The sequence below is a fragment of the Atheta coriaria genome, unplaced genomic scaffold (genome assembly GCF_025399875.1).
Source record: "Atheta coriaria isolate IRGN ID8LTWV9N9 unplaced genomic scaffold, Caltech_Dcor_3.1 hic_scaffold_5_pilon, whole genome shotgun sequence".
Classification (NCBI taxonomy): Eukaryota; Metazoa; Arthropoda; class Insecta; order Coleoptera; family Staphylinidae; genus Dalotia; species Dalotia coriaria.
The window spans coordinates 1-271,114 of NW_027045447.1; the positions used below are offsets into that span (position 1 = coordinate 1).

General features: G+C 37.7%; 48 protein-coding genes and 9 long non-coding RNA genes across 91 annotated transcripts in view; 26 read left to right on the forward strand and 31 right to left on the reverse strand.

Annotated features, from left to right (window-relative positions):
- Positions 1-4,753: 4,753 nt before the first annotated feature.
- On the reverse strand, positions 4,754-8,413 carry LOC135792298 (uncharacterized). The gene is made up of 6 exons (XM_065302925.1): positions 8,077-8,413; positions 6,508-6,968; positions 6,346-6,447; positions 6,178-6,280; positions 5,925-6,080; positions 4,754-5,857 (listed from the first exon to the last, which is right to left on the reverse strand). The coding sequence occupies exons 2-6, from the start codon at positions 6,786-6,788 to the stop codon at positions 5,804-5,806; spliced, it is 696 nt and encodes a 231-aa protein (XP_065158997.1). The 5' UTR covers positions 6,789-6,968; positions 8,077-8,413; the 3' UTR covers positions 4,754-5,803.
- Positions 8,414-8,545: 132 nt separating this feature from the next.
- LOC135792297 (uncharacterized) lies at positions 8,546-10,551 on the reverse strand. Its single transcript, XM_065302924.1, has 6 exons — positions 10,459-10,551; positions 10,120-10,399; positions 9,399-10,067; positions 9,192-9,338; positions 8,898-9,131; positions 8,546-8,840 (listed from the first exon to the last, which is right to left on the reverse strand). Exons 1-6 carry the CDS (start codon positions 10,473-10,475, stop codon positions 8,664-8,666), a joined length of 1,524 nt encoding a protein of 507 aa, XP_065158996.1. The 5' UTR covers positions 10,476-10,551; the 3' UTR covers positions 8,546-8,663.
- A 563-nt stretch (positions 10,552-11,114) lies between these two features.
- Positions 11,115-13,299, reverse strand: LOC135792300 (juvenile hormone esterase-like). Its single transcript, XM_065302926.1, is given in 6 exon segments — positions 11,115-11,446; positions 11,558-11,856; positions 11,919-12,076; positions 12,128-12,307; positions 12,310-12,489; positions 12,554-13,299. Coding segments are annotated over 6 exon segments (1,695 nt in total). The 5' UTR covers positions 13,227-13,299; the 3' UTR covers positions 11,115-11,241.
- A 1,694-nt stretch (positions 13,300-14,993) lies between these two features.
- LOC135792595 (sphingomyelin phosphodiesterase-like) lies at positions 14,994-17,266 on the reverse strand. The gene is made up of 6 exons (XM_065303249.1): positions 17,133-17,266; positions 16,764-17,065; positions 16,554-16,703; positions 15,549-16,487; positions 15,283-15,479; positions 14,994-15,220 (listed from the first exon to the last, which is right to left on the reverse strand). The coding sequence occupies exons 1-6, from the start codon at positions 17,242-17,244 to the stop codon at positions 15,064-15,066; spliced, it is 1,857 nt and encodes a 618-aa protein (XP_065159321.1). The 5' UTR covers positions 17,245-17,266; the 3' UTR covers positions 14,994-15,063.
- A 262-nt stretch (positions 17,267-17,528) lies between these two features.
- LOC135792001 (transient receptor potential-gamma protein-like) lies at positions 17,529-24,483 on the reverse strand. The gene is given in 9 exon segments (XM_065302626.1): positions 17,529-19,617; positions 19,677-19,938; positions 19,995-20,013; positions 20,015-20,176; positions 20,234-20,470; positions 21,576-21,771; positions 22,081-22,195; positions 22,622-22,750; positions 24,377-24,483. Coding segments are annotated over 9 exon segments (2,052 nt in total). The 5' UTR covers positions 24,435-24,483; the 3' UTR covers positions 17,529-18,743.
- Positions 24,484-25,632: 1,149 nt separating this feature from the next.
- Positions 25,633-26,001, reverse strand: LOC135791705 (uncharacterized). Its single transcript, XR_010548105.1, has 2 exons — positions 25,893-26,001; positions 25,633-25,839 (listed from the first exon to the last, which is right to left on the reverse strand). It is a non-coding gene; the product is annotated as an uncharacterized lncRNA (long non-coding RNA).
- A 1,204-nt stretch (positions 26,002-27,205) lies between these two features.
- Positions 27,206-40,941, reverse strand: LOC135791704 (phospholipid-transporting ATPase VD). 2 transcript variants are annotated; one of them, XM_065302189.1, is made up of 10 exons: positions 40,482-40,941; positions 39,507-40,406; positions 33,108-33,312; positions 32,609-33,049; positions 30,545-32,548; positions 30,366-30,489; positions 30,047-30,309; positions 29,803-29,990; positions 29,642-29,727; positions 27,206-29,004 (listed from the first exon to the last, which is right to left on the reverse strand). In XM_065302189.1, the coding sequence occupies exons 2-10, from the start codon at positions 40,394-40,396 to the stop codon at positions 28,970-28,972; spliced, it is 4,236 nt and encodes a 1,411-aa protein (XP_065158261.1). In that variant the 5' UTR covers positions 40,397-40,406; positions 40,482-40,941; the 3' UTR covers positions 27,206-28,969. The 2 variants fall into 2 exon arrangements, with proteins under 2 accessions (XP_065158261.1, XP_065158260.1); XM_065302188.1 differs by having other exon boundaries at positions 29,587-29,727; positions 40,482-40,940.
- Positions 40,942-41,823: 882 nt separating this feature from the next.
- Positions 41,824-44,250, forward strand: Gdi (GDP dissociation inhibitor). The gene is made up of 3 exons (XM_065302123.1): positions 41,824-42,307; positions 42,375-42,729; positions 42,794-44,250. Exons 1-3 carry the CDS (start codon positions 41,957-41,959, stop codon positions 43,417-43,419), a joined length of 1,332 nt encoding a protein of 443 aa, XP_065158195.1. The 5' UTR covers positions 41,824-41,956; the 3' UTR covers positions 43,420-44,250.
- An 82-nt stretch (positions 44,251-44,332) lies between these two features.
- On the reverse strand, positions 44,333-48,886 carry LOC135791659 (acyl-CoA:lysophosphatidylglycerol acyltransferase 1-like). 4 transcript variants are annotated; one of them, XM_065302124.1, is made up of 5 exons: positions 48,789-48,886; positions 46,576-46,784; positions 46,302-46,516; positions 45,980-46,241; positions 44,333-45,917 (listed from the first exon to the last, which is right to left on the reverse strand). In XM_065302124.1, exons 1-5 carry the CDS (start codon positions 48,869-48,871, stop codon positions 45,508-45,510), a joined length of 1,179 nt encoding a protein of 392 aa, XP_065158196.1. In that variant the 5' UTR covers positions 48,872-48,886; the 3' UTR covers positions 44,333-45,507. The 4 variants fall into 4 exon arrangements, with proteins under 4 accessions (XP_065158196.1, XP_065158197.1, XP_065158198.1 ...); XM_065302125.1 differs by lacking the exon at positions 48,789-48,886 and adding an exon at positions 48,115-48,777; XM_065302126.1 differs by lacking the exon at positions 48,789-48,886 and adding an exon at positions 46,843-47,003.
- A 253-nt stretch (positions 48,887-49,139) lies between these two features.
- Positions 49,140-51,309, forward strand: LOC135792002 (septin-2-like). Of its 2 annotated transcripts, XM_065302627.1 has the most exons (5): positions 49,140-49,299; positions 49,488-49,605; positions 49,668-50,611; positions 50,670-50,829; positions 50,954-51,309. In XM_065302627.1, exons 1-5 carry the CDS (start codon positions 49,267-49,269, stop codon positions 50,986-50,988), a joined length of 1,290 nt encoding a protein of 429 aa, XP_065158699.1. In that variant the 5' UTR covers positions 49,140-49,266; the 3' UTR covers positions 50,989-51,309. The 2 variants fall into 2 exon arrangements, with proteins under 2 accessions (XP_065158699.1, XP_065158700.1); XM_065302628.1 differs by having other exon boundaries at positions 50,670-51,309.
- A 267-nt stretch (positions 51,310-51,576) lies between these two features.
- On the reverse strand, positions 51,577-60,303 carry LOC135792003 (growth arrest-specific protein 2-like). The gene is made up of 5 exons (XM_065302630.1): positions 59,966-60,303; positions 55,705-55,934; positions 52,903-53,027; positions 52,110-52,844; positions 51,577-52,051 (listed from the first exon to the last, which is right to left on the reverse strand). The coding sequence occupies exons 2-5, from the start codon at positions 55,910-55,912 to the stop codon at positions 51,833-51,835; spliced, it is 1,287 nt and encodes a 428-aa protein (XP_065158702.1). The 5' UTR covers positions 55,913-55,934; positions 59,966-60,303; the 3' UTR covers positions 51,577-51,832.
- A 920-nt stretch (positions 60,304-61,223) lies between these two features.
- Positions 61,224-63,175, forward strand: Polr3C (RNA polymerase III subunit C). 2 transcript variants are annotated; one of them, XM_065303038.1, is made up of 4 exons: positions 61,224-61,498; positions 61,555-62,793; positions 62,853-63,006; positions 63,082-63,175. In XM_065303038.1, exons 1-3 carry the CDS (start codon positions 61,352-61,354, stop codon positions 62,991-62,993), a joined length of 1,527 nt encoding a protein of 508 aa, XP_065159110.1. In that variant the 5' UTR covers positions 61,224-61,351; the 3' UTR covers positions 62,994-63,006; positions 63,082-63,175. The 2 variants fall into 2 exon arrangements, with proteins under 2 accessions (XP_065159110.1, XP_065159109.1); XM_065303037.1 differs by lacking the exon at positions 63,082-63,175 and having other exon boundaries at positions 62,853-63,009.
- Positions 63,008-64,221, reverse strand: LOC135792414 (luciferin sulfotransferase-like). Its single transcript, XM_065303039.1, has 4 exons — positions 63,901-64,221; positions 63,663-63,840; positions 63,495-63,615; positions 63,008-63,434 (listed from the first exon to the last, which is right to left on the reverse strand). The coding sequence occupies exons 1-4, from the start codon at positions 64,176-64,178 to the stop codon at positions 63,043-63,045; spliced, it is 969 nt and encodes a 322-aa protein (XP_065159111.1). The 5' UTR covers positions 64,179-64,221; the 3' UTR covers positions 63,008-63,042.
- A 4,096-nt stretch (positions 64,222-68,317) lies between these two features.
- On the reverse strand, positions 68,318-70,355 carry NO66 (Bifunctional lysine-specific demethylase and histidyl-hydroxylase NO66). Its single transcript, XM_065301999.1, has 2 exons — positions 69,299-70,355; positions 68,318-69,240 (listed from the first exon to the last, which is right to left on the reverse strand). Exons 1-2 carry the CDS (start codon positions 70,306-70,308, stop codon positions 68,412-68,414), a joined length of 1,839 nt encoding a protein of 612 aa, XP_065158071.1. The 5' UTR covers positions 70,309-70,355; the 3' UTR covers positions 68,318-68,411.
- A 442-nt stretch (positions 70,356-70,797) lies between these two features.
- Positions 70,798-87,457, forward strand: bark (protein bark beetle). The gene is given in 11 exon segments (XM_065301997.1): positions 70,798-72,371; positions 77,433-77,596; positions 77,663-82,209; positions 82,212-83,834; positions 83,897-84,108; positions 84,176-84,531; positions 84,594-84,719; positions 84,893-84,907; positions 84,976-85,445; positions 85,503-85,756; positions 86,039-87,457. Coding segments are annotated over 11 exon segments (9,435 nt in total). The 5' UTR covers positions 70,798-71,546; the 3' UTR covers positions 86,882-87,457.
- Positions 87,458-88,340: 883 nt separating this feature from the next.
- Reph (Regulator of eph expression) lies at positions 88,341-98,301 on the forward strand. Its single transcript, XM_065302002.1, is given in 5 exon segments — positions 88,341-88,790; positions 89,386-89,476; positions 95,077-95,223; positions 95,226-95,638; positions 95,982-98,301. Coding segments are annotated over 5 exon segments (789 nt in total). The 5' UTR covers positions 88,341-88,730; the 3' UTR covers positions 96,060-98,301.
- Positions 98,302-99,907: 1,606 nt separating this feature from the next.
- Positions 99,908-100,618, forward strand: LOC135792004 (mRNA export factor GLE1-like). Its single transcript, XM_065302631.1, has one exon. It carries the CDS (start codon positions 99,908-99,910, stop codon positions 100,616-100,618), a length of 711 nt encoding a protein of 236 aa, XP_065158703.1.
- Positions 100,619-102,917: 2,299 nt separating this feature from the next.
- On the reverse strand, positions 102,918-104,528 carry LOC135791565 (malate dehydrogenase, mitochondrial-like). Its single transcript, XM_065302001.1, has 3 exons — positions 103,803-104,528; positions 103,539-103,742; positions 102,918-103,483 (listed from the first exon to the last, which is right to left on the reverse strand). The coding sequence occupies exons 1-3, from the start codon at positions 104,283-104,285 to the stop codon at positions 103,133-103,135; spliced, it is 1,038 nt and encodes a 345-aa protein (XP_065158073.1). The 5' UTR covers positions 104,286-104,528; the 3' UTR covers positions 102,918-103,132.
- Positions 104,529-104,575: 47 nt separating this feature from the next.
- On the forward strand, positions 104,576-105,540 carry Prx5 (Peroxiredoxin 5). The gene is made up of 3 exons (XM_065302003.1): positions 104,576-104,757; positions 104,922-105,056; positions 105,115-105,540. The coding sequence occupies exons 1-3, from the start codon at positions 104,662-104,664 to the stop codon at positions 105,439-105,441; spliced, it is 558 nt and encodes a 185-aa protein (XP_065158075.1). The 5' UTR covers positions 104,576-104,661; the 3' UTR covers positions 105,442-105,540.
- A 46-nt stretch (positions 105,541-105,586) lies between these two features.
- Las (lipoyl synthase, mitochondrial) lies at positions 105,587-107,202 on the forward strand. The gene is made up of 2 exons (XM_065302000.1): positions 105,587-105,987; positions 106,178-107,202. The coding sequence occupies exons 1-2, from the start codon at positions 105,735-105,737 to the stop codon at positions 107,053-107,055; spliced, it is 1,131 nt and encodes a 376-aa protein (XP_065158072.1). The 5' UTR covers positions 105,587-105,734; the 3' UTR covers positions 107,056-107,202.
- Positions 107,203-109,174: 1,972 nt separating this feature from the next.
- LOC135792752 (protein arginine N-methyltransferase 9-like) lies at positions 109,175-111,743 on the reverse strand. The gene is made up of 2 exons (XM_065303459.1): positions 111,454-111,743; positions 109,175-111,369 (listed from the first exon to the last, which is right to left on the reverse strand). The coding sequence occupies exons 1-2, from the start codon at positions 111,741-111,743 to the stop codon at positions 109,350-109,352; spliced, it is 2,310 nt and encodes a 769-aa protein (XP_065159531.1). The 3' UTR covers positions 109,175-109,349.
- Positions 111,744-111,957: 214 nt separating this feature from the next.
- Positions 111,958-113,530, forward strand: LOC135792754 (polyprenol reductase). Its single transcript, XM_065303461.1, has 5 exons — positions 111,958-112,098; positions 112,158-112,519; positions 112,571-112,891; positions 112,942-113,105; positions 113,165-113,530. Exons 2-5 carry the CDS (start codon positions 112,165-112,167, stop codon positions 113,255-113,257), a joined length of 933 nt encoding a protein of 310 aa, XP_065159533.1. The 5' UTR covers positions 111,958-112,098; positions 112,158-112,164; the 3' UTR covers positions 113,258-113,530.
- Positions 113,092-114,583, reverse strand: LOC135792755 (glycerol-3-phosphate phosphatase). The gene is made up of 5 exons (XM_065303462.1): positions 114,209-114,583; positions 114,014-114,148; positions 113,818-113,950; positions 113,535-113,751; positions 113,092-113,454 (listed from the first exon to the last, which is right to left on the reverse strand). The coding sequence occupies exons 1-5, from the start codon at positions 114,464-114,466 to the stop codon at positions 113,271-113,273; spliced, it is 927 nt and encodes a 308-aa protein (XP_065159534.1). The 5' UTR covers positions 114,467-114,583; the 3' UTR covers positions 113,092-113,270.
- A 17-nt stretch (positions 114,584-114,600) lies between these two features.
- Positions 114,601-120,981, forward strand: LOC135792759 (uncharacterized). The gene is made up of 2 exons (XR_010548455.1): positions 114,601-114,761; positions 119,826-120,981. It is a non-coding gene; the product is annotated as an uncharacterized lncRNA (long non-coding RNA).
- Positions 114,732-116,134, forward strand: LOC135792758 (coiled-coil domain-containing protein 134-like). Its single transcript, XM_065303465.1, is given in 3 exon segments — positions 114,732-115,505; positions 115,567-116,079; positions 116,082-116,134. Coding segments are annotated over 3 exon segments (645 nt in total). The 5' UTR covers positions 114,732-115,411; the 3' UTR covers positions 116,120-116,134.
- Positions 117,421-120,069, reverse strand: Mob2 (MOB kinase activator 2). 2 transcript variants are annotated; one of them, XM_065303464.1, is made up of 5 exons: positions 119,927-120,069; positions 119,321-119,487; positions 119,167-119,263; positions 118,708-118,832; positions 117,421-118,501 (listed from the first exon to the last, which is right to left on the reverse strand). In XM_065303464.1, the coding sequence occupies exons 1-5, from the start codon at positions 119,929-119,931 to the stop codon at positions 118,116-118,118; spliced, it is 780 nt and encodes a 259-aa protein (XP_065159536.1). In that variant the 5' UTR covers positions 119,932-120,069; the 3' UTR covers positions 117,421-118,115. The 2 variants fall into 2 exon arrangements, with proteins under 2 accessions (XP_065159536.1, XP_065159535.1); XM_065303463.1 differs by lacking the exon at positions 119,927-120,069 and adding an exon at positions 119,550-119,703.
- On the reverse strand, positions 120,755-125,513 carry LOC135792753 (guanine nucleotide exchange factor for Rab-3A-like). The gene is made up of 8 exons (XM_065303460.1): positions 125,214-125,513; positions 122,640-123,286; positions 121,940-122,138; positions 121,714-121,856; positions 121,403-121,623; positions 121,244-121,343; positions 121,118-121,184; positions 120,755-121,052 (listed from the first exon to the last, which is right to left on the reverse strand). The coding sequence occupies exons 2-8, from the start codon at positions 123,216-123,218 to the stop codon at positions 120,973-120,975; spliced, it is 1,389 nt and encodes a 462-aa protein (XP_065159532.1). The 5' UTR covers positions 123,219-123,286; positions 125,214-125,513; the 3' UTR covers positions 120,755-120,972.
- A 3,874-nt stretch (positions 125,514-129,387) lies between these two features.
- Positions 129,388-131,441, reverse strand: mag (magro). Its single transcript, XM_065302940.1, has 6 exons — positions 130,957-131,441; positions 130,597-130,901; positions 130,284-130,530; positions 130,081-130,233; positions 129,793-130,023; positions 129,388-129,732 (listed from the first exon to the last, which is right to left on the reverse strand). The coding sequence occupies exons 1-6, from the start codon at positions 131,104-131,106 to the stop codon at positions 129,532-129,534; spliced, it is 1,287 nt and encodes a 428-aa protein (XP_065159012.1). The 5' UTR covers positions 131,107-131,441; the 3' UTR covers positions 129,388-129,531.
- A 1,032-nt stretch (positions 131,442-132,473) lies between these two features.
- Positions 132,474-138,378, forward strand: yem (yemanuclein). Its single transcript, XM_065302004.1, is given in 10 exon segments — positions 132,474-132,889; positions 134,361-134,477; positions 134,543-135,435; positions 135,497-135,999; positions 136,001-136,906; positions 136,977-137,337; positions 137,423-137,465; positions 137,532-137,607; positions 137,685-137,750; positions 138,002-138,378. Coding segments are annotated over 10 exon segments (3,183 nt in total). The 5' UTR covers positions 132,474-132,703; the 3' UTR covers positions 138,034-138,378.
- A 198-nt stretch (positions 138,379-138,576) lies between these two features.
- LOC135791562 (protein Fe65 homolog) lies at positions 138,577-166,597 on the forward strand. The gene is made up of 12 exons (XM_065301998.1): positions 138,577-138,718; positions 147,497-147,538; positions 152,244-152,352; positions 155,582-155,767; positions 160,649-160,922; positions 162,529-162,746; positions 162,819-163,053; positions 163,114-163,312; positions 163,376-163,503; positions 163,745-163,992; positions 164,056-164,258; positions 164,322-166,597. Exons 4-12 carry the CDS (start codon positions 155,611-155,613, stop codon positions 164,649-164,651), a joined length of 1,992 nt encoding a protein of 663 aa, XP_065158070.1. The 5' UTR covers positions 138,577-138,718; positions 147,497-147,538; positions 152,244-152,352; positions 155,582-155,610; the 3' UTR covers positions 164,652-166,597.
- On the forward strand, positions 140,918-142,761 carry LOC135792584 (uncharacterized). Its single transcript, XR_010548393.1, has 2 exons — positions 140,918-141,865; positions 142,055-142,761. It is a non-coding gene; the product is annotated as an uncharacterized lncRNA (long non-coding RNA).
- Positions 166,598-166,676: 79 nt separating the features above from the next.
- Positions 166,677-169,089, forward strand: LOC135792649 (uncharacterized). 5 transcript variants are annotated; one of them, XR_010548419.1, is made up of 9 exons: positions 166,677-166,947; positions 167,031-167,086; positions 167,199-167,250; positions 167,364-167,415; positions 167,529-167,580; positions 167,694-167,745; positions 167,859-167,911; positions 168,336-168,974; positions 169,028-169,089. It is a non-coding gene; the product is annotated as an uncharacterized lncRNA (long non-coding RNA). The 5 variants fall into 5 exon arrangements; XR_010548416.1 differs by having other exon boundaries at positions 166,703-167,086; positions 168,336-168,453; positions 168,535-168,974; XR_010548417.1 differs by having other exon boundaries at positions 166,703-167,086; positions 168,336-168,453; positions 168,553-168,974.
- Positions 169,090-173,341: 4,252 nt separating this feature from the next.
- On the forward strand, positions 173,342-174,497 carry LOC135792594 (uncharacterized). The gene is made up of 2 exons (XR_010548402.1): positions 173,342-173,536; positions 173,827-174,497. It is a non-coding gene; the product is annotated as an uncharacterized lncRNA (long non-coding RNA).
- Positions 174,498-177,653: 3,156 nt separating this feature from the next.
- On the forward strand, positions 177,654-179,853 carry LOC135791728 (transient receptor potential cation channel protein painless-like). The gene is made up of 3 exons (XM_065302231.1): positions 177,654-177,980; positions 178,040-178,381; positions 178,438-179,853. The coding sequence occupies exons 1-3, from the start codon at positions 177,692-177,694 to the stop codon at positions 179,703-179,705; spliced, it is 1,899 nt and encodes a 632-aa protein (XP_065158303.1). The 5' UTR covers positions 177,654-177,691; the 3' UTR covers positions 179,706-179,853.
- A 411-nt stretch (positions 179,854-180,264) lies between these two features.
- HisRS (histidine--tRNA ligase) lies at positions 180,265-182,485 on the reverse strand. 3 transcript variants are annotated; one of them, XM_065302234.1, is made up of 5 exons: positions 182,275-182,485; positions 182,114-182,213; positions 181,433-181,876; positions 181,166-181,372; positions 180,265-181,111 (listed from the first exon to the last, which is right to left on the reverse strand). In XM_065302234.1, the coding sequence occupies exons 2-5, from the start codon at positions 182,201-182,203 to the stop codon at positions 180,314-180,316; spliced, it is 1,539 nt and encodes a 512-aa protein (XP_065158306.1). In that variant the 5' UTR covers positions 182,204-182,213; positions 182,275-182,485; the 3' UTR covers positions 180,265-180,313. The 3 variants fall into 3 exon arrangements, with proteins under 3 accessions (XP_065158306.1, XP_065158305.1, XP_065158304.1); XM_065302233.1 differs by having other exon boundaries at positions 182,114-182,485; XM_065302232.1 differs by lacking the exons at positions 182,114-182,213; positions 182,275-182,485 and adding an exon at positions 181,948-182,107.
- A 198-nt stretch (positions 182,486-182,683) lies between these two features.
- Graf (GTPase regulator associated with FAK) lies at positions 182,684-194,785 on the forward strand. 3 transcript variants are annotated; one of them, XM_065302320.1, is made up of 13 exons: positions 182,684-182,824; positions 183,142-183,792; positions 189,966-190,123; positions 190,257-190,433; positions 190,852-191,004; positions 191,069-191,258; positions 191,377-191,672; positions 191,729-192,162; positions 192,215-192,542; positions 192,603-193,108; positions 193,221-193,328; positions 193,462-193,541; positions 193,602-194,785. In XM_065302320.1, the coding sequence occupies exons 2-13, from the start codon at positions 183,633-183,635 to the stop codon at positions 193,691-193,693; spliced, it is 2,682 nt and encodes an 893-aa protein (XP_065158392.1). In that variant the 5' UTR covers positions 182,684-182,824; positions 183,142-183,632; the 3' UTR covers positions 193,694-194,785. The 3 variants fall into 3 exon arrangements, with proteins under 3 accessions (XP_065158392.1, XP_065158393.1, XP_065158394.1); XM_065302321.1 differs by having other exon boundaries at positions 191,395-191,672; XM_065302322.1 differs by lacking the exon at positions 193,221-193,328 and having other exon boundaries at positions 191,395-191,672.
- A 937-nt stretch (positions 194,786-195,722) lies between these two features.
- On the reverse strand, positions 195,723-196,958 carry LOC135791784 (phenoloxidase-activating factor 2-like). The gene is given in 3 exon segments (XM_065302323.1): positions 195,723-196,354; positions 196,357-196,672; positions 196,728-196,958. Coding segments are annotated over 3 exon segments (1,011 nt in total). The 5' UTR covers positions 196,883-196,958; the 3' UTR covers positions 195,723-195,814.
- Positions 196,959-197,353: 395 nt separating this feature from the next.
- Positions 197,354-204,445, forward strand: ZnT77C (Zinc transporter 77C). 2 transcript variants are annotated; one of them, XM_065302897.1, is made up of 4 exons: positions 197,354-197,667; positions 202,057-202,325; positions 202,878-203,927; positions 204,021-204,445. In XM_065302897.1, the coding sequence occupies exons 1-4, from the start codon at positions 197,598-197,600 to the stop codon at positions 204,177-204,179; spliced, it is 1,548 nt and encodes a 515-aa protein (XP_065158969.1). In that variant the 5' UTR covers positions 197,354-197,597; the 3' UTR covers positions 204,180-204,445. The 2 variants fall into 2 exon arrangements, with proteins under 2 accessions (XP_065158969.1, XP_065158970.1); XM_065302898.1 differs by lacking the exon at positions 197,354-197,667 and adding an exon at positions 200,335-200,807.
- On the reverse strand, positions 204,271-207,714 carry LOC135792273 (nose resistant to fluoxetine protein 6-like). 3 transcript variants are annotated; one of them, XM_065302894.1, is made up of 7 exons: positions 206,657-206,931; positions 206,376-206,593; positions 206,092-206,318; positions 205,912-206,036; positions 205,348-205,862; positions 204,779-205,295; positions 204,271-204,722 (listed from the first exon to the last, which is right to left on the reverse strand). In XM_065302894.1, exons 1-7 carry the CDS (start codon positions 206,874-206,876, stop codon positions 204,427-204,429), a joined length of 2,118 nt encoding a protein of 705 aa, XP_065158966.1. In that variant the 5' UTR covers positions 206,877-206,931; the 3' UTR covers positions 204,271-204,426. The 3 variants fall into 3 exon arrangements, with proteins under 3 accessions (XP_065158966.1, XP_065158967.1, XP_065158968.1); XM_065302895.1 differs by having other exon boundaries at positions 206,376-206,610; XM_065302896.1 differs by lacking the exons at positions 206,376-206,593; positions 206,657-206,931 and adding an exon at positions 207,210-207,714.
- Positions 207,715-208,243: 529 nt separating this feature from the next.
- On the forward strand, positions 208,244-209,461 carry LOC135791629 (RNA-binding protein 42). The gene is made up of 3 exons (XM_065302079.1): positions 208,244-208,455; positions 208,530-209,215; positions 209,275-209,461. Exons 1-3 carry the CDS (start codon positions 208,406-208,408, stop codon positions 209,403-209,405), a joined length of 867 nt encoding a protein of 288 aa, XP_065158151.1. The 5' UTR covers positions 208,244-208,405; the 3' UTR covers positions 209,406-209,461.
- Rsph1 (Radial spoke head protein 1) lies at positions 209,405-211,212 on the reverse strand. 2 transcript variants are annotated; one of them, XM_065302078.1, is made up of 4 exons: positions 211,110-211,212; positions 210,245-210,605; positions 209,961-210,194; positions 209,405-209,907 (listed from the first exon to the last, which is right to left on the reverse strand). In XM_065302078.1, exons 1-4 carry the CDS (start codon positions 211,164-211,166, stop codon positions 209,501-209,503), a joined length of 1,059 nt encoding a protein of 352 aa, XP_065158150.1. In that variant the 5' UTR covers positions 211,167-211,212; the 3' UTR covers positions 209,405-209,500. The 2 variants fall into 2 exon arrangements, with proteins under 2 accessions (XP_065158150.1, XP_065158149.1); XM_065302077.1 differs by having other exon boundaries at positions 209,405-209,910.
- Positions 211,213-211,246: 34 nt separating this feature from the next.
- Alg7 (Alg7 dolichyl-phosphate N-acetylglucosaminephosphotransferase) lies at positions 211,247-215,053 on the reverse strand. The gene is made up of 4 exons (XM_065302075.1): positions 214,765-215,053; positions 214,600-214,711; positions 214,075-214,517; positions 211,247-212,263 (listed from the first exon to the last, which is right to left on the reverse strand). Exons 1-4 carry the CDS (start codon positions 214,971-214,973, stop codon positions 211,780-211,782), a joined length of 1,248 nt encoding a protein of 415 aa, XP_065158147.1. The 5' UTR covers positions 214,974-215,053; the 3' UTR covers positions 211,247-211,779.
- Positions 212,329-214,052, forward strand: Mgat3 (beta-1,4-mannosyl-glycoprotein 4-beta-N-acetylglucosaminyltransferase). The gene has a single exon (XM_065302074.1). The coding sequence runs from the start codon at positions 212,635-212,637 to the stop codon at positions 213,898-213,900; it is 1,266 nt and encodes a 421-aa protein (XP_065158146.1). The 5' UTR covers positions 212,329-212,634; the 3' UTR covers positions 213,901-214,052.
- Positions 215,054-215,761: 708 nt separating the features above from the next.
- On the reverse strand, positions 215,762-219,135 carry LOC135791626 (hyaluronidase B-like). Its single transcript, XM_065302076.1, has 5 exons — positions 218,599-219,135; positions 216,982-218,543; positions 216,610-216,929; positions 216,240-216,555; positions 215,762-216,181 (listed from the first exon to the last, which is right to left on the reverse strand). Exons 2-5 carry the CDS (start codon positions 217,041-217,043, stop codon positions 215,815-215,817), a joined length of 1,065 nt encoding a protein of 354 aa, XP_065158148.1. The 5' UTR covers positions 217,044-218,543; positions 218,599-219,135; the 3' UTR covers positions 215,762-215,814.
- Positions 219,136-221,017: 1,882 nt separating this feature from the next.
- LOC135792318 (uncharacterized) lies at positions 221,018-224,789 on the forward strand. Its single transcript, XR_010548263.1, has 5 exons — positions 221,018-221,040; positions 221,098-221,407; positions 221,887-221,956; positions 224,262-224,492; positions 224,561-224,789. It is a non-coding gene; the product is annotated as an uncharacterized lncRNA (long non-coding RNA).
- A 1,132-nt stretch (positions 224,790-225,921) lies between these two features.
- On the reverse strand, positions 225,922-228,420 carry LOC135791938 (uncharacterized). The gene is made up of 5 exons (XR_010548158.1): positions 227,347-228,420; positions 226,529-226,580; positions 226,365-226,416; positions 226,201-226,252; positions 225,922-226,088 (listed from the first exon to the last, which is right to left on the reverse strand). It is a non-coding gene; the product is annotated as an uncharacterized lncRNA (long non-coding RNA).
- Positions 228,421-231,744: 3,324 nt separating this feature from the next.
- Positions 231,745-236,002, reverse strand: bbx (bobby sox). 3 transcript variants are annotated; one of them, XM_065302746.1, is made up of 3 exons: positions 235,766-236,002; positions 233,786-234,348; positions 231,745-233,727 (listed from the first exon to the last, which is right to left on the reverse strand). In XM_065302746.1, the coding sequence occupies exons 2-3, from the start codon at positions 234,308-234,310 to the stop codon at positions 232,471-232,473; spliced, it is 1,782 nt and encodes a 593-aa protein (XP_065158818.1). In that variant the 5' UTR covers positions 234,311-234,348; positions 235,766-236,002; the 3' UTR covers positions 231,745-232,470. The 3 variants fall into 3 exon arrangements, with proteins under 3 accessions (XP_065158818.1, XP_065158819.1, XP_065158820.1); XM_065302747.1 differs by lacking the exon at positions 235,766-236,002 and adding an exon at positions 235,621-235,743; XM_065302748.1 differs by lacking the exon at positions 235,766-236,002 and adding an exon at positions 235,408-235,559.
- Positions 236,003-236,506: 504 nt separating this feature from the next.
- Positions 236,507-237,099, forward strand: LOC135793053 (uncharacterized). Its single transcript, XR_010548519.1, has 2 exons — positions 236,507-236,637; positions 236,797-237,099. It is a non-coding gene; the product is annotated as an uncharacterized lncRNA (long non-coding RNA).
- Ype (yippee zinc finger protein) lies at positions 236,895-237,708 on the reverse strand. Its single transcript, XM_065303908.1, has 2 exons — positions 237,377-237,708; positions 236,895-237,311 (listed from the first exon to the last, which is right to left on the reverse strand). Exons 1-2 carry the CDS (start codon positions 237,575-237,577, stop codon positions 237,138-237,140), a joined length of 375 nt encoding a protein of 124 aa, XP_065159980.1. The 5' UTR covers positions 237,578-237,708; the 3' UTR covers positions 236,895-237,137.
- A 125-nt stretch (positions 237,709-237,833) lies between these two features.
- Positions 237,834-238,898, forward strand: cnir (cornichon-like protein). The gene is made up of 4 exons (XM_065303907.1): positions 237,834-237,927; positions 237,986-238,153; positions 238,229-238,551; positions 238,604-238,898. The coding sequence occupies exons 2-4, from the start codon at positions 238,076-238,078 to the stop codon at positions 238,668-238,670; spliced, it is 468 nt and encodes a 155-aa protein (XP_065159979.1). The 5' UTR covers positions 237,834-237,927; positions 237,986-238,075; the 3' UTR covers positions 238,671-238,898.
- A 114-nt stretch (positions 238,899-239,012) lies between these two features.
- On the reverse strand, positions 239,013-255,686 carry OtopLa (Otopetrin-like a). Of its 11 annotated transcripts, none has more exons than XM_065303899.1 (11): positions 255,195-255,686; positions 247,870-248,052; positions 247,643-247,779; positions 244,677-245,076; positions 244,331-244,408; positions 243,384-243,633; positions 243,166-243,326; positions 242,765-243,104; positions 242,286-242,687; positions 241,410-242,179; positions 239,013-241,353 (listed from the first exon to the last, which is right to left on the reverse strand). In XM_065303899.1, exons 2-11 carry the CDS (start codon positions 248,032-248,034, stop codon positions 241,045-241,047), a joined length of 3,012 nt encoding a protein of 1,003 aa, XP_065159971.1. In that variant the 5' UTR covers positions 248,035-248,052; positions 255,195-255,686; the 3' UTR covers positions 239,013-241,044. The 11 variants fall into 11 exon arrangements, with proteins under 11 accessions (XP_065159971.1, XP_065159967.1, XP_065159972.1 ...); XM_065303895.1 differs by lacking the exon at positions 255,195-255,686 and adding an exon at positions 253,873-254,456; XM_065303900.1 differs by lacking the exon at positions 255,195-255,686 and adding an exon at positions 252,586-252,606.
- A 928-nt stretch (positions 255,687-256,614) lies between these two features.
- LOC135793034 (small ribosomal subunit protein eS10-like) lies at positions 256,615-257,560 on the reverse strand. 2 transcript variants are annotated; one of them, XM_065303870.1, is made up of 3 exons: positions 257,441-257,560; positions 256,768-257,215; positions 256,615-256,701 (listed from the first exon to the last, which is right to left on the reverse strand). In XM_065303870.1, the coding sequence occupies exons 2-3, from the start codon at positions 257,212-257,214 to the stop codon at positions 256,666-256,668; spliced, it is 483 nt and encodes a 160-aa protein (XP_065159942.1). In that variant the 5' UTR covers position 257,215; positions 257,441-257,560; the 3' UTR covers positions 256,615-256,665. The 2 variants fall into 2 exon arrangements, with proteins under 2 accessions (XP_065159942.1, XP_065159943.1); XM_065303871.1 differs by having other exon boundaries at positions 257,370-257,479.
- Positions 257,561-258,269: 709 nt separating this feature from the next.
- On the reverse strand, positions 258,270-260,538 carry LOC135793035 (uncharacterized). Its single transcript, XR_010548518.1, has 3 exons — positions 260,275-260,538; positions 259,763-259,854; positions 258,270-259,400 (listed from the first exon to the last, which is right to left on the reverse strand). It is a non-coding gene; the product is annotated as an uncharacterized lncRNA (long non-coding RNA).
- Positions 260,539-260,564: 26 nt separating this feature from the next.
- LOC135793029 (1-acylglycerol-3-phosphate O-acyltransferase Pnpla3-like) lies at positions 260,565-265,251 on the forward strand. 2 transcript variants are annotated; one of them, XM_065303864.1, is made up of 8 exons: positions 260,565-261,015; positions 262,526-262,947; positions 263,012-263,272; positions 263,339-263,514; positions 263,658-263,801; positions 263,867-264,326; positions 264,388-264,529; positions 264,586-265,251. In XM_065303864.1, exons 1-8 carry the CDS (start codon positions 260,856-260,858, stop codon positions 264,858-264,860), a joined length of 2,040 nt encoding a protein of 679 aa, XP_065159936.1. In that variant the 5' UTR covers positions 260,565-260,855; the 3' UTR covers positions 264,861-265,251. The 2 variants fall into 2 exon arrangements, with proteins under 2 accessions (XP_065159936.1, XP_065159937.1); XM_065303865.1 differs by lacking the exon at positions 263,658-263,801 and having other exon boundaries at positions 260,566-261,015.
- Pex16 (peroxin 16) lies at positions 265,238-266,696 on the reverse strand. Its single transcript, XM_065303868.1, has 4 exons — positions 266,413-266,696; positions 266,115-266,355; positions 265,657-266,064; positions 265,238-265,590 (listed from the first exon to the last, which is right to left on the reverse strand). Exons 1-4 carry the CDS (start codon positions 266,591-266,593, stop codon positions 265,341-265,343), a joined length of 1,080 nt encoding a protein of 359 aa, XP_065159940.1. The 5' UTR covers positions 266,594-266,696; the 3' UTR covers positions 265,238-265,340.
- LOC135793030 (radial spoke head 14 homolog) lies at positions 266,693-268,676 on the reverse strand. 2 transcript variants are annotated; one of them, XM_065303867.1, is made up of 6 exons: positions 268,495-268,676; positions 268,183-268,435; positions 267,988-268,130; positions 267,597-267,927; positions 267,220-267,542; positions 266,693-267,114 (listed from the first exon to the last, which is right to left on the reverse strand). In XM_065303867.1, the coding sequence occupies exons 2-6, from the start codon at positions 268,262-268,264 to the stop codon at positions 266,803-266,805; spliced, it is 1,191 nt and encodes a 396-aa protein (XP_065159939.1). In that variant the 5' UTR covers positions 268,265-268,435; positions 268,495-268,676; the 3' UTR covers positions 266,693-266,802. The 2 variants fall into 2 exon arrangements, with proteins under 2 accessions (XP_065159939.1, XP_065159938.1); XM_065303866.1 differs by having other exon boundaries at positions 268,183-268,676.
- Positions 268,677-268,775: 99 nt separating this feature from the next.
- The window catches only part of LOC135793033 (lysoplasmalogenase TMEM86A), a 4,374-nt gene continuing 2,035 nt past the window's right edge, over positions 268,776-271,114 (forward strand). The window contains exons 1-2 of the mRNA XM_065303869.1: positions 268,776-269,215; positions 269,441-269,610. Coding sequence (XP_065159941.1) covers positions 269,198-269,215; positions 269,441-269,610 — 188 coding nt within the window. The 5' untranslated portion in view covers positions 268,776-269,197. The remainder of the gene's footprint in view (positions 269,216-269,440; positions 269,611-271,114) is intronic.

Consider the following 271,114-nt stretch of genomic DNA (forward strand, 5'->3'; position numbering starts at 1 on the left):
CAGATGAACAAGAAGTAAGTTCTACTTCGAAAACTGATGAGATTATTGATCAGGATCTTTCACTTGAAGCTAGAACACGAGTCAAATGTGTTGTTAGTCCTGTGAAACGAATGGAAACGACTGTGGAGCTTGAAACACTTGAAACATTCAAACCGGATCTTCAAATACTGAAAACAAATGATTCCGATGATATTGCATCGAATAAAATTGAATCACAAGTGTCTGTTGGTACACTAGATGAAGATTTGGATGAGGATATGTGTAAGGATGAAGATAGCAAGCTGGATGATCTGCTTCTAGATGATGATGACGATGATCCGGTGGAGGATGGCGATGGAGGATTGACGCTGAAGGCCGAAGATGATATCTTGAATGATAGTGACGAATGATGTGATTGCATGAATTGATAATAAGTTTTGCCTTATTTAGTATGTAAGCAGAAAGTTACGATTTTTATAATGTGTAAATAGTAGTGATACTTTAAGAATGATTAATTATGTAATATTGGACATGATTTGCATTAAAATATACAAATCACATGGAATTTTATGTGTTTTTCTTTTGTTTTGGGTTGTTTTATTATTATTATTGTATTTTCATCATAAAAAGCGTAAAATATGTTTAATTTTGTGTTAAATTGCTTTAAAATAAAGTTTTTTTGTTGTTTTTGATGATTTTTAATTGAAAAATGTGAGTTTTTATACTTTTGTTAATTTAAATGTTGATATAGTTCAATATTTTACGACTAGGTGACACTAGAATGCACTTATTTGCAATAAATATTTGTTTATGTGTTGATTTTATTGTTTGTTTGTGGATGTAAGTTAACATGGCTTAAATCATGGCTGTCGATGTGAATATGTGTTCTAATAAATGCAGGAGCTTGAATGCATTTTGCAAAATTAAAGTTGGAACTTTTGTATGTGTATAATATTTTATGTATGAATGGCCATAGTCTGTGGCCGGTGCCACCGCAATCTAAGATTTAGGAACATCATTGAGCCTTGGGCTTAAATGGAAGACGCATGTCGATGTGAGTTGAATGTAGTTCTAATAATTGACCACAGAGGGCGCTAAAATGCACATTTTGCATTAAATTATTCCTTGCGATAAGTTTGAGACAAGTTGAGACTTGTTCGTTTAAATCTGTGTGAGATCACGTTATACCTGCGAGTATTTCTTATCAGTATCGCGCTAGAACGCGTTTATTTACATTTTTTATGCGGAACATCTTCGAATAATATTCCCAACTAGAATTTTACATTTCTATTCATTTATGCGTTTATTCTTCTATTTTATGTTAAATAGACATATGTAATTTATTTCAGAAACAGTAATACAATTAAATTGAATATAATTTCAACTAAATAAAATTGCTTTTATTAAAATTAAGAATCGCCAGAATTGTAAACTTATCTTGCTGGGCGCCTGCAACCTACGTGCCAATATTTGCTGAAGAAGCATTCTTTGAATTAATTCTTGCATTTCATTTGGTAATAAGTGGTAATATGCTCAGTTTAATCTCAGACTTCATGGTTGACACGTAATTTTAATTACAAATCATAATTGTTTCCTTCCTTATTAAATCTAATATAAGTAAATTAATATTAATAAAAAACAATTAGTTTTTCATAACGGTGCAGTGTCAGTGTTTGTGTTTAACAGAAAATTTGCTGTTTGTTGCGATAGTGAAAGTGAAAGTGAAAGTGAAAGAGAAAGAGTGAACTGGTAAGTGTTGTATCCTTGTGCGCTGAAACATTTGCGCGCTTCGTACTTACATATAACTCTAAAATAAAACCACAGATGGCGCAACGATACACTTATTTGCATTAAATTTCTTTCGCGTGCATACTCAAAAATGCACCAATCGTGTCCGTGGAAGAGTACCTGCGAGTATTTCTTATCAACATCGCGCTAGAACGCGTGTGTTACATTTTTTTATGCAGAATGTATGAAACTACAACACAAAACATGAATTCAACGTTTCTTTTACCAATTTATGCATTTATTACGTTAAATAAGCGTCGTTTAATGCATAAATAAGAATAAAATCTTATTATTTTCATTTATGAATACGTAATCCATTGTATAGTTTAAAAAATATTTATTTATTAAAGTTCAACGTGATTTTTATTGGATTTACAATTTTATATTCATAAACTCAGTTTATGAAGATGGCCTCAGGGCGAAACATGTCAAACTCATTATATAAAATTGTAAATCCAGTAAAAATCACGTTGAACTTTAATAAATACATATTTTTTAAAAATAATAAAATCATTGTAGAACGTAATTAAAATTTAATTAATTTCTATATTAATATTAACAACGGTAAATTTTTTTATATCATTTAACATATCGTATAAATTAATTAATTCGTATCCATTAAGCGTTGTTTCTTGTATTTTGTTATTGAACGCACATTCAGTATTCAGTAAATTGTGTGCTGAATCTAACGTGCACATTATACTTAAACATAACTCTAAAATAAGCCCACAGATGGCTCTAGCATACACTTATTCGCATTAAATATTTGTTGGTGTTAGTGAGTGCACATTCGTGTCCATGTGAGATTCCACTCTGCGCGCAAATCACTATCACAACTTGTCCAGATTTATCAGTATCAATTCCTCATGTTATTTTCAAACATTCATACCACTTTCACTTTCATTAGATTTAATATATTAAATTCGAAACTAGTTTGCATCTAGCATCTAGCGATTCATATTTCTCATCAAAGTCAAGAAAGAAATCGTACTTTTACCAACCTACAACAAAAACAATCACATATTACATAATTCCAATACATTAACTACACAATAACAATATTTTTACATCAACAAATGCCATTTTATTAATAGTAATCAATCCGACGGCTTTGAAATCAACAACGCGTTGAGTGGCGTGCAAGGCAAACGGCAGCCATGTTTGCAACGCACGCGAACCATCTTCCCAATTCATCAGGTACAAAGATTCAGACAGTAAAAAAATCTACAACAATCAAACCACAGACCATTCAGCAATGATTGACATCTGAATTAAAAATCAAAAAAATAAAATTAAAAATCATCAAATTCTTTACTTCGCTTGTTAACTCTCCGGCTGGGAAACAAAACATTGACAGCTGTACAAGTAAACTCGTCACATAAATAAAACTCCTCGCTTTGTCTGTCAGTGTAGTCGGACTAAAACACAATATGAATAATTATTATTAAAATATTGATTAATTGATTATGATTATATTCACGTTTCGGTAATGGCGTACAACTCCATGCAGCATGATGCAATCGTCAGGCAATACAAAGCCAACAATTGAATCATGAATACTTTTTCTATGTCTCTGACATAACTAGAAAACCAAAAACATAAAAAAAAAAACTTAAATCACACAAAAGATATAAAAATATAAAACCTGAGTAAGAATCGATGATGATTTACAAAACCAATCAACGCTTTCATATCATTCGGTGATCCAGATGAACAAGAAGTAAGTTCTACTTCGAAAACTGATGAGATTATTGATCAGGATCTTTCACTTGAAGCTAGAACACGAGTCAAATGTGTTGTTAGTCCTGTGAAACGAATGGAAACGCCTGTGGAGCTTGAAACACTTGAAACTTTTAAACCGGATCTTCAAACACTGAAAACAAATGATTCTGATGATATTCGATCGAATAAAATTGAATCAGAAGTGTCTGTTGATACGCTTGATGAAGATTTAGATGAGGATATGTGTAAGGATGAAGACAGCAAACTGGATGATCTGCTTCTGGATGATGATGATGATGATCCGGTGGAGGATGGCGCGTTGACGCTGAAGGCCGAAGATGATATCTTAAATGATAGCGACGAATGATGTGATTGCATGATTGAATTGATAATAAGTTTTGCCTTATTTAGTGTGTAAGCAGAAAGTTACGATTTTTATAATGTGTAAATAGTAGTGATACTTTAAGAATGATTAATTATGTAATATTGGACATGATTTGCATTAAAATTTACAAATCACATGGAATTTTGGTGTTTTTCTTTTGTTTTGGGTTGTTTTTAACATTATTTTTGTATTTTCATCATAAACAGCGTAAAATATGATTAATTTTGTATTAAATTGCTTTAAAATGAAGTTTTTTATTGGTTTTTGATGATTTTTGGTTGAAAAATGTGAATTTTAATACTTGTGTTTATTTAAATGTTGATATAGTTCAATGGTTGACGCCTAGGTAACACTACAATGCAGTTATTTGCAATAAATATTTGTTTATATGTTGATTAAATTGTTTGTTGGTGTATGTAAGTTTGCAATGACTTAAATGGAGAGACGCATGTCGATGTGAGTTGAATGTAGTTCTAATAATTGACCACAGAGGACGCTAGGATGCGCATTTTGCATTAAATTATTGCTTGGGATGAGTTTGAGACAAGTTGTGACTTGTTTGTTTAGATCTGTGTGCGATCACGCTATACCTGCGAGTATTTCTTATCAATATCGCGCTAGAACGCGTTTATTTACATTTTTTGTGCAAGGCATCTTCGGATAACGTCAACAACTAGATTTTAACATTTCTATTCATTTCATTTTTATTCATTTATGCGTTTATTCTTCTATTTTATAATAAATAGACATAATTTATTTCAGAAACAGTAATAAAATTAAATTGTAATATAAATAAAACTAAAAATTCAACAAAATAAAATTGCTTTTATTAAAATTAAGAATCGCAGAAAGTGCAAGCTTATCTTGCTGGGCGCCTGCAACCTACGTGACAATATTTGCTGAAAAAGCACTCTTGGAATTAGTTTTTTCGTTTCAATTCGTATTAAACTCAGTACAATCTCAGACTTTGTGTTGTCGGGACATACTTTTAATTACAAATTATAATTGTTCTCTTCTTTCTTAAATCTATTAAAACAATTAAAATAATTTTTTAAAAAATTAGTTGTTTGTATCGGTGCAGTGTTTGTGTCTAACAGAAAATTTGCTGTTTGTTGCGATAGTGAAAGTGAAAGTGTAAGAGTGAAATGGTAAGTGTTATGTCCTTGTGCGCTGAAACATTCGCGCGCATCGTACTTACATATAACTAAAATAAAACCACAGAGGGCGCTGCGATGCACTTATTTGCATTAAATTTCTTTCATGTGAATCTTTGCGTGCACCAATCGTGTCCGCGGAAGATCACGCCATACCTGCGAGTATTTCTTATCAACATCACGCTAGAACCCGTGTGTTTACATTTTTTTATGCAGAATATATGAAACAACAACACAAAACATGAATTCAATGTTTCTTTTACCAATTCCTGCATTTATTCTTTTAATTTACGTTAAATAAACGTTGTTTAATGCATAAATATGAATAAAATCATTATGAAACGTAGTATCCATTCAATTAATTGGTATAGTAATATTAACAACCGTAAAATTTGTATATCATTTAAAATTAGTTCATTTATATCGATGAAGCGTTTATAAAAATACTAGTATGTTGATTGTTTCTTCCTGTTATAAGCGCTTTTTCGTTATTTAGTAAATTGCGTGCTGAAGCAAATGTTAACATTGTACTTAAACATAATTCCAAAATAAGTCCACAGATGTCGCTAGCATTCACGTATTCGCATTAAATATTTGTTGGTGTCAGTGAGTGCACATTCGTGTCCATGTAAAATCACACTCTGCGCGCACATCACTATCGCAACTTGTCCAGCTGTATCAATATCAATTCCTCATGTTATTTCCAAACATTCATACCACTTTCACTTTCATTAGATTTAATATATTAAATTCGAAACTAGTTTGCATCTAGCATCTAGCGATTCATATTCCTCATCAAAGTCAAGAAAGAAATCGTACTTTTACCAACCTACAACAAAAACAATCACATATTACATAATTCCAATACATTAACTACATAATAACAATAATATTACATCAACAAATGCCATTTTATTAATAGTAATCAATCCGACGGCTTTGAAATCGACAACGCGTTGAGTGGCGTGCAAGGCAAACGGCAGCCATGTTTGCAACGCACGCGAGCCATCTTCCCAATTCATCAAATACAAAGATTCAGACAGCAAAAAAATCTACAACAATCAAACCACAAAGTATTCAGCAATGATTGACATATGAATTAAAAATCAAAAAAATTAAATTAAAAATAAGCATCATCAAATTCTTTACTTCGCTTGTTAACTCTCCGGCAGGAAAACAAAACATTGACAGCTGTACAAGTAAACTCGTCACATAAATAAAACTCCTTGCTTTGTCTGTCAGTGTAGTCGGTCTAAAACACCATATAAATAATTATTAATATTAAAATATTGATTAATTGATTATGATTATATTCACGTTTCGGTAATGGCGTACAACTCCATACAGCATGATGCAATCGTCAGGCAATACAAAGCCAACAATTGAATCATGAATACTTTTTCTATGTCTCTGACATAACTAGAAAACATTACAAACAATAAAAACTAAAATACAACAAAAGATATAAAAATATAAAACCTGAGTAAGAATCGATGATGATTCACAAAACCAATCAACGCTTTCATATCATTCGGTGATCCGTTATTCTTGTGGTTCTGTATGTTCCAATTCAAGATGATAAACTGCGCGCGCATATTGGTAATAGTTAGTAGAAACAACCCATTGAATCCCATTACTAATGCAACCAGAAACAGCGCGAAAACAGTCTGATAACTCAACGCATAATAATAATATTCTTCTGCAAACCACTGGAGAGTCAGAACTGTTCCTTTGTCGTGAAATGGCCGCGACATGAACATTGCCAGTGTCAAAAGCACAAGAAAATCGAATAAATTGCCGTAGTAATTGGCTGAAGCGTAGATTTTATACACTTGGAGTTTTAATACTGGATCTTTAGCTATCCAGAATTGATCACGACTTTTTAACAGTCGTGAAATTATGTTGTTGTAGTAAACCACAGGGATTACTTTTAATAATGACTGCAAAATAAAAAAAAAATTTTATGAATAAAGTTGGATATTTCATTTAAACTACATGAAAAACTTTGTTTTCATTGTTTTCCATGATTAATCCCTATCCCTACTATTATAAATGCGAAAGTCTTGATGTTTGTTACACTTTCACGCAAATACTACTTGACCGATCAAATTTGTGCACATATTCTTAGAGGTCCCCGAATGGTTATAGGCTACTTTTTATTTAATAAAAAAAATATTTTTTTAAATAAAATAAAGAAAAATAAAATAAAAACACCCTGTATATCTTGACAGGTGAGTGTTTTTCTTCATGTTTAGTTGTTCTTTCGATAGTGTCACCGCAGATATGTTTGTGAAAGCACATAAAACATAAACCAACACACCATAACGCCATTACCACCATCCTCGTCTGTTTTTTTATGTTTTCACCCTTTCACGCGAGAGTTTCAGTGAGTGGCTGCGTTTCTTCAGGGCTTCTATTGTTTTATTTCATTTGCCACTCTTTTATTACGTTTTGCCGTCTCGGGAAGAAAAATCCCGCAGTTCAAACACGAAATGCAATACAACGATGATAAATCACGCAATGCAAGCGCTAAATTATATCCCTACTAATATTATAAATGTGCAAGTCCTGATGTTTGTTACAGTTTCACGCAAAAACTACTTAACCGATCATCTTGAAAATTTGTACACATATTCTTAGTGGTCCCCGAATGGTTATAGGCTACTTTATATTTAATAAAAAAAATTATTTTTAAATAAAATAAAGAAATTGTTTAGCCAATAATACCTCTGCATCTGTCTATTTGACTACTTTAACGCCATCTAGCATTCCAGCAATGAAGCTCAAACCTAAGTACTATAGTACCATCACACTGTATTATCACACTGTATTACCGACAGCTACGTCAACATCAAATCCAATTGACTACACTATGGAGACTGTACACTATACTTCCATAGACTATACTTTCAGCCATTTTAAACTTCCCGCCATTCTACTTCATTGTTACTTCTTCTGTGACTACAGACGCGTACGGAAGCAACTTCATTAATTTAGATATTCGCGAGCGGAGCCAAGGGTTAAAGCTAGTATGTAATATATCCTTACCAATGTGTACAATCCAAAAGATGAAATCAACTGAGTCAAGACAACGATGTCAATTGAACATAAAAAATGTATTTCACAGTCCAATAGTACAAAGCCAGCACCCAACAAGTGAACCAAGTACCAATGAGTTGCTGCGTCAATAATTTAGTCTTCAACGGATGTAGATAAATAAGTTTCAGTGGATAAACACCAAGCCTAACGAGTTTTTCTTGTTCTTTTTCCATTTCCACATCAGATATCCCGCCATTTTGATTTATTTCATTAGATTCACCATTATTTTCATTATTAAACAACTCTTTCTCCATGTACTTTGTTTTCCTGCCGAAAAATGCCTTCATCTTGATAAAAATATCAAATTTTCACCAAATTCAACCACTTTTATAAGAGTAATAACTCATGCGCTGATGGCAAAGCAATAATTATCCTAATTGCCATCTGATGTGCTGGAATGCAAACAGAAGGCGTATAATTAAGATAATCACCATGTGTAGGTGGAAATATAATTGGGACTAGGGATAATTCCAGGGTTGAGTTTTATAAATTATAAAATATAGGAAAATAGGCATAAATATAGGTTAATCATGGTTTTAACGTCCTCCCATCGAAGTAATTTGTAATCCGTAGTTTCTTCCATCAATACTTGTAACTTCACCGTCTTCGTTGTCCGCCATTATCTCAAAACACAATGATTTCTTCTCATATCTTGTTTTTTCTTTGCGCAATGCTTCTATATCCATATCATGAACTTTTAACAGGAAATTATACTAAAAACATCAATTTTACAACATTTAATGAATAAAATCAATGATTTTGTTGAATACTTTGTTGTAATCACGTTCAACCAGATCTAAAATCTGTGTGTAATAATATCTATCTGTTATTTTCAGTTCTTTTCCAAAAGTTTCTGAATTGGGTAAACAATTGTGTTTGCACACAACACCGATATGTCGATATTTAATATCGCGTTGTGGAATGAATAATTTCCTTAAATTCAACTCATCAACTTCTGTTGATCCCCATGTAGGCATTGGACGATCCACAAAGGTATAACGACTCTAAAAATGTCACAAAACAATAAATTATCCAAGTTTTAAGTGTTTTAGGTGGGAATTTACCTTAAGACCAGATGAAATGTATCTAAACATCATGAAAAACAACGGTGTGATGCACAGGATTGTAAATATAATCACACTTGATTTGTTACTGTAAGATTCATCAACTGTTCCAAAAATCAACGAACAGATAACAGCAGCTAATGAAAACTACAAATAAAAATACACTTCATACACTATTTTACTAAACAAAATTAATAAAACACATACCCAGATAATAATTGATGATAAATTCATATGTGTCATCAAAACATTCGTCGGAAACATCTCAAACTTAAAAAAGTAATCATTTGCAATCACATTACTTGAATAAATGAAGTTAAACGTGATTATGGTGAGAACCAAAGTGAATGTCGATAGAAATGCACACTCATAATGATGCCAGATGAAATACATGCCACTTTTGAACGGTGTGAAGAGCACAATACTAATTAGAAACATAATCAAGCTGAAAGCAGTTGCAACACTCGCAGGCCAATACCCCATCCATTTGTATTCATTGACAAAGGCAATCATGATCAGTGAAGCAGTTGCTGCATTGTCCACCCATGTGGTGAGCACCTTCGAGATGACATAAAAGATTAACCATAGATGTGGCTGTTGAAACCTTCCAAGCACATCGAACATGATTGTGTAGTCTATATCTTGTCCATGTAAAACAATCCAGCATTGCGAGCCATCAATTTCATGGTAATTTACAAAATCATTCAAGAGACACTTGTTGTAGATGATATTCATGGCTATTTTGCAGAGTTTCACACCGTATGTGAAGAGAATGGTTGAATGTGGATTTGCGCCTGCTGGCATCACTGTTCCAAGCCACATTATTCTTGTTGCATTGATTATGTTGGATGCATGAGATGTAATTGCAGCCCAGAACTAAAAGATGTAAGTTTCATGTAAATATTAAATGATTTTATGTTTTGCTTACCATAATATGACCTAAATCATGTATAAATCCAACGAATTTCAGATTACTCGCTTGAAAGTTTGGATTACTTGTGGAAAACATCATCACAGCAATCATAATACTCATGGAAATAAGAAAACCAATTGCTTCTAGGATTAGCAAGAATTGCAGCCAGCCACGGCGCAGTTTTACCCATAAACTGAACAGAATCAGAGTGAATTGAAGAAATTGCAGACCCAGCATTGCGGTGTGGATTTCATTCTGCGAATTTGACTTGAAATTATCTTGTAGAGCTTCATGACTGTTAAAAAACAATTTTTCTGTTTTTGCATGTTTAAAACTTGTTTAATTTAAGTTTACTTGATGAACTGTGACATTGATAACGTATATTCTTTTCCTGGGACACATTTGAATGTTTCTTCATCTCTTACTAGTGGAAAACAACCGTCTGTGCTTCTTGGAAAGTCACAAGTGTACCAAATCGGCGTTTTTGTCTTGTGTACATTACCAAAAGCATGTGTAAAGTTGTCTGTATCAATGTATTGATAAGAGAGAAATATGTGAAAGCAACCGTGTGGTAGGCACTTAATTGAAAGTTGATTATTTGGATTATAAGCATAATATAACCAATTCCTTAAAAATTTAAATTTTTAAGTGTTTTTATGAGTTTTTGAAGTTTTTTTACCTTTTAAAAACGGTACAAAGTCAAACAAGCCCAGGATTTGCCTTTTTGCATAGTGACCAAAGAACATTATCGTTATCATCAGTGGATAAGTCAACACAAGATTCAATACAATGTAAATTAAGTATATTATTCCAGGGATATCAAGTAAAAGTATTCTTTGTACAAGATGGCTTCCTCGATGTTCATTTGCAATACAAAGGAGAAACATATGAATTCCAAATAGTCATAGACCAAAGGAGTGTCTAACTGTAATGGGAAATTTATATAAAAGTACAGGAATCGATGAAAAACGTACGGATGTGTCGTGTTTTTAAACTTTTTTATAACTGCGTTTCTTTGCTTCAACATTTTTGTTTATTTTCGTTTAAAATGGTTAAAAATTAATAGAAAATGACACTGTGACAGATATTATAGTGTCAAATGATATTCTACATTAATAATAATGTGTTTTATTATATTTAAAGTTCATCTTTATTGTTAGTGATATAATTATTGTTGTTTTTGTTTTCTAATTCATTCCAGAATTGATTTGCTTCGTAAAACAAATCTTTTCCCATTTTAAACGTGAAATCTTTATCAATTATTAAATATTCATTGTGTGTGCTGTGTACTGGCTTCCAGTCCAGTTTGATTCCATCGTTGTTGATGAAATCATCAAAGTTCCTATACAATAAAAAAAAAACATAAAAATTGTTTGTTTTGTTGTTGTTTTACTTTAGAACGACAGATGGCGCTAGCAGTACTATAACAGAGAATATAATAGAATAAACTTACTTGTGTCGAGCGAAGTGTGTCCACAACTTAGTCATAAACAAACTCATCTTTTTATCGGTGTCCGTGAATGCTTTATCAGCATTCGGAAAGTTATACAGCACATATTCCAATGGAAACAGGTAGAATAATTCATCCATGTGACATATTCCTAAATCAACGTTTTCATCACCAGCGAAATATTTCGAAAATGTTAGAGCTCCTTTATAATTAAAGAAGAAAGAGTAAATGGATGATTTTGAATGTTTATGATGCAGAGATACAGTGTCATCTGTACAACGGAAATATTCATCTGACCAATACTGCGGAGAGAAAATAAAAATTAATTATTAAAATCAACAAAATTATTTTTTGGTATATTTACAGCTGTTAATGACTTCAAATCCATTCCATTACCAAAGTAATGATTTTTTACAGCTGTTATTTGTTCCATAGTGTAATGATGTTTATTGTTTGTCGGTCTGTATAATTCATGGAAATATTTATCGCATTTTTCAATAGTTTCCGGGTGTTTTGCAAAAACTAAAATAAAAATTATATAAACAATAATTAAATTTTATATTAATAGTTTACGTGAAGTTCTAATGGCGCCTTCATCAGTAGTAGTGCCCTGCATTATCGGCACATCATAAAAATCGCCATTTTTTAGTAAATTTTCAGGAAAATCAATCAAAAACGCATCTTTATGCGCTGGTTCAACAGCTGGAGTAAACAAAACCATTGGATCTACATCAAAAACTATAAATTTTGCTGTCAAAACAATATTTCATCCAAAGATTTATCTTTTAAACATTTAATCATGTCTTCTGTGGGAAAAACAGGACAATTTGCAAGTCTAGATAATTGTGTGGATAAATTAACCATGTTTTTGAATGTGTGCACTGCCCAGTGACAGACTGCAGCGCCACTCTCCAAGATAGCAGCGTGGAATAACCCTGAAACATTACGGAAACCAAAATAACCTCAAAATTTAGCAAAAATTAAGTTTTTAATGTTTACCTTTAGTTTTAGGTGAAAATAAATGCAAATGTGTGCTTGCAGCACCAGCACTGTTACCAAACAGTGTTATCTTTGTGTTATCACCTCCAAAATGCTGAATATTATCATAAACCCATTGAATCGCCATTGCTTGATCTTTCATACCATTATTAGCGTATATTTCATGTCCTTCACTTCCAGCCGCAAGGAAACCAAGTGGTCCAAGTCGATAATTCAACGTTACAAGAATAACATTATCATTTCTCAAGAGATAATCCGGTTTGAACATGATACCAGTTCCCCAGGCAAAACCTCCGCCATGAATGTATATCATCACTGGTAACTTGGTCAAATCATCATTTTTTACCGTTTTAGGTACATAGACATTTAAATAAAGACAATCTTCATCTCCGGAGATTTCAGGAGGACCATTGAAGACACTGACTTGCGCACACATAACATTTTCCTTTGATTTATCATTGATAACATCATTATACTGCGGTTTTTGTGGCGGTTCAAAGCGCAAATTGTTAATCGGTGCTTGTGCATACGGAATGCCCGTGTATGCGATTATATTATCACTGTGTTTATAACCGATGACAATGGAATTGTCTATTTTTACATTTTGCGTTGATGCGGTTGTTGAATTCACTCCGTAAGTGAATAAAAATGTAAATATTAGTAATGTACGCATTGTAAAGTACGAGTTTAAAAATAGGTGCTTTCAAGTTGAGAGATAGATGAATACTGTGGTGATTTGAAGCGAAAAACCGTGCGAGGGCAAAGTTGCAAGTCACATTTGTGTATTATATAATTAAATTGCCTCGGTAGACAAACAATTATTTGTTATTTGATACTTATTGATTGATACAGTTGAATGCATGCGCGTAAATTCATTAATTTGGTTTGGTTTCATAGATTAAACATAATTATATTATTAAAAATGATGTGTAAAGATATAATTAGATGATAAAATTTATATAACCTCAAAATAATTAAGTTTTTAGTGTTTACTTGTAGTTTTAAGGCGAAAATAAACGAAATTTCATTGGGAAAATAATATTAGAATGATTTATTTGGGAGATTATGTCTTATTAATATAATTTGTTTTTATTTTTTACCTAAAATTAAAGGTAAACATTAAAAAAATAATTATTTTGAGGTTATATATGTTTCCGCAGTGTTTTAGTGTTATTCCACGCCGTTATCTTGGCGAGTGGCGCTGCAGTCTGTCACTGGATAGTGCACACATTCAAAAATGTGGTTAACTTATCCACACAATTATCTAGACTTGCAAATTGTCCTGTTTTTCCCACAGAAGACATGATTAAATGTTTAAAAGATAAATCTTTGGATGAAATATTGTTTTCAACAGCGAAATTTATAGTTTTTGATGTTGATCCAATGGTTTTGTTTACTCCAGCTGTTAAACCAACGCATAAAGATGCGTTTTCATTGATTTTCAGAAAATCTTCTTAAAATGGCGATTTTTATGATGTGTCGATAATGCAGGGCACTACTACTGACGAAGGAGCCATTAAGACTTCTCGTAATCCATTAAGAACAAATTTAATTATTGATTACATAATTTTTATTTTAGTTTATGCAAAATACATGATAAAATGTTTAAAAGATAAATCTTTGGATGAAATATTGTTTTCAACAGCGAAATTTATAGTTTTTGATGTTGATCCAATGGTTTTGTTTACTCCAGCTGTTAAACCAACGCATAAAGATGCGTTTTTCATTGATTTTCCAGAAAATCTTCTTAAAAATGGCGATTTTTATGATGTGTCGATAATGCAGGGCACTACTACTGACGAAGGAGCCATTAAGACTTCTCGTAATCCATTAAGAACAAATTTAATTATTGATTACATAATTTTTATTTTAGTTTATGCAAAATACATGATAAAATGTTTAAAAGATAAATCTTTGGATGAAATATTGTTTTCAACAGCGAAATTTATAGTTTTTGATGTTGATCCAATGGTTTTGTTTACTCCAGCTGTTAAACCAACGCATAAAGATGCGTTTTTCATTGATTTTCCAGAAAATCTTCTTAAAAATGGCGATTTTTATGATGTGTCGATAATGCAGGGCACTACTACTGACGAAGGAGCCATTAAGACTTCTCGTAATCCATTAAGAACAAATTTAATTATTGATTACATAATTTTTATTTTAGTTTATGCAAAATACATGATAAAATGTTTAAAAGATAAATCTTTGGATGAAATATTGTTTTCTACAGCGAAATTTATAGTTTTTGATGTAGATCCAATGGTTTTGTTTACTCCAGCTGTTGAACCAGCGTATAAAGATGCGTTTTTAATAAATTTTCCTGAAAATCTTCTTAAAAATGGCGATTTTTATGTTGTGTCGATAATGCAGGGCACTACTCCTGATGAAGGCGGTATTAGGACTTCACTTCACTTATAATCAATAAAAATAAAATAAAAACATTGTAAAAGTTTATTTAAAAATTCTAAAACAAATTTATTTATAGGTAAAACATAGATTTATGTCATTTAATGTTTTGTTTCCTGGTCAAACTCCCAAAGTTCCATTAATTTATCTGAATATGTGTTCTCTCCATAATATGGCTGCACCAATTTACTCAGATAAGATTTCATGCATTCCTCATCACAAGCCTCGTAGGATTTAGGCCCACCTCGGTTTCTGAAACTAAAATTAACAAAAAAAAAATAATTTTTGTCCAATTTTTACCACTTGTCTAAAACACTTACAAGATATATTGCTTCAGTAATTCTTTACTGGGTTCCTTTGCCATTTGCTCCATAAGTCCCGAAATATCTTCTCCAAAAAGACTGTCTACACCATAAGCATCCTTAAAAGAGTAGTGTTTCATCCAATTCGGAGATTGCGAAGCATTTTTATTAGCCTCATCAACATCAAAGTAATATTGATCATAATCCAAAAGATCCTGTTGATAATTAGGTTATAATAAAACAACTAACAATAAAAAATTGAGGTTATGTATAATAATACTTACTGCATTTGTTGTATCAACTTTAAAGATTCTATAATTAGGATTCCTGTTGGAAAACGCCGTGAGACTACCGCCATTAAAAGCGACAACCTTCATAGCAGCGCCATCTTCGTTATGATAGACAACCATCTCATCATTGTGTGTATGTCCATTAAAAATACCAGTAACTGTATTCTGATACCTCGCTAGAATCTTATAGAATTGTTGCATCCAATACGCATAAGCAGAATAATCCCCAGAAGGAACATGTGATAAGATATGCACAGATTCGCCATTTTGTTCCGCATCATACAACACATTCTCCAACCAAGCCAACTGCCCGAAGTTGTCCACATCATTATAGAGTAACCACCAGTTGTTAATGTAAGCCACATTTGAGTTGAGACCAACTACACGTAACCCTGGTCTCACCAATTTGGAATAGTAACCTCCAGCACGGATGGTTTCCTTACATTCGTCACCTAACCAATGTCCCCATTCCTCTGCTACCAAATCAAACACCCATTTTGTTGAAACATCTTGTTCCACATCATTAGGTGCCCAGACATTCAATGGGTGAGGTTCATGGTTACCCATCACGGGAAAGACAGGGATGTCTCCGAAATACTTCCGGAATTGTCCGTAGACATAGCGAAGGTCTTCGGAGTTGTTGAAGATGTTCGTGGCCCACACCCGGTGACTGATGATATCACCTGTGTAGTAGACATATTCAAGGTTGTGTTGTTCTGTGATTTGTTGCAGGGTGTCTTCTAGGAGGTAATGAGGGACATCGCAGTTGTTCCATTCTGTCCAGTAACCAGCAGCGTCTTCATTTTTTTCTACGTCTCCACTGTCATATTGACAACAGAGTGGGTGATCACAGTTTACCAGAGAACCAGGTTGGTAAATAGGGTCGTAATGGATGTCGGTAAGGTGCAGGATGTTGTAAGATTCTCCACTTCCCTGTTAAATAAGAAAATAAAAAGTTTTTTAGCGTTTTTTGAGGAAAATTTGAGGTTAGGAACTTACAGGTCGACTTTCAAGGGATTTTCCTTCATGGATGTCAATTTCCCAAGTCGGGGCATCCCTGGATTTACAATCAGAGCTTTGAAGAACTAGGGAACACACACGAGCGCCATCTACGTTCAGATTATTATCGACAATATACAAGAAAATGTCCTATAGAAAAAAGTAAGGTTATAAAACTTGTTTATGATAATTTGAGGTTATTTTACGTACAATATTGAGTTCTATAACACCCAGGCACACTTTCTCTGTCTGGATATGAAGCTTAATGCAGATATTATTAGCGAAATTCAACATGTCTTCCCTGGTAGCGCCATCTTCACGTCGCGCATTGATCAAACCATTAGCAGCAACCACACATGCAGCACAGACTAAATCATTATCAGGCGTGGCTTCCAATTCTTCGAAAAAGATGTTTCTCAGGTTGAGAACACCAAGAGTCTCTTCCAAATCTTTACCAACGATGTTTTTCTTGGTTAGGAGATCCAAACCTCTTTGTAATTTGTTTGTAAAAGCTTTAAAACACAAAAAACAACAAAAAAATAATTTTCAAACAAAAATGTAAAAAAATATTGATATTACCAGTGATATTTTGTTGTCTAAAATGATTTTCTTTGGTTTTTAAGGTAAAACCATTGGCACAGCTGACCAACACCAAGATGGCGGCCACACTCAACACGACTTTCAACGACATTTTGTTTGTTTAGTGCTCTCTAATCAAGTTCATTACCTTTTATACATTTCCATCGTCTGATGATATTTCCGATAAAAGCTGATCAATTAATTGATAAGCACTGATTGTTATCTAAAGTTGTTGTTTGGCACGTTCTCAATTCTTATCAGTCGGAAACGATCAAGTATCAAGTATCCTACATCCTCACGACGTAGAAAAAATACACGCAATGTCAAATCATTGTGTTTTGAGTGTTTTAATTACTAGGGAACGAATGTGATATCAAGAATGATAACGCAAAATGAACGATTCAATATTAAATTTATTGTATCATGATAGACTTCTCATATAAGTAATATATTCTTATAATTAATCATGTAATATACTCATAGTCATACATATTTTCCGTGTGCAACAGGTGCAACAAGCCGCGCATCTCCTCACTATCAATAAATATATATCCGACGTGTGATAACACGACAATCATATCGTATGTCTTTGATCTTTCGATACTTATATACAATACATGAGTATTTTTGGTCGCGAGACTAGAAATGAAAAAATATTCATGTTTTAGGTTAGCTTTTCATATATAGTCACAATGAATATCATCAATATTTAAGGTTATGTCATGTTGTAGGTTAGATGTGCATTATATTGTACAATTACTACTCCTGGACTAGAAAGACGCTTAAAATCTTAGCCTAGAGAAACGTTTACGCTAACTTTCGACTAGGTACTAGTGATTATAACCTAAAAACGTTTCGTAACGTTTTTTTTTTTAGGTTAAATTTTAATTTTTCTATGTGAGTTTCGGGCAGTCGTGGCGGATATCTTTCTATACTTATACTTAAAATAGATATAATTATCTTGCAACTTGTTCTAAGTACTACTTGATCAATTAGAATTAATTTACGCTATGTTTTCATCCAATTTTTCATAGAATTTGCGTTTATAATGATTTAAAACTCTTACAGTTTAATAGGCAATATGCAAATGGTATTCATTCAACGATAGAAAGCAAATCTACGCATCTATTGATAAAAAACAACGTAAAAAACACTAAAAAATTAATTATTTCACTAATTAATCAGCTACTTTATATTAATTAAATATTTTTTGGTTAAAAATGATTTCGTTTCGTTAAGGCCTCGTTCGTTTTGTTTAGTAAGTAATATCTCGCGTAGTTTTTACATGTAATAGTCATAATTTGAGGTTATGCATACTTAACCTATCACTACATGTGTTTATAAGTATTAGAAGAACATTCGACTGGTCCAATGTTACATTTTTAAATGTTTTAAGTGTTTTATCATGAAAACATCACGCATACTCTATCTAATTAAACATAATGGACGTATTCGCTTGTTGTTTTACGGTAAACGTTAGAATTAATCATAGGCCAAGCAGTACTTGACCTTGAAACAATAAAATCGCATGGAACTTGTTTTAACTTTGTGTTGTATTCGTGCGTCGACTTTGGGTGCCATATTTTTATTTATAGGTTATAGGTTATGTGATTATAACCAACCAGTGGGACCATATGGTCCTCCCAAGGGTATCACCCCTGGTAAACGTGGTAGGGAGCTGGATGTGGTTGTTGTTGTGGTTGTCATTGTCGATTGCCCATTACTATGTCGATACTCCTCCTCAGGGGTTTGGGAGGACCCAGTGGTGGGGTTACTGCTGGATGAATACAACAATGGTTCCCTGGAAGATGCCGATGGTCCAACACTGCATACCAACATCGCTTGCATGGGATTACTCATGGATTCCTCCGTGGTTGATGGGGTTAGGGTTATAGGTGGCGCTGATGATGGTAATTCAACACTATCTTGCTGGGACTGGGTCAGTTCGTGTTTGTGCATGATCTGGACCACTTCGGGGACCCGGGTTGGGACACTGGAGGCACGTTTCAATACCTGGGACACTTTCTTATTGCTTTTACCTACACAAACAGCAATTGCATGCTCAATAGGGTTCGGGGGTTGTTGGACCACTGGTGAGGTGTTTCTAGACGCAGAAAATTTCTTTCTTTTTTTACGTAGGAGAGCCAAACCACTTGAAATACCATGGAAATGATCACTGATACTCATACTGTGACCATGCCCATGCCCACTATCCCTGTGACTGTGGCTATGCCCATGACCATTCCCAGGTACCACATCCAGACTGGGATTTGAATCTGTTGCTGATTCCGTGCAGTTGTCATCCGATCCAGGGCTATTGCTGTGTGAATGATTGTGGTTATGACTGTCTCTACACACGGTGGAGTTACAGACGGAGTCTTCAGATCTGGAACGCCCGATGAGGTGGGACACTTTACCAGCTTTGGCTGCTTCTATCAAGGTACCCCAACGACGTTTATGTGATGAAGATCTTTTCATATGACACCTTAAACACCCCACAATCACATAGACAACTTAAAATTTACTATAACCTCAAAAACTAACCTCCCACGATGATGACCCTCATTGATACTACCCTGGGATGATGATACAGTACTACTATGTTGAATTCTCCTCGGTTGATTGTTGAAAATGTTTGATAAAGTAGACCCGAAGAGATCATTGCTTTCCTGTTGTTGTTGTTGTAACGAAGCAATGAATTCTGCAACTGGAGGTAGGCCGGTACCTCCAGTGGAGGGTTGTGGAGCTATGTTGAACCCTTTCATCAACCGACGTTCTTTTTGACGGTTCTTTTTACCTCCGGTACCTTAAAATAAATTTTTAGTGTTTTTTGATATTTTTTAAAGATTTTTGAAGTGGTACCCATTCCAGAATGTGCTGTGGGACGTAGTCATCCCAGAATTCTTCAGGATTTCAATCAATTCGAACCGGAACGCTGAAATATCTTGTTTTATTTCATTAACGTCATCTTCAGTGACTCCTTGATTCTCTGCTTTGCGTTGTTCGACAGTTACATAGCGTCTAACCAAATTTCTCATAATAGCCTTAAAATATACACAACATAACCTATATTGATCATAAATTGTTTACCTGATGTTTACCTGGTATCTAAAGTCTCTTTCGCTTGCTTGTTTGACTTTCCTGCGAATTGTTTTCATGTGTTCTTTCTTTGCAGCTTTAGAATGTCCACAAAACTTCCTCTGGGCCCATTGGACAACATACCAGATACTTTTCGGAGTGGGGATGATGTTGAAAGGAGGTGGGGCTGTTCCACCCTCTTCGAAATAGCTTATCCATAGTTTACTACGTGCGAATTTCCATTCTACATCAGCACGTTCCTAAAATCAATTTTAATTCAGACGTTTTTCATCTTAAACCAAAATAGAAGAAAAAAAATAAAGAGGAAATTTGTTTTTATTTTTATTGTTTGGGTTCGGGTTTATTTGAATTTCGTCGGGGTCAGCGCAATAGTAGCAACCCTTGCAAATCTTTGACTGGATGATAAATCGATCTTGACTTGAATTTAAATTACGCCAAATATACAATGAGTTAAATAAAAACACAACAAAAAATTATGAAATATCGATTTTTATTTTTATTTTTATTTTATTCGTGCGTAGTGAATCGTAAACGAAAAAAAGTTGTTTTCCGCCATTTCGTATCGTGAATGGAAATATTGCGTTAGCTGAATCATAAACGCGCTCGCTTGGCAAACTGCCAATAACGTCCGTTTCGAATTTCCCCTTGTTGCACGCCATCGGTTTTCTTTACCATTGTAATCCCGATTCCATTTCCTTCTTGTTAGAATTCATGTTGCGTTTCGCTGCGTGCGTTTACACATGCGTCATGTAACACAAGTTGCCTACCATACATATACACAGAACACTATACATCAACTATGTATATCTACACTAAAATCCCTTACTAATATTATAAATACGAATGTCCTGATGTTTGCTGGCTAATTCATCACGCGCAAAAACTACTTAACCGATCATCATGAAAAATTTGTACACATATTCTTAGTGGTCCCCGAATGGTTATAGCTACTTTTATTTACGCAAAAAAATATTCTTTTAAAATAAAATAAAGAAATAGTTTGAAATTTCCGCACTCATTATTTGATCATTTTAAATGCCATCTAGTTAATTCCAGCACCAGAAACTCAAAACTCTGGTACTATAGTACCATCACACTGTATTATCACACTGTATTACCGACAGCCACGTCAACATCAAATCCACTGACTACACCTTGCTATGGGAGACTGCGTACACTACCTATACAGACTATACTTTCAGCCATTTTTAAACTTCCCGCCATTTTAGATATTCGCGAGCGAAGCCGCGGGTTAAAGCTAGTATACACATAACCCTATACATCAACTATGTATATCTACACTAAAATAACCCTAAAAAAACATTTTTTTAATATTTCACTCACCGATATCAATTGATAGGAGTGATTCATCATGGCGATGAGTAGATTCAGCAACACAACGATGTTGATGACAGAATACGTGCCGAACATAAGCATGCCCCAGAATCTCGTAAAGATTTTGATCCCATTCAAGTCGAAGCTCTCCAAATCGATGAGACCGAACACGGCCCAGAAGAGTGTCTGCGATGTTTCAAACAAGCTGGAAATTCGTATATTTTGCATGAGTACACAAACTACACACATTGCAATAAAACTTTCGTTGTATATTCCAACTAAACCTCTAATATTCATCCTACTAGAGATCTAGTCATCTAATGCGTTTGTAGGTTAGGTTATGTTAGGTTAGGTTAACTTAGGTTGGTATTAACTAGCGTGTAGGGTGTATGTGGAGGTATAAAAGGATAAACAGGGATTATGTGCTAGTGATGCGTTGATGGTTGCTGTTTGTTAGCTTTACTTTGTCACCATTTGGATTTAGACATGCAAAACAATCCAGGTGAACTCAAACGGAAAGTCTCCGACGTAGAGCGAATTCGTGATGAAATCAATGACGTTCCACATATCGCGCACGTACTCCTCCAGACCGACGTCCCATAATTGCTTTATCTCGCTCCAGATCAACCCTGTCAGCACCAAAGAACATGCAATAACTTTGCAAAAACAATCGCGCAAATATTTTCCGAACAAATTGAAAAGATCACCGCGGTTAAATGCGGTTAATCGATGTTATTAGATGAACATTCTTTACCCGGAGGGAATTCCGGGGATGAAAAGATAAGAAGTCGTATAAAAAGATGAAAAGAACACATTTCCGCGCGAAGTTTAGGAGTTTCAGTGGAAAACCGAGGAGATTGTTATTATTCCACGCACGAATTCGAATCGTAGCATCAATTCGTCCTGATAAAAGTCCTAAATCGATGGATTCCAATTGAGGCGAGTTATTCTATTATTCTAACATTCTAACCTCAAACATAAATGAGGTTATGTAACTGATTGATTTATTGTGATCGAATTTATCTTTTTTTGTTAAAATGAATTTTTGTGCTTACCGCTGACCCAGGCAAGGATAATCCATTCGACAAGCGATGGTGTTGATCCACGCTTCGTTGGGATGGGATCCGCGGGTTGCTCACCCAGGAAAAGCGTCTCGATACGTTGCGATGCTAATATCAGCATGACTACAAAAAGAAATAATAATTTTATCATTAATCATCAAGCAGGAGAGAAAAAATACAAAAAATAGATTAATTATTATCTATTGTTTATATTATTAATATTTTTTAACTTTTTTGTGTGAATATATTACTAATGGATTGGAAAATCTGATCAGATATGTTTTCGCGTGGAAAATCCGGCCGAGCGGATGTTGGAAAATGACGGAAGTGCAAAATATTCCCGCGAAATCCGATTGTAATGAATACAGTCAATAAAGTTTTAAATTGTTTGTAAATCGCATGATTGCACACTAATTATGCATTTATTCATTCATTTGTATTGATTTTGAATGCGTCAAAGCATGAAAATGGGTTATAAACTGTTTACTTGGTTGCCTATACTATAAAATCAAATAAATTATGGTTTTATCTGTTTTATTTGCGTAAAATAAATAAAATTATTGATGATGATATGTAAATATTATTATCGTTGAAATATGCAAACATTTCACGAGAAATTTATTCAGCTGTCGATTAATACGAATTATTTACGGATAACTAACTCGATTAATTGTTTTCTGTGGAATTTTGGACAAATATTTGCAATAAATGTAATTTTTATTGTTTTGTAATATTAGTTAAAGCAAAAAATAAATTTTTATTGACTAAAACGTCAAAAATGGGTGAAAATATGTTAACTTGGTTGCATATATAAAATTTTTGTGTAAAATTGCGTTTTCACTCATATAAAAGTAAATAATATTAATTATAATGACATTTAAGCAGTGTTATTGTCTTAATATTCAAATATTTATCCAGCTGGAGATTAATACGTATTATTTACATATAACTAACTCGAGTAATTGTTTTGTGTTGAATAAATGTAAATATTTATCAAATTAAAGCGTCAAAACAATAAAAACAGCCGCAAAACACCATCATTAAAACCTGGTCATTATTAAACTGCATTGCATCATAGTATTACTCGTTTTCAAGCATAATAGGTCAAGTATTCAAGCGTTGATTTGCTGAAAATTGATTTTTCATAAACTACCTACAACCACTGTGAATATATGCAACTTGTCATACACTTATGTAACATATACTGCGTAAAACTCACAAAATTAAAACTTAATCCCTACTAATAATATTATAAATGCGAAAGTTCTGATGTTTGTTACACTTTCACGCAAAAACTACTTAACCGATCATCATGAAAATTTGTACACATATTCATAGTGGTCCCCGAATGGTTATAGGCTACTTTTTATTTAATAAAAAAATTATTTTTTAAATAAAAATAAAGAAATAGTTTAGCCAATAATACCTCTGCATCTGGCTCTTTGACTACTTTTACGCCATCTAGCATTCCAGCAATGAAGCTCAAACCTAAGTACTATAGTACCATCACACTGTATTATCACACTGTATTACCGACAGCTACGTCAACATCAAATCCAATTGACTACACTATGGAGACTGTACACTATACTTCCATAGACTATACTTTCAGCCATTTTAAACTTCCCGCCATTCTACTTCATTGTTACTTCTTCTGTGACTACAGACGCGTACGGAAGCAACTTTATTATTTTAGATATTCGCGAGCGAAGCTAAAGCTAGTTCTTTATAATTCATATTAATACTTACATAAAAATGTAAAATACGATGCGGAATGACAGATGAATTTGATAAACGGCTTGCGCATTGTTCGACCAATCAACGAATGCGGCGCGGTGGTAATGTATCGCGCGCACGATTTTAAGCTTGCAGAACCATGTTTTTCCGCCGGAAACCCGGAAGTCCCTCATACCATATCGACGCAAGTAGTTGTTGAACATTCGAATGTGCCACAAACTGCAAAAAAGCAAAAAAGAGAGAAATGATTACGTAATTTGTGTTGTATACACGAAATAAAATCGAAAGTGTATCACTAGGTCGCGCCGCCGGCGTGTGTCTGAAAGTTGATTGCCCTCCGAATGCCGTGCAACATTCGTGCACATTTCCGTGCGCGTGCCGCCCCCGATATATTCAAATTGCCACCCCTAAACACTAAGCGCTTGTGCACCGTTGACCCAAAAAACGACGCCGACTTTAATACATCAAAACAGCGCCACCCAAACTGTACAACTGGTTGCCTATGGTATTCCCTAAAGTAAAATGAAATAAATTTGTTATTTCCATGAATTTTTCATGTGGAAATAGTCGAGAATTGATTATATCGGGATGATATGTTGACGGAGTGGAAATGTGATGAAAAATTGAGCTTCCACATACAAAACAAGCAGTGGCGTGCCCTAAAATATGATTATAACCTAAAAATTTGAGGTTAAGTTGAATAATTGTGATTGTGATTGAATTCTTTGTGTTTTCAATTCATTATTCTAGAGTAGAGTGTGTTGCGAACCTTTTTTTCATTTTACGAGTGTGCTACAGCTTTTATCGCCTGCCGCTCCCCAATAATCCCGGAAGTCTAACCTATCACCAGCACTATCTGCTGGCATTATACAATGTCCGTTCGTCGGCGGCAGTCGATTATTTTCTATCCGACAGTGTCCTCCTTAAACAGACCTTTCCGGGCGATCTTCACGCGCCTGTTCCGTGAAATGATCGCTTAGACCTTTCAGTCTCCTTTTTACACCTTGCGAGAAGGTCTTTAGGGCGCAAAGCCATCAGAAACTCATGAAGCGCACGAGAACCCATCAATAGTCGATAACTCTGCCTTCGATTCTCTTCTCTAAGCGTCATTTAGTAAAAATCGTGTTTTTCATTACAAATTAAACCGGAAAATACAAAAACTTTACAAAAATAACCTAAAAACTTTGTTTTCAACTTGCAAAGTTACAATTAATGGCAATTATAAAGTAATTAGTGTAATATGCATTCAAGTAGCGCATAAATATTGATTTTCTCATAATGAAGCAGAATTTATTATGGATTTATACATGAAACATAAATAAATTTATGATTGTCCATCATATTGCCAAATTTCCATCAATTTATCACTTTCTTTAGTATTTCCATGGAAAGGTATAACTAATTGTTCCAAATTGTTTTTCAAACACTTCTCATCACAGTATTCATGCGATTTTGGACCGTCACGGTATTTAAAACTGAAAAACAAATTTTTAAAAGGAAATATTGATTGATTAACCTAAAAACCTACTTAATATACTGCCTCAATAGTGTTTTACTAGGTTCAGTGGCCATGCGACGCAGCAATTCAGAAATATCTTCTCCTAAAAGATTGTTAACACCGTAAGCTTCTTTGCAAGCTAGTGAAATTTCTCTACTCACAGTTTTTCCTGCTCGAATGCTTCCTTCGGTTTCTCTCGACAGCTTCACTGTTGGCGATGGACGTTGTCGTAGGCTTCAGCGGGATCAATGATGGTTAGAGCAAAGAGGGTGAACTCAAAATGTTTAAGTATTTATCGGCTACTCAGTTCACCGTACTTAAATCTTTTAAGTTCTACGGCTTGATCAAGTTTCTTGAACGAATCTTCTTCTTGATCGAGTTCGAACACTTCTGACACCAGTATGTTGTGGCCTAGTCGACGTTGCGACTTTGGTTACACAGACTAGCTGCTCAGTAAATGATGCACACAAGAAATTTGGAAAGATACTAGTTTATTAATTCTCTTTACTCCTATTTAATATGTGTTTCTCTAATACGTCATGTACAAGAGTCCGATTTATGACGTACGTCTGCTAATGATTTAAGTCTAAGTTCAACAGATTAGCGGAAGCAAATACGGTATAGGAAAAATACATTATTTGGAAACTTAACTTGTACGTAAATATGATATATAAATGTCTAATCGCTAATTACTCTATTGCTATGGGACAACGGTCGTAACACACTGTTAGAATTACGAAATGTTGTTTCGGTTTTACTAGTTTTATTCAATAATACAGAGCGATCGGATCTTGATTGTGAGCAGTTTACAACGAATGCCGGAGCACGAGTCTGTGTTATTTCTTAGGAGACGCATGCCCCGCGACGCAAGTCGCTGACATAAACAGAAAAACCCCCCATCGGTGATGTGACTCCATGTCCACAGGGTGTTCTGCATGTTGTTGGTGCATGGTCATATACGCAACCTTACATCACAAAGTATAGAAACACAGGAACGTCATGTGGACACGAACCAACGTACATCGGTTCACTCTCAAACCATGCGCAGCCAGTGGCAGAAAAGAGAAGCCTCTACCGTTCGGACTCCATGTATCTATACTTCGTGCCGCTTAGTTTGCACTGCTTAATTTATCTGATTACAAATCATACGATTTGCCCTGAATCGCAAATCTCAACTTATAGTTTCGTCCGGACTCGTGCGCGCGCGGTGTAGCACGAACGTGCTCCGAGCATCCCACGCGCGCCTGCGCATACCGTAGCGGGTTGAAATGGTGTACATTTGAAATAGGACCTCTTAAACTATATATTATATAATGATATATGAAAGAAAAAACAATTTGAAGTATGCGTGAATCATCTGTATATTTTTAATAATTAACAAGTATTTATACTTTGATATAAACATAACATTTAAAATCACACTGTCTGATATTAGTCATGTTTCATTAATTTCCCAACAGCATTTAGCAGTAACTGTTAGCTAAAATTTATGCATCATAGTCATATCCAATTCATAGGCTTGGTTCTAATGCGTTCTTCGTAAGTCGTACTTTCATTTGATTTAATAAGGCATATTTCACATATTTTCTCTTTAATTTTTATGGTGATCACGACAACAATTGACTTCATTTATTACCACATTATTAACATATATTTTGGGTCTGTGCTTTCTTCTCAAACATAATCGCATTTAAAAATAAATGAGCCATCATTTGGCTGATTGCAACAGTAACTTTATTTCTGTTTGGCAAGTTATTAACTAATTGTATCTGACATTACTTGTAATAATATAATAAATTAAAGGAACATACTAGTCTTGCTGATTTGCACATATTCATTTTACATCCTATGATATTTACAAATTGTCTACTATCCAAATGTAATTATATGTTGTGCTCACTTACACTTGCTTCTTACTAACAATTATCACTTCGTCATTTTCTTAGCTTATTTGCAATCTGTGCTCAATTCACAGTTACTGTTGTATAAAATTATAAATTAACTTATGCTGATACAATTTAATCTAACCAATTTAATGAACATAAAGAAACAACTGAAGAAAAATAACTATGACTACGATTCTGTACATCAATAGAGCTTCTACTTTTTATTTAATTAACAATAGCGATATCTTGGACAAAAATTCATGCGCCAAGAATAACTTAGCATAGAATCATTGTGGTAACTATAATATTTTTATTGCATTATATCGAATTGTCACTCAATAAGTAAGTATATTCTTAAGTACATCACCATGTTTCATGAATCATTTGTTATAAAAATAGAATTATGCACAAATAAATGTTTCATTTGACGTCATTTATATTTCCTTTTAAATTTCCTTCAGAATAATTAACATTTCACATTATTTAACTATTAAACTATTCGTTTATTCTCGTATTGTCGGATTTCGTCGCTATCATGGACACAAGTAATCAATGCTCCAATTGTTGTTGTTCCAAGACATTCTAATGACTATAAAATAATTTACGTCTAATGAACTTAGTGCGTTTGCTTCAGTTCAATTTTTTCTTAAAAAATTCATGGCACATATGCTCCAGCTTTGTCTTGTTTTAGTATGCTCCAAATTTGTCACTATGAATTGTCCCTCATTCGTGCTCTAATTAATCGTACACTCAAGTCGTAATTGAGCACATTCTACGTTGTCCTATACTAATGTTTACCGAATCCAAAATACCCACGTGTTACGCAAAACAAATGATACAAAAGTACTTCGAAACAGGACGACAACATTGAGAAGAGGAGGTAATGCACTTCTATTAAAAGTGAAATAGGCGAGGACGAGAGATTCTTCATAAGGTTGGTCCCACTATACTAGTTCACACCCACGCGGTATTTCCATTATATGTGAATGTGTCCAAAATCATCAGTAAAAAGCGGTGTTCGACAATAGAACCAAATGGCTTTCGTTAAAATACATAGAAATACCACAAGTTAAAACGATAAAAGCAAATTTCGAACAAATTTGCATCACAGCCTTTGAAAAATGCAGCTTTACCATAAGGAAGCCTGCCTCAAGCAATCTAGAGGTGTACAGAGTATGTCCCCCATCATCAAATTGCCACACTTGTATCACCCAACCGCCGTTAAAGTGTTATTCTTATGCCTGTTATCGGTGGTTCTAAAAAAGATAAACACAACATAAATCAAGATTAAGATCGGTTTGACGTGTTTCAATCACATGACCATGCAATTAATAGATACTCAAACAGTAAATCTGCCCACCACCATCATAAAGCAAGGATTAGTACTTGAAAAGAGGAAAACAAGCACAATTTTTATGCGAAAATACTTACTGTGGGTGGTGAATACGCGCCTGGGTTGCCAATTGCTATAATTTTGATTCATTCCCAGAAAATAATATCATGCATCGTTTACTTACCCATTAGTTCCATAGCAATACGACTTTGAAGTATAATAATCTCGAACAATATCGCAAATTTGGCCCAATTTCAAAGATAACGTTTAAATGCTAATTTAAGTGTATCACACTAAGCAAGCACAATTACAACGATAAAACGTACATAAAACTTGAGAAGTAATTTTAGAGAAAACAAAGAAATAAACTCAGAGGCTAAAATAAAGGCAGTGAAACACGAGTCATTAAATGGTCCTACTCGACAGCAGCAAGAACTGCTCAACAAACTTTTGACACATGAAAAATCGACTCCGAACATAAATTAACCTATGCGATAAAACTCACCGATAGATTGATGACGCCGAAGTTGATCTAGACCAAGATACGAGAAATCCCTCACCTCTCCGCAGCGCTCGTCGGTGCATCATCAGCGTCCGTGTCACATCATCGGGGAAAACCACCGTGTGGAGAATTCGCAACAAAAATCTGAAATAGGACAAAATTGAATGCATTTGATGCAAACGGATGAATTGTCGTCTGACAATTGACTAAGTAAATTACCTGGGCAGCAGCGCGAGAACACAACTTAAAGGTATTACTAGCCAATAATTTAAGGTGCTCATCGCATGCTGAATGATCCAATAATTACTCGGCAGGCCGAAGCAACTCACGCACAATGAATTGTACAATACGGAGTAAACGTAAAAGGCACCTATCGACAATATCAAACTCGCCACCTGAATGATTGTCTGTAAAAAATTCAATTATGTTTCACGCCAGCAATCTATTGAGAACAATTTCTTACCCATGAGCGCGTTTCAATCGCTGCATGTAACAACATCACAAACATGCAGGCCGTTGTCACGACCGTTCCATATTCCAAAATATCTATTTCACTATCCGCATAGACTCCTTGGCAAATAAAAAACACGGTTAGTGACTGATAGATGGCGTCAATCATGGTCAGAAGAAATGAATTCGTTCGGTAGACTTTTCCCAATCGTCCGCGCCCGTACAAATGTGGGTTTTCACGCAATATATGCTCCGGGGCATCTTGATCGTAGACACCTACAAAAAAAACAACCACGTCAACAACATTCTACAGCTATTAAGCCTATTCTTACCGATCGCTAATGGCGGCAAAGAGGTAAAAAGTAAATTATATAACATGAGGTACATTTGGTCGATCATCACAGATCCAGAAAACCCGCAATAAAGTTGATACCAGAAGATTAAGAATACAAATGCCTGCAAATGCGCATAATTACTATCTGGTTCTCTCCCAAACTATTGATGTACTCACAGCGTTTTTATAAAAAAAATACAATATCATGTTGGACAAGCGGTCGTAACTCCAATGACCATGCACGAGCAGGAAACGCTCCAAATATTTAAAACGCGACAATGAAAAGTCGGCGGCCATCACAGCCTGCATGCCCTCTTGGCCAGAGATGCCAATACCAATATCGGCTGTCTGTATCATGCTGACATCGTTAGCCCCATCACCAATGGCCAAAGTTCGCATTTTCAACTCTTCCTTCACTACTTTCACGATGTAGGCCTTCTGCAGCGGGGTTGTTCGACAACACAGCACAGAATTACAGTAAGTCGTTAATTTTAGGAAAGGCTTCGTCAAATTCGACCTCCTGTCAAGTATAAATGTCAACGTTTTACCGTCAACAATAAGTGCTCTCGATTTGTTCTTGTTCTGGCTTCCGCTGCTGTGGTTAGAGTCTTTCCCTTCGGGATTCTGTCTTTCAATTTCATTCAAATAGAAATAAATGGTTGTCTCCGCTGCTTCCTTGCTGCGAGCCATAATTTTTAGCTGCTCCATGTGCGGGGAGAAGAGTTTCGCCGAGTAAGCGATGTTAATGGCAGTTTCGGGTTTGTCCCCGGTGACGACCCACACCACGATGCCGGCCGCCATTAGAGAGGCCAACGTCTCCGGCACACCTTCCTGCAGGCGGTCCTCAATGCCAGTTGCGCCAAGCAGGGTCAGCTGGCACTCGATGGCCGCAAAGCTTTCCATTAAACGTTTTTCTAAATTTTCCTGCGCCACCTCCGCTTCGTTGTGCTTCCGCAGCCATTCGTTATATTCCACCGTCGATAACGTACGTTTGGCCATTACCAGAACGCGCAGACCTTTCTTGGCATAGGCGTTCAGTTGCTGCTGCGTCAAATAAATCAATTTCTGTGCCTCAGAGTCGTCCTCGACTGATGCCAGATTGGGCAGAATTGTTGTGTCGGCGCCCTTGCAGTAAAGAATGATCTTCTTCGTAATCGGATGCTTAATGATGACGGACATGCATTTTCTAGTCGAATCGAAGGGTAAAACATTTAATATTTCATAATCTAATTTTCCGGTGCGCGCAGTTTCGACAGCAACCGAGGTCGGAGTGCGCTTGAGCAATTTACAGTGGTAGGTATATGCGGCATCGACCAACGCTAACTCGTCGGGGCTTTCAGCTTCGAATATGGGCTTCAAGTCCTGCGGCGACGGCGTGGACGATTGCGACGCTTTCGATTTCTGTTCATCGGTGAGATTGTTGCGCTTCGCACCGAGGAAGCTCAGCGACGGGATGGTGAGTATTTTAGGCCGGATTGTCTTCGTTGTTGGCAGCTCGCTAGTGGGCGATGAGTCAACTGAGGTGATCGGACTCAGCGACGGCACGTGCTTACGATCGGGATGCAGATGTGCGTTAAGGGGCGGCGAGGGTGTCACTGAGCGCGATTCCTCCAGCCGGCTGTACTCGTTGGCCGAAAGCGCACTTGGAGTAGTGGGCATCTCGACGATGTTGACGCTGGACTGCGACGCCTCGTACACCCCTTGCGGCTGTTCGACGATGCCGCTGGCATTCATGAGATCGTGGTGCGGATGATGCGCACACACAACCGTATTGCACACTGCAAGCAACACGAGAAACTCTTGCACCCGGGCGGCATGAATCTGCTTGTTAATGGACGCGTCCGCCTGTACCAGCTGATAATTGAGATCCATCGCTAATTTCGGATTGGCAAGCACTGTCAAGGTATTCTTGCTTTTGCTATCGTCCTGCATGTGCGGATGGTTGTAATCAATACCAGCGATAGTGCAATGGCGGAATATCATGCGGTTCTCGGTGAGCGTGCCCGTCTTATCCGAGAAAATGTACTGTATCTGTCCCAATTCTTCAGTGATATTCAATGCTCGACATTCGAGGCGTTTATCGACGAGAGGATCGTACAAATCCACGTTATTGTGTATGTGATAGACCTGGATGATCTTACACATTTCCAGTGTGACGTACAAAGACAAAGGAATCATAATCTGAAACGAATATGGCGCTAATCATACTGCATTAATAGTCACACTGCGCGATGCACATACTTGCAAAATAATAATGTATGTCCAAAATGCCAAAAACGCTTCACTAGTATCATTGGTGTCCTCGGACCGGAATGGCAGTTCGAGCTTCGGATGCGCGCTCAACCACACTTTGCATCCAATGGCGCCCAGAAGACACAAGACGAACAGGATGATGACACACCAGATGACGTCCTGATTCATAAGGCGCTCGAGCGTTGACCGCTTGTACCGCGGACCGCCGTTATTGAGCATCGCTTTCGTTTCATGCCCAGCATACACCACGATACCTTCCACAAAGTCGGTATTTTTCAAAAGGCATTCGCGCAGCAACAGATTCTCCGTTCCGACAGGCACCCGTTCGCCCGACGAATGGATCATGGCACCATGAAATCGGTAGATCTTGGTCGTTGGCGCGTCCACTTCGATAATGCTTTTGAACTTGGACGGTTCAAACACATCTTGCTGAAATAGCATACACGCATAGTACCATGTCAGTGTTATTAAATTTGAAATCATTTACCATTTCGGTAAAGCCTCTAGCAACTTTGCGCTGCTTGAGATTTGTCTCCCCATCCAAATGACCCGTATCGATGTAACACAAACCGTTCGGATCACTCGAGCGCAGTAGGAGGATGTCGGCGGGCACAACTTCGTTGTTGGACAGATGAATGAGATCCCCCACGCGCACTTCCTTCCACAGGACTTTTTTGTACCGATCATGTTCACTGCAAAGAGGAACACAAATCAAATATGAACAAAATTATGTAAATGATAAATGCAGAATTACAAGTGTTGACCCATAATTAGCGCATTAATAAACATGTCGAAACATTGCTAATTGCGTAAATTGTGTGTGTGTGTGTGTGTGTGGCCTAGTTCTCAACATTTTGAGACAAATTCATAAGATATATGCAACCTTGGCAAAGACACACCTCACAAATGAGTGCTCTGTTGTGCAATTGTAACAGAATGAAATAAAAGTGAGCATAATGTTATCACGCGTAGTATCAATTAATTATTTATTTCTTATTCGCGGTCGCCGCTGTCGGACAATATGTACTTGAACGCGTGTAATATTTATGGGATGCGCCGGCTGTCGACTGGTTACATCGAGAGGCCGTTGTAACGAATTAGTTCAAATTAGACGCCACGTTCGACTTTGCATTAACACACTCCGCAATTTATAAATATATACTAGATGGAGCAGAGCAGCACGTGTACCGCTTAAGCATAAACGAAAAAAGAATAATGCGAATCGTTTATTGGCGTGTTTTTTCTCAGTTTATTTTCGACTTGAAGTGAGCGATTACACATGAAGTACGAGTACGCTCCTAAATTATAGCTAATGTAAAATCAAATATCCCAATGTGGCATGCATTCATATGACATGCAATCATCAGTCATCTGCGTGTTTTTCTTTTCTATTTTCATGAAATTTCCTCGCGTGAAGCCCCACAAAAATCGAACATGTTATGTTTCTGTCGTACGTATCTTCTTCCACATTAATAATTTTCTATTTCGTGCTAACAGTGCTCAAGCATGTGCACAATAAAGGCAGGCGCACAATGTCATGGACAAATGTCGACATTGATTAATTCTCCCTTCTAGTACCTTATTACGTACAAGTGCAAGTAAGATATAATATTCAATCAAATGTTAGCAATTCACAAGTCGGATGATGCTCCATATCAGTGGAGGAGACGGTTGCTATACGATGTGAATGTTCTGTCGATGGCCGAATCAGCGAAAATTTCTGCAAAAGTTTCTGGCCTGTTGATCCGTTAAACGTTAAAAATGTAACGAAAGAGCCGCCCCAACTCAAAAATTCATTTACATTTACATTTTGCCGTAACAATCGGTAAACGTAATCACAATGCTCCTTTCATTTGTAAGAGGTTTACAGATATTTATAACGAGCAAAGCGCAATTGAATATTACGCATTGTTTATTATGCCTGACGTGTAGATTTCTGTGTTTGAAAGTAAGTAATTACAGCTTCATTTTCAATAGCGCGACTGTGAATTTCTCCAAGCTATTTATTTGTTAATTGGCAGCATTTACATTTCGAAACAAAAAAGCGAAAAGAGGTCAAGTTGAACGTGTCACATGCGTACACAATGTTCAACTTTAATAAAACTTCACATTGCGCATTCTGCGCCATTACGCAATTCAAGTGTCGTCATGCTAGCAAATGGCGCGAATAAAGATTGATCATAAATGACTAATTAAAATACATTTCAAATATCAGATAATGAAGCTGATAAATACAGTCGGAACAAAGATAAGTTCTCAATTTAAATACAAAGAGCATGCAAAAATTATTGTCGAAGCAGAAGCAGAGAACCGTACATAGCATGTACATTACATTACTGTTATAACGACATGGGTCAAGAAACTGTATCGAATATGCAGCACACATTCAATACAATTAATTCAGTGCGTTCAAGTGAGCGCTAATAAGTCATGGCCGTCGATCAAGCGCCAAACGCGCAGCGACAGTGTTCGAAAATAAAATGAAATGTGATTCATGACCAGATATGTGATAAAAGATAACTCAATGTTAACAAAAACAACTTTTTATTCCACTGCAGTGCCGTTTAAAGTTCACTCGCCCATTGTTTTCAAGGCAATATCATCACAGGCTATCAAACACACAATGCCCCCAAGTGTGTGATAATAACAACATGCGCACACGAAATAAACCCATACGAATTGTAAACGCTATCAGTAACTGCCAGGCCACGGAAGGTATGTGTGCAACCATCGATTTAAAGTCGCATTCTAGTCACTTTCGATCTTGTCATAAAATATTAGCAAACTTACGCGATGATAAGATAACTGTAGGCACATTTTTGTCCAGATTATAAAGACTATTCAATCATACTGCTCCCTTTTTTGAATACCTGTCACTTTTTCCTTGCTCTTCAACCGCAGGAAAAAGATTTGTACAAGTCGCAGACGTCTGGAGCTTTTTATCATGCAAATCAAACAGAAAGAAATTAATTCAATAATTGCTTCACTGACAAATTAAAATTATTCACTCAGCAAACACAAGTATTTTGTATCAACGGAAGTGACGTTTGCAATATTTCCCATTATCAAATAATAGCTCAGGTCGTGTAAATCACATGCACGATAACGCTATTGAAGGTCTCGCCATAAAACCAAACTCTAGTTAACTCGCCAAAACCTACACGAAGTAAAATAATAATTACCAAATACCAAAATATTTGTGAAAAAATCAATGCCGTTCATTTACACGTTGCATTCGTTAAGCGTAAAATCGTAACGACAAATGAAATCGAAGCACATTGATGAAACTTCGATTAGGCTAATCACCATTTGAACCCGGCTGCCTACATGTAACCGCATGCTCATTCATGTCAATCGATGAAAGAAAAAGTGTCCCCTAAACGACATGAAGTACAGATCGAACGCGATAAAACCCGAGCGAGAAATTAATCAACACAGCACGATGTTTGTAGGAGAAATCGTTATCTGGAACAGTTTGCGGTTCGTGAGTGTCGATATAATAAGAACAATTATTAATTTATCGATTTCTCGTTCGCTCTCAATAAATTTAGATTAATTTCTTGCGTCTCGGAGTGAAAACGAATGAGAAGGTTTAATAAATCCGCTCATCGTGAAATCAAAGCACAATGTTGCGGATAAATGAAAGTTCCGCGGTTTCGTAACATGCATGCGTATCTCAGTATTCATAACTAAATTAATATGCAACGTAGGTATGTGTGGGATTAACATGGTCGAGCTGTTTCGCAAAGATACTAAATGTCATTGTTGGTGTTCATAACAACCTCGAGTTCTTTTATTTTCAACTTGAAACTTACGATATATAATTCTGGACGAAACAACTCAGCAAAAACTCAATTTTTAGAATGTGAATTATATAATGCATCCAGTAGCGAAATGTGAAGCAAAAGAACAGGAAGCTCTCGTCTCAAGTAACGAGCAACGACCGCTGGATCTCTCCACGCTCAATTAATACCTCATAACAGTTTTCCATACAATTTTTACAATAGCGCGTCTAAATTTACATCGCACAACATTTCAAATATCGTTATGCAAATAATTAATTCTTAACTGTAACTTGACAGATTTGGAGCCGATACCTTGACATTTATTTTTGTTTCGTCGTTTAATTGTCTTCCACGGAATGAATTTACCAATAATAGCCAGTCAATATAAATATGCAAAGATAAATTGATGCAAGTCGTGCGAATCTGTAACCTTGCCACCTTTCCGAGGGGGCAGCATACAGATCAAGGCTGCGCGATTGAGAGTCGTTCGAAAAGCAAGCTTCAATAAAGTTGCCAGACTGTTTACTATTCACTGAATTAACTCTTTTAAAAAAACCACACTCTACCAAAACAACTAAATCAAAAGTATAATTGTCTAGGAAGACAATCGAATGCCCTTGACATGCAATGTCCTTCATCCTGCTGCCATTGGCCCAGCGGCCTGCGACACGAACTGCGTAATGAGGGTCGCATTGCCGGTGGTGAAAGTCGGACGAAAATTCAATTGGAATTCCAACATTACCGTTACGAGCCTATAAACATGTGTCCTGTATCTTTGTTTGCGTACATGACTCACCCACGCAAAGGACTGCCGCTTATTGTTTTACTTTAATCGGTCAATGTCGCAGGACAATAAATCACATGTTCTCCTTAGAGAGGTTTTTGGTTTCGAAGTAAATTTCTCCCGATTATTTTTCATGCCATCAGAAAAACAATATCCAGGTCAATTCATTACTCATATGTTATTCATAAGTTAATATCGCGTACGTGCGGAACATTGCAATGACGGGCAGTTCAGCCGGTTGTTGTCCCACACCGCCCAGCAATGCGCGATCGCATGTACCGTTCATTTCATTTCATCGCACAAACTCAAATTACTTTTGAATACATGCCTGCACCACCGGGTTTCCCACGAGCAAGGATTGATGTGTTATCAAATAATATTGTCAAAGATTGCGAAGGTAGAAAAGAACAAAGGTAGGTAACTGGAAAACAAATCAATCGAATCGACGAGAAAATTGTTCAACAACCCTGCTTGCGTGTCACAGTGGTACACAGTGATAATGCACACATGTTCCACCTATCTATTATTTCGTAATTATGGATTTTTTTAAATGACACACTGACTTTGAACCTCGATTATATCGGGAAGAAAAAAGAATACCATGCATTGGTTTATTTCGCGCACCCGGCATTCGGGAAAAATACCGTAAATGAAATCGATGTGATTCATTGTACAAACATTCATTCCAATACGCCCAGCGAGATATTTATTGACTGCCGTCGCAGACCACAGTCAAACTGTACCCATCAACATCTACATCCGTGTTCACGTCACACGAATACAGTTATTTATTAATACATTTAGGATGAATTTAAAAACAAAACAGCGCGGAAAACAATAGTCACTATCAATTGTACGTTTAATTGAATATTATGTGTCAAAGAACATTGTTGTTCGTGACTCACCAATCTCGATTTATACGACGATAAATAGTAATTGTAGTTATTGGAAAATGGGAGAGAAAACATAAGCCGAACGATGAGAAAATACTCACGCCCGCCTGGCGAGCTCAATACGAAGCATATTAATTATTTATGACATAATTAATCCTCCACAGACCGCACACAAAAAGTGTAAACAGAAACACACGGTAATCGGTAATTGAGTGGGGATTTGAAAACTGATTTTATCAATGACATAGAAGAGTTAAATAAGTTTATTTAGAGGCAAGAAAATTATTTTCTCAATACGATTATGCCAAAATAAACAAATAGAGAGAGAAAAGAGGCTGGACACTGTGCCCTGCGATTTTGTTTGCGTCGTGCGAAAGAGTGCTCTTCTCTATGTCCTCAGCGCTAATTAACATAAGCACGTGTCAGGGGGGGTTCCACGTTTTTGTATTTGTTATATTATTTATTAAACTCGGCCAACAATAACACCTGTGTTAATGCAGCATGTGCGATATTTTCCTCGGCACAAATGTTTCGCATTTGCACACAATCGCAGGCAGTGAGCACTCGCGCAAACACGCCAGTTTCTAATCAACACGCATGGGCCTCCTAATTATAACATATTTCGTTATTGGCCGTTATATTTATCCGAATAATAGTCAATCGGCAATCAAATTTACGCTAATTCAAAGTTACCAAACAAATGAAACAAACCTTGAACAACCAGAAATGTACTAGTGTGGCCCGCAGGTACATTTGTTAGATTTGCATCGGAATAACGTAATTATCTTTAAATGCATGTGCTGCTTTTTGTTTTCAAGTGTAGAATTAAAAACTGTACAGTAAAAATAATGCATTGTACGCCTACTAGAGATTAACTTTTAACGCTTGATGATGCAGACTCAAAGCAAACGAAATAGTTTAATAAAACGTCATGAACGTTTAAAGCTGTTGTTGTGCACATGCTATCAATATCTAAGAATATATCATTTGCGATTTTCGAGTTTACTTTAAGCTATCCGAATATAATACTCGTAAAATCCAGAGAATATTTCAATTTACGCCATTGCACATTGCGTTCGTAAGCAAGAATACAGAGTGTTTCGCCACACACGAAAAATACAAAAGCAACACAGAAACGAGATCAAATTTACGGAATAAAAGTTTAAACAAGTTGTAATAATGCAAGGTATTGAGATAACAAGTGTGAGAGGCACTTGGATTCGATAATATTTCAAAGAGAAAGCCTCAGTATGCGCATTGTGAACCATGACTAATCCCACTAATAGATACCGCATATATCGGTGACTAAAATATCTTGAGGACATTAGAACACGTTTTAAAATGCCAGCAAAATTAATTTCATAGCTGTGATCTAATAATAGTCGCAAAGTTTTGAAAGTCCTTCGTGATTTTTTTCCACTTACCTTTGATATATTCGACACGTGGAGTTGTTTATCCGTTTGTCGCTGGCATGACGTCGTCGATCCTCGAAGAGATCCTTGACCGCGGTGACTCCCAGCACAAACATCACCGGTATCATTGCTATCTCCTTGCCAAAGGCGTTTATCGCCGGAAACCAATTGAGCAAGACGATAAAGATAAAGTACAGATTCGCGACACGATGGAATTGTTCCAGCAGGTTGCGGGGCAGAAACGAGAGCAGTGTGTATTTAGTGGTGCGCACCTTGTTGTCTGGTCGCTTGCCGTTGGGGTGTTCTTTCCGAGGTGTCTTCGGTGGCACAGTGTGATTGGGCACTACGATCCGATAGCGTTCCTCTTGCTCATAACGCGGTGTGCGTCTCATGAGGAAGCTGACCAGACGACGCCAGAGTGGAGGCGGTGCTGAACGTCGTAATGTGTAGATGGACTCACTGCGACTTGCCTGCCGTGAGTGCCCCTTACCAGAGGCCTTCGAGACACTGCCAGTGGCATTCTCAGCGACTTCCTTGTGTCCAGGCGGTAAGATAAAATCCGTCTTAGATCCGACACGACTGTGTCCAGGTCGTGTTGCCCCACTCCCCCCTGCTGCCTCCGAGCCAGAGATCTGCCCCTGAGAGAAAGCACGTTGGTGGCCACGGGCCGATTTGAGTGCACTGGGGCGGGCAATGCCGCCGCTTCCAGCCGTCCTCGCACCATCGCCATGACTCGCACTTCTCGCGTGTCCGCGTACCTCTACTGCCCGTCCGACCACATCCGGAAACGTGTATGTCGCACCGGCATTGAACCCAACGCTGGAGCTTGCACCAGCCGACGAGGTGGATGCTTCAACGTTCAAGTCGCTAATCACGTTCTCTCCTATGCGAGTGTGTGACATTATTCCACCTCTGAAATGAATCAATGTTGTTGGTCAAATCTGTGCACCTCGGCCACACCATACGGTCACTTGTATGCTTACGTACCTCTTTTCTCATCACTCGTTCGTTTTTCCCGTGCTTCGCGCGCACAGTCGACGAATACGAAAAACAGGCGCTGTGCTGATGATTAATCCAAGCGGATGATTGAAGACGTTCATTCACGCACAAAATATCCACCACCGTACGAAATTTGTTTTCCCGAAACGCGCCGCGAACTTGGTCACAAATCACTAAACATAGCTTTATTCACATACAAAATCCGAGAAAAGTCATACAACCGAACGCAACAAATCAACCATGAAGCTCTTGATACACGTTGGATGCTTTCGGTGGTGTGTATATTATTATACTACACCTTACAAATACGAAAACGGAATAACGGTCGACACACGCAACCAGCACCAAACTAGCACACGTCCGGAGAACGACTCCGCCGACTCGACACGAACCTGAAGCGAACGGCCGATCAACGGCCCGAGCGAGCCCCACGCAGTCCACGCACGCACCATGGGCACACCGGGCGCACGAAAGTCACTCAACCAAGTCAACGTCATCGCAAAACGTCAACATTATCTTCTCCATTTCGTGTACTTATTTTATTGACAGTAAATACGTTACGTTTTTACCACGACCATTTATTGCAAGCCCTTAAATTAAAAACAATGGAACTATCAATTTTAAATTTAAATTCTTGGTGTTATTTGGGGAATTTCGTTGCGTGTGGGTGTATTGTTGGTGGTATACGTCATTTCGCCACGCGTTGTCTCGCCCCTACAAAAATTCAAATTTATGGCTAACCGACAGAAATACATAAAGGATATTAAATTGATATTAAATTTTAAAATTCTGACTAGTTTATGTCATATTATATTAGGTCCATGGCGAATTAATTGTTTTTTTGCCTCGCTGTCAATTTGATGCGAGGTAATTCGCCCTGAACCGATTTGCGCGTTCATTCTTGTGTATTTTGCAAGGACTGTTTTCGTAATTGCAACGCTTTAAATAAACTATAGACTGTACAGTCTCTATATGATACTTAATTAATTGATTGGACGCATGTAAATCAGTTTAACATTTGCCTATATTTATTTTGATCCGATTAATTAGAAGCTTCAATTTTTGCGCGCATTTTTGCCATATGACGTCGCCTGTTTCCATTTGCGCAGCCATGTTGCCAGTCACTACAAAGTTAATGGAAAATTTAAACTTAAATTCCAAGATGCATTACAATATCTTTAAAATATTTAATTTTGCCTGTATTATCCATTGTTAATTGTTAATTTAAGACTACAAATTAATGTATAATTAAGATTTGTGCAGCATTTTTTGTTTTGCCACGGTATTAAATTTACAGTTAGACAACACCGCATGCGCAGTGTTTTATTAACTGTCAGTGGGTCGGTGTCCTTTGGTGCCTTTTATTCTGCACTGTCAACGTCGCTCGCCGAAGGGACGAACCCGATTGAATAGTTAACAGTTTTTCTCCATTTCGTACATCAGTTGAATCATTCCCTCTTGCCATGGATGAGGAATACGATGCAATTGTGCTGGGCACCGGCTTGAAGGAGTGCATCCTCAGCGGCATGCTCTCGGTCTCTGGCAAGAAGGTGCTACACATTGACCGCAACAAATACTACGGAGCGGACTCGGCTTCCATCTGCCCACTGGAGGATCTCTTCACCAAATTCAACACCCCGGGGCCCGATGAATCCTACGGGCGTGGACGCGACTGGAATGTCGACCTCATTCCCAAGTTTCTAATGGCCAATGGCCAGCTGGTCAAGCTGTTAATCCACACAGGGGTTACCAGATATTTAGAGTTTAAGTCTGTGGAGGGTAGCTATGTGTACAAAGGAGGAAAAATCTCCAAGGTTTGAATGCTTTCATCTAGGCAGGAACCCATCCATTAATTGTTTTCTTGAATGTCTCTTTGTGCAGGTTCCTGTTGACCAAAAGGAAGCTCTAGCCTCTGACCTGATGGGCATGTTTGAGAAGAGACGCTTCCGGAATTTCCTAATATACGTGCAGGACTTCCAGGAGGCAGATCCGCGGACATGGAAGGACTTTGACCCAGCCAAATCTAACATGAGGGCACTTTATGAAAAGTTTGGCCTGGATCAGAACACTCAGGACTTTACTGGGCATGCACTTGCCTTGTACAGGGATGATGAGTACCTCAATCAATCTGCTCTGCAAACTATCAATAGAATTAAGTTGTACTCTGACTCCCTAGCGCGATACGGCAAGTCGCCGTATTTATATCCAATGTATGGTCTTGGTGAATTGCCCCAAGGTACTTTAAATCTTAATTACATGTTGATCAATAGCAAATTGTATTAATTTCATAATTATCACAGGCTTTGCTCGTTTGTCTGCCATCTACGGCGGTACTTACATGCTGGACAAGCCCATTGATGAAATAGTGCTCGGCGAGGGCGGACGCGTGGTGGGCGTGCGTTCCGGAACCGAAGTAGCCAAGTGCAAGCAAGTCTACTGCGATCCCAGCTACGTGCCCGACCGCGTTCGCAAGAAGGGCCAAGTGGTGCGCTGCATCTGCCTTGTGGATCATCCGATTCCGAACACGAAGGATGCGCTCAGTACGCAGATCATCATTCCGCAAAAGCAGGTCGGACGCAGTTCGGACATCTACGTCTCGCTCGTCAGCTACACTCACCAAGTAGCCGCTAAGGGTTGGTTTGTTGCGATGATATCTACCACAGTGGAGACCAACAACCCGGAGGCTGAGATAAAACCAGGCCTCGATTTGCTCGGCGCGACGCGTCAGAAGTTTGTCAGCGTGTCGGATTACTACGAGCCGACCGACAACGGCCTCGACTCGCAAATCTTCATCTCTGAATCTTACGATGCCACGTCGCATTTTGAGACTACCTGCTTGGATGTGCTGGATATCTTCAAGCGCGGCACCGGCGAGGAGTTTGACTTCTCGAAGATCAAGCACGAGCTCGGCGATGAGGAACAATAATCGTTCGAAGAATGACAGACCGATCCCCTGCATCTATAAACATACATATACATACATAGCAAACTGATTTGAACACTCACGAAACGTGCAATTAATTGTTTTTACCGAGAATCGAATACGTCTAGCACAAAATTCACATGGGAGCATGGAAGCATGAAAATCAAGTGCGTTGTTTAATTTGACCTGCTTAGTAGTAGAATTATTATTAGTGGTATTAAATGCTTGCATGTTAGATCGAGATTAAGCCAAAACCGAAAGTTTCAGGATTCAATGAGCACGTTTAACATACTTATACGATACCCATTTATATTGTGATGGTTAGGGATGAAAAGTACTATTATATAAGTAATTTTATTATAGGTATTTCCAATGTAAGCGAAAAGAAAAGAATCATGAAAATAGTACTATATGAAAACGCATACGAAAACAAAACCAAAAATATTTGTCTGTACTGTACTCTTGTTAGTGTAAAGGTATAAAACACACACACATTCACATTGAAACAAACGCATTGAAAACAACCTCAAGTTAGCAGCTTGATGCAAAGCATTCCAAATGTAACAAAACAAACACACGTTTTGCGTTCATTTTATATCGAAACAAAATCAGATTTGTGTAATTGTGAACAGAAAGAACTAAGCCACTGACAACTCCACTGTACTTGTAACTTGGTGTGGTGCAAACATAAATCAACGCGAATAATTATTGCTTACACAGAACATGAAATATAAATTAAGCTTCTTAACGGTAAGCAGGACACGTTTAGGTGTGTAATAATTTGTTGTCAAATAATACAATTACGAAATCAAATAAAAGCAGCTTCATATATAACTTAGCTGCCTCACACCTCAATTTCCTGCTGCTGCTGTGAACTGCAAGTAAGTAAGTATTAGAAAATAAATTCAACACCATCTGCAAGTATTTCAATATGCATTTTTTTCAATATTTCTCAGTATGAAAAATATTAAATAATCAATGTGTACATTAAATTTACACATATATCCACCTGGTAGTAATATAAAAGTGCGCACTATAATTGTGTCCATTGTATTGCATCGAAATAAATCAGCTCAAGTCAAGCACTGAATCTGAATTAAGCTCATTCATTATTTACACAATGATAAAAATGCCTTAATTAAACAAACATTCGCTCAGTTATTGTAATTGAATTGACGTGTGGACAGCAATTAGTTTGATTCTTAAAGTTGGCGATTGTTATCACAATACAAGCTGCAATCGAAGGTTTCACTTAGAAATAACCGATAAATAACACACATTAATGGCCCTTTTGTGTTGCGCACGCTTCATTCTAGAATATCTCTAAAGTTCAGTGAGAAAATATATTACCCTGCATTCATTACAGACATTTTTGGTATACCAAAACGACGATTTTTCAAATCAATCAGTAACAACATTGTTATAACAAAGCAATGATAAAACAGAGCGCGGTAACTACTTGGCAATTGGTATTTGTACAAGCAGCTCATGCACACAGCGCTAAATTCGTATCAAAAATGAATTTTTTAAATATTTATAACACAACCAGAGTCGTCTTCTTCCACTGACAACGAACAATTGTCTAGAAAACTACCTCATTTTCACGCCTTGCATTCAACCACACCACTTATTATCACCTATTGTATTACAATTGTAAAGATCTACCTAAACATATCCGCTATTATTGGTTATTATTTGTTATAGTTCTGTTTTTGGTCAATTATTACAAAATCTAAACTCGTGGCAAGTATTTTCGTCTCGTGCCACTCGCCGCCGCCATTCTCGTGATGAATAAGTGTGGAATACGTATGAAAACGCACGCACAAGGTTATCGAGTATTAGTATTAAACCATTAGAGTTAACATAATCTCACAAAACTAATAAAAAATTGACTAGTTGGATGTAAAATCTAGCTGACCATCGTTATCAAGTTGCAAACCATTTCAGTGTGATGCGCATGCGCCGTGGCAGTGTGTGCGCAAGGTACAAAAATCACAAAAGTCCATAATACTCTTTTCCGTACCCAAAACACACACCACCTTAAATAAAGTACATCTCCAAAATATAGACCAACGATGGCACAGCCGTTTGTTAATTTATCAGATAGTTGTAATAGTCGTACACGGCCATGAACATTTGCACATGGATATAAGTGGATGTGAAAAAAAATATATGCAAGATAAGGAAACGTAGACAATCCTGCGCAACGACGCTCGGCTGAATTGGCTGTTTACAATAATCGGCGGCGGGGATATCGTCCGTGCGATAGAACGTTTCCAACATGCGCTCTTTCTCTTCGAAACGATCAAAGAGCCACTTGGAGAGGCCCTCGGTGTCGTGCGGTATGTCCTGGCACGAGTACAGCCTGTAAAAGAGCACCGTTTTGCATGGCGCCCGAATTCCGAAAATAATATCCTTTAAATCTAAAGGTACTCCCTTGGGATATGCTACTGTTATATCTAGTACGAAGGCTAATTTCGCTTTCACCGCTACTGGCCGGTCTGAAATATAAAACCAAAGATTAAAAATGTTTAAAGCCTGGAGGATTTGACGGGTTACACACCTTCAATCACAGCATTGTTGTTGGCTGCTTGCCCTGGACCCACAGTACTCATGATGGCATGCAGTGCGCCAACTCGTGGCAACGACACATTGTTCAGGACGGGCAGATTGTTTTTTTGAGCGTATTTCTGCGAAACGGCGCGTCTTTTACGAAGAAAACCACCTTCAGGAAAGAGCACCATCCAGTTCCGATGCCGCGGAATATACGACTCTAATATGTGCGTTACTAATTCATGAATTGATTGCTCCCTACTACTTTTACCCTTTAAACACAATAGAAATAGATTTAATAAGTCGAAATGAATTAATATAAAGCCATTTACCGATTTAATAAAGAAGTCCTGATGCAGTACGCTTACAATACCAAAGTTTGTATACTTGAAGAGACTGTCCATAATCCACATTAGATTTGAGGTGACACCCTTCTTGGGGTTGAAGCAAGCCATCAGCAGAGGCACATCTGCAGTGCTCTGATGATTAGCAATCACAAGTGTGCGCTCTTCTAAACAATCATGTATATCATCGCCCATTTCAACCACTAAAAACACACGTAAACATAAATACCCTCTGCCAACAACCGAATTTACTCAAATTTACCATCGTATCCAGCGCTCCAACTCCACATCGACACCATCGCCAACAACCAATGAAAGAAATAGCCCTCAATACGCCAAAACGTATCCGGATTGATTTTCTTCAGCGGCGAGAGCAGAATCATCCAGACAACATAGGTGGGAATGCAGTAGGCATTGTTCAGCAATATGAAGAGCAGTCGCAATACTGCTCTGGGTACAATGTACCAATGCCTGCAACAATTAATTATCATTTAGCAATAGAAATGCACTTTGAATTACATTCATTGACATTTGCCTGCTGCGCCGATATGATTGACCTTTCCGCTGGATGTCTGTCTATGCGGATACAAAATGACTCACAGCGATATTTAAATAAATCAAATTTCAAAAATAAGTTTTAACACGTCATATACAAATTCCACGTAGAAGTACGTGACGAATCTTTAAATATTACGTAAGCAAACACACTCAACTGTGTTTGCAAGGTGCATTTGTCACTAAAACGTATCAACGTATCAGCTTGAACATGAAAAAATACACGTTCAACTGTCGATTGAGTAATATATACTTAAAATTTGAACCGCACCGATAAGAAATTCATTAGCAATGACAGCACCACTTATTTATTTAATATTTAAAACCATTTCGTGCCACTCAAGGCGGGCACATTAAATTTTCAAACACACAGCACGACCGCTAAACGAATCATACGTGAACAAATTTTTTTATTATTATAAACCATAGTAAATCGGAGTGATTAAAAATCATTGAACAAGTGTTAAGCAATAGATAACAACTGGAAAACGGTGAAAAAAAAAGAAAATTAAAGGCCATTACGATATTTATGGAATCGTATATCAATCAAATAATACTTTTCGTGGAATACTCGTTAAAGTTAAAGTTATGTAAGAATAGAGCTCTCTGCAATTTGTACCGGTTCATTTTTAATACATGCCTAAAGACAGGGTGTTTGAAGTGTAAGAATCTCAATTAATTCATGAGATTTGAATGAAACCAACTCCGGATATTACGTTTTACTATTAAATAGACCTACATATTTCAACATACGACTTAATGTTATCTCATTGAATGAATGGAATACTTTCAAAGTATAGATAAGAATTATTTGCTTCAATTCTTAATTACAAAGAGTGACGTTTTGTGCTGTGTGATTTTGGTGGAAATCACGCCATAGTCCAAACACGATTGGGGTCAGCAACAACAACAAAGCCCTTATCTTTTATCACTGCGTCTAATAATATTAATTGCCTACGACTATTACGACAGAAACGATGGCTTTAAATTTGGCTCAAGATCAATGACGACAGTTCCAATTAAATGATATGACGTGAAAAGCGTGCACGTCGCTAGTGCCAAAAGAATGGTAATTAAATATTACAACAAGATGGTTCTAGAGGAGCCATTTTAGTTAGATTTCTTCCTGGAAGACCTTGAATCAAATGGTTAACATTGAAACCGTTTTTTATTCCTACATGCAAACATGACGCAAGCTAAACCTTCATTTCGACATATACGAAAAAATATGCATACTACAACTTACTCTAGATACGGACGTAAATATTCCATGTTATGGGTTGATCAGTCACATTCAGCAGGGCTGATTTATGATTAACAGATTTGTGAGGTTAACTCTTTAAAAGTGTTTATGTTATCTTGATATTGTTCGCAGAATATCCACCTCCGCGTGGGCCTTGTACCGCACCAACCATTTAATATTTCCAAATCACAATCAGTTACATTAAATAATGTCCAATAAAGCAGCTGAATTTATAAGATACTGCTGTACAATTCAGAGATTCTTGTGCGATGCGTTAAAAATGCGTCCGGAAACGAGAACCGCGCGTGTCTGATGCGCGCCGTTAAATGAGTTATTCGTTCACTTGATTCGGTAGCATCAAAAACGAGGATATGTTACATTTTTTGCTATTTGCTAGGTTTCCAGCGGTGCAAGACCTCACTCAATATCACATACTCAATGACTTGCACGCAAACTACACATCGCTCGTTTTCTGGGCAATTCAATGGTAACATGCGCCGGTTCTACCCACACGCGCGTACTTTAGGCGCGTGTTAGAACTATACGGATGCGTCGATTTCGCGTAATAGCCTTTACATCACTTCGTCTACTGTGACAACGCTATACTACGCATAGATCACAACTCGGCTACTCTCCGCAACCACACTAGTTTAGAATGAAATACTGTGTGTAATTACCAAATACAATCGTCGTTTGACAGCAGGCAGGTATCAGTGTTGCCATGATAACCGCGCAAAGTCGTGTCTTCGAGGGCCGACATCTAGCGTAAACTTCAATAAGTAATACCAACACTGTCAACCGGAAAACACTCGTTCATTTTCGTCAAAATTCGGACACAACACTGTTGGGGGTGTTAAGCTCGTAAAAGTCGACATGAACAAAGCTCTTTTTTGTTCGTAATCCTTCTACAGTCAACACGTTTTGTTACATATTGCTTCATTTGCTTTAATAAATTAAGTCGAAACTAGCATTCTGCAGTGTGAGTGGGATTAACTTCAAATATTAGTTCTCTCACTCTGTATTTCACTTTGCCCGCTTGCCGCTAGGATCGCAGCAGTCGCACACTGAAAAACCCAAAACACATTAGGCGCACTAACAACAGTGTTGCCCCTGTTTGGCGTGTTGGTATCACTTTAGTTGCGATACTCTTCCAAGATGGCTGGCGGTCTTGAAGTTGAAAAACCTTCGGTAAGTTTTGAAATTAAACCGGCAAATTTTAAACCAATATTATATTTTACTGCACTGCAGAAGAAAGTCAAGCATTTGAAAGCCATTTTACGCTTTGCATTACATTGTGGCCTATGGTTTTCCCCGAATGCCCGAAAGGGCGTTGTCAAGTTATTGTTTATGTTTATGTATTGTTTATTTAATTTTAGGTTGAAGAACAAGTGAGAAAACTAAAGTTATCTGGACATGTTGGGTTTGATAGCCTGCCGGATCAACTAGTCTCAAAGAGTGTGCAAAATGGCTTTGTGTTCAACATTATGTGCATTGGTAAGCACAGATATCACAATTATGGAATTTAATTTATTTTATCATTATGAATCACATTCTAGGTGAAACTGGTTTGGGCAAATCCACATTAATGGATTCTTTATTCAACACAAACTTTGAATCCAGTCCCAGTCCACATTCACTACCAAATGTAAAACTGAAGGCCCACACCTATGAGTTGCAGGAGAGCCATGTTAGGCTTAAGCTCACTATTGTTGACACAGTTGGTTATGGAGATCAAATCAACAAGGAGGACAGTTTCAAGTCTGTGGTGGACTACATTGACAACCAGTTTGAGAATTTCCTGCAGGAGGAACTGAAGATAAAGAGGGCCCTCACATCTTACAATGACAACAGAATCCATGTCTGTTTGTACTTCATCTGCCCCACTGGTCATGGACTCAAGTCAATTGACTTGGTCTGCATGAAGAAACTAGACCAGAAAGTCAACATAATACCTATTATTGCAAAGGCAGACACAATCTCAAAGGCTGAGCTTCAAAAATTCAAGGTGAAAATTGTTGAAGAACTGAAGAACAACGACGTCAACATTTACGAGTTTCCCATTGACGACGAGTCCGTGTCTGAGGTAAATTCAACGATGAACACGCATATTCCGTTTGCTGTCGTCGGCAGCACGGATTTCATGCGTGTCGGGAATAAAATGGTTCGCGCGCGACAATATCCCTGGGGTACGGTGCAGGTGGAGAACGAATCTCACTGTGACTTTGTCAAATTGCGTGAGATGCTCATTCGCACCAACATGGAGGACATGCGCGAGAAGACTCATTGCCTGCACTACGAATTATACCGCAAAAGGCGCCTGGAACAGATGGGTTTCAGTGATGTGGATGCTGACAATAAACCAGTCAGCTTCCAGCAAACATTCGAAGCAAAGCGTACGAATCACTTGCAAGAACTGCAGCAGAAGGAGGACGAAATGCGGCAGATGTTTGTTGTGCGCGTCAAAGAGAAGGAAGCTGAATTAAAGGATGCTGAGAAGGAGGTAAGTAGAAAATGTATGGGCAATACATAGTACTTTGTACTAAAAGCAATAATTTCAGTTGCATTTAAAATTCGATAAGCTGAAAAAAGATCACCAGGATGAAAAGAAGAAAATCGACGAGCAACGGAAGAAAATGGAGGACGACATCATCGAATTCAATCGGCGCAAGTCACAACATTCGCAAATGACGAGCAACAGCCACCATACCCTCACATTAGGTAAAAAGAAAAAGTAAAGCCCATGAATCGCTTTTACACCATAACATATATAATACATGTCTCGCTGATCATGATTAAATTAACGTTTTGCATTTTTATACAATTTGCCCTTGTGTATCGGAAGGCATTGGTAAGTACTTACATTTTTCCAAGGAGTAGTGTGCGTGTATTTATTTATTTGTCGCCATTTTTGCAAAATGCCAATAATGCGACACGCTAAAAACGCTAAATAAATTACAATGTTAAAATTAGAGCTATTTTATGTCGTATATGCACCGAATGTAAAATCTGGATGATACGTTTCTGCGTCTTCCCAAGGGCTAATTATTTGTATAACATCTTTATATAATTTAATGAGAAATGTATATGCTACCAAAAAATATATTTTAATTTTTTAATGAAAATTATGAAACGCAAATTCAAATTGCAATAATGTGTGCACAATTGAAATAGAAATAAAAGATATTGCTGCTACAGAAATACGAATTCTTACAATGCACTTTCGCCAGGACGCAATAATTTGGCGAAAGATGTGTAGTATGTGTATTTTCTTGAAAAATTCTGCACTTTTACAATTTTCCTTGGCTTCACTCGCGGTTTTCGCTTTATAACGGTTTCGTGCTCCTGGAATCATCAAGTAAATGAGTAATATCGATTAACTTCGTTAAAATATCAAACTAATTACGGTGATTATTGCTTGGTTTGCGTTTTGTGCACTCTGAAACGGTGTAATAAATAAATAAATAATTTTTATCAGAATCGATTATAATATTAAGATACTTGTATAAAAATATATATACAAAGAGTAGTGTATCTAATGACTACAAGTTACTAATTGATTCAATTTTTAGATAGTCAATGTTGCCGTGTAGATACTACACAAATCGAAATAATAATAATTAAAGTAAATAAATTGGTTCTTCTTAAGCTTTGAACTGTTTGGTAAATATTTATAAATATGTTAAGAAAGTACGATTAAATATAAAAATGAAAGAAAATAAACTTAGCGCGTGATTGGCTCACGCAGCGGTGGAGGACTACGATATTTGGCACGAATGTGCAAGTACTTGGAAGCAGTTGCCGGCGTGCGTTCGTTTTCTAACAGGTCTTTGCTAACCCTAGATACGACTTTCACCTGGCATGGATCATGTCGAAGAAGGAAGTGGTCGAGCGTGTCCCAGCCGCCACCTACGCGCACCATCATGTGACGTCCTTTCAACAACTGCAACCACAAATTAACATGAAACAAGAACTAATTTTGCGCTAATTAGATTACTCACGCGCACAAAAACATTTCGACCAGCAATATTATACTTCCCCTCGCCGACCTTCTTCACCGCCAACTTGGAACACTTTCCAGAGGAACAATTGCAGTTCTTCTGCATGAGTCTAGTAGCCTGTTGGACCTTTCGGTCTAATTCTGTAACCGGTTCCCCACGGCGCACTTCCGGCGCTGAAGTTGCGTCAATATCCAGATCGGGATCTTCGCCGCTGCCTCGTGACCATTCATCTTCAGTGTTATCACTGGGTACTCCGTCACTGGCGCCGCTTTGTAAGATATGCTTGAGATTGTCTCCACTCGCGCTGGGATCTTCCGGTAGGAGCACCATTTGGGGCCCGTCCCAATGCGCGTACGACGAAATGGCGGATGCGGAATTACTTATGCGCATTTTGGACTCACAAGGTGGACTAGACGCTTGGAATTGCCAAGATAATAGAGAACTCAAACCGGAATCAGCAGACTGTTCTCGTTCTTCCTCGGCAATTTCTTTTTCCAACTGAACTAGACCTGGTGGTTCAACGCCAAATCGTGTCGCGATGCGGGCCACTTCCAATAAACAAAGGATCACATTCCGCGGCTGATTATGCAGCACCAGATCATCACTTTCAAATAATAAATTATCATGAACGCCAAGGGAACGACAGAATTTTATAAAGTTCTCCATGTTGTCGCGGGAAAAGAAACTTCGTCGCATTGCTTTCTCGAAACACTTGCCACGAATGGTAGGTACCCGCTGAAATTTAATCATGAATTGTATTTAATCGTGAAATGTATTTAAATTTAAAATATACCCCTTTGTAGGTGCCCATTTCGATTGCAAACTGTGCTCGCTCGGCGATAATTTGTGCGAGATGGCATAGAATGACTCCATTGTCAAGTTCCTGAAGAAAGTTGTCCCTACTAACGTAATCGATTCCTAGAACAAATATTTTTGTTTGTTTACAAAGTCGTTAAACTAACATTTTGTAATGGGGGAAGCTGTAGGTCTGGTTTTTGTTGCAGTTACCATCTGTTCAATATCACTAAACCTTGAGTGTTACCACAAACTCACAGGTAATGAAGATAAACTTCGTTTGGTAAGAAAGAAACCAACGAAAGGGCAACTCTTTATGTACGTAATTTATTGTCGTGTGTTTATATTTACTAGTTCAGATTCGATTTCCAGTCCGTTACCAGCGCACAAGTCACGATCATTCATGACGTGACACAGATAACCATAAGCTCCGATCAAAACTTAAATATAACAAACGAAACGTTACGAAAAATCGCTCCTATCTATTACTGTGGACTACCGAACCAGCAACTTTTGCCTTTTTTAAGCGTCTGCGTCTGTAGAGAGAGTATGTATAGCAATTTTTCGATTATAACTTTGCTGCGAGTGTGAGGCACGACGCAAATCGAAAGGTGTGGTCTGCGCATTAAGGGATCAGGTTTTCTTCGATTGCATTTTCTATGTACAAGCTGCTTTGATGTTTATGTAAGGAGCACGATTCACAGGAGCAGCGATGAAAAATTTAAAACGACACCAATGCGAACGCAAACAAATCCAACCGATCAGCCGAGTTTATGATCTTTTGTTTTCACTAAAGATTCCGGAGAAAGAAATATCACGAGCATATATGGTGCACGATGGCTGTGTTCTTGCATTGAGGTGAGGTAGAAAACAAAAATGGCGCCACAAACATCGTCAGTCACAAACAATAATTACCTGAGCGATTGATTGATTTATATAGAAATGATTTGGTAAACTAGAGAAAATTCCTTGTAGAAAATTGATGTCATTTGAGACACGAGTTACGTGCACGTTGATTTGGCATGTAAGCATAGTTTAACTATTCCTACATCCCATGATATTGCATTATCGCGTGTCTCCAAACGATATTTTCCGATGTTTAGCGCTCGATTTTTCGCAAACAATTTATTGATCAAACAATATTTATATATCTTGATTTACATATAGTGGTGCTTGGTGAGAAATATTCTTAAGTAATAAATGTCGCTTGTTGTGATACGGCCGACAGAAGGCAATACTACCTAAGATATATTGTGTTTATGTGACGCGCATGATTATGAAAGTTACTGTTGGGAGTGGTTATTACTTTATGACGGTTGTCTTTGTAGCAATATTTGTGCAATGCAAAGATTTGAGAAAAAAATTACCTTTCGCAACTTATCTGCACTGAAAACACTTACAGAGGACATAAAATACAACTAAGTGTAACATATTTGCTTGTAAACTAACAACAAAGTTGCAGCAGCGCAACTGCAGCCGCCGGCGTAGTGATTGAATTTAATTAGGTTTGACTTTAAGCCCTGCGCAAGCAAAGGCATTGACATGATGTGAACTGAATTAAATTAAGTAACGACTAACTAGAAATGAACACCAAGAAAATTAAATTAAATGAAACTTTGTCACGTGAAAACGTACACCGACTTCCGTGCAATAATACTAATAGAAATGACATGGTTAATTCAATCTCTTAGAGCCGCATCATCTACATCCGTATTTAGACATTCTTAAACCATTTCCTTTTGATAGTCAATGAGGCAAACCAGAACCAGGCGCGTCACTATCTCGTTTCTAGACAATCCAACCATCTGCGATAAATACGAATAGTAGAAATTGATGTCGACTTAATACGACAATCAAAAAAACATTTTATTATGCATGACGTAATACGCTGTGTATAAATAAAAACAACGCATTAATTTCATGTACCAGGCAGTGCAGTGTCGTGAGAATCGCAGAGAAATGACCTACATTGCTAGAATCGTAACATGTGCGAAACTTTTCATTGATTACAAATAAATAGAAAAAGAATTTCATTGCTTACATTGGCATCCGAATCAAAATCTGATTCATACCTAATATATTATGCGATAGACATAATCACGACGCTCATTTCCGCTATTATCGCCGTCAAAACAATGCTGCTCCATCGGACACGACGAATTATGAACAAGAACGAACAAGAATGAGGGGTGTGCACTCAATTGTTTCGGTTGCTTGTGATATACGCGTATAATGTGTACGTCCACATGGTGTGACGACCATATTAATATCCCACACCACACAGATTGAAGACGTTTTTAAAAAATTGGTACCGTTTTAGACCTCCTTCCGACCTAGCATAACTTCAAACTGGATTGTAGACATAACTGCGCCTAGGAAAAGTGATTTAAAGAATATTTTTTGAATATCTTCATGAATACGTGGCGAATAATGTGTACAACGCGTTTAAAACATGTACAAGACGATTTTTTCGACAATGGTCGTGCTTGTTTCTTGTTTGACGTACCGGATGTAGACATTATACATCTGAACATGCGAGCAACATATGAATGGCTTCGAACGCACAAGAAGAAAAGTGCGTGCGTAACAATCAAGTAGCTTACTTCTGGACAACAAATACAAAATGTTTCCTTTTCTCTCTAAGTCTTTCTTACAACATATACGTAGATATTATCAAATTGTTTTACTGGCAAATACAGATTCAAACGTGTTAATCTAGAGTGACAATCTTTTTAAAACTTTACGTAAGTTTCAAAAGATTTAACTTATTAAAAAAGAAAGTAAAGTACAATAAACTCACCTAATGTTTTATTAATCCACTCGGCTAAATCCTCTTTAAGTGGATCCAATTGTCGCATTTGCGCAGACATCATACGCTCGGTGTATTCTTCAGCGTACTCCTCGTCGGGCGGTTCCATTCGGTGGAATGTCGTCGGCGATGTGGTCACCGGGCCCCAACTATTTCGATTGCGCGCGACCATTGTCGCTCCGCGATATGCGCAAGACATCCTTATCAATTGCTAGAGATACCTGCAAGTTAAACAAACTTGTTTACTGCGCTGCCTTTCATTTTGAACATGATAATGACATAATTCCAGTCATTTCCAGTCATACAAAACACAATTTTACTGCCAACTTGATTTTAACAGGAAGCAATACCTACATGTTTTTTACACAAAAAATTTGGTGGTCGAGGTTGGCTAATAGAAATGAAGATCAGCGTTAATTCATTTTCCATACAACACTCGTATGAAAACCACACGCTACTTTACACTCTACTTATTTATTATACATATCAGCGGTTCTTTCTCTCTGGTCGGTGCGTCGTGTAATTCACGAAACCGCCCAATACGCGCGTTTCTTTCATTAACTATGTGAAGAGCAATAATGCTAAATGAGGAAAGCTATACTGGTATAGCACATAAATGAATTTTCTAAACGCATGCGTACCATGAGTAAATACTATGTTCGTGCCAAGAAGGAAAAAAAAAACACAACGGTTAAAATGAGAGTAATTAATTTCATATGCAGCTCGCAGTGCAATAAATTGCAATCGTAAAAAAGTGTAATTATATTATTGTTCATTAGATAAAAGAAACCTGTTAGGTCCAACGCACTAATGATTAATAAAGTGCAATCGGGAAAAGTTGTAATAAAAGTTTTCATTTCATGCGTGTGGAATAAAATCGGTGTGACATTGTCGCGCTGCGAACATAAATACAGCGAAAAACCGGAAGCAAGAGTCAGTTTCATGCCAAAAGAATAACACACTTCGTCGGAGAGTGTCTAGCAGTGAAGATCTCGCTATAAATAAACAAGTGGACTAATGTCCTCACGCACTCGTGCCCTCGCATTCATCACCTAAGTGCGTTCAGAGAATTATACAGAAGAAACGAAAGCAACCAGTGCCACTGGTGCATGCATTGCATTTGTGAGGAGCAATCACACTCCATAGCATCGCACTAATTACATTAATGAAGATTAATATACTGTCTGCAATGAACAAACTTCGAGTTTAACTAGATTTCGTTTTGTTGGTAAACAAATGAAGCGGTGAAGGAATTAAAATTGGTTTTTATTCGCGCGGACGTTATTCAACACTAGTTTACGTCATTTTTGAGACAAAAGCAAGCGAAAATCAATTATTGCATGCTGGGTACTTTTTTGTCTAAATCGGATTCTAATCGGATAAATTCATAATCTGCTTATACCTACCATTTATAGATCGCACATACTGATTTAGTTAATTTCGTATCATTCCTCTGCGGTATAATATTTTAATATGATATTAGGTAATATGCATAGAGTTGTTTATCCAACAAAGAGTTTCGCTGATCCTTCATCTTGTCTTACCATATGCAGCACACAAAGAGAACCGAGGCGTATAATAGAAATAAATGATTGTCTAATACTGTTGAGATTGTTTGCAAACAAAACAGTTATGGATATTTCACTCCAAACTGCGCACATCATAATTATTTTCAATAATTTACTATGTGTCGCTACAAATGTTAATTAATTAATTAAACAAATTGTTAGAAAGCAATAACTCAAAATAACTCTGTGATATAACAATATAATAGTTATGTTAATTAATAGCGCATTAAATGTTGCATGAAACATTCGATTAGCTGATTAAACAGCTGTAATCATATACTGGATTGTAAAAGTTGATTTATTTAACCGCTGGTTAGCTTGGTATACAATCAATCAATTGATACTGGACGCACTCTTCCATAAAACGTGTAGTTTTAGTAAAATTGTATATAATATTAGTTAATAACGGGCTTTCATCGTGAAATCTCATTGCACCATTAAATCCGCCATTAAACTAAGGCAGTGCCTTGTACGGACCAAGAAATTTCGATTCATTAAATTTAGAAACTGTTAACCATTCCAAACTTTAATTTATTTCATGAAAATACAAAATTTACAACTTTCAGGGTGCTTTTTACGTGTATACTTTGTAAAATTCGTAAAAATTTCAATATCCTTGAAAGTGTTTTATGCTAGAGGTTAAATACAAAGTGTTTCTGATAAAATGCACTTAACTATCAAAAACCCCATCGCCGAAATACTTGTTTGCACATTCTGTAGTAAATGTAGTTGTAGTGCATAAATTGGATAAGTTTTAATTGAGAGTAGTGCAGCTTTTCGTTCAAATCAAGGTGTTCAACATCATATGCCTTCGCGTGAACCTTGCCGTCGAGCATTTTACATCAATCACTTCGCTTAAAATTGACATGCAGCTTACCTAAGCGATATTTACACATTACTGTTGCAAAAACAATAAACATTCCGCGTAATTAGTGTTGATATACACAATTGAACAATAAAATTACGCCGCAGACAATAAAATATGTCGTTAATTAATTTATGCTTTGTCAAAACATTTGTGGAGCAAGTTTAAGCTTAGAAAGTCATATTATTGTTTCAGAAATAAATAATATGGACAAATAATTAATTAAACAGAAGAAAAAACAATAAGCGACTAAGCATATATTGAAAATGATCTCAGTGCGTGCTTAAAAGTTTGTTTTTCTTCCCGTATCATAATACGAAAACGTATAGAGTTACAGCCACTTTGAAATGATCGTCGTGCGACAAAGTTTAATGTGTGAGTGCACGCGGAGAAAACAAATTTAAAAGCCGGAATATGACCTAATTTCACGCATTAATAAAGCAAGCACGCACAAATTGACCGCGCCGAAGAAGCTCCACTTGGGCCAAATTGAATTACACACTTTATCGAATTAGATGAATTAGAATTACGCCCACATATTTGCCGTCTGTTCGATTACCACCAAACAATTATATATTCCTAACTGCATTGTGCTCCTCCACTCGTACGCTCGTAATAATTGCATATAAGCAATGCATGCGCGCACATAAATAATATTTAGTTGCTATTTAGAACGCAAGAAGGCTAAACTTTCATGCTTCGAGGGGCATTTTTCGCCGTTACAATCAGATCACATTCAGTCATTTACGTTTATGACATGATTCAATATATTGGTAGCATGTAATGTCATGGAAATCTCTTTGCCACACACCTGCTAGACGTGTATTGTTGTTGATTTTCCTGTACGGTTACATAAATGAAACGTTGGCGATAACCGTTTTTGTATACAACTCGAGGAGGCAACACAAGTGTAAACAAAATGCATCACAGCGGGGAAATAAACTGCATCAACATCTACATTACTATTACTATTCGCCGTTACGGAACTTCGGCCATTGTTCGGCTGACAAACGGCACAGACTTGTGTTCACGCTGTCAACGCAATCTGAGCAATGGATAAATTAAAATTTCAAAAACTTTTAAACCATACGAATGCATCAATGTCACAAACGGAGCATTCTAGATACACTAGATTTGTTTACTTCTTATCAGCGCATTTTTCAACTTACAAATTACGCAATTCGCAGTGATGCTGATAAAAAACTGACGCATTCGCAAAATCCAGTCGCTAAAATATGCAATGATTGTAGCATTGTAGGTGTTCAAATTATGATAATTATACATTCGCCATTCTTATCAGTGTATGAGTAAAGAATGAATTCGGCTGTGAGCATATTTGTGCGAGTATTGGAATTAGCGTGCTGAAATCACCTATCTGACTAAATAGCAGCACATATAAATATCGCGTTGATGAGTTTATAACGTTCGTTATTCGCATGCTCTGAAAACTTTCAAGTTTAATGGCGATCTGTAGTGATACACGCAGTAGTGATTGCCAACCATGTTGGTTAGCCGATGCATATGTAAATTACAATTATTACAATCTTAATAATCTCGAAATTTCCTACCAATTAGTGTGAAAAAAAATTGAAAAACGAATTTACATTTAACACAAATCAACTATCAGCGAAACACGAGCGAAAAAAGTGCGAAAACGATTTCTCATGTGATAAAAAGAGCACCACACCCTTCCAACCCATTTCTCAAAGGGTCTTTACTTCAAATCTAGTTTATCAGATTAAAATTACACGAGTCGAAATAAAATTAAATTCATACTCATCATTTTCAGTCAAAATAAATGCGTAAATATTTAACTCACCCTGTGATAGCACTGAATCGAATCTAATTGGATGCTGCGGAGATCTCTTGCGCACAACAGCTGACTGTGGATCGAAGCCACCCAAGAATTAATCTCTCAGCATCACTATGAAGTACCCTTGTGTATTGATTACATCGCACTGGCACACGCGGCAAATTTTTTAGCATGGAATCATAAAGAACAGCCAACTACCAACTAAGCCGGCACGCGTGCTCACGACCGGTGTCAGAGCGCTACTGAGCGTGTATTACCCGACCATCGGTTGCCTCTTTGACTCGCGACTTGAGGGAGGACGGAGTGTACGAGAAGAGAAGAGCTTCAATGGGCGCCCACAGAACTTCGGCTGCAGCTCTCGCTGAAAATGCTTTCACTATCGTTTACGCTATAGAAGCTGCGCATGCGTAGATGCGTATCAACGTTTATTAAACTTTTACGTTATTTATTTCCATTCATGTCAAATTAAAAATTAAATGGAAAAATAAGTTATAAATAAAAATAAGTAATTATAACTTAATGAAAACCAAATAAACTTTTATGATTCCATTTTCCTTTTCGTCAATTTACTAAATTACCCAAAGATTAAAAATGTGATATGTCGGTAGAAGTGACTTTAAAAGGTATTTAAAAGTTGTACAATGAGACAGGAAGTGACCACAATAGGCAGGTATTAAAATTGTCTGGTATGCACCCAAACACCCCCCGAAAAATACACTTACTGGCACACAATAAGATAAAATTGGCTTTTTCTAAAGAATATGACACAAAAATAAATGTTTTGTGCGGGTTTCCATTAATAGAAAGTAAGTATTTGTTTTGTGGCATCCAATACGTCTGCAATGTTGTAATAAATTAATTTACAACGCCTTAATTGCAATTTTAAAGCAGTTAGAAGTTTTATTGTGTGCATTTGATGTAATGCGCATAACTCGCGTTATTGGTTTAAGTAGGTTGCCGTTAAATATTCATAATATTTGCTCATCGATTTTAATTTATAATCTTTATTTTGCGAAATTAATTCTTTTTGCAACTGCCAATTATTACGTAGTTTGAATATATATTAAATACAATTACAATTGAAAAATAAGTCCGGTTGTCGTAAAAAACATTACGTAATATTCAAATGTTTTTCTGGATAATAGCGTGTGGGTGTTATTAAGGTTGTGGCATAAATAACATCCAACACCGTACTATGCAGCAGTAAATAATAAATAATCATCAAAATTGTCTTTGTTGATTTTGTTTTTAAAATTATTTGCATGTTGTGCTAGCATAGGCAACTCAGTTTACGTGTGGAACAATATTTTTGTTGAGGTTAATATTATTTTGAATGCGTTTTAGAAGTAAAATACTAAAGTTTGCAAAGTAATTACTGCAAAAGTAAGAATAATGTCTATGAACTTAGGGAAATTAGTCTGTTTATTAATCAAAGAACGTTTTGGTGATATCGTTAAACAAATCGCACATTATTTACATACACATGGTTCCAGCCCTCTGTTGTACATTAAAAAGGGCACAGATTTACCATTATCGAAAGTAAGTTGATAATAATACCGCCCACTTATATAAAACTATTTATATTTATATTTTAGGTCAAAGAGTCACTCTGTGTGTTGATAAAATATGGTCTGGTTTCCTTCAAGCCTAACAAAAACCACAATATTGCAAATTACACATTACTATATGATAAAATTTTATTGATTGTCAGATATCCAGCCTATATAAGTCTAATTAAACAAAAATTTGGAGAAGAAACTGAAATTATGCTTGAAGAAATCATCCAGAATGGATATGCTTGTATGTCTGAAGTGCTCTACAAAACCCAAGACAGACTAATCAAAGAACAAGAGAAAAATGTGCCTTTTACAGAACTAAGAGATAAATTCTATTCACTTATTATAGCTAAATACATTGAAAGAGTACCATTTGATGCCGATGAAAAACCAGTGCCTGAACCAACAATCTCAGACTGTCAAAAATACATTCAACCTGAGATAAATATCAAAATATTGTCTGAGCAAATTGCTGGCACTAATACAAACCCAACTTATCCAGACAAAAATATCTACTGGAACATTAATCATGATAGATTTCATCAAGATATGAGAGATGCACAGATTGTGAGTGCAATTAGGAATAAATTTGATCCTGAAGCTGGGGAAGTGATAAGGATATTACTACAACAGATGTACATTCGAAATGAGCCATGGACACATGCATCCAATCCAATTCCAATCCTTGAAGTCAAGGATATCATTAGAAAAATGAATAAATTCCCAAACCTAGTTGCGTTTTTTGATAATTACGTATCCGTGGTTGAGCAGGATTGTTGCAATGTTATTCTAAAAGTCGGAGAAGCTAGTGGTGGCTCGTATCAGATAAACATGAAGCAAATATTTACAGTGTTAGCGTGGGAGACAATCGATCAAATCGTCCTGGAGCGTTTTGGATCAAAAGCTGCGAGAATATTTCGTTTGATTAAAGCGAAAGGATACATAGAACCGGATAATATTCAGAAATTTGCTATGATTCCAGCAAAAGAAGCCAAACGCATTAGTTATCAATTGCTAGAGGAAAACTTTGTTGATATTCATGAGTTGCGCAAACCTATGGCCGTCGGAGCGGCGAAATCATTTACACTTTTTCATATTAATTTAGCGAGGGTTGTGCGCATGGTGCTGGATTTGTGCTACAAGACTATGTACAATATGTTGACCAGAAAGTTTCACGAACATGAGTTTAATAAGCGTATTATCGATAAGAAACAAAAGGTTGACACGCTGCTTCTGACCGTAAAGAGTCAGGGAGCACCTAATGAACAACTGGCTGATGTAATTATATAATAGTTTTGTGTTTTGTTTTGATTAAACTTGTTTTTTGCTTGTTTTAGATTGAAGGAATGATTTCTCCGCCTGAACGTGAAATATTAGCACGGATTGAATTAAATTTAGAAAAAATTAATGCTGTTGAGTTTGAGATTGACGATACCATTTTTATATTACAAATGTTTCTTGCTTATGAAAAGGAATAAAAGAATATACAAGGTATTTTTCATCATTTCTTGGCTGACTTTTTATATTCTACAAATTCAAACCGGTACCAATCAGCTTTGATTTAAGGTGCTGATCAAAAATGTCTTCCACGTCTTTACTCATATCGCTTTTATGACCACCGGTTTTACCTTGGCGAATAAAATTACCTTCTGCATTTGAACACACGCCTATCGCCTTACAATACTCTAAAACGCGATGTTTATCAACATACGGATTATTTTTCATTACGTCGAAGGATAAATACTCCAACAACTTTTCTATATCTTTTTCCAAAAAAGATTTGTTGAAGAATTCGCAAACACTAGCAATTACAGATCGAATATTTGCTTTCATATCTTCAAATCGAATGAAAAGAATGTTATCACGGTTGCGATGTTTCCAATAGCTTAGAATGTTATCCGTCATTGGTGTATAATTCACTGAAATTTAAATGTGTACAGGAAAACATGCGTTGGTTTGAAAGAGTAGGATAAATATACATTTGCCTGTGATGAAAAGTTTCCAGAACAGGTCAAAATCGCCCCGGAATCCTTCTAGTAATCTTTGATGATGAAAATACGAAACACAAGTGTCTTTCATATTTCGGTAAACATGGACAATCTGTAAAGCATGTTGAAATATATTATGGAATTTATTTTAAGAATTACCTTTGGTTTTCTCTCAAAAGTTTGTATTTGCTTAGGCAGTAACTCAAACGGTAAATGAGTTTTCAAAATTCGGGGACGTTTTGCATCACGTGCGAGTTCAACAGATTTTTCTAAGTAACCTGGATCATATCTTGACCCGGAATGTTTAAAGGTTTGTGGACAAAGAATACAACAAAACCTGTAATAATAACAATACTTCAATAATTATAAACCTAAATGCTTTAAAATAGCTTATTACTCGATGAAAGGCATGCGTAAATCAGTTTCTTCTTTAGTGGTTTCCAAATTTAGATCGTGCAAAACACACCAGACCAATTCTTGTGACCAAGTCGTCCCGCACTTTGGGAATGATGTTATCCAAACATCATCGTCATATACTTTAAAGTCTTCTATTGCTTGCTGGATTTCCTGGAAGCTTTCCGGCATCGTGTAGCCTTTAAATAAACCAAATCCTCTACGAAAATCTCCAGTTGCTAGGCGTTGACGCTCATCTTCCAACTTCTCCGCGTTAAACATTTTCGTACACAATATTTCACAAAGTGATAACTGTAAGCTTATATATTTTAGTGGTATATGATTAAATACCTGAGTTAAGCAACAATAAAGATTAAACATGTCTTAATGAACGGTAAATATTGACATCACAAGTGGGTTTTGCTAAAAACAGGCGCAACAGACTCAAGTAAATATTGACAATGTCATATGAAAATTTGGCAACATGCTGTGGAAAACACCTTGTATCTCGCAAACTAATACACTTTTTTTGAGTTTTTCACCGCCATTTTATAGTTTAAGAGACGCTCTACACAATACATGCCATTTTAATGCGCTAAACGTTCTGGAAGTGCCCTAAAATGCCCTTCAAACATCGGCCTTTTTTGGAAATTTTGAAAACATGCTGTGGAAAACACCCAGTATCTTGCAAACTAATACATTTTTTAAAAGTTTTTCACCGCCATTTTATAGTTTAAGAGACGCTCTACACAATACATGCCATTTTAATGCGTTAAACGTCCTGGAAGTGCCCTAAAATGCCCTTCAAACATCGGCCTTTTTTGGAAATTTTGATAACATGCTGTGGAAAACACCCTGTATCTCGCAAACTAATACACTTTTTTTGAGTTTTTCACCGCCATTTTATAGTTTAAGAGACGCTCTACACAATACATGCCATTTTAATGCGCTAAACGTTCTGGAAGTGCCCTAAAATGCCCTTCAAACATCGGCCTTTTTGGAAATTTTGAAAACATGCTGTGGAAAACACCCTGTATCTCGCAAACTATTACACTTTTTTTGAGTTTTTCACCGCCATTTTATAGTTTAAGAGACGCTCTACACAATACATGCCATTTTAATGCGCTAAACATTCTGGAAGTGCCCTAAAATGCCCTTCAAACATCGGCCTTTTTTGGAAATTTTGAAAACATGCTGTGGAAAACACCCTGTATCTCGCAAACTATTACACTTTTTTTGAGTTTTTCACCGCCATTTTATAGTTTAAGAGACGCTCTACACAATACATGCCATTTTAATGCGCTAAACGTTCTGGAAGTGCCCTAAAATGCCCTTCAAACATCGGCCTTTTTTGCAAATTTTGAAAACATGCTGTGGAAAACACCCTGTATCTCGCAAACTAATACACTTTTTTTGACTTTTTCAACGCCATTTTATAGTTCAAGAGACGCCCTACACAATTCATGCCATTTTAATGCGCTAAACTATCTGGAAGTGCCCTAAAATGCCCTTCAAAAATTGTTATTTTTTACGCTTTTTTTAAATTTTTGGGTCGTGAAACGAACAAATTTTTATTTCAACATTCTTTATTCTGCAAAACTTGAAATAATTTATAACATTTTTTGTCTGAAGAACAGGGTCGAACTTTTTAAGTTAAAATATTTTTGGCCGAAGAACAGGGCCGAACTTTTTGTGTTAAAATTTTTTGGGTCGAAGAACAGGGCCGAACTTTTCAGTCAAAAATTTTTTGGCCGAAGAACTTTTTCCTGCGAAATCAAATTAAACTTTGAACGCTAATAACTCCTGAACTAAAAGAGCTAGAAGGGAAAGGACGGCAGATTCTTGACCCTTGAAGGATTCTCTACAAGATAGGCTATTAAAAACAGCCCTTTTTTTCTGCTCAAAACTGAAAAAAGTGCAAAGAGGTACCTCTTATAGGTTTTTTGATTTTTGAAAATTCAAACTAAGCACGCTATCCTGTTGAGAGCCCTTTATGGATTAAGGGCCTGAAGTCCGTTCAGTTCTAGCCCTTTTAGTTTAAGAGATAATCGCAATTAAAAACTTTAAAGGCTAATAACTCGATAACTCTTTGCACTTTTTTCAGTTTTGAGCAGAAAAAAAAGGGCTGTTTTTAATAGCCTATCTTGTAGAGAATCCTTCAAGGGTCAAGAATCTGCCGTCCTTTCCCTTCTAGCCCTTTTAGTTCAGGAGTTATTAGCGTTCAAAGTTTAATTTGATTTCGCAGGAAAAAAAGTTCTTCGGCCAAAAAATTTTAACTTAAAAAGTTCGGCCCTGTTCTTCGGCCGAAAAATTTTTGACTGAAAAGTTCGGCCCTGTTCTTCGACCCAAAAAATTTTAACACAAAAAGTTCGGCCCTGTTCTTCGGCCAAAAATATTTTAACTTAAAAAGTTCGACCCTGTTCTTCAGACAAAAAATGTTATAAATTATTTCAAGTTTTGCAGAATAAAGAATGTTGAAATAAAAATTTGTCCGTTTCACGACCCAAAATTAAAAAAAACGTAAAAAAATAACAATTTTTGAAGGGCATTTTAGGGCACTTCCAGGACATTAAGCGCATTAAAATGGCATGTATTGAGTAGAGCGTCTCTTAAGCTATAAAATGGCGGTGAAAAACTCGGAAAAAGTGTATTAGTTTGCCAGATACAGGGTGTTTTCCACAGCATGTTTTCAAAATTTCCAAAAAAGGGCGATGTTTAAAGGCCATTTTAGGGCACTTCCAGAACGTTTAGCGCATTAATATAGTATGCATTGTGTAGAGCGTCTCTTAAACTATAAAATGGCGGTGAAAAACTCGGAAAAAGTGTAATAGTTTACGAGATACAGGGTGTTTTCCACAGCATGTTTTCAAAATTTCCAAAAAAGGGCGATGTTTAAAGGGCATTTTAGGGCACTTCCAGAACGTTTAGCGCATTAATATAGTATGCATTGTGTAGAGCGTCTCTTAAACTATAAAATGGCGGTGAAAAACTCGGGAAAAGTGTAATAGTTTACGAGATACAGGGTGTTTTCCACAGCATGTTTTCAAAATTTCCAAAAAGGGCGATGTTTAAAGGGCATTTTAGGGCACTTCCAGGACGTTTAGCGCATTAAAAAGGCTTGTATATTGTAGAACGTCTCTTTAACTATAAAATGGCGGTGAAAAACTCAAAAAAGTGTATTAGTTTGCGAGATACAGGGTGTTTTCCACACCATGTTTTCAAAATTTCCAAAAAGGCCGATGTTTGAAGGGCATTTTTGGGCACTTCGAGAATGTTTAGCGCATTAAAATGGCATGTATTGTGTAGAGCGTCTTTTAAACTATAAAATGGCGGTGAAAAACTCAAAAAAAGTGTATTAGTTTGCGAGATACAGGGTGTTTTCCACAGCATGTTTTCAAAATTTCCAAAAAAGGCCGATGTTTGAAGGTCATTTTAGGGCACTTCCAGAACGTTTAGCGCATTAAAATGGCATGTATTGTGTAGAGCGTCTCTTAAACTATAAAATGGCGGTGAAAAACTCGAAAAAAGTGTATTAGTTTGCGAGATACAGGGTATTTTCCACAGCATGTTTTCAAAATTTCCAAAAAGGCCGATGTTTGAAGGGCATTTTGGGCACTTCGAGAATATTTAGCGGATTAAAATTGCATGTATTGTGTAGAGCGTCTCTTAAACTATAAAATGGCGGAGAAAAACTCGGAAAAAGTGTATTAGTTTGCCAGATACAGGGAGTTTTCCACAGCATGTTTTCAAAATTTCCAAAAAAGGCCAATGTTTGAAGGGCATTTTAAGGCACTTCCAGAATGTTTAGCGGATTAAAATAGCATGTATTGTGTAGTGTGTCTCTTAAACTATAAAATGGCGGTGAAAAACTCAAATAAAATGAAATAGTTAAGGAGATATAGGGTGTTTTCCACACCATGTTTTCTAATAAGGCATATTTCACATATTTTCTTTTTAATTTTTATAGTGATCAGGACAACAATCACAAACAGACTCAAATAAATATTGACAATGTCATAAAACAGATAATACTTCTAAATTTTTGTGTGAATCTTAACAAATTAAAATGGATGCCATGTGTCGATCTTTTCAAGTGCAACATCGATATGTGTTTCAACCAAATATCCCACGATGTAATACAACATTAGGAGATGTATACGAGGAGCCATTAAACACGTCAACGTACGATTTCTGTTGTAATTACCGATCCAGACTGGATACCTCCTGGGTTCCAACCAGGACTTCTCGACCAGACCCACCTTTACTACAACAATCATCAGAAAAGTACCACCGGAGTGTAGGACAGTTGCCAGGATATTCCGGTCATGTCCCTGGAGACATACAAAGATTCGGGAGGAGTTATGGCTATGATACAAAAGATCCCAAACGTTATATACGTGGTGATTAGATAAACTCAACTATTGATGCTGTAAATCAAGTTTATTTGATTCAATTGATAACAATCACATTTATTTTCATTAGATACTCATAATCGCAATAATAAACAGCTCGCTTTTAAGCAACAGGTTTGTTGGTGGCAATAATACCATAATCCCAAAGCTGCATTAACAAATCAAGCATTTTTTCTTTCTCCTCAATCGGGAACAGATGTACTGGTACAAAGTCAGGATAATGCAGTTGTAGGATCTCAATTACAATTCCGAATTCCATATCCACAGATATGAATTGCTCTTCTTCCCCGTGATAGACTCTTGCATTCTGAGTTGAGAAATATAAAACGCCGTGATTGTTTTCATTCACAAAACGACATGCATAGTATCGTGTGAGGCGAATTTGCGTGTCTAAAGATATTTTCATTCTATTAATAACTTTCCCATCTATCATCTTATCTCCATCCAATCGGGACGAACAATGTTTCTCTGCTAAATCCAGCACTGGTGGCATAGCGTCGTGCATGAATTTACGTCCCAGCACATCTGCTGCTTCATCAACATTTAAATTATTCGCTATTTTAAGGAACAAATGTTGAACAGTTTTTAGAATTGCAATACGCTCAGGTGTTTGCTTTGAAGAAGACGTCACACCTACATGTTTTAGGTATTGTAAAGGTAAACCTCTACGAAATTCAATGTCTGTTTCACAAGCTGATTGCAAGGCACTTGGAAGCAAGACTTCCATTAAATCAGCGTAACAGGTACGCTGATAAGAAGAAATCGTCATGTGTAGTGAATGTTCGTCAGGTAAAGTCTTTGCCTCGTGTACCATTCCACGTGGAAAATAAATAATATCTCCGGCGTTTAACACAGCGTCAAAAACAAGAGGACCCAGCTGATCACGGGAGAAATCTTTGCTTGAAACACGTGCCAAGTTATCAGCATCAAGTCTGAAATAAACACATTATAAAATAAATATTACATTAACAGGAATTTTAATAAACTCACAAGGGTTTGTACAGTTTCCAATGTTTTCTACCTTCAAGTTGAATGATGAATGCTTCAATATCATCATAATGTGGAGCAAATCCTTGTGAGCCAGCTGGTGTCAAATATACATTAGCTCCTACCATTGTACCAAAATACTCCTGTAAAGTAGCTAGCACAAAATGAACAATGTCATTATAAGTTTGAGGATTGAGAATCCTAACAGAACAACCCTGTGCATAAGCATCCCAAACAATTGAGGGTGTAGCCCTCCCTTCAGGATTCATTGTGTGTCTAACTCCATCTCTATATTCAACAACATCAACATTTCTACCAAAAAACAGTGGATGTTCTCTCAGCATCAAATCAATGTCTTTGGATGTAAGCAGTGAGTTGAAATAGTTTGCCTGATTTCTTATAATGTGTACAGGTTGTGATTCCCAATGAGTCTCAAAGAAAGTATTCATTTGCAAAGGGTAAAGCATCCATGTTAACAACTTTTTTGCTTTTTCTCCAGTAGAACTGGCTGTGTTCAGTAAACTAACAACATTTGTAGACTCTTCAACATCACCTGATTCTGAATTTACCATTTCTTCATGATGTAATTTAATTCTCTTGGAGTTTGGAGTACTGGCATCACTAATTGGGGATTTTATAGAGTTGTCAGTATTAGCTAATGTTGATATAAGTTTTCGTTGCTTTTTCTTTTTGGGTAACTTTTGTTTCGGAGATGAAAGTTTGAATTCATCTTCCAAGACTTCTGCAATTCCAGAAAGGAGTTTTTTCTCGTCGGATGTTCCATTCAAAAGCACAGATGACTTCTTAGACTTTTTGTGCTTCTTCGATTTCTTCGTATATTTCGCGAAGGCTGATTCAGACATTATTCTCCAACAATATTTAATAACAACAGAAGAACTTAACTTTTTAAAAACACGTTTGTGAATTAGGTTATATACAGCCTGGCGGGTTGATGTGCACATGACGTAGGCAACCACATATACACCATTTTTAAAAGTTATGAAACTTAACATTTAATGACTTTTTAATGTGTTTCATTTGCTGCTTGCTTTAAAGATTAACTGTCTGTGATATGAATAAGGAAATAGTTAGTAAAGTGCTAGATAATGATGCTAGATTTGGGGGAACCATGAGTCAACACGTATTATGGTAGCAATTAAAGATCGACCTACGCACAATTAACGTCCATACTCATAACTTTAAATTGCACAACTGCATTCGTCAATTATTACTAGCAGTCGGGATTGCGGTCATGAACCGCATACACCTCAAAGATAACAACTCTGCCGTAATATTATAGTTTTAAACAAACGAGTGAAGCTAAATAGTAAAATAATAGACAAATAGTGTTTAACGTGTTGCCTGTGAATAGCTTCTATTTGAATCTTTTCGCGCTCCCACCTGTTCCACCTGTACGAGCATACGTGTGCGTCGGAGCGCATAGTCGCAGGTAAAAAGTAAAACGTGCGAGCGCGCTTGGTGGGGCGTTTGTTACCTGGTTGTACCTGGTCGAGCAGGCGGTCACGTGACGCGCGCGTTTTTTACGTTGTAAAAGCGCCATCCGCGCCACGGCGAGAACCGCGCCTTGCGATCAAGCTCTTCTCGGACGCTAGTCTTGAAGCACGGCGCGCAAGAAACGCGCACGAAGACGACGCCGCGCTTTTGTTCGCGACCGTTAAGAAAACCGCGGCAGAACGCGTCCCTCGACATCGATTCGCCGTGGAAAACTATTGATTTTTCGCGTGTAGAGGAGTGAATTCATGCGAGGTGCGCCTGCTGCATTGAATTCGAAAATCTAGCGAAGAAAAGATGCGTGGTGCGTGTTGTTGTATTGACATAACTTAGTGCGTTTGTTTTGGGCATGCAAGCAAGAGCAGAAGAAGGAAAAAAAAGTTCAAGCGTGCGTGATTTCGACGATCGCATAGGAAAGTGAGTGTGCACAGCATCGCCAACAAGTTTCGGATTTGATTGCACAACACACAAACCTAAATATCGAAAACAATCGCAACACAATAAGAAAAGGCAATACAATCATTCGCAGATTGTAGTAAAACTACAAAATAAATTGATTAATACCTAAATGATGATTCATTATCTCATTTTATCTTATCAGAACATTATCACTTTATTGATTTAGTCAATGTTACACAAAACGAGTGTTTAGTGATTAAATAAAGTTTGCAAAGTTAACAGGTGCTAAAATGTAAAGATTGTTGGTATATTTGTGAAAAATAAACACGTCTACGTGAAAATGGTGCGAATAAATAAGAAATTTTCAATATTTGGACCCTTAAATTTGCAAAGAACGTTATTTTTACTAGTGTGGACTTTTATACTGGTGGTGAGTGCACAGGTGGACTATAATCCAAATTATCGATACAACTATGACGATAACAGAGATCCCAACCGACCAAGTGGGAATAATCCCGGAAATAATTATGATTATAACCGAAATATAAACAATTATAATACAAATGATGGTAGAGATGACTACAATCGAAATATAAATGATTACAATCGGAATACGCACGATTATGGCAGAAATCAGAATGGTAACAATGATTACGGACAAAATCAGCACAATTTTAATCGAAATCAAGACGATTACAACCGTAACAACTATAACCAATACGATTATAACCAAAATCCTTTAACTCCTGTTATTGCCAATCATCCTGCGGCTACAGAAGTACCTGTACAAGTTGAAAACCGTGAAAATACAAATATAGACGTGACTCCGAATCCAGTACAATCTGAAATCAATCCAGATCAAAATTATGATAATCTTCACGCAGGAGGACGTTCCGAAAGCGTCAGCGAAACTTCAAACTCCAATTCTGATTTCATGGAGCATCGCGAGTTAGATCAGGATAAGGATATATCCAGAGGTGTAACTGAACATGCAGGTGGGACGATTGTTAACGACCGAATTGTGTTCGAACGCAGCAAGAGCCCTTATCTACTGAAAAATGACTTAATTGTCGAAGAGAAAGCGGAAGTAATTATTGAACCCGGGGTGGAGGTGCGAGTGGTGCCGCAAATTGGTGTTACCGTTCGAGGAGTGCTTACAGCTGTGGTAAGTACAACCAAATCAATTTTTATTGAATCATTTAATTGCACAATTGTGATGAATAAGTGAAACACTGAGTATATGTTGTGAGTCACTTTTAAAGCGCGTATTTGATTGCAGAATGTGCAATTTTGTTTTTAGTCACGTTTTAATTCATTCGTACAATCGTTGCAATAACTGTTTATGGTTTAAATAGACAAAATTTGACCTTGTTAGGCGTTTTAACCACTAAATGTTATTAGAAACAAATCTCATCATTATATAATTATAAAACGCTTTGAAAATTACCTGGAATTAGTGTTGAATCATCAAATCAACAAATCACCGGAAGAAAGTTCGAGTAAAAGAATTATAATCGTTTCCTAAACCAATATTTTTGGAATTTATATTATGTACCTGGAATTTCAATGATTCATTGATTATGAACACAGTTTTTTGTAGTCTGTAGTATTGTCACGTATATTTTCTGTTTAAATTTCTATACTACTGTGAAACAGGTTAAACTAGGTTATTTGATTTGAGTCATTTGAGCGTGCGCATTTTTACGGCGTGACCCGAGATTTTTAATAAAGTATTTAATCTTTATCAAATAAAATAAAAAGTAAACATTTGAACAAAACTCGTAATTAAACTGTGAGAGGGCAAAGTTGTTAGTTTTCATTTCATATAACACGTTCACCTAGTTCTAGAAAAATCAATAAATGCATCTAAAATTCACAATACAAACTTGGAATAAATTAACTGAGAAAGAAACAAATTTTCTTTGTTATTTGGCGTCCACAAAAGAAAGTTTCACACTTTCACATTGATGTCTGAAATTTGTCGCGTTAATATTTGTTTAATTGTCGTTGTTTTTTTCATCTGGTAGATGTACAGTTCAAAAATTCAATTAAAATGGAACAATGTGATACTAATGACACTTTTGTTTCTGTCACGAATCACGAACACCGTGTTGAACAATCGAATCGTCAAGTGTAACAAGCTTAGTTTTAATTTAGGTTTCTTTAAAGAATGAGTTGCTTTAAATCGAAACAATTTATGTTTTCACACCCTCATACATTTAGTTTTTATCAAGTGTATGTTCGCTATGTTGGTAATGTTTATAATTGATAAGATTGTGTGTGTGTGCTAACTAAATGTCTTATCAGTAGACAAAACGAGCGGAATGTAATCGAGTTAAACAAAAAAGAACCTGTATTACATTACGAGCATTTAATACAATAACCAAATTATTGTGTAGGAACTGTTTTCCGTGTTGTGTTTTATCGCGCAACCCGTAAAAAATGGTGCGAGTATTCCGTTGCTATCATCGTAAAGTCATAGCATACGATGTAGCAAGTAGCAAGGGGTCCCTAGACCACATAAAATATTAACCAAGTTGTGTGGTTAGTATTCACCTCACAAATTTCTCATAATAACGCCTGGCTGTGGCACGATGCGCAAGAATGTGCGTTCACATTCACAGAACGATGATCCGAGAGCCCATCATTGGAACGTCTACCAGCGACCAGCGATCATCCGACCATACGGCACACGGAAGGCATTATCTTTTTTTATGTTGCACGTATATACCATGTGCAACCATCTAAAACCAAGGCAGTAAAATAACAAAGAAGCACTAGAAATAACAATTCTAACTGTAAAGGAATTCGAAATTCGAAAACAATTTGCGAAATATACAAGTAAATAATGTTGAGTGATATACGAGCAAATTGAAATTTATAAAATGCAATCAATTACGAGTAAATATAACAGTATTACGAATTCATGCTCATGCTAAAAAATATTAAAGAGGAAAAATTGCAACAAACGCTTGTCGGTAATCGACAAACCAGAGCAACGCACACAATGATTACGATTACAGGAGTTACACACTTCTTAACCTGGATAATCGGTGTTACCTGTTGTGTGAAGAGGCACGAATCACGAATACCGCGGACGTGATGTATGAATATATTTTTATACAGGGCAATACCGGTAGAAAATATTAAAATTCATACAAGTTATTGAACTTTATTAAATATATTGATGTAATTACAAGAGAAGCATTACAAGTACTTAAATTATTACAATGCAAAGATATAATTACAATTCACAGTATTTTAGTAATTATTTCATTGTTTTCTTCATTATTCATACGAATTAAACATATAAAATATACTGGGTGATTAGTTTTTATTTAAATAATAAGTGTATTACTCCGTCAACTTGTTTCTAAATGATTTGTATCACTTGGTGGGTAAATTATTGCACGATTTATATTATTTCGTTACGTATTCCAACAATTTCTTAATCTGAATGTACTCAATGTACTCGAGGTGCTTTTGTTTCTCTTCTATTTTATTGTTAAGTTTATTAGCGTCATCCGCCATTTACGATTGTGTCTATTCTTCTTGTTATTATGATTATTTGTTTCTTGTTGTAATCATCATTGCAACACCTGAATTTCACCTCATCCTGACAGGCTTTCATTTGCAACTTGCGATTTAATTTGGAATCAAATTTGCTCACTTTTTGATTATTAAAGGTTTAATAATTAGATTTTTCTGAAATATTCAAGGTGATTGGAAGTGATAAACGCTTAAAGTTATAATTTAAGCATTTGTTTTCCTAGCCGTTAACTACGTAGATAGTATTTACTGTTTAGCAGTAGAATGCACTGTTCCTGTTTCTTCTGTATACGACACTGTGCTAGTTCCCATCAAACTTTGAATTGAAAAAGAAAGAGAAGCTCTGAGAATTAGTTATAAAGGTATTCGTTCTTTTCACCACTTTTAATCACGATTTTGGAACGTTTACCTCACGAAATTTAATTATTTTATTATTTTATCTTATAAAGAATTTTCAAAACTTTCATAATCTTCAATCCGCTCATTACTATCCTTTTTAATTTACGAGGTACTTACTATCGCTTTTAGTTTACGAGATACTCGCGAATACAAATACTGCAGTAACTAATTTCATTCACTGCGCTTACCTTTGAAAGCTATTCAATTGTGATGCAACACTCCACCCAATGAACTGCAACACCACAAGTGAAACATGAACACAATACATTTGATTAAAAAACGAACAAAAAGACAACGATGTTGGCATCATTCAATGCAACCGGAAAAGGAAACCATATTCCGTTCCCTGCTTAACCATTTGAAAGTATAATGAAATACTTGTCTCCACAAAATACCATAGAAATGTGTCACAAAACTACTCAGTCTTTTTGCCTATTTAAATTTAAACGATGTTTATTAATTAATTACATAATGAGTAAACTAATGAAAAGTACCCATTAAGAAATATAATTCAATCAAGTTTAATCTTTAGATTATTGCACTCTTGATGCAATTTATTAGGTTTATTAAGTCACATCACTTAAGTGCTTAAAGCTAATGGAAACATATTTCTTTCTGCAATCATTTGTAAGGAGAAATTATGAACTTTTTCAGCTTATTTCCAGAAATAATTCACCGTATGTGATGAAAGCATGAGTTGTCAGATTAATTACAATTTGACTTAACCTTGAGTGCAAAGGGCAGACGGCAATTTTCTTTCACTACGCGTTTATTAACTGAATTACGTCATAATCATTCCTCATCATCATGAATTAAAACAAACGTGCGCGTGTATTTTTGTGCAAACAGCCAGCCTCCGGCGGCGCTCCTGTAAAATCTGTACAGTATTAGTTCCCCATTATATCTATTTCTTTGTTGCACATACTTCCACTCTTGTTGGTATTTAAGCCAAGGCCGGCATCTGTTTTGCGCTCAACACTCGCTATACGTTATGCACAATCAATGCATTTATATTTCATCAACGCTGCAATTCTCTGCAATACTCATTGTTAGAATTGAAATTAAATAAGAATTACTATCAGGATTTTTACATTCACTGATTCTGATTCATTCATAACTTGTTTGCTGTTATTGCCGTTGTTTTTCGTGTTATTCCACGGCCTGAAGTTCTTCATGCGTCGGTTAACTAATTATACGACTCAGTTCAACAATTTGCTAATTAATACAATTTACAACCGATCACCGCACACCGACGTGATGCTCTGATAAATTCCGCATTCTATAGAAATAAATATACAAAAATAGTGCCAAATTATGTAAAAGATTTCTATTGTTTAAGTTTAAAACTAGAAAATCGTAATTATTTATGCTTTTACTGTTTGTTTTTTGGGTTGGCACGCTTAAAAATGCATTGACAATTAAATTGTACTTCGGTGTAAGAGTTTAAAAATGCATCATCACGCAAGACCACAAGGACGCACGCACGTCAACTTTTTACGAAAATGTTGAAGAAATGCTGGAAAAAATCGTCATAATTATGAGTCATTTTGTAGTAGCGTTTACTGCGCGTGTGTTGTTTATGTAGACCAAGAGAGTCACTTAAGTTTCTTACTCAAGGTATCAACTCATTTAAGATACATTAAGATGAATCACTTTTACTCCTTCTTTTCTTACTTCATGCTACTTTCAGCCGCGAGGAATTAATTAATGCTGCCATAAAATGACATTTTGAAATTGAAACATTTTAAGAGGAAATTTTAACGGTAAAATGTGATTTATTACTTGTTAAGATACAATGTAAAATTATTCTTAAATAGACTGTTATTGTTTCTGTGTGCATGCATTTTTTCTGTACTGATGGTACCGATGTGTAGCACCATAGCGTACCCACTTCCTTTCTTCTGTTTTCCAGCAATGCGGAGGTCAATGCCTTTTGCGGTCATCGTGATTGTGATTTTTATCATCTTCATTACATCAAACGGTGATTTGGATCAATTTGTAAATAATCAACGACAATTTACCCAAAATAGATGGATATTTAAGTGGGACAAGACAATATTGCTTTTAAAGTGCCCCAAAAGGGTATAATAAATTCTACTCGGTGTAATACTATTTTGATTCTTTCTCTCGCAACCACAGGGACCACCAAGACGACGGTGAAAAGTCACGCTCCGTTTAAAACCGTTTAGAAATGCGCGCCTTTCATTTTAGGCATGATGTGTTGAGTTACAAACCAAAACACAATATGAGTTTAACTGTTTGTTTTTTGTTTTTGAAGGGAAATGAACGTGAACGTATTACCTTTACCGCTGCGAAGGAACCCAAGGAGACCGACATTCTTCCACCGGATGTCAGACTCGTTGATGGGCCCTCCATCCTCGCCGGTCGCCTACAAATCAAGCACAACGGCGAATGGCGAAGCGTATGCACAAATTCACGCAAGTGAGTCCCCGTAATTTAGATTTGAATAAAACACTTATAATGATTGTTATCAATTGATTTTAATAGTTGGACAATGGCTGACATGAGTATTGCTTGTCGCCAATTGGGTTTCCAAGGGGGTACCTTCTTTATGTGGCACGACCGCCAAATGCCACTGCGTCCCCGCCTTCTTTTCGAGGAACCCAAATGTCGGGGAAGTGAAGCCACACTCTACGAATGCGAATGGGGTAATCGCCAGATGGGTTCAGGTGTATGCGACTACCATCCAGACCTCGGGATTCAATGTCTACCACGTCACGAAAACCCTTCTGCTTACTGGCGAGGCATCCGCTTTGAAAACGCAGTCAGTGATAAAATCCTAACACTTCAAAACACCCTCTACGTACCAACGTCTGTGTCCAAGTTGGAATATGTAACAATTAAATATGCGGGTAACGGTAGAGATCATAATACCACCAGTGCAGTTGAAGTTCTTGGAGTTCCACCAATGATGAAACACTTTGAAGTAACAAATTCAGCTTATAATGGTATCAATATTACACGTCCAGAAGCCCCAATTACAATTCAGGATTGTCGCGTGCGGGAAAATCGCGGTCATGGTATTTTTGTAAACTCCAGTTTTGGTTTAGCCCACATTAGTCATTGTAACATATCAGAAAATGGTGCTGATGGTATCCACTACGTACACAATGAAGAACGCCCTGATGAAAACCTCGACAAGTCAGATATCTCTGATTTTTGCACTCTTGCCACATCATCCATGCAAACTTTTCCTATCCAAGGGTTTATGGATCAAACCATCTTCACTAACAAGCAAAAACATTGCAGCAAAGTCTTCACTACCAGATACGGCCATAAAATAACACTGCACTTTCTTCGAGCGCAGACAGATCGTAACAACACTGCCAGAATCGAAGTCTACGATGGAAGCTCAACCAGTCATAGACTTATCACCTCATTCAACATCAGGAACAACACACGACCTCAGTCTGTCACCACTATTTCTAACCAGATCTACCTAAAATTTACCGCGGAAGCTTATTTAAATATGTTCCTGTATATGAGATTAACTTCCGGCTTGGATAAAGGTTACGACCTCAATGTTACTCATTCTGATATCTTTGAGAACGAAGGACGAGGTATAGCTTTTGATAACCTACGATCCCAGTTACACATTCACGATTCAAGCATCTCTAAGAACAAATACGCTGCGGGTGTGCATGTTACCAGTGGTGTAGGTGACGTGAATGTAACAAGCTCAAGAATCTCCTTTAATGAAGGAGATGGGATCAACGTGACCTACACAGGTGGTGCCCGCAATATCTCCCGAAGTAGTATCAGCAGTAACAAGGGATATGGTATTGCTATCTGGCTTAATCAGACAAAGGAAACTGAGTACATTGTTGTGAACCAAACAACGATTGTACAATATTCTACATTTGTGAAAAACTTAGATATTGGGATATTACACGGAAACTATTGCGGGTTATCTTATGTGAATATAACAGGGAACACCTTTGAAGAAAATCTAAATGACGCCTTGGAGGTATTAAGTTGTTGGTTGTCCAGTAACGTATCCACGAGTTTACAGATTGGTCACAACATGTTTCTAAGAAACCAAAAGATTTCCATCAAAATTAAACCGGCTTTGAATTTGGATGGATACATTGAGTTTAACAACTTCCTCGAAGGAACTTTTGGACAACTACTTATCAAAAACAAACCGTTAGAGGAGTTTAACTTCTTGAAAACCAACCTGCACGTGCAAAATAATTACTTCCGGAAGAATTCTGGACTGTTTGTGTGTAATATGGCTTTATCTCCATATTCCGAAACCCAACATCTGTTGTTTACTAAAAATTTCGTGCAGGATAATTATATATCCGAACCGTTCGTTCCGGAAGACGGTTCTGTTTCTAAATTAATACCCAGGAGTAGAGTTGCTGCACCATTAGTTGTTGGATCTTACAATGTGAAGATATTTAGAAATATAATTGAAAATCCACGCTCAAAATACGAAATAGGCAGCCATCTTGAAGATCAAAGCAAAGTCATCAACTGCAGTTTTAACTGGTTGGGATTCAGTGATGACGAGAAGATATTCCACAGATTGTTCCATCGATATGATAGATACAACCTAGCAAGACTTACATTTGTTCCTTATTTGCTACACAATACAAACTACATGACAAAGAGGATAAGCTCCCATGAATTGTATATTCCTCGCTTTGTAAATCAAAATTCTAACGTTATTGGAGGAGAGATAGAAGGAGAGGAAGTTCTTCATCCAGGGGATTATGTCGTCGAAAGAGATATATCTGTCCGACCAGGTGGGAAACTTACTTTGGAACCAGGGGTGACTATAAAATTCCCACCAGGGATTGGTATGATGATTGGGGGATCCCTGGAAGCTAGAGGAAGATATCCTGATAGTATACGCTTTACTCTCAAGGAAGAAATCATGCATCCTCCAGAAACCAATACTTCACTTGATGGTGATGTCGAGTTTAATCCAGAGACGGAAATAATTGAGGTGGAAAGTAAAATACCAATTAGACTTCTTGGCGGTAAGGAAGCCATTGAAGGACGTCTGCAAGTCAAAATAAACAACGAATGGGGGACGGTGTGTAACTACGGCTGGAATATCATCGATGCTGCACTTGTATGTCATCAATTAGGCTTGGTCCTAAACCCGGATGATTGGTTTTTGGAACCTAATGAAATTCCAGATGCTGGGACGTCTGAGAAACCCATCTTGACCAATGTGCAGTGTGACGAATTCGATACAGACATTACAAAGTGTAAAGCAGAAAGGTTAGGCGACTTTGAAAACTCCTGCACTCACGAAAACGACGTAGGTGTGAGATGCTATGATACTTCATGGGCTGGAGTGAGGTTTAGTGTTCTTTCAAAACGTGCAGATCTTCAATTTATCACCATAGAAAAAGCGGGTTTATTAGATTTTGCCACAAACAGTTTTAAACCAGCTTTGCAGATTGATTTTGCTCGACATAACTTCGATAGCATTAAAGTGAAAGATAATTATCACGATGGTCTCGGTGTAATGTACAGTGACATCTACGGTGAAGAAAATGTGAATGTAGTGAAGAACTCGGAATTCTCAAACAACAAAGGTGCGGGGATAAGTTTCAAGCAGCTGGGTTTAAAAGTGCAAGCCAGTTTAATCGAGGGCAATTATTTCGGAATTCAACACAATCCAGCGTTGACTGGTTTACAACAAAGGGAACTTGCAGGATGGTTTAATACCATTGATGAAGAACTGGATGCCAAGTACACGCAATCGTTCTGGATTCCACATGAATTAGACACAAACGTTGTGGAGATGACTCATGGTAAAACCTGGTATTTGATCACTTCACCTGTAGCTGGTGATGCCATTAGAAGGTCTTACAAATTCTACTGCCAGCCGGGATATGTTCTAGGCATTCAACTACTTAATACCATACAGAATAGAAGCACTGAGACTATTTGGATTCATGACGCGCTGAGTTATAATAACATGTCTGCAATTTGGAGCGCAAATCGGGACCTTACAGTATTCCCCACAACTTCTAGCAGTCACGGGATTATCATTGATTATGATAGTGGTTCCAACAGCTTGGGAGGTGCAGTTATTGTCCTGAGTTATATCAATGCGCCAGTACAAGATGTTTATAATCGAATTGTAAAAGGTCCCATTCCGACGTTGACGGTTCACAGCACAAAAATTCGAGGAAACAACTACGGTGTCCACACATCATACTACAACAGATACCTTAATGAACTTGGAGATCACTTCTTGAGAAAAGCTAATGAAACTATGAAGTTTTTAAATTGTGAGATATCTCATAACAAAGAAGAAGCTTTCTTCACTCACTCACCACATTGGGACCTGCATAAAAGCAATATTTCCGAGATTACTTTCATGATCAACAACTCTTTGATAACAGATAACGGGAAGGGTATCTATCAGTTTTCAAGAGATATGAGGGCTTCCAACAATTTATTCCATTATATTTTACAAGATGATACGATTGAAAGAAACCGTGGGGATGGTTTAGATGTGTCTCTACCTTACGTCTGGCAATATAATGAAAACTTTACCCATTCTATCTACATGGATAACAATACCTGGAGAAATAACAACAAGTTTGGTATTACCATTGATGGTCACTTTGCAATTGTAAACATTACAAACTCGCAGTTCTTGGAAAACAAATGCAAAACCAGTTTGATAGCCATTAAAGGTATGGAGAAGAAATTGAAGATAAGAAATAATCAAATTAAGGGTAACAATGGTCGTCACATGGTTGAATTTAGCAGTGACAGTCAATCAGAGATTTTGGGAGAAGTCCCAGCTAGGTTTGTTTACAATGAACTGAAGAACAACAAATTTTTATCACTAACCCGAGGATTTGGCACATTACAACTATCAAATACACCTACCAGTGTGATTATCTTTAAAGGCATACAAAAAGTACGGATAAATCGAAACTTATTCGCGAATAATGGTCAAGATTACCAACTTATAGCGGGTATCAAAACTGCTAAACTTAGAAACGATTTAGACATCAGAGAAAACTGGTGGGGTACCACGAATGAAAAAGATATCCAAAACAAATATTTGACTTTGATGATTGGAACAATCACGCCGTTGCTTTGTTTAGACCTTATTTGACTGAAGATGACGTAATGGGTTCACATTCCGTTGGTTTCAGTACCACCGAAGAAGAAATACCTGAAAATTTAGGAGGAAGATTGGATAAGGATCTGATTTTGTTGCCCAGGGCTAAACCTTATACTATTACAGCTGATATCACTGTCATGCCAAAGACAACATTGAGTATAGCCCCAGGAGTAGTGATGGAGTTTGCTCCCAATGTGGGCATTCTAGTATTGGGCACACTAAAAGCCCAAGGGTATAGAGGAGGTGAGATTACAATGAGACCTCTTGGACATGACCCAAACCAAAAATCAGAATACAAAAGCATTGAAAGAAGGGATATCAATCAAGTAAGATTCAAACAACTGGAACAGTATCATTTGATATCAGATTCCATCAGGTTATGTAAAGGGCGTGATTGTCGGTCTGACAAAGAAGATGTCAGCGAAGGCTTCTTGGAATATTTTAATAAAACCACTTTACAATGGATCCCAATGTGTGATCCAAGGTTTACCGAGAGGAATGCTCAAGTTGTTTGTCGTGAATTAGGTTTTGATTCACTAAGTGCCTTTTTCGATCACGACATCAGAATTGAATTCCATTCAAATTCTTTATCACGAATTTGGTCCTGGCCTGAACCCTTGCAATGCAAAGGCACAGAAAATCGGTACGACGACTGCCCAATCAGACTAAACGGTCAACAATATGGTCACAGACATAGGTGTAAATGGAATTCCAAGTTTGTTTTCGTCCACTGCGGTGACAAACCAATTCAGGAGAAGGACTATTGGGGTGGTATACGATTTGCACACCCTGATTTTGAGAGTCATATGTTTGAGCACCGCTATCACGACGTTCACAGTCACCATGAAGTTCAATCAGAAGAAAGTAGTCTGGAATTCGTTAATATTATCGGGGCTGGTATCCTTCACAACGAAAAAAGTCCAGCGATCCAGACAATTGTAAAGAGTCCAAAGATCAACTATGTTCATATCAATGATAGTGCCTCACATGGCATCAACATAATTTCACCATCAAACACCATGAATCTAGCGAATAATATTGTGAATAATTCATTGGGAATTGGTATAAATGTTTTGTCACTAACCGGAGAAGGTCGGGAAGCTGATGAATCTTCATTCACTCCCCTGAAAGGCATCAACGTACCTTATAATTTATTCTCGCTGATTGATATCTGCGACACCAGTAAAGAAATCCGCATTGAAGAAAGGGTTTTGCTCTATTACAAATACGATAACCATCCTGTGAACTGCGTTAAGATCTTCAAGAGTGCCTATAGTGTGAAACCAATTGGATTCAGATTACTACAGTTCAATCTGTTTAATTCTACAAATAAATATGGAATTCCTGACTTTATTACACTATACGATGGTGATATTTATAATGTTACCTCCAAGGTTATAACGAAAATCACAATGGAGTCAAAAGACGATAAGAAAATGTTTAAAACAAAAGAATCCAGCATGAGTATTAAACTGTTTGCGAATGGTGCTAGCAGTTTGCATGGATTTATTGCTGAAGTAGTAACACTGCCAATAAGCGCAATTGGGTTCAGTAAGTTTTATTTTTAATGCACTTTTAAAATTTTAACTAAATTTAAAATGTTTCCCTTTCAGACCGTGATGTTCAACATAATATAACGTATTCAGTAATACAGAATAACCGTGAAGGGGGTTTAGTCTACGTCTCTGCCGGAGAAGTAAACCCCATCGTAACCATAGACAAGAATCAATTCCGAAGCAATTGCGAGAAATTATACGGAAACTTTACTACCTGCAAAGCAGCAATTGATGTAGATGTCCAAAACACCCAAACCCTTTTCTTCAGGGTAATAATTTATTATTTATTAACCTCTTTACCATTGCTTTATATGTATTTTTTTAATTTTTTTATAGAACAACTTAATACAGTCAAATCAAGGTGGTTTGGCAATCAAGGCAGATTCCCGCGGTTCAGCAACATCCCTCAAGGGTTATATTCATAACAACTTGTTTGTAAACAACACTAATCTGCCTGCTTTATACGTCGAAGGACGACAATCATCTCCGTATCAAGAAGTTATCATATATCGCAATTATTTCACGCGTAATTTTGCACGATACGAAAACAACATTGTCCTGAAACAAGTTGTCAGTAATTTCACGCTCAACTATGTACAACGAAACATTGGGTTGCAGAATCTTGAAGTGTCAGGTTTTGATAAAGTTCGATTGCCTATTTATCAAACCACATCACATAATTCTTTCTATAAGTAAGTGGTTTTAAAAATTAAACTAAAAGTAGATTTTAAATAATGTTTTGTATTTTTCTTAGTAATTATGCTATCAATCGAGACAGTCGTTCAACAATCGTGGCTGGAACCGCTGGACAACACTACGTGGATAATATTTTCTTTAATCCGGATAACGATTATGAAATGATAACGGTTAATCGTTCATTGTAAGTAGAATTTATTACTTTGGTAATGATTTAAAGTACTTAATTGACAAGGAATGATTAGTTAAGTAGGAAATTTTGCAACGTATGAAGAATGCCGTCGAATTGTTGTATTTTACTAATATAGCTCGTTTGTTTCTCTTTTTTGCATGATACTTGCATTTGGCATGACTCAGATTTAACTTCAACAGGTAAGCAATTACCTCGTACTAATTAAATAATTTAAAACCTTATTCTAATTTATTTATTTCCCAATTAGTACTTTGGAAGTATGGAAAACCAAAATCGACGCAACTTACAACTACTGGGGAGTGAACACAACCATAGCAGTAGCGGGTCGAATCAGAGATCAATACGACGACCCGCGTTTATTGGAAGTCAACTATCAACATTACTACATGAACAATGAGACCATCCTCACTGGTTTGAAGTGCCCACCAGGTTGGGACCTCGTTGGGGACACATGTTACATTTATATCGGGGCTCCGATGACCTTCCATGAAGCAAGGGCTTTCTGTCAAGCAGACAATGCTTCCATGCCCTATATTATAGGAAATCTAAACTATGTGACGTTGTATGACTTCCTGAGGAAGCAACAACAATGGTACCTGTATTCCGACAAGGTCTGGGTGCAGCATATTGATCGGATTAACTCCTGTACAACCTTTGCTTATCAAACAACGGAAGTGGACAATTGCGAGATACGAAATCCTTTCATATGTGAAATCGGTAAGATAATTTGATCTGTTTGTTGCTTTGATTAAATTTTATTCTTTGGTATTGCAGATCCCAAGGTGTTTATTGATCCATTGGTCTGGCGAGGTGACATTGTAACAATTGCTGTGATCGCCGCTGTAGTTCTGGCATTCTTGCTGTTGGCGCTTGTTATCATTTGCTGGTGGAGTAAATCAAAGTATCGACACGCCCAACGCTTGGAGAGACGAAATAGCATTCGTCAGAGTCTGCGTTCGCTGAGATCGGTGGGATCAACAACTGGTTTCTCCGAGTTTGGATACGGCAGGAAAACAACCGGCCAATTGGTAAGCAACTGATATCCAATTTTATTCAGCCATATTTAAGATGTGGTTTTTGATTCGTTAGTCGCAGTCACAATTTGAATCGGATTCGGAATGATTACCGGTAGATGTCGGTGGCAACACCTCAAAACGAAATAATTTCGTCAAGTGTTAAACTTATGTCAGTAATTTCAGGTATTTTGTGTGTTGTAACGTGAAGAGCTTCAAGATTATATGTTGTTTATGTTATGAACTATATTATGCAACTGTTTATTGATTTTATTTATGTTTTTTTTTCTTTCGCAGAGTACTCGTTCAACTGATACTTTAACAAAAGCATCTGATTACAAAAAGATGCTCAGCAATGGTTCCATTGACAGCATGGAGAAATCCGCGTACAATTCTTCAATAGAAGATAATCAATCCTATGATATCTACGAAACGAATAATCCCAATCCGTCCAGTTTCAGCTACAACACCACCATCGAATACCACAAACCCAATTTCACCTCCCAACAACACCCACAATACGCACAACCAAATTTTAGTCTTGCGTTTAAGAATGAAGGCTTTAAAGATAATTCAACTTTTGCCAGTAACTCCCGCGCTGCTTCCATTCAGGATGAATCACCTCCTGTTACATCCCACAAGAATACCCCACCTTCATACCCTCCCAGCGAGTACTACAACACGGATACGCTCCCTTTGAACAGAGATTCCACCAACACCTTGGACAACTACTACCAGCAGGAGATACCAGCTCCATCAACAGCTGGAAGTAGTTCCTCTAGAAGTGGTCGTCCCACTGGTACTTTCCTAGCGGAACTAAAGAGTCGTATACCATCAAACGAACAGAAATATCTGCAGCATAGTCCGGTACCACCCCCAACGGTGCCACCTCCACAGGAATACTACTATGACAGAAGTCATGATCATGACCGACCTAAGAGTACTGAATATGTTGATCCCATGGTCCTCAACAGTGGTAGCATGAACACCAATGGGTTACCAACCAGCAAGACACGCAGTAAGAGTGAAGCTCTACTCGAGACCAACTTCGATTACTTCGAACCTGAAGATCAGACCATGTTACAACCAATGGGCGAACACTCCAGGAGTAAATCTCAGCCGTTGGAAACTGCAATGTAGAGGGCCAGTACTGCCAGTACCAAGAATCCACGAATCCAAGAATAGCACTTAAGTAATTTTATTCCGAGTACTTTTAAGTTGATAATTCGACAGAAATGTGATATAGTTATCAATCTTACTAACACAAGTGAACATTACACCGAGTGATACAGAAAAATAAAACGTTTAGGTTTTAAGATCAACGACAATAATATAGCAAGCAATGTTGCGTCCATGACTATCTAGTGTATCTAATATGATTATATTTATCATTTTGTGTTCGTCGATCGTCTCCCAGTGAAGTAATTTGTATCAGGAACGATCGCAAATACGCGGGAACAAATTGTTAGAAATATTAAGACTGCCCGCTAGTTACAAATGTTCAGTAAGTCTATTTTTACTTTAATAAGATTCATTCATTACGTGTGCAATTATTTTTGAAATGAGAGTTTTATACGCGAATGTTGAGTATGTATAGGATTAAGATTAGCAGATGTTTAACATAATTATTTTACTCTAAGTAATCTACAGATGAAAGAAGGAGACGCAAACGATCTCTGAATTTCTAATTTAAATAAATACATTTCAAGTTTTTAACCATGTTTCTAAATCATCCTGAATGTATGCAACCCAAATGTCAAATTCCATATATATGCAACCCATTCATCATTTTTGTGTGCGTTGAGAATATTTCAACACTCTAATGGCTCAATCTAATTCTGTGTGTCACGGACAAGCGGAAAATACGCCATCTAAATTTACCAAATGTTTGCGCCATTATTAATTCACCGCATCTGGTGCATGCGTTCGTAGTTTCGCCTTGTGGCTATTCTAATGTATAAGAAAATAGATTTTCCTTTCATTCACGATTGCGCAACGCCGCAGCCACACAACAACAAAGATGCCGCGGGGGGAATTTTACGTGTGAGTGAATATCAGGGAAAACTTAGCTGAAGGTCCCTAGGAATTACTACGAATCCCACAGACTACGACAATACGGAATTCGATGACTCGCTGTGCGTGTGCGCTGCAGGAAAACACCGATAGCGTTCGTGTTACGACATACGCTACGGTTATGCAACGCGGCACGGACAGAGACAACAAGTCTTGTCGTAGGGCCACGGAGTGAATGGTGCTCGGTGCGCTCGTCTCTTTGTTTGCGTGCGCCGTGGTGCGTGGGCGACGTCGGTTGGTCTGCACCAATCACACGCCGTCTAGGGACACGATCCTACCTTTGTCATCAATGGGTTGCGGTTGAGTCCATTATCGGCAACGCGGGGGTGTACACCCGCCGGCCACACTAATAATTGATGAGTTTGAAGACTTAAACCGTTCGTATCCAAACTGATTCGATACTCTAACGAGATAATAAGAGTGTAACATGTTGGTATTTTGTTGTGGATGGCTGAATCCCTTCCAGAGCGTCGTGGAGTTTGGTGGGCGGCCGCACCTCGTGCGCGTAGCTTGGACTCGGCGCGTCACGTCGCGCAGCTGACTCCGCGTACGCTCCTCGGCCGCGCGTAGTACGTTCGCGGTGTCGGCGTCAGCAGGAGGCACAGAGTGTATTCCCCCAGCCAGTCGGGTGCATAAAAACCTCTCGTAGTACTATTAGAACCGCGGCGGCACGACGAGGAAATGATAAACTAGCGTACACACAACTGAGGCCCCTAGTCTTATCTCTTATCGCACTCTTATATCCTGCAAACCATCGAGGGTCGGGGATTTTGTATCGCGGAAGTGTTCGAGCCGATTGTGAATGTGAAGATCCTCCATGGGATTATAAAAGTTGGGATTTTCTACGACAAAGGAGAGGTTGTGCACAATCGTGGCTTCCCGTTCGCCACCCACGGACCGACCATCAACCAAAATTATGCTGAAATTTTTGACCAACAAGCTGCGCACTCAGTCGATCAACGAGAACAATTGCAAGGTGCGTTCGCACAACGCCAATTACACAAATTATACAATCCATTACCTCTTTTGTTCCTCGATTCCAATTGGATTCGAACTCTGCCCACCATCTCCGGATCCCAATAAGGAGCTAACCGTTTTTACTCAAATTGCTTGCATTGCACAAGCTGTAATATGAGAATTGGACGTTAAAAATCGGCTCCAAGCAGCAGAAGCTGCGTCCTAACACAAAGCGCATACTGCACGACACATTCACGCACACACACACATGAATGCACATAACCTATTACACATGAATTACACTCGTACATCATCGGATTGCGTGCATTCCGCCATGTTGGTGTGTGCGTGAATGTAGGCCTCCACATGTGCGCGCCTGCAGGATGCCTGCAGGACGGGCTGTGTGCGTGTGCGTTGGTCGGCGGCTGGTATCTGGTTGCTGCGACCCACACGCGTGCGTACGCTTACGGAGTACTACACGTACCCCTCAAAGCTGCACGAAGGTCAAACAGCGACGAAAATGGCCGACTGCACTTGACGGAACAAAGGAGTGCGCGACCATTTCTTAACTGTCATTTTTTCCCGTGTCAAAAATGCTCATCTTTGTTTTGCAGGATAATGAAGATCACGACAGCGGCACGGAATCGGACGACGAGATAGAAACCAGCGTCGAAATGCCACCGGGCTCGGGATCCACAACTTCTGGTGAGTACTCTCGGCAGTTGCACGTCCACGCTACTTATTATAAAATAATATCGCCGTCATTAGTGAAGGTGTCGTCGTGAGACTGCAACTTCAACTTCAACTTCAAGTTTGCATAATTAATTTTTCCTCCGTCAAAAAAAAAACACGAAAAATATAAATATTCTCGATTAAAGTTTAAAATGATTACTTTCACTTGACCTGTAATTATGGGTTATTTAAATAATAGTTTCGACATTTTCTAACGAATGCTTAATTAAAGAGAATTTGTATCGACGTGAAATATTCATTTTAATGGCAGCGCGGAAAATAATAGCCTGAGAATAAAATAAATGGCTATGCAACGGAAAATTCTCGGAAAGCGAATTGTTAGTGTAATTCCTTAGATATATCATAGAAAACTTGTACAAATTATAACTTATTTCTTTGAGTGCACACCGCGTCCTAGTTATGAAATTGCAATTGCAAGAAGTAACAAGAAATTACTGCGGCGGAGCCAACGAGCGGCCATTTTTCTTCAATTATCTATTGTTGTGCACGAAAATACCTCCCGGGCAGCAAACTTGAATCACAATTTGTTTTTATTTAGCATCCAGACATTTTCTCTGATTGTTTATTTACTTAATACTGTATTGATGTAGCATCTAATATAAACTAGCTGCTTGTTAGAAGAACCCTCGAGATTTAGAGATGTAGATGTAGATTTTATTGGTTCAGTGCTGGTTGTGCACGCTCGGGCAAGAAGAAGAAAAAGAAGAAAAAATAAATGCATAGGTGAAGCCGCTGAAGTTTAGCTTTAACTTGGCCATTACAACTTGTTACGTCGTGCAGAGTACCGTAAAAGAAGAGAAGGCAAAGGCGCATTCTAAATACATAATGCATTTAGTATACTACCATACAGGGTGTTGGCCTAAACTGCACAACTTGCAATTTCCACGATTCCAAGTCGAGTTATTCTGCATTCTGCTTCGGTATGCGCACTTAATCAATCAGTTAGTCATTTTTATCATGCGCAAAGTTACTATTACTATAAGTGCAGTATGTAGCATGCGGCGTTCGGCGTAGTAAATACCATAATGGCCGTCGTAGTGAGTGGAGAACGCGAAGCAAGACGAAGGAGGAGGTAAAATGGCTGTGTATGTGCGGGAAACGTCTATTTCGCTCGCTAGTAAATCGCATAATAGACATAATGGTTCTTTGAGCTGTACGAGAATTTAAACCAGGTATTATGAGCGTATTTTCGTGTGTTTAGAATTTATAATTTTAAAAAGCACATGTTTTATTGATAAACCTGGGCATATTTATGCGGCCAACGATCGTGATTAATTGTTTTGACAGTTTCATCATTGCGCGCGCGTATTCATGCGTTCATAATTGCAATAATCGCAATAATACAATGCGAACATTCGACGTGCATTGCAAACAATGCGAGTGCCAATTTGAATATGATAGCATTGTCGGCGGCGCGGTGAAATGCCCGCAAAACGACAGGTTTTACTTCTTGAAATTATTCCGACTGGCTTATATTCGTACGAGTCGACGCTGATTGCCGATCCAAGATATAATTACTTCATTTGCGCTCCGTTTTATGAACGTTAATTTATCTTAATGGCTGTGGTCTTTATCTTAATTTCGCTTTTCGCGTATACAACTTGCAATATGCTACGTTGCACAAACATTCAATGCATCCGAAGCGAATATTGCAAATGCGAATGGATGTACGAGTATGTTTGTGACGCTTTCACGCGAAAATCACTTAAACAATTTTAATAAATTATTGCACAGACATATTTTAGACTTGGGAGAATATTATAGAGTAATTTTTATTGCTAAAATATTACTTGAAGGGGGTGTAGAATAGTTTTGAAGTTTTTGCAGCAAAAAAGCTATAAAAAAACTAAATTTAAACGTCTGCATTTCTTTTATTTGTCACTTCATTACAGTTCTGCTTTGTTACAGCTCAGCGTATAGAATTTTACACGTTCCCAACGTGTTTACGGTCCTAAACAAATGGAAAACTAATTTTAATTTATGCCCAACGCAAATTTAATTAAAATTTAAGTTTCAACGCTAAATTAAGATAAAATTACACGACTTGCAAAGGTTTAACCCACTGACCTTGATATTAAAGAATGCTAAGAGTGTTAAAACTTCAAATACCTACTTAAAACGTGTAGGTATATAACTTTTGTGTAACGTATGTTATTACACTTTTGTTTCGACATAAATTGACGCACGATATGATAAGTATTTTATTTTAGATGAGTATCTAAACTTTCAAGTGTCGTAAACAGGAATTAGAATTTAAGTTATTCAAGGGATTTATTGATTATTATCGTAGTTTTAGATAAAACTAATAATATATAACTACTTAACCTTTGCGTTTCCTATTTACAGTTTGATTTAATTGAAATTCCCACACTTGTACCATAGAAGTGTCTAAAACCTAAGCGGGGGCGTATTTTTTACAATACACAATTATTATAATGAGTTGTAATTAATTTCGTGGTGATTTCTGTTTCAATTTAAAACAAATCTAGGTGTAGTACTTGAAATGTCGTGGTGATTAATGTTATTTTTGTGTATTAATTATGTTTAATTGCTAATTTGCGAGGTTGTGTATAATTAATCTCCGAAAATATCGAAAACTTCACAAACTCTCGCTTTATGGTTGAAAATATCGAATATTTTAACATTTAATAACTAATACATGGTAAATAATTAGTGTAGTGAATAAATCATGTGTTTTTACAAGCGGCAAGTAAGTAAAAGTCGTTTGTATTGTTCGTTAGAATGTCGTACACTTCAAATTTGATAGATATTTCTGCATTTACTGCTGCCTGCTGGGCCAGCTCGTTATTTATAAACTCGCTGCGAGCCACGAAACGTCCGCGCACGAATTGTGAATAAAAAGTGATCATGATTCGTAATCGAACGCGACGGCGATTGGCATACGCTGGCCTTGACGCTGAACTTGAGGCGGTTTTCACTCACTTGTGCCTGGCATTTTTAAATGTTACAATATATTTATTTCGCAGGTCATCCGGTCCTGGTAAAGCGATTTTGTAATCATGTAATATGTGAGACCGAGTGAGTTGAGTTTGGCACGGCTCTCCGTACGTCCGACCTTGACGTGAACTTGTTGAACATTTGTCCGCCATTGCCAGTTGTGTTGAATTTTTTATTTTGGCTTCGTATACATTCGCAAATCATTTAATTTTCTCGCAAAATATAAATTTGATTTCATTCAGTAAGCTAAAAATGAAAATTTCTTAACCGTAGAATATTTGCACAACATTTTATCCTGTCAAACAAAGTAATCGCTGATAAAACATCAACCCGTGAGACCTTTTCGCTCTTTTCAATAACACACAACATCATACACATTATCGCTTATCACTCGCGCGCGTTTATCTCGAGTAATTGTGTGTAAATTGCTCGCGTGTTATCGTTGTAATCGTTATCCGAAGCCGTGTAACATCAATTCTCTTGTCACTGTTTGTATTTTTTATCTTGTCGCCTGTTGGTGCTATTTATTCGCGCATTTATATATAGACTGATAACTCATTGTGCGAATAATTAATACACATTATTCTATTAGATTTTTATGTCAATATTTGCGTCTAGCTCCACAACTGACGAAATCAATACAATATAAATCATGTTACATAATTTATTAACACACATAATGTTTTTTCTCTGACGTCACATTGCGTTGTTTGTAAACTTTCAGTGAGTACACATTGTAAATGTTGATGGGAGTAATTCCAATCCGCGCGTGTGTGTGTGTGTGTTATATTTGCGTACCGCCGACCCTGAACTTGTGCAAATTCTATTTATGCAAATTTATTATTATTACCATTACTTGACTTTTATTTCACATTCACATACGCGGCCACTGAAGGCGTTCGGATTATTTTCTATGAAAAAAGTGCATAAAATCAATGAAAACCATAATAATTGCTTATATACGCGCGTAATTCGTAATTAAAATGATTGTATGCGTTAGGTTTCCTATCCAGGATTCTCATAGCTGGGTATTTTTGGCGGGCACGTTCGCAGACTGCCGGTCGGCGATGGCGTGATGGCGGTCATGGATATAAATATGTCGTCGGTGCGCACGCCACGCACACACTGCCAAACAGTTTACTCACTTTCATTACGCGGTGCTAAATAAATAAATATTTTAGTTTGCACTATATCTGCGGTGACGTCACGTGTCACACTGCTCAGTGTTTAAAATGTTGCAATGAATTGGCATTGACACAATATTCGCCACGTGTTTATGCACTTGCAAGAAAGTAGAATAATTTCGGGTGTTTGTTGCCATTTAATCATTCCGTATGACTTGAACGATGTTTGTGTTGCATATCTAGGGATAACGTGTAGAAAATCAGCTGATAAACCAAAATGGCCGTGTGAATCATGCGATGACTCAGATATTACGAAATGTTTTACAAACTTTATGATGCATTGTGAAATTTTAATGGATTCGTTATTGTTAGTTGTTACTAATGTAAGGAATCTTGTAGGTAATTTCATAAATTATTCATTCATTCACTCGGTTGTTCAACAGCCACAACAAACACCGACTTCCACACTTGTTTCTTCTTTCTCAGAAGCGTCCGCGTTGAACGACTGACGATAATTTTATACGATACGAAAAAAACGCGTTAGAAACTCGTCTATAGCGCGCGGCGCAATTTCGCGAATATTTCTTTCTCTCGCAGGAAAATGCAACAAGTGACCAGAGAGGAATTGAAGTGTATATCACATCTAATTGATCTTTCAGCCGCGGCAGGATCGCGAAGGGGATATCCTAAAGCAGCGAGCCGTTTTAATCGTTTTCCTATACATGGCGTGCACAAGATGGCGTCCACGCATAGTTTGGCTTTAATTTAAAACGAGGCATACTGAACAACTGAATTGACGTTTATTTCGACCTCTTGGGTAACATTTCTTTCCATTTAATCATAATTCGCCTTGTTTGGACATTTTTATTAGGGTTAGCGCCATCTGGTTCACGTTAATTTGCCTCATGACATTAAACTAACGAGCTGAGGCATTAAAATTTATGATTTTTCTTCTAACCGGCTCAGAAAATGAAAACTGATGACGTTAAATTGAGAGGATACTAGTTATAAAACATAACGTGAAGTGAATGGCACTTTCAGACAAGAGAACGTTGCACGCTAATGAACAAAACGACACAAAACGCTAAGCTAGGCGCGAATAATGATAATTATTCGTTGAAGTAAGACTAATCAGACCGAAACTAATGCGTTGTTGCACACATTTTGCTATATTTAATTAAATACAGACTAGTATTTTTTATATTATTCACTCAATGCTTGTTTTTGTTGTTTATATTGCTCGGCATTTGCATAACGCATGAAATATGCAATGAGAGGACAGAACAAACGAAAACAGAGCGAAATCCGGAATAGGATTTCAGGCGAGAGTCCAACGGGGTCATGACCCTTTTCGTGAAACATGCCGCGCGCGTTCATTAAAGCAAATAACAGCCGGCAATAACCGCCAGACTCTCGCCGGTCTAGAATAAAACAAAACAGCGCTTTATATCGTTTTTTAAATTGTTTTAGTCATGATGGATCAAAGAGTATGCAGCATATCACCGGCGGATACGGGTTGTTCAATGGAGAGCCCCGCCCCCGACCAGCAGGACGCCCATAGTTCCGAGGAGGAATTAGAGGTGATTAACAACTCGACGGTGGAGCGTGTGTCACGCCCCTACGCTCCGCCTCCAGCCTGCCGGAAAAACGGAAATGGTCACAACGTGGTGACTCATACTCAAGGCGGTGCTCACCGGAAAACGAAGAGAATATGTCGCATTATGGTAACTTGTCGCCATGTTCACGATTTGCCGGAATGGGAGGCGGGGCGCATTCTGATGATGCTGTACATCCTGAACACTCATCTGATGAAGAGGTGCATGCGCTCACGTACATGGCTGCGCCATTACAATTTCGTACATCGCCGCCTCTGGAGGCGGTCAAGCCTGGTCGCCGATTGGCTGCGAGCAAGATACGCAGTCTTAGCCCGCCCTCAAAGCTGATGCACTATGAGGAGTCACCGCGCAAGCGCACTAGACATGCTAAACACGCCCTGCAGCGGCCATATTTGGATTTTGAAAAAATGCAACAGGTACAGTGGAAAATTTTACTCCCAGTTTATTATTTTATAACATCAGCTGATTCTCAGTTGCCGGCTTTGTTTACTAGAGATGACATAAAGATTTATTGGTTTATCTAATTAATAACATGTGCCAGACGAAATTAGCCGCGCCGCAATGATGTAAACTTCTTATACAAATAATGTGCATTTTTACGATGAAGGTCAAGAGGAGCGTTCGTTTATAATTTTCGAGTGTATATTACGCCAGCGTGTGGGATATTGAGGCAGGTTTTTCGAAAGTTTAAATTTAGACGCCATTTTGACTTGGTTTACATTGGATTTCCGCTAAATATTGTTTCTTGTATACTTCCAGTTGAAAGCAAGGAATGTGACGACATCGTGGCGACACAGAGGTGACCAGGGCGGCGAATTGGCCCTGTTTTGTTGGTGAGATGGACTTGGAGGGTGTTCCAAAACACCCTGCGAGTGTCGGACGCCATCGACGTCCCGCGATCAACGCACAGACGACATCGAGGACCTAGATGACGTCGATTTTTCGGCACGTCCTTCGTGCTCCTCTTCAGCGCTTGTCCTTGAGGACACGTAACAACACGTCGCCATCTTGTGCGCGTTTCGTGCGCTCTGTGTACATAGTAAACAGTTTAACATTTAAGAATTACAAAGGCATGAAACAAAAAGACTTACATTTGCAATTTTATAAATATAGCACACTATCTTATCTACTTATACATTGGTTTTTAGAGCGTGTCGAACACGCCGAGCGTAAAAACGAAACACGATGCTTTGTAGCGATTAGTTAGGTAGGGATTTTATTAATTAACAAATTCGTTCTTCGTTCTAATCGAGTGGCAGGTGGTAATTATGTAATGATTACGGACGGGTCATTTTTTTAAATGTGAATCTCTTAGAGATACGGGTTTCGCCTGGATTGCAATATTGGAAGATGCTAAACCACAAAATTGTTGATTGTATCTTGGAAGTGGTGACTTAAATTTGCCATATTTTGTCGAATATTTCGTTTTTGGCAAACATATACACACATCACGCTGTTTGACGAACGAAAATACTGCTTGTAACTGTACAGTGGCGTTTCTTGCAATGGCTGACCTCTCAATAGAAGCTCATTGCTGTCCTTAAATACGAATAAGAAACAGCCATAAATTTTGCCATAATAGACAACGTGTATTTTTCTTACGGAAAGCATGAATGAACGGGGAGGAGAGCAGAAGACAACACAAATAAACAGACTGCCACACCGGAGGACGTCTCAGATGATTTATTATGTTTTATCAAAACGTACTTAATGCGATTACTCTTATGTAAAACAAGGGGCACTGTTCGCTTTCCACACGCGTTCGACTCGTAGACAAACAAACTCATAAAAGATATACACACGGCTAAAACTGAAAACACTCATAACGAAATAAATTAAATACAAGATGCAAAACAAAAACAAAAAGATATATTTTGGTACATATTTTTCTATATACAAATATACTACTTATATAAATACAAGCGAAACATAGTGCGCGGACCGAGCAAGACAGAAATATTGATCAATTAGAAGAGTCGACTGGGAAAAATAATCTGTACATGCAAAGCGGAATCTGATCGTGTTTATGGATAGATTTGTGGCCGGCGTGGAGTAGTTTTTATTGTCTGTAACTCACTTGCTCGAAAACAGCACGTTTCTATTGGATTGGCACTGTTATTGTTTGATAATGTCTGTATAATCGTAATTCCATTGTACACGATGTAAATGAAAAGAAAAATTAATGGAATGCCACGGAAAGCAGCAGGACGATTGTGATGTTGGGTTTCAAAGTGCTGGTGGGAGAGCAAGAGGAACTCTTTTGTACATACACAAAGTGTAAAATTTTCAAATTGTAATTCTAATTGTAAAACTCAACAAATAATCGTAGATGAAACAAAAAAAACTTAAAGAAACACACACACAGATTGTGTTTTGTTGATGGCAGTTCTGTTAGTTTTGTTGAGTTGTTATGCTTTTAAATGTAGGTCGATTAATTGCCACTGATTTTAATTAATTTTACAGGATGGATACAATGACACTGGATCTCGTATATTTAATGTTTATTTTTTTGTTCTTATTAGTTGTTATGGTAATCATGCTGGCACTAACTGGGACGAGATTGATTTGCCTCTTGATTTATGTGTGATAAGTTTTGAACAGTGGCGTAATGTGCAAAAATAGTATTGATTTATTGATGATAATGTAAATGATAACTGATAATTTTGACTCTTTTTGTGATATACTTATTATCAAATATTTTAAATTACCAAGTGTGTAAAATGCGGAATGCGTGGCTCTGATATTGGTAGCAAGAAGCGGTTTGTGGAACGTGATTATTCACAAGTTTTTATTTTTTATTAAACAAGCACATTAACAATTACTACAAACCTTATAGTGTAATTATAATATTATTCACTAATTAATTTGCGAACACACACAACTTGTACATTATTACGGATAAGCTAACGTTGTCGATTCAAGGGAATGCTGAATATCTGTAAAATTATTTTAGTTTCCATAAGATTTGTAGTACATGTATGAAGAAAACTGACTAACAATTAATTATTACAAAGAAAAAATGATACAAGATGCAAACAAAAAAATCCAATAAAATATTTTTTATCATTTTAAAAGCAAACTTGTAGAAACGTTTTATTTCTTGTATCTTTGACAATGTCAGTCAAATTTAAACAAATTCAATTGTCATAATCACATATAGGAATAAATCATAATTTTTTCCAGGGATGTTTAAGGGTGGGTCAAAATTGGCTTCATAAGAAAACTTTGGGTTTAAAAATGTATCAGACTTCTAAAAATGCCTATTACCCTAAATCAGCTGTAGCAGGTACTAACACGGTCCCTGCAGAGCTTTTCTCCGAAGAACTCAAAAGCTACTTCAACGAACGTGAACGATCAGCAAATAAAAAACCAAAGGGGCAAAACAACGCCTCGACAAATTGCCCTCTAAACTTGAAAAAGGACCTTAACAAATTGGAGGAGTGTTATTGGGCAAAGTGGAAGCCTAGCAAAACTGGCGGAATGTGTAAACCCACCACCACGCCCACAAAATTCATGGACTTTCTAACGACAGCCCCGGTTACCCGATTTCCATACGTCCCCAGCGGGTCGAGTTCAAACCCCTGTCCGAATTGCCAGAGATTGATACAAGCCCAACTTATGCAGAAACCGAAATGCCAGTGTTGCAAAGCAATGATGCGTCGGTTCTCTTCAACCACGGAATCAAGTGAAGTAAGGGGTCCTCGTGACAGGTATAAACTCCCGATAAGAAACGACGAAACCACTGACTGTGAGTGTACCTGTGATTATATGACCACCGCTCGAGAAGGCGAGACCACAGAATTTGGATATACGGAAGTGGGGATGGCGAAAGATGATTACAATGCCTGTGGAAAGAAAAGAACCGCTGACAAGGGCGTAGGTGTTGGTGTTACCTGTGATTGCGGAAATAAAATCGATCATGATACAAGACCCCTTTATGTAAATAAAAGTTGCTTTACTGGGTCCTCTGGTATGTTGATAAATGGACAAGAGGACGAAGAACCTGTTAGAGGTCCTTCAAGGGCTTCTTCGAAGATACATCCCAATTCCATGTGGGTGAGTTCTGATCCCGATTCATATGATGATAATACTGGAGTAGTGGAACCAATTCAATATAATCCTATTCAATTTGATATGGAGGATGAGGGCACTGGACCCACCCCGGATCACAATAAGAATGATACAATAGATCCAAAAGATTCCCCACATGATAAGGGTTTGACTCATCACATAACTCCTCATGATTCACCTCATCGTTCCAATGACCTAAGATTATCTCTGGAGAAGGAAATACTCTCTTCTAATGACGAGAATTTACAGGATAACCATTTGCTTCCCGGAACTATTTCAAATGAGAACAGGATATCCCTGGATAGTGAACAATTCCATGACGCAAAAGAGTATCTTACTGAGCAACACGCTGGGATGGAGTCTCAACACACTAAAAAGACAATGTCGAGTTCTCATTTGCAACAAATTCATCCGAAACTACAATCATCTTTAAAAAATCCACCTCAAGTCGTAAAACCAACGAGACTTGGTGACAACCCAAGCGGGATTGCAGCTGCTCTCCCAGCAATGATCCATCTCTGTCAGCGTGCATTCATCACACCAAAGAAATGGTCAAGCATATGAAACTCCTCAGCGAATACATTCCATCGCAAGCCAAGAGTTTCGTTAAGGAAATGGCGGAGATAGTTTCATGCGAGCCGGTACAAGACCTCAAACGACAAGCGGAACGTTGTTTGGAGTGTGCCCTTGAGGCGGAAGCCGAAGCACAGCGAAAATACAGAATGGCACAAGGAAAATCAAGGAGTAGAGAGGAGAAACAAGCAAATCCATCAAATACGTGTGGACCTATAAAAGAAATGAAAGGTAGCACCAGTACTAAATGTTGTGATGACAGTCCTAGGGTCCCAAATCCTGCAGATATCAATGAGAGCTTTCTGCAACAGGAACAACGCCTTAAACGTGAAAAGGAACAATTAGCCGTACAAGAACAATTGCGGAAAGTCCAGCAGGAACAAACAAAACATCAGTTAGAGGAACAACGAAAACTATTAGAAGAACAAGCAAGAGAAATTCAACGACAGAGAGATCTTCAGAAGAAACAAGCATTGTTGCAACAACAGGAGCAACAATTAAAGGTACAAGCACAAGCACAAAGTGCTAGAATACAACAATTGGACGCTGCTTCTGTGAGATTAAAACAACAACAAGAATTATCAAAGGATACTGTTTCTGTGTTGACACCAAGAGTTCAGGAGAAACAAACGGTTGCAAAGAAGCCATTGTTGAGCGCTGCTGTTGCAAGAGTGACCGGTGTTCTTCGACATAGTTATCCTCTGGGAAGAAATGGGAAAAAGTGCGGTACCAAACCAGTAAAACCCAAATAAGTGGAATCCATTTGCAAATGTTTAAATTAAAATGTCACTTTCAATCATCTGTCTTGTTTGATTGTTTCTAATGTCAATTTGATTAAATTTTGAAGTCATGTATAGTAATTATTGTAGATCAATTCATTGATGCACGTTTACAAATTTTTGTAGTTTTCATTACATTATTTCATTTGTATCCGGAATTAATTTCGACAAAATGCAGCCAAATTGTTGTGCATATCGTAGTTACTACTCACGGTCACGTTCACCACGCGATCATGCACCTTATCATTCCTGGGGCAGGTATAACAACCGACAATCCTTTGTACAATCTCGAACTCCATCGCCGTCAAGGAGACACTATTCCAACAGAAGGTACGCTCCTAGAGAGGATGAGTCGTTGTCATCTTCCGACTCTGACGAGTACATGGTCCCTTCTAAAGTCTGCCAACCTTGTAGAGCACCATCAGCAATTCCTAGATACGCAGGTTTTGTGCACCCTGTTTACAAAAGCGTATCCAAACATTTCCTGTGTACTACGCTAAAAGAGAACAGAATTCACACCGAAGACATCCATCACCACCGCCACAACCACCTGCACACAGTTGCTGCACATGCTCATGTACATCTTATTCCTACGAAGATGAAGATACCTCAGAAGATTTGTGTTCATGTGCGTGCTACGAAGATGATCTTCAGAGTGATGAAGATACTGTTTCAGTTTACGACTCGGTTGCGGAAGACACTTACTGCAAATGCAGTACTACAAACTCCAGAAAAGTGGAAGCAGAAGTATGTCGAGGTAGATCTCAACATGTATCTAGATCTGTAACTAGGAATTTAGATAAGCAGGGTATAGAACATGTTTCGGAACGTTCAAATGAATGTTCCTGCAAGTTTCAAAATATCCAAGATAAACCCGGACCTGATATGGATACAGGGATTACCACAAAGTGTGATCCAGGATGTATAAACTCTCCCAGACTCACCAGAATGTCGAACAATGATCCGATGCTAAGTAGATTGTACCAGCATCTATCAAAAACCCTGTAAACCTGCGAGCATGTCTCCTAACCAGTCTTGTTGTACAGCCAAAGTATCACTTAAAAGTTCTTGTGATTACTGCAAACAACTCCTTAAAAAATTGCAACAACACGAAGAAGAACATCATTCACACTCTGGTCCAAAGAATGAAACAATTGATGATGACAAGATTGAATCCTGCATGTGTTCAGATTGTGCCTGCAAAAACAGAACCACAAAAACTTTCACAACAAGCCTCCCTTCGGAATCAAATCAAGACGCAAACTCCACAGGATCACCCTCCAAAGAATCAATTGCTGAATCTGATGTATTATTGGATGTTCAATTAAGCGACACAATGATAAGTCCTTCAAACTCAAAGACTTGTATGGATAATAGATGCAAAGCAGTCATTAAAAATTTGACGTTTGATGATCTTGTGGTGACTCCAAAAGATACAAAAGCTTCACCTAAGTTAGCAGATCAGACAAAACAGAAACATTGTTTGAACCCTAATTGTGGACATAATGATAATAGTATTACCAGTGAGCAAACTTACTATCAATTTAAAACGCAAGTAAATAAGAGCGAGGGTGCTAAACCTTCAATTTCCGAGATACCAGCTATCAAAGAACAGGTCAAATTGAAAGAATATCCCTTTCGACCATTTGCACGATCAGGTAATGTCCTGGGACCACAAAAACGTGCACCAATTCCATACTACCCATCACACACCCAGAAGACTTTTAACACAAATTATTTATTTAAACGCACCTCGGCACCAACTGGTACCACTCCACAAGTGAAGCATCTTGAACCCCCCGCGGATAAGACTGAAGACGTTTCCGTTTCTGGGATTGAAAAACGATCTGAACCACAAAATGTGTTTTTGCTTCATCGCGATTACCTAGTGCTTTACCACCCGTGGAAGAAGTGAGCAAGGAAGATTCAGAAACAGTTTCTGATTCGGCAAGTTCACAGCTTGAAATTAAGTGTGAGGAAGCTGAAATTGAAGAAGCAAAAGGAGATGGGAATAGTTTATTGACATCTGAGGTGGGCGTACAGTATCCTTCTTCATTACAAATGCAATCAGCTAGGAAAAAGAAAAGCTAATTCCAACAAACCCACCAACTAAATTAGAATTGCCAAGAGGTGATTTCCGAACAGCGTGTGTGACAAAATCCCGACGGTGTTTAGTACACAGTTATCCTCTAAAGAATAGACATGTGTCTCCGAATCGTACCACACCTTCCAAAATGTGAATATTTCAATAGAAAAACAAATAAAATCCAAGTTATTTTCTTAAATAAAGTTATTAGAAATTTTTTACACAATATTTGTTTATGTAAAGAATCTCTTCTCACTGGATCACTTCTAAGTTCTTATACTTTTTACCAAGATCAATCATAACATCTCCCACATGTTCATTGCGTAGTATTTGGGTCATAGGATGCACATCACACGATGCACACTCCTTCATCCGTTTGGTACGGATCAATTCCCCGTTGATCATACTGGAACCCATGTAAATATCGTTTTTAAGTGTACGTAGGCTTTCAGTAATCGGTCGCACTCCCATTGGGTAACTTTAGGCATATAGCTGCCTGCAACACCTTCTGGACCCAATTTGACAATGCTTTGCATATAAGGCAGGAAGGAGCTGATGTGCCCAGTTTGTCTTACGAACGCGCATTCATACACTCCCTCGGCGCCTAGCAGGGCGTTCACCAGGTTGGTAACAAATCTGGAGATGGCAAATGCTTGGGAAAGATATAAAGGACCGAGGTTCTCTTGACGTTTGGCATCCAGGCAGGTTTTCGTCGAGTTTACAATTGTGTTGTACAATGCTATACGGTCATCCTACAAATATATTGTTTACATAAACTAATATTCAATTGTTGTGGGTTGTGGATACCTCAGGGAATGTATCCAGGGAAGGGGTACATTGAGATAATATTGGTACTCTTGTTAATAGGGAATCACCGCCAATGACAGGACAATGCACGTGAATAGGATCGTATTTCAAGTATTTACCAATCAAAGAGTTCGCTATAATTGTACTCAAAGTTGAAATACCGATGATTTTCTTGGGATCATACACGCCTTCTCGTTTGTATTCCTACAAAACAGTTCCGCATTGGGTTACATAAGTGTCTTAAAACGGTGAGGCGTTGTATACCTCACTGATCATTGGAATGAAAGAATTAATTGGAGGGGTGGCAACCAATAAAATCGCTTTCGGATTGTGCTCCACGCAATGCAACACAATGTTTCTTACAGCCGCGACATTTTCATCAAATAAATCCGCCTGTTTGGTCGCTGTAGTTATTGGGTACCCTCCACAAAGTAAAATTATCTTTGAATCTACAATGGCGTCCCTTAATAGTCGATTGTCTCCCTTGTAGGCTTTAATCAACGTGTTTGTATCAACTTGTGCAAGATCCAGTGCAGTATTGCAAACGTTATGTTCAGTGCCATAAAGACGGATTTCATCAATGCCATGACACTGCTTCAAGAGCATGGCTACCATACGAGCTGCTGGTACCATATTACCAAGAATAGTTAAATTGATTGCATTTGGGTTGACATTGCTACATGTCCCATGAATCATCTTCTTCATGCTTTGCATGATGATTTCCGGTCGGCGGATTATACGTGACATGGTAATTTTGACGCATTTAATGAAATATTGGAGGAAAAACTATGTTAAATTTTGAAGAAATTATATTATAAATACCACAAGATTTTTTTGACTGGCGCAATTTTGAATCTACAGGAGGAAATGACATATTATTTAAATTCCATGGTTACTAACGAGGTGGGACCCAAAATTTTGAAAATTACATCGTCTGTATGTTTGTTTGCCTACGTTAAAAGTCTACATGTAAATATTTTCAGTGAACTGCAGGAATAGCAGGAAAGACACCAACACAAGTAACTCAAACTTCTAGCTATGTTTCGAGTAAGCCGAGCGATTGTCAAGGTTATCGGGTATCAGCGCGCCGGAATCGTTGAATCTAGAGTGCAGAACCGGTAAAATGAGCATTGTCAAGCTACTTACTCGTGCAACTGCGTCGTCAACAACACGTTTCCTAACACGGAGCATAAAAACCACTGCAATCATGCCTGCAAAGGTAAGTTTTACACCAAAAGTTCATCTAATTACCTAATAGATTAAATCATAACTCATTATGAAGGTTTAACTAGTGTAACTTATATAATGTCACCTGTTTATTATTCAGCAATGAGAATGAAGTTTTATTGCATATATTTATTAATCTTTTGGCTGTATTGTCAGGAAGGTGATAAAATACCCAGTGTGGACTTGTTTGAGATGACCCCAACAAATAAAGTCAACCTCAATGACATTTCCAGCAACAAGAAGATTATAGTTTTTGGTCTTCCTGGAGCTTTCACTCCTGGATGCTCAAAGGTATTTGATGTTTAATCAATATATCTGACAAATTATGATTCCATTTTGTAAATTGTAGACGCATTTGCCTGGATTTATTGAAAAGGCAGAAGAATTAAAGAAGCAGGGTATTAGTGAGATCTTTTGCATCTCTGTGAATGATCCCTTTGTTATGGACGCCTGGGGCAAGTCCATGAATGTTGCCGGAAAGGTGCGCATGTTGGCCGATCCTTGCGCGGAATTTGCCAAGGCTATGGACATTGCACAGGATATTCCTGCGCTTGGTGGTACCAGGTGCAAGCGTTTCTCAATGATCGTCGATCATGGCGTTATTCATAATATTCAGGTGGAACCGGATGGTACTGGCTTGAGCTGCTCTCTGGCGCAGAACCTCAAATTGAAATAGACACGCCAACTCATTTTGTTTCAAATGACATGTAAATTCTCTTGTCAAGCAATAATTTTATCATTTTATGGGAATATGCAATAGATATTTGTGTTTGAATTTAAATTATATTCCTTCCTATACATTTCAGGAATATATCATGTATAAATTTGGCGGATGCGCGATATGTTTGGTTGCCTATCTCAAAGGTCAACCAAATTTATTACATGTTTTGCAATTTTAACCTTCTACTGCTGCTGAGTTCAAAATATCTTGTAATATAGTCTTATCTTGGTTTATTCAACAACGGCAACATGTTTAAAACACACGTTTTGAAACACATGCCAACTTCTTGCATTCGGAGTAAATCCAAGTTGGCGAACCTAGAAAAACTCAAGGAACGAATTGTGAGTGGCCCCAGTTTGCAGGATTTTATCACTACCACTGAACCCATACTCCCTGATGAGCCTGAACGCTGGAAGGACTACGATGGGAAGTTGAAACGTGCCAAGGGTGAAGAACAACGTCTCAGACTACCTCCATGGCTTAAGACCAAAATTCCTACAGGTAATATTATTTCATTATGCGCTTATGTTTGTCATTTTAGTGTAGGATAATATATTTGATATTTTAGTTGTATAATATGGAGACATTAAGTTATATTATCACATATCACGTTTTATTACATAATTCTAGCACATTTATGTTATTGTATCTCATGTAAAAATGTATGATATTGATACATGTGTGTTTTTAGGTCCAAATTTTAGTAACATCAAGGAGCAACTACGAAATTTAAACCTGCATACCGTGTGTGAAGAAGCACGATGCCCAAACATCGGCGAATGCTGGGGTGGCGGCGAGCACGGTACCGCAACCGCCACAATCATGTTATTAGGTGACACTTGTACTCGTGGATGCCGATTTTGCTCGGTGAAGACGTCCAGAAAACCACCGCCTCCTGATCCAAATGAGCCGATACACACCGCCACAGCCTTAGCAACTTGGGGATTGGATTATGTTGTCTTAACAAGTGTGGACAGAGATGACCTTCCAGATGGTGGCAGCAATCATTTTGCAAATACTGTCAGGGAAATCAAGAAACAAAATCCCAATATACTAGTAGAATGTTTAGTTCCTGACTTTGCTGGCGATTTGAACCACATGAAAGTTATAGTTGAATCAGGCCTTGATGTGTATGCACATAACATAGAAACTGTAGAAGCTTTAACACCGTATGTCCGAGACCGAAGGGCGAAATATCGTCAGTCATTAGCAATGCTGAAAGGTGCGAAGGATTTTCATCCGGATATAATTACTAAGTCGTCAATTATGCTGGGTCTTGGTGAGACAGATGCTGAAGTAGAGCAGACTCTAAAAGATCTGAAGGAGGCTGGTGTTGAATGTGTTACTCTGGGACAGTACATGCAACCAACGAAGAGGCATCTCAAAGTTATTGAGTATGTTACTCCGGAGAAATTCAAACATTGGGAGGATGTTGGCATGAAGATGGGATTTTTGTACGTCGCCAGTGGACCCTTGGTTAGGAGTTCGTACAAAGCTGGCGAGTTTTTCATTGCTAGTATATTGAAAAATCGAAAAGCCAGTGCATCTAACTCACCTAGTCAGGAATAAGTTGTTTAAGTAATGTTGTTGTTGTTTTTAAATTTTAAATTTGTTAATAAACATATTTATATAAATTTATTGTAAAGTGAAGTTATTTTATTTGAATAAATGATGTAAAATATGTAATTCAAATAAAATTTTCTTATGAAAAATGTATTTTTATGTCTACCATTTTATATTTCTGTGCGTTATAATTATTAATAAACTTTTATTGTATAAAACTAAAGAAAACATCGTTTTGAATCTTTTATTTTAATAGTATTTTGTTTTAATTCCAACCGTTTAAGCGCCAATGACAATTTTGTTGCACCTTTTTAATTGTACCAAATTTGACTTTACATTGCAATTACTATCTAAACAATCAATCTCACAAGAAAATGTAACTAAGATAAACTATTCATAAACACGTTTCCTTGAGGAATCTGCAATAAAAAGTTTACATATCCAATTTTTAATTTTTACTTAAGAAATGATGGAGGAAATGAATAATCAAGTTTTTCACACTTATCTTGGAAACCAATAAGTTTAAAGAAAAACTGTTTTCACATTCGTATGCAGGGAAAAATTCTACGTTATATAACACTTTAAAATATTCAATTATCTACACTTATGTAATAAATGAAAATGTTCAATAACTGGAAAACTAATTAAGATACCGTAACAAAAATTGCAAAATGAGTTCCTAGCATTGCTTTTCATCAGCTTGGAAAGTTTTATAGAAATCTAAGTTGTGGTTCAATTTTTCCAGTTTGGATTTTCCCACAATTTTCCGGAATATTGGTGTTATTAAAAAACTGACTGGATATCTTTCATCCCCTTGTATGTCTCTATCAAATGGCGTTTTCCATTTTCTTCTAGCTAAACATTTATTTTTTGAGCCAAAAATATGTTAAGTGTTACCTCTTGACTCTTTTGAGTAGTTTTTTATAAACTTCTCAGAATCTAAAAACTAAATCTGCCATTTTCTAGATCTTTATCATGGCATGAAGAAAATGCAAAAAATATGTCTGTATCTTTTAAAGTTTCCGAGAAAATCATGTCGGAAAAACCATTATCAGTTTCTTAAAAATACAAATTTTAAAATCTTATCTGATATAACAATTTATTCTAAGCTTCTTGGTGTTTTTGGATTTTTGTTATCTCTATTAGTTTCTGAGATAATTGATAATTAAGTATTGCCGCAACAACTCTTAAAGTTTTTACAGTGTAAACCGTTACTACTATCAAACTAGAAATTATGTAAAGGGCTAATTAAAACCCTCTCTACATGATGGTTTTATTAGTTTTTCATAATTTGTAAAATCACGTACTAAAATGTCCGGCGCTTCCACCAATATATTGCTAATTTGTAATTAAAACTAAAAGTTGAAAGTTTTTGAAATATAATTAGTGATTATGATAGCAGACAAAAATGCGCATCTTAGTAGAATTTTTTGTATTCTTTTTGCTTTAGGATTTATTAACGTTTGACACTTAACACTGTAATTATATTATTGCACTTATAACAATTCGCAAAAGTTATATATTCTTTGTTTTGTACTGCATACTCGATAAAGTATTTTTGAGGATTCAGGATCTGAAATCCGTTCTTTCTAGCCCTTATAGTTCAGCAGTTATTAGCGTTTAAAGATTCCAATTTGATTTCGTCCGAAAATATTTTAACGGAATGAGTTCGACCCTGTTCTTCGACGGAAAAATTTTAACGAAATGAGTTTGACCCTGTTCTTCGACGGAAAAAATTTTAACGGAATGAGTTCGGCCCTGTTGTTTGACGGAAAAATTTTTAAAAATGAGTTCGGCCCTGTTGTTCGACTAAAATTTTTTAACGAAATTAGTTCGACCCTGTTCTTGGGGCGAAAATTTTTAACGGAATGAGTTCGGCCCTGTTGTTCGACCGAAATTTTTTTAACGAAATTAGTTCGACCCTGTTGTTCGACGGAAAAATTTTTAACGGAGTAAGTTCGACCCTGTTATTCGACACAAAATAATTTAAATCAAAACTTGTATTGTTTATTGTTTATATTTTAAAAGAACATTTACCTAGGTGTTCGACTAGAATAACATAAAACACTAACTCAGGTGTGCCCTTCAGCAGAAAAAGGGTTCTGGGTTTAAAAATACACTCAAATTAGAGAAGATTTGTTGAGATTTATTAGTAACAAAAACACAATCTTGTATTTTACGTTTTTACAATTACTCACTGTCAATTCACTTAAAATTAAACATTATTTAAGGTATAAATAGTAACAAAAGTATTCCAAAAGAGTGATATGTCTTCCACACAGTACAATCAACATGCACACCTATCTCAGTGATATCTTAAGCAATCCACAGTCTTGTTTAATTTTAACATCAACAATACCATCTTTATAAATCCGCTCTTTATCAAAAGCATTTAAGACAAACGCTGCCATGTTATACGGACTATTCCGGGTACTAATGACCACCCCAGCAGCACACCATTCAAACCAATATAAAAATCCACTCAAAGTACCATCCTCTGTCGCCCTAACGTTAACAACGTGCTCATGGCACTTTTCATCGTATATAATTGAAGTTTTAACAATGTTTGACAAAACTTTCTTTTGGAAACGGCCACTCAATGAGCGCATCTCCAATACTGAGTATCTATTAATCGCTGATTCTATGTTAAACCCAAAGGAATTACCGTCCAAAGCCTGTGTACATTGCTCCAAGTAACTACTCTCAACCAACTCGAAGCAAAGGTGAAGTTGTTCAGGCAGGAATATTCCACCAGGACTGAGCAAACTTCGATAGGAATCAATGTTCATAAAGAACTTCTCGTTTAACAGACCGTTTTGAAACACTGGATCAAAGACAATGTAATTAAATTTGTGCCCTCGCTCCTCCAATTCCTCTAGCAAACGTAAATTATTCCACTCAACCTTCATTTTGTATCGGTCTTCAGCGATTCCATTCATTTGCAGGAGTTTCTTCGCATACTCGGCATTTTTATATGCTACTACAATGGAAGCCATGTCTTTAAAACGTGTTGAATCGTTCAGAAACATGGTGGAAAAGAGTGGTAGCGCTGATATTTCTAAGATATGTACTTCTCTCAACTCTGAACCAGGACACATGGCATTGAGTACATGTTTGTACGCAACGTGTAATTGTTTCCAATTCAATAAAGGTACAGCATCAAAAGAAACCTGCCAACAATGACATTCATTACGTAGATGACTGCATGGCAAATTCACATTAGGACTAAGCGCCGCACATTCATTTGTTTTATTAATTGCTGTGATATGTTGATTCTTCAGTGTAACGTTTAATTTATCAGCAATAGCTTCAACATGCACTGTTAGTTTATCTTGTTTCTTTACAGTAATTGAATGAGCAGGGAAAACAACGCCTTGCTCCCAACATAGACAAACATTCTCCCTTTCAAGAGGATTCGTTGTAATTTTGTACTTTTTCTGTTTATCTAATGATAATTCAAAACAAATGACAAATGCATGACACACACCATCCTCAACAGCTTCCAAAACAACATCATCAAACGCATCTTCTACGAAATAGATTTTACGTAACTGTTGCGCATCGTTAAAATTAATATTGCCCACTTCTTGGATCGTTGTCACTTGTTTATAATCAAACAAATTTATACTATAGGCATCGTATGGCTCAAGGTGTTTGTTTTTAATACATTTCGGTGCCTTAAAATAACAATCATCACTTGATTGTGGTTTATATCTAAACTTACTATCAACTTGGTCACTTTCAATGCCGAAAATGAACAATCTAGCTGAATAAGGTAAAACAATTGCATGCTCTGCCAACAATTCAGAGTGGGCATGAATCAATGTCGTTAAAACTCCCTCGCCAAAGAGGCAGCAATCGAAAATCTCAGTTATTAACACATTGAAAATGTTCTGTTTGGTGATTTCAGTGGACAACTTCGGAATTAACGTGATTTGTGCATCATTTGCACAAAACACCTTTTGTGCCACCTGAGACATAATCTCACACTCTTCAATGGCAACAATATTGATGGACTTCTGATGAATTTTGTTAAGCTGTGCATATTTGCCAGCAAATAGACTCAATAAACCACTGCCTGTGCCAATATCAACTACATTAATATTGTGGCTGCTGTTGTGATGTTTGTAGTCTCTAAGGATGGTTTGTATAGCTGTTTTATAAGCTTCGTTCCTCACTTGATCATTCAGCATTCTGAAATGCCATTGTGGGACCTTGCTGGCATACATGCTCTGAAGATTCTTCTCTGTTTTGAGATGATCTGGATGTGCATCGTGGGCTTTTTCAAAGTATTTGATTGCCATGGAAGCCTCATTGCACCTGTTTCATACAGCAGAACATTTTGGTTTATAAGAAATAAATTATTTTATACTCTTGTAAAGAATTAAAACTTATTTTTATTACCTGCAATAGTGTGCACCAAAATCATTCAGTAATTCCAAGTTGTAAGGAAAGTATCTCAATGCCTGAGTGTAGCAAAATCTAACGTTTTGAATTTCTTCGTTTCTCTCCAAACACCCGCACCATTTACGTGCTACTAACACAAAGAATTCCTCCAGTAATTCAGGATTATATTGGTCAAGTTCCAGTAACAGAATGAAATGAGCGAAGGCACGTCCATAATTCCCAGCTTCGCAGTATTCACCAATTTTCCCAATTGAATATTTAGCAGTTTCTTGTTCGTTTCCATTCATATCTAAGGACCATTTATAGTCTTAACTTGAAAACAATTTGTGTACTAAAAGGAAACCAAAACAATTTATCTCAGGTTAAGGTAAGGATTGGCAACTATGGACTATATACATATGTACTTTGATGTAGATTGTTAATTGAAGGATAAAAAATAACAAGAAAAATGATATTAATGAATATATAAATATTATTAGCAAATATGCTGCAGTGCACTGTTACATCTACTCTCCCTCCACATAGAGAGAAGTGAAAACTGTTTAAACAATTGGTGTCATCTCCTACAATCTCAACTTTCACATGAAAGCAACATAAGTTGTTTGCTAAAAAGAGTTCCTTAATAACCACTGCAATTTTAAGGTAGAAATATCCTTTTATTTATATTTAATCTTAAATATTTATAAATATACATGTTTCAGACTTAAAATGTTATCCCAAATACATCTGAATGAAATCAACTACATCAAATTAATATTTGGTGCAATGACAACTCATATAATAATCCTCAGTGTTCTGATAAACTTCTATGAGTCTTACATGCCCAACTCAATAAAGCAGACATTCAGGTTTGGAAAAGTGTCTTTCAAGGGAGTACGCAGCCAACTGATATCAATGTTGGAGGTGCCAAAGAGTTACTTCCAACATTTTTACATCTATGCAGCTTTATTAATGTTATGGATGTTTGGAGTATCAATTGCAGTCTATTTATTTCATGTCCAAGTACCAAGGAGTTTCACTGATTTTCTTGACAAAATTGGTGGCATTAATAGGATTGCAAGAGGTAATAATTAAATAAATAATAATATAAATAATCATGTGATGATGTTTTTAGTCTCAACATTACATGTCCTCTTAGCTGAGCTTTTATTAACACTGCAATGTGTGAAGAGATTTTATGATTCCAACTTTGTGTCAGTGTTTAGCAAATCCAAAATGAATATTTCACATTATGCAGCAGGATTTATTCATTACACAGGATGTGCTGTGGCAATTATTCTGGAAGCACCTGAATTTGCAGTAAATTTAAGTATTTCAAGAATTCACAATCTTCCTGGCTTGGGAGATTTATTTGCCACTGTTATTTTCCTTTTGGCATGTTATGGTCAACTACAAGTGACCATAATATTGGCTAATCTCAGAAAAAATATCAAAGGTAACTTCCAAACCCCTCATAAATTATTATAAACAATTTTTCAACTACAGGTAAAGTAATCTCTGAAAAACACTTGCTACCTCAAGGAGGACTCTTCAACTACTTATCCTCACCTCACATGAGTTGTGAAATACTCATGTACACATGTTTAACATACATCCTACGCGGAAATTCAACATGGTTGTTTGTTTATGCATGGGTTTTCACAAATCAGGTAATATATTATCATTTTTGATCAATAATTCACAAATATTCATTGATATATTTATACAGATAGAAGTCATCATGTTGAATCATTGGTGGTATCAAAACACCTTCCCGAATTTCCCGAAAAACAGAAAGGCACTGATACCATTCGTGTACTAGTGCTCTTTTAAGTTTAATTTATCACTTGTTGGATTAGAGGCAGCATATCACCCAACTTGGGCAGGTAGAAGTCAGGCACAAGTCCTTCTTGCTTCGTCTCGGTGAAGTTTTTCACGTCTTTTAGCTGATGTACGCCGGTGAGTACTAGTAGAGTTTGGAAACCACAGTTACTGCCCAGCATTATATCAGTGTTACATCTAAACACAGAAATTAATTGTTAAAATAATTGGTGCTATGTTAATGTGAAGAATAGTAAATGTTTTAAATGTTAAATCACCTATCTCCAATCATAAGAGTACGCGCAGGATTAATCTTGTAATTCTTGCTGATTGCATCAACAATAAAATGATGTGGTTTACCCATAACAGTAGGATCCCGCCCACTGCAAGTAGCCACAGCAGAGACAAAAGTTCCAGTGCCAGGGATAATCAGATTCTGAGACGCCGGAAAACTTTCGTCTGTATTAGTTGCTATAAAATGACATTCCGGATCCCCTAGAGCAGATAAAAACCCAAAAAATTGAGTACATCTCTTAAAACACTTAGTTTTTATAGAAATACCTAAGTAACTTGATGCTTTCATTAGTTTTACATAGGAAATGTGTGGATCAAAACCCACCACAACAGCTTTCACATTAGATTCAGGCTGATAATTCTCTACAAGTTTCCCTAATTCACTATTAAGTATATCTGGCTGTAAAATAAATAAAATTATTTCTTTATCTTTATATTATTTGTGTTATTTCTGAGCCCTTACACCAATTCCAAAGTTTTCTATTCCAACCTTGTCCAACTCTTGACTAATCCCTGTAGATCCAATCACATAAGCTTTTTGTACTCCTTTGGCTTTTAAATACTCTGCAGCAATGTATGAGGTAGAAACCATTTGATCCTGCAGAAAGAACTTGTGTTTTAATCCTACTTTAGTTTATTTTTACAATAAATTATTTACCAATTGACATTTAAAGCCTAGCAGTTTGCCCTTCTTCTCAAAGTCTTCTCTCAACTTGGTAGAGTTATTGGTAACATAGAAAATCTTCTTGCCTAAATCTTGCAGAGTGTTTATTACATCAGGAGAGCCCTCCAATGCTTTCATCTCGAGCCATAGGACTCCATCACAGTCAGTTAGCACAGTATCAAATGAGTCCAGGAATGTTTTAAATGCTTCTGCGGTTAGAGAGGATAATTCTGTTACTGATTTGTGATACATTTTAGATATAATTTGGTAAGTATGAGAGGCACGTAAAATTTAGAGTTGTGTTTCTAGCTCTAGTGAAAGTGTCTGTTTAAATTATCCATGACATTCGTTAACCTTCAGAAGTTAGTTTGACATGGAATGTCCAGATGGCAATACTGATATCGTTTTATTATTTTATTATTTTTCGTGATTTATAACTTGTTGTTTTTAAAATGGTTTCAGGCTATTTGCAAGTAAATTACGTTATTATTTGATGACGCCATCTTAAATTTCCGTCCTCATTATGTTTTTTGTACTTTATTTCCGTGTAAGTACGCATTATATACAATTTATTCAAATTTCATGCCTTAATGCTATCGGCAGTAATTGCGCGTTGATTGCATGTCGCCAAAAGTCGTTAGAGCACTTCATTCCAACGAAATCCGCGCATTCCGGAAATAATAACATGCACCCCTACGTGTAATTAATCATCATTAGTCAAATTTCATCGGTACACGTGCGACACGTAAAAATCATGTACGAACTTTTAAGTTTGTCGGAATACAAAGATATGACATTTTATTACAACCTGCGTCATTAGGCGGGCGAGGAATTTGTTAGGTAGTGTTTTACACGTGCCTGGTAATATTGTACACCTTGTTTCGCTCATATCGTGTTTATTTGTGTATGAGTAATAGTTTAATACACATTATTACGATGTCGTGTGGCAGCGTGTTGCTGTGACCGCAAAGTTGGAAATCGATAGCGCGCCACACGGGCCCATTTAAATAATAACCGCCCTAATTCGCAGCGAAGCCCGTGAAGAATGCACATAAAAATAATCATAAACTTTCCGGCACACGACGAGTGCGGTTCATTTTATAGTTATTCTTGAGCGAAAATAGAAGGTGAAGCAAGTGCATGTTGAGGTTAGGTGGACTTTAACCCGCGAGTTATTCAAAACAAAAGTTTTCAAACATGAAGAAACGCACATTGTTTTTGTATTTTGCGCTTTGTTTTGTGTATACACATGCGGAAAACACCAATGGGCCGAGTCCTGCTGAAGAATTATGTATGTATTATTAAAAATAACTTTAAACTTTTAAATTATTTACATTTTTATAAAATTTTAGATATAAAGCTCTTTAAAAGACGACGTGTTGAACATTTGGAAGCTGTAAAATCACTACAACGCATCACATGTTACGAAAAAAAGTACCAAATGGTCATCCTCATGGCTGAGAAAGTCTTCACGGTGATACAAAACAGCCGCGCACGCATAGAAGCTTCTGGCTTCGTGCCAGGCATCACCGAGTTTCCGCAGGACGAGCAGACGAAGGAAACGTTGTCAAGTATCCTGGAGAATACCGCATTGTTTGCGGAAGTTGTCATCCGCCTGCCGGACATATCCGCGTCAGTATTAAAAATAAACAATAACTGGGACATACTACTGCAGTGGAGCATAGCGTTTACAAATCAAGTGCGCTATTTATTAGACAAGGGAACAATCAGATTGTTATCGTTGGTGAGTCAGGAGTTGAATCATATTGAACGGGACCCGAATTATGTTAATCCATATCGAAAAGCCAAAGAGGAGAAACAACTGCAGCAAGAAGAACGACATAAAGAGGAAAAGAAGAAGAAAAAACACTTAAAAAGGGACCTAGGATACATCAAGACTTATAATTAAAAATCCACTACCTGCGTGCGACCCAAACTGATAAGGAGTAAATATAACAAAAGAGAGGAGCGGAGGTGACCTTGGAGAACTGCGACCAGACTGCTGGAGGACTCAGGCACGACTGAGCGCGATTTTTTTTTTTGATTAGAGGTGTGTAAAATCTGCTTAACAGACGGCTGGCCGGATCGAGTGACCAGCGTGTGGGGTTTAGGCCTCGCAGAAGGCGACGTACCCGACCCACTAAAAAACACACCTCGGAGAGTTTGCCCCGATGGGCTTGAACCCAAAGCCAGAAACCGAAATGCTCCTAAGGTATTGCTACCCAGGGGGAGCGTCTTAGAAGCGATTTCTCAGACAGTATGGAGTGACGGGTGCTGTGCGCAAGGGAGCGCACAGTGAGGGTAGAAGAGTACAGAAATACAGGTACGTGAGTGACTTACATGTTGCAGTGCTGCTTAATTTGGGAAAATTAAACAGCACGGACGGCGAACGATGTCGTATGATTTAGGCCGCTGCTCAGCTAGTTGTGCGATGGTGGGGTTCGGGTGATGCAGCAGGGTGTTGTGCAGATTCTCAGCCAGGGAAGCCGCGAATCTGAAAAGATCGGGCAGCCCGGTCTCGTAGAGAACCTGCGTGTTGCGAATGCACCAATGAAAGCCCAGGCTACGTCGGAGCAGGCGCATGAAGGTACCCTGCAGGCTGGCCATGCGGTGTGGTTCAGCTGAGCCCCAGATGGAAATGCCGTAGGTCATTACACTGCGAACAAAAGCAGTGAAAATCCGCAACTTAGTAACGCTGCTCAGCTGGGAACAGTTGAACATCGGAATAAGCTGCGCGAAGACGGCACGGGCTTTCTGCTTGGCGTACTTGATGTGCCGGACCCAGGACAGCCGTCGGTCCAGGAATACCCCGAGGTATTTGACGCATGGGCTCCATGGAATGTGCTTCTGGTTGACGATTAAGCGCGGCGTGCGGTAGCTGAGCCTGCGGGAAAAGAAAATTGCTTCGGACTTACTCTCGTTGATGCGGAGGCCCCACTGTGAGTACCAGTTCAGCAGGCTTGGAAGATGCCTCTGGATTGGCTGCGCACAGGTTTCCCGGCGTGGGCTAGAAGAAATGAGAGCGATGTCGTCGGCGTAGAGTGCGGTCTGGACTTTGGCTCTGGTCGGAATGTCCGCGCAGTACACGTTGAAAAGGACAGGCGATAGTTTCGAGCCCTGAGGGACACCGGCACTGATCGACTTTGAAGTAGAGAGTTCCTTCCCAACGCGTACCCTTCGCACATCATTATAGAATAACAAACTAATTCATTTCATAGAGTGATAATTTCTGCGTGTGTCTGCACTTTACAATATATATCTCTCCTATATATTCATATATCAATCGAGAAGAATTTACAAATTACAAGTCAACACTGTACAACAAGAAAAATAAGAGGCGCTTTCGTTTCGCTCAGCTCGTTTTCTCTACTTAGTTTCGCAACAATCACATATCAGACGTATATAGTTTTAGTTTCACCCAAGTACTCCTCTAGTAGAAATTGTTTAATATATAATCAGGTCTTGTTTCTAATTGAAAATAGGTTTCTCTATCACACACATTGCATATCATCTCAATTTTGTTAATTTCGGTTAGCGTCTTGTAACAATACTCAAAACAAACAAACAAAACGAAACAATGCAACAGTAAACAGCTCAATACGGACTAATATAGGAAAATTCAATTCAACGCTAAAACCGCCCTCCTAGGACACTATAGAAATCCAGTGTTTGTGTTCACTTGTAAGTACACTATTACTACACCTCAATTCCAACCTGTTTTTGATTTCTATTTACAAAGCAACTGCAACCTCAACAAAAGGTACAACAATAAATAAAAAATTGGTAGCGCTAAAAATTAAACAAGTCACTAATATGTCTTGGAAAATCACATGCCTCCCCCGTCCGCCCGCTAATTTGATAAAATGCTAAACATCCTCGCGTGGCCACCGAAGCAGTTGGTTTAAGCAGCATTTTTCCCGGTTGTATTGTCGCCCGTGTGTGCGAACGCCTCCACGCCAGCTTCTATTGACTCCCCGTCGATGCCTCCGCCACTTGCAGTCGCAGCAGTGCCTTCCTGGGCATTCACAACTTGTGCAGCGCTGCTGCTGTCCTCCGTGAGACGCAAGGCAATCTCTAAATCACGCAGTACTTCGGTTTCTTTTGTTTCAATCAACGCGAAGCGATTATGCAGCGCTGTGAGGTGGACGAACGTCAAATTTAGGTGGGCGTGCAGGCCGAGCAAGACAACTTCCTTGAAGTGCGCCGCATAGAGATGCGCCACCACGTGAAAAAGCAGCCGTAGGATTTTACGGACTATTGATTCAAAGGACGATGGAAATTCTTTAGCTGCAAGTAAATTTTTTATGTTTTACATGACAAAATTATTTAATTTTTCGCGATTTTCTTGTAAATTATTAAAGTTTTAGGCAAATTGTTTTAAGATTTAAATACTGGGTAAAATTTTACGTTAGAAAACACTTTAAACAATTCAATAACTCGAAAACTAAATAAGATATTCCGAGATAATCTAAATATAGAATTTATTTGCTTACCATATTTAGTAGGAAAAATGTTTTCATCACTTATCGTTTTCTGCGTAAACGTCATAACGTAATCTATGTATTGAGGCGCAGCGACGCGCGTCTTTTTGCCCTTCTCATCGAACCATAAATACGTCCTGCAAACAAACAAACAGATTAAATATTTGCGGGCGGAAATTAAAAATTGCGTTTTCCTCGCACAATCGGCGTGGGATGCACAATCAACAAACATTTAATCACTTTATGCGTCTCATATTGTGAATTTAAGCAAACCGCACGCCGTCTGTTTACGTAACGCGTAAAAACAAATAAAAAGCGATAATCAATCAGAAATTAATAAACCCCAAGGCCGCACGACGCGCACGTAGGTGTTTGGGCAACAACAATAGTGCAACATCGTAAAAATCACAATTTACGATTAGAAAAACACGCGTTTATTAACTATATAACCACATACTGGTAAAAACTTACCTCTGACCGGGACCAGTCATGTCTGGACATCCACTATTCGTACAAAATTCACTAACGGCGCCGTAGACTAAATTCACGTGATCAAATAGAGCCATAGCTGAAAAAATATGATAAAATTCATTATGGGAACTTGAATTAAATGATACAAACTTACTGTGTGATGCCAGCCATTCATTGTAATCTAATCCAGGTGGCAAATCGACCATCAGTCGCATATCCAGCTCGGGCAGCTTGTTCTCGAGCACGGCCGACTCCAGATATAATTTCGAGTCGCCAGCGTTTGCGTTGTCGGCGCCTTCTCGGTCCTTCCGTCTTGCCTTTCTACAAAACAAAACAAATAAGATTAGTCTAAAGTCCAAAAGTCATCGGAATAGAACAAAGACCTGCAAAAACACGAAATTGTTTCATCCAATTGTTGCTCAACAATAAAATGCTCATCCTCTCTGGGTTTCTGAGCCCTTGTAAACCACATACTCAGCACTTGCACTTGCACGAAATAAATACAAGTGAAATAAAGTTTAAGCTAAGGTAAAATGCGCAAATGTGAAGGACTAGTAGTGTTTTTATTGGATTTATTAAACTTTTCTATGGCATCCTCGTACGTTATGAAACATTGCGTCTTGGCACGAATTTTGTATAATTACCGCTCCTATTTATAGGTGGAAATTGATTGTGGTATGGTATAAAAGGGGTCCGAAGTTGTGCGTCGATTGGATGAAAACATGGCGTGAAAAGTGCGACATCACGCCGCGTGACTTACCCCATAAACCAGTCCACGGTGTCGCGGAGATACTCCGGTAGGCGCTCCAGCTTGACGGCCTGTGTGTTCCGCCTGGATACTTGTTGACAAACACAATGCCCTGCGGCGGTGCGGGCCTCCTAGAACAACGGGTGCTAGACTCGCGCACTGCACAGCTGATTCGCTTCAACTTTGATTCGGTGCTACTGCGTGAGACACCATCGGTATTGGATGGCGGTGCCTAGCAAGTCGGTCACGATCGCTCAGCGACGACGCTGCTGCTATCGATAGCGACATGCGAGCATGTTCGCCGAGGACGCGCGACCGTCGGTGATAAGGCGAGATTCACTGGCGCGACGGCGATTGATTATTCGGCGGACGGGCATAGAGGAAGCCCGCTGCCAGTCAGCAAACACTCACTGCAACTTATGTACACCACTTACACACGGAGTCGGGCTTCGAAAACAATCGAGCACGCCGTTCGAGCGACATCGACTGTCAATTACCACAAGCTTCAGGTTTCTGCCACCAGGGGGCGCAATGTATACCAAAACTTGAATATTACTCACTTTAAAAGCTTTTTTGCTTTCTACACACACAAACGACTAATAAGTAAATAAAACATAGCGACAATATTTAATTTAATTAGATTTAATATTAATTAGTCTTAATCTTTGGCACGGCAGTGCGTTTAAAAGCCATTGAAAGTCAGTTATTAAGTTTTTAAATTTCTGCCGCCAGAGGGCGCCGTCGGTATCAAAATCTAGAATATTTCACTTTCAAGAAGCCATTTTTCTTTTGTTTTGTGCACACACACCAGCAACATACAAGTGAGTCAAATAAAAATAATTATTTAATTTAATTAGGTTTAATAAACTTTAATCATTGAGCACGACGCTCAACAAACATTTTTGTCACAATTAAGAGATTTGCATGCAGCAGAGTAGTATTTATAGAAGGACGTCGTGCGTAATTCGATTGGCACAAATTTTTCTCATTTATAGTCGATTACAAAAAGCGCGCAATATAATATCTGTACACATTTATAAAATGTAGGTAATTTGCAATTACGAAGTCATTGTGAGGCCGAGCTTGGCGAAAACCATTTCCCTTCGGAGTCGCGCGATCTCCCAATAAATTTCATGAGCTAAAAACACGACAGAACATTAATAACGGTAAAACCTAACCTATAAATTAAAATTTATAGCTCACCTGAGCTTTTAACGAGTCCTCGTTCAATATACCTAAGATAATTTAAAAAATCACAGACTGCTATTATCTAAAAACACAAACAAGTGAGGTTATAAATATTTTAAGGTTATTTTTGGTTATGTTTACCCTATTTCGACAAATTTTCGATATCGAGTACCACACATCTGGCTCACCAATATTCATTCTATAGAAACACTGCCTTGGCACTTCCAGCAAAGCACATTTTCTATTAAAACAAAAATTAATTAAATTCAAATGTTAATTAACAATAATTCATATAATTACTTCGGAAACATTGTTTTGGTCTTATCCCCAATGGCTTCCACGCAAATGGTTCCAGCTTCCACAGCGACAATCACTTTCTCCGTCAACTCTCGGTTCGTAAACCGTAAACACGGATTTATTTCTTCTTCGTAGATACGTTTAATAAACGCGTCTTGCTTGTTGAGTACCGGATTGAGTAGTTCCTTCCACTTCATAAATTCATCCTGCACCACAGGATCCACCTTTAATAAAATTAATTAATTAACATTTTTGGGGTTTTTACGAGAAAAACACAAAAATAATATTTATTTTGGAGGTTATAATCCACTCACTTCCTGTCCCTCTTTACAAGCGACATCCTGGGCGGCTTCCAACGCCGCCAATATCGAATTATCCTTGGTGGGCGACTCTGGCGGCGAGTTTTCCCGTCCGTATTTCAAATTGAAGTGGGATGGGCACCTGCGGTGTTTTTTCCCTGCAAAGCAAACACTCCTTTGTTTATGCAATTACACGCAAAACTAACATAAAATCTATTTTATGTTAAAACATTCCACATACCTTCCTCAGTACCACGACTGCGCAAATCAATCTGTGGATGTAGATGAGGGTTAGGTTTACTGGGTGTTGAGGTTAAGACGAGCGTCTTTAACGCAGAAACCTCCGCAGTTAACACGTCGACTTTCATCTGACTTTCATGCAGCGCTTTCTCAGCAGCCGCTTGCTTCACATTAGCATCTCTGACCATATTATGTGCTTCCTGCAATTATTAAACATAAAAAATATTAAAAATAAAAAAAAGTAGGCAACTTGTGTGACATAATCAAACGCTCGAGTTTAAAGTTTACAATAGTTCCAACTTGCGCAATTTATCATCGTGTCGTGTAGTGAAAGTTTTTCGAAAAACTCGCTTGCCACACACACACACAAACAAGTTGTGCGATTGTTTCGACATTAGTTTCGGAATGTTTTCCATCGTGCGTGCCAGAAATCGTACCGATTCAACCTTGCGCGTGCTCTCCTCAACCTGCCGAGAGCATCGACCTGCGGGTTCTGTGTACTACGGCATACCTAAACTCTAAACGCGTTCCATCCTCTTGAGTGGGATCATTACATATAATGACACACATTTCTAAGTTCCCACTCTACACTCGGCAGACCGCAGCGAACCATGACCAGGTTTCATTATAAAAACAGGGCTTGCTTGGTATTTTCTACTTTGACCCTTCAAAGGTCACAAAAGGTCATTCATCAAACTCACCTGAAATAAACTCGCCGTGAGGTCCTCCAACTCGGTCTCCACCTCCTGTCGAATCCTGCTCAACCTTCCAACTTCTTCATCCTTTAACTTCAACTCCTGATGCGCTTGTTTCAATTCATTCTGTAGCCTTGTGAAAGCCGCCTCTTTGACTTCCGCCACACTCCGGGACCATTCCTCTAAAGGTTTCCCATTTCCATTATCTTCCTTGCTCAGGTCCTTGAAATCAATATCTTCACACTTATCCAAGCCTAGATCACTATACACGGAGCTATCTGAACTGTTGCGGTGCATCACGGTAAGATGTCCGACTTTATCAGTAATCGTAGCGATGTCAGAGAAGGAACCGAATGAGTTGCTGTAGAGTTTGCTGGTGACGTGCTCCTTGATGGAGCAGTCTGGTTCATCATGGTCGAGATTATTGTCCTCTTCATCAGTGGTGTAGGATTCATCGCCGGTGCCTGTGCCGGTGGAGCCAGCGCGTTTGTGCTGGAGGAGATTCGAGTAACCGGCGGTTGTCGGCGCCATTAATAAACCTTTGCTTATTGTTGACGTCGAGGCCGGGGGTTGAGATTCGTCCATTGTGCCGGGGTATTGGCAGTCACATCAAATCAACATCAGTCTTTTCAGAGTTTTCAAAGGGAAGGTTTCTAAACATCGAGAGGAAAAAAATTAGTTTTCTGTAAGCAGCTTGTGGGGTTTAGGAAAGTAGAGACGTGATCGATTTAATCCTGTTTAAGGGTATTAGGAATTATCCTTCCAGAAGGATAAAAGTAGGTTTATAAGAGTAAAAAACGTTTATTATGACGGAAAGTGGTAAAAAGCAGTTTTAGTATTTTTGCTTTTATATTTTTGGCAATATCTTCGAAAGTATTCAACGTAGAATATTGTTTCAAGTATGATATCCTTGATAATTTAATTACGCATATTTTGCCTTCAGATATTTCAAAAATGTAATAATATTTACCGAGTATAAGTGAAAAAACAAACAATTTTCAATTATAACTAATAGCGCGCTATTAATACCAATTTCCAACTCCCACGTATTGCGATAAATAAATGCCTGTCGTGGGCGTATTTCACTACAAATACGCACAAATTTCTGGCACGAGGAGATGCAGCACAGCTCGAATCGATTTAATCCCATTTAAGACTATTAGAGTGAATTTATGTGAGCGTGCGCTGCGCAAACCGCACTAAGCTCTTCAACATCGCACAGGATGAACGAAATGAAATAGATCAAGTCATTAAAGATGATGATACACAATCGAAATAAATGAATGCGCCTGTCTGGATTAGAATGGTTTAACAATTCCAACGCGTAGGCTAGGAAGATGTTTACTTAATTGAAATTGTAATGATGATAACCTTGGCGTTAACGTTTTTTTTTTACTCTCACATAAATCTTTGTGTGAATATGGATGTTATGTTATTTAATGTGGTATTGCCAATCAAGGAGCGGCACATAACAAACAGTTTTGAGTTTTGAGTAAAAGACTGATATTCGGATGACCTTTGTGTCTATTTATTTAATGTACATACACTCGAATCGCTTTTTTAAATATTTATTATGTCTATAACAGATAAGCGAGGGTACAGAAAGAAAGAAGTCAATTATACCGAAATAACTATAATTAGTAATCAATTTTTGGTGCTACACGCCGCTCCTAGTGCATAAAAACTTGTATTTTCGAAAGCAGACAAAACTTTCATTTCGGTTTTGAATAATCGCGAGAGAATCTAGCCAAAATTATATCTGCGAATGGATGTATGTTTGTTTGTAACAGTTTAATGCAAAACCACTTAACCAAATTTGGTAAATTTTGGTTTGGAGATATTTTGGACCTAGGAGAATAACATAGGATACTTTTTGTTGCTAAAATATAACTTACAGGGTGTGAAAAATAATTTTTGAAAATATATTTCATTATATTAATGTTTTTCACTAATTTTGCACTAATTACAACTTTTAAATACTGTTTCTAGTCAAACAAAATAAAATTTTAATATTTTTGCATGTGTTACAACACAAAACACACGAATTTTATCTGTTAACGGTATTTTTAATACCAGATATTAACATGATTGGAACCAAATTTAAATTTTTGCAGCGCTTGTTATTTTTACGTTTTGTAAAAACATAATAACAAAGTAGCGAGCATATAACAATAGGCCAGGGCTACTACAACTATCGCTTATCTCCGATAATAATTCGGATTACATACCGACATGTATCGGTGATTTTAAACGAGAATTTGAGCTCGATTGCGAATCACGTTCCTCGTATAAAAAGCCGAACCGAAATTATTTACGACTATGTATTTGCAAACGGGGTAATAATTTATGCACGACGTAAATAAATCTAGTATTGTTCCAGTCCAATTATTTAACAGAATTTTAATCGTCGATTGTTTCGCTCGCTTTGTCCGCGTTTCGCCTGCGCCAATTTTAAATTTACATGCGCAAATATACATCAAACATCAACACAGCACGGCAGGTACTGCCAGGATGTAAAAATAAAAGGATTATAATAGAAAACGCAAGAAATAAAAAACAAAACATAAAAATATCGCTTACCTAATACATTTTCTAGTATCGCAGCAGGATAAATTGAGTATCCTATAGATTTAGGGAGGTCACACACGCAAACACACACTAAATTGATAATTCTAAAGCACAAATTGATTGATTGCACAAATCTTCACCACACACACACAACAATCACACATATGTGTAGAAGACTTTAAACCCGTGAGATGATTTCACGCGCGTTCGATCCGCTCCGACTTGTATTATTTTTTGTTTGTGTTGCTACGACGCTGCTACAAGCGTCGACCCTGCTCCGACTAGAGCTTCAGCAGGAATGAGAATCGAGCCGAGCGGTGAGCCCGCACTCCGCAGCGTAACTGCGCACACGATTCACTATCTCACTCTGGTATGACATTCCTGCTGACACATCGTTAGAACGAACCAGTATTATACCATTACATGCAAGCAAACACAAGATGGAGATAGTTGTGAATGTCAGCAACATGTGTAAGATAGAGATAATATTGGGCTTTCCTGCAGCTGCGCAGCTTCGCGTTGCCATAGTAATATTGTACGGAGTGACCGTATTTCGCGAGCTTCTAGAAGTAAGAATCCGTACAATGATTAATTGAAACGAAGAAACCAAGAAACAAATTGTAATGTGAATGTGTAACAAAGTGTATCGACAAGTGAAGAGAAATAAGAAAAGAAAGTACTTTTACTTTTGTTTTTTTATATTTTGACTAAAAAATTATTCTAGATAAATATGAGTGATTGGGTTGTTGATTTATGCGAAACGGGGAATTGCCGGAATAGGAAGGTGACTTATTCATTAACATTTCGCATGGTCTGCACTTTACGACGATTGCTCACCACGAGTAAAGTGCGGAACTTGCAAAATGCAGCAATCGCAATAAATACTGTAATGAAACGTGTTGCTGGCCGCGTGGAAAAATATTTGTTAATTTGTGTGTGAAAATATGCACTTTATGTAATAACTGGCGTGTGGTTTTGGATTTTTCTCGGCAATTAACGCTAATATTTTAATACATTAACGACTTCGGCGAATTTTCGTGTGGCGCAATTAATACATCCGCGATAACCGGATTGGCAGTGCATTCATAATCGACAAACACGGTTTGTTTGATTTTTAATTTGGATTTTTGCTATTCGTGAGACCTTGATGCGTCCAATGTACATAATATAATCAACATTAGATTTATTATTACGTAATATAAATGAATGAAAACAAAACATCTTTTGTTCTTGTTGTTTGTAACAAGTTGAAATTTATTTCGCTGATTTTTTACTTCTCACAGCATTCAATTATTAGCCACACAACAGATTCAGCGCTCTAAGTAATCGCGAGTCTATTGTGAATGGTTAACACGTGCACGCGTGCGCACATTCCTGCGATTTGTTTGGGTGCGCGACGTGCGAACGCGCAAACGTGACTGCATTTCGTAAACCGAGAGAAAAGCGCATGTAATAAAATTTAAATTTATCTGGTTTCATACTTTACGAACGAACGCAAACATCAATTTTTATAGTTATGCTGTTTTTTATTTTATTTTGTATGAATGAGTCAGACTCATATTGTGTTTACGATGAATGACGAGATAAATCAGGGATAAGGGTCCCCAGTGTGCCGCCCCTTGCATAATGCCCTTATTCATATTACTCATTTCATCTAACTAGCTCGGTTGTCCCCTAGGATCAAATTCGTTATGCATTTATTCATGCATTGAACTGAACTCAATTTCGATTTGTACTCGTCTCAATTTTCTGATTCATTTATACATGACTCACATTTTTAATTACAATTTTTAACGTTTAATGAGTAACGCACGTTTTTTATTTGTTTGTTTGTTTTTTCTTTGCCTTTTGTTAATTATTGTTGACATATTATTGACAATTGTGTTTGTTGTGGTTGGACATGCGTGGACACTTTCTTTTGATTTCTAAACGTAATGAATTAATTCGATTGCGAGCATCTGATGCGCGGCGAAACAAAGAGAAATTCGTGTAATCGTTTGATGTACTTGATACTTATACTTTCAAACATTCTATTTGCATCCGAATGGTTTAATCAATAGACACAACACGTTGCTCATGCATACAAAGCGTAAATTTTACGTCAAATTTGAATAAAATGTACATTTTCATTTATGCAATTGACCCAGAAAACACAAAAACTAATTTTGTGTATAACTTTGAGGTTAGACATGTTGAATCTCTAACATAACCTGAAATTTCCATTAAAAAAAAAAACGTTTATTTTTCCATTTATACACATGAAAACACCAACAATATCGATTCGCATGAAATTATTATTTACGTATTAACGTTTCGCATTTCCATGAATTTCCCTCCTTCCTTTCTAATTACGCTGGGCGTTGCTCCCCAGATGGAAATACAATAGTCATAATGTCACGTGGAAAATTGATGCGTTTACACAAAACCGAGTTTTCCATTGTTCAACAAGTAAACTTTACTCTCCGCATGATTACAGTCTAAATTTGTTCCTGCTGTTAATGACCCTATCCCTTATCCACTTGCACTGCTCGTGGTAATGGATTTTAATGGCGTTGTTATGTTTTTAGTCACTTTACTCACTCTAAAATCCGGACAATAAATGACCTAATTGAACTACTATCACACATCACACAATGCCACCGATAACATTGGAATGAAATGCGTTTTAGACATTTTTAACAATCAAATAAAAATCTCTCACCTTAAAACTTTCCATCGCATAAGCAAGCAGGTGTAATGCGTGAACAATTTACGTTGTCATATGGTTCACACGATCGTTTAAAAAGAAATTTCCTAAGCGTTTTTGAAAATTTAAATGCAATTGGAAAGTGAAAGAGTATGCCGAAGTTGAATTTCACTAAAATCTAATCTGTTGTGATTAAATTTTACAATTATTGCGGTTATGAATGGTTTATATTCGTATTTATATGCACGGAACGGTAATAACAGCGCAGACAATAAGTAATAAGCTAATTGCTAATTAAAGACACACTACTTTCTTTTACCGTAGTATAAATTGTACTATTTTACCGAGCGGTAAAGTGTGTAAAGTGCTGTTTTCTCCGTTCTTCACCTGCTTTTCTTTTTAAAGACGCGTCTTTCATGCATAATGCACGCCGCACGCGATATTTTATTATTATACTTTGTTAATTGCCAATTAAAATGACTGAAAAGTTCAATAGCCTCAGAGAATTTCAAAAATTTATTTCTTTTACTGGGAAAATAACATTTTACATATTAAAGGTGGAAAACTGTCATTGGGCAAAATATTTTTACGATGGTTAATATTTTATCTTATAGAGAATTTTCCGTAGATTAAGAATTTTCAATCCGTTCCTTTGTATCTCTTTTAGTTTTCGAGATATTTGCAATAAAAGAAAATTCGTAAAGAAAAATCTAAAATCATTCTTTTTAGCACTTTTAAACACGATTTCCGATCTTTTACCCCACGTAATTTATACATTTTATTATCTTTTCTGATAAAGAATTTTCTGAAGTTTAATAATCTTTAATCTCTACCTCCCTATCTTTTTTACCTCCCAAAATAATCGCTATAAAAGTACACCTTGTATATTATTACACATTAAGGGTGGAAAACTCTCAATGGGCAAAATATTTTTACGATGGTTAATATTTTATTATATAGAGAATTTTCCGTAGATTAAGAATTTGAAATCCGTTCTTCTCTATCTATTTTGATTCCCGAGATATTCTATCGTGAATGAAAAAACTGAGAAAAAAACGAAAATCGATCTTTTTCACATGTTTAAACACGATTTCTAATCTTTTCCTCCGCGTAAATAAGATATTTTATAATCTTGTCTTATAAAGAATTTTCTGAAGTCTCATAATCTTCAACTCCTTCCTCTCTATGACTTTTAGCTCCCAAGATAATCGCTATAAAAGTACACCTTGTATATTATTACACATTAAGACTGGAAAAGCTTCAATGTTTACCATTCTAGGTGTTCAATGTACTATAAAATAGTGAAATCAGTGTTAATCACTAAATTATTAACAACATTTGCTGTCGGTACCAGTTGGTGCTACCTCTCCTTGAACTTCCATGTGTGACAGTTAAAAAATGGCCGCGAATGACGTCGCAGACGTGAATATTGAAATGTGCGCATGAATATGTAAACAAATGTAAATATTCAACACACAGCCAAAGATAAACAGTAATGAGTGTTGTTGATGTTTGTTTGTCATCCGACGTACAAGTTCCGTTGTATTTTCCGATACCCATCACATAATTAACATTAAAATGAACATTACAGTAATTATCAATTAATTCACCCAATAAAAAACGTGCAACACAATGATAAACACATTAATTATTGGGTAGGTCCCGAAAAAACCCTTGACCACTACTTGAATTCACCGCATATTGTTTTAAAGTTGCTGTGAGGTTGTTATAAACCAATTTGACGACATCTTTAGCAAACAGGAAGTCCACATGGTTGAAACTGGGAAGTGGTACTTCATAAATTCCAATACGTTGAGTTAAACGTGTATAGAGACGTTTAACATCCTAAAAAACACGAAATTTAATAATTTTTTGAATTTTTTGTTTAAATTTAATTTTGCTTACTAAAGGACTGGCTAGCATGTCACTATCTGCGTACATCAAGTACACAGGAACTTGTATATCCTGTAGATTATACTCTGGTGGTGTTGGTTGTCCATACTGAATAATATTTCCATCTGTTCCGTAGTCATACTGCCTGAAATCGCCTTTCGACGAAATTTCTTGTAAATAATGCAGGACTGTTTTGGTGGAGGTGCCGGAAGGCATATGCGCTAAAACCACCTCTAAAGTTTTCTAAAAATAATAATTTTTACATAATTTTATAAATTAATTAAAATATTAATTATTAACCTCATCCACTTGATCTTTATTAAATCCTGCGATGAGAAATAGAAGATTTTCGCATATTTTCCGTGTAAATTTACTTAAACAATCAAAAGCCATGAGTTTCATCACTTTACTGCTTGGTAAAAATTCGTTTATGCCTAAGTGCTTCGCTATAAACTAAAAATTCAATTGTTTGTTATTGTTTACTGTAAATTTTAATTACTTACATCTATGTCGTTCACCCAAGGTGCTAAATATTTAATTGGTGATGTTAAATGTGTCATAAAGGCAACTGGTGCCAATGCAACCATAGCTTTAACTTTTGCGGCGATTTGTGGCTTCAGAGAAGCGAAAGCAAAGAACATTGTTGTTCCCATTGAATGTCCCACGTATAAAATATCACCAGGGCTGTTTGTTGTGTCGGAAATATAGGTAACTACAGCTGGTATGTCAAAAATCGCCATTTCATGCCAGCTAGAAAGAAAAAATACGTTTTTAATGTTTTTCTTTGTGATTTTTTGAGTTTTTTGATAATTTTACCTAAAATTCCAAAATTTTGTATCTTCTGGTAGAAGAGTAACATGTGCCCGGGAATATTCGTTCCCCCTGGCGTTCCCCAACCAAACATCATACCCTAAATCCGAAAGGATAAACGCTAGTGATTTATTTCCTTCATCCAGGAAGCAAGTACTGGTTGCTAGGAGGCCATGTTGTAAAAGTACCGGTTGTTTGCCAACCGTGCCATTTTTAGACTTTGGGATGCGATGTACTGTCAAAAGGTACCCATCTTCTGTTTCTATCACATGGGATTCAGATGTGTATCCATACCGTCTGATAATTTGACCCTTTTTAATTTTAAAACTTTAAAAATTATTTTTTTCTTTTGAGGAATATATTTACCGGATTTAGATAACTATCTGGATTAACACTGTCCATACTTAATAATCCCGATTCTGTGCTTGTTTCTTTGGTATATTCTGGATAAACTGATGTTTCTTCACAGTTTGTGACTAATATTAGCGGTAACAATGCAAATATAACGTGATGCATCTTGTTTGAGTGCTGGACATCAATTAAACTTGTCCGCAGTCGTTGGTCATGTTTATAGCGGATTTCTGCAGGCCCACAGTTATGATAAGCGTTGAATTAGTCACTATTATTTATCAATTGCGACTCACTGCTGCCGGCTGACCTTTTACTAAAGTTTTGATTCCGTTGATGGATGATTCGAGCAATATTTTGCAACTATACTTTTTTTAGAGAACTTGTTTTTAAAATAAACAGCGCGTAATTAGCTATAATGAGTCATTTGTTATTTATTTTAAGTGCACATTGGAATACTTGGTAAATAGATATTAAAAACGTACGAGCTGAATCACTGAAAGGTTAGATATACCAATTTTAGTGTTGTAGGGTGTTAAGGGTGGATTTTCTTATCCAGGTAGATTTTTTTCTTTATTGTTTGCATTACAATGCGCTTTTTATTTTGAACTATGTTTAAACGTGCGCCATCTGCTGGTGTAGTAAGGTATTATAATACGGTACTCTTTGCATTTAAGAATTTCATTATTCACACATGCAGCGCCATCTTACAGAATAATTATAAACTACGACAAGCAATACAAAAACTATAATTTCTTATTAAAATTTAATGCATTTTAATTTATTTTATATACATTACAGATGCAGTTAAAATTCAATTTTACTACCCTTATTGTGGAGTGGTTAAGGACTAGTTAATTTACTCCCACCACTTTTTACTGGTCGAGGGTAAGTATACCAAGCCCTCACGCAATGCATTCCGCGCTTAGTCGTGCTACGGTAGCCTAGCAATGTAGTCGTACTTCTTTAAGGACTTGGAGGAGGCAGGCGTCGTTTACAGATTTGACCAAAAAATAGTTAAAATCACAACTGTGTCTCTGGTATTTAAAGATGTGTCTGGTTAATACAATTATTTGTATTTCTTGTAGTTATAATAATCATTACCGTGGTAAAATGATGGTAAAATGAATGCTATCGTTTGTTTTGGTGAAAATCGCAATCATTGTTTTGTTTAGAAGCGCATCGGTGCGTGAAGCGCGCACTAGGAGCGCACGCAAGGCGCGAAAGTATCAGGAGTACAGAAATAACGCGGAGGTAAAACTACATTCCGATGAGACGGCGAATGGCGCGAGCTTCAAGCTCAGGAGGGGATACGTCATTATAATTCAAATGCTAGACAACGTGAAGTACTTATAACTTAAAATAGACAGTAAAATACAATTATAAATTGTGATTTTTACACAATTTACAATATGAATTCATATATAATTGTGTATTTTTAATTTAATTTGTTAATATTTCATCCGCGCTCTCTACTTATTAAACATTGAAGCTTCCTCCATTAGTTGCATCGCCTGTCAGCAGAGTGACATCCGTCACCTGATTGGAGGTGCGCGCGCCACCATTCGAGTTTGCCCCTCGCTTTGCGGGAAGAATTAGGTTAGAAGCGGCGAATGTTTGCGGGCAGTGCGTGCATCGCAGTCGCGCTGCGAACGCCGTGTGTCGGCGCGAACATGTGAGAAGCCCGTACAGAGTGCGAAACCAGCAGCGCGCGGGGCCGTCTGCTGAGTATAGTGCCGCCAGTCTACCCGAGAATAATGCGAACATGTCAGAGGGGCGCCGCGCGACATTGATGCCCCTCGGCGGCGGCGGCAGCAGCGACGCCGCTGTCGACGCCAAGAAACGCCGGACAGCGGAGCCGCTCAGCTTGCGGCTGACGTTCGTCCTGCCCGAATCCACCGAGAGCACATGCCCCGTTTACAACTTCAAGGAGGAGCTCGCCGTCGCGAAGGTAAGCAAACAATCATCCAGCACCGGAAGTCAACCATCCTCGCAAGAAAAATCATATCTTGATTGTTACTTCTCGAGAGAGAGAGGTAACCAAATGACACGCGGGTCTAATCGCGATTCTCTGTGCGCGCAAAGAGAATGTGAATGTGAAACACGTAGACCGCCATGTTTGAAGGGAATTTTGTGCAAAAATGTTGTTTATTTCTTATTACAATCCGCGCATACACATCCAGCGGGGAGCATCTTCCGCCGGTTGCCCTCTCATCCCATGGATTGTCATCGAGACTCTCCCTTGAGTGCCGCATCTGCATCAGGGGTGCCAACGTTTACTCGCCGAAACAAAACAACAACGGTTTTCGTTGATTTCGTTTCGTTCCATTGCTCGGCCGCTGTCGTCGGTTTGAAAACAAGTGAACAACGCGTGGAACAGGCGGCGGCACTGTCGTCTCGCGACCTCACGCTTCAATTTTCCAGCCTTCTGCTTTATTTTATTACCATGCTTTGGTCATAAACATAACAAAAGCCGTCTGCTGTCTTATTAGAAGTAACAGGCCAACATAAGCAAGCCGCTTTATTTGTTGTGTGTTGTCTCTTTGTAATTTCGTGACCTGTTATTATGATTAATAAGGAAAGGAATGGCAACACGGCGTGGCTGGGTTTTTTTTTTATCTTGTCGAAAAGGTGTGTCGCAATTTTTTCCCTTTTGTTTCGCGTGTGGATGTATTGGTTGCGTGGCAAACTAGTCGCGGTGAATTACTGCGGTGTCATGTAATATCAATACCTAAATTCATTTTACTGAGCAATTAAACGCAGATGATTTAGAAAGCGTCGCGTGTGCGCGCATGCGCGCACGGGTAATGAGCAAATGAAAAGCGATGTGCAATTTTATAATTTCCAATTTATTTCCTGTCGCCAGGTTATCAAAACTATATGCAAATTAATTAATTAATTATAATTTATTGTTTTTTATTCATAATTATGATTTGTTTGTTGGTATAGTGTGGAATTGCGTGAGTAGGCAGCAGGAGTGCTTTTTTTTTCTTGCATTTTTGGATGTAAGCCACCTTCTCGCGGTGACGGCGTGAAAATTGCAAATTGTAATCCGTGGGCGTCGTGCGGTCGGTTTCGTGTGTTGTCTTGCCACGATCGTCGTTTGTTTTTGGCGGCGCGTCGATGCGTGGAGCGCGCACTAGCAGCGCACGCAAGGCGCGAAAGTATCAGGCGTGCAGCGAGCACGAGGAGGTGAAACCGGTGTTCGAGTTTGTAGACGGCGTGCGCGCAGCCGGCGCGCGACCGCGGAATCACGTTGCTCTAGGGCAGGGAAAGGGAACTCCATTCATGCAGGCAGCGTGCGAGCGTGACGCGCGCGCATCGTGCGCGGACTAACGGCGAACCACGTGAGAGAGCAGATGTCACTTGTTTTGGTTTTGTGTTTGTTTGATTCTAATCGTGGTAATCTTGTGTTTTTATAGAAACGTGATAAAAGCAAGCTGCAAAATGGAAAGACTGCAACCACGAATGGTTTGGATCCATTTGATGATGAGGATGATGATGTTAAACGTATTGCCATGGAAATGGAAGCTAAATATGTAAGTTTTAAGTTTAATACCGGTATTTTCTGAACAGATATATTAATTTTAATTATTTTCTTTAGGGTACTGGTCCTCCAGCTAAAAAGAAACGTAAAAATCGCCGGGACGATTACGCCGACATTGGCATGGGTTACGACGAGTCTGATTCGTTCATCGACAACACCGACGGTTACGATGAGATGATCCCGCAGAATGTTACCACTTTACACGGCGGTTTCTACATCAACTGCGGAGCGTTAGAATTCAAAGCCGACGAAGGAGTCAGCTCGGACCTATCCTCCAATTCCTCCGAATCTTCCTCTTCATCAGACGACGAAGATGAAGAAGCTGACTCTAAAAAGAGTGGTAATAAACCCACCGCACCCAATCGCAAACGTATATTAGACTCATCCGAGTCTGAAGGGGAGAACGAAGCAGAAAAGACTGACAAAACCGAGAAGGGTAATGCTGAAAAGAAGCAAAAGACCCACTCTGTTTCCAATGGTGTACCACCCAAGAAGAAGAAGGAGGGCCAGCCGGAGAAAGTACTGGAAAATCACAAGGATAAACCACCGCCACCACCGAAGAAAGCACCTGTGCCTACACCCAGCACAACTAGTGGTAAACCTAGTAAAGATTTAGCGAAAGACTTGCTTAAAAAAGACGAACTTGTGTCTTCATTAAGTGTTACGCCAGTACATGTCACACCACCAGCGCCGCCTGCTGGTGATCTGCTAAAAGACAGTTTATTAAAGAATGTTATCGAACTGGTCGCGAGTGGTGATAAAAAACAAACCGAAGTGAAGAGTGACAAGCCAGTGTCTTGTAGTGATAAACCCGGGAAGGATCTTCAACTGCCTGCGAATCTTCCGTCGAATATTTCGGACCTTATCAAACGCATTAAGGACAATGTACAGCGTAACAAGGATGCGAATAAGGATGTATTTAATGGGAATGTAAATAGTTTATTAATAACGTAAGTGCTTACATTGTAAAGTTTGAATTAGGTTGGAAAGTAAATATTTTTGTTGTTTTAGATTCGAACGTAAGTCGAAAGTGTTGGGAAAACAGTCGCGATCGAGAATCTACCAGCACCTAGCATCTCTAATGAAGATGGAGAAGGAAAACTTGTGTAAACGTGCCAAAAATCTTGTAATGGCCGAGGATGCCAAGCGATTGAATACGCTGCTCGCCGATCTAAAGACAATCGTGTTGAAAATGATGATTCCGTTGTGGGAATCCTACGAGCGTGAAACGGTGAGAGTTATGAGTCTTAAAACAGCGGAAACCGAAGAGAGTAAAAACCTGCGCATGCCCAAGCGGAAGTTTACGTGGTCGGATGAAACGCGCAAAATGCTGCGTGAAATTATCATTATCAAGAAGCGTTTGTTGATTTACGAGGGCAAAACAAAGGAGAGTATAGAAATTCATTTGAATTTGTTTATTAAATCAGACGTGCAGGTTATCTGGCCCGATGGCTGGATGACAATGGCGGCGCTTTTAAATTATGTAGTTCGTTCGAGAAAAACCGCCGGGGGCGATTAACACCAGCCAGGAGTTGAATTCCAGCTCAGAGGCTGTTGTTATGCCACCACCGGCTGGTAAACCAGTGACTAGCACACAAAGTTCAATGGCTCAAAATCAAAAATTAAAGGATAAGAAAGAAAAACCCAAGGAGATGCCAGCAAAAGGTCTTTCCAGTAAAGAATTACAGAAATTTCAAGCGAATGCTATCTCTATAACGCCTATAGGTGTCCCCGAAGCTTCTACAACTGCACCAGTGGTTAAAAAAGTGTTGAAAACCAGTAATGATTTGGTAGCGAATAAAATCGATTGTTTTGAACCTCCCAGAGGGTTGAGTATCAGTCAAATTACATCTCCAGTGACACACAAGTCCACAATACAAGCGAGGAGTATTTACAAACCTGAAAAACAAAGTACACCGCCACCTGTAAGTGACAGAACGACGAAATTTGTTAATTTAGCGCAACATAATGAACCTGCACCCGAGAATTTAACAAAACGCATGAGTACGGATTATAATATTGATAGTATCATGAGTAGAAAATCAGATCCATCAACTCCAGTTAAACGATCACCGAATGATATCATTGTACCTAAAGAAGAGCCGGATAACGGGTCTCCCACGAGTACTATGAGTACGGGCACGGTGATTCCCATTGAGAATTTCATGCCTGTTCCATTGGCGATGGATATTAAACACGAGGAAGAGGATGTTATTATTTTGGATGATTCTACCGATGAGGGACAATCAGCGCCAACGAATATGGTTAAAACTAGTGGTAATAGTAGTAATAGCAGTGCTGATTTGAGGAGAAAACCCGGGCCTAAGTCGAAGACAAAGTATGTGGATTCAGCGATGGTGAAAACAGCGAAAAGTGCCTCTATACCCTCAACTGTTTCATCTTCGTCCGATAAAAAGTCATGTAAGTGTATTTATTTTATTTTTTTAACTTATTAAACACATAAATTGCAATATTTTGATGTTTTTTATAGTAAAACCTGATGTAAGTAAAGACAAAAAGGATAAAAACGAAGGCGATGACATTTTTAAACTCATGGAGAACTTAAAAGAGTTGAACAAGATGACTACACCGTCGAAAAGTATAGATACGTCGCCAGCGTCAGCAGTAAGCGTGATTGCATTCAATAAAAACTTTGCGAAGTCACCAACAACAGCGACAACAGCTGCAACTAGTGCAAATCCTACTGGAAAGCATGATATACCAAAAGCTAGTGACTATGCATCAGGGTTGACCTTCAACGATGTTTATCAACGGCATTTCCTCAATAGTCTATCGACGACGGCGTCTACCTCTACCCCGGCGGCCACGTCGACGGCAAAGTCTCACAATAGGTGCAGTTGATTTACCTTCTACTCTGTATTTTGTTAATTTTTATTTTTTTATTTTTTTGGTTTCTTTTATTCTGGTTGCGATTAGTGCCCACACGAGTTCATCTGGCGTCCCCCAGGAGAAACACTATGTAAGTGTTTAGATTCTATTCCAGAAAATAGGTTATGTTTGATTATTATTTGTTTATATTGCGTAGAATACCAATAATAATTATGCGACGGTACCTGGTCAACAATCCACGAAGTATAAAAACACTTATCCACCTCATACTGGTAAGAAATTAGTATTTCATGTTTTAAATTCTGTGCGAAAATGCATTTTATTGTGTTTGTATGTGTATGTGTCCCAGGTTCTTTTAATTTAATGGATGATATGCTCGCGAACTTCATAACTGAGTACGCGTATCCCAAGACAGGTATGAGAATGGTGTTGGCGTGATTATAATGCAAAACAATTTAGTTGCACACACACGATTATTGACTGCACTGTAACGATTAGTATCTAAAGTTTAAGCTTGGTGTATGTTTGGTTGCTGCATTTCTTTTTTTAGTTATAGATTTGCCTTATGATTTACTGTCCAACTCTGTTTTCTGCTTTTCTATTGTTTTCTCAATTTGAGGTTATGTTTCGACGGAGGTTAAAACGTGTGCGTGTTTTTGATTGCAGCTAATCACAAGCAAAAACCGACGCAAAAGTAATGCAACTGCCACGTCTCAAGTGTTTCGACGATGTTTTCATTTTCCTGGTGGCGCAAGATAAGATTTTCTCATTATTTTCTCATTTCATAGTCACGGTCACAAATGTGGTCCACATGTGCGGCCACTGATTGTAAGTTTTCATGTTTTTTGTTCGTTTTATCTTCTTGTTCCTCGACTGGTATTATTTTCCATTCGCTCGTCCTGCGATGCGATTTGTGTGTAAAAATTGTAGATAATCGCGCGTTAATAATGTAAGTAACTAGCATACAAAACAAAAAGCGCCCATTCCTTATTTATTATGTGTACATTTTAAAAATGATTAAAACCGTAATTTTCATAAGAAAATTGATGGAAGGCGATACTTGATTACTGCGTAATAATTAAGTGATGAAAATTAAAGTTGAACATTTATAGAAGATGCGATGTTTTCAAATCCTCTGTTAAGCGTTAGGTGGCGACATCTGGTGGCAGCGACGGATACTTGATGTTCGTGTTTGTTCGCCGAGTCGCTGCAGGCTGCACTTGTCCGAACTTGTTCGTAGTGGCCGTGGTGTTGCGGCAAGTGGCTGCCGTTGAATATGCCGAATAATTTTGATTTACGACGTTATCAGTGATGAAAAGACTTGTGGGAGGGTAGTTTGTGCTGGTCCGGTGCTTCGGGGAGTGCGGTTTTCCAGTGGACAAGGTTGGTACATTTTTAATTATCGATTTTCTCATTTGTATTCGCTTCTAACCTGAAAAGCGAAGATAAAAAATGTCGGTTGTGTTCGTCGAAGGACAACGACGTAACAAATCATGAGACTGCTTTAATTTGTTTTAATTATTAATAATTGATGAATTATTGGTCTGATATGTTTTATATGCGTATTATATTGTCTTAAATTTATCATTTTTTATTGGTAGTAGTTGTTTATTGGTAAAATAGTGTGGAATATTGCATCAGCAGGAATTTTTTGTATTATTTTGAAACAGATATCGGTGTAAAACCTGACTGCGTATTACTGCGTATTCGAAAGTTAGGTGACGGTTCCGGACGCTTCTTCTCGTTCTGCCGTAGACTGGCGTGTTTTATGGGTCCCAGGAGGCCCGTGTAACGACACGGCCGACCTTTATAACTCGTACCTGCATTGGCTTTTTCCGTGCCTGCTGCAGGCGCGTGGGTGGTGGGTATCGAGAATGCATTTCTAGCGCCGCGTGAAAAATGCAGCCGCGCGAATGTCGCACGTAAAGGGTGCTTAAATCCGCCAAAAAATAATGCTAAAACACTTTCCGTGTGATTTATTCCTGCAGGATATTCAGGATATTTCATTTTTCAAACCAACTAGCTTCGGCGAATGAAATTTTATAATATTTAATAGCACCCGGACGGTTTTTTTGTTGTTTCTCATTCGATTTTTGTCCTTTTTTCCGATCGGAATATCGCATATGTTGCACGTGTTTGGCCTGCTAATATTTACGCACCATGCAGATTGCTGCGGCGGGCGGAACGAGCTCCGAAAGAATATCGAGATGTACGATATTGCGCGCCCACACAATAGTCGCCAGCAGACGGTAGCAAAAACAAAACGACGCGCGGCCGGCCAAAGGGATGAAGGTATTTCTATTTCGAAATAGCGAAATAGATATCCGCTGCACCGGAGTTCATTTCGCTTTGCTCAACAGATTTTATTGCTCCGCAAGCAGATATACCCTCAGCGAGCAAAAGAAAACACGCGAAACGACGGAAAACGAGGAAATAGTAGTTTACCTCTGTCTACCTGACTATTGTTTACACGTTTGTTTCGAGCTACGCGCTCTGCAGACGGAGATATTTATCTTTTTCATACTTTCAACTTGTAATCCACGTTGTTTTTCTCATTTTAATGAGAAATTATTTAATTATTCAGAATATTTGTGACTCAGAACAGATTGTATGCGATACCGGTGGTCTTTTTTATTATTTGCACTCGCCTAGTTTTTGGCGGCGGCGGTGGAGACGGCGACGGTCGAGTTGTTTAGTATGCGAGTGGGGTATATCTCGGGAAGAAGCGCGGCATCGCAAAGTCCTCACATATCGATCATTCACGTTATACGCGACCCACGAACCTTTTTTCTCGTTCTCTGTGTGCGCAAAAATTCAAACCTTCAAACGCGTAACTTTGGTTTTACCTTGCGCGTCATTAAAAGCTTCTGTGGACATAGTTGCAGTACGCTGGGGAGGTAGAAGTGGCGAAACGAGTGCGTAATTAGCGTGGCTTAATTGCCGCCCCACGCAAACCACCCTTAGTATTCATGATGGAGCGATAGAGGACAACGCAAGTTAAACTTGCGGGTTTGGGTTTCGGTTTTAAGTAAGCTTTGTTAATTTCGCGACGTTTGGTGGCAGCAGCGCGTTCGATTCGAGGGTTGTTAATTAAAAATCAATGTTACTCTTTGCGTCCCACAAGCCATCGGACAAATTGGTGTAAGTGTGCTGTGCGCGGGGTTGTTGGCACAGCACACGACGAAACAAAAGGTAACAACTAACTATAATGTTGGCAAGTGTACGTTTAAGACTGTGCGCGCCTCGTCGGCGGCGGCGTTGGATTGCAACGCTCGGCGCTGTAAATACACCCGTGCGGGGCGCGTTTCGAGCGTTCCGGTGCGCGCAACGATGCCCGCGGGGGCTGTAAATATTTAAAATTATGTTGACCTTCCGCGAAATGCCACCCTCTTGCCGAGGCAAAGCTAACGAACACGCGAAACGGAACTATTGTGCACTATTTCACGTGGAAATTTAATTTCATATCAAAATCGAATGGTATTTTTAGTTTTTATAATTTTATTACCTGTGGGGGCGGCGGTATACCGGTATTTGTAAATAACAATACCGGTATTTTACCCTTAATCATTAAATTTGAACTTTTTGGGTTCATGAGTTCAGAAATATAAAGTAATGTTAATCGTCGTTGTTTACGATCGAATTTCTTCCGCCAGACTGATAAATTATCCATGCGCGCAATGAAATATGTCGCCATTCGAGTATTTCGCGTACGTTAGTCCTTTGAGCCGGCCGTTATACGACTTACCGCGTCATCTCTTCATTTCGCTGCGCGGCCCTCGAAGGAAAATTTCTAATACATAAATAAACAGGTCGTGTGTGCGGATGTAAACTTTGACGAGATGTGACCGGCGCCCAACGTGTGCACACGCCGCCCCGCCGTGTGTGTCTACGGCGTCTACAGGTTGTAAATTCCAACTCATTTACTGTTTATGACATGACAGTTGGAGCGCGCGGAATAAAACCGTGCGCAAATAAAAACGCTTGAGGGGAAGCGAAGCACAGCGCGCGAATAAAATACTCGTACACACCAGCGACGACGAGATGTGTTCGCTTCTCCGTTTAAACTTGAGCGCGTATAGAATATTCGGCGGTGTGGCGGGTGCAGTGCACAAACAAAGGATTCAATTATCCTTAGTTTGGGCGATGTGTGTATTTGTGTACGTGCTCATATCAGGCGCGAGGGCACGTTTCACCTATGTGAAATTTTAAATTGTTGCGCTGGAAAATCACAAGACGTCATTATATTCCTTCGCTTTTATTAGTTTCCGGCGCGACTTCCACTTGAGAACTTGCTACATTGTTTGCGTATAATAAAAGTGCAGATTGTTTGTAAATTCGATAGGGGAGAGCAGGTAGGATTCGTACAGTAGGAGCATTCGTACAGTCCTTATTCCTACCACTGTAGAATACTTTGACAGGTCTGTGTTTGTGTGCGTGAGACCCACTCGCACGCATAGGTTACTCGCGGGGTGAGACGTCAGTGCAGCCGCCGGCTTCGACGCAACGAGTCGTAACGTGATTTCGCGCCAAGTAAGTATTTTTGGTTATGTTTTAAACATCTTTGTTTATTCACGCTTTATTCCTATTGTAAAAGTGAATGTACACAGTTTGTGAAGGAATAACTTAGTTTAGCATGTAAATATAGATTTTGGCCCAGTTTCAGCGGTTATTTTATTTTCGATATTAATTGTTTTTTGGTGTTGGGGAACCTTCGTACAGGTAGGGGTGGGGTAGATTCGTACGTGTACGAATGCTCCCCGTGCCTGACTGCTCAAACGAACCCACAAGCTTCAACTTCTTCACAACCACAAGCGTTACAATCCACGCAAGATAAGCAATCAAGTTCTGTAGCCGTTCAAGATTACGATGTGCCAGAGACCATACCAGCAGACCCCATACAGACAGAGTTTATTCAACAAAACCTTCCAAGTTGTTCATCATCTGTGTCTCCATCTTTGCTATCACCTACAACAGTAACAGATTGCTCACCAGCTGTGGGGTTGATCACCCCAGAGTTAGTCAGGCCATATCCTAGAGTGGACAGAGATTCAATAAAGAAAACAAGGAAAGGAAAGCTACCAGGCAAATCTAGAATTTACACTGATACTCCGGAAAAAGATAGACTGGCAGAAATAGAAAAGGAAGACTATTGAAGAAGCAAGTGCAAGAGAAAAACAAAAGCTAAGGCCATCAAAGCTCTACATCTTGTCTTAGATGCAGATAACGCATCTTCAATAAAGAGGAAATCTCAATCGAAAGAGTCATTTAATTTAAAGAAGCAAAAGAAAACTACAAAGACTGATAATGAAGCAAATGCATATTATATGATACCTATGAATACCTAAATAATATATCTTGGTTCTTAATACAAAAATGCTGATTCTGTGTTAAATTGATCTCAATAAATGATTAAATTTAATCAACAATTGTTTATTTTCTTTGACTGTATGAAGGTACCCCATCATGTACGAAAGTACCCACACTATGCACGAAGGTACCCCGTGTGTGGGGTACTTTCGTACGATTTCCATTTTTTGGAAAACTGATCATAATTCTGTCTGTGTGATTTGTGACGGAGCTGTACCATACTATAATTATAGGCAGATATATAGGCTATATAGGGACATTAAACTTATTCGAATATATTATATAGTTTAGTTTTAATATGGCGTCAAGTAAAAAATGTACGAATCCTACCTGCTCTCCCCTACGTGTTTTCACACCTCCACCGGTTAGTATTTCTTAAAATTTCCCAATTGCATCGCGTACGTGTTTATTTTTCTACCTTTACGATTCTTTGGAGTGTGTTTTGTTAACTCCAGACATAAAAATCTCCGTGATTTTCTTGTAAATGTTTAAACTTTTCCCGCGCGATGTGATGATGAAAAATTGTTAATTGTAAATCACGTTCGTGTGTGGTATGTAGAGGCCCGGAAGCAATTATCCAGGCTGTCGTAATTTCGACACGTAACATGTTCATGGTTTGTATATGTGTGTAGGGGCGATGGTGGAGGCGCGCACACGACCAATATTCGTTGTTTATACGCGCGCTCGTAAACGCTCATAAAGCGCGCAGGTAATTGCGAGCGATGAATTTATTATAAATGGGGATAACGGGTGCAAAGCCGGAAGTGAATCTAAACGCGACCGCACATACATTTGATTGCCGAACGGATGAGTGCTTCGCAAACACCGCGCGGTTAACTAAATTATAAATCGTTATCGCGATTATTAATAAATGTTGATTGCCTTTTGACGGTTTAACCCTTTAGGCTGGATGTGGGTACAGGGGTTCAATAAATCATCCCGAAATTGTTTCATTTCGCTTTTATTGCGCTGTTTTTTATGGTTTTTCATGCTGAAACTTGTAGTTGTATGATGCGCTTGTCCGGGAGTTGTTTATTTGGCTCCGGCCGACTTCATAAATCACGTTTGTATGAATTTTGTATAAATCGCATTCGATTTTCCGCGTCGGCGGCGCCCCCCGTAATAAAAGCGACACAATGGAAATTTATTTCGTGCTCGTGTCTTGTTGCGCATGCGCGTTTTATGTACTTGCTAATGTAGTAAAACGTGTTTCACCTGCTTTTTGAGCGCTGCGCGAAACTTTGATTTTTGTTTGCGCAAAGTGCGCAAAGATTACCGAATTTCGTAAAGTTTGCAAGTTGCGAGTTCAAAGAGCCCCCTTCGTCGAAAAGGTGCCAGAAAGGTGGCAAACTTTTACCTCCACTTCCCTCCCCTCTTCGCCGCTTTTTGGAAAACTTGCAAAGACAATTTACTTCCGCGCAAGTTTAAATATGAAAACCTCGGCTTCAACTCGCATTATTACCCATTAAGATTTTCATTTATCCTTTTTGATAAAAAGCTGAAATAAGTGAACAGGTTTCAAAGACTGGACCTCCTTCTAGCGCGCATCAAATCCTCGTACATATTGCCCGGATCCTTACTGCTTACGGCCTGCCGAGGAGCCTATAAAAGACAAGTCTTAATAAAATATCCCACAGTGTGCGCAAATATCCCCAGCCCTATTCTTTAAGGGTTAATCCTTGGGCTTACCATCGTTGGGCCTTTTATTTCTCGTTTCCATCTTGTCGTATGTTGTATTTTTCTTATCATTTTCCTCCCCCTGGCGTGCGACAAATGCGTACGAAATTAATCTGCATAATATAAGTTTTTGCAACGCGTAACGACACGCCATTTCAATTAACGCCGGACATTTGCATCGCGTCGCAACAATGTCGACAATAAAATGCTTGAAAAATATTTGATTGGGAATTCTCGTGGCGGTGCGTGACGTTGCGGCATTTAGCATCACACGACACGCATACGCAATTAATAAAACGTGACTTTTACGTTTTTCGCTTTAGTGGCTGCCATGATTTCCACCGTAATCAAATCATCATAAATATTATATTTTCTTGTTTATTAGTGTTGATATCGGCGCGCATTCTTGGCGTATTTTCACCGGACGTATCTTAATAGTTGCCTGCGTGATAATATATTCGTTGTTTGGAAAGTTGGTTCGCGGGGGAGGAATTTATAGTGGCCGAAACTATGCCGCACACTTGAAAGTTGGGTCGATGCCCAACCACTCACTCTTGCATCCGCATCCGGGCACAAATGTGGACCACCGGCGGTCAGCGCCCTCTCTGTGCGCTCGGGAATTTATTTTTTAAAATAAATTGTCTCATTTCTATAAAAGCTCGAGTTGTTTTGGTGGTGTGGTGGTGGTGTAATAGAAGGAAGTCGTTGCGGACGGCAGGTTATATAGCTGAGTAGAGGTCACGTTCATTTAATTATCGAGACGGCGCGCGCGCCAGCGTTGAATTTTCGACAATGTGCATTCGGAGGTGAAATTTTTATGGTCATGTCGTCTCTCCCGCCCGGCGCCTCCACCACGCAACAGCTTTCCGTAAGATTGCTTTTTCCTTCGTTCTTCGGTCTTTCGGCCGCGCTGAGAGCTGTAGACAAAAAAATGAGAAAGACCTTTCATACTAGCTGTTGACGAAATGTTTCCTTTCAAGAAATAGTATTTTGGAGACCAAATTTTTCAATTTTTAGTAAAAATTTGTTTCTTTTGGTAATCTGTTGATGAAATTAATTTTTTTTGTGGTAGTATATTTTAATAGACTTGTGTTTGGTGTATCAAAAGTGGTTGACCAGAAAAACGAAAAGAAAAAAGGGGATAACATGGCTTACGTTGGCAATATACTTGCCCGGTACATAAAACTTACGTTGTGGTCATTTTTGACACACTAATGCTCGTTCCCGACTTTTTTTCTACTACAACAAGCGGAAAATACAAAGAAAAATAGGGATTTATTATTAAAACTTTAAATCGTGTCGATTTTTATAAGAAAAATGCATAAAAACTGCCATTTTGACCTTTTTTCTTGTATTTTTTGCGAGTTTATATTTGTCTGTTTGTGCTAGGATGTGGTCTATATTGTGCATCGAAGTAATATGTGAGTAACGTAAAATGTGTCTATGAACGTACGTGCAAAGCGTGCTTAGCAAAACCGACACACACACACACACATAGGCGAAGCAAACCGTTACTTACGACCGGTCGCTATTTTCTATCGCCGCCTCCATCGAGGCACAAATCCCCTGTGCATTCAGGCACACGTCGACGCGCGTCGCACGTGCCCAAATCCAAATATAACCGTTTGACAGCCGCCAACCACTAACCCAACACCTTGAAAAATAAAAAAATAAATGAAGGGTGGAAAAACGCATTTCCCGTGTCAACATATACCCGTCGAAGACATAATTAAAAGCAGGTTGATGTTTTTGTGCTTTTTGTTTTTCGGGTGACGCTGGCACATTTTTTCAGATAATGAAAAATTTCGTATTGCGCCTTTTGTATTCGTTTATAAACACGATGTCAGCGTTCGCGTCGAGTCTATCGGGGGAACGACTCCCAGATGCAGCGACTTAAAATAATAGCTGCTTCCGTTTGCTGTTTTTCCAATTACGTTCGGCGCGGCGCGGGCGCGAAGACAACAAGCAGCCGGGTGTCGTTTGCTCTTATTGTTGCTGCCGCTGCTGCTGCTGTTGCTGCTCGGCGGGAATTACAATCGTCCTGGCGCCGAGGGCTCAAAGGCGATGGCATTTTTCTAAGAGTATTGAGGCGTGTTACGACAATGTGTCACCGAACACCGTTGCAATGTTACTTTTGCTAAATATATGCCAGAGACGCACGAATAGGTCATGGAAATGAAAAAAATTTAATTCGGTGATATTTTTTCGCAAAGCTCTTCACGATAGCAGCATAGTTTGTAGCCATTAGTGAATCTATGGAAGCGTATTGTAAACGTTGGTGGCTTGTGGTAGGCGAAGAAGAGTCTTTGGGAATTGTATGAAATGGCAGTGCATAAAGTGCGCCAAGATAACGCGAATTAATCGCTGGGGAATGGAACTATTACCGGGAATACCCGCACGCTTTTTCGACTTTGTTCCTGCTGCTGCTGGCGGAATTTATTAATTTTTATATTTAAATCTATTTTTACCCGCGTCTGATTCAGGTATTATTTTCGAATTTATATTCTGGTGGTTTTTCCTTTAATTTGCGCGTTGGCCTTAATTTCCTCTTAGTTTACTTCGTTAGTTTCCACTTTATTTTTAAGCTTTTTTTTTTTCTCCTAAAAATGAGTGTTTACGCCCGAATGCAGAATGCAATTCGGCGCTCCGCAAGACGCGCTTCGGCCATTATCTAAAATTGTTATTTAACATTGGAAAAACATCGGCGCCAGCTTTCCACGGCCGGAGGGCGCGAGTTCAGTAACTCGCCACTGCGGGCGGGGTGGTTGTTCGTAAACTGTGTGTGTAATTTAGTTATTTCCTCGGTTAATGCACCGGCCGTGTATTCAGGGCACAGAGTGCGCAGTTTTCCATGCAACTGGCACAAGCGCTTCCGTGCATTCGCAATGCGAGCGCCTAATTTCCAATGGTTTCTACATCAATCATTTTTGGCGATGAAAATTGGAAAATTTTTCATTTTAAAGTAGTTTTTCATGTTTTTCTGCTTTAGTTTTAAGTAAATAGTAACATAATTTTATTTTTATGTTTTACTTTAAGAACTTTTTACTAAACCGAGTTTATAGAAATTTTTTCTTTGTTTTTCTCTAAATATTTTCTAAATAAAATATTTTGTTACAGAATGTACCTTGGTGTTGTACACAACTACTGCCCTGGTAACTGGTAAGTGAGTTTTTGTTATTTTCCGTTCGAGATTCATCATGCATATTGTAATAAATTTCCCTCGTTGCGATGTTCGACGTGAACTATCGGCGTTTATTACCCCCGACCGATATTTGCATGTTACCCCTTTTCTCAACGACGTCGTGGCGCTGTTCTCGTTTTTAGTTTGTTCGCTCGGGGGCGGCGCGCGACCGACCACCGCCGGCGTCAGTAAGTCTAAATCGATAATTTCCCGAGCCTATCAAAGTGATATCGACCTTTCATTAGCATGCGATATACAACAATACGTGGAAAACGTCGATTGAGCACGTTTTCCACCACAATGAACACCACACACACACACACATACAGTGGAAAAATATCGGAAACAATAACAACATAAACATTAATTACCTGCTCGACTGGCCTGGCGGTCATCCATCATTGCAGGTGAGGTTCTCGTTACGAAACTGTCACCCCACACATCGTTATTCCGACAATGTGATGATTATTCGGCAACAATGTCATCGATGTTGAAACAGCGCAGTTAATGAGATGAAAATTGAATACTGGGGGGTTGAGGGGGTTGGCTTTGGTATGGCTACGGCGCGCCGTTATGTCATTACGAAATCCATACAATATTGAAGTCCATTATGCTAATATCCACACAGCGCCCGAGTTCCAAACTCGCAGGATAATACATTCCCCACAGAGCGCATACGAGGACTGTCGGGTTTTGGCCCCAAAACAAGCAATAGAACATTCCGTCGGGTAGCGAGTCGAGTTTTAGAAACTATGGCCTTTTAGAAGTGAGTGTGTTTATTTTGTTTGTTTTCTTCGTATTATTACTAGTTGTAGAAAATTTCCCGAGATTTTTTCGCGTCTTGCGAGTGTGGATTTTTTGCGTATTTTCAAGGATATCTATTTGGGTGGCTGGCTGCTTGCATATGTAATTCATTCCTGCGGCCACCTTCCAAGTTTTCCACCTTGCGCCTTTCGCCTGCGCCCGGCGGACGTCATCCAGAACCAATTTTATGAAAATAAGAAAGGGAAATGTAGATTTTACGCATAGCGTAGGTATAATATTACGCGAACAGACTTCTCTTTTCTTCGACTTCTTTTTTGTTCATTCGTTTCTTTGTGCGAAAGTTTCTCCGGCTAGGTTTTCCATTATCTTAGCGGCAAAAAAATTGATGAAATCTGAAGAATTTCATCAAAATGTGAATATTTTTTTGCTTCGCCGCTTTTCAACATCAAAAAGGTGGCGCCGAGGTGCAAACATGTGTAGGCTTTTATTACTGCGATAATTCTCGCAGACAGCTTTGTAAGTAATAGAACACGCAGGACTATGAAGTCTAAAGTGTACAAGGACGATTGTGTTCGTGTGTGTTTTTTTTCTTTTCTTGTTCGCTTTCAGTGGACGCAGTGTAAGCACTTTTCGTGAAATTTACAGAAATTCTCGAAATGAAATTTTAAAGTTGCACGAAGTGCGACGCGCCTCGGTTGGTGAAACACACACAACCAGTGATTCTCAAACTGTTTTTATGTACTCACAAAAGTAGTAATATTTTTACCAAAATTTCGCTAAAATTTGGTAGGTTTTTACTTGGGTAGAGAAGTTTTTGATCGTTTAACCTGACTTTTTGTGATGAAATTTTGCGTTGCGAATCCACTGGTTTGCTTCGCGTACCCAGGTCGGGGCCACAAACGTCTTCAAGGTTTTTTCTTTTTTCCGTTTCTACCTTTCCAAATAAAAGCTTAGTTTTCGTGCTCGGGGGAAGTTTTCCATCGCGTTTTTGGTCTTGTAGCAGCGGGTGTTTAAATGAGGTTATGCAGGTTTTAGTTGTGAGGTAATAACTTTTTTTTTTTTAAATATTTTATTCAAGAATTTTCCTAGAAAGAGATGGAAAGGAAGAAAAGTCGTAGTTTTGGCAGTATCTCATCAGGAGTAAACTATTTATAAGCCATTTTATTTGATAATAGCTACATTTCTGTTCGATGCCGTTCGGCGAGAGAGGTTGATGTGGTCGCGCGCGCGCTCGCACGTCCTTGCCGCCTCCCGCTTCTCTCTCTTCCTTGTGAAAGAGAGCAAGTGAGACAGCAGCGCGGTGCGTTCTCTGACGTTGGTTGGAGAGGTTCGAGGCCGTTGGTATCAGCAGCAGGCAAAAGCGAGCAATTGGAAAATCAATAGGTTTCCCGGCGGTGGCGGCGGCGGCGCGCGGGGACGGCCGAACCGGGTCGGGGCGCGCACACACGGCGCTCGTCGTCGGCATACTCTCGCCGGCCGTGCGCGAACACCCTGCCGTCGTTGCCGCCGCCGCCGCCGCCTGCCGTCGCGCGTGTGTGCCGTGTGTAACGTTATTAGTGGAACAATCTTGGTGATGGACTCGAAACGGACGCGCCGACAAATTGCAACTGCAGCGGGTTATTAACGGAACCGGAAATTTGGACTTGATTGACTTCGGAATCATAATCGCAATCACCTGCATTCCCCCTCTGAGGGTAAGCATCTAAGTTATTTGCAAATCGAGCATATGGAAGGGTTTTTCATTGACCTTGAATTTTGGTGGAGGTGCCAGGAAGCAGCAGGGGGTTTTCTTGTGAAGTGCGAGCTTAAAAGCCCTTTTTATTGTTCGGTTTGTTGGCGGCGCACGATAAATTCCACTCTATATGTATGTAGTACATGAAAAGCGTATGTCAATTGATTTCCAATCGGCTTATGTTTTATATACGCGCCCGCCCGTCGGCGATAAATTGTGTACAGGCGTGTTTCCCGTGCCGTTCGACGCTTTTCCCACTGGCTGCGGTATTAAAAATGCATTAAACTATATAAAATTCGCATTTTCCGCTGCGTTTGCCCAATTGTTGCATTGTGTAAACAACAAATACGCGTGTAAAATATTTCGAATTGCGCAGGTGTCTTTAGCAGCGAGTGCTTTTGTTAATTAATATCCGGCAGGACTCATCTTTTTAACAAATTCGACTCGAAATCCACACCGTAGGCCTGCGGAGAAGATCCTCGGCGAGTGTCTAATTGAGTTTCTTGCCTTTCTTCTCTCGGCGCGCGCGTGCTGAGTGATCTCATTCCGCGCTGCCGCCCCCCGGAGTAGAGCCGGGCAGCAGTTATATCGTGTCTATGCGCCGTTCTGGTGCATGTACGAAATTAAGAAGACGTGGTCACCGACAAACACACTCACACAGCCGACGAGTGTAATTCTCTGCGTAAGAAAGACATCGGCTCGAACACTTGTTCCCCATACAAAATACTCTCGGAAGAGAATGGTGCGGGAATGGAAGGACGGCGAAAAACGAAATTGCAAAAAAGTTTTGCGCAGACATCTGGGTCTTGGGCTTCGAGTTGAGTTTCGCGAAAGCTTCATCTCGTGTCTTGTCCGGGACTAAATATGAAAAGCTACTGGCAGGAATCCAACAAAAAATATTACATTTCCACTCTCGAGTAGTAGTTGTTGTGTTTCGCGGGTGCTGCTGTTTTTTTTATATTTATTTTTGCGCCGTGAAATATTCGCAAATTGCACAATTTGTGAACTGTATACGTGTTGAATAATCGATTGGCATTACACGTATGGTACAATAAAGGAGACGCTCGAGGAGGAGTCGTCGATACGAGCGGGAATGCGGGCGAGCAGCGGATGCGATTCCGCGCTTCTCTGCTCGCCTCATCATCTCAATATCTATCTCCTTCTTGCTTGCACCCGCCTCGACATTAATAGACATTCGTTCCGAATGAGGCAATTTAATATTTTCCACATCCATCCACGCTTTGAGTTCGAGTTTGAGTTTGCAAATCGTGCGCGCATATTGGGCCCGGGGATGATTTTCCATCTTGATGGCGGCATAATATCCCTCTTGTTATTATAGGTCGAGAGAGCGTAAAACATAAAATCTAAGCGTCGCTCGTAAAAATCATGCGAATATATTTTCGAATCGAAATGACATTCTGCGGCGGTTGGAAAATCACAACGTGTTTTTAATTCGCGCCGAGAGTCACACCTAATTGAATTTCGCGCCGCGAGTTAACACAAAACTATAAACCGTTTTATTAATACATTAAACTTCCGGCTAGACGACGGTGTCTAAACGTTTATGATTGTGTTTATTAACCGTGAGTCCCTTTTATTACCCGGTATTGGAGTTGTGTCCTTGAGATTTGTGAAAAAAAATCCGCCTACATTTTCCGTAGCGTGATGTAAAGTAGTTTTACGTAAAGGACGAGCACGAGAACTAAAAGGACTCTTAGGATAATTGCCTATAAAACTATCCCGGCGCAAAGTTAACATAATGTAACGGCGTTCGATCAATCTTTCCGAACTAATTTTGCTTTCACGTTTAACCCGCTTGGAAAATATTCAAGCTGGAAGGTGCATCCATCAATTGTTGCTCTCTGCGCGTACGAATCCCTGGCTTAATGCGGAAATGACGGCGGGTAAGAACAAGAGAAACCACTTACAGCGTTACTTAGTTGTTTAGGGGTGTTACTTACACATCTACTTTGTCTTCACTAGATTAACCCCCCACCCTTGGCGTTAAATATCCTTCGCTACCACACGAAAAATGAAGTTTATTTATTCGCCTTATGTTGTTGGTCCTTTGTGGTGTGTTATCCGGAGCGATTGAGATGCCCGAAATAAATGGCGCTCATTTTTTGCGCTCGTTTTTCATTCGAGCGCGATTTATGATGGTGTGCTTTTTTGTGGTATTGTTGCAGATAGTAAATAGAAAATAAAGGACATCGCCATCATCCGTGGGGAATCCGAAGGACTTGTACAGCGTATGGATTGTCACCACGACGCCACGTTGACTATTTAAGGAGCGCTGTAAGTGCCTCTCGCTTTTTTTTTGTTTGTGCAATTTTTTCCCACGCACTCGTATTTTTCTCATATCTCGTCCGATAACGAAGCGAATTTAATTCAATAAAGGGTCAAGACGAATCACGCGAAAGGTCCTTTTCGGCCGGGAGGCTTTTAGGCCTCTGCCGGCGCGTAATAAAATTCGTTTGTAGCCGCATTATAGCGAACGGGGCGCACGCACGCGTAAAACCTATCCGAGTGCGAATCTCGCATCGCGATTGTCCATCTTTTCCGCGTCGTAAACGTCAACCGGGCCGAATATAATAAATGTTATTACATTTTTATGATAATGACCCACGCGTAGATCAAATAGATTTTTGTTTTTCACGATTCAATCTCATCTTCTTCTTCTTCCTGGATACTCATCGATTTCTCTATTTGTAGAATTACCTATAATTGGCAATGTGAGATACTAAAATAAGGGTTGATGTAAGAGTGTCATCATTTTTTTCTCTTTCGGAATACTCTGTATTTGGAGCTATTAAATGCCCCCCGATCGAGGGTGAGTTTGCCGACCGAAGGCTTCCGTCTGTCGTCGTTTTCATCGAACGCATCACCAGAAGTAACGAGAAAACACCGGGTTGGCGGAGGGGTTGGAAATTCCGAACACGTAGCTTACTCGGGGGTGGGAGCCGCCGCCTCCATACACTGCCGCAAGGTGTAGCGGATTAAAGCAACGTCTTCAAAGCTCACTCTCTTATCCCGCTTGCTCGCGCTGCCTTGGCACCCTCTCTGTCGTTTCGATATTATGGACGTCACCTCGTCTACTTTATGTCTTGCGGAGGAAAAACTTTCCGCAACTCGCGCGCCTGCTTCATATTATGCGAAGTTACCTGCGCATCCTGTGATGAGGTTTACACTCGAGGGTCAGCGTAGTGTTGAAAGTTTATCGAACCCTTTTTTCTCGCGAGTAAATTTTGATTTTTTGAGTGTGGAAATGTGACGAAGGTTTTTTTTTTTCGTCTTCTTTGGTTCGTGAGACGGATGATTGCGAACATAATACGCAATCGAATGCGCAACTTAAAGGACCCATTCATTTCGTGCGCTTCGGTTAACTCGGCGATTCGGTGAAAAGTATTGGAAAGAAGAACGAAGAAAAAAATGGAAAACTCCCCAGGAAGCCACAAGTCGATAGGACAATCGACCTTTCATCGCATGCATTTTTTATTCCCTTTGTCGAACATCAATGCGCAGTCTTGCTCGACATTCGCCCGCTCCCCCACTCCTCCGGAACAACTTTCCGACTTTAGCCTCGAACTTTAATAACGCTAATGTTGTTATTTCTTTTATCTTGAACTCTTGAACTTTATTATATTGTGCTTTGCTGCGACACAGTCCTTTGTAATTTTCAATATTTTGCGTGTGTTTTTTTTTTCTCCTGGTGCTTGCTGCTCGGAGGGTTTTTGAGCTTTGCCCGGCCGTAAAAGAGCAACAACGCTAATTGGGTTGAAAGTTTTTAATTCCTTCCGCTTCGTGTCGGGGCGTCCCCTGTCGCAGCAGGACGCAGGTAGAGGAGTGCTCTCGTTTTGGGCCGCCGCAAGTTGTCGTTGCAGGGGTGTTAAATACCGCCACGCTCGTAAATTACACATGACGACTTTATAAACTTCCAGCGCGCCTCTCCAACTTGTTCATCGACCCGACATCCTTAATATTAGCTATTTTAATTAACACCACTACACAACAATATCTAGAATACTAGGAAAATATAAGCGCGTAACAATGAATGAAATTGGCAGGCTGGTTGGCTGCCGGGGGCGGTTTTTGATGTGTTGTGATGCGATGATTGCGTGCCGATCGAAGTCAGACTTGTAGGCGCCACGCCGCCGACCAACGGAGGTGGTGGTGGTAGTCATGGTGCATTTATGCTTTGTGCTACCTTGGCGTGTCATGTGCGCGGATTGATCCGTGGGTCGGCGACAGGTAATGGACGCCCGGTGATAACGGCTGGCGCCGCTCGTATAAATTATAAAAAGCGTCGGGGCGGCCGACGAACGTCTACTGCTTATTAATTTAATGTGCGCCACGCAAACATGCATGAAAAATGTCGAGCGCAAAATTTTAATTTGTTTGAGAGCTAATTTATTACACTTACCGCATCGAAAAAATCTTGTTTGTTGCTGTGTTTGCATAGTTTAAGTCTGGATGGACCTCAATTTACATAGTGGTTTACATAATGCTTAATAGAATTACTTTGCTTAAGTGATGCGAAATTAGCTCGGGCGGCGGCGCTCCGAAATTCCCTCGGAGCGACACAATGCGACGAAGGAGAATAAAAAGTGCGCGATGAATGCAAATAGTTGGTTCGCGTGCTTGTCCTGCGTTTAAAACACAACTCTTGTTTACACTGGATGCGTAATTTGCACATCAATTTACCATCTTGTTTCAAATTTTTATTTTTCTAATTTGTAATTACTCATTGAAGAAAACAAATATTGACATTGATTTCATGCGTTATTTCATCAGTATTTGTGTGGTGGTTGCTCGCGATAAAGAAAATATTTACCAAAGACTTGGCAAAGCTCGTCACACGCCACTCGACCTACCTTTACCTTATCGAGGTGAGGGTGGGAATAATAATAAATAAGCGGTGCGGCACAGCCTTAATTATTCCACGATTTCTCATCAGCGGCGCGCACATGGGGCGCATGTTCTATTTTTGGTTGTTTTCCTCTTTGCAAATAGTTATTTCGCGTGCAAACGCGCCGGCAATTCGCGTTTATTCTTGGAAAAACGGCGCTAATCTTTAAAAAATTTAATTGACTTTGACACATATTCCTTTTGTCAACATTTGTTTCTTTAGCGTTGCCGGCTGTTGTGTTCTTTTCTTTCGTTTCCATTCGAGCGTTCCATTAAGAATGCATGAGTTTTCCTTCGTGCGTACACGGCACGTAACACACAATGCATACAATTTCTCCGACTTGTATAAATAATATAAACAAACGTCTTGAATAAATAATTGGCGAGCGCGCGCTCGCCGACATTCGCTCGATTTTCTCCGCCGACTTTTCTCTCCTCGCACACACATGTGCCTCGGCGTGAATACGAAGTTAATGCCTTGCGTTTTCTTTTATTTTCTTTAATTTTCTTCGAAAAAGAAAGCAATGAAAAATTAGTTAAATGTTTTATCTGGATGGCGATTACATCTGGGTGATTATTCTTATTCTTTTATGTGATGGATGATGTTGGTGTGTTGCAGATTGGAAGTAATGCTCGTTCTGCCCGGGGATGTTGTGTGGCGAGTTCCACCACAGAGCGCCCCTTGGTCTGCTGCAGTTGAGCCTGTCGGACACCCGTAGCCCGTACTCGTCGCTGCTCGCGCTCGTCCAGGGCATGGCCGCCATCACTGCGCACGCCGCTCAAGAAGACGAGGACATCTTTCTCGGTGAGTTTCGCGGCGTAATGATCGCTCGCATGTTGTACACACGCAATATCGGGCGCGCCTCCGACGATAACAATACGCATTGGGCGAATCGGGCAACCGCAGGGTACGAAAACGCGACGATAACGATTATGGTATGCGATTATCCTTTCTCGACTTTTACGCCGCCACACCACCGGCAATAAATGTGCGTGTGCGACAGCGGCAGATAAACATTTCCAGCTTATTTGGTATTTATAATAAAAGTTATTTTCTTGTTTGCGAATGCCTATTGTCCATCCCGGGGAGGATAATTGAAAAGCATCAAATATTACTGCTTTATTTTAAGGATAACTTTTAGAATATTGCATTTTTCTACTGCCATAGTGGAAAACACTGTTTTCTATACATTAGGGACATATGTAATCGATTGTTTTCCACTCTAGATGTGAAATAGGTGGGCCCCTGAAATTCAGGTGGCTTAAAAAATTGAGGGGCAAAGTGGGCCTACTAAATATTTTGATAAATAAGAGAGGAAAATAACTCACTCGATTTTTTCAAATTCGAATTAAGAAATGAAAAAATATATATATAAGCAAAAAATTGATACAAAGGTAATAGCAAAATTTTTATGGGTGGCGGCCCACTTTTCCCCATATTCTGATTTTTTTATTTTGACAGAAACGGCTTATTAATATTGAATACTGAACAAGGATGTAAAAAATAGTGTAACGAGTGAAAAAAGGTAAACAAATTCCCTTTTTTCGCTTTTGGGGCCCACTTTGCCCCCCCCCCCCACCTATACCATTTTCTGCATTTCTCGTTGCTTTCAAACGTACTGATGATAAATTAAATTCAATTTGGGTTTTCGACTCTCTGGGTCAGATTATAACTTTCTTCTCGGATTAAATTATTCATTGCTAATTTACATTCGCGAGGATTATCAAGTTTCTCCTGTTTCCAATCAGACGACGCTGAAAATTGATTATTAATTAATTGCGGAGAGAGAATGCGAATAATTGCTGCACCGCAAGTGCAATTACAAGCATAACGGCGCGTTAAAGAGCGCAATAACAAAAGTAAAATTGAAACTAAAAACACACTTACTACTTACGCGATTACCGCAGGCGCAACCGCGAAAGAAATGCGCGATAAACGTGGGCGATAATTTATTATTTCTATTTGTTGCCGAGAGTCGTATACTCGTATTTAACGCACGATGGCTTTCCATGCTTTAAATTGCATTAATGAATTAATCGCGGCGTGCGCACGTCCGTTTAACTAATTTCACCGTTTCACACTTTGTTTCTTTAATAGTTTAATAATACAAATATGGGTGAGGATAATTTCTTAATAGTAAATAATTATAAAAATTATTTTATTGATTTTTCTTTCTTTGGTGTGTGTAATTTAAAGTTTATGGTTTCTTTCTTGAATTTCTTGCGTTTCACACCCTCGCAAGTCGGCGCTGAGTGTGCATCGCGTTTCGTTGAATCGTTGGCACAGACGGATCGAATTCCGGCCGGCTGGAATGGCGTGCGGGCGACCGATCGACTGCTGGCGTCCCGACGTCGGCAGGGTCTCTACCTCTATTCTCGCAGACTGCGAGCACGCCGGGCGTCCGCCTGCTTAGTCATACGTCTGCTGCGGTACGTCGCGAACGCGTTCGCCAGTCGCGATCGAAACCTGCGGCGCCAGTGCGTCGTAAAACATTATTCCAATAACAAATTTATTATATTTATACTTATCAATCAAATCTGCTCGTGACTTAAATTAAAATAAAACTCGGCGTGTTTTCATCGAAAAAGTGATAATGCTGCCGTTCTCGGCGGCAATCTGACGTTATCTCGAGGTTTTCGCACGTCTCTTGGGATTTATCAAGCTCTTCACCATGGTGTATCATCGCACGTCGATGTCAACGCACAACAACAACAATAACAACTTGATTAGTAAGCTATTTTGATTTTGTGATTTTTTTTACACAAAAATTTTATGATGAAATTTTCATTGTGCTCGCGTTCGATTTATTACGAAGCACAAAAAAGTAGATTATGTATGGCTGTGTGGTGATGAGCGCATCCCATTGATTGGTTTCCGCCTCGAAAAGGTCATTAAAATGTTGCCGGCGCGTCGAGCACAGCGACAAGAAGAGAATTATTATACAATGGCGCTGGAAAGGTCGCTGTGCATTTTCGTTTGGCAATAAATTAATGCCAAATTAGATTTCGTAATACCGAACGCACTCGTTCCCATCATACGTAATGCAACGACGAAAATTTACACGTATTGCCTTCTAATTTATTCAAATTTATTGCCATTCATCGTATTATTATATTATTTTGTGTTTATAAATATTCTCCTGGTAGAGTAAAAGTGATTGCACTAATATGTTTATATTTTTTTCTTTCATTGCTTTGGCTGCACCTGCCTAGCGGTCAAAACGGTTATCGTTGAAAATCACCTGTCGTGGTAATTTGCAAGTTATTCACTCATATGCCACATCATCTGTTTCTTGTGAATTGTATAGAATTCCGACATCATATCACACGCGTTTGCAACGTTCGCAAAACTGTACTGTATCTCATTTAATTTCAAATCGAAACACATGTGCAGTTGTGTTGTGACTTTATGTTTGGCATATTTTCACATTTTATGCTTTATGCCTTTTATTTTTATATTTCGCACGCATCATATCAGCGAGCGTGTGTCACCGCCGCCGTTGAACTATTGAACGTGAAATATGTGAATATATCGTGAATGCGAAGGCTTCTTCCGCTCGCTGTTTGCCTTCCGTTATTATTCCATTATGACCTGCACACATATACACACGAAACGCATAAAACCGCGGCTTTTATTCACGCAGATATACCGCGAACTACGGTAATTCGGTGATGAATAGACGAATTCAACGAATTCAATGAGCGCACATTTCACTATTATTCCCTCTGCGCGAGCGCTATTGTAATTGTTATTCGAAATTATTCGTGGTTTAATTTGTTTTGCTTGGAAAAACACCATTCGCGGTTGAATAAACGCTTTGCCACAATCACCGCCTCCACCGCCGCCAAGAATATAATCACTCAGGTGCGGTCATACTTGACGGACGCGCATGTTGGTTCACTTACTCGAATGACGTGTAATTGCTCACTTGGAGACTTAACGAGCCGAAAAGCAGCATTTAAAAACTTTATATTTACTCTATCGATTTTGTTTTTACTTCTTTATTGTGCGTCATGTCACAAAAAAAAACGTACCCTTTAAATATTTTAGCGAATTCGACGAATAGTTGATGTAAAAGTTACCCGTATTCAAAGTAAAATAATTACTTTTTGTTATTCGGTGAATATTCAAGAGAAATTTGTATTTATTTTATTGCTTTTTGTATTACTTTGTGTTTTGTCTATAAATTTATTTTCTCCTCTCAGCGCACGACTAATAAAGCGCGCCGAGAAAGTAAATTAAAGCTGCGCGTGATCACAATTGCACAATGGATAATTACGATGATAATGCAAGCAAGCATGTTTCGCGTGTTTACGTATAATTTCAATTTCGATACTCTAATCTTCCGAAGATTCCGCTGAACAATATGTGGTCAACATTTTCACACCGAATATAATTACGTCTAACGCCGCTGTTCTTCTGGTTTATTACGTAAACGACAATGAGCACTGTGTGAAATTGCATCTCTCGGAAATGGAGCTTCTAATTATATTGTGTGAAGCGTTTAAAGTTTAAACTTTGGCAAACTTTTTGTGGGAAGCAATAATGAATGGGTTGTAATTTTTGTTTATTGCCAGATTCAGACGCAAACTTGCCTCAACTTGCCTCCGAACGACCTAATTAAATTAAATCAATTGAGATTTTCGGGCGGACGTGTTCGATTGTCTTTCGGTTATACGGCTGCCGACGCGTTGGAATTGCCGCCCGAAACCCGATTAAGGATTAAACTTTTATGATGCCATCCTAATTTAATTAATTTCCATGCTTTTGTTCGGGAATTGTTACGAAATCAAATATCGAATATCAATGATATCAGCGTCCAGGAGGACCAAAAGTAGGCGCACGCAAGTTGAACTTGTTTTTTGGCGTGTGTCGGAGGGCATGTTTTGATCCCGGCGCGCGCGAAAATCCCGTGTAATCCTTAAATTAAAGCAATAAAACTAATTTTATGTGCCGCGTGTCGGGTTCTAGGGTTTTCGGCGGGTGCGCTCATGGCCTTTATTACTTTATAAATCTGGTACGCAGCGCGAAATTGCCACTTATTCGGGGGCCGAGTAAAAACAAGCCAATTTAAGAGTGGCGGCGGCTACGGGGTTTTGATGAGCCGAGAGGCCTTTGATTTGCACCGTCGGTAGGGGGTGCGCACACGTCTAATTGCGACGTTTTGGGGATCTTTACGTGCCGCCGCCACGGCCAACAATCGTAACTTTTCCGACTCGCAGCGAATAAAATCACCGGAATTACGAATTAACTAACAGCGCGCCCACACGAATTCATCTCGAGTGATGTCAGTGATGATGTCACCAGTTTTTTCAGCTGACACTGCACGAGCAGACAAACAAACAAACACTCAATTGATCTTTGCACTTCTTCGCTTGAGTAATTGAAAGTTATTGTAAAAGTGTATCACTTTCGCAACACGCGCATATTTTATTTCTACGGTGTCTTGCGTATCACGCATAACAATATTCTGCGCGCGCGCTAATTGCGATTCCATGCGCGTTAGAAATCCGGCAAAAAGTAAAAGTCTAATTATCGATCGTGAGAATGAAATTACCCACGACGTGTCATTTGGTTATCGTCTAGACTTGCTCAAGAACAACAATGATATAACACACATGTATTTAACACATGCCTCACCAATATTGACCGAATGTGTGTTTGTCTTTGTTTACTCATTTGTAGAAAATGGTCTTTTGAGCTATGAAAATCCCAACTATCATCTAGACCCGGCGCGCCTCGACGATGCGCTCAACTCGAACAACACCGCCGACGAGATCTACGAGGATCTCTACCAGGAGCTGGATGACATCTGCAATATGGGCCACAAATCGGCGGCGCTGGTGGCGCCCAACCGCAAGACATACGCCGCCCTCGACATTGGTTCCATGGGGGTGGATATCAACACCGGCCCGCAGGTCACACATATTGACTCGTCGAATTATCCAGACAACCGAAGGTAGGTGACAAGATTTTTCTATTTAAAATAAACACAATGTATGTAATTATGGAGGGCATTGAGGCGTTAAATACCGATGGATGCAGGCTGTGGCGTTTTGCTAAAATTAAACACCACTGCACAGGTGTAGCGGCAGTGTCTGCAGAGTCGGTTCCGGTTGGGCGCGTTTTCGGTCGGGTTTCCACTTGCCAGTTGTTGCGGTAAATATCTGTGTGTATTATTACGTGTTGCGATGGCAATCGATAATTTCGCTGACCGAATTTGCTCATCGAAGTGCAGTCATGCAAGTCAGCAACTGCAGAGCGCATGAGAAGCGCTCCCGTCTTTAAATAAAACTGTTTTTATTTGAAGCCATTTTTAAACTCGTTGCAATCGAAATAAATAAAAACGAGGAAGTTTAAGACAGTGTCTGAATAGGTGTCGACGCGTAAACAAATAAATAGATCTGGCGCGGAAGTTTGCAGCGAGAATATTTCCGCTTTCCGTGCGGACAGAGATCAATAGGCAAGCTGCGAGCGACGACGGAAAACTAACAGCGCTCCAAGAGACTGATGCCTGCTTTCGTAATGGAATTTCGGTGTTTATAAATTCGCCCTGGGTGAATTTAAACAAGCGTCGATTCTATTTTTGTTTGGAAATTGTTTGTAATTTTCGGTTGCAGCTCGTTAGAAAGACGTTAATATGTTAATTTCACGTCTGGTGAATGGCAGGAATAAAACGGAAGCAATTTAGGCAGCAATTGGCACCTAATCCGATAAAAATTAATTCGACGCGTGATGTGTTTCTTTATTTCGCCAAAGTTGTAGAATGAGATGCGCCGGGATGATTTTTAAGTCGATTTGTTTCATTCGCCAGCGGGTGTAGTGTGGTTGCTGACCGGAGAAAAAGCAATATCTGATCAAAGCGGTCGGTCGGCGAGTGCGTCTTCCGGAATGGCGAGCGGAAAAAGCACGAAGCGCGGGAAATTGACCTCCGAGATAGATTGATTTCGTCCTTGGCGCGCGCAAGATTCAGTCGGCGTTCGCATTGTATATGCATGCGCGTCATGTTTATGCAATGAGGCATTTCCTTAATGCGGAAATCGGCTAACGCCCGATCTTCGGATGTTTCGCGCCATACTCATTTGTATTACGAAATCGAAATGTTCAATTTGAAATTACGATATATCGATGTCATATCAATGCGAAAACTGGATAAACTCGTAATCAGAACACGGGAAAAAACTTCGGGGGGAAAAAGCGTAATCTACATGTTAGGTCCAACATGAAAGTTGTCCGAAGTCGTAGTAACGGATTAAATTGACTGTGCGCGCCGTCTGGGAATCTCCAGAGACGAGCCGGGGCGAATTTGCGAGATCGAGTTTCGTCTTCCAGATATGATACCAACTCGCGTGTAGATGGGGGATCTTTAAGCAAAGCGCCCCGGAGCCACACGACAACACAATGAAAGCGTGCGAAGAGAAAAAAAGAGACGCGTGCGTAAACTAGGCGACAACTATTCTGGGACGTCTCCCACGACGCCATAAACAGAATGTTTTCGCCTTTATTGAGCCGTGGCCGTGCAGTTGAAATTTAGTATTAATCAAAAGTTGCCGGTTTGTTCGCAGCATATGCGAGAAATCGGTGAAGAACATTAAGGACAATCGCGACGAGGAGGAGGAGATGATGGGCATACCACATATCGCCGGCGAGCTGAACAATGATCTCTACGCGATTCCGGTCAAGCGTCGCACGCAAAAATCCCCGGACGAGATCGAAGTCGCTTCGCCTGATAAAGAGCGCAGCGATGAAACCGACTTGCCGCCTGGTTGGGAAAAACATGAAGGTAGTGCAATGCAAAAGTTTTTCTGTGTTTATTTGTGTTATTTATTGAATATTTTTTGTTGGTAACCACTAGACAATGACGGTCCGTATTATTGGCACATAAAAAGCGGTACCATTCAACGTGAACTGCCCGAAATGCCCAACAATGACAAGTTGGAGAAGTCGGACGCCAAGTGCGACTTTAAAGAGACGGACAGTTTGATTCAGAAGTTTGAGAGCGTGACCAGTTCGGTGACACGCAGCAGCACCAGTTCCGCCCTCGACTTGGACCTCGAGGAGAGGAAAAAGAAGGACGAATTAGCTTTCAAGTATGTTTGTCATGTCTCTCCCCTCGTCCGGATTGCATTTTTATGATGTTTGCGTTGCAGACGACGCAGTTATCCAGCCCGACCGGAGCCGGAGTCCAAAGACAGGCCCATTAGGTTTGCGGTGCGCTCGCTCGGATGGGTGGAGATTGCCGAGGAGGACCTCACCCCGGAACGGAGTAGCAAGGCGGTGAACAAATGCATCGTGGATCTGTCGCTCGGGCGGAACGATCTGTTGGACGTTGTCGGTCGTTGGGGCGACGTGAGTGATCTTACAATGCTGCGTTTCGCGGGGGAAAACATGTTTTGATTGTCATCTTTATAGGGCAAGGACTTGTTCATGGACCTGGACGAGGGCGCGCTGAAATTGATTGATCCGGAGAACCTCACCGTCTTGAACACGCAGCCCATTCACACGATAAGGGTGTGGGGTGTTGGACGCGACAATGGCAGGTAATACCCGCGACATTTTTGTGTCCTCCATCTTGTATATTTGTACCTATAGTGTAAATAATCTGAAATCTTTGTTTCAATATTTTTTTCTGGACATCACAGAGAAAGGTAAAGTTTGTTCAGCGTTTTACCCTACGTGTAATGTGTTTGTTTGCATTTCTGCATGCTTGCCTGCCACTTTTGTCTTGTTGATTGGGTCGTTGGACTTTCGGGCGTGTTGCTTAAGGATGGTTTTGTTTAGGGATTTTGCATACGTGGCTCGGGACAGGACGACACGTAAACACATGTGTCATGTGTTCCGCTGTGACATGCCGGCGCGGACCATTGCCAACACCCTACGTGACATCTGCAAAAAGATCATGATCGAGCGCAGCTTACAACAGAACCTCGCCAAACCGATTGATATCAACGGTAGGGGTCTGGCCACGCGACCCACCAACCTGCCCACCGAGCATCGACGATCGAACAGGAACGGACAAGCTCTAGTCAGTAAGTGGAGGATGACTTTAGGATAATTTACTTTGGGTACTGATTTTTTACTGTTTTGTCTAGCACAATCATTTCCTACGCCCATGGAAGAACCAAAGAAGGTGCTGCGGGCTCAGTACCTCGGTTCGCTTCAAGTCAATCAGGCCACTGGTATGGAGGTCCTGAACGATGCCATTGAGAGATTAGTTTCCTCCGTACCACAGGAACAGTGGCAGTCTGTCAATGTGGCTGTTGCACCTTCGATGATCAGTATACAACAACCGAGCGTAGGTTTTTTTTCTTCTTTATCTAAACTGTGAATCAGAGGAATGTTTAATTTGTTTCTACAGGATGATAAGCTAATCACCGAATGTCGAGTGCGCTACCTTTCATTCCTCGGCATCGGGCGCAACGTGAAGCAATGCGCGTTTGTGATGCACACCGCCCAGGACACGTTCGTGGCACACGTTTTCCACTGCGAGCCATCGTCCGGAGCACTGTGCAAAACGGTGGAGGCGGCCTGCAAGCTGCGCTACCAGAAGTGCTTGGATGCGCACCCGCAAGGCCTCGGCCGCAGCCAGTCCAACCTGCACACCCCCGGCGGCAAGAGCATCGGCGCCGCGCTCAAATCTATCGTTGGTTCGCTGACGGGACGCAAGAGCAAAAGCGCCGAGTCCTGAAACGAAGCTCAGTCTCTGCAGGTGCGCAGCGACCGCCGGCATTCGCTCGACACGCGTCTCTCTGCTTGTGTGTTGCAGGACCTGTGGCCGCTGCCTGCGGAGCGCGAGGTGATCCGACACAAACACCTTCAGTCACCGCTCACCGTGCGCTACTTCAGCGGCGGCGGCGGCGGCGGCGGCAGCGTGAGTCCTCCCTCCGCTGAGCTGCGTTCTCTCTTGTCGCCATCGCTCGACGCGCGCCGACTGCAGATCGCCCGCTGGGATTCCGCTAGTTAAATTTACCAAAATTAGGAATATGAACACACTCACACACACACAATCACATACTCGTACACACCAAGCAACGTAACGTTATATTCTTTGCGGAGATGAGGAATGATGCTTCAATAGTGTTGTACAATTGGAATCAAAAAGAATTTGTTTTGTGTTTTTCTTTGAAAACGGAGAATTCCACAACACTATGCTAACAAAAAATATGAATGTGCTTACAAAATAGCCTTACACAAATTTAATGATAATAAATAGGTTCATGGGGGTCGCCCAAACGCGGGATCGATTTTATCAATCACGACCTGCGGACATGAATAAACATTAACAATATCTAGGAGATAAGGATATTTTATAGAATATTTGAAACAAATTTAAGATTGATTTCTAGCAACTTGCTAAAAGCACCAAAAATGTGTCATGTAATACGTTTACAATTCTGTACATACTCTTAAGGCTGTTGAGACTGCTTAATAATACTGTATAGTAATTGCGACACAATTGAACTAATCAACGAGACGACTCATTTCATCATGGCATCGTTTTCGCAAAACAATGCTAGACAATTTGGCAAAGAGTTGACGCAATTCGAAGAAAACATACAAAAAGCATTTATTGATTTGATGTCTCGTTGCTAATTCGTAATGTCTCGATGTTTTCATTTTCGATATAATTCCGGATGAGCTTTACATGTAGCTGCGCTGAATGATATCATAAACGAAACGCAGCTAACATAATATCCATTCCTATTTGGTGTTTTTTCATAACTACCGCAATAATTCAGGATTACACACACTCAGCAAATGAATATGACATGAACTGTTGGACGAGGTTGGTGAGCTTGATGATGGAAAGTTAGTTAGTTTAATAGTTTGTGTAACAACTTACCAGGCTTGGTAAACCTTTGTTGTAGGTCCACGGACAGGTTTAGTCAAGTCAGATAAAATGCAAAGAAAAAAAAAACACAAAAAAATTGTAAATATACGCCTTTCGTGTACGTACCTATGATGTAAAGTGCTAAATTCTCTATTTTCTCCATTTGTTTAACTCTCGAAACACTGTTGGACACAGGAATGCTGGGAATGAAATAATTCGAAACAATTGAGGAGTATCGAAGACGATCGAACGAACGTAACAAAGAAAAGTATAAAATTTTATATTTGTGGGAAGTAACTTTGTGTTCACCACAAACACACGTCAAGATTTCGTTTAAATATGATATTTTTATAAAATTAGTGTACGCATAATTGAAGAAAAAAGAAAACGTAATTTGACGATGACTATATGAGAAATGAACATTTATGTATATTTATCGAGAAAAGCCACCCCTATTGATTGTTGTAGTGTGCATTTGATGCAATATTTCGGTGTCAACCAGAGTTATCCCCGATAACGCTATGTAAGTTTAGCAAAGAAGAACGAACGGAGGACACAATTCACACGTCACGTTGAGCGATGCGGTGCAGGTTTATCTAATACAATATTTAAACGAGAAAACCTATGTGGCATCAATTTACATCCAGAACACGAGCAACCGAGTTACATTCAATTGACGAAACAAATCTATGTTTAAGAAAAAGACAAAACAATTTTAATCAACATGAACAAATATGCTTGCAATCTTTTTCTTTAATTTTATTACATAAATTGCCTAAATAAAATGCATACTCATTTATTAATTCGTTCGTTTACTTGTTACTTGTTATAACATGTTCTATGTATGTTTATAAATGTTTATCAGTTTAGAGGGTGCGCCACGGTCGTTTGTCGATTCTCTTTCTTGTTTGTTGTTGCTTATGTTTAGTCGGTCGCGCACTGTTGTAAGGTGCGCACGTGTTTAGTTCATCTCCTCGTTTCTTATCTTTTTAAATCGGTAGTGGAATTAGAATCGGTTGGCCATCGATGGCATTCAGTATTAACAATCGAGTGTGGCGTTCAGTTAATGATTTATCGCGCGTGTTTCCTAGTTAAATAGTTAATTGCTGAAATAAATTTCGTTTGTGTTCTGTGGAAAGAACCGGACGAGCAAGTTAGCTGAAATACTTTATCATTTTTAGATATAGTTTTGTGTATAAAGCATCAAAAGTGAATCCGTGTTTTATTTTTATAAAGGTGTCTCGCGAGCGGACGAAATGTCGTTCGTAGCACAACGATTTTTGCATCAGCCTGTAAGTATTTAATTTGTTTATCATTTTCACAAATATATGTGTGATTAGCACACGGGACACCTGCGAAAATGTCATTTTTGTCCTTCGATATGCTAATTTTTGTGTGTTTTAGGTGTCTAGCAAGCGAACAAATTGCCCTAGGACAACGATTCTTTCATCAGATTGTAAGTAATGAATTTGTTTATCATTTTCATAAATAATTTGTGTGATTAGCACACGGGAAACCTGCGAAAATGTCATTTTTGTCATTCGATATGCTAGTTTTTGTGGGTTTTAGGTGTCTAGCAAGCGAACAAATTGCCCTAGGACAACGCTTCTTTCATCAGATTGTAAGTAATGAATTTTTTTACCATTTTCATAAATAATTTGTGTGATTAGCACACGGGAAACCTGCGAAAATGTCATTTTTGTCCTTCGATATGCTAATTTTTGTGTGTTTTAGGTGTCTAGTAAACGAACAAATTGCCCTAGGACAAAGATTCTTTTATCAGATCGTAAGTAATGAATTTGTTTATCATTTTCATAAATAATTTGTGTGATTAGCACACGGGAAACCTGCAAAAATGTAATTTTTGTGCTTCGACGTGCTAATTTTTGTGTGATTTAGGTGTCTAGCTAGCGAACAAATTGCCCTAGGACATCGATTCTTTCATCAGATTGTAAGTAATGAATTTGTTTATCATTTTCATAAATAATTTGTGTGATTAGCACACGGGAAACCTGCAAAAATATCGTTTTTGTGCTTCGATATGCTAATTTTTGTTTGTTTTAGGTGTCTAGCAGGCGAACAAATTGCCCTAGGACAACGATTTTTTTTATCAGATTGTAAGTGTTAAAATTGTTTGTCATTTACATGAATAGTTTTCATGGTTCATACAATGGAAAGTGAATTAAATTAGTTGTTTTAATTGAAATAGTTGTTTTAAATATTAGCAGACGCTTTGCAGATTTCTTGGTAATTTGTTTAAAGTTTGTTGTCCTAAAACTAGAGGGCGATACCAGCGGCTATCTATTATGTTTTGTTCCGCCACACCCAGATGGCGCTCGTGTCAGCTACCTATTTTGTTTTGTTCCTCAACGGTCAGATGGCGCTGCCATCGATTTGGTTTAAAATCTTGCTTAATTTTTGTTTAGTTTTTGGTGCACAGAGTTGCGGAGGGCAGGTCACTTTTATACATAACTTTTATGTTTAAAAAACAAAAAAATAACCAAAGTTCGATTTTTGTGCTTTTATTTTCGGTTGTTTTAGGTGTCTAGCGGCGAACGCGATGTCGTAGAACAACCATTCTTTCAACATTTGAAGAAGAAAATAATACAACATTTGTGTTTAATACAAGCGGAACCAACATATGTGGTATTTTTTCACAGTACGTTAATTAAAATCCTTTCTTTCAAATAATGTTGTTTGTAAACTGATAAATTTATAACTTGCAATATATTTGTAATAGCATTTAGGTCGTGCGCAGATAGAAGAATGCCCCTCCAACTGCGGGTCGGTTATCAATTCTCTTACCTGCTTATTCCGCCTTAGTCGGTTCAGCGCTGTCTCGTGGTGCGCACGTGTTTTGTTCATTAATCAAACATGGTGACAATTTTACGCGTTTCTTAATATTTTAATTCTGTAGTAATACTAGAATCGGTTGACCATCAGAGACATTTAATAGTAACAGCCCAGTGTAGCCACAACGAGTGATTTGAGTGATCCTTTACGATGCGTGCGTGGCGTCCGTCGGATATGTTACGATGCCCATGTGTTTGATGTGAGAACAAGTTTTCCATTTGCGATATCCGCGTGGAATAGTAAAGTAGTGCGTATCATCAATTCTACTTACAATTTGCGGAATGGTGTTTGTGCGCTTTAGTTTTTTATGGATGGAAGAACAAAGAAGTAAGTAACATCATGTAAAACTTTACTTTTATTTAACTTTTTAAATCTTACAGGTATGATTACTGCTTAATAACAATTGTAAATGATTCAGTTAATAAAATATAATTTAATCTTACTTTCTTGTTTACATACGTCCCTAGTGTTCTCTTAGTCGTTTTCAGGATTGGTATTAAGTCTTGTTGCACTGTAAGAGTAAAGGACAGCATAGTATAGTATTGTGTGGTGCATGTATACTGTTGTTTTATTTTATCATAAGATATGAACACATAAATAGAAGAAACGAATATAGTTTGATAAGAAAGCCGCGTGGCTCTCAGGTGTGCAGCACATGCTGCTATACCTTAGATCGATGGTTCGATCCCCAGTTATAGAAGGCATTTTTCTCAAATATAAAAATAACAGGTGTAATTTGGGTTGCATATATGAATTGCAACGAAATATAGAGAAGTTGCAATACAAGTGAAGGCAATAAGAGAAGTAAGAAAGTAAGTTGAGAAACGGAGAACAGAGAAATAGGAGAAGTAGAAGAAGGAATAGCAGAGAAGAGTAGAAGACAGAAGGAAGAGAACAGAGTAGAGAAGAGGAGGAGATAGAAGAAAGAGAATAGGGGTGACGGAATTTTTAAATTTTTTGGCACGTGTCGTTATAAGACAGTCACAGGTCGATCTCCCAGAGCGCCACCGGCGCTCTGGTCGATCGCCCACTGCTTCGATGCCTCCATTGCTCCCGGCCCATCCTACAGCTACGATGTCTCTGCGCTTCATCCCCGAAATTATCAGGCATATCAACAATTTTTATGGTGGGGGATCACCCCCGGAGAGAGGGATTTCCTTATAAGGACAATCCTTATAAGGTCTTGTTCAAATATTTCTAAGTTTTAAGTCGCCTCAAGAGAAGTGACACTTAAAAATATTCTTACAAGTTCTGACCTGTGGCTGAAATGAAAGATGGAGTACACAAATCATACAGGTTACCTTAACAATTTTTATAGTGGGGATCATCCCCTGAGAGAGGGAACTCTCCTAGAGACCTGTTCCTGAAATGATAGAAGGGGTACACACAAATCAAAGAAGTCAGTATATCTTACTAGTTCTTTATTAACAATAGAATACAAGTTTAGATTTTACAAGTCAACAAAATACATGTCGCCATATTGAAACAGGACTTACGACCTGCTTAGCCGCGCACTTATAAGCAAGTACCACGTAGTAAAGTTCTACCGGGATAAAGGAATTAGCAAATTGTCAATTTTCTACGTGATTGAAAATGGATACAAATATACAGGGTGTTGCAAAAGGAAAATTTAAAGTGCACACAAAAAACTCTACACACGACAAACGTCGCTCGTTTTCACTCGACGATCAGGGAAACTCATATACAGGGTGTTATAAAAAGAAAATTCAAAAGGCAATGAGGAAAACCCTAAAAACAAAAGTTAAAGCAAAATTTTGACGGACACAAAAAATGAATATACAGGGTGTTTCGGAAAGAAAATCTCTAGTTGAAACAAAAAACACTCAAAACTCACAAATACCAGCAATTTTGTACGTAGTGTTAGGAAAACTAATATACATGGTGTTACAAAAAGAAAACTTTAGAAACTAAAAAAGGAGTTAATATGCACAACATGAAGAGAGAAATTTAATAATAAACAACAATATTTGAATATAAAATCCAAGATTTTACCCGAAAATCATCGAGCAATTGAGCAAAAAGATGGTACGAAAATCAAACACTTACATTTTAACATATTGTGAATGTATATTTATTAATTGATGCATCACCTGCATAAAGTAACCGACGGGTGAAGTATCATCATAAATTGATAGAATATCCGGCGGAAAACATTCAAATCAGCTGACGGCAAGCGACGGCGCGTAGCAATACATACACGTATTCCGCGAAAAGATGGCCGAGCCGACGACCGACGGTAATGTGATCGTGGTCGACCATATGAATATTGCCAATTTTAATAATCTTCAGATACTTTTTTAAAACAGTGTTTGTATTAATTAAATCATCTATTTTAAATTGAGAAACGGAACTACGAATTCTGATAACAATGCTACCTACCATGTGTTTGTAATTTACAAGACGATACATGCAAATTTCATATCATTCAAATAGAATAATCAATTTAAGTTAAACCGGCGTAACTTTGCGTTAAAAAAATTAATTACACACCTACCTATGCATTGATGACGGGATTTTATATCCTGGAATATATTCTATCAACTGAAAACACACGCACAGATTAATGGACAGTTATTACTTATTTAAGGAAACTCTAAACACCACAAATCATTAAACAAAACATTGCGAATACTTTGCTGATGGTCGAAAAAATACACGATGATTAATCCAATTAAAACCTCGAAACGCATGGCGATCAGAGAGACACGTACGCGGACAACGCGGTGAAACGACTGCCGTGTGCGCTTCGCTTAGCCAGGTACAAGGCTGGTACGTAGCGATAATACGCGTCAGCCGAACAAAACAAGTTGTTTATACACAAACGTACTGATAAACTCATAGTTAAAAAAACCAAACTAAAATTTCACAATGTTTAAATAACCAACATACACAAAATCAACTTCTAGTTTCAATATTTCTCGGCGTAAGGAAAAAATTTATTGGCTTTGGGATGTCATAAGTAGTTGCAGGCCGAATTCCTGCAACAAACAATTACCACCCGACGAAAAATTTAATACCGCATCACTAGACGCCGCGCTGAAGTTATTGAGTCGCCAAGATCACGTGCAAACCCAAAAAACACAAATATTTCACGAAAAAGGGTTGAAAAATAACACTTATATGCAAATTTTCGCGTGTTGCAGGTAGAATTCCTACAACAATTAAATACTAGCCGACGGAGAAATTAATTCCGCATCTGTGGATGCTCCGCTGAAATTACTGCGCCGCCTAGATCGCGTGTAAACCCGAAAAAACACAAATATTTCACGAAAAGGCTTAAAAAAACACTTCTATGCAAATTTTCGCGTGTTGCAGGTAGAATTCCTACAACAATTAAACACCAGCCGACGGAGAAATTAATTCCGCATCTGTAGATGCTCCGCTGAAATTACTGCGCCGCCTAGATCGCGTGTAAACTCAAAAAACTCAAATATTTCACAAAAAGGGTTAAAAAAAACACTTATATGCAAATTTTCGTGGGTTGCAGGTCGTATTCCTGCAACAATTAAATACCACGCGACGGAGAATTTAATTCCGCATCTGTAGATGCTCCGCTGAAATTACTGCGCCGCCTAGATCGCGTGTAAACTCAAAAAAACTCAAATATTTCACAAAAAGGGTTAAAAAAAACACTTATATGCAAATTTTCGTGGGTTGCAGGTCGAATTCCTGCAACAATTAAATACCACGCGACGGAGAATTTAATTCCGCATCTGTAGATGCTAGATCCGCTGAAATACTGCGCCGCCTAGATCGCGTGCTAATCGCCAAAAACTCAAATATTTCACGGGTTGCAGGTCGAATTCCTGCAAAACGGGTTAAAAAACACTTATATGCAAATTTTCGCGGGTTGCAGGTCGAATTCCTGCAACAATTTAATACCACGCGACGGAGAATTTAATTCCGCATCTGTAGATGATCCGCTGAAATTACTGCGCCGCCTAGATCGCGTGTAAATCCAAAAACTCAAATATTTCACAAAAGGGTTAAAAACACTTATATGCAAATTTTCGCGGGTTGCAGGTCGAATTCCTGCAACAATTTAATACCACGCGACGGAGAATTTAATTCCGCATCTGTAGATGCTCCGCTGAAATTACTGCGCCGCCTAGATCGCGTGTAAATCTAAAAAAACTCAAATATTTCACAAAAAGGGTTAAAAAAAAACACTTATAAGCAAATTTTCGCGGGTTGCAGGTCGAATTCCTGCAACAATTTAATACCACGCGACGGAGAATTTAATTCCGCATCTGTAGATGCTCCGCTGAAATTACTGCGCCGCCTAGATCGCGTGTAAATCCAAAAAAACTCAAATATTTCACAAAAGGGTTAAAAACACTTATATGCAATTTTCGTGGGTTGCAGGTCGTATTCCTGCAACAATTAAATACCACGCGACGGAGAATTTAATTCCGCATCTGTAGATGCTCCGCTGAAATTACTGCGCCGCCTAGATCGCGTGTAAATCTAAAAACTCAAATATTTCACAAAAGGGTTAAAAACACTTATATGCAATTTTCGCGGGTTGCAGGTCGAATTCCTGCAACAATTTAATACCACGCGACGGAGAATTTAATTCCGCATCTGTAGATGCTCCGCTGAAATTACTGCGCCGCCTAGATCGCGTGTAAATCCAAAAAAACTCAAATATTTCACAAAAAGGGTTAAAAAAACACTTAGGGGAGAGCAGGTAGGATTCGTACAGTAGGAGCATTCGTACAGTCCTTATTCCTACCACTGTAGAATACTTTGACAGGTCTGTGTTTGTGTGCGTGAGACCCACTCGCACGCATAGGTTACTCGCGGGGTGAGACGTCAGTGCAGCCGCCGGCTTCGACGCAACGAGTCGTAACGTGATTTCGCGCCAAGTAAGTATTTTTTGGTTATGTTTTTAAACATCTTTGTTTATTCACGCTTTATTCCTATTGTAAAAGTGAATGTACACAGTTTGTGAAGGAATAACTTAGTTTAGCATGTAAATATAGATTTTGGCCCAGTTTCAGCGGTTATTTTTATTTTCGATATTAATTGTTTTTTTTGGTGTTGGGGAACCTTCGTACAGGTAGGGGTGGGGTAGATTCGTACGTGTACGAATGCTCCCCGTGCCTGACTGGACATTTAAATGTATCTATTCTATTGTGAATGTATACTATTCTAGTTCAACCCAAGATGCTCAAACGAACCCACAAGCTTCAACTTCTTCACAACCACAAGCGTTACAATCCACGCAAGATAAGCAATCAAGTTCTGTAGCCGTTCAAGATTACGATGTGCCAGAGACCATACCAGCAGACCCCATACAGACAGAGTTTATTCAACAAAACCTTCCAAGTTGTTCATCATCTGTGTCTCCATCTTTGCTATCACCTACAACAGTAACAGATTGCTCACCAGCTGTGGGGTTGATCACCCCAGAGTTAGTCAGGCCATATCCTAGAGTGGACAGAGATTCAATAAAGAAAACAAGGAAAGGAAAGCTACCAGGCAAATCTAGAATTTACACTGATACTCCGGAAAAGATAGACTGGCAGAAATAGAAAAGGAAGACTATTGAAGAAGCAAGTGCAAGAGAAAAAACAAAAAGCTAAGGCCATCAAAGCTCTACATCTTGTCTTAGATGCAGATAACGCATCTTCAATAAAGAGGAAATCTCAATCGAAAGAGTCATTTAATTTAAAGAAGCAAAAGAAAACTACAAAGACTGATAATGAAGCAAATGCATATTATATGATACCTATGAATACCTAAATAATATATCTTGGTTCTTAATACAAAAATGCTGATTCTGTGTTAAATTGATCTCAATAAATGATTAAATTTAATCAACAATTGTTTATTTTCTTTGACTGTATGAAGGTACCCCATCATGTACGAAAGTACCCACACTATGCACGAAGGTACCCCGTGTGTGGGGTACTTTCGTACGATTTATTTTGGAAAACTGATCATAATTCTGTCTGTGTGATTTGTGACGGAGCTGTACCATACTATAATTATAGGCAGATATATAGGCTATATAGGGACATTAAACTTATTCGAATATATTATATAGTTTAGTTTTAATATGGCGTCAAGTAAAAAATGTACGAATCCTACCTGCTCTCCCCTATATGCAAATTTTCGTGGGTTGCAGGTCGTATTCCTGCAACAATTAAATACCACGCGACGGAGAATTTAATTCCGCATCTGTAGATGCTCCGCTGAAATTACTGCGCCGCCTAGATCGCGTGTAAATCTAAAAAAACTCAAATATTTCACAAAAAGGGTTAAAAAAAACACTTATAAGCAAATTTTCGCGGGTTGCAGGTCGAATTCCTGCAACAATTTAATACCACGCGACGGAGAATTTAATTCCGCATCTGTAGATGATCCGCTGAAATTACTGCGCCGCCTAGATCGCGTGTAAATCCAAAAAAACTCAAATATTTCACAAAAAGGGTTAAAAAAACACTTATATGCAAATTTTCGTGGGTTGCAGGTCGTATTCCTGCAACAATTAAATACCACGCGACGGAGAATTTAATTCCGCATCTGTAGATGCTCCGCTGAAATTACTGCGCCGCCTAGATCGCGTGTAAATCTAAAAAAACTCAAATATTTCACAAAAAGGGTTAAAAAAAACACTTATAAGCAAATTTTCGCGGGTTGCAGGTCGAATTCCTGCAACAATTTAATACCACGCGACGGAGAATTTAATTCCGCATCTGTAGATGCTCCGCTGAAATTACTGCGCCGCCTAGATCGCGTGCAAATCCAAAAAAACTCAAATATTTCACAAAAAGGGTTAAAAAAAACACTTATATGCAAATTTTCGCGGGTTGCAGGTCGAATTCCTGCAACAATTTAATACCACGCGACGGAGAATTTAATTCCGCATCTGTAGATGATCCGCTGAAATTACTGCGCCGCCTAGATCGCGTGTAAATCCAAAAAAACTCAAATATTTCACAAAAAGGGTTAAAAAAACACTTATATGCAAATTTTCGCGGGTTGCAGGTCGAATTCCTGCAACAATTAAATACCACGCGACGGAGAATTTAATTCCGCATCTGTAGATGCTCCGCTGAAATTACTGCGCCGCCTAGATCGCGTGTAAATCCAAAAAAACTCAAATATTTCACAAAAGGGTTTAAAAACACTTATATGCAAATTTTCGCGGGTTGCAGGTCGAATTCCTGCAACAATTTAATACCACGCGACGGAGAATTTAATTCCGCATCTGTAGATGCTCCGCTGAAATTACTGCGCCGCCTAGATCGCGTGTAAACCCGAACTCAAATATTTCACAAAAAGGGTTAAAAAAAAACACTTATATGCAAATTTTCGCGGGTTGCAGGTCGAATTCCTGCAACAATTAAATACCACGCGACGGAGAATTTAATTCCGCATCTGTAGGTGGTGCTCCGCTGAAATTTCTGTGCCGCCTAGATCGCGTGCAAACCCAAAAAACACAAATCTTTCACAAGATGGGTTAAAAAAAAACACTTATATGCAAATTTTCGCGGGTTGCAGGTCGAATTCCTGCAACAATTTAATACCACGCGACGGAGAATTTAATTCCGCATCTGTAGATGCTCCGCTGAAATTACTGCGCCGCCTAGATCGCGTGCAAATCCAAAAAAACTCAAATATTTCACGAAAAGGGTTGGAAAATTACACTTATATGCAAATTTTTGCGGGTTGCAGGTCGAATTCCTGCCACAATTAAATACCACCCGACGGAGAATTTAATTCCGCATCTCTAGACGTCACGCTGAAGTTTTTTCGGGTAAAGACAAAAATATACTAATAATATAATTTTATTTATAAACTTACCATTGTATCCGATAATCGAAGAAAGTACTGAAACAGAAGAACAAACACGTGTGTTAAAACTTGCACTAGGCTGCACACTTAATAAGTCCGTTCCGTCGGATAATGAAATTGCATTGCAAACGCTATTTGAACCCACAATATTCCCGTGAAATCCTACCGAAGACAATTCCGATTCTAAGCATCGAAATAATTCAATAGCCGACGGATCCCCGACGCACAAATAAAGACACGAGTTTTGTAATCATTTCAAGCACAAATCATCATCAGGAAAGCACTATGCCGATGCCGATTGTTATCGATAAAATGTAGTACAGTTAATTTAATTGAAACGAATAAAAGAAACGTGTCGCACCACGTGCAGATAGGAGCAGACTGAAATGTTTAAACATTCACAGCGCGTGCGAGGCATTGTAGTTGTTCAACGCGATAAAAAAGTTGATTATGCACAAACCCCGATAACTAGGTTGAGTTGATATCAAAACATTTCTAATATGCATCAAAATAAAACGTAATATTCACATCAGATAAACGCGATAAACTAAAAGCAATAGTTATAAGCAAAGTAAACGCTATAACTGACCCTCTCGTAAAACTATTGTGTTTCAATTAAAAGCAATAGGGATGTACGGATTGAATATTCTTCACCAATGAGAAATTCTAATAAAGATAAGATATTAAAATCAAGAACTTATAAGGGATCGAAAAAAATTTATAAGAAAAAATTAGCAAAGGTGCGTACGGTGCCCTGAATAAGAGTCACTATTTTCGGCAGCCTGCAGGGCACCATACGACGTTGCCGGTAAATGTACTAGTATTCTAGGCACCGTACAAAGGTGACGGTAAATGTGACTGAATGGGAGTCACTACTACCGCTACCCTCGTACGGTGCCCTGAATCGAGTCACTTCTACCGCCACCTTCGTACGGTGCCCTGAATAGGAGTCACATCTACCGCTACCTTCGTACGGTGTCCGGAATGGGAGTCACTTTTACCGACATCCTCTTTGCTTTTAACCTGATAATTAAAAGCACTCTCATATTGCATAATAATATGTTCTATATTTTATTACATCCTTACTCATTGATAGCGTAAGTGATAAGATAACATCACTTGAATAACAAGCGCTTCAACTCATATAAACGTTGTTTTAAGTGAATTTAATCAAACCTTAGTAAGTTCACGTTCATTTCCTAACAAATTTAAAGAAAATGGTTTTCAAATATTTCGAAGCGGGCAATATAGACCCTGAAGAACTATTATATTATGTGAAAACTAACAAAATTGCAACAATTAAAAAATTACTAAAAAATTGCAATGATTTGTTGTACCAAGAAACTGAAAATGGACTGACTGTGTTAGAATCCATTTGTTATCATCAATTTACAGAAGATTTAATACACAGTACCATTGCCTCATTACTAGCCAAAGTGGATGCCAATAAATTGAAACCAAATTCTCAGAGAGGATACAAATCGTTAATTCATTTTGCTGCATTGGGTAAGTGTTAATTTAGAAACGCTTTGATTTATAAAAAATAACTCACACATAATTAACAGGTCAAAATCCAATCATTTTGGAAGCACTTATTATAAAATTTCCGCAACAAGTAAAACTCAAAGCAGAAAGAAACACAGCGCTTCATATATTAATCAAAGAATCAACAAGTTACGGTCCTAACTTCCTACAATGCATAGAGATATTACTCAAGAATGGCGTCGACATAGAGGCCAAGGACAAACTTAACAAAACAGCATATGATTGGGCAACGGAAAAGAAATTGCTTGATGATTCTGTACTTGAAACGTTTCGACCAAAAACAGCTCCTAAAAAAATTCCGACTCCACCAAAGTCCGAATCGTATAGATCTCGAAAGTCTTATGCAATACCCGTAAACGTTGGTAAATATTATCAATTTAAACAATATAAGAAAATAATACTAATCATTTATCGCCAGACTACAGACGTAGTACACCGATGTCAATTAGTCCCATCAATCAAATCAATTCACCGATGGATTACCTTCGTAATCTTGACGAAAATGGTTTCATCAACTATTTCAAAACCAATGACTCATCGGATATCAACGAATATTTACCTTATGCAATTGAACATAATTTGTTGAATGTTGTTGATTACATGATCGAAACTAATCAGCTGCAACCTTCAGAAAATGAAACACATCCGCTGATAATCGCAAAAAACCACCGCCACTACGACATGTTAAAACTACTCCTCGAGAAAATGGAGGTGCCATCCGATATTCTTTTCCGATTGATCCGAACCGCCGACGGATGTATAAACGAATCTGGTTTCATGGAGTGCTATCAATTGATAATTGAAAGTGATAAAGTAGATGTCAATTTGGCTGATGACTACTACAACACAGCGTTGCATTGCGCAGGAAAATACACCAGATGGGGCATTATGCTGTTACTACTAAAAAATAAAGCCTCGTTAGCTAATTGTAACTCTGACCAACAAATGGCCATAGTTGAAATTGATACCTACGTATTGGGTAAACACTTTGACCAATGTGTGCAATTCGGGTATCAGCGTTTGTGTGAAGAACGTCTTCGACTTTCCTTTAATTACGCAACTTTATTTCCTACCAGAAATCAAAGTAAACTTGATTCATGCGCAGAAAGTACTCCATGCATTGAGGATGCAATTGTGGAGGAAGATACCGCAGGCGTAAAGTTGAATTTCAATGAAAACGACCAATTGTTTACACAATCAAACACAATGGGGGCCAGCGAACTGGAGGTAATTCTACATCTCAGTAATAACCCGGATAAACAATCACTCCTTTTACATCCATTGATCAATGCTCTCATCGATGTCATCTGGCACAAAGTAGAAATATTCGTTTTTATCAATTTCATTGTTTACATGTTGTATTGTGTATCATTGGGATTGCATCTTGGTTTTGGTAACAATTTATCAAAAGCATTTCTTATCATAATGTGCTGCGTTTTAATCCTACGCGAATGTTTCCAATTTAGTTACCAGCGTGCTAGTTACTTCAAGCAACAAAACAACTATATAGAAATCGCTGTGTGTATTGTCGTTGCTTTGTTATTGATGACAGAAAAAGTACAATTCAAAGTTGTCGCTGCTCTTTTAAGCGCTTTTGCGTATTTGTCGATATTAGACTCTATGCCGACGGTTGCTTCGTACGTTAATATGTTTCAAAGGTTACAAAACATTGTTGTAAAGTTTTAATGATATTTTTCGTTGTGACGCTTGCATTTGCTTACGCTTTTCACGCCATTTCCGTTTCGCCTGACTCCGATCAATTTTTCGGTAATTATACAACATCTTTATTCAAAACAATGGTCATGTTAAGCGGAGAATACGAAGTGAGTAATCTTAGCTATGAAGAGAATGCAGTTCTCTTACAAGTAATAGTAATTCTGTTTGTGTTTACAATGTCGGTTGTTTTGATGAACTTGCTGATAGCGTTAGCGTTCGCGGATGTGCAACAAATGAAAGTTGACGCGAAATTGCATGAAATGATAACACGCGTGAAATATATAGCACAAACAGAAAAGTTATACGAGGCGAGTAAGAAAGTATCACATATTTACCTAAATGAAAAATCACAAATGTTCGTTTCGCTAAAGTCGCCCGGAAAAATTTCGCGCAACATTTGCGATCAAAGTAATAAAATCGCAAACAAATTTTGTATAAGATGTTTGAGTCGTCCGTGCACGTACAGATTAAGTAAAAGAGTTATAACAAATGCCAGGAAAATCGCTCTGGAAAACACTAGAGATTACGATTTTTCTGTTGTGTGAAATAAATAAGTTTTAATTGCTTTATGATCAAACTTATGCTAAACAATTTGTAACCAAACTCAAGCGCGCCTTCAATTCCTGTGGTAAATCGCCCCTGACAACCTCTACTTCTTCCCTAGTCGTGACGTTTCTTAATTTTACCACTCCTTTCTCCAACTCGCTCTCTCCGAGGATAATCACCAAAGGTATACTTTCATCTTCACAGTGCTGAAGTTGCGCCAGTAACTTTGGATTTTTCTTGTAGGAATGTTCGACTTTGAACCCAGCATCCCACAATTCCTTGCACAGCAACATCCGCTGTTCGAATAAGTTCTTTTGTGCTGAAGCAACGTAAACCTCAATCTCAGTTGTGCGTACTTTACTTTTATTCTTCTCTAATTGCGCTTCCAATACTGCAAAAATGCGCTCCACACCAATGGACACACCCACACAAGGAACCTGCTTGTGTTTCGGATCAAACATGCCAACGAGCGTATCATACCGTCCGCCACCAGCAACGGAACCCACAGCGACGTCATCACCCGACCCTGTTTCACCTAATAAAACAGCCTCGTAGATGATTCCTGTATAGTAATCTAAACCACGAGCAAGACTCAGGTCAAACGAAACTTGATCAAGCGTTCCGTAAATCTGGCAATACTTTAAAATAAGTTTCATTGCCTCCAAACCCTCAACAGCGGATTTACTCTTAATCAAATTTGAATCCGCAAGAAGTTTCTCGACAAGTTCTCCTTTACCACTCAAACGAACATATTCGCCGATTTTATCAGCGACTTCATCGGTGAGGCCTTTTTCGTCGATCATTTCCTTGCGAACTTCCTCCCATGGACTCTAAATTTAAATTATTAAAAACAAACCCGAAAATGTTTCTTTCATCTTGTTTACCTTGTCAAGTTTATCAACAGCCGAACAAATCGACCTGAATTTATCAGCGGGTACCCCACATGCTTCAAACATCCCATCCAATAATTTTCTATGATTCAGTTTGATAACAAACTTTCCAATGTTTAACGATGTTAAAATCTCGTGGACAACACGAACGCATTCGCTGTCCGGTATCATTTCATCGTATGTACCTGCTATATCAAAATCCTGCACCAAAAAGAAAATGTCTTTCATTGGTGTTTAATTATTTTAAAGAGAAAAACTTACGCATTGATAAAATTCACGATAACGACCCCTGGACATGGCAGGATTGTCCCTGCGATACACTTTCGCAATATGATAACGCTTAATGTTGGATATTTTATTCATTGCTAGAAATCTTGCAAAAGGCACTGTCAAATCATATCGCAATGACAATATCTCTCCACCCTGATCCTTCAAATCATAAATAAGCTTTGAATCCTCTCCATATTTCCCTGTGAGGACTTCTTTCAGCTCAAAAATCGGTGTATCAATGGTGACAGCCCCATGTTTCTTAAAAACATTGATGACTTTATCGAGCACAGAGTTTCTTATTGTCATTTGTTCAGAGGCATAATCTCTGGTGCCTTTTGGAGTTTTCAGCACGAATTTTTGATTGCTAGGTGCTGTTTGATTGCCATCATTAAGTGAGGCTTTGAGTTGCAACAACTTGGCAACTTCTTCAGCAATCTGAAGGAAAATTACACAATATTAACAAGCAAGAAAATGAAAGCTTTACTTGTGGTATAGTTGTCACTGACCTGTGGTTTGCTTTTGCAAGTGAATGTGGTGCTCAAATGCCTCAAATTAGAAAGAACCACAGGTCGTGACGACGCACGGCGGGCGTGCGAGAATATTGCGTGCACGATCGACATTTCGATTCCGTGCGCAAGCAGAAGAATGGTGGGAATATCTTCAATATGTTACCTTTTCTTTGCTTTCTTTGGCTGCTTTTAATTGACGAACGAGATCACCCTGTGCCTGAATCTGTTTCTCGATTATTTCCTTTGATGACATCTTTTATTAACTTAACTCAGCACAAATTACTCGAAAAATTCTACTAGATTTACAGGAGCAGTTTACGTTACCAACTCATGAATGCTACTGTGCAACGTGCACGAAGCCTGATCCGGATCGTTGATGACGACGGTAAATCAAGGAAACGAAACGTAGCGAAATGTGAAAGACAGTTAGACGGGGATAATATGCGCTTGTAACACAGCCTAGAGAATACATTCACCGCAGTGCGATGAAAAAGTTAACCAAGTTTCGTCAGAAAACGTGGAACTATGAGAACAATTCAATATTGCTCGAGTATTATTACTATAGGCAACCAGTTGAGCACCATGTTACAAATCATATAAATCACATGGATATAGTACTTTATAACTACACAGAAAAAGCTTACGGGAATAATACACATTCAAATTTGTGTGCATTTCTAAAAAATTCAATGAAGCTGATTGGTTAATTACGTTTCCTTGACATTTATACCCATAATCGTGTCATCAACAAATGCGCATCGTGCATCCTACAGGTTGCCGCCTCGTGCGTGTTGCGTGCGTATAATCGAAAACGCGGGGTGTGAAGAGCTTTAATAATCGCGCGCTCAATCGGGTATCATCGGAATGCGAAAATGTAAGTACTCAATGCGCATGTGACTTAAGCGCGTTTTCATAATTAAAGGGTTTGTATATTGTATACGTGCGATAATTATGGGAAAAAACTAGGCGTAGTTAAAAAAAACAGTAAAAGATGCGTAACATTAAGTCTAAGATGTAGACTAAGAAATATAGTGGGGATCATGTCTAAATATTTTTGTTAAATCATGTTTTGCGTTTTTAAATTAATCACGCGATATGTACACGCGTCAGTTTTCGTTAAACATTATTTATATTCAAGGTAAATTGAATAGTAAACATATTTAAAGCGATTATTTTGTTTTTCTTGTGTAGATCTCGTTTAATCCGTCACTGGCGTTTGTTGTGCACGCACGCCGTTTCATTCGATTCCATCTTGAGTTTATAACGGGCGAGAGCAGCATGAGAATGGGCAAAAGAACGAAAAAGACGAAGGAGACGCACACGCAAGGGCCGCGCCAGCGCTTGCCGGCGTAAAGCGCTATTCCACCGCTGGCAGCCAGCAGTCGTCCCCCATCAGGCCGTCAGTCGTCGACAAGTCGGCGAGCGGCAAACATTCATCCAACACACAACATTAAAACGCTTTCTCTCCACATCTCAATATCATCAACTCCTAGTCGTCACTCGTGAAACATTTACATTTACCCAGTGTAAGAATGCAATCAAATGCGCGTGTGATCATGTTGGCGGCGTCGCGCGCCGCCCAGCGATAAATCAAAAAGTTCGACGAGTGTGTGCAAAAGTGCGTTCGCTACCGCAACACTAGTTAATTGTGTGTCAAGTAGTCGCCGAAGACGCCAAAGAAGATGGGGGTCGGATTACCGCCGCTCGAATTCACCGAGTGTCTCATCGACAGCCCCACGTTTCGGAATAATCTCCACAAACACGAGAAGGAGCTGGACAACACGAATCGCCAAATCAAGCGGTTGATTAAAGAAGTCAAGGAGCTGCTGCAGGCCGCCAAACGTGAGTTTGATAAGAAATCGACAAGATTTTAAGCGTAAAACGTCCTTGATGGCTCGTATTTCACGACATGTCGCGCAGAAATTTGAATCACATTATTTAATATACAAAGTGTTTAAAGTGTTGAAAATAAAAAAAACTGATAAAGTCAATCTATAATCTAGGCTGGTGAACATTGAGCACGATTTTTAAAGGCCGAGCTTATCTGCATTCATGCACACAACAATAAGTTTTAATGCGCCTCCACTGGTGAAACAATGACAAGTTTTATTTAATTTAATTTCGCCGCCAATTTGACCATAATCAATCAAAAGTGTATTTTTATTTCGTCAACCCACTGCGAATCATAGTTTTTAAAGGTTTTATTTTACATGGGCGTTGCTTGTGTCGTCATAAATACGTTTTTACACTGATATCGTATGTGTGTGTCGTTGTCCATCGGTTTCGCCTAATCGGTCACTCATTACCTTTTTTGTTCCAAGCATATATTACAAACATGATTTTCTATCCACCTAGAATGTAAAGCTTTGTTTTCCACTCTTAATATGTACTAAACTAATTTCTTCAAACTTTTATTTGCGTTGCTTGATTACTAATCATGTTTTTATGCACACAATGACAGTTTATAGCTCGGCATAATAGCATAATAACATAATTACAATCGAATTACGTATTTTTTTCGTGCGCCTCGCGATCGCATTCCCCGCTCGGTCAAACTCTGCGTCCTGCATACGAAATGTCCTTGTTTATGTGTTTCGATTGTTGTGGTTATATTTGACATTATTGTCACGGCATTGTTAGCATTATCGCAGTTACCAATTATATACAGTGTGTTTGGTGGCCTCAACGCGGTTCATTTATTAATATTCGTTGGGTTTTTCGCGAAATTAATCGTGTGCGATTTATCTTATCGTGATAATTAATTTTTTATGGTTTTTTTGTTCATGACACTCATAATACTTGATCGTTAATGCGCCAATAGCGTTTATAATGATGAGTGCAATCGATTTGACGTGATGACCTAGAAAACTTGAATGATTCGAAAGCCGCACGCTAGAAAATGCGAAAAATTGCATGTGATTAATGCAAACACAATATTACTCATTTTTATAAATTTATAATGAGTTTAAAATAGATTGTGTTGAGTAATTTATTTTATTTGTCATGTTTTTGACCATAAAACGCAATTTTATCAAAATTAACCAACTTTTAGTAAAAGTTAATTGATAACAGCGATAGTAAATGTAATTTGCTGAGAACAAATGTTTTCTCGTGTTACTTGTTGCGTAAAATCATGCATTTCTTGTCTTCTTGTGTGTTTGTCGCCTTTGGATCCAAAAAGCGCGAGCAAAACATTAATTCCGCATTCATTCCGAGTAGCATGAGTGCTCGTACGGTCTGAAGTATGAAGTACATTACACACAAAAGCATTAAACTTGCGCGTGCTGAGTATGAGTACTCGCAAGAGCGAAACATTTCACATTTCAATGTCAATGTGCCGTTAGATTGGTCGTCGTCGTTGTCATTTTGCGGTTTGGATACGTTTTTTTTTTATTTTTTGTTTTTCTTGTGTCTCGTGGTGGTGGTGGAGAACAGTAGCGCTTGCTTTCACAAATTATGACGGAGAGTGAAAGATTGTCACGTGTAGAAATTTTACAACGATTAAAGCATGAGATTAGCAGGAGCAAGAAATTTTCAAACCGCTTTTGTTCGTAATTAGTTTTAATCATAATAAAATGATTTTTTGAGTGAAAATTTATATTTTTCTCTGTAAAAAGCGAATAAACGTATAAAACAGTTATAATATTATATATTATATCACATGGTGTGCGCGTTTCGCCTTTCGAAACCAGGTGAATATGTCACGCACGCAAAACTACCGCCAGTGCTCTTATTTCATCGCCAGCACCACACATGTTCCATGTCATACTTCCTCATTAGATAAATAAACAATAAATGTTTAAAATGCTCTAAAAATACCTACTACCTATGCCGAAGTGAATTTTGTTTATGTTTTCATGTTTTTTTCGTGTAAATCTGCGCATTTGATGCGCACGCAGATGTGTGCGGCGGATAATAGAAGGAAACATCTTTAAATTTCGTCTTCCGCTTCTTACCTGGGTGTCTGGGTGGCTGAATGCCTGAAAGACACGCATCTGGCACACTTCTTTTAGTTGCACAAAAGCAAATTCAAGTCTAGCATCGAAAATGAGTGAAGAATTTCTGAAGGAATTTGTGTTGGCACCTTTTGTCGTTTGTGCTTTTGGTGAGGAATGTATAACGACAAGAATGACTATGAGGACATTGTGATATGAACTACTTCGAAACTTGTACCTTCCGAGGTGGTCTTGAGTGACAATGTCTTATTGTTTGTGATAATTACTAATTACAACTGCTTTTAGTCTATTTTCACCTGTAATTTATCTCGTTATTTGTTTCAATTTGAAGTGATTGCAAAATTTGCAATCAGTCACAATTATTGATTAAGTGATTGATGTTTTATCAACACTTAAACATGCCTAGGCTTGGTATTAAATATTTTCTATATGAAATATTTCCACTTGGTTGTTTTATCGCTTAATTTGGTGAGTCTACTTTTTGTTATCAGTGTGTATTGTGCAACAAACATGTTTTGCAATTTCGATAACACCAAACAAGGCGCGTTTATTTATAAAACTTTACCTTTAAAGCATCGAAAATGTTTTTGTTAGTTTACAGTTGCCATAACAACGTTAATAAACTCTTTAAAGTTGCTATTCTTAGCGAAACTTTCTAACATCATAAAAAAAACTCTTCATTAATGTATGGTTTATATTTTTTGCTGTAATAATTAACGCTCTCTAAACTTTTTTTTATCATTTTCATTTGTTTTATTATTTTGCGCAATATTTAAATATATTTATAATCACACTCGATCCACAATTTTGTCACAATAAAATATCAAGATAACCAAATATTGAGATTTTACGCGGTCTCTATGTTGGACTTGCCGTATACACACCGAACATAGAACTGCCAATGTAATTTTTTATATTTGAATTTCTTTTATCTTTTTAATGTGTTTTTTTTTAATTTTTCTAGTCAATTTACATTCCAAAATTATATTTTGTTCATTTTCTTCCCAAAAATGTCTTAAAATTTTTAACGTTGATAAATTAAAAGGAAATTAATATAAATTTTGCCCAATTTCGATGTTATACGGAGTTTGTCGTCAAATATAGTAATGTTAAAACAAAGCTACAATGTACATTGCTTCTTTAAATCAACTATACCTTCCCAATGTTGTGTTTCTATGAATCATCCGTAGCTAACAAATGAATAACACAATTATCGCGTCAAATGTTCTAATCTGACTCGCTAATGGAATCGATGTTCACGTTTCACGTTTTACTCTTCAAACAAACACGTCTGGTTAGTTTCACTCAGTTTTTTATGTTCTCAAAACTTGATGAATAAAATAAAATCACTACTTTTCTTGTGTGTGTGTGAGCGTAATTTTTGCTTGCGGTGAAACAACTAATGCACTTTTTTTCGCCGCTAAATTTAATATTCAATCGGTTGCGGTTGGGATTTCAAGATACAAGTCGAATGTTGAATGTTGGTTTTGTTTTACTAGCTTGACGAATCGCACACGGCACTTGAAAGCGCGCAATGAAAAATCAAATGATCTTTATTGCGCTGTAAAGCATCGCGTCACGCCGAAAATAATGCCGGATGACGTGCGGAACGCGCATAAAATCGATCGTTAAATCGGAAATACTTTCATCGAAAATAGAAGCACACGAAACAACGCGAAAAAAAAAGAAAAGTGAATATTTATTTCGTTTGAATTCAATCGCCCGATCACATTTTGCACGTAATCGCTGTTAATCGACGCCTGGCGACCTTGTAAGCGGATAAAATCAAGGCGTATTCGATTGTTGTTAATCACAATGGCACTGTTATCGAATGGGTGCAAGCGCGTCTGTTTGTGCTGGTGACTTGGCTAGGTAATGTTATGTGGATTGCTTTCAAATGCACAAAGTAATGCTGAATAAAGTAAATAAAGGCGAGTCGACTGCGCATTTTGTTTCCATTCCATTTAACACTCGATCAAAACACGAAAAATAAAAGAAAAACGGAGGAAATTACAGTTTTACTGGTTGCATAACATCTACAATCACATAACCTCAAATTATAGCAAATTAAAGGCTAATATAACTAATATTTCTTGTATAAATCCTTCTTGGGATGATTATAGAAAAGAAACTTGTTTTTTGATGAATTATCCCGGAAAATGCTATTTTTCGCGTTGTAAATTAAAATAATGAACATTTTTGTCTTTTTTAACATTCAATCAATCAAAAAACGGGCAAAATAAAAGAAACATCATAGTTTTACTGGTTGCCTAACATCTCGCTACTCCTAACCTCAAATTATACCCATATTTGTCAGGATTTCATTCTTCACAAGCAATATTTCAATATAAATCCTTCTTAGGATATAAATTTACATATAAGGGGTTGGAACTTTTGTCAAATTGACAAATCACTTGATTCTTGATAAGAAAACTACCCCTTCTTGATGAATTACCCCGGAAAAACTATTTTCTCCAATTACAAATCAAAATACTCAACATTTTTGTATTTTTCGCCTAAAAACTCATCGTATAATATAAGGGGCGGTGCGGGAGCGGATTACTATCACCGCAGTATCCCTTGCTATCAGCCGGCGTGCTGTGCGGGTCGTTGAACCCGCCGCCGCCAGAAACAACCCTCCTGCTCGTGCGCCGTAATGTAATCTACACAATCCACCACACTTCCACACCCACACAGAGACGCAGCACGTGCAGCGAATGGAAAACTTGTGCAATGTGCACCACCATTCACACCCACACTGTCAGCCGCGGCCGCGGTGAGCAGAAAATCGATAATAGTATCGTGCCTTGCCAGCCGCCGGGGGTAGCATACTGTTTACTGGTATTTCCAGTCGTTCATTCACGAGTTTTTTTTCTCCTGCGGCAGACGACTTTTGATCTCTGATGGCGGCAGATTTAAACTAAGTACGTTTCTGACGCCTGTCGCTGACATTATGGCTATTATTATCATTCATTCAGGCGAGTCGCGTGTTTAAATCGTGTGTCAACTCGCAATTGTCTTCTATTTTTAACACGACGTCTGGGATATTATTTAAAAATTACGTTTTATCATGTCTCAAGGAAATAAATTTGATCACGAATAGTGCGTCATATGATTTATTATGATAACTTTTCTTATTTTATCCCTTGCTTACTTCCCGCAATACAATAATACAAGGAAGATGCTGTGTACTCGTATCATCCCCCTAGTGTACTTCCTGTTCATTCATCCGTGGAAAATGAATGAATCTATCAAATATGCCGTAATAATTCTTCATTCTACCTTCCTGTCCACTTTAATCATTTTCTATCTATTGCTTTATAGGTATATTTTTTCCTAACAAGTTGATCAAACTTTAATGAACTACACGTGCTGATGCGCTAATCTAAACTCTGAAAGCAATTTCGCTACACGCTTTGAAGTGTGTAATATTTGCAAACTTGCGATGCAATTTTCATGTTCACCGAACTTGGACCTGCAATACAGTGCCGTATTTAGCTGCAAAATAATATAGAAAACTATTCCTAACCTAAATAAAAATACCGTGTACAATATTACATCTACGTAATTTCGGTTGCCTATCTTAAATTTTTCTATTTTATGTTTTGAAGTTTAAATATTCCGTAATTCGACTCTGTTTGTACATAATTCAAACTTCAATATCAACATAGTGGTTATTACTAGATAATAACAAGTGTGACGAGGGAAGTTCGGCGCTCAAGTAGCACGTGTAATGTCAAACTGAGGGGTTGGTGTCGTTCCACCCCGACGATAAACTACTTTACGAGTGGTTTTTCACCACGCAGACGCATATCATGCATATAATGTAAACTTTATCATCAGCCACCGACTGCGCACGTTCTGCACATTACGATAACACGTGCTGACACGTGCCACAACTCGTTTGCATCGCAAAATTGCGCATAATATGCAAAAATCAAAAACTAAACATTCGTTTATTACTGCTTTGTTTCTGAGCATGTGGAATGAGTCATTATTATAGATTTTTATGTACGTGTTATAATTGAACTAATTATTTTCTAAACATTCACTTTGCAGAATTAAGCACGTGTCAGCGAACGTTCGCGAAAAGTCTCAAGAGTTTCACTTTCGAATGCATCGGCGGGACGCAAACCGATGACGAGCTGGTCATTTGCAAATCTCTACACGAATTTGGAGCTTTGATTAACAACATCGAAGATGAAAGAGACCGAATGGTAAATACACATTAACTTCCTGGTTCAGAATTAGCTAATTACACTTTAATGACGGTGTAATTTTGGTTATTATTTAAATATGCTTTGATTACACTATAATTATGTAATTATTTGCTTTTGTTGGGGATTTTAGTTGGAAAATGCGGACAAACAGGTGTTGGCACCACTGGAAAACTTCCGGAAGGACCACATTGTCAAAGTGCGCACGGATAAGAAGAAATTCGACAAACAAACCGTGAAATTCTGTCAATCACAAGAGAGATACTTGAATTTAACAAACAAGAAACAAAATGAAGGCGCATTACAAGAGGTAAACTTTTTTCCTTTGCAGAGTTTGTAACACTACGCGCGAAAAAGTTTCTAGTTTCATTGCGTAGGCGTTTCGAGCGTTTCGACGAAAAACGTTTATTGATTTATATGTCGACGGCATGCACGCACGCAGCGGAGGCGGCAAAATGTTCACGCGTGCGCGCTACACACAATTGCGACTCACTCTTCACTTGTCCGCGACTTTTACCCACATTCGACGATCAAAACAAAACGCGAATCAAATCAAAATATACAAAAACGAGCAATATATCAACTGTAATTATTAAATTCAACGATTGTGTTGTCTATATACGCGGTGTTTGACTGTGTGGCGGTAGTGTTAATTAATCAAAATAAACACACCTGCGTGGGTGACCCAGGAGACTGATTGGAAGTATAATGTTGTTTGTTTTAATCAGGCCGACGCCACGGTCGGCATGGAGAAGCGGCACTTTTGCGACGCGAGCATGCAGTACGTGTGCTTAATTCAGGAAGTGCACGAGCGCAAAAAGTTCGAGTTCGTCGAAACCCTGCTGGGCTTCATGATTGGATGGTTAACGTTTTATCACCAGGTAAAAACAAATTGCAAATTTCTTATAAGCGTCCATTTTGTTAATATATTGTGATTAATTTCAGGGATACGAAGTTGCCAAAGATTTTAATCCGTACAAAGGTGATTTGCAGTTGCGAATACAAAAGACGCGAGATAACTTTTTGGATTACAAGGATAAACTGCACGAACGCATGGCAGATATACAAAAACAGCAGGATAATATCAAGACGCTCAAGGGACGCAAGGAAGGATACTTGTTCCTGCTTGAGAAGAGTAAGCACACTTGAAATTATGCTTTTTTGTACACTTTTATAAAGTGTCAGCGTTTTTCCACCCACCTAGATTAATGCGTAGTTGAGTTGTATGCATGAATATGAAATTTGTTTTCAAGGAAAATTGGCTATTGCAGAGGCGTTCGGGCAGACGTGGACGAAACACTTTTGCACGTACGACAAGAATACGAAACTCTTTACAATTGTGCCCTACAATCAGATGACGAGCAAGTCACCCGGTCAACCGGAAGAGATGACTTTGTCTGCATGCACCCGACGACCTTCCGACTCAATTGAGAAGCGCTTCTGTTTTGATCTGGAAGTGAATTCGAAGCCGGGCGTGATTCAAACGTTTCAAGCGCTGAGTGAGCAAGATAGAAAGGCATGGTTGGACATTATGGACGGAAAAGAACCCGTAAATATTCAAATAATTCATATTTATTATAAAATAACAATATTTTTAATTCCTAGACTTATCTGACACCACAAATTCGACAAACAAATGAAGTACAATACACTCTGGATGATAACGGTATGCAATTCGTGAAAAGATGCATTGATGCCTTAGAAAACCGCGGATTGGAAGAGCAAGGATTATATCGGGTTGTCGGCGTGACAAGCAAAGTTACCAAACTCCTCACGATGGGTTTGGATCGAAGGAAAGCCGATAAAGTGAATCTGGATGATGTGCAGGAATGGGAGACAAAAACGATCACCAGTGCGCTGAAGAGTTACCTGCGCAATCTACCTGAACCGCTGATGACGCACACGCATCACAATAAGTTTATCAAAGCAGTAAAAAACGACTACAAACCAACACGGGTCAAAGAAGTCCATAAATTGATCTATCGCATACCGAAGAATAACTTTGAGCTGTTGAACATGCTGATAAAGCATTTATCTAAGTATGTTTCTGTGCGTATGTAAACATTGTGTTTTATTAAACTTTGTGTTTAGTGTTGCAGCTAAATGTGATAAGAATTTAATGACGACGAGCAACTTGGGCGTGTGTTTCGGGCCCACTTTACTACGACCGGAAGAAGAAACCGTCGCAGCTATAGTAGATCTTAAGTTTTACAACATTGTCGTGGAGATATTAATCGATAATCACCGGACGATCTTCACCACGGAACCAGCGAAAGATGACACGCAGATTAGCCCGTCGAAACAGTTGCATGTGCAACAGAATAAGAAAGTAAACGATTATCAAAACACAATGTTTTATGATTATAATAATTTGATGAAGTCTGGTCAACATTATCCGCAGCAAAGTCGTGAACAATTGGTAAATATCACTAAAAAATAAAAAAATTAAAAGTTTTGAGCGTTTTTTGTTTCTTTACAGACTGTACGCACGTATTGTGATCCCACATCAACAAATCTTTCATCAAGCATGTATAATGTACATGAATCACCGCCAATGTCCAACAACAGTATACATTCAATGAGTAAAAGTGAATATCTTTCTCAGCCGATCTCATCGAATGGTTCGACAATGCAATCTTTAGGATCGATTATCGCTGGGCCGCAGAGTAAATTTTTAGCGCACAATAATAAGTACAACAACAGCACATCGCTGTCGGAAAGTAACTTGCCTGATTTACAAAGTATTTCACTGCAAACGACGAGCACCAACCACCACAGCGGTCATGGAAGCCCGTTGAATCACTATCGCACACCGTATGACATGTTGGACAACAGTACAGAAAGTAGTAGTGAGTCAGTTAGTTCAAATTCAAGGGATGGCGGCGGACTATTACTTCCGGTTGGGCCGCCGACAGCGCCACAGAAGCGAACACGGCTGTCAATTGCATTACAAGTGCCCAAAAGTTACAATTCACAGGGTGCCGTGTAAGTATTTGAAAATATTTCGATTGAATGCAGATTATTACATGTTGTGCATGTTTCTTTTGTTTTCTTGTAACTTTAAACTAATTGTGTGTGTAAATCTTTTAACACAAAGGGTTAATAATGAAGCTTTATATGCAAGCGTGCACAAAGGACGGACTAACTCTATAACGGGCGGGGGCGGCGATAGCACCAGCCCCAGCAAGTTTACTGGCGGCGTACGGTAAGAAAACTAACGACTAACTTTTCAAATATTCAGTTTTAACATATTTAACAACTTGTAGTTTAGTTTTACATTATTCCGCATGATAAAAAGATAAAATACTTCACTGACCTTATCTTGTTTTGTTTTCTAGACGCGTGCGGACGCTCTACGCTTGTTTGGGCGAACACGACGGTGAATTATCATTCGAACCGAACCAAATAATAACAAACGGTATGTTATTTCCATGTTAAAGTCAATTATACTATTTTTCATTGTTTTTTTAATTCTCAGTGAAAACGTCTAAAGAACCCGGATGGTTGGAAGGCACACTCAACGGTAAAACAGGATTGGTCCCCGAAAACTACGTGGAGTTACTGGACTGACCCCGGCACTTGCATTCCGATCACAATCACCATCACTTGCAACAACACCGGCGCGGCTCGCTTACCTCGTTGACTAAACTCTCCACGTCGATCTCCAGCACGATCAAGCACAACATCAGCAAGGCGCTTCTGCGCACTAACGTCGCTTCAGGCTACAGCACCTTGGCGGGCACGCGCCCCGCTGATAACAAGAAGGTTGAGAACGGACGAAGCCGCAGCTCGCGCAGGCAGAGCGTCGATGTTATCATGCGCGCGCCGTTTGTCACACACAAGAAAACCGCCGAGCGCAAAAGTTCCACTTAAATGTACATTCCAATATGATCAGAGTGAATATTTCGGTAAACGATGAAGCAATATGCGCAGTATTACAGACATCTGAACGGTGAATATTAAAAGATGATGTTTTAACAAATGATTTCGAGATAATTCCAAAGATATTAGATTTGTTTTTATATGTACTAACAATATGCGACGATGCAGATGATGAGATGGGTGGAAAAGTGTTTGCGTAGTGTATATAAGAATATTTATACATGTTAATTATTGGATTTGTATAAATATCAACGGTAACCTTGATAAGTTGATAAGAAATGTTTAGTTAAGTGAAGAATTTAATATATTTCGTAATATCTAATCAGAATAGGATAAATGTACTGATTGAAAATTTGCAATTTGCCATGGATTTCGTTTCAACTTGAAATTGTGACACATTTGAAATGCCTGTGATGTAACTGTTTTTCGGCTATTACAAATTTATGAAACAATGGCTACACATACACATTTGAATGTAAAGAGATGTAAAATATCTACGCTAAGTACAAGTCTAACAAATGATCGCAATTTGGGGGGCAAGAAAATGCTATTTAGTTAGGTGTGCAGTGCGACCCAGTCAATTTAAGAGAGAAATTATCAAATTTTCAGAACGATTATTATGTTTATTATCGTTTAGATTGTAAATTTGTTACGCTGTTATCTTCCATTGTACATTTTGTAATTAGCAACAGTTTAGGGTGGCATCATTTTGTTTTCTTTGTAAAATTAATATTGTTTATTTGTTAATTTACGTTCATATTATTTATAATATTTATCTGAGTTTCTGTTGGTTTATTTCTCATCCACACATCCAAAATAATTGTAAATAATCCTGTATTATGTAAAAACATTAATAATTTAATGGGGAGCACACATTTAAAACTTTTCAACACAAAAATGAATCTAAAATGTCCTCAGAAACAGGCCGTGGTGTTTTTGGTTGATATTGCAATTAATTATCAGCATTTATCATGCTTCTCTTGAAACCTGCCGACAAATTCTAAACTTTCCAATCCGTCATTCTCCGCACATATCACGAGAGTATAACTAACGCAAGAAAACCTGTTTACAAAGGACCTATACACCCAATTCTAACATTTAAGTCATCTTTTGTAAATACACCTTGGAATTTAACCTGACTTAATTCTAATATATAGGCAACCCGAATTTGCTCAAACTTGCCGTAAAATTAGGTTAACTCCCATGAAAATGTTTAAAACATTCGCTGAGCGCTCTTCTGACATGTTAATTAAATTGTTTATATTCATGTCATGATTGTTTAACGCAAGACACGATTTTGAACATATTCCAACGGCGTACAACCTTCACAAACGAAAGAAAAAGTTACGCAATCATGGTACACTTTAGTTATGCAACCATAACTTAAAATTAAATGATTTAAGTCTTTCAGAGAAGATTACACACTTCCGACATCTTAATTGTACTTGTAATCTTAATGTCAGTGTCAGTAACATGTTGAATACCAGAGGAATCAAATCAAACAAACGAAAAGACTAGTTTCGTGTTGATTTGTTGATTGTAGCTCATAAATTTGGTTAGTGTCACGTAAATGTTATCAACGTTCTGTGATAATGTAAAACTATTACAAATACGTAACAAATGGACATTGATTGCAACAAAATGCATACGAAGCTCAAGAATTGGAAGTTATTTTGTTAAAAAGACTGGAATATAACATGGCGGAAACAAACATTGATTGATTGGCTGTATGTATAAAAATATATTCAAACTAAAGTATAATCTTAATCTTGGTCTGTCTTACACGTTAAAAATCAACTTTCTTGTCATCTATTTGTATCTGTAAGTATTTATACCATCCTTAGCTCCACCATTTTGTTTCTTCAGTTCTGTCTGTATAACCTCATCAATCCAATTACGAAATGTTGCAACATTAACATAAACACCCGGCGTATCCCGTTCCCCACACCCAATACCCCAAGAAACAATCCCTACCTGATGATATCGCCCAGGTTGACCAGGCACTGGACATATCAATGGTGATCCACCATCTCCATCACAAGCATCCTGGAAACTATTACCACCCGCACAGAGGAAACTCAAATGCAGCTGGAAATATTTCCCCAGGCGTGTTTTCCTCAACATCTTCTCACACTTTTGATGTGGGACCAAAGGAATCTCAATGATTCTAAGTTTACCATTTTTCTTCCAGGTACTAACAGTGCATTGTCTATCCAGGAGCAATGACCCTGGAGGTGGGATACAAATAGTCCCAACTTTTATCAATTCATCTTCCAAAAACAACAACGCTATGTCATTTTGTAGCGTGCCTGTGTTATAATGATTATGCGGGATGATTTTGGTGACCTGCGTGAGGTAATCAGCGACTTTAACCTTGAATTGCTCTGGATGACCAGTGGTTTGGTCAGTAATAAACAATGTGCTGCTGTGACAGCCACCCGAGGGTTTATAATCGACACACCGCATTTATACTCCCATTTTTTCGCTTGTACCAAAAGCATACCGGACCATGGTACCAGCATTTGCTTAAGATACCCACACCCTTTATCAGTGTTATCAACCAAGGCCATTGAGGTCCCTGAAGTGTGTATTGGTCTTACATTTGGTATCACTGTCAGATTACAGCAGACATCAAAATATCCAGTGCATGCGTTATCTTCTAAACCTCTATTAATAACAATAAATCAATATCTACGCTATTTTTGTTTAAAAATTTATGTACCTTAGATCTAGCAGTCCGTCACCATCAGTAATCACCCTTCCGGACTCTTCGGAGCATTGATAATACGGCACACAGGAGCAATTTGTGATTTTGTCATCGTTACCGATAAAATTATCGTGTTCATTAGTCACACTTCGTTTATTTGCAATCACCATGGTTAAAAATGTGATAAAAAGTATTAAAATTAATTTAACACGCATTTTTATTGATTTTATATTGAACACCACGTGTTATTCTCAAGTAAAATAAAGTAAAATAAAGATAAAACCCGAAAACATGAATTTTTAGTCGAAATCTGCACTGTAGCGCCATCTATCGGTTTGGTAACCAACTAATCACAATTTTATGCGTGTAAATATTATAACAATACGCGTATAAATAAAATAAACCAATGTGGAACTATACAGCGCGTTTTTCTTGGATATTGATAACAAATGTTGTTTATTTAACTATGGAACGATGATTGTTAATACTTGGAACGGGTCAGGTTGCAATCAACGACTTTTGTATGTTAATCAGCCGGCTGGTTCAATTAAGTCGTTCGTTGATAAAAGTGTACACGCGACGAAGAAGATGGTTGGGTATCGGTGTTTTGTTGAAGCGAAACTTTATTCGAGTTATTCGTAACAATTGAGCGGCAGTCGAGTCGTGCGCGTCGGCGCGGAAGCATCAAGAAAAAAACCACGTGTTGAATCGTATATTAAAATGAAATAACGCGATAAAAACTTTTAAAAGTTAAATAAAGTTTGGTTGTTAATATTTTAAATTGTTTTATTTGTGTGTATTTTGTTTTTATTCGTCGAGAGACGAAGATTTTTATCCGGTTTGATTGAATAATTGGTTTGCGAGTGCATCAACCGCGTTATCATCATGTTATCATCAGTGACCACAGTCACTGCGGTGGCGACGGCCGGGACCAATGGCGGATTGAACGTCAAAGGTAATTTTGTTATTATTTCATTGAATACATCCTGTCATTACGAATATTCAAGCATGTAAAGTGAAAATTAAATTGTAAAAGTTGTAAGGAACTTAAAATGGCTGCTATTATCATTTTAATTATTGTTTTCTTTTATTTTGTTTGATAAAATAATGTTTTGTGGGTTTTAAATATAATTTGAAGTAGAATTTGAGTTATTTGAGTTAATTTCGTTGATGATTGCAAATTACAATGGTAATGACAATGACTGTGATTTACTTTGGCGTAATTATGGCTGCAATGTCATCCCACATTCGAAATAAAGCGATGCGCGACGATTGGCATTTGGATAATGCTTTTTTTAGTAACACACACGATGGTAAACATGGTAAACATCGTCGAATACCGTTGCGTGGCACACATTTCCGATCATGATCTTCACTTCCATCTACTCAATCTACTTTTACTATGATACACAGCGCAACATGATTATTAGAATTATTATTATCGTAAATTGGCGTAGAAATGGCACTGGGTAAATATTTACCAAACAAAACTTAACTATAGCTTCAAATTAATTGAATAAACTCGGAAAGAAGTAAATTATTGTTGATTTTATACTTAAATTATCAAATTTCGGACTTATACCGCAAGTCAATCATTGTGCAAATTAATTAATGCCCAAAAACGCTTTTAAACTTTTAATTTTATGCTATGCAACCGAATTTACAAAAAAATGCATTTTTCAAATGAATAATTGTTTAAAAAGCATTTTGCAACACTAAATATTAATTAATTGTTACAAAAATAATAAATTTTATCCTTAAAATAGCAAATTCAAGACTTGTACCGCAAGTCAATCATTGGGTAAATAAATGTCTGGCCAAAAATGTTTTCAAGTCTTTAATTTTATGCTATGCAACCGAATTTACAAAAAAACTGCATTTTTCAATGGATAATTGTTTAAAAAGCATTTTGCAACAATAAATTTCAATTAATTGTTATAAAAATCACTAATTTTATCCTTAAAATAACAAATTCAATACTTGTACCGCAAGTCAATCATTGTCCAAATAAATTACTAATCAAAAACGTCCCTAACCTTTAAATTTTAACTTATGCAACCGAATATACAAAAATAATAATACCACATTATATATTTCAATAATTAAATAATTAAAAACCATTTTCAACAATAAAAATTAATTAATCATTATAAAACCAGAAATTTGACTAAAAATCCAACTTTTTACACTTTGTTTGTTATTAAATAACCGATGACGCAAACTAGATCAAAGTTATGTCGTCTATTGTTGTTGATCCGATCTAATTGAATTGTATCGAACGCATTTGTTGCACACTGCACTAATTCGTAACTACCTGATCGAAACGCGTCATGTAACCTACGTAATAATAACATTTATTACGACACTTTTTATTTATACAATTTTAACTAATTTGGAATGCGGAAAAATTAAAATAAAAATAATTTTATATAAAGCATTAAATTAACAAATTAATTAATTCGTTAATTAATTAATTAGTGATGACACAGATAGATACCAATTTTATTACGCTTTAAAACTGGTGCATAAATTAATAAAATTAATATCAATTCATTGAAACAATTCGTTGAAATTTATTGATTTATTCCGTCATTTCCGTCTCCACGTGTGCTAATTTACTTGTTGTTTTTATTGTGTTACTAATCAGCGATTAACAGATTACTCCAGTTATTCATAAGGACATACAAACGATAAATTTATTCCGTCTGGATGTGTCTTTGCTGCGGCGTCGTGCCGCGTGCAAAATTTAATTATATTCCAATAAGATTTGAGTCATACACATTTCTATAAGTGTCTGATTGTTATTGTTAATTATTGTCAACAAACACGTGCGATAATAATGTCAAAAGTATTTTAAGATGACATTTTGGCAATGAATTTTATTTTGGTGTGTGTTTGGTTGCGTAACAAAACAGATCAATCACATACTGATGCCGGAAACGATTTTTGTTTAGTTTTGTTTAGTTTCTTTGTGTTTTTATTTTCATTGCTAACTGGTTTAAATATTTGAACCAGAAACCAATTTGTGGTATGCAACATATGCAAATGACATGATTTCGTGGAACCTTAACCTTTAAAAGTATTTATAAAGACATTTAGAAGATTTATGAATGTAATTTTTGCTTAAACTGGTTACATAACCTTAGATATAATTGACATTAGTCCAAAATGTGACATATTGTCAATAATATAACCTATATTAACAAAAACATGGCTAACCTAGTTGTTTTTTTGTGCGAATATGCAAAAATGCGCATTTATTTATATGTTTGACATTTAAATATTCTGGTTGCGTTTCAAAAGATTCAAGATTCCATGTGATGCAAGTCGTGTCCTGACCAAATCAAGGTTTCGTGGCTTTCTTTTCGATAAATTCGGCTTCTGACTTAAGTCATGCGACAGTATCACGTTATTTAATCGTGCAATGCGCAAAAAATAAATATAAAACGAAACTTTTACTTATTGTTTACTTATTATTGCAGTAAACATGTTTTATATTTTCCTCTAAATGACTTAAGTCTCTGGATACTTACGAGACTCGAAGTAATTTGCATTTAAATTGAATCTATTTACAAGTTTTATGCGATTATACGACTTAAGAAGGCGCACAAACACAATTTAAAGTCATTCACAAAGTTTACTTAGCGATTGAAACTGGATTAACTGTTTATCTAGCATTTAACTTATCAGGAGCAACTTGTATCAATAAAATAAAGTAGTAATAGATCTAATGTTCAGAATTTTATTTTTGAGACACGTGGAAGTGAAGTGTGTGGCTCGATTTAGTCAGTTGTGCTCTCGATAAGTCGGTGTCGTGTGCAACTAAGCCAGACAGACGCAACAGACACGCGTGTGACAATTACATTAAGTAATATTAATCATAAGTGTGATCTACACGTGAAAACATTAAAAATTTAGTGTTTTTTAAACTATAAACAAAAAACAATGGACAATTAATGTTAAACTGTAAATTTGGTGATTATAGTAACAATACATAAACATTAAACTTTACTAAAGTAATAAAAATTAGTGCAACATTTATTTCCTGGTGTAAAAGTGAATAATATTCAATAAAAATGAATTTGTCGGAAATAAGTAAGTTTTACTCATAAAATAATCAAATTTAGAACTTGTACCGCAAGTCAATCATTGTCCAAATAAATTAATAGTCGAAAAATGTTCCTAACCTCTAAATTTTAACTTATGCAACCAAATTTACAATGAAATACAACACATTATGTGTTTTAATAAATATTCATGACTTATCGAAGGTAATTGCTTAAAGTTTAAAGTGATAAACATTGCTAAGGTTGTTTTTTAGTGTATGTAATAAGTTATTAACAAATTTATGAACACCGCGTGCTATTATTACTAAATTTCCATGCAGCCTTGCATTAAACCTCTTTAAAAATCAGTTAAAATCAGAACATTAGCATTTTAATCGAAATTATCAACAAGAATGACCATCGCTTTGTATTTTAAAGCCAATCAAGAAAAGTTGTCCGGTAGAATAACGCCTTTATTGCACAAGCGCAAGATTCCAGAAACAAGAAACAAGATCAAGAAATGTTGAAAAATGTCGTCTTGCCTAATGAAAATCACAACTTTCTACTTGCATTCATTGAGTTTATGCTAATCAGACATTCTTAATTTATTGTTGTTTACATTTCATAAATTTTATACGTTTACGACGTGCATACGTTAATTAATTAAGTTATTTTCGACCATGGCGCGACATTTTCGGAATAAAAATGACTTTGGGATGCGTCAATAAATATTTAATCATATTCTAACCTAAAAACATGTTTTTTTTTCTGTGTATATAAAGTTGCATAACTTTTGTATTATAACCAAGTTCCGGTTCGATTAAAAGTGTTTTCAATTGGAAAAGAATGCAAATTCTCGTGATGATTAAAGTAAAGAGCGTGAAACCTGTGCGATTATGCAAGTCGTTATTTAATCCAATTATCAACTAAACACATTGTAGACGCATATACAATGCGTACAATAAACAGAGTGTTATTAACGCCACACGCCGAAATTAACCTGGTCGCGGATAACTCGATTTCGTGCAATTGTTCCTGAATAAACCAATCGATTCTTTATGTTACAATTCGTATTGCGAGCCGACAGCCGTGACGAATTAACAATTAAAGCGCGAGTTTGCAGTCGAGCGCGCGCGCTGATGCAATTGTAAAACCCGCACAAAGCGACGAAAATCGAAACGCGAACACAACGAATCAAAAGTGGTTCCGCGTTTCTTCATTACATCATATCGCATTAGATAAATATAGAAAATGTAACACAGCGGCCATTTTAATAGTGTTTGTTTCTCTTCTCACAGCCGAAGCGACACCTATGTCACAACGAAGTAAACCAACACAAGAAATCCATCGCAGCGCGCAAGTAACCTCGACAAAAAAGCAATCGGTTAAAGAATGGCTGCATGATTTACAACCCCTGCAACTTTATGTCATCCTGGCATTGACGACGTGTTTCTTCGCCGCTGAACTCTTCGTTGCGCATATTACGCATGCGCTTACGCTGCTCATGGACTCATATCACATGCTATGCAATATAATCGCATTGACTGGTTGCATAATCACTATCAAGGTACGAAAGTTATTTTAAGGTTATATTTAGACCATCACCGAATCGAAAAATTGAGTCATTGTTATTTCATATGCGATTACTCAACTGATTCATTGATATGCCAAGCAGGATTTATTGTTTACTAGCTGTTGCCCGCGACTTCGTTCCGGCAGTGTTTAATAAAAATGTAATTCGTTTTAACTCTCTTGTTCTAGACATACTCGTAGTAAGAGTCAATTCTATCAATAAGATTAGCATTTTTAATTTAAAGAAATTAATTATATAAAGTTTGGTCAATAATGCACTTCAGCGCGCCATCTCGAATTCAACTGTTTAACTATAACTATGATCGAATCTCAATGTCAAATTTTATTCTATAGAAAAGAGCTGTTTTGAGGATTTTCCCGGCAATTATTCGATTTTTTCTCATCTTTTAAACCTTCCCTAGACCTCCACGAATAATTCAAGACCAAGATAACATAAATCCGTTCAGCCGTTCTCGAGTTTTAGCGAGACTAACGAACAGCAATTCATTTTTATATATATAGATTAACTCAAGGTAATTTTTTCCAGCGTGGAAAATCAGACGTAGCTGATAATACTAATGAACCGCCAAGTCTTGCGTCCTCAGTGGGAGATGTTACCACTAGCGAACTGACAAAATGTCAGGATAAAAAGAAACATAAAATCACACAACGCGGCGCACAACGTGAACGAAAACTGAGGAATACTTTCGGCTGGACAAGAATCGACGTCATTGTCATGTTAATCTGCTGCGTGTTTCTTGCTTCTTTGAGTTTTTCACTTGTAGTCGAAGCACTGCAGACCCTGTTTCATATTGATCATCAACACGAAGTCCACGAGCCTATTTTTGTTGTCTGCATTGGTGCAACCGGTCTACTCCTAAACGGAATCTGTTACCTCCTCATAGGAGGATTTACTTTCCATCAAGGATCATTTTTATATGTGACTGAGAGTGGTGATGTTGTTCTGGACCGTGTGGTCACCCACGATTCAGTCCACAAAGGACAACGGCGTCTGAGCAGCACGAAACGTCAACAGATCAAACCGCAATACCGACAGAGACAAGGATGTCGAGAAATGATGCGTGATGTCATCGGAAGTGTTTTCGTCATCATCTGTGGCTTAGCTACGTTTTTAACTGAATCACACGTGGCGAAGTTCGTTGATCCACTGCTCGCCATTTTGTCATCCACCATGTTGATGTACTTTAGTTATCCCTACATGAAAGAAAGTGGATTGATTCTGTTGCAAACTATCCCTGGAAGTATCAACATTGATTCAATCAAGACCCAGTTGATTGATCACTTCCCAGATATCATCAATGTGCATGATCTTCATGTGTGGCAGATGACAGCAACTAAAGTGATATCCACAGCGCATATTATTTTTCAAAACCCGAAGGGTTATCATAGGATTATTGATGAGGTTAGAATGGTTTTTACTGAACATGGCATAACGCAAGTTACAATCCAACCGGAGTTTTTCAAAGCTGCTAGTGTGGAGAGTTTGGAGGAATCGACGAAAAGTCCACTTTGTTTGGTTAAGTGCACGGATGAGGCTTGTTTGAGTAGTTATTGTTGTCCAACTGAACATTTACAGGTTAGTAAAGTGCAGTCAGTGGCGTAGCTAGTGAGATTTGCTACGCTACTGGTTGAAAATAAATTTTTAAATAAATTTTTATGATTTATATAGTTACAAGGATGGAAAAGTCGTGAAGTCCTCACAAGTGTCTCCACAACTTCATTAAACAAAGATGCTGAAACACCCCAAGCGTCACAAGCATCACCAGCGTTGCCAGAAGTACCAGAATCCATTGAAGTCCCATCAACAGTGACAACAACCGAACAATAATAGCCATAAAATATATTCACGTGTATATAATAACTGAGTCAGTAGAAATTAAGACAAAAACGAGTGAAAACAACGAAAATAAGACAATAAGTGAGGTTAGATTTAAGTTTTAATACTTTTTATAATATATGACAAGGTTTTTAACCTCAAATTTGTGACCAAAAGATATATTACGACTAAAATGAACACATTCCAGTTTGTATAATGATTATAATGATTCTTTACTAATTATTAACGCTAATAAATATTATTTAAGTTGTATTAAATCCGTATTGTTGTAATTGTTATACCTGTGTTTCAAAAAACATTTTTCCAGTTGAATTACAGGCATTTCAAAGCATAACGTCCAGATAACAGCTCCAAAAATCGAAAATATTAAATATCCCGCGAATTCAAATATGCCGGATGAGTTTAAGAAGTATAATGGCGTGCGTTTTTCCCCTGTGTAGAATAGCATGATCGGTTGGTGGACTAGATACATACAAAAAACAATTTTACTGAAGAAATTGTATAGTTTGAAGGTTAAAACAGTGTTAATCACTCCTAAAACAAAAGTTTTAAAATAAGTTAAGAGTTGTGATTCTTGGTTATGTTTTTACCTGAATATTCTTTACTACACGCGAAAATTAACCAAGAAATGCACAAAGCAAACACTGGACGACTTAAACTTTGATAAATCGCTACTGTACCAAATCCCCAGCTATCACTTTTCATATGTCCTTGAGTTATAAACAAAATACTAACAATTATCATCCATAAACACCAAATTATCCAAATTTCCCGTCGTTTTAACTCGATATGTTCGAAACTCTTTTGTGTCATCCACTGACCCATAAAAAGACCAATAAACCAAGATCCCATGCGAGTATGCAACGGATAATAATAATATTGATGATAATCACCGAATTTATTCATCGTTCCAAGTTCCTCTAGAGTTATAGGGATCTCATTGAAGTAGATAGCTCCAAAAGTGGTAAAAATCGAAATGGCGACCATTGATATAACCCCAAAACGAAAGAAACTTGTTCTCAATTGTAGCAAACCGATGAAAATTGGTAGCAATATACAAAGTTGCATTTCTATCGCTAGGTACCATGAATGCATAGTGCCCAAACACTAAAAATAGTAAATTAATACAAAATGGCGGTTTTATACACACATAACCTACATCTGTCCTCGGATGATGGTAATTTTGTATGAAAAACACTTCAGAAGTGAATTTATCTAAACATTTCGGTGTTTCGAATGAATTTAAGAGTAGTTTATAAGGCCCGAAGCCAATTCTGTCACCAAGAGTGATATACAAAATCAAAATGGCGTATAATCCGGGTCCCAGGCGTACAAATCGATGTAAATACATTTTTGGTACTTGTTTCCATAGAAAACTTCGTATGGAATTCGAATTACAGAATAAATATCCGGATAACACTCCACTTATGACCAAAAATGTGTCAACAGCATAATAAGCGGCTTGGACAAATGAACTCTGAAGTTGCAGCGACCATTTTATGACATTCAAAATGTTTGTTGACGAAATTGTTTCGAATAAAAACGTGTGCCCAAGAATTATCCAGAATATACTGAGTGTTTTTATGCCTTGTAGACAATTTATTTGATTGGACGCGGAGTTATTCATTGAAAAGAGTTTTTTTGAGTTTTTATATAAAGAAAAAGAAGATAAAGCTGGAAATAACCAATAAAAAAGTGTTTTGAGGTTAGATTTAAACTTTACCTTCTGAAATGGGTGATAAATTCACAAATTTTTTGTTTTGTGCAATATCCTGTGATAATTGTATGTAAAAATAGTCGTAGAGTGTACTCATGATTATTATCTGCAGGATAATTGTAAAAAACACTCTAAAATTATATTGATAAATATTAAATTTAGTTTTTTATCATTTTTTTTACTCACAATCCTATTTTATGCCGTATTTCCAAAGGTTTAGTGTCATTAGTCGTGCATAAATTGTCTTTAAAGTCAATTGTTATAAAATAATCTAGATTCTCCATAAAATTTAACAAGTTTAGCATGTTTTCATGATTGCAAGATGATGGAATACAAATACCAAGCGCTGAATATTTATGAATTCCATTTAATAGATAATCTTTTGAGTTATTCTTCCAAATTGAAGGTAAAAACTAAAAATATTTATAAATTCATTAAAAATTATTCATTTTACGCCATTATTTATATACACTTGATGGTATTGTCAAGTTATACGTGGATTTAGTAAAATTTAAAGATGCTATGCAATATTTTCCTTGAATTTTATATTCTGCACTCAAATTTTCATTTTCCTGTGTTTTGTTTGTATTAATTATGTATTGAATGCTTAAACACTCGTCAAAATCACCGAAATTTATTAAATTGCCTTCGAGGATGCCTGAAGAAGGCTTAGCGATTGAATCAAGCACTAAAAACATCAACAAACTGAGGAAAAACAACAAATTTTATGAATTTTTAAAGAAAAACATACTTTTTGATGCCCACATTTTACCATGCCGTATATCATTATAAAATTGCATTAAATCAGTTTGGCATTGTCCTGTGGTTAAATTTATAAACGGAGGAATCACTGAATCCATATTGTTTACTATCATTTGTGATAATAACTGCATTCCTAAACTTATACACATCGCGTGGTGTGTTTGTAATATAACAAACAAACTTGTGATTACTCGTATTTTCACTCTCATTTTAATATTTTAATAATTACAAAAAAAACTATGATTATTAGGACACGTGTCTCATGTACTTAGTTTTTATCGTAATGAAAGAAACATTTTCGGTGTGATGTGAATAAAAATTGTGAAATTCAAGCAAACACACGTAATTTTTTGTTTGATTTAATTATTTACTTCGTTTTCTTAATTTGGGCATGACGCAGAGTATAATTTATATGTGTATTAACATATTTTGTTTATTTTGTGTGCGTTATTTATGATTTGTTGTGTTTTCGGGCATAACATTTCATTTCAAAGAATATTTGCTGTAAATATCGTGGTTTTAGTATAAGATATGCATCCTACCTTGTCATCTCGGGATTCTGTAGTGGGTTCAGCTCATATGGACACGACCGGCTCCATTAAACTGAATGTTCTTTCACTACTACTAACCAATAATTTCGATTTTGATTTTTTTGGTTTACGATTTTGATGTCGACGAATACTGCAAAGTTCCGAACAGCAAAATTTCCCCGAAATTTGAAATAAAATGCAGTTTTTCGTGTCCACGATTGTTTATAATGATGAAAACAATTTATTAATTCGAATTAATGTTTCACTTTTATTTTATAACGGTTTCTGAATTAATCAATGTTTATTTCACGTAAATTAAAGAATACCGGCACGAGTTTGATATAAAACTGTTCAACTCTAGTTTGTGTTGTTGTGCGTTGGAATTCGGCACACAAGAATGTAAACAAATCCAATCTATCGAAATCGCGGCGAAGAAGATAAGAACGGATCGCGTGATCGCACACGGACAAGAGTTTGCACTCACTGACACAAACAAATGTTATTTAATGCGAATACGTTTATCGTAGCGCCATCTATGGTTTTATCATGTAGTTATATTTAAATATAATGCACACACAGCGTAAACTCACACGGACACGACTGTTTCGATTAAACTGCATGTAAATTCACTCTCACAAACAAATAGTCAAATTTCGGACGTCCAGAAACATTGCACCGTTATGAAAAGCAAATTTCTGCAACATTTTGAATGTTATTCAGTTTTTTTGAACGAAATTTTTGTATTCACGGTTGTTTATATTTATAAAAACAATTTGTTAAATTGAAATTGTTTCACTTTAATTTTATTATTCTTTAATTTCACGTAAAATAAAAGAATGAACACACCGCACTGATTCAAAACAAAACTGCGAAACGCAATCTTATGTTGTTCTATGAAGATCAGTATAAAGAATGTAAACAAACACAATCTATCTCTACCTTGGCGAAGAAGATAAGAACGCATCGCGTGATCGTGCACAGGGCAAGAATGTGCACGCGCAGAAACAAATATTTATTGCGAATTGTGCATCGTAGCGCCCTCTATACTTCATTCACTGAGTTACATGACACAACATATGATGCTGAAGTGTTTACGTTAGTTTGCGTTTGCGACGATTTGAAAACACTTCCTTGGACAACCGTGAATTTTTAAAATAGTCCTGCCACACTATATTTCCTCCAACAAGTGTCGTTAATAAATCACGGCGATGGCAAAGTCAGGCGACAAGTTTCGTCAAATGGAGGACGAAATGAGCAGGTATGTTTCCAACCTCAACTATTATTATCCATCTTTTATAGTCAATAAAATAAAATATTTTATGTAAATTAAAGATTTGAGGCCGAAATCTCGGGCACTGTGATGGGATACAACAGTTTTAATCTGCCTGGCTTTGGTAATATTCCTCCACCACCAATGCCACCATTATTAGTGCCAAACTCAGTTCGTAGCAAACGAGAATATGTTGCTCCAGCTATGATATCCGCCCAGCCGGCAGTTGTGAGTGCAAAACCGGCACTATACTCTAAACCTAAACAACCTACTGTGTCTGCACCGGTTGCTGTGATGCCTATGCCGAAAATAATTCACCAACCACAGTCAAGCATTGATCTCATGACAATCCAGAATGAAGTAGAGAAGAAACTGAAGAAGTTAAAGAATGAAAAAGTCAGTGCAGAGTTGGCTATATCACAAGGCAAAGCATCTAGTGCCCTGCAATCTTTTGGCCCAGAGGAACACAAGAGAAGAAGTAAAAACAGGAAGTTAATGAGAACTGCAGGTGGCACAACATGGGAGGATCACACATTAAGCGACTGGATTGATGATGATTTTCGTATTTTCTGCGGTGATCTTGGTAATGATGTGACAGACGAGTTATTAACACGGACATTCAATAAATTCCCATCGTTTCTCAAAGCGAAAGTTATCAGAGACAAGCGAACGAATAAAAGCAAAGGGTATGGGTTTGTCAGCTTCAAAGAACCCGGAGATTTTACAAAAGCAATGAAAGAAATGAATGGTAATTATAAATTTATCTCTGACAAGACTAAGTAATTAATATTTATCACTTTCCAACAGGGAGATATGTGGGAAGTCGTCCAATTAAACTACGAAAGAGTTCCTGGAAGAATCGCAGCATAGACGTGGTGCGTAAAAAGGAAAAAGAGAAGCAGACTTTGCTTTCGATGCTCGCATCAGGCAGCAAGTAGACTAGATAATTTAGGTTTTATCTCAAATTGAATAAATGTGTATTGATAATTAAGAATTCGTGCTTTTTGAAAGTATTATTGGCAGTTCTCTCTCACTATTCTTCTCCCGCACCGCCAAAACTAACACGACTTGCATCCCCAGCTTCATATTCATCACCCACAGCTTCACCCTGACTCTCACGTTCATTATAATCAGAAATAGGCGAGTTTGAAGGCCCCGGTCTAACAGGACCTTCCAAATCGCCCTGCGAATGAATCTCAAACCTTCTACGCTGCTCTTCATCATAATTCTCATGTTCATCACCTTCTTGAGTCTTTTTACCGCCGGAATCATATTGTTGTTTCAAATAATCGATTATATCCAGTAAGGAATCTTCAGAGTCCTTGATTGGCACAGCGACAGGATCCGGAGGGATTAAATCTTGTGAATATGGCACTGTGTGTCTCGCACGCCATATTGGAACAATACCCGGGGGACTAGCACGGTCTTCTTCCACTGTCTCTTCTTAATTTGTGATAATATTAATGTTTTTAAATGTTTAAAGGATAAATTACCTTGTGTGACTTCTTGATCTGATGATTCCTGCTCAACGATTAGATTTTCAGCACCGAGATAATCAAACGCCGGATCACGCATGTTCACATAGAATCCGAACTGGATCCATTTTTCTTCAAACGAAAACAAGCCAGGGCCAATTGGTAGATTGCGTTTGAAATAGCCATGATAACGAAAGTCGCATGGATATGTAATTATCCCTGCGCCTTCCATGCGACCATTCTTCCAAACACCTGTATAAAAACAATTTTATTATTTCTGTTAATTATGATTAGTTGTTTACCATAATGTTGAACTTTTTCTTTGATGTAGGAATAAGTTCCTAAGCCATGTCGCCATCCTTTATACCAGGCACCTTCGTAAACATCTCCGTTGAGGTAGTAATAGATACCGTGGCCATGTTTGTTATCCTTCCGCCATTGTCCGACGTATTTAGTAGCGTCTGGATAGCAAAACGTACCGAAACCATGCTTTAAACCTTTGCGCCATTCACCTTCATATCGTGCACCATTACGAAAACAGTACATTCCTTTACCATGTCGCTTTCCTAGCCGGTAATTACCTTCGTAGATATCACCATTTGGTAATAACGCACTACCATAACCATGGCGGTCTAAATTTTCATCACGCGCACCAATATATTCCTATTTTATTACAAAAATTATTAAAATAATGTGTTAAATGTATGAATCTCACCCCAAATGGATATTTATCTGATATAGAATCAAGTGATAGATGTGAATACGATCGAAGACTTGATTGAGAACGGGATTTACATTGATGGAAAGACTGATTTAGTCAAAGCGCATCGATTTAGAGACAATTATTTCGCCCCGGCGTTTTTACAAGAGAATACGTGGAAGTATGATTATCTAATGATGAATATCTACTCGAGAATGGACTATTATGAGTGATTTTGTGCCTTTTTTTTGCTTCTAACTGTAAATATTGATTTAAAATGAATGACAGCATCTGTGATACTAGTTTTTCATCCGAATAATTAAGTCTGAACTGTTAAATATGTAAAATACCATTAGGTAATCATAAAAGTGTGGCTTTATCAAATCATAGATGTTTTTCGCGCACCAATAAATTCCTATTTTATTACAAAAATTATTAAAATAACGTGTTAAATGTATGAATCTCACCCCAAATGGATATTTATCTGATCCTGGACCTTCTCCACCTTCACCACCTTCCGCCATTTTAGTTTATAGACAATATGGCTGACAATTTATGTGTCAATACAAAATAAACCCACTTTGATCAATATTACACATAATAATTTCTTCAAAAGTATTTATATGGTATTCTTTGGTACTCTCCAACAACATACTTCGTATTATTAAGTAAATATTTAGATTTAGAATATTGAATGTCGAATTTGAAGAAAAAGCTACAAATAAGAAGCGCTACACTAAAAATCTCTCTAATATTCGTACTTTATAGGAACTGACAACTCAATTCTCTCAATTTCTGCGTTGTTTTGGTGTTCTGTTTCGAAGCATCTATATAAATTAATATATATTGGTCATAAACAATGTTTTCGTATTGTTTTGTTTGTGCACAACTCAAAACTGGCAACTAAATCGACGTACACCCTGCATGCACATGGCAATTCTTATCAAAATGCAAACTAATCACTAGACTAGTTCGTATTCGGCCTAAATTTATGATATGTCTGTCACATTATCCACGTTTGTAAGATTACTCAACAATTCGCTAGTATTAAATAGTATCAACAATCAACGAAGCATCATTATTCGTTCACGAAAGTAAAAAGAGGAGCAAATATGTACAAACATCGTGGTGGTTGATTCAATCATAGAAATGATGCGCCAGCGGATAGCGAATGGCGAACGCTAGACAGGTACACGCGATCTGAATCCCGATCAATATACTAGTTAACTTCGCCTCGTGCGTGGGCCCTTTCAGTTTGAGCACGAGATTGATCAGCGTGAAATTGTTCGTGATCACCTCATCGCCCTTCGCGTGCCATTTTATCAAACCGAAGGCGCGGAAGAGGTAGAGGATCATCCGGCCCACGCAGCCGACATCACGCACATTGAAACGCGTGCAGCTCATCTCCAGCTTATCAGTCTTCGAGTTGAACTTGGGCAGGCGATGGCGCGGACATGGCACGAGGTGGAACAACTGCGGCACCGAGTAGAGGAAGTTGAACACCTGCGGTATGAAGAAGAGCAGCGTCGTCTTGCTGAAGTGGCCGAGGATGCCAACCACCGCGAATGTCATCCCCGAGAGGTAGCAGAATGTGTCTCCCACGAACACTTTTGATGGATACCTAAAAAAATAAAACATTTATATATAAATCAGCCATTTTGAAAAGAAATTCAACGGTTTTGAATAAAAAGCGATGACGTCACTTGTCACAGGGGATGAAAATTGAATATGCGCACTGGTCGCGATTTGAACATCTCTTGGTGGGGCGGTGGCCAACTTAATAAACAAGCAACAATCATTTAACAATAAATCAAACCGAATTTAAACACCGACGGCGTACATTCAACGACTACGACTTGTTTATTCCACAAACATGCGTCACCAATCGAAACAAATGAACGTCTCTGCAAGTGCGGCCAGCATTAGACCAATGTAAGGTTATGTGCAGCAGTTTTACACACTCATTTACACCCTTGGGAAACAAATTGATAAATGTTCACGCACCGGTGTAGTATACGCAGAGCGACGATATGGCTCATCGCATGCCTTCAACTATTCGTAATCACATCGTACTTCTTTCTACAAGACGCAAATCCGCCAGCAATCAAACCATCAGTACAGTTTCTCACACAACAGTCGAATCTTACAACACAGAAAGGTCCTACATTTTTCACACTATACCAGAACGAAATTCAACTTAATTCAACTCTAACAAGAAGTTATTACATCGACTTTAATTCTTCGTTGTGTTATCACAATGGAACCGATGTAAAACGCATGCAAAGAAGCTACATCTCCTGGAAATGCGAATGCATGCCAAACTATCATGGCAGTGATTGTAGCCAACCAGAAGTTATCTGGCGAGCGCTCCTCGCGTACAGGAAAAGACTACCGCTGAAAGAACGCAGTGAAGACCGCAAAATCATTTACCTCTTTGAAGTGAGTGATATAACAATGACAATCAGTGATATACGAGTATCAGAGCTGAATAATGCAGTGGATCTGTTTATTCTCTATGAAATTGCTTCGAATTCAATGGAAAAACAACTGCGATACGGTTTTCTGAAGCAATATCATCGAAAAATTCTATATTTGAGACTTGACTCTAGAAATGATGTGAAAAACCTATGGAAAACATGTTTAAAACAACTTAAAAGTCTCCAAAATGATGATATCATCATTCATACAGGCAGTAATGAAGTGCCAAACATTGTAGCATTGAAATATCTAAAACTATACGATTTTAAATTCCCTGAACCGATTTTACTACGCTATCGATGGTCGGTTTTCGGTTTCTTCTGGTTACACCCGAACAAAACAAAACTCTCCTCTGCAATTGTAACGGTTAAATATTTAGAGAATATTCTAGATGGAGATGTGACTGAATTGAAAAACACAACCGCTGGGTTCATAATCGGTGATTTAAATCATTTCGGAGGCTGGTTTTGTGAGTTCTGTAACGATCCGGGTAAAATCATCGATGAACTGACGCTGTATAACGATAAATACAAACAGTACAAGAGTTTATTGCTAAACGGCGCGTTGAAACTGAATAATTTATCGAAGAATCAAGTGATAGATGTGAATACGATCGAAGACTTGATTGAGAACGGCATTTACATTGATGGAAAGACTGATTTAGTCAAAGCGCATCGATTTAGAGACAATTATTTCGCCCCGGCGTTTTTACAAGAGAATACGTGGAAGTATGACTATCTAATGATGAATATCTACTCGAAAATGGACTATTACGAGTGATTTTATGCTTTTTTTTTCGCTTTAAATGTGTAAATATTGATTTAAAATGAATGACAGCATCTGTGATACTAGTTTTTCATCCGAATAATTAAGTCTGAACTGTTAAATATGTAAAATTCATTAGGTAATCATAAAAGTGTGGCTTTATCGAATTTATGAAAGTTTTTCACTCACCAGTTGTGTTTTAACAACGCTGCGGATGTGGCGATATAAGGCATCATGAAGTAAATGCTCATTTGGTGCGTCCACGTCTTCGCATCAACTTCGACGAAGTTAAAGAGTAGAATCGAAGCGGCGATGACGATACTCTGACCAACTTCGAGGCCATTCACGCCGGCGAGAATGTTTATTGCGTTTGTACAGAACACGGCCAGCATCCCCATGTACACATAATACAAAATCCCCAAGTTAACAGTCATCCCGAGGTATTCCCGAAACGGCTTCGGTACGACGATTGTCGTCGAGTTGTAATTCACATAATAAACCATCAATAATGGCAGCGAGGCTACTGTAGGCAGCAGGAGTTTATGCCGCCATCGTAGATCCAACACATCATCAGCGAAACCCAACAGCAGCATACAGCATATTGATAATAACGCTGCTATCAGCTCCACGAACTAAAATCAAACAAGTTTTGTTATTTGGACCGTTGTATTGGACATATAAGCAGTTCTTAACCTAAAATCAGCTATGGCTTACTTCATGATGTGGAAACTGGCCACCGGTGAGCGTATCACTGAACGGTATCGGTATGAAGAGGAACATTGTGATTAGGAACATGCATCCGCACACCACGCCGATGGCCTCCGGGCTGAAACAAAACGATGTAGAAAAACAAAGTTTGTTTATACGGTCATAACCTACACTTTATCTTGTGTTGTTTTGCTCATGTCGATGCCGAACAGGTTGGCTTTGATGAACTTGTCGCGGAGTTTCGGGATGAGACGCACCGTCGTCAGGTAGACGCCTATCGACATGAGCGCGTTGATTATCATCGGTAATAACATTTTCCACGGCGTTTCTGGCTCGGCGTCGAGCTCGTCGTCGTCCAGGCCGTCATACGCGCGCGCCATATTTAATATTCTTATCAGGCGAATGCAACACGCAAGCACATGAGTTGGACGCGCAGCTGATTCGTGTCAAGATGAGATTTAAACTCAGCGCTACGCAGACACAAAAAAACTTATCACAATATAAACATCTAGTGTCTAAAATCAACAAAAGTAAGTCTGCGGTATATAAATGGCGATATTTTTCTGTTTATTTGTAACTTTACGGTGTAAACACCCACAGATGGCGCTAGTAGTACCATAATCACATAAATACCAAGACTAAATGAATGATTGCACTCAAACTGATACAAAAGTAATATAAAAAAACAGTTTATAAAATCTTATTGAATTTATGCTAGTCAACTTTAGTTGGTTTTGATGTTTTTGATGGTTTTGAAGGAACATCCTTAGCTGTGCCATAAGCTTTGTAAATATACATCCCCAGTGCAATATGAAGAACAACCACAGCAGCCACAGCTGACCAAACATTCGTTGTCACTGAATCCGTGTGAAACATGCCTGAAACAATCGATTAGCACCTGTTAACCCCATTAATCAGTCATGTGATGGTACCCACCTTGAAAAACTAAGATTTTCGCGATGAAAAACGTCGATATCGGTGCTAAAATGATGAAAATTGAATAACCCAAGACTGTCATGAATGCTGACGTGCTTTGATCCGCCATTTTTATTAATAATTTACGAGTTTCAACAGTTTATTCACGCAAAAGTGCAAATCAGCAGTGGAAACCGAAAGTGAGGCTAGGTTACACTTCTCCTATTGTAAACACTAGTAAACACTACTCTAGTAAGAATTATGTGTAACAGGTGACGCTAGGTGTGTCGTTTATTGAAAATGACATCAAAATCTTCGAAACTTTACAATGGCAGGCCCGAGAACTGTATCGATGTAATTGTACAAATCTTTACACTTTTGCTTGGTATTCACATCACTACTACTGCCCCAAATGATCATTCCATCAGTTCCGTAACTTTTAAAGATCGAAAACGCATTGAGGAGGTCTTCTTCACTCATGAAATTTCTTGTATCGCGATAAACAAACCAAAAGTACGGATAGATCCTCTTATTCTCGCCGAATTGATTTTTTACTCTGACAGCTTCATACACACGTCCTTCCATCAATTGTCTACGTTGATCAGCAGTCAATGATTCACCGAAATACAAAGAAGGATGTAAACTCTGCGAGGAATCAAACATCCAATTTAATCTTAAAAAAAAACATGAAAATTATGATTTTGTAAACGTTTTTTGTCGTTTTTATCTACCTGTCATTATCAGCAACAACTGAATCACTGCAGATTGGTAGATAATCAGGTGATTGCATATTGTAACAATATGGATACGCATAATATCCCCAAATTGCATTCGGGCGAAGTTTCCTTGCGTGTCTAAGAGTGTCTTCGACATATTTCCGACCTTCTAATTCAAAACGTCGTTCGGCTTCTTGTTTCAACTCAGCCAGAGTCCACATTGGATGCAATTCAGCTTCGATTTCCACTGATAAATCTTTGTAGGGGATGAGTGATCCCCAGTTTTGGTTATAAATCGGACGCCAGCTTTCAAAATCAATTACAGCAAGACCTAAAGATTAAAATTCATTAATTTAACTAAATTTATGTTTAAAAAAATGTTTACCAGAGTAATTTATGTCTGGAAAATCATTTTCAACTGCCCGTTGAAACATTTCCAAATGTTTGGTTAGATTTCCCGCTTGCGGTACGCCGCCATTACGTAGAATAGTATAACCTGTTTCGTCATCTGTCAAAATGGCAGGAAAGTTCCCCGGATCGTACATTATGACCATTTTATCGCCTTTGAACGAATCATTTTGATTCGTGATGATGTTGTACTTGGCGTTTAGTTCTTCAAAGAATACTTTCTTGCCACGACATTGGAATGTCGGCACATTCCAGTAGATATTAAATGGTTTATCATACACGTTTATAATACGCGTACTAAATCATTAAAAATTAATTATTGTGGTCAAATATATGAAATAATTATTACCTTTGCGTTGATGTAGTTGTTATAATCATAAAAACACATAATATTAATACACAAATCTTCATCTTTAAATAATTTTTAAGTTTCTGTCAATTTAGAACTTGTTTTAGCGTTTGTATGTGTAAAAACCGAAAATTTAATTGTTGACGTGTTGTGTGCACACCTTTGTATGCCTTTGCGTTAATTATCACCTGGAATTAGTGCGGGAGCAGAACAAAAGCGCGCACATAACTAAAAATCGCTCAGGTGAGTGTTTATATAGTCCGCCCGCTCGATTTACACATGCGTAGATAAAAATAAGCACGAATATTAAAAATTCGATCAAATTCTCTAATTCCGCAAACACTTCCTTGATTTATCTGATAATAGAACCGCGCGTTTGATGTTCCACCGCACTGGATGAATATTTTCGGTGTTTTTTTTTGTTAAAACTGCGAATTAATTAATAATTTCGGGAGAGACTGGTGAAAAATACGAATAATTGGGTCAAGTGCACAGTTTAATTAGTCCACTGCCGGGTGCGGAAGCACTTTCAGTTTTTTTCCGACAATAAATAACCAGACTATGCGGGTACGAAACAAAAGAATTTATTTCTGCGCGTGTGTAGGTTGTAAAATGGCTGTTAAAACTGACTAAATTGTTAGTAATGAATGCGTTTTGCATGTGATCAATATTTATCAACTCCTGCGACTGTTTCATAACAAATTCTTTGATGAATAATTAAATTTACATTAAAATTTACATTTGCAAACACTCGGTATATAATTGTTTGCATGTGCATCGTTTCGTAACATTTCTGGTAACGTGTTAAGCGTTGTTCGTTGTTGCGTCACAGTGAATGCATTCTTCACTTAATTTTTTTGCAATAATTACATTACAGCCTACATTAAAATGCAATTAGTGTTTATCAGTTAAATTTCTAATCTATTCCATTGATTATTGATGTGTTCCTCCATTTTGTGTCAGGTTAACTTCTCCATGATACATTTCTCTCGTTCCACGGCTTGTTTACACTCATCTTCTTGCTGATTATCTTCTTCACAGATTGCAACAGCTTCTTTTACTTTCTCTGCGTTATTAACATAAATTTTCAACAGGTTAGCGTTGATATTATTACGTACATCAATGCGTTCCATTTTGATTAACATACAGCGATTGTAACACGATAAATTATCATCGGTGAGATTCATCATGCTTTTCGGCATTGTTTCCGTATCAATATAAACAGATGTTTCATTAGCGCATACTTCAGCTAATACTTTGATCCCGACGGCTTTAAACACGCAGAGATTGTAGCTTTGCGCACGTTGACAGGGTTCGAGTTTCATTGTTTCTTCATTGCAAACAATCGCAACGTTTCTGATGTTTGGTGGAATGTTTTCTGTGTTGAAAACGCCATCTATGTTGATTATATTGACTTTTTCAAGGATACATCTGTCCATACAGGCTAAATTTGACAGCGTTTGATCTTCAAGTGAGGTTATGTTCAGTTTGTACAAACATTGTTCTCGTAATTCAGTGTAGAGTTTGATTTCAGCTGATATTTCTTCATCACAGAGAATATTCTGTTAAAATAAGAAAATTAATATTGAAATTAACATACTTAACCTATAATATTACCTTTGTAGATATTGTCAGTAAAATGATGAGGATAAGTTCCCGTAAGTTGACTACTTTACAAGGAATCATTATTACTGACTGACTGTGATACTCACACTGTCTGGCTTACTATGAGTTCTTTTATGCGTCAGTTAAAATTGATTGCATTAAGTGGTCGTAGTGAGAGTGAGGTTAATTCAATCAAATCAGCGCGACTGGGGCTGAGAATCATGCATGTTTTATTAATAAACTTTATTTTCATATAGACTCTGCATAATTATAACTCTGAATACAATGATTACACAATTACAATATCGATGACAATGAAAAGGACCACTAGGAGACATTTTTGACAATCAAATCTGATACATTGAACAATCAAAGGCACACCTCACTATTAATAATGATATTGAATTCAATTTCATTTGATAAACAGCATGAAATGGCGCAAAATGAGATTTTTAAAGTTATTTACGTATGTGATAAGTTGCAATAAGCAAAGAATTGAGTAACATTTCATCTCTCGGATTTCCGCTGTAACTAGCCTATCTTATTAAGAATAGTTTGTAGAATAGTCTCTGCGATTTGTACCTATTTATCTCTTTTAGTTTTCGAGATATTCGCGATTGAATAAAATGGGCAAAAATTGAAAAATGTCACTTTTTAGCACTTTTAGTCGCGTTTTTCGACCTTTTACTGTAGGAAATGTAATAGTTTTATATTTTTATCTGATAGACAATCTTCCAATCTTTCATAATCAACAATTCGTTGGTAGCTATCTCTTTTAGTTTAAGAGATATGAATTTTTGAAAATCGTCGAAAAAAAGTATCAAGCACCCCCCCTTGGCAATTTTTTCTTAAGACTTAAAATTTCATCTCTCAGATTTCGGTTTTAACTATCCTATCTGATAGAGATTGGTCCGTAGATTAAGACGCTGCGATCAGATCTTATTTATCTCTTTTAGTTTACGAGATATTCGCGATTGAATAAAATGGGCAAAAATTGCAAAATGTCACTTTTTAGCACTTTTAGTCGCGTTTTTCGACCTTTTACTGTAGGAAATATAATTATTTTATATTTTTATCTGATAGAGAATCTTCCAATCTTTCATAATCAACAATTCGTTGGTAGCTATCTCTTTTAGTTTAAGAGATATGAATTTTTGAAAATCGTCGAAAAAAAGTATCAAGCACCCCCCCTTGGCAATTTTTTCTTAAGACTTAAAATTTCATCTCTCAGATTTCGGTTTTAACTATCCTATCTGATAGAGATTGGTCCGTAGATTAAGACGCTGCGATCAGATCTTATTTATCTCTTTTAGTTTACGAGATATTCGCGATTGAATAAAATGGGCAAAAATTGCAAAATGTCACTTTTTAGCACTTTTAGTCGCGTTTTTCGACCTTTTACTGTAGGAAATATAATTATTTTATATTTTTATCTGATAGAGAATCTTCCAATCTTTCATAATCAACAATTCGTTGGTAGCTATCTCTTTTAGTTTAAGAGATATGAATTTTTGAAAATCGTCGAAAAAAAGTATCAAGCACCCCCCCTTGGCAATTTTTTCTTAAGACTTAAAATTTCATCTCTCAGATTTCGGTTTTAACTATCCTATCTGATAGAGATTGGTCCGTAGATTAAGACGCTGCGATCAGATCTTATTTATCTCTTTTAGTTTACGAGATATTCGCGATTGAATAAAATGGGCAAAAATTGCAAAATGTCACTTTTTAGCACTTTTAGTCGCGTTTTTCGACCTTTTACTGTAGGAAATATAATTATTTTATATCTTTATCTGATAGAGTTGAAGTTGATAAATATTTTCAAAGGTTAGATGGCGCTATGATGTACGGTTTTGCATTAAATATTGCTTGTTGGTGGTAGTGAGTGCACACCGTGTCCGTGTGGATCACGCGATTTCGCGCAAGAGATAAGTTTGTTTACCTGCAGGTATCGAATCTTTATTTCGTGGAATCAAAACGCACCGTTGCTGTTTATTATATTAGGATCGTAATTTTAAGCAAATATTCTTCAATTCTTTCATGAATCTAACTAACAATTTTGTTTTAATTCTAATACATTTTTATTATCTGCAGATGATTACGGACTAATGTGTTCCCTGGTAAAGGAAAAACGATGCATGTTCAAATTAAATATCTCTTAAATATTTGATTTAAAATCTGGCACTCTGTCAGCATAAGAAATCAGAATTACGCAAATCGAATTTTAATTTTTTATTATCTTTAATAATCTAAATTTCGAAACTACTGTATCATTTATAGATGGCAATAGCATGGACTAAAAATTGTAAAATAAAGCATTGTGTTTGTTGGAACACAATATACACTTTCTTATCGCATTGCCGTGTGTCGTCGTTGCCAGCACCTCACGCCGCATGTTGCTGCATCTTAGTTTAGTTTTGATCCCAGGTAAACTGCCAAATGCAATTCGCGCATAAGGTCGCGTTCCATCGACGCGCCGCCGAGTTTGCGCATCTATTGCAATTCACGCACAAGGTCGCGTGTGATCGACGCGCCGGCTTTGCGCACCTCTTGTTTTCTTATCATAAACTGCCTCGTCGTTGCTTATGCAGCTTGCGGCCAGTTTTGTGCCGGTCGCTGGTTGATCCAGACGTATTTTGCGCGACTCGTATTGTTTATCCGGACTTCTACTTTCCAATTCGAATTATATTCAATCATCAATTGACTATTTAATTTTAACTTGACTTTAGTACAACTTTAGTATTGTTATTTATTATTTGCGCGTAAGTGTATCGCGGCTATGTTGTTTACCTGTTGTGAAGTGCCGTCGGCCATCTTCCAATTGGTAAGAATTGGAATAACATTGGACTTTATTTAAAGTTAGAATGATAAATGTAATTGATTTAGTTTTCCATTCTAAGCGTCTGTCAGTATCCGATATAACGTCGCGTTCGCCGTGCATGTGTTTGCCTTTCAGGCGCATCATGGCCGCCGCCGGTATCTCAGCTCTGTTGCAAACAATACGGTCTTAAAACCTAATTAATACAGTAAATTCATAAATTGCATCTTTTATTAAATTCAAATTAAAATCTAAGCCTTTCTAACTTGTGCCGATATTGCCAGCTAGCATTGTGTTCAATCTTCTGACTATTGACGCTTATCGGTGTTTATTTACAACTAGTGTGTTCTTATCTCGTTCGCCGTGTGGAATGCACCGTGCACACACATTTCGACAACAAACATCGTGTTTTGATGCACGAATTGATAACATTCTTTTATTTTGCATTTGTATAACATGTTTTAACTTTTATTCATTTATTATAGTAATTGAAGAAATACCAGTGAGGGCCAGTGACGTTCCATGAGTTACAATACACAGGGTGAGAGTTCATGGGTGAGATTATAATTAAATTCTTCATTTCATGGGCATAGTTCAGTTTCGCGTCATTGTAATTGTCTTTCCGGTTTGAATTAATATAAATTTAATACATTGCCCGCCTGGGAAATGCTTATTTTTACCGATGTTTAATGTTTACACTGGAATGCCCCTGATATGCGAATTTATTGACATTTCTTTTCGGTTTGCTCCCCCGACTGATGTGAGATGCTAGGCCGGTTGGTGCATGAAAATAAAACAGATAAAAATATATTTATTCCGTACCCTACTACTTGCACACGAGAATTGTTTGACTTCTACTTATTTATCGGTGTTAGTATTTCTATTCTTTTGATTAAATATTTCATTGAATTATTTTGATTTGTTCTTACCGCAGTTTTACTTGATCGGGAATTTCCCTTCAGTACAGTTCAACCATTTTCCAAATTTCGAGTTTTGTAGTGTCGATTCATGCGAACAATTCTGGTTTTAATGCAAATCCATTCTCTGATATGTTTCCTACTTGGCATCAATACTTGTTCTACGATTCTCAATCTCAGGATTTGCACTCCTGGTAAGTCTCATCATATTTTTATGTACTTAGTATATGTACAGTATGGATGTATGTTTGATACTTCTGATTGTCAGTATTAGGTATATTTTTGTATATTTCCGTTATTCTATACGAACTCGGCGACCTAGTAACTTCAGCGGGGCATCAAAAAAAGCAGAATTAAAATCTCCGCCGGGTGGTATTTGTTAGCGGTAGAAGTGACTCGATTCAGGGCACCTTACGAGGCTAGCGGTAAAAGTGACTCGTGTTCAGGGCACCGTAGGAACCCGCGAAAATTTGAATGAAAGTTGTGTTTCGCTAGGAATTGTAGTTTTTTTGTTATAACTGGCGAACGCGGTGTCATAATTGGTTCGGATTAATTTTCCCAGATGCAGAATTTAATTTTGCATCTCCCAGTATAAAAATGTTTTGCTAGAAAATTCCGTAACGCGAGTTATAGTGAAAGTTGTGTTTGCGCCGTAGTACGCGTCGCGCTAGGAATTGTAGTTTTTTTGTTATAACTGGCGAACGCGGTGTCATAATTGGTTCGGATTAATTTTCCCAGATGCAGAATTTAATTTTGCATCTCCCAGTATAAAAATGTTTTGCTAGAAAATTCCGTAACGCGAGTTATAGTGAAAGTTGTGTTTGCGCCGTAGTACGCGTCGCGCTAGGAATTGTAGTTTTTTTGTTATAACTGGCGAACGCGGTGTCATAATTGGTTCGGATTAATTTTCCCAGATGCAGAATTTAATTTTGCATCTCCCAGTATAAAAATGTTTTGCTAGAAAATTCCGTAACGCGAGTTATAGTGAAAGTTGTGTTTGCGCCGTAGTACGCGTCGCGCTAGGAATTGTAGTTTTTTTGTTATAACTGGCGAACGCGGTGTCATAATTGGTTCGGATTAATTTTCCCAGATGCAGAATTTAATTTTGCATCTCCCAGTATAAAAATGTTTTGCTAGAAAATTCCGTAACGCGAGTTATAGTGAAAGTTGTGTTTGCGCCGTAGTACGCGTCGCGCTAGGAATTGTAGTTTTTTTGTTATAACTGGCGAACGCGGTGTCATAATTGGTTCGGATTAATTTTCCCAGATGCAGAATTTAATTTTGCATCTCCCAGTATAAAAATGTTTTGCTAGAAAATTCCGTAACGCGAGTTATAGTGAAAGTTGTGTTTGCGCCGTAGTACGCGTCGCGCTAGGAATTGTAGTTTTTTTGTTATAACTGGCGAACGCGGTGTCATAATTGGTTCGGATTAATTTTCCCAGATGCAGAATTTAATTTTGCATCTCCCAGTATAAAAATGTTTTGCTAGAAAATTCCGTAACGCGAGTTATAGTGAAAGTTGTGTTTGCGCCGTAGTACGCGTCGCGCTAGGAATTGTAGTTTTTTTGTTATAACTGGCGAACGCGGTGTCATAATTGGTTCGGATTAATTTTCCCAGATGCAGAATTTAATTTTGCATCTCCCAGTATAAAAATGTTTTGCTAGAAAATTCCGTAACGCGAGTTATAGTGAAAGTTGTGTGCCATTTGCCGCATGCAGCACATTCTAATATAGTTTAGATCGCATATATGTACCATGCCAAATGTAAAAATGGCTAAATTTTTATTCGATCAACAGTTGATTATTCAATTGTAATTCGCAAATATAGTATTGTTATTTACTATTGCCGCGTTTAATGTACATTATTGATCAAAAGTGGTGATGCTTTTCGTGTTTTGTATGCATACTTATGCAAGTTGTTTTAACTTATGTTTTTTTTACAGTATTCGCCGTAGTCCGATGTAGTCCGATGAGTTCTTCATTGACGTAAACGTTAACGCTACCCTTTTACGGTGCCCTAAGTTACACCTTCTACCGCTACCTTCGTACGGTGCCTTGAATGGGAACTGGGAACTTGGACTGGAGAGGTTTCGCAGTACTGGTGGAGTGCGTATTGAGGATGATGTTTTGTTTACTGAAGGTGGATGTGTCAACTGGACTAAAATACCCAGAACGTATGTTATATTTTTGCAATTTATAATATTTTATATTTTATTATCCTGTTATTCATTCTGATTTATAGAGTCCAAGAAATTGAAGATTGGATTGCCGGTGTTAATAATGATTCCAAAAACGATTTAATGAATTTACAACATTTTTAAGCTGTTATTGATATCATTTTTGTTTATTATGTTAAAAATTGTAAAAAGAGCATTGTATAATTACATGTATATATTGAGAAATTGAGTTACTGATGGGTGTATATTCTACATGTTTGAATAAAATTGTTGTTTTATACTTTTAACTATAAATTTTTATTGTTTTATTTGTTCCAAACGGAGAACATAGCTTGCAACATCGTTACTCCTTTAATTAATCCATAAAACCCTTAAACTTTAATGGAAATGCCACTGCTAGATATGAGAAATAGTTCAAAATCAATTTTATATTGTATCAATATTTATTTAAAAACGGTATCACTAGTGTCATCTATCCACGAGTAACTAAACTACGCCCGCTATTCAAGATTGCTGGAGATTTAGCCTCCTCAACTTTCTGCGATCCTAATATTCAAAAGAATTTTGTCACCAATTTCAATGGATTTCTCGACAAAATTTGTCGAGAAATTTGCTGAAATGTTGCTGCTCATCAGTCTGTAGTATTAGGAACGCAGAAAGTGGACATAGCAGTTCCCGGCAAATTATTATATATATTATTTCAGTTTGTTTCGGTACATATTCAATTTTTTTTATGAAATTGCAAATAGGGCCTAAGCAGTTAATGCTAGCAAAAAAATACCAAACTAATTGATGTAGAATTAAATTGTCTATCACAATTCGAAAACAGAATTCAAAAATTCCAACTTTTAATTTTCATCATAAAAAAGAGAAATCTTTTGCCTTTTTTATAACAAAATCTTTTCTTTAAATTTTTTTTGTGTCATTTTGATGATTTTTCAATAATGATGCCACCTTGTAGGGAATTTTTCAAGGATCAATATTATGTAGTTCTTAATTTTCTAGCCCTCTTAGTTGTCGAGATCCTTCAGAATTTGAAAACCGAATTTGCTGAATAAAGATTTTTAAAAATTCATTTTACCCGCCATTACTAGTTACCGCCTCTTTCATTGACATACCTCCTCACCCTTTCTGCGATCCGAATACCAAATCCTGAGTTTCGACTGTTTCGAGTCCAAATTTTGTGTGATTTTGCCTCCCAGAGTCGACAAAATAAAGATGGAATATTAGGATCGCAGAAAGTTGAGGAGGCTGATAAAGTTTTCGCGGTAACTAGTAATGTGCTGCCTCTGGTGGCGACGGACCGAAGCTCAACACTTTCGGTTGTTGTAGTTTCTAATTGACAGATGGCACTAGCATGCACTTTTTAAAATAAATGGTTTAAGAAATCGTTAAATATGTGATCAGGTAGAAATAACAGAAATAATTTTAATTAGAAAAATTTAAAAATATTCTTTATTAAAGAAAACACACAAGCATAAATGTTGGGAGACAATTTGTGTAATAATTACAAAAGTTATTTAAGATAATTTAATACTAACAATCTGATGCAAGAATGGTCCTTCTACGATGTCAGACTCAGGTGCAAAATCCCTAAAACCATCAAAAATTAGTCCTTCGAACATAAAAATGCAATTTTGGGGGTCAATTTGTGAGATAATCACAAAAGTTATTTAGGAAAATGATAAAGAAATTAATTACTTACAATCTGATACCAGAATGGTCCTTCTACGATGTCAGACTCAGGTGCAAAATCCCTAAAACCATCAAAAATTAGTCCTTCGAACATAAAAATGCAATTTTGGGGGTCAATTTGTGAGATAATCACAAAAGTTATTTAGGAAAATGATAAAGAAATTAAATACTTACAATCTGATACCAGAATGGTCCTTCTACAATGTCAGACTCAGGTGCAAAATCCCTAAAACCATCAAAAATTAGTCCTTCGAACATAAAAATGGAATTTTGGGGGTCAATTTGTGAGATAATCCCAAAAGTTATTTAGGAAAAGGATAAAGAAATTAATTACTTACAATCTGATACCAGTATGGTCCTTCTAGGATGTCAGACTCAGGTGCAAAATCCCTAAAACAAGCAAAAATTAGTCCTTCGAACATAAAAATGCAATTATGCATGCGCAGCGCATGCATAAATGATGGATTGAACCGGTAAATGCGCTTAAGTGCAAACGCGCCCATTCTTGCAAATTTTCGAGGGTTGCAGGTCGAATTCCTGCACCAAACAAATACCACCCGACCGAGAATTTAATTCCGCATCTCTAAACACCACGCTGAAGTTAGTGAACCGTCTAGATTGCGCCTAAACCCGAAAAAATACAAACATTTCACATGAAATGGAGAAAAATTCTTCCTGTTATGCGAATTTTCGTTCAGGTACTGTCACTTAAGTCGTATCGCTGGGCGTGAGTTCACACGGCAAGAAGATTGGCGGAGGTAAACAAATAAACTGATGAAAACACAATGTGACGTACAAAATCGCGTGATCTTACCGGGCCCGCAATTCGCCAACTTAGGCGATGTGCACTCACTACTACCAACAAACAAGCTGCAATAGGCGAATGCAGAATTTTAATATGCATTTGCATATTCTAGCGACACAATTTAGTGTCGCTTTAAAGGTGGAAGTAAAAAAAAATAAATGTAATATGCGGGTAGCAATTAATTTAATAAAGTTAATAAAAATTCAATAATTTTAAAATTTATTTCGCGTGATCGGAATCGACAAGACGATCAAGCAAGTTGAAAAACGTACTCGTATATGTTGAAACGTAATGACTATGGAAAAACGAGTGAATTTTTACAAGGATACAATTATTTATTCTCAAACTTACTAGAAAATGACTGCAGGTTATATCCAGTTGCAATTCCCAGTATCGAGTTTAGTCAATTGCCGTCGGACTTCACACGCACAAATGAAGACACGAGTTTTATAATCATTTCACGCACAAACTATCGTTAGCACTTTACGCGTCGAAACTGCGTCGTCGATTACCGATAAGATTTAATGCAATTTATTGAAATGAAATGAAAACAAGGTGACGAACAGCGCGTAGGCAACAAGAGACTGATACGTCCGCGGCCAGTACCATTGCAATTCGCGCACAAGGTCGCGTGGCATCGACGCGCTGGCTTTGCGCATCTATTGCTTGTATCTGACGAGTTTATACAGCAGGCACAGGGTCCTATTGTGAACTGTCGCATTCTTGTGTGTGCAGTTTTGGCTTGCTCTATTGATGGATTGCAGCTAGTTTCGTGCAGGTCTCTGCCGCTTATTTTAGCGAGCTAGCTTATTTTATAGAGAATTGTCCGTAGATTAAGACTCTGTCATTCGTTCCTTATTATCTCTTTTAGTTTACGAGATATTCGCGATTCAATAAAATGGATAAAATTTGAAAAATGTCACTTTTTAGCACTTTTAGTCGCTCTTTTCGACCCTTCACTGTAGGAAATATAATTATTTTATATTTTTATCTGATAGAGAATCTTCCAATCTTTCATAATCAGCGATTCGTTGGTAGCTATCTCTTTTAGTTTAAGAGATATGAATTTTTGTAAATCGTCGAAAAAAAGTAACAAGCACCCCCCCTTGGCAATTTTTTCTTAAGAATGAAAATTTCATCTCTCCGATTTCCACTTTAATTAGCCTATCTTATAGAGATTTGTCCGTAGATTAAGACGCTGCGATCGGATTTTATTTATCTCTTTTAGTTTACGAGATATTCGCGATTGAATAAAATTGGCAAAAATTGCAAAATGTCACTTTTTAGCACTTTTAGTCGCTCTTTTCGACCCTTCACTGTAGGAAATATAATTATTTTATATTTTTATCTGATAGAGAATCTTCCAATCTTTCATAATCAACATTTCGTTGGTAGCTATCTCTTTTAGTTTAAGAGATATGAATTTTTGAAAATCGTCGAAAAAAAGTATCAAGCACCCCCCCTTGGCAATTTTTTCTTAAGACTTAAAATTTCATCTCTCAGATTTCGGTTTTAACTATCCTATCTGATAGAGATTGTTCCGTAGATTAAGACGCTGCGACCAGATCTTATTTATCTCTTTTAGTTTACGAGATATTCGCGATTGAATAAAATGGGCAAAAATTGCAAAATGTCACTTTTTAGCACTTTTAGTCGCGTTTTTCGACCTTTTACTATAGGAAATATAATTATTTTATATTTTTATCTGATAGAGAATCTTCCAATCTTTCATAATCAACAATTCGTTGGTAGCTATCTCTTTTAGTTTAAGAGATATGAATTTTTGAAAATCGTCGAAAAAAAGTATCAAGCACCCCCCCTTGGCAATTTTTTCTTAAGACTTAAAATTTCATCTCTCAGATTTCGGTTTTAACTATCCTATCTGATAGAGATTGGTCCGTAGATTAAGACGCTGCGATCAGATCTTATTTATCTCTTTTAGTTTACGAGATATTCGCGATTGAATAAAATGGGCAAAAATTGCAAAATGTCACTTTTAGCACTTTTAGTCGCGTTTTTCGACCTTTACTGTAGGAAATATAATTATTTTATATTTTTATCTGATAGAGAATCTTCCAATCTTTCATAATCAACATTTCGTTGGTAGCTATCTCTTTTAGTTTAAGAGATATGAATTTTTGAAAATCGTCGAAAAAAAGTATCAAGCACCCCCTTGGCAATTTTTCTTAAGACTTAAAATTTCATCTCTCAGATTTCGGTTTTAACTATCCTATCTGATAGAGATTGGTCCGTAGATTAAGACGCTGCGATCAGATCTTATTTATCTCTTTTAGTTTACGAGATATTCGCGATTGAATAAAATGGGCAAAAATTGCAAAATGTCACTTTTAGCACTTTTAGTCGCGTTTTCGACCTTTTACTGTAGGAAATATAATTATTTTCTATTTTTATCTGATAGAGAATCTTCCAATCTTTCATAATCAACAATTCGTTGGTAGCTATCGCTTTTAGTTTAAGAGATATGAATTTTTGAAAATCGTCGAAAAAAGTATCAAGCACCCCCTTGGCAATTTTTCTTAAGAATTAAAATTTCATCTCTCAGATTTCCGTTTTAACTATCCTATCTTATAGAGAATGGTCCGTAGATTAAGACGCAAGTTGGCGAATGCTGAAATAAATGAGAAACAAAACATTAGCTACAGCATTTCGTGCTCTGTTGAAACGAATCTGCATTCCGTCGGAACCCAAACTTTGAATTAAAATTCTTGTTATTCGCATAATAATCATAGGAATGGCAATATTTACCTGGTAGCACATTGATCCATGCTTCTCTGTTGATGACAAATATGTTTTTCACAAGTCAATTAATTATTAACATTCACAGCGTTGATATTTTCATCTGACTCACGAACACGTCAATAAATAAATCATGCAAAATTTACAATTACGAAGATTACACACGGATAAATAGCTGATAGAAGCTCAAACAAGTTTATTAACACTAATTATCACCGGCGATCAGGAAATATAACACGATTTACCGAATTTACATCAAAGAATAACACAAGTCGAAAGTGTGGAATGTGCGCTCGTCGTTATCGCACCGATTGAACAAAACAAAATTCTCTCGCTGGAATATTTCGTGGTAAACCTACATCGTTACGCCATCTGAGAACACCTTATAGTACCTCACAAAACAACAAAGTGTTTCAAACAGTGTGGCGCGCATGTGTGTCAGTGCGAAATTGTCTATGAGGCAGTGAGTGGTCACGCACTTAAATAGCAGCGTACGTGTGAGATACGTACAAGAAAGTGCGCATGCATCACACTGTCTAAATGACTAGAAAATTTACACAAAAATACAATAAGTCAAATCTAGATGACGCATGATGTTCAAATGTAATCTATCAAACAAACACAGATCACAGACTGTTAAGTCCTTAAATTGACATGATGACGATGATGATGACACACAAATCAAATGCGAATTCTTGCAACAAATAAATACAACCCGACGGAGAATTTAATTCCGCATCTCTAAACACCACGCTGAAGTTATAATAAGCCATATTGTTCTATATATCCCTACTAATATTATAAATGTGCAAGTCCTGATGTTTGTTACACTTTCACGCAAAAACTACTTAACCGATCATCATGAAAATTTGTACACATATTCTTAGTGGTCCCCGAATGGTTATAGGCTACTTTTTATTTAATAAAAAAATTATTTTTGAAATAAAATAAAGAAATAGTTTAGCCAATAATACCTCTGCATCTGGCTATTTGACTACTTTAACGCCATCTAGCATTCCAGCAATGAAGCTCAAACCTAAGTACTATGGCACCATCACACTGTATTATCACACTGTATTACCGACAGCTACGTCAACATCAAATCCAATTGACTACACTATGGAGACTGTACACTATACTTCCATAGACTATACTTTCAGCCATTTTAAACTTCCCGCCATTCTACTTCATTGTTACTTCTTCTGTGACTACAGACGCGTACGGAAGCAACTTCATTATTTTAGATATTCGCGAGCGAAGCCAAGGGTTAAAGCTAGTCAGTTTATATATTTATATCCTTTAATAACCATGATTGCAATTTTCTAAAGTGATCTCCCTTGAAAAATCTCAACACACAGTAGCCACAAGCATGATTTCCTGGTTTCTCCCTCAAACAGTATAAAAACGAATGAGTTTTAAATGAAATTTGTAAGATATTACAATTGTTTTATTAATAAACTTTATTTTCATATATACTCTGCATAATTATAACTCTGAATACAATGATTACACAATTACAATATCGATGACAATGAAAAGGACCTCTAGGAGACATTTTTGACAATCAAATCTGATACATTGAACAATCAAAGGCACACCTCACTATTAATAATGATATTGAATTCAATTTCACTGGATAAGCAGCTTGAAATGGCAAAAATGAGATATTTACGTATTTAATAAGTTGCAATAAGCAAAGAATTGAGATTTGCTTGACACTCTTGCAATGGAAGTTCTGAATACACATCAAAATGGCGTAGGTTGTAGGAAATTGTAAGTTTCGTATGTTTTACATTTGGTGTACTACTCCTATTAAGGCTAATCTCACACAAATTGGTCGATTTGTATCCGTAGATGATATATTTCTATGTGTTTCTCATCGGGATCATATTTTACCAAAAATATATTCGATTTCAAGTCAATTCCGTGTCTCAATCAGGCATTTTCTCATCTTTCCATGAATTCTCCACCAAAAAAACACAAACAAAACAATAATTTCATAAATAATCGTAATTATAAATTATAATACAATAAAATACAATAGATACAATAGAATATGAAATATTAAATAAGCATAACAAAAATATATATCTTATAGATGTAGATATAGAGAATATATAGATATATTTAATATGATTATAAAGAATATTTTGTTTAAGGCTTTGTTTCCATTCGTCGGTCAATTCCGTCTCAATCTCGCTTAAGTCATATTATCACCATTCAGTTCCATAACATTTAAAAACGCTGAATTCTTAAATTCTTAGATCTTTCAAAAAATACTTTCGGTTTCCCCTTGGTTCTGAGTCCTTCGCATCCTGATCCTGACTAAATATACCATGCGTATACAATCTTTTCATCTTCACATATTAAAACCTAACAATAAAATACTTTTTCTTTTTTTTCCGAACTTTTCTTGAGATGATCCTAACATTAAGTAGTACAGTGAGAACGTAAACATATTATAAACATGAACATATCAATAAACTAATCAATAACATTTATATAACTAGCATAGAATTTGGTAATTGGTAATTAATGTGTAACTCGCAATAGAACTCTCTTTGTTTATATCGTAAATATAAATATTAATGATAGAAATTCAATTTCCGTTTCAAAATGGTAACTATGGTGAGCTGTGTGTGTGTGTGTGGCTCGTAAAAAGTGCAACAAAAGCACAACACGAATAAGTTAAATAACAGGCACCGTTTTGTTTCACTCTCAGACGATTTTCTCACCGAAACCGATCTCATTGTTATTGTTGTTGCTTAAATTCGACGCGATCTCCGCCAGAGTGTTCAACCCCGACATGTCATTCTCAAACGCATTCACAGCTGTGTTATTCTTCAAATGTGTGATATTATGCTTGTTTTTTCTCTTCTTGGACCCGGTTTGCTTCTCAACCGCGTTGTTTAACCTCACTTTACCGTTAACATTCACAACCGGTGACTTTTTATCCAGTTCTGCGTCGGTATAGGTCCTTTTTTGATTTTTCACCTCGTTATTTTGATTCCCCGCCGGGTTTTTCTTCTGTTTTTGTGCTTTGGTGTTACCTTTGGGCACTTTCCGCTTTTTCATCTCTTTTTTACGCTGTACATAAGTATCGTATGATAAATTAGGCAATTCACTAATCCGTGCGTCCAAATCAAACGAAGGAACTGCTTTGGAGAAGTCAGCAATGTCAGACATTTCAGAAATCTCCGAAATAGTCCTTACACGTTTATCTAGTTCAGCTTCTTGGTTATGTATAGTGACAACAGCGCCATCTAGGTTATTGTCACTTACATTTGTGTCATTTTTTACAACTGTATTAGTCAACAAACGATCCTGCAGCTTTTTAATCGTCGATTTCAATTCTAATTGATTCGAATTGCCTGCTGGTTGACTTTGATTTTGTCCCGCGTCGTTTGGAAGCTTATCAGTACTGGCGCGTTTATTCTTTATCAACTTACCATTCGCCATTATATCCGCATATCTATTACCCTTACCTTTGCGATACGACTTTCTTCCATTACTACCCACATCCTGCTCATCAATACTCACAAAATCTTGATTTTCTGTCTCCTCGAATAAATTCCTAACCAATTTTTGTTGATGCTTCACATCCAAGTCAACAATACGTTTCTTGAAAGGTTTCGGTGGATCAGAGACATCTATATGATCCGATTGTGAGCTAGGCGTGGTGGTTGTAGAGTTTTCAGAATCATTGGCTTTCGGAGAATAACTGGCTGTGAAGAGGGAAGATAGCATACCAAGCTGTGTCTCATCAGCAAGTTTACCAGGCGTGAAATCACCCGAAGGAGTTGCACTAGTTGTGCAATTGACAACGATATTCGCTTCTTTTGAACTGATAGATACAGGGCTTACAGGCGGTGAGGTTTCCACTTTCGTCGGACGAGTTGGTAGTGTGCGCAGAGGGGGCGCTGGCAGTTTGTACCATTTAAAATCAGGATTCGCGTTGAAAAAGGCATCTTTATACTGAAAAACAAAAAAAACATAAATTCAAGGTTAAAACTCACAGGTTATGTTTGGTTACCTGTTTGGCCAATTTCGTATAAGGATCTTTATCCTTCAAATCCAACAGAGACCACCATTCGCCCAGAATACGCGTAACACCACGATTTTCAAGCGTCGGGAAAATTTTACGCACAATCGGTCGGTGTTTCTTGCAGAAAATCAGGAACGCGTTCATTGGGCGACGCGCATGATGCGATGGGGAAGCATTGGTGTCATTGGCGTCCATGTTGTCATTCGCGTCATCATTGGATAACTTTTCTACTTCCACAATCTTACAATTGTTACTACCGCTGTTGCTATCATCGGAATCATTCTTCTCTTCGGTCAAACACACATTCAAATCGTGATTGACGAGCTGATTGTTGTTGTTGTTCAAACAGGCCCACGTAGTCTTCACCTCTTTCATCTCCGCCATCTTGGTACCATTATTCATGTTGTTGTTGTTGTTGTTATTGTTATTATTGCTGTTGGTAATGTTGAAGTTGTTCTTCCAGATCTGGTTGACATTCTTGGCGTCGATGGGCATCGGGTGTGAAGTCGTCATGATTATATTTTTTGTTTAAAAGTCGTAGTTTAATGCATCTGAAACATAATGACTCGTTATGGAAGTATTTCGGTTATGTGTTGAAGTGTAACAAAGAAGGAGAGATAAAATGCATAAACACAGGGTGTTTGGCGCAAACAAATAAACAATCAAAACAAATTCGACTGAAACTTGTTTATGTTTTAAGCATTAAGCTATTTTCAAACTGATAACACGCAAATGTTTGTTTTATGCAGTTTGTTTTCTCAAGTGATAACCGTATCAATTTGTTATTTAATTAAATGTGAACTTAAACTTAAAAATTCATTCAGAGATAAATGAATGATAAAATACCACGATAAAAACTAATAAAACAAAAAACAAAAGAAGTCAAACAACTTTTGTTTCGATTTCCGCCATTTTACGAACGCACACCATTAGTACACACTTATAATCACACAAAAAGTGAACGATATGTTGAAATATTGCATTTTACGTATTCAATTGTCCAAAAATCCTACGCATCTGTCGTCCATGTTGATTATGACCATACGTTACGAATGTGTGCGTATTGGTCGTAATACTTGGAGATTTGCTACCATTTGTCGTGTGTTTACCGAAAAAAACTGAAATCACACGTAAACAACGCCCAAATTTGTCTTAAATTTACCTAAGAAGACATTTTGACATAATTTGGTCAAGGTTATCAAAGATTACAATCAAAAAACTTTAAATTAATCAAAAAAAATTGTAAAATTTAATTAAAACTTGTATATTTTTGATGGTAAATCATTTACAGATGCGTTTAAAATTGATTTTTTGCTTCTTCAAGCGTTTATACGTAATTGATTGCGAAACGTCCTAGTTTCTAACACTTTTGAAGACTTTCTCGCCTCGAAAATCAACGCATACACACGAGATACCAAAGATCTCTAATTAGACGCGTCGAATTGATCAAATTAAACAATGGACGCACTCCAAAAATAAAAACACTTCATTTTGTACGTGTGTGAGTGTGTGTGTGTGTTCCAATGATAATGAACATAATGATCACGCCGAAAACTATATGGAATTTAATGCAATACATATTTCGCGTTTCAAGGTCATTGCATACTAACACACTTCCGAATTGACACTCATCGGGCCGCCATGACACTCACACACACTCGGAAACCGTAGCAACTGTTAAAATGTGAAGTTTACACAACACACACCGATTGCACACCGTATTTTTTCATTCCTCCTGCGATTATGACTCGATTTGTTGAATTAAATCTCGCGCTTCACGAAAAGCACGAGTGATATTCGCAGGTATTTGTCGATTTATTTACCTTGTTGGTTTGTTATAAATAAAATGCGAGTGGTGGGTCCTACTAATCGGTCGCGGCTCGCGGCAACAACTGCTGCACACAGCTAGATTGCATGTAAATCTATCGCAGCACTCACACACTTGCGACGATGAAATAAGTAACTTACGTATGACGTCACCCGGAGATGGCGAATGCTGCGAGCTGTGAAATCGCTGCGCTGCCGGCGAGTTGCAAACATGGCCGTTGGGCTGAAGACGCACCCGCGGCTAGTGATAACGCGATCGTCGGTTGCGCCCCGCCGGAAAAACGGTTTCTGTCATCTTGCGATCGAAAACGACGATCGCGATCTTCACACACGGACGCAGGCAAGATGTCTGCTGCGTCGCCTGCGTGATTCCCCTCTCTCCTGCGACGCAAGTGTCAAAGTTGTTTGGGTTCGTCAGCTGTTTCTACGCTGCTATACGCATGCGCACTGCGAATTTCTACATAAAAACACAAAATTTCGCTCGTTTTTAACTGAAAAATCAATGAAAATCACACAAAATCATATTAAAACACTCATATTTATTAATATAGTTTATTTTTGTGGTGTTTATCATTGATTTTCATTAATTTTGCGACGTTAACTTGTGATTATCCTGAATTTTCCTTTGTGGGTTAGTCCACAACTCGCTGGCACAAAAACATTCGAAATATCTGCTCTGATTGGTCAATTGTTTTGTGTTGGGAGACGTGATGACGCGTGGTTTATTATTACAAGTGGTTGGAAACGAAAACCAAACGAATGACATACTTTTATTTAGAAAATGCCTCATATTATAATCAATTAGAAGCAAATCGTGCGTTGCACTTTAATATTTGATTTACATTCATTTGTTTGAATTTCATTCAAAATGGCCGACATGAAATTCTTAACTCAATTTCACGTTTAATAACTTGCATATCATATTACTCATGCTGTGTAAATGTAAACTAAACGAATAAATATGATTGAAGTCGTGAATACACAATGTATACGTGGACCGTGGGTGGAATTAGGTAACAGAAGTAGTCTATTTTTATTTCGGTGTTTATCAACAAGTAATGTCATTTTTTTGACTCACAAAGAACGAAATTCGTTTGATTTGTTTGACTTAGCAACAAGTCAACCGATACATTGGTAACAAGCAGTCGATTATTGTTTTTTTTTTGTTATAGTTCATTGATTTGGCAATTAAAGTGTCGTTCATGGACGTTTAGCATAAAACACACCCAAACGAACATTACAAGTTAAAATACTTAGATAATAGGCTTAATTAAAATGTTTAAGACATTAACTAGTCATTTATTACATGTGTAGTATGTTTACCTTAGTATAATATGAGTTTCTAATGAATTTCAAGATGGCGGTATACAAAAATAAGTAAGAAACGTTTGTTTTCAAATAAAAATCTCACTGTGAGACAGATTCGCGTCGAAATTAAAGCAGATTATAAATAAATAACAAAAACAACGGGAGAATCACCTTGGGACCGTTATGATGAAAAACTTGTAAATAATTATTGATTTGTGCCATTATTGTACAAAATTCGCTCCTCCATGCCATCTGTTTCAGTTACCAGTGCTCTCTCCAAGATAACTCTGCCTTCTTTGTATCTCTGGTTCTCTTCGGTGGCAAATTCATACATCCAGCCTAGTTTTGTGTCACAGGACTTGCAGGAAACATCTCTTACCTTAAAAAATTAAAGAATATATCATTTAAAGCTATTATTTAAACATTTAAGTGATTTATAGTTACCATGTGTCTTCCTGTGAGCATAACTCTATCCTGTACTTCGCTATAAGTAAGATTCACCACTTTATTGAAGAGGAATGCTCGGCCTGTGGCTCCAGTGAATCTGGTACTGATTAATTCCTGACGGTTTGTAAGATTCGTATCACAACGAGCGCAGGAAAAGAGGCGAGTGCCACCCATGTGTTCCAAGTAAATTCGACCCATTGTTGTCTTGTAGTTGTTTGGTCTTTGTTTCAATCTCTACTGTGTTTACTTGCTGTGTAAACGATGACGTTCCCAGCAAGCAGAAAATAACAAACAACAGCTGATATTTGTCAATGTCATTTGTGGAATCAAAATGGCTGACTTGAAACTCACTAAAATGCAAAATTTTACTATATATCATCAATTATTCAATGTATTTATCTTTGTAACATTGATAAATGCATATCATTTATTGATTTCATTCATTATATGAATGAATTTCATGTTTTTATTTACCTAAATGTCACTTTTAAATATATCCCTGCCACTGGTGTAACGTCAAGTTGGCGTCACCAAAACTCATTCTCTAGGTTTAATCCAAGCCGATAGGTTATAAACAACTCTTAAATTAATTTCTACGTATTTTAGCTTACCTGGAGCCTGTGTCAATGCTCACAACATCGAAGCGCATGTGATCTACGTGTTAAAACTCAAATCTCCTGCAAGCGCCTATTCACGATGATATTTTCCGATCCGTTTCTCTTTGCGCTGTCGCTCATCGATACCGGCGCGATTCTCTTCTTGCAGATCTACTTTGTATCCTTTATTATATCAATAACAACATAATAGTAATAGGTTTGTATGTAATTTGACTTAACTTATCATACACAGATCATAATCCTAACAGACTTGGAGTCGGATTATCTCAATGCTCAAGAATGTTGCTCCAAGCTGAATTTTTGGATCACACCAAAGCTCATGGCACACACAGTCCTGCTAACACTGCTGTTGTTTCATGGTCATTGGCTGCTTGCATTTGTTAACATTCCGCTGGCTGGCTGGTTGATCAGGGAATTGTTTCACATCCCCAGAGGGAATCTGGGGGTGTTTGATCCTGCTGAGATTCATAACGGGGGCAGGCTGAGGAAGCACTTGAGAGATTGTATGATATACTTGGGATATTATCTGCTTTTTTTCTTTGTATATCTATATTGGTAAGCATATTCATTATACATCGATTCATTAACTTATTAAATGTATTTTCAGCATGATTGTATCACTCTTGGAAGGTGATCCGATCAACAGACATGAAGAGGATATGATTGTGCATTAGACACATCACTTGCCACCTTTAGTTTGATTCCGTAACCAAACCAAAAATTACCTCGACTAAGTTGTTTGTGTTTCTTTCATAGGTGCACTGCTTTGCTTGCCTGCAAATGAATTTAAATGTAAGCAATAATTTATTGTGTACGTGATTCTTTCTCGTAGTTTGTTTAAACTCTAAAAAACAACTAATTCGATTTATAATCGATAATAAATGAAGTTGAAGAAAGCAAAACATTGCTTGGTACATAATTTCATCGATAGAGGGCGCTAGCGGTACTGAAATTTATTTATTCACAACGTTTTGTTATTTTTTGTCCTGTTGGGGTCATCTTGCGGTGTAAACAAGTTATACTTGACTATTTTATTTCTTTACACGTATAATACAGTAAAACATTACACGCAATAATAAAACGATAGGAAAATATCAAAAGGTATACAAGTACATTGCCTGCTGATGATCGAACAGAACAACTTTCATAAATTGTTTCATTTAAATAAACGCCACTTATCTGGCAGTGTATCTTTGTCATTAGAACAAACTCTTCAGCTACAACACAAGTTAAATCTCTATCTTATAGTAAATCTCGAATGAATATCAATGGACATCAGATATCATGATATATTTGTAAATCATTTTGAGCATATATACGTAAATCATTTCTCTTTCCGCTTTCCAACACATCAGTATTATTTATCATATAATATAGATATAGCAATAATTTCCGTTTGTTTCGATTCGTGTCTTGCCCGTGATTCGTTTCCTTGCGTTTCATTTGACATCCGATGCAGAAAAGTTGTGTAATATGTGTTTATTTAAGGTTCTACCACATTCAGTTTATCGTTAATCGTTTAATTTAATTAGTATTAGATAGATAGAATATTTATATATACGTAGTCATTAATTAAATGGTAAATACTTTTCTTTATATGCGCTTATATTCCATCCGTACCACTACAACACATTCCACGTGTGTGAAGGTAGATAAATCAATTCAATTTCAACACTGATAAATTTCAAGATGGACGAAAATGTTTGCAATAAATAGATGATTCGAATCGTCGTCGTCGTTGTGGTGAGGACTATCGTCGCCTAAACTTATGTACAAATTGACGAAACACAGGTTTATTCGCGTTGAACAATCAGGTTACTCAAATTTCTTGGTGTTTGTGCTGAGAAAATCGAAGTGAGCATTAAAATCACATAAATTTTGATTCTAGTCCTTTCATCTTGCATCTCCTCGCATGAATTATCATTATCATTAGATTATTATTGGTAAAATTGGTAATAAATATATGGTCCACACAAAATTTACAATCATTACTCGTCGTTTATGTTAATTAATGTTAATTCTAGCATTGCCAGAATGTTTAAGACGATTTCTACTTGGTTTTTGATAAGAATTGATTACGTTGAGATACGTTTCGTGCAGCCCGATGATGATTGTGTTGTTTTTCGGGGCGTTTCGTGTGTATATTTAACAATGAAATAATTACAATACGTGTTTGTGTACAATTGTATTTTTGCTCGTCGAAAAAGTCGTGTTCGTAAAAATGTTGTAAAACATTTTTATAAAAGTAGAAATTCTCCTTCAATCGTCTTGTATCTCGTGTAAAATGTTAGTAAAATTGAAAATTCTTGAGTTGATGGTCGCATAGGTTTCATTTTGTTGTCGAATTCGTGTGTAATATTCAGGAATCTATCCCTAAAGCCAGCTCTCTGTTGCCATTCCTTTGTTATTATCGAATACGTAATGCTAGTTATAATAAGGTTTGAGTATTGTTAGAAATTATCATCATTATTGAACACTCATTATGGATTCATCTTAATTAGCTTACGTGTATGATTTACTTTTTTAGTTTTTTCTTACTCAACATTCATGTTTACCTGCAAAGAATCAAACTGTGCGTTTGTCCGTGATCTGAATGTGAACTTATTTACAGTGTCGCCATTTTGTCGTCATAAATAAATAAAAATAAACACTCTATATAAATACAAATCGAAAATAAAACAGCATTCACATCAAAGAATATGCTTGCGATAAATATTTGCAATAAAAAACGAACAACGCTGTCCTTGGAGGGACGCACAAAAATAAAGTCTGTCGTCCAATAGGATGAGACTTTTGGAGCGATTATGTATCAAAGAAAACGTTCACAATACATTTAAGAGTAATAAAAACTATCTATGTGTATACACATATAAAATGAACGCATTTTTGGTTTTGTTACGTTAAGATTAACCTCAATCTCTTGCTCTATCTCAGATGAGGTTATGTACCGCCATCTTGTGATTGTTTCCCCTATTTTGACGCGTGTGTTGTACCCACGACTGTGATTTACTTCGGGGAATGTTAAAACATTAAGTTGACGCTTTATGTTTACTCCAGGCGTGCCTTGTAGGAGGTTTTCCAAATTTCAGCAAGTGTGACAGCTGAATGGAAGCGATGGAAGATGCAGAGTGGTAGTGTGAGGCGTTGGATGAGCGCCCACGTGAGGAAACCGTAGAATTCCAGCTGGATCGGGTTACGCTCGACCTTCTGTGTCTCGAAGGTGTAGATGATCCACATGGTGATGTTGCAGATGAGCAGGAAGGTGACCACCTGACGTCCGGGTTTCGAGCGGTCATGTTCCGGCAGGTGGACACGACGTCGTGATACGTCCCCGATGAATAACAATTGAAGAACAACCTAAATATTCATAAAATTCAGTTGTGTTCTTCTACAGATTAGAAATAATAACCTACCTGAACGATTGATAGAATTCCGGTTACCATGACTAGCAAATTGGATACTTCAGTGAGGGCATTCAATGATCCAGCAATCACACTGAATGTAGCGTACAAGAACAATCCGAAAGCAGAGATTCTCAATAGGATATCATTAAGGTCGCTTGCCTCTTCAATTTTAAACTTCAAAGACCTCACACGACAGAATCCAATAATAATGGCGAGGATACTCAGGGTCATCAACACGCAATGCGAGACTTCACCAAGATACAACGCTATCTGTTCGAATGTTTTCTGAGATATCAAAACAAAGAACAGAATCAGGCAGATCAACGAGCCAACTAACAGGAGCAACCCGAAGAATAATCCCTTGGATGCACCAACGCAATCAACACGTCCATTTTGTGCATGGGCCATAGCCACGGCTCTCCGGGACAACATAACCTCCAATCGGTGTTCTAGGTCTTCCTCATTGTAGTATCTTGGGTTGCGACCAATGTGTTTCCACATAACGTAGATGACCACTGCTCCAATTAAAGAGTACTCAATGATGAATGGGAAGAGGTAGGGAGCTGAATCCTGTACAATGTTACCCATGATGTTGATACGTCCACAGCTAGCTTGTAGAAGGGAGTTGTTTACATCAGCGGAGGCGTTGTATGACGACGCCCACCATGCTTGGGGAGTGAGATTGTCAAGGAGTTCAGATCCGTTGATCCCAGTGTAGAGGGTTCCTTCATTACTAGCGATGATGTCTTCTACAACCGCGTTGGAAGCTTCCTCAGCCACTATAAAAGACAACAAGGATAAAAATAAGGTGGGGGTAATGAATTTGTGTGAGGGTTGGATATATCCAAAAAAAGGGTTTAGTGATTGATTAGTAAGTGAGTTTACCGTTAGCAATGTTAGATTCGAAGGATTCGAAGCCCCTGTTAAAGTTAAACAGGTTGTTCAACGGCGTGCTGGCTAGTGTGGAGCTGATGGTGGTCCACAAAGTGGTGGTGCTCGGTTCCGCGGTGGTCGTCGTAGGCATGGTACTCGGGAAGGTAGGAATCGTAGGTGCAGGAGTTGTAGTGGTGGTAGTGGTAGTGGTAGTAGTAGTTGTAGTACTAGTTGTAGTACTAGTACTCATGGTTGTGCGTAGGGTGGTGAGCAAAGATCGCACTTGGGTGTGATTGAATGGATTCAACGAGTTCAGCGAGTTGTGCTTTTGGTTCCAGTCGGGATATTCAGGTTGTGGGGAAGCGCGATAGGACCGGTAGTAATTCGCCGGCGTTGTGGCAGCCCCATAGACCCCTTTTGCATTTTACAAAGCAGTTAGTAAGAAATACGTGATGGTGAGGTGTTAGTAATGAGAGTTAACAGAAGCTTACGTTTGAGCGTGGTGCGTGCCGGTATGAATGGCGCCACGGTGGTAGTGGCGGTCGTGAATAAGCGATGAAGCAAATTACCCGGACTGACGGTGGTCGTCGTCGTAGTATGGAAGGTATCAGGCACTGCCATGTGAGACCCCAGAATGGTTTGAGCATTGCGCACGGTATGGTCCCGAATGGCACCTGGGTAACCAGCGATTGAGTTGTTTGAGAGTTTGTGGTACAAGGTGACTTCCTTGAGGTATTCTAGGACCACAGTGCGGACCCAGACGCAGATATTGGTCGCCACCACGTGCATCAGACCAAATCGGGCGATTACTTTGAAGCGATGGATGTTTAACTGTAAAATAACAAGGGTTAAAGGTGGTTTTAAGGGTTTTTAAGGGTTTTTCATGGTTTACCCTTGAATTCATGAAGATAAAGTACATCTGCATGAAGGTGAAGATCATTTGAAGGACTGGGTTGATCCCGCGGAGGATCATGTAGCACGGCGAGCTGATGGGCACCTCGAAGAAGGTCCCAAACTCCAAACCATTGTAGATCATGGTGCCCAAACCGAATGCTAAGCAAATTTGAATGTAAATTTCATGGTTTTGTGGGTTGTGGAATGAGGGTTTACCAATAGCGCCGATTCGTAGAAAGAAACTGCCGTGACTCTGATCATTCTGCGTGGTCTTGCGCTTGCGCTTGACGATCTTCACACCCGCCTCGAGGTCGCGTTGATCCGACGCCACCACGCCGCTTTCCTGGGAGAGAACAGTCGGTTCAGATTGTGCTTGGAGCTGCTCAACGGGCACCGGCACCGTCGGCGGTGTTGCGCCCGACAGGCCGGCGTCCACCACACCCTCGGAGTTGCGCCGATACGTGCTCTGCGCCACGTGCCACGTGCGAGCGCAGGCGGGCAGGCGGAGAAGGAGAGAACACAAAAACGAGAAAACACAAAAACTCAATAAGAACAAAGAGAACAACGAACCAATCGACCGAACAACAAAACGAATCAACCGACAAACAAATCATCATCGCCTGCGTCGAGACCAACTTGAGCTTTATGTTTACGTTGTTAGATTGGTTAGTATCTACGAGTACCTGATTTCGATCATAAATATAAATGATAATTATCACACACACACACCCATGATACACAAACAGGAAAAACTTGAAATCAATCAACTTAAACTCCAATAAATAATAAATTAGTTTTTCCTGTCTGTAACCAACGCGCTTTGTGTGCTAATTGAACACAAGAAATAAGATTAAATCATAATAAGAATCAGAGCGGGATTGTCGAGTAGAGGTTAGTTGAGGTTATGTAATTGTATATCTAAGTATATCTAAATATTCATCTAGTAAAATCAGTCAGCTCATGGAAAGCAGTATAAACAACAGGCACCCAAGCTAGGATCATTATCATCTAAGTCATCTAATCAGCAGATAATAGGTGAACAGCACAAGTATAAAAAAAAGAATTCGGTTCATTCGTTTCACATTCGGCCTCGCTTTGTTAGTCGCTATATGTATTCAGAGTCGCAAAAACGGTAAAACGGTGCGAAGAAGCTCAAAGCTCACCTTGACGGGCAGGTAAGGAACAACGCCAGCTCTCGCTTGTACTAAGTCCCTCATCTTGCGGGGATACACCTCTCTTCGCTACACACGCACAACACATGCTCAACAAAATCAGCAAAACAAAAAAATAACAAATCGATTAAAATTCAGCAAAATAAAAATAAAAATAAAAAAACCCAAACCATTGGTGGAGAGTTAAATGTATTATTAATATTGATTAATAACGAGTTGAGTTTTCATCATATTCAAGCATAAAAGTGCGTTTTTGGTCCGTTTTTGTCAACTCTTGATATTCATCTTTCAGTGCACAAAAAACTCTAATATTTTAAACTATGTGGAAACCACTCACCTTATCTCCCTTTTTATCCTTTTTCTTATCCTTGTCTTTATCCTTCTTCTTCTCAGCTTTCTCCTTTTCTTTCTCCTCTTTTTTCTTCTCCTTCTCCTCTAATTTCTTCTGTTTTTCTTCCTTTTTCTTTTCTAACTCCTTAGCTTTAGCCTTTTCTTTGAGTGCTTTTTTCGTCTCGGCTTTCTCCTTCTTTTCGCCACTGCAGCAGGAACTCTCCTGCAGCAGGAAGCAGAAAACGTAGAGCAGGAATAATATGCTCACGCCGTAGAGATAGGTGAAGAAGCCCTCGTAGTACCATAGTGGGATGTTGTGCGTGACAACATCCGAGATGACATACGCGACGCAAACCACCACGAGGAGTTTCATGTACACGAAGCTCATGATGATAAAGAGTGATGTCCTGCAAGCATATTTAATCATATGCTCATCATTAACACACACACACACAGACACATAGAGATGTTTAGTTATGAGTCAATTACTTCATGGACACCATGTTGGGTGTTCGGGAGCGGGAAAATCGTTAGGTGTTCAGTGGCCGGCACCAAACGGCGCACTAACCGACTATTTTTAAACTGGACGCCCGCCGATGACCACACTGACTGAAAATTTACTCCCGTTCAAACACCGAGAGAGATGTGTCTTATTGTACTCGTATCTTGAATGCGGGTCATGGTTTGATTATATTTATGATTAAACTTACAGTTTTCAATTTTTCAAGTGTGGATTTGCTTGGATTTTGGAAATAAGTTTACGTTGCGCTCGAAATAAAACTTTTACTGCGCTGTGGACGTACTGTTTATTATTCGCTGGAGTTTAAGTAACTTAACTGAGTAACACAACTAAGTAATAAATGTTAAGTATTGACTTGGCTGATTAGCAAACTTATTGGAAGCTATTTTAACGATACGCGGTTTTAGTTTCACTTCGGTTGAATTAAACATGACGTGAGTAAGTATTACACTTATTTAAGCGTAACGCGCATGCGCAGTAAGTTCTAGATATATTTATTCTTCTTAAAAATTTGCGTAATTTAATTTTTTATATATTTTTTATGTTTTTTGGGTTTTTTTTTTGCTTAAAATGCATAAAAATTGATTTTTTTGTTTTTTGACCTTAAAATTGACTTAAGTTAAGTAATAATGCGATTATTAAGTATTCTTTGACAGATATGAATACTCTTTGTTTAAATATAGAATTGGGGCGTCAGGGGCGTGTCATTTGTTCCTTTATGTGCTTTTGAAACCGCCTTTTTCCGTGTTTTATTGTTTTCCTCACTTTTTGTGGTTTGTTTTTGTTTTTCGTTTTCTCTTTTGCTTTGTTATTTATGCGTTTGTTTTTGCGAACCTTTTGGGCGGTTTTGGCTGCACGCCTTTAACTTCCATCTCCTTGATCGCGGCGCTCTTTTCCGGATCGTTGTTGCCGGCGCCGCCTCCGCCTTGCTGCGAGCGAGACACCGGAAGCGTCGCCATGTTGTCAATGGACTCCACCTCGACGGTGGCGACCTTGACTTCACCAGTCGCTACCATTTTACTCAATACAATAAACAATTATGCTTTTCACCACCCCACAACCCGTTTCCGGTTTAAAATTCAAAAAAAAAATAACAAAAATAGAAGTAATTTGATGCTTTTGATGATAATAAGATAATCTGTGAATGTATCACGACATCACGTCGATGCGTTTAGGCCGGAATAGTCACTGCACAATTAAAACCCTTTCACAGTCTGTTATCGATTTATCCCGCTCGCGCTCGCCTGCACCGTGTGTGCATCACGTTGCACAACAAGCCCGTGCACATCCGCGTGATTAGCAACTGGCAATCGGTGTGATTTGTTTACGGTCAAAACCGGTGACACCCCCGACGAGCGCCGGCCGGAAATCGCAGCCAGCGGCGAGAATCGAGCGCGATCGTCTGCAGGTTGTGCGCGAACGCTCGCAACTGGGGGAGCGCGCGACGCGGTGGTGGATGCTGGATGCTGCACAGGGTTGAGCACACACAGGGATAGAGAGAGGGTGTGGGACACGTGACGGGGCGACCAGCCGCAGGATTGGCGGAGGCGCCGCACCGCACCGATGGCAACCGGCCCGGGATTCGACCCAGTGACCTCTCGTGACCTCAACCAACACACGCACAGCTAATAACAACAATAATTAGCATGCAATCATCTTTTGAGCGGTGTTTAAGTCAATACTTAAGTCAAAATGCGGTTATTTAAGTAAAATCTTATTAAACGCGATCGGAAAAGTAAATATCAGCGGTGTAATGAGCTGAAAGGGTGTTAAACGAGTTTTCCTGAAAGGAATCCATCGCAGGAAGTCAAAATGCAGAAAAAGTTTCATCCCTTAGCAAATACCCACACTACCCTCCATTCAAGACATGTCTTATCTTTTTTATCTGATTTTTTGCTATTTATAGCATTTTTAAATGACATTAAATTTTTTTAGAAGAAAATCATAAGAAATCAATGAAAAAACTTGAAATTTTAAATGAAAATCTATAAATTTAATGCACATATGTGCGGAGAGATGTTCAACGCTTGGTGGTGAAGCTTAGCATCGCAGCATCAGCCAGCGAGTATTGATCTTCTCGTCTGTATCTCCCTCCAACACCACCATCGCCATCAGCTTCCTGTGGCAAGCTGAACTGGCGTGTGTTCCGCGCTCGGCAACTACAACTGCACTCAGCGTATGTATGCAACCCAACATACACATTCCACAATGCATTTGTTGTAAATTTATAAAATTTACATGAAAAACCACGTAAAAAGTGATAAAATAATATTGTTTTGATTGAAAATAAGTGAGTATATGTTTTTGTATGTTTTTCAATCAAATTTTAACATTTAATTCATAATTTTATGTTTAAAATGAATATTTTTAGTTGAGGTGTCATTTTTTCAATCTCTCTCTCGTGTTTTTACTCTTTGTGAACATTTTGTGACGAATTTCTACAAAGCACTTACTTGGCGTTCTTAGGGAACATGTGATGATAGTCGTAGCATCGTTGAAATTCGTCCTGCGGCGAGTGGTGCATCAGAGGCGTGCGATCACCGCGTTTGTGTGTTGGTGATGTGTGCGAGCCATACCCATCTGCATTCAGCTGTCAAAAATTTGAAAAAATCATTATCTTTGCATTTAAATAACGAGCGATATTGAAGTAATTATTCTATGTTGTAAATTTGTAGTTTACCTTGACAACAGTCGCGACCGGCTGCTGTGGATACTGATAATCGATGATGAGCGGAGGCGGCGTGGGCACCTTCTTCGCCGGCACCACCTCCGGCATGGTGGCTTGCGGTTGCTGCTCGCCGAGTAATCGTTCCTTCATTTCGTAAATGTACGGGCAGCGTTGCATTGTCGTCGACAGTTTATACTGCAACAAACAACAAAAAATCCCAATCGAATTAAATTACGCAATGAAACACACAGAGGATAAATAAACAAATGCACCTTGCGTTTCCGCTTGAACATGCTGACACAAACCGAACAATAATACCAATCACTTTACACCGCTGATTACATAATTACACAATTTACACAAATTACAATACAAAATACAAAACGATCGAAACACTCGTTTAAACCTTGGTTAAAGTGTTAAAAACTTTAAGTTGCACTTAAGTTGTAACCGCAGCACTTAAACTTTGTATAGAAAAGTTTGAAGATCCTTGAACAATCCGCGAAACGCGCGCGATGCCACGACACTGACTCGCCGGCCTAATGTGGCTTGACTACTGACTTCATTGGAGAACATTGGTGAGAGAACAAAACACGCTAGAGTTGTAGAAAACTAGTAGTAAACTGCTTCACGTCCACTGCCCCACGCGAAATGCATTCCATCATGCCATCTTTCAAATTAGGTTATGTTAAACCCACATATCCTTCATTACTACTCTCTTGAACATTAAAATAAAATATTTACAAGTCAAACTTTTTATTTTATTTATTAATTAAATATTCTAATAGAAAAAAAAATACAAGAAAAACTTGCTTAAATTCATCTGTAATTTATGTAATTTATTACCATTGCTATATTTGGTTACAAGAGGACATCTTCTAACATTTAACCTAAAAAATGTTTCTCTATGCTTGAATTACTTTATAACAAGTTATAAATACTAAACAAGTAAAACAACTTGTTGTTTATGGATGTAACTCGCTGATGGCGATAAAAATCGCGAATTATTTACTCTGCTTCCATGAAATGCAACATTTCGCATCTTTATAACAATCTCTGAATACGTAGTAAATACGTCAAGACAGAGATTAGTCTGAAATAAATAAACAAGCAGCAAGATCAGCGTAGTTATCAGTTATTTATAACTTGTATAGTTTCCAAGTCATTTTCTAGCGAGATTTGTGTTTCCGCTTGTCGTCGGCATGCAACTTGATGTTTGATGGGTTGCCTAGAGTCAAACAAACTAACCAAACTTGCTGCTCAAACACAAATGATGCAGAACTAATTTTTAATACGTTTTGTATGGGCGTTGTTCATTATCATGATTATCTGTTAGATTCAGAGATGTTTTTTTGGCTTGTTATGATTATGTGTTGCGTCACGGAAGAAATGATTGCGTGCATCACGCCATTGACATCATCATTTGATGTTTGAGTCAATTTTCTCATCAAGAGAAGTTAATTTTATTTTATTTACATTTCTATGATAATCTAAAACGTATTTTTATTTAATGCGTGTCCGTGAACATCTCTGGCGCATATATTAAATTTTATTAGCTTCAGCATCACCGCAAACATTATTTTTATTTCGTTTGTTGTTTATTCTGGTACGATTGCTTCATTACGCGAAAATTCAACTTGATCTATATTTATTTCTTTATTTTGTGCGGTGTGGTTTGGTGTGATGGTTGATTTTATTTTATTCGAGGCATAAAACTTTGAATTTACTGCAGTACATCACTAAAATTACGTAATATTGCCAATGTCGGTAATACAGTTGTCTATCAATCAAATTCTGACAGCCAATGGAAATTAAACTAAACAAATTCGAGTATTTATAGAACATAACCTCAATTAACCTCAATTTAACTAAAAACTTTGAAAATTTCACTTGAAATTTCAATATAAATTTTTTTATTAATTTATTCCGTTTGGGTCACGTTCATATACGCTTTTTGTACTTCCTCTTTCACGCCTTGTTGAAAGCAAAGCCATAAACAGCTTCCACGCTTGTTTCTGTCGTTTTTATTCGTGCTTCTAGTATTTAAAAGCAGCAATAAGTCACGTCTTGTCTCCACCAACAAAGTAGCAACAACCAGAAGTAGAAGAAGCAAAAGAAAACGTGATAAATCCCACACGCGATGTAAAACAACAAAAATGGCAACCGGAAATCATCAAAACGAATGAAATCTGTTTATATTTGATATTTTCGTTAAAATTTATAGAATTATGTGTGAACAGGCCTCAATATTATGATTATATCATCAAGAATGAGATCAAACATTCGATCAATCGTTGAATCGATCGCCTGTAATGAAAATAAACAATCGCCGCGTGCCATGATGAAAAATAAATGGATTTCTAGGTTAAGACTTCATGTTAACCTTAAATCCCGCGTAAATTGTTTTGTTTTGACTTTCCTAGATTAAGAACTCAAACAAAACGTGAAATTTATGCTAAAAATATCAAATATCCCTACTAATATTATAAATGCGAATGTCCTGATGTTTGTTACACTTTCACGCAAAAACTACTTAACCGATCATCATGAAAATTTGTACACATATTCTTAGTGGTCCCCGAATGGTTATAGGCTACTTTTTATTTAATAAAAAAAAAATTATTTTTAAATAAAATAAAGAAATTGTTTAGCCAATAATACCTCTGCATCTGGCTATTTGACTACTTTAACGCCATCTAGCATTCCAGCAATGAAGCTCAAACCTAAGTACTATAGTACCATCACACTGTATTATCACACTGTATTACCGACAGCTACGTCAACATCAAATCCAATTGACTACACTATGGAGACTGTACACTATACTTCCATAGACTATACTTTCAGCCATTTTAAACTTCCCGCCATTCTACTTCATTGTTACTTCTTCTGTGACTTTTAGATATTCGCGAGCGAAGCCGCGGGTTAAAGCTAGTCTATATATATATATAAATGAATTGCTGTTCGTTAGTCTCGCTAAAACTCGAGAACGGCTGAACGGATTTATCTTATCTTGGTCTTGAATTATTCGTGGAGGTCTAGGGAAGGTTTAAAAGGTGAGAAAAATTCGAATAATTGCCGGAAAAATCCTCAAAACAGCTCTTTTCTATAGAATAAAATTTGACATTGAGATTCAATCATAGTTATAGTTAAATAGTTGAATTCGAGATGGCGTAGTCACAGACAGACGCGTACGGAAGCAACTTCATTGATTTCTAATATTTATTTGATGGATTCAACGCGAGCGAAGCCGCGGGATAAAGCTAGTAAACAAGAAAAACGCATGATTATGATTAGATTTCATCTGGGAGTTAAATTAAGCAACCGGTAAATGATCGTGATCGTAAACCGTTGAATTTCGTTGATATTGCGTCATTAAATATGGCATGCCGGCGTTAAATGTGCAACGTGCAAGTATGTTGAACACGTGCTCACTTTTGCTTCTTCCTGTTGCTGTTGTCGGTAATGGTGTTTAGTCAATTCAATCGCGTGGATTGCGTTGATTTGGTTTTATGCGCGCTACGTGCGCGCATGTGTGCGAATGAACAACGCTCATAAAATTATTAATAGCCGAGCATGGCGCACGTAATTATAACCCCAATAAGTAGGTGCATTTTCGGATGCTATGGACGCGGATGTGTGAACACGTGCATGGAATGTAATTACTGTCTTAAGGAATAGCAGGAGATATACTGCGCATGCGCAGTGCATTCTTGCCTAATGCAAGATATTTATAGCAAAGCATCGATATGGTGTTCATTTATTTATGTGCATTTCACGCTGAGAGATGTAATTAGGTCACACCCCATTTGCTTCTGTGAATTGAACCTAACCTAACTTAACCTCAAAATTTTAGGTCAATCAATATCAATATAATATTTTGTAATATTTTGCAAACGCCCTGTATAGGTAGCATTGTGATACGCATCCTTTGCCACTTCACTTATTCCCTTTTCCCTTATTGATCCCGACGTTGAGGTTTCAGTTGGTGAGCGCAACCGGTGCAATTTAACCACCACCAACAACCAACACCCTCTACCAACGCCAGCGAGTATTTAATTTCATCATACGAGCCATGGGATGTTTACACGCATGTCGGCCGGCCAAAGGACAAAATTGATAATTGGATAATGGAAACATTGATGCACAATAACACCGGTCGCGCCACTGGTTTAACATCAAACAAGTGGAAAAATTAATAAAACTAATTAAACTCACTAAATATTAGTTTTTACTAGATTTATACAATAATTAATTGAATTAAACCACAAAACGTTAAAATATTTGTATATAAACAACAGAATTGAATTGCGAATGTATTTATGCAGATTTATGCAACCCATCGATCAAGATCAACGTAAAAGTACTCGGACAAGACTTCCGGTGGGGGAAGTAAGCAGAAATAGGGTTATGTTAAAAGATACACTGATAAATCACTGAATAAATCACATCCAAAGGATTTTTCTGCCGAAAAAAGATCAAAACATCAATAAAATACTCGCGCGACGTTTATTTATTTTTATCTCTTCGCATTGAGGTATTAATAGTTTATGAATTGTAGTACGAGTAGTAGGCCATGGTTTTATCTTTTGACTTTTTGTTCTATGTCCAACTATTCATAAAATAGTTTTGCGTGCAAAACAAACTTTTCTATTATTTTCTATTATTTTCTGTCCCAGATTCAAAAATAAAACATAAATGAATGTAATTTATTCAAAGTTGACTTACCACTAAACAAATTGATGAGTAAATTAATGAGCGTCAAGTTGCGTCGCGTCTAATTCAATTAATTAATCATCCATTATGTAAATGGCCGGCGTATACACACACGCAGCATACCGGAAGTCTTTTTTCCGCGCTGTGACGAATTCTAATTCAATCAACAGTTTTTTTTGTTTTTTTTGCTGGTAATTGTTAATTTAAGCGCGCTACACATCAAAAGATTTCCAAACAAAGGCTGAAATTACGTCTCGAATGTGATGTGCACTAGCAGCTGATGGTTCTGAAGCTTTTAAGTGCGGAAAACGACGGAAACTGAGATGATGACACGCGACAAAGATGACGATGTGGTGCATCTACGCGAGGAGTGGTGCTACTACGAATTAGGTCGACGTACTGAACGGCTGTTTTCTGCCGCCGCCGCCCGCTACCGTTTGACGACTTTCCCAGCCCTGTGCGCCTGTTGGCGTGCGCATGTTTTCCGTTTTCCGAGAATATCGCCAACGCTTTCAATCAAAAACAAGCGGAATTAATCGTAAAAACTTAAAAATAAAAGAAAAATCATTTTTTTTGTTGATTTCCTGGTTGGAAATTGAATATTCCGATGTAAATTCACACAGAAGTAGGTCACGCATGTCCGCGAATCATTACCAGTCATAAGTTAGGTTAGGTTTGCCATGTTAATACAATAAAATGCATTTTTTATTAGATGGATACTGATATGCGGATACTAGGCAACTTGTCGACCTTGGCGAAAATCAATACCTCTCTATTTCTGTTTCTACATGATTAAAACATAAAATTATGACATAATTTAATTAGTTTTGCATATTTACGTAGAAAAACATAATTAATAGCTTCAGGAGTAATTAAACCGAGTGTTTTACTGGTGCACCTGTGCTTTTTATGATTTATAGCTTAATAAATCATTAAAATTAAGAATATGCGCCATGTTTGTTTTAAACTGTGTAATCGGCGCATATTTATATATTGATCAACCCATAATAGGTCAATCAACTTGTATGGAAACATCCTAAGATTAGATCAAAGCGTTTGATGCGTCCGACCAATCAAAATCTACCTGTCATCACAATCACCTGTTGTACCTGCGTGATTCCTCGTACAACTTATTAATTATTAACGTGAATTGTCCAGGTCAAGTGAAATAACATCAAACACACATGTCACACAAATAAAAACAAAAACGCAACAAGCAAAATAAAATTATTCAAAATAAACGCGTGGCAGCCATGTTTTTTTTTTTAGTTTTTTGACTTTTTTTTATTTTTGACTTACAATTTTCACCTTGCATTTCTGCAATTGCTGCTGCTGCTCTTCGCGTTCTTCCGGAATGGATTCAAAGGTGCGCGCTGCCCCATTTACCGGGGGCGGCTGTTCCTCTCTGCGTGGCTGCTCTGAATTGCTCTTCTTCAAAATGCCTTTCATATTACACGCCGCGCCGTGCGTTTAACTTCCGGTGCCGTTCTTTAAACCGCATTTATCAATCATTAATTAAGACACATAGTTTATTGTTGTAGTATTGTTCCGGAGGCAAAACAATTATCATCTAGGTTGAATTTGTAACAAGTTTAACAATAGTTTAGAAGTTATCAGTCATGCGAGTGTTTTTAGGCGGATATGTGACGGTTGAACTAGTTTTTAAGACGGTTGAGACGTTTTTGAGGTTATCTGCGGATGGTGGCGGCGAGGATGATGATGTGCTGCCCCTCGCCGGCGAGCGCCAGGGAGTCAACTGAATGCACCGACGGCGATGGCGCCCACATTTCTCAAACGGAGGAGTAACGCGACGTATCAGCGATTTCCGCGAACCGGCACGGTTCTATTTCTGGGGGCGGCGAGGTGCGAGGCGGCGTGCGCTGCTGCAATCGTTAGAATGTTGAGGTATGAGAGATTTTCCGAATCGCGCGCAAGGATTCAGCTCGACCTCCGCCAGAGGGCGCTGTGAAATGTTACTAGCAACACAAAATGGCCGCCGTTGTTAAAAACTAAACAACTATTCAAATTTTTACATAAAATCGGTATATTTATGTTGTTTTTTAGTACAAAGTGGATATTATGATGTTGAAAAATGTACTATGATTCGTGATTGCACCGGAAGTGGACGCAATAAACACGAAGTGGCCAGTTTTTTATTGTGGCGGGCTTGTTTCTCATTTTCGCGCTCGCAATGAAGGGTTCATTCCCCTCGCATGTGCAGGCGCTGTAAAAACACCTGTTACGATGGCATGCACACACATGCGCCGCCGTCGCGAACAAAGAGCTCGCGCAATCAGCATCGCGACGCCCGACAAGGACGCCATGATAAGGGACGGCGCGCGCGGCCGCCATTTCGGGAGGTGGGCCATTTACTAACCGACCTGAAAACGTCGCGATCAAAACAAACACCGAAATATCCAAATTTTATCCACATTTTCGGGTTTTCACGCCACACACAACAAGATACAGATATTTGATCAATGAAACATTGATTATTTATTCATCTACTGCCATTTTTATAGAAAAAAAAAAAACAAAAGAAAAAAGCAGGAAACAAATAAATAAATTTATGAATGAATTTGTATGATTTAATTATTTATATAATGATGATTGGCACTCACTTGGACATTTTCACACTAGTAGCGTACAGTTGACATTGAAACACAAAAACTTAACATTCACACAGTTTTCACAGTCTCACAATTTTGATTTATGCTTTTTTAGTTTTTATTTTACTGCACTTGAATTACTCTTTGGTTGTTTTTTGTTGTGTTGAGAATCAGTCCGTCGGCATTGGCATGCAGGAAGCGAATGCGGCGCCCGTGTACCGAGAGCAATGAGCAATGTGAAGCGTCGCGTCGCTGCACCGCGCTCCTGCTGCACTGTGCGTCGCACTCACAGACTCGCTGTCTGCCGCACGCCAAAGACACCACTAGAAAACTCGAAATGTGTGCGCACTTGTGTAACACGATGCGGTGTAATGGTAATGGCACCGTCATCCAGTCACACAAGAAGTGATCCGTCCCAGTGTCGGATTGCTTGCGGTTGTTTTCAATACTAATTTTAATTCTATGGATAACGGTGCTTTCTGTGTGTTGTGTGTCTCAACGCGTTCTTCACCAGTTGAGCCGCGTGACTATACTGAAGCAAACAAGCAAACGCACGCATGAGCATGGAAAAAACTTGGGCTTCCCTACTACTACCTACTCCTGCTGTATTTAAGTTTTCTAAAGCTCATTAGTTCCCTGCTTGTACCCTTGCGTTGAGATTTAACTTCAAGAACTACACACTACACACTTTACTAGAGGGTTTTTGGAGTGTGAAGCACAAGGGACCAAAAAGGGGACGCAGGGTGACTAATGCGTCATTCAACATCCACTTCCACGTAGTTTCTCCTGCTCTGGACCATGATAGGATTTACATTATTAAGATGGTTCAATATTAGTTGTGTATGCTGGTTGGGGTGATCGGGGAGTGCAGGATCGCGCGTTCCCCTAGTTTCCGACACGCTATGCACTTTACACCCTCTCATATCCTGTTGGTGATTCAAATTCCTGCATTTTTACATCAAATTTTCAATATTTTTCATATTCATTCACATTTTTAGATTATACGCCTGTCAATAGCAGGTTTTTACCTTTTTTCACTCTTCTACGATGATTATTATCAACTAAAGCAATTTATGACGTTTTTATGCTTCGTGGTGCACGCTACATAAATCTACGCAACCATTACTGTAAGCAGTTTACTATATTAGTAGAATACATATTGTGTGTCGCATGTGCATTCTGCATGTTGGTTTCTAATGTAAAATTAATTAGGTCTCGTAATAAATTGCTGTCGCCAGGGAACAGGCAGCGATCGATGCGCACATCATGCGGGAAACTTAATTACGCCATAGGCAATTCAGTATGCATTGTGTAGCAGACGCATTTATTGAAGTTTAATGATCACGCATCATGTGGGAGATGAAAACATGTGTTTCATTTAGAAAAACAGCTTCTAGATTCTAAATAAGGATAAGAAAACAATTACATAGTATTTTTGTAAACATTATGTTTATTTTTTCAAGATTGAAACCTATAAAATAATTTATTGTGGTGCGCGACCCCTGCCGAATCCACCTCGCTGTTAAATACAAGCAAAAAATAATTATTATCTGTTTAGATTATAATTTTATGTTTTTATACTTACGAATTCAAGATCGGTTGTACCAGCACCAACATCTCCCTTCTTGTCAGCATTGCCAGCACCACCCGGCGCCCTCCTGTATGCAGAACGATCCTCAGCGGGTTTGCTGGTCTCGGACCTAACGGCGGCAGCCCTCGGACGGGCGGTTTCCGTGCGCAATTGCCTCTTGAGAGTGGATGGTACAATCTCTGGCGGCAAGTGCAGATACGTCCTCAGATATTCAATGCCGTCGTTGGTGAGGTACCAGTAGAAGTGCCTCCACGCGAATTGTTCCTTAACGTATCCCCTGGATTTAAGTGATTGAAGGGCTTTGATTACTTCCAAGTTGGGAATGTTTTCCAGCGCCTTCTCGGGATGTTTCGGCGCATGGTAGTCTTTCTTCGCTACCATAACACCCTCCTTGAACAAGTGTTCGTAGATAACTACGCGGTTCTTTTTGGGCATCAACATCCTAAAAGTAAAAGGTTTCATGTGAATAAAAACAAATGGTAAACATAGTGGTTTTGAGGTTAACTCCAAAGTTTTGCGAATTATGCAAAAGTTTAGAGTCGCTGTGCATAAATACGGGTACTAATAAGTACGTAATTAAATTCTGCACTTATTACTTTTTATTAGATTGAATTTAATCCACGGATGCACGAAATATTTATAGAATTATTTGGATAGCGCCACTTACTTGAGGCTATACGGTTGGCCTTCCTTGTGAAAAAGAGTTTGACAACTGACAGCCGCAGTTTAGGAAACCTTCCGCATCACACGCCGGCAGCACTACAGTTTCCTACAAAATGGGTTGCCTATAGTAAACCCACATTTATTATGTTTATATTTACTGGTTTATTTAAAAAAAGTATTGCAGCAATATAATGACCACGACGCAAACATCAAACGCATTTTAGCACAAATTCCGTAATCGTATGATAATAAGACGATGATAAATCGCCGCGGGATTAGATGAATTGCATTCAAGGCAGATGAAAGAAGAGCGCGTCATTGCATCGTATTTTTTAAATAAATGTTTTAATGTTTAACATATGCTTGACCTCTTTAGTAATAGGTCATTAATAGCGAACGCGTTTGTCCGATTGTCGTTTATACTTGCTTCACCGACATTTTTCATAGGAAAATTATAAACTAAAACATGCGATGTCCTTGATACGATTACGAACTAGTTTTATAACAAAAAGTTTAACAAATGGAGTATTAATCTATGCAGAAAGTAATAAACAATCATATTTTGCAACCACAAGCTTCAAAATTGATTTGTAAACAATGCCCAAACAAAAATTTCCTAAATTTACGCAACATTTCCGATATTTTGACACAAAACACAAATATTTAATCAGTTTAATGACATTTTGATAAATTTCAACAAAATTCATTCATTAAATCACAAAATGTTACAATTTCTATGAAAATCTAAACTTTTTACTGTTTTTAAGACGTTTTAACACATTTCTAACACATAAAAAACATTTTATTGCGAATTGACGCATGTAACCCAACCTAAGATGCGTTAAACCGAATATTCCATATAAATATTTACATTTATTATAATTATTATTATGATTTGCGTTCGCGCACAATATGCCAACCTTTTTCGATAAGCCACACTATTTTTCCATGTATCTTTCTGCTTTGTATTAACATTCAGTGACCCGAGCAATAAAATTTAGGCAACGACGCTGTTCATGTTTAAAAATGTTTATTATTATACAATAAATATGCTTGGTTAAGGCCGGCAGATGTAGAAACGACGATTGTTTAATATTGCTGTGACGTTATTGGCAACTTTCGTTGGTGTTATCAGCCCCGCATGCATGATTGATTTTTTCAAGAGCAATTTGCGTTGTGTATTGTGCTGATTATGGAGCTAGTGGAAACTAACGAAATCGGATGTTGATAAGTGAAATAAATAAAATTAAATAAATTCAGTGCATGTAATCAGAGTGATTTTGATATGTAAATTTGTTATTTTTAGAAAAATTTTGATTTTTTTAAGTTTTTTGATGAAACATTATTGTTTTTTGTGTTTTTAGAGTAAATAGACATAAATAACTATCATTTCTCATTGTCAATTAGTTATTTTGGTAATAAGTAATAAAATTAGCAGCAATTATTGAAGTTTTGATTTATGTCCGTCTGGAATTCGGACGGATCAACAATAAATGACGAATTTCTAATTCTATTTCTAAACTTTGATAGAAATAAACCAAAACTTGTCTAAAATTAGTAATTGCTAAAGAATTATTTGATATTAATGATAATTAACACTTAATTTAACAAGTTTTACTTGTTTTACATCGAATTTTTGTGTGAATTTGGTTTAAACCTTAACAAAAGATTATTTGAACATGACTCATGTAGTAAAATCATATAGTAAACATGGTCCGAACGGGCGCAACATGAAACAAACGCGCATCTTGAAAAAACACGCCGATAATTAGTGAAATAACTTAATTAACCGTTGAACTGTGGCGGCGCGGCGCATTCGGTTGATAACCAGAGTATTAATTGCAATTAATCGATGCGTTTCTCTCCGTTGGCGATTTATTTCGCATATCCGCCGATCTGTCTGACATGCATGCACTTTGCACCAGTGACTACAACGTGAGAATCATTTTTTGCACTCAAAAAATCTAAAACAAAAATGAATTAATAAACTTAATCACATAGAAAATTGATAAAAATTATCTGGATGGCGCATCTAATTCCACACTTGGAATAATAAACAGAGGTACTTGATGTAGCGCGTGCCATGTTTAATTAGAAAATTAAAAATGTTTACTTTGTTTCATTTGCATAGAGAAATGCGTAGATTGCGTGAAGATAGGCAACTTATTTAACACTTTTGTTTTATGACGTGTATGTACAAGTTGTGACATGAATCATTGTGGAATTGTGTTTCTTTAACGACTTTTGTGTACCCAATGGAATATTCCGTTATTACCTGCGACCCTAGCATTCTTCGGAGTTTCTAGAATAGTTATAGTGAACCTACCAGTAGCTGAAGTGTAGAATATTCGTTGAATGAAGAGAATTGTGGCAACTGCGCAAAATCATACGATTTTTCTACTTTTCCATTGATTACCACTAAAATTAACAAAAAATTAATGAAATTAAACAATAAACACATAAAATATTAAGTAAATCTTTAAAATAACATTAAAACTCTTAAAATCATCAAAATTTTGATTGTTTTACAAAGTTTTTTAGTAAAATTAATATAAATATAAAAATATTTATTGATTAAAATTACAACGTGATTTTTTGGATTTACAGGTTTTTTTTGTGTTGAGTTTAACATGTTTCGCCCAGAGGGCATCTTCATAAAAGATAACAGATAAAAGAAACATGTTAAACTCAACACAAAAAAAACCTGTAAATCCAAAAAATCACGTTGTAATTTTAATCAATAAATATTTTTATATTTATAAAAATAACATGGATTACGTATTCACCAAAGAAAGTAATAAAAGTAAAATTAATGTTTTCTTTATAATTTATACTTACAAGTTTATAAATTAGAGGTTATGTGAGTTTTGACATGTGACCAATTCACTAACACGTAAAAAATAACAATAATAACATTTAAAACGTGAATTCCCAACGAATTCCAAAACACAGATAAAATTCGCTGAGTTTTCTTCAATTTAAATTTCAAGTTTACCGCTTTGTATCTACGTCTTTTGATTGGTTGCTAGGGAACACACCATTCTTCTACCACCAATTGATGACGCACTTCCCCACTTTGCGCATGCGACGCACTCGTCGTGCTCAAAACAACCGCGGAGCGCACGCTGCGCCAGTTGTCAGTGCGCCTTCGTTCATATAACACCCTAAAATCCACACCTGACACAAATCGAACAATCAACAATAGCGCGCAATAAAACAATCACATCCCAGTGCTATCAGTGCTTCTATTATCTGTAATTGTTTTAATTATTTTATCAATCGTGATCGTGTATTATTTAAACCCGACGCACACTGAAATTCTCGTCAGTCGGTCGATAATTTAGTTTGGAGAAAGTTTATTTATCTTCGTGAAAATTGACGTCGCCGTTGCCAGCCCCCCGGCGAAGACGAGCGACAAGATGAATCTGTCGTTCGCCGGCTGCGGCTTCCTGGGTATCTATCACGTTGGAGTCGCCGTTTGTTTCCGGAAGTATGCGCCGCACCTGCTGCTGAGTAAAATCTCCGGCGCGTCTGCGGGCGCCATCGCCGCCTGCTCACTACTCTGCGATCTACCATTAGGTAAGTTATTGACAATTATCGGCATTGTAGACGCGGTAATTGCGCAATTACTTATGACGCGACAATAGATCTAATGCAATCTGAATCAATTGTGCATTTCCTTTGTATTATTCATTGTGTGCAAGTGAATAGCACAAATTTAAAGCCTAAAACACAAAAAACAAATCTAATCAGATAAATTTACAAAAAAAAATTATAATTTGGCACATGATCAAGTTCCAATGTAACAAACCAGCCGCCATTTTTAATTTTGTTATCACTTGTTTGATTATTATCTTTTTTGTGGTTTTATGGTTTTTTTCTTATTAAATTTAATTTATTTTATGTATTTTTGATGTATTTTGATTTAATTCTTAGTGTTTTGAACGCAAAGTTCATCAAACTTTGTTTAAATAAATACCGCTGTGGGTGGCGCGTCTATTTTCCATCATGAAGAAGTGTTAATGTTAACAAAGCGCCGCGACAATAATAGCCGCGCGTTATTGAATCAACGATATTTTAAATATTTCTGTTTGTTGTTTGCATTGCTGCGATAAGCAACCAACAGTGCATGTAAACAGGCTTTGTTTGAGGTGGTGAAATTATGCAACCCAATAAGCATCGCGTAACTTAACCTCGCCGTGTCGATGGTGTTGATCGGACCTCATTTCGTCCATCGGTAAATATTTTCCTCGGCGCTGATGTGATTCAATGCGTCAATCATGTTTAATAACAGCACGCTTCACAGTTATAAAAATTTAAATTGTCAATACACTCAATAACAAATATAAATTATCAAGTTGATGATTAACATTAACACAACATGGACGCCTTTTTCTTCTTGTACAACTTGTTGATCACTTTACATGATTTCGAATTAATTTCAACTAATTATCAGTTTTATCAGTTAATTTTTACTCGAAACAATAGACAATCGATTTTTACATCTCAAGGTAATTTCCGAAACATTATCCGAAGTTCATGAGCACTTCTAGATAACTGATAAGATTCAATCGATAAAAATCAAAATTTAAGGTGCAATTGAATATTAATCAGCTAGGTTTATTCCGTTTCTTTCTTCTCTTTATATTCTAAACACAAATGCAATGCGATAAGCATGTAGATAATTATAAATGGCAACTTTCATGACCTAGATAATCGCCGACACGTGTCACGCTGGTATTTTTTCTAAGCGTGTGTTGACAAAGTGTGCGCGCGGCTATTTAAATACGAATATGTATCTAAAATGAACACAGCGCAAACAATACGCGTTTAACTTATTTTCTTTTGCTTCGTATTGATGATGGCGATGATGATGATGTCGCTGGGGTTATCACGATTCCTTCCGTACATACAACGCAGAGCGTACTTGAAACAAACGCGTTTGTTTATCGTAATTGCAGTAAAACGCAATACGGCATAAACAAAACAAACCGGACTGTTTGTTGTGATTGTTTCAAGGTTATGTGTGGTTGTATTCACATTTTGTGCTACTGCGCATGCGCATTAGTAATTTTTTGTATAATTTCAGGTGATTTGACTAGTGATGTATTACGGGTTGCGTGTGAAGCCCGCAGTAAATCCCTGGGACCTTTTCATCCATCGTTCAACATCCAGAATATTCTGATTGAGAACATGGAGAAATTATTGCCGGAAGATGCGCATATTCGTGTCAGCGGGAAATTACACATTTCCCTGACGCGTGTCTACGACGGTAAAAATGTGATTGTCTCACAGTTTGACTCCAAGAGGGATTTGATGGATGCGCTGCTTGCATCTGCGTTCATTCCGATCTTTTCGGGGATTTTACCGCCGAGATTCAAAGGTGTGCGGTACATGGATGGTGGATTCAGTGATAATTTACCAACTTTGGATGAAAATACTATCACTGTCAGCCCGTTTTGTGGCGAGAGTGATATTTGTCCAAGGGATGACAGCATGCAATTGTTTCATGTAAGTTTTTACTAAAATTAAACAAAAACATGTTTTTAATTTTTATTTTTTATAAATTTTATAGATTAACGTTGCTAATACTTCGATTGAACTTTCCCGTCACAATATCTATCGTATTGTGAGGATTTTATTCCCGCCCAACCCGGAAGCCTTGTCAAACATGTGCAAACAAGGTTTTGACGATGCGCTGCGTTTCCTACACAGGAATAATTTGATCAGCTGCACGCGTTGTCTTGCTGTGCAGTCCACTTTTGTTGTTGCTGATAGTTTGGAGGATTCAATGGAGTTTGATCCAGAGTGTACGGAATGTCAACTACACAGACAGGTAATATCAGCCATTTTTTATTTTTGAGGTTATGTCATGTTTAATTTTTTTTTAATTGTAATATAGGAAGCGCTTGTTTCTAACCTGCCAGACACTGTTCTGAGCATTTTCCAAGAGGCGATTGATTCCGCAAACAAAGGTCTTGTCAACTGGGTGTTTAAACACCGTGGAATGAAGTTACTTTCAGTGCTTAGCCTTCCATACACACTGCCCTGTGATATGATGTTTGCCACATTCACAAAGTAAGTTTAAAAATCATCCTGTAGAATAGAATCATTGAATTTTTTTGTTTTTTGTTTTGTTTTTTGTTTGTGTTTGTAATACTTACTAACAAATCATTTAGTTATGTAGTAACACATAGATTAATCCTATAAATGACATGTAGTATAGTTGGGGACACGTACGAACGCAAAGATTTTGCGTACAAATTCGCCACCATGCAATTAACAAACCCATTGCCTTCCAAGCGGCGTCCGCGCGGATGTCCCACACATTCGAAAGCACGCCGTTCATTCACACTAATCCCAAGGTGACTCAAACAGCGCCCATTCCCAAAAGTCACTAACTTTACCTTTTTCTCTGTTTGCGTTGTAGATTCATGGCATCCGCACCAATCATGGGCAACGGTCTCTGGGAGCTGAGTAAATATTTCATGGATCAACTAGCGGGGGTCCTCAATCGGGTCAATAGTAAACGACAGCAGATTAGTGCCAAAATCACCTGCCAGTTGGACATAACTGAGTACGGTGGTAATAAGTTGAAGAGACTGCGACGTTTCCGTCGACGCAATGAGGACGAGTACGATGATGATTACTATTTGACAGATGTAGAATCAGCCGATCAAGGCACCTCAAACAAGATGAATTTAAATTTCATTTTGAACTTGGACGATGGTGATATCCCTTTGAGTAGTAGTAAAATGTTGTCGAGAACGCCCAGTTTTACCGTTACCAGAAGTGATCAGGCTTTGGCTGATGATACTTTTGATAATATCTTAGAAGTTACCGCACATCACGACGCCATCATGGCGTATTACTATCTAGAAGATAATAAGGTAGGCAACTTATTATACACCAAATTTATACAAAAACTAACATAAATTCTGTGTTTTTTAGGTAAAAGTAACTGAAATCTTCGACGTGACTGAATCCGATTCGCCATTTGTTCAATCAGCATACGAGCGTGATCTGAACACGCAGTTGGAATTCGACGATGACGAATGGGACGACGAGGACGCAATGTCCCTACGCGCAAATTGTAAATAAGCTCAGGTTGTGCGATTGCAGCACGAAATCATGTTGATTCGTTTATAGATTCGAAGAGTATGAGTGAACTACTATCGGACGCAAACAGTGACATCGATGATGAGTACGTCGCGGACCGCGACACCAGCAACATCTTCTCCGACCCGGAAAGCGACTGGACAGGCACGTACAAAGTGGAAATGCCCGATGATGATGACGATGATGACCTGGATGATGATTCCAATGGTACCATGATGGGTAACGACACGCGTCCGGAGTCTGACCGGCCAATCAAACGGCCGTATATTGTCCCAGCGATGAGTTATGACGATCTCGCGATGTAAGTCCCTCCCTTGCCTGCTATTCTTGACGACTGCGACTTATATTTATCTAGCCTAGTCAAATAAAAACAAATCTATTCTTATGAACGTTAAGCACTGACAACGTTTTCCTGTAAACTAAGAATAGAACCAATGAGATATTGATAGGAATAAGAGCAAAACTAAGAAAATACGTTACTTGTGATTTCGGGAACAAATGTATGTGATAAACTTATTCAATTTAGCAAAGTAATAGCAATAAGTAAACAAATCTAGCTAAATAAATTAAATTAAACGTGATTATAGGAAGTTCTAACCTAGTTCTTGCAACTAAAAGTATTCTATTTTATATATTTTTGCTAATTTTATTTTTTGATTGTAACTGCAATAAACGTCGAAAATCCAGATATAAAAATTTATTCATCACCAAAAAAAACAGAAATTAAACTAGAATTCATCGATACCTGTACAAAATATAACCAAACTATTGTATACCATACCTGTTTATGTCGACCACATGTAGAAGTAATTACTTTGCCAAAATGGCACGTATTTTATCAGTGGTAAGCAAATAATATTCGCGAATGGAACGTTTTTACTCAACGAATTCAAAATGGCGGCGATGCGACGACGACTGTAACGGTCGTAGAACGGTGAACGCAGTAAATACAACAGAAGACCAATATATCGACGTGACACTTCCATTTTCTGCTTGCTGGTGAGTCTTTTATCACCTTTTTTATACAATTGTATACTGGAACAAACAAAAAACAAAAGTTTATGGATTTTGGTTTGAATTACTTTTGTTGGTTATGTTTACCTGCCGAGATCAATTAATAAGCTTAATAAAAATGGTTTCCATGATTTATCGCCGAAACAACCAAGCGCACATAGATGTGCGATTGGTTTAACAATGTATAATGTTTCTGCGATTAGTTGTTGACCTGCCAGTGCTTGTTCGATTGTCTGTTCATTATCAAATTGTGTCCTGTGCAATGATCGCCAATTTCTCACGTGTATCGGCGGTGATGCATCAACTTTCCTTATAATTTTACCTGATCTCTTCAAATTAAATGATACTGAATCCATTTGGGCTTGTGCCACTTCAGCAGCAGCTGTTTCTGTTGCTTGTGGGATCATAATTTGTTTGCGCATTAAAACCTGAACAGGAGGATGTTGAATGATGGTTTCTTTGTGTTTGCAAACCAGGAGTAATCTTGATATGCATCTGGAATATATATTATTAGATATAAAACATTTTGATGTGAGTATTTATACTTGAAAACTTGAATTGACACAACAATTAACCATTTTCCTCTTGTTCCCCAAACTTGTCTGGCTGTTAACTCCAGCAGGACTTCACAATATTCCAAAACAGTCAGCCAGACTTTTAGTGTATCTCCTGAGCAGGGAAGCTCTAAATTTTTCTCACTTCTTATGATCCTATCATTGAATAGGACTAGAAGATTGGATAGACAATAGACAAGTTCGGAGACAATGTGTGAGTTGTTGATACGACCTAGAAACGATGTTTTTGTTGAATATTATGTTATATTGTGCTGTGATTGTTACCTACCAGCAACAAAATATGATATCCACTTGATAGTAACTTCGTAATCGCTTGCTTTGATTGGATTTTCAGCAATCCATTTCTTGTAAGATGCGTAAAACTCTGGTAGTGATAGTAACATCGTCGTCATTTTGTTACCAGACTTCGGTGGATTGGCTGCGGAACTTTGGCACTCGAACGTATTCATCTGCCTCCACACTTTTACTTCAACGTAAGTTTTATCAAAACGTAAATTCGTTTTATCTGTAATTTTTATTATTCAAGGTGAAACGCATACATATTACGGTTATGTTTTGTTCTGTTTATTATAGGCAACCAAAAGTACACGATTTGAAAGGTATAAAAAGTTCTTACACTAAAATTTAGTTTAAAAGCTTAATTATTGTTATAAATTTGTTATCCATATTTAAGGGAATCAACAAGTAAGATTTCTTTTACGCGTTTTGCATGTGCATCATTTTCATCAATGGGAATTGCTTCTAATTCATCGATTCTTTCAACTAATAACAATTTCTTAATGACGCCATGTCCTGTGAGGTTAGTTAATATCTGCATGCAATATTTCTGCGCTGTTGGTTGATGAACAGCTTTTGTTAGTGATATTAATCTATCGACTAACTCTGGTAGTTTTATTGCTTGTACTAGGGATTCTAGTGTTACTGTAGCAAACAGCATGGCTGCGGCTGCATTTTCATAAACCACAGGAATCTAATATCAATAAATAATTATTTAAAAGGTAAATACGCGCTCAACCCGCAAAAAGTAGTGGGGGTAAGTGTTAGCTACTTTGGGTGGGTAAACCATATAACGTACCTCTGATAGTAAAAATCTGTACAAATATTTCTTGAGCAGTTTAACTTTCAACGCGATTTCCTTCACTTCTTTAAGTTGTAATAAAATACTGATGCTTTTCAATGCTGCAGCAATCACATTCGGATCAGAATTCTCTTTTAAAACACTCAATACAACATCAAAATATCCACATTCAAATGCAAGTTGCTTCCCGTTGCAATACATTAAGTGTTCGACAGTTTGCATAATCAAAATGAGCACATCTTTATCTTCTACTTGATAAGTCCGTTTTAAAATCTCTACCAATAGCTCCACATAACCATTATCAACCAAAACATCCGCAACTATAAATTATTTACTAATAAACTATCTTAAAACAAGATATAAACATAAAATACCCATCCATATCAATGATAATGTTTCCAACAGTGAAAAAGCCTGTAACCTCACTGGAATTTCCTCATCCTCCATGCATAGTTTAATATTTTTCATCATTTCATTATTTTTAACGATGGCATTCTTTCCGTCCATTAGGTTACCGATTGTCGTGAGTGCTATGAGTGTGCGTTCACGAACTTCCGCATCCGGATGCTCCAAAAGCGGCACCAGACGCCCAGGTAGGTGAAGTTTAATCGCTTCGTAATTGCGTTCTGGGTCATGCACCAGGTCACAAATTGTGGTTATTGCTTGCTTTACCATGCATTGATTAGAATTATGCAATTCTCTAAGCTTAAAAATTAAAATTTTAATGATTTTTATGTAAAAACGTGCAAAAAACGTAAAAATTACTAATTTAGGCATTGCTAATCTACCAAACGCCAGAGGTCGTCTTGTTATATCACAGTTTTCAATGGGTAAACATGGCTGGTTTGAGGTTAAGCGATTAAATGGCGGCATACTATCAAAAGCATCGATTGTAGGCTTCCCCATTGCTTAAAAAGGTTATGTTTATTATAAATTAAAGAAAACTAAAGAAATTTATACCTTTATCAACGCATCTGTTAATAACACGTGCATTAACAGCTGTTGCCATCTGCAGGTAGGAATTTTTATAACTTGCATGCATTTTGTATTATTTTAATTAAATTCACACTAAAAAAAGACTACAAAAACGTTTTTTTTTTGTGTATAAAAACATTGACAAATGTATGTTTTGTCATTTGTTTATTAATTCCATAGCAATTTGCAAACAGAACAACATTTTTCATGTTGGTTGGTAACAAGGATGTGCTGCTTACTGTAATTATCATGATTAGATACTTTGTGCGATTGTGTGATGCGTGTTACATAACCTACTTTGAGTAAAAAAATAATGGAAGCACTTATTGAAATAATCTATGATCTGAATCATAGATCAATCAAAATAACTATTTATATTTTATTTTTAAACGTGTATAAATACTCTTTGGACTTTAAACATTCGAATTATTCATCGAATCAATTCGCGAATCAACCAAATTCAGCACAGGACACAGCTGATATCGTTTGTAGTGCGACGCCGCACACACACTTCCCCCTCCCCTCACGGCTGGATCGTTGGCCGTCGACGAAGCGCAATAACAACACACTGCACACACACCGAGCGCGTCACTGACCGATCCAACTCATTCCTGAAAATAACAATAAAAACATTTGTGTCTAGTGCAAAATAAGACTTTCAACGAAATATGTGGCGAAAGTATCGCGTCGGTTTACAAATCAAGTGTTTCTACACGCCGAAATCCACAATATCAACAACATCAATATAAATTGATGATAAAACCGCTTAACAACTCAACTATTAGTACCAGCGTCGCCGGTTGTCACTTGATATGATAAGCATGCAAATCATTCGGGTCGAGTAGCGAACTGCGATTGTGTTCATTTCAATACAACTGTGAGTGCGGCGTTGAAAACAACGTGGGATTGAATAATCACGGTTTAAATGATAACAAATTAAAATTTAATATTTTTAGTGTTTTTTATGTGCATTTACGTTATAAATATTTTATAGTGAAAAATGTCGCAGTTACAAGTTGTAAGTATCTTTATTTTTGCGTGTTTTGAGATTTTCGGGGGTTGTTACATCAAATCGATTGATGGTGCGATTCTGTGTTCACCACTTTGCTTCACTCGCGAGTGAAGAATGAAGTAAATTGCTATTAATAGCAACTGGAGCATGTAATAGTATAATAAATAATTGATATGTACTTTTTTATTGCTTGTTTTTGATTGATAATCATTTTTATTTATTTTGTTGCAGATTAAAGATGTTGGTCCCAAGTTAATTCCGTTTTTCAAAACGGTGGCGATTTATTTCGTTGTGTTTATTCCGCAAGCAAGTCCCGGGTACATCGCGGCTGTTCTCAAATGTCTGCCGATTATTTGTCTGATGATTTTCGTCGTTTGGCATGGCCAGCAAATGGAGGAACGGTCAGTATACGAGTTAATTATGTAATAAAAGCATTAAAAACATAAAAATACTAACGCTGTGTTGTTGTTTTGGGTATAAAAAGATATAGTCAAGGTTACAAACTTGACTTTCTCATGTTTATGTTTACGTTTGTGTTTGTGTTAATAAAAATAGTTCAGTTGTGGTGATGAGTAATTGGTGGCACGCTTTTTGGCTTTTTTATGTTTTTTGGCTGAATTCGCGCGTGAAAATGAGTTAAACACGTAAATCATCGCCGCTCGCTAAAGTTTCAATCATTTAAATATAGAATTTGGCAATTGACGTGCATACAGGCGTGTTTATTCTGTAATTTAGGTGCAGATAAATCTATTTTTGATCTGGTTCATATTTGATATGAGAATTATTAGTGCTGTGGTATTAAATATTTATTTTTGAAAGAATATAATTGATTTGGCCTCAAATTTCGTTTTTTTAGAGTTATTAATTAATAACTTCAAAAATAATTAGTGTGGAGTTATTATTCTTACAGGAATAGATTAAGAATTAAATTTTGCATGATATATAATCAATTATTTGTTGTTAAAATTGGTTTAACAAAAGTTATAACATTTTAAAGTTGCTTTTACCAAAAAAACAGTATTCACAAAAGTATTTCATTTTTTTAGTTAATAATCAATAATTTTAAAAATAATTATTGCAAAGTTATAATTCTTCCAAAAATAGATTAACAATTAAATTTTGCATGATATATAATTAATTATTTGTTGTTAAAATTGTTTAAACAAAAGTTATCGCAATTTAAAGATGAAATTATTAAAAACGTACTGTTTCATTTTTTTAGTTAATAATCAATAATTTCTAAAATAATTATTGCAAAGTTATAATTCTTTCAAAAATAGATTAACAATTAAATTTTGCATATAAAGGATCAAGTTGTTTGTTGTTAAAATTACTGTAACAAAAGTTATTACCATTTAAAGTTGAATTTAGTAAAAAGAAACTTTATTTTTAATTTTTATAGTTATTAATCAATAACTTAAAAAATAATTATTGCAGACTGTTAATTCTTTTAGAAATAGATTAACAATTAAATTCTACATATAATTTACTAAAATATTTGTTGTTAAAATTGTTTAAACAAAAGTTATAGCAATGTAAAGTTGAAATTATTAAAAAAACGTACTTTTTCATTTTTTTCTGTAGTTATTCATCAATAATTTCTAAAATAATTATTGCAAAGTTATAATTCTTTCAAAAATAGATTAACAATTAAATTTTGCATCTAGTTCAGTAATTTATGTGTTGTTACAACTGTTTAAACAAAAGTTATAGCAATTAAAAGTTAGTTTTAGTTAAAAAAGCGCACTTTTAATTTTTGTAATTATTAATCAATAACTTCCAAAATAATTACTTTAGAGTTTTAATTTTTCAGAATAGATTTACAATCAAATTTTACATACAGTTTAGTAATTTACTTGTTGTTATAATTGTTTAAACAAAAGGTATAACAATTTGAAGTTGATT

What these genes read in the sequence shown, in the direction of transcription:
- LOC135792298 (XM_065302925.1), bottom strand. Translation starts at nt 6,788, where the DNA reads ATGTTCATGTCGCGGCCATTTCACGACAAAGGAACAGTTCTGACTCTC. An exon ending in CCGGAGAGTTAACAAGCGAA is followed by an intron (nt 6,081 to 6,177) that starts GTAAAGAATTTG and finishes TGATTGTTGTAG; the next exon opens with ATTTTTTTGCTGTCTGAATC. An exon ending in ATAAAATGGCATTTGTTGAT is followed by an intron (nt 5,858 to 5,924) that starts GTAATATTATTG and finishes TTTTTGTTGTAG; the next exon opens with GTTGGTAAAAGTACGATTTC.
- LOC135792297 (XM_065302924.1), bottom strand. An exon ending in TATCATCAATTATTATCTGG is followed by an intron (nt 9,339 to 9,398) that starts GTATGTGTTTTA and finishes TTTTATTTGTAG; the next exon opens with TTTTCATTAGCTGCTGTTAT. An exon ending in ACATTTCATCTGGTCTTAAG is followed by an intron (nt 9,132 to 9,191) that starts GTAAATTCCCAC and finishes TGACATTTTTAG; the next exon opens with AGTCGTTATACCTTTGTGGA.
- LOC135792595 (XM_065303249.1), bottom strand. Translation starts at nt 17,244, where the DNA reads ATGTCGTTGAAAGTCGTGTTGAGTGTGGCCGCCATCTTGGTGTTGGTC. An exon ending in TAGACAACAAAATATCACTG is followed by an intron (nt 17,066 to 17,132) that starts GTAATATCAATA and finishes TGTGTTTTAAAG; the next exon opens with CTTTTACAAACAAATTACAA. An exon ending in AAGTTGATACAACAAATGCA is followed by an intron (nt 15,480 to 15,548) that starts GTAAGTATTATT and finishes AATTATCAACAG; the next exon opens with GATCTTTTGGATTATGATCA.
- LOC135791704 (XM_065302188.1), bottom strand. Translation starts at nt 40,396, where the DNA reads ATGTCACACACTCGCATAGGAGAGAACGTGATTAGCGACTTGAACGTT. An exon ending in ACGTGTCGAATATATCAAAG is followed by an intron (nt 33,313 to 39,506) that starts GTAAGTGGAAAA and finishes TCCTCTTTGCAG; the next exon opens with TGAACATGATCGGTACAAAA. An exon ending in CGATTGAAACGCGCTCATGG is followed by an intron (nt 29,991 to 30,046) that starts GTAAGAAATTGT and finishes AATTTTTTACAG; the next exon opens with ACAATCATTCAGGTGGCGAG.
- Gdi (XM_065302123.1), top strand. Translation starts at nt 41,957, where the DNA reads ATGGATGAGGAATACGATGCAATTGTGCTGGGCACCGGCTTGAAGGAG. An exon ending in AAGGAGGAAAAATCTCCAAG is followed by an intron (nt 42,308 to 42,374) that starts GTTTGAATGCTT and finishes CTCTTTGTGCAG; the next exon opens with GTTCCTGTTGACCAAAAGGA. An exon ending in TCTTGGTGAATTGCCCCAAG is followed by an intron (nt 42,730 to 42,793) that starts GTACTTTAAATC and finishes TAATTATCACAG; the next exon opens with GCTTTGCTCGTTTGTCTGCC.
- LOC135791659 (XM_065302124.1), bottom strand. Translation starts at nt 48,871, where the DNA reads ATGTCGGCCCTCGAAGACACGACTTTGCGCGGTTATCATGGCAACACT. An exon ending in TTGGAGCGCTGGATACGATG is followed by an intron (nt 46,517 to 46,575) that starts GTAAATTTGAGT and finishes GTGTGTTTTTAG; the next exon opens with TGGTTGAAATGGGCGATGAT. An exon ending in CAACAATGCTGTGATTGAAG is followed by an intron (nt 45,918 to 45,979) that starts GTGTGTAACCCG and finishes TTTATATTTCAG; the next exon opens with ACCGGCCAGTAGCGGTGAAA.
- LOC135792002 (XM_065302627.1), top strand. Translation starts at nt 49,267, where the DNA reads ATGGCTGGCGGTCTTGAAGTTGAAAAACCTTCG. An exon ending in TTGAAGTTGAAAAACCTTCG is followed by an intron (nt 49,300 to 49,487) that starts GTAAGTTTTGAA and finishes ATTTAATTTTAG; the next exon opens with GTTGAAGAACAAGTGAGAAA. An exon ending in GTTCAACATTATGTGCATTG is followed by an intron (nt 49,606 to 49,667) that starts GTAAGCACAGAT and finishes ATCACATTCTAG; the next exon opens with GTGAAACTGGTTTGGGCAAA.
- LOC135792003 (XM_065302630.1), bottom strand. Translation starts at nt 55,912, where the DNA reads ATGTCTTGCGCATATCGCGGAGCGACAATGGTCGCGCGCAATCGAAAT. An exon ending in AAATGGGCACCTACAAAGGG is followed by an intron (nt 52,845 to 52,902) that starts GTATATTTTAAA and finishes ATTAAATTTCAG; the next exon opens with CGGGTACCTACCATTCGTGG. An exon ending in GTCGAAATGTTTTTGTGCGC is followed by an intron (nt 52,052 to 52,109) that starts GTGAGTAATCTA and finishes TTGTGGTTGCAG; the next exon opens with TTGTTGAAAGGACGTCACAT.
- Polr3C (XM_065303038.1), top strand. Translation starts at nt 61,352, where the DNA reads ATGTCTATGAACTTAGGGAAATTAGTCTGTTTATTAATCAAAGAACGT. An exon ending in CAGATTTACCATTATCGAAA is followed by an intron (nt 61,499 to 61,554) that starts GTAAGTTGATAA and finishes TTTATATTTTAG; the next exon opens with GTCAAAGAGTCACTCTGTGT. An exon ending in CTAATGAACAACTGGCTGAT is followed by an intron (nt 62,794 to 62,852) that starts GTAATTATATAA and finishes TGCTTGTTTTAG; the next exon opens with ATTGAAGGAATGATTTCTCC.
- LOC135792414 (XM_065303039.1), bottom strand. Translation starts at nt 64,178, where the DNA reads ATGTTTAACGCGGAGAAGTTGGAAGATGAGCGTCAACGCCTAGCAACT. An exon ending in TTACGCATGCCTTTCATCGA is followed by an intron (nt 63,841 to 63,900) that starts GTAATAAGCTAT and finishes TTATTATTACAG; the next exon opens with GTTTTGTTGTATTCTTTGTC. An exon ending in ACTTTTCATCACAGGCAAAT is followed by an intron (nt 63,435 to 63,494) that starts GTATATTTATCC and finishes TTTAAATTTCAG; the next exon opens with TGAATTATACACCAATGACG.
- NO66 (XM_065301999.1), bottom strand. Translation starts at nt 70,308, where the DNA reads ATGTTAAGTTTCATAACTTTTAAAAATGGTGTATATGTGGTTGCCTAC. An exon ending in TGGAAACTGTACAAACCCTT is followed by an intron (nt 69,241 to 69,298) that starts GTGAGTTTATTA and finishes TGTTTATTTCAG; the next exon opens with ACTTGATGCTGATAACTTGG.
- LOC135792004 (XM_065302631.1), top strand. Translation starts at nt 99,908, where the DNA reads ATGGCGGAGATAGTTTCATGCGAGCCGGTACAAGACCTCAAACGACAA.
- LOC135791565 (XM_065302001.1), bottom strand. Translation starts at nt 104,285, where the DNA reads ATGTCACGTATAATCCGCCGACCGGAAATCATCATGCAAAGCATGAAG. An exon ending in TCATTCCAATGATCAGTGAG is followed by an intron (nt 103,743 to 103,802) that starts GTATACAACGCC and finishes ACTGTTTTGTAG; the next exon opens with GAATACAAACGAGAAGGCGT. An exon ending in CCCTGGATACATTCCCTGAG is followed by an intron (nt 103,484 to 103,538) that starts GTATCCACAACC and finishes ATATATTTGTAG; the next exon opens with GATGACCGTATAGCATTGTA.
- Prx5 (XM_065302003.1), top strand. Translation starts at nt 104,662, where the DNA reads ATGAGCATTGTCAAGCTACTTACTCGTGCAACTGCGTCGTCAACAACA. An exon ending in CTGCAATCATGCCTGCAAAG is followed by an intron (nt 104,758 to 104,921) that starts GTAAGTTTTACA and finishes CTGTATTGTCAG; the next exon opens with GAAGGTGATAAAATACCCAG. An exon ending in TCACTCCTGGATGCTCAAAG is followed by an intron (nt 105,057 to 105,114) that starts GTATTTGATGTT and finishes TGTAAATTGTAG; the next exon opens with ACGCATTTGCCTGGATTTAT.
- Las (XM_065302000.1), top strand. Translation starts at nt 105,735, where the DNA reads ATGTTTAAAACACACGTTTTGAAACACATGCCAACTTCTTGCATTCGG. An exon ending in TAAGACCAAAATTCCTACAG is followed by an intron (nt 105,988 to 106,177) that starts GTAATATTATTT and finishes GTGTGTTTTTAG; the next exon opens with GTCCAAATTTTAGTAACATC.
- LOC135792752 (XM_065303459.1), bottom strand. Translation starts at nt 111,743, where the DNA reads ATGAATGGAAACGAACAAGAAACTGCTAAATATTCAATTGGGAAAATT. An exon ending in TTTGGTGCACACTATTGCAG is followed by an intron (nt 111,370 to 111,453) that starts GTAATAAAAATA and finishes TGTATGAAACAG; the next exon opens with GTGCAATGAGGCTTCCATGG.
- LOC135792754 (XM_065303461.1), top strand. Translation starts at nt 112,165, where the DNA reads ATGTTATCCCAAATACATCTGAATGAAATCAACTACATCAAATTAATA. An exon ending in TCTCAGAAAAAATATCAAAG is followed by an intron (nt 112,892 to 112,941) that starts GTAACTTCCAAA and finishes TTTCAACTACAG; the next exon opens with GTAAAGTAATCTCTGAAAAA. An exon ending in CATGGGTTTTCACAAATCAG is followed by an intron (nt 113,106 to 113,164) that starts GTAATATATTAT and finishes ATATTTATACAG; the next exon opens with ATAGAAGTCATCATGTTGAA.
- LOC135792755 (XM_065303462.1), bottom strand. Translation starts at nt 114,466, where the DNA reads ATGTATCACAAATCAGTAACAGAATTATCCTCTCTAACCGCAGAAGCA. An exon ending in GAAAGCATCAAGTTACTTAG is followed by an intron (nt 113,752 to 113,817) that starts GTATTTCTATAA and finishes TATCTGCTCTAG; the next exon opens with GGGATCCGGAATGTCATTTT. An exon ending in ACTCTTATGATTGGAGATAG is followed by an intron (nt 113,455 to 113,534) that starts GTGATTTAACAT and finishes TTCTGTGTTTAG; the next exon opens with ATGTAACACTGATATAATGC.
- Mob2 (XM_065303463.1), bottom strand. Translation starts at nt 119,638, where the DNA reads ATGTGGTTTACAAGGGCTCAGAAACCCAGAGAGGATGAGCATTTTATT. An exon ending in ACAATTTCGTGTTTTTGCAG is followed by an intron (nt 119,488 to 119,549) that starts GTCTTTGTTCTA and finishes TTTGTTTTGTAG; the next exon opens with AAAGGCAAGACGGAAGGACC. An exon ending in TGAATGGCTGGCATCACACA is followed by an intron (nt 119,264 to 119,320) that starts GTAAGTTTGTAT and finishes ATATTTTTTCAG; the next exon opens with CTATGGCTCTATTTGATCAC.
- LOC135792753 (XM_065303460.1), bottom strand. Translation starts at nt 123,218, where the DNA reads ATGGACGAATCTCAACCCCCGGCCTCGACGTCAACAATAAGCAAAGGT. An exon ending in CAGTCGTGGTACTGAGGAAG is followed by an intron (nt 121,857 to 121,939) that starts GTATGTGGAATG and finishes TTTGCTTTGCAG; the next exon opens with GGAAAAAACACCGCAGGTGC. An exon ending in CGAAAATTTGTCGAAATAGG is followed by an intron (nt 121,185 to 121,243) that starts GTAAACATAACC and finishes TTGTGTTTTTAG; the next exon opens with ATAATAGCAGTCTGTGATTT.
- mag (XM_065302940.1), bottom strand. Translation starts at nt 131,106, where the DNA reads ATGCATCACGTTATATTTGCATTGTTACCGCTAATATTAGTCACAAAC. An exon ending in ACAAAATTTTGGAATTTTAG is followed by an intron (nt 130,531 to 130,596) that starts GTAAAATTATCA and finishes TTTTCTTTCTAG; the next exon opens with CTGGCATGAAATGGCGATTT. An exon ending in ACATGCTAGCCAGTCCTTTA is followed by an intron (nt 129,733 to 129,792) that starts GTAAGCAAAATT and finishes CGTGTTTTTTAG; the next exon opens with GATGTTAAACGTCTCTATAC.
- LOC135791562 (XM_065301998.1), top strand. Translation starts at nt 155,611, where the DNA reads ATGTTGTGTGGCGAGTTCCACCACAGAGCGCCCCTTGGTCTGCTGCAG. An exon ending in AGACGAGGACATCTTTCTCG is followed by an intron (nt 155,768 to 160,648) that starts GTGAGTTTCGCG and finishes ACTCATTTGTAG; the next exon opens with AAAATGGTCTTTTGAGCTAT. An exon ending in AAGGACGAATTAGCTTTCAA is followed by an intron (nt 163,054 to 163,113) that starts GTATGTTTGTCA and finishes TTTGCGTTGCAG; the next exon opens with ACGACGCAGTTATCCAGCCC.
- LOC135791728 (XM_065302231.1), top strand. Translation starts at nt 177,692, where the DNA reads ATGGTTTTCAAATATTTCGAAGCGGGCAATATAGACCCTGAAGAACTA. An exon ending in AATTCATTTTGCTGCATTGG is followed by an intron (nt 177,981 to 178,039) that starts GTAAGTGTTAAT and finishes CATAATTAACAG; the next exon opens with GTCAAAATCCAATCATTTTG. An exon ending in TGCAATACCCGTAAACGTTG is followed by an intron (nt 178,382 to 178,437) that starts GTAAATATTATC and finishes ATTTATCGCCAG; the next exon opens with ACTACAGACGTAGTACACCG.
- HisRS (XM_065302232.1), bottom strand. Translation starts at nt 182,061, where the DNA reads ATGTCGATCGTGCACGCAATATTCTCGCACGCCCGCCGTGCGTCGTCA. An exon ending in CTTGCAAAAGCAAACCACAG is followed by an intron (nt 181,877 to 181,947) that starts GTCAGTGACAAC and finishes ATTTTCCTTCAG; the next exon opens with ATTGCTGAAGAAGTTGCCAA. An exon ending in CTGTTGATAAACTTGACAAG is followed by an intron (nt 181,112 to 181,165) that starts GTAAACAAGATG and finishes ATTTAAATTTAG; the next exon opens with AGTCCATGGGAGGAAGTTCG.
- Graf (XM_065302320.1), top strand. Translation starts at nt 183,633, where the DNA reads ATGGGGGTCGGATTACCGCCGCTCGAATTCACCGAGTGTCTCATCGAC. An exon ending in AAGATGAAAGAGACCGAATG is followed by an intron (nt 190,124 to 190,256) that starts GTAAATACACAT and finishes TGGGGATTTTAG; the next exon opens with TTGGAAAATGCGGACAAACA. An exon ending in CTGATAAAGCATTTATCTAA is followed by an intron (nt 192,163 to 192,214) that starts GTATGTTTCTGT and finishes CTTTGTGTTTAG; the next exon opens with TGTTGCAGCTAAATGTGATA.
- ZnT77C (XM_065302897.1), top strand. Translation starts at nt 197,598, where the DNA reads ATGTTATCATCAGTGACCACAGTCACTGCGGTGGCGACGGCCGGGACC. An exon ending in TGGCGGATTGAACGTCAAAG is followed by an intron (nt 197,668 to 202,056) that starts GTAATTTTGTTA and finishes CTCTTCTCACAG; the next exon opens with CCGAAGCGACACCTATGTCA. An exon ending in GTCCAACTGAACATTTACAG is followed by an intron (nt 203,928 to 204,020) that starts GTTAGTAAAGTG and finishes TGATTTATATAG; the next exon opens with TTACAAGGATGGAAAAGTCG.
- LOC135792273 (XM_065302894.1), bottom strand. Translation starts at nt 206,876, where the DNA reads ATGAGAGTGAAAATACGAGTAATCACAAGTTTGTTTGTTATATTACAA. An exon ending in TAAAATGTGGGCATCAAAAA is followed by an intron (nt 206,594 to 206,656) that starts GTATGTTTTTCT and finishes TGATGTTTTTAG; the next exon opens with TGCTTGATTCAATCGCTAAG. An exon ending in ATACGGCATAAAATAGGATT is followed by an intron (nt 206,037 to 206,091) that starts GTGAGTAAAAAA and finishes ATATAATTTTAG; the next exon opens with AGTGTTTTTTACAATTATCC.
- LOC135791629 (XM_065302079.1), top strand. Translation starts at nt 208,406, where the DNA reads ATGGCAAAGTCAGGCGACAAGTTTCGTCAAATGGAGGACGAAATGAGC. An exon ending in ATGGAGGACGAAATGAGCAG is followed by an intron (nt 208,456 to 208,529) that starts GTATGTTTCCAA and finishes TGTAAATTAAAG; the next exon opens with ATTTGAGGCCGAAATCTCGG. An exon ending in AGCAATGAAAGAAATGAATG is followed by an intron (nt 209,216 to 209,274) that starts GTAATTATAAAT and finishes ACTTTCCAACAG; the next exon opens with GGAGATATGTGGGAAGTCGT.
- Rsph1 (XM_065302077.1), bottom strand. Translation starts at nt 211,166, where the DNA reads ATGGCGGAAGGTGGTGAAGGTGGAGAAGGTCCAGGATCAGATAAATAT. An exon ending in CAGATAAATATCCATTTGGG is followed by an intron (nt 210,606 to 211,109) that starts GTGAGATTCATA and finishes GTAATAAAATAG; the next exon opens with GAATATATTGGTGCGCGTGA. An exon ending in AGATCAAGAAGTCACACAAG is followed by an intron (nt 209,911 to 209,960) that starts GTAATTTATCCT and finishes TCACAAATTAAG; the next exon opens with AAGAGACAGTGGAAGAAGAC.
- Mgat3 (XM_065302074.1), top strand. Translation starts at nt 212,635, where the DNA reads ATGTTCACGCACCGGTGTAGTATACGCAGAGCGACGATATGGCTCATC.
- Alg7 (XM_065302075.1), bottom strand. Translation starts at nt 214,973, where the DNA reads ATGGCGCGCGCGTATGACGGCCTGGACGACGACGAGCTCGACGCCGAG. An exon ending in GCCAGTTTCCACATCATGAA is followed by an intron (nt 214,518 to 214,599) that starts GTAAGCCATAGC and finishes GTTTGATTTTAG; the next exon opens with TTCGTGGAGCTGATAGCAGC. An exon ending in GCGTTGTTAAAACACAACTG is followed by an intron (nt 212,264 to 214,074) that starts GTGAGTGAAAAA and finishes TTATTTTTTTAG; the next exon opens with GTATCCATCAAAAGTGTTCG.
- LOC135791626 (XM_065302076.1), bottom strand. Translation starts at nt 217,043, where the DNA reads ATGAAGATTTGTGTATTAATATTATGTGTTTTTATGATTATAACAACT. An exon ending in ACAACTACATCAACGCAAAG is followed by an intron (nt 216,930 to 216,981) that starts GTAATAATTATT and finishes TTAATGATTTAG; the next exon opens with TACGCGTATTATAAACGTGT. An exon ending in GTTGTTGCTGATAATGACAG is followed by an intron (nt 216,182 to 216,239) that starts GTAGATAAAAAC and finishes TTTTTTTTTAAG; the next exon opens with ATTAAATTGGATGTTTGATT.
- bbx (XM_065302746.1), bottom strand. Translation starts at nt 234,310, where the DNA reads ATGACGACTTCACACCCGATGCCCATCGACGCCAAGAATGTCAACCAG. An exon ending in ATACGAAATTGGCCAAACAG is followed by an intron (nt 233,728 to 233,785) that starts GTAACCAAACAT and finishes TTTGTTTTTCAG; the next exon opens with TATAAAGATGCCTTTTTCAA.
- Ype (XM_065303908.1), bottom strand. Translation starts at nt 237,577, where the DNA reads ATGGGTCGAATTTACTTGGAACACATGGGTGGCACTCGCCTCTTTTCC. An exon ending in TGCTCACAGGAAGACACATG is followed by an intron (nt 237,312 to 237,376) that starts GTAACTATAAAT and finishes TAATTTTTTAAG; the next exon opens with GTAAGAGATGTTTCCTGCAA.
- cnir (XM_065303907.1), top strand. Translation starts at nt 238,076, where the DNA reads ATGATATTTTCCGATCCGTTTCTCTTTGCGCTGTCGCTCATCGATACC. An exon ending in TCTTCTTGCAGATCTACTTT is followed by an intron (nt 238,154 to 238,228) that starts GTATCCTTTATT and finishes TATCATACACAG; the next exon opens with ATCATAATCCTAACAGACTT. An exon ending in TTCTTTGTATATCTATATTG is followed by an intron (nt 238,552 to 238,603) that starts GTAAGCATATTC and finishes ATGTATTTTCAG; the next exon opens with CATGATTGTATCACTCTTGG.
- OtopLa (XM_065303895.1), bottom strand. Translation starts at nt 254,022, where the DNA reads ATGAAAGGCATTTTGAAGAAGAGCAATTCAGAGCAGCCACGCAGAGAG. An exon ending in AGAAATGCAAGGTGAAAATT is followed by an intron (nt 248,053 to 253,872) that starts GTAAGTCAAAAA and finishes TGTTTGTTGCAG; the next exon opens with TATAAACTGTCGACGACAAT. An exon ending in ATGTTCCCTAAGAACGCCAA is followed by an intron (nt 245,077 to 247,642) that starts GTAAGTGCTTTG and finishes ATATGCTTGCAG; the next exon opens with GACATCACTCTTTATCATCA.
- LOC135793034 (XM_065303870.1), bottom strand. Translation starts at nt 257,214, where the DNA reads ATGTTGATGCCCAAAAAGAACCGCGTAGTTATCTACGAACACTTGTTC. An exon ending in GTACAACCGATCTTGAATTC is followed by an intron (nt 256,702 to 256,767) that starts GTAAGTATAAAA and finishes TGTATTTAACAG; the next exon opens with CGAGGTGGATTCGGCAGGGG.
- LOC135793029 (XM_065303864.1), top strand. Translation starts at nt 260,856, where the DNA reads ATGAATCTGTCGTTCGCCGGCTGCGGCTTCCTGGGTATCTATCACGTT. An exon ending in ACAGCATGCAATTGTTTCAT is followed by an intron (nt 262,948 to 263,011) that starts GTAAGTTTTTAC and finishes TAAATTTTATAG; the next exon opens with ATTAACGTTGCTAATACTTC. An exon ending in AATGTCAACTACACAGACAG is followed by an intron (nt 263,273 to 263,338) that starts GTAATATCAGCC and finishes ATTGTAATATAG; the next exon opens with GAAGCGCTTGTTTCTAACCT.
- Pex16 (XM_065303868.1), bottom strand. Translation starts at nt 266,593, where the DNA reads ATGAATACGTTCGAGTGCCAAAGTTCCGCAGCCAATCCACCGAAGTCT. An exon ending in GATATCATATTTTGTTGCTG is followed by an intron (nt 266,356 to 266,412) that starts GTAGGTAACAAT and finishes CATCGTTTCTAG; the next exon opens with GTCGTATCAACAACTCACAC. An exon ending in GTGTCAATTCAAGTTTTCAA is followed by an intron (nt 266,065 to 266,114) that starts GTATAAATACTC and finishes TATATATTCCAG; the next exon opens with ATGCATATCAAGATTACTCC.
- LOC135793030 (XM_065303867.1), bottom strand. Translation starts at nt 268,264, where the DNA reads ATGCATGCAAGTTATAAAAATTCCTACCTGCAGATGGCAACAGCTGTT. An exon ending in ATTATCATTGATATGGATGG is followed by an intron (nt 267,543 to 267,596) that starts GTATTTTATGTT and finishes AATAATTTATAG; the next exon opens with TTGCGGATGTTTTGGTTGAT. An exon ending in ACAGATTTTTACTATCAGAG is followed by an intron (nt 267,115 to 267,219) that starts GTACGTTATATG and finishes TATTGATATTAG; the next exon opens with ATTCCTGTGGTTTATGAAAA.